General features: G+C 37.9%; 2 protein-coding genes across 2 annotated transcripts; one reads left to right on the top strand and one right to left on the bottom strand.

The window, feature by feature from the left end:
• Positions 1–105,480: 105,480 nt before the first annotated feature.
• ARHGAP28 (Rho GTPase activating protein 28) lies at positions 105,481–193,564 on the top strand. The gene is made up of 15 exons (XM_063299124.1): positions 105,481–105,772; positions 162,600–162,802; positions 165,974–166,191; positions 167,962–168,049; positions 169,545–169,702; positions 171,071–171,236; positions 171,323–171,414; positions 172,295–172,372; positions 175,898–176,060; positions 182,285–182,367; positions 183,107–183,304; positions 184,968–185,111; positions 190,219–190,343; positions 191,834–191,898; positions 192,853–193,564. The coding sequence occupies exons 1-15, from the start codon at positions 105,648–105,650 to the stop codon at positions 192,951–192,953; spliced, it is 2,007 nt and encodes a 668-aa protein (XP_063155194.1). The 5' UTR covers positions 105,481–105,647; the 3' UTR covers positions 192,954–193,564.
• Positions 193,565–198,565: 5,001 nt separating this feature from the next.
• Positions 198,566–283,373, bottom strand: LAMA1 (laminin subunit alpha 1). Its single transcript, XM_063299955.1, has 63 exons — positions 283,331–283,373; positions 280,197–280,367; positions 279,512–279,624; positions 272,226–272,468; positions 269,579–269,758; positions 268,253–268,342; positions 266,368–266,485; positions 265,465–265,643; positions 264,666–264,771; positions 263,291–263,451; positions 261,877–262,017; positions 260,429–260,602; positions 259,572–259,673; positions 258,414–258,625; positions 255,340–255,451; positions 253,558–253,668; positions 252,633–252,760; positions 251,902–251,988; positions 250,432–250,643; positions 249,684–249,790; positions 248,107–248,287; positions 247,428–247,564; positions 245,755–245,985; positions 244,880–245,023; positions 243,980–244,159; positions 242,423–242,608; positions 240,615–240,742; positions 239,855–239,975; positions 239,612–239,749; positions 238,635–238,756; positions 237,463–237,549; positions 236,762–236,955; positions 235,626–235,768; positions 234,141–234,236; positions 232,812–232,923; positions 231,847–232,009; positions 230,522–230,732; positions 230,178–230,294; positions 229,938–230,101; positions 229,033–229,171; positions 227,645–227,738; positions 227,030–227,146; positions 225,313–225,495; positions 224,787–224,941; positions 223,663–223,806; positions 220,971–221,104; positions 219,428–219,578; positions 218,583–218,707; positions 216,680–216,830; positions 215,924–216,068; positions 214,525–214,666; positions 213,591–213,705; positions 213,238–213,408; positions 211,755–211,906; positions 211,048–211,233; positions 209,775–209,937; positions 208,764–208,876; positions 207,256–207,445; positions 206,833–206,991; positions 202,896–203,043; positions 201,625–201,758; positions 199,492–199,714; positions 198,566–199,004 (listed from the first exon to the last, which is right to left on the bottom strand). Exons 1-63 carry the CDS (start codon positions 283,371–283,373, stop codon positions 198,850–198,852), a joined length of 9,234 nt encoding a protein of 3,077 aa, XP_063156025.1. The 3' UTR covers positions 198,566–198,849.
• Between the last annotated feature and the right edge of the window lie 4,985 nt (positions 283,374–288,358).

Genomic DNA, 288,358 nt, shown 5'->3' with positions numbered 1-288,358 from the left:
CAGTAGTTGGTGCTGTAGTTCATACTCCATCTTGGGGAGAAGGCAACTTGAAATTACAGATTGACTTCTATAATCCTTCATTTAAAGTGCATTTATGACATATAAATGGAAAGTACTTCCCTTATATTTTTGCAATATTACTGTAATGTTTTCCTAGTTGATATAGAAAATTAAAAGAACATTTTTAGAAATTTGCTTGAAATTTTAAAAGCCAATAAAAATTAGAACTATGCATCTACTGTTCCTAATAACTAAGCAAAGAGAGAAATAAGTGCAGGATGTATTGATTGTGGCATGTACATCCTTTGCCACAAATAACTATGTTTTATGTTTCAGGGACCTGAAGGTACAATATGGCTATGAAGCTGAAATCAGATTTTGCAAACCCTGATACCTTTTTGCTAATATTGTCTCTACCACTAAATTTGCTCCCATAAGAAAGATGGTGTCCTTTCAGAGTCTAAAGCCATCCCATCTTTATGCATTCAGCCATATAAGTGAAGGAACTACTGACCTGACATTTGTTTAAGATCATACTAAGTGGGGAAAAAAGTAACTAGCAAACTCTGCTTGTCAACATGGATGGGTCAGGTTAGATGTTACTTCTACCATGTGGCTACAGCCTTAGGGACTTCTGTTTTCTTGCTTGCATGGCTAATATACCATTTGCTTCACATTTTCACGGCAGTGCACCAAATGGATCGTTTAAAAAAGCACTAAGAAGACAGCTCTATTTGTTGCTACTTGGTTTACATTTGATTAATTTGTTTTCTGGTATGCACAAAGTAAGAAAATAATAGTTTAATGCTTGTGTCAGGACTCCCATTTATACTGGGAAAATGGGATTATGATGGAAAGGGATTTAAATAACATACCAAAATATTGCCTTGTAGTCCCTTACAACTTCCATTTTTATCCTTATTTTTCTCTGTATTTGGAACTCTAATGATTTCAGGCAGCGGAAGCAAGGAAGGAGGACTAATTGCTATGAGCTTCCTCCCTCAATTGCTATTTGCTATACTGGGGACACTGTCAATTTTAATCTGCCATATGTTCTTTCATTAGTACATTTCAATGTCCTTTTCAACTTTTAAGAAAGCTAATAAACTCTCATCTGATCTTCTTGTAATTAAAAATTAATGGGCATTTTGCTTTCATTCTAATATCTTTATTCTTCCCCTACCTCTACGATGTAAATCTATCCAACTATGTTTAGATGCATTTCAATCAGACTTCTGAGAGTTAAAATATCTGAAGAAAATTATAACTGCACTCAGAAAATATATCATTTACACTTAGGGCTGATCTACACTTCCTCTTTGTCCCACTGCAAGAACAGACCACCTTCCATTTGGGGAGGGAAGGAACAGATGACATCATGCTCAACCCACTACTACCTAGGCTACTGGGAATGTGATTCTCACCTGAGTTTCTTGCTCCATATCAAAGGCATGTTTTCACTCCACTGGTGTGCATAGGGCAGTCTGGTCTACCTGCTGCATTTCATTCAGCCTTACATAAATACCTCTTTTCCTGTTGCCTGTTTTGTATTTCTGTGTCTGATCTCAAAACTGCTGTATGCCCATATTGTTACATGTAACCCACTAACCAGCCAAGAACATAGAATCTCAGAGAATATGAATGTTAGCAAGTTCATTGTACTCAATATGCACCTGCACTCTTAGCTTGAAGAAAGATCACCATTATTCCCTTTTGCAGGAAATAGGAATAGATACCTGTTGATGAGGATTGTCCATGTGCATCACAGTCACTTCTGAGATTCCTAGAACAGAGATGGTAATCAGCTGGAGATGCAGCTCAGAAGATACAGCCCCTTTGTCCTCTGGCTTGAAGTCTATCTTAACACAAGGAAGCAAGGACCAAATGCACTTTGTCTTCTGTAGTATAGGGTCAGTTGTATTTGTGAGATTTAATGCTGGTAGGGCAATCGTCTGAAGAATGGAATTAAAAGGTCACAGTATCCAAGAATTTGATGCAATTCTTGCTGAGCAATGCAAAATAAGAGCAACCTTGATGACTCTTGTAACGTAACTTTCTTGACCACCAAATACTTACCTCAGCTTATGTTTAGTCCAGAAGTAGAGACCTGTCGCCCTTCAAGGATTGCTAATGTTAATCTATCAGAAGTCTCAGTCATCATGCCAAACAGATGTTGGGAGCTGTAATTCTTCAGTAGCTGGAAATTCACTGTTCCTTTGTGGTGGATTCCGGTGCTGCTGCTGGTTCCTGGGGGAGGACACATTCAAGACTGATAAGAGGCTTCTCAGCCCAGACTCTGTTGCTGGGAAGGTTAAGAAGTTCAAGGTAGCTCTGCCCTAGAGCCCTTCTGGGTTATTTCCCCTTAGGTTAGTTGAGTAGCCTTAGTCTGGCAAGATTCTGTCTATATGGTGAGAACAATAAAGAACTAGAGTTGGAATACTGGCTCAGCATGGTTCTCGGCCTGGTTTCCTGACATCCTTAAACTTATTTTATTCCAATGAAAACAGTGATTTTTCTTTTAAAAAAAGCAAAAATATTGACCACACTATTATGGCAATTGATCATGGTTAAGGGCAGCCATATAGAATCATTGAGTGCTAGAGGTGGAAGAGATTGTTTAGGCCATTGAATTCAGCTTCTTACTCCAAAGGAATCCAGATTAAAGCATCTGTGGCAGATGGCTATCTAGCCTCTGCTTCAATGCATTTACAACCTCTCTGTCAAACTAACCTTATTTAAAGAAAATTCTCCTAACATTCAGCTGGAATCTATGTTACACAATTTAATCTATTATTCTATGTTCACCTTTCTGAGATGATAAGCAATTTTGGCCATTTTCTGTGTGAGGATGGTACTTGAAGAATAGTACTATATCACACTCTCTTCTTTTTAAATTAAACATTCCCAGTTCCTTTAATCTCTCAACATAATTTCTAATCCCCTCATTATCCTCGTTGCTGTTCTCAAAACTTGTTCCATTTTATCTGAATTCTTCTTCTGGTATGCTGCCCAAATCCTGATGTAATAGTGTCTGATTCATGATTTAAAAGCTTTCTTTCTATACTAAAATTATGTCCCTTCTTTTCAGGGAGCCACTCTCTGGCCCCCTCTTCAGCAGTGCCTGTTTTGTTTCATCTGAATGTTTTGAATTTTTTGGGGGGTGATGGCTTCAAAACCGTAATGCAGAATATCTGCTACCTATCTTGTTTTTGGTTTTCTTGTACACTGGATGCTGTTCTTTGTTTGATTCTCTTCCTTATAGAGAGTTGTTTCCTCTGTCAGTATCTTTATTTTGTTTTATACGTTTTCATCCTCTTATGCGTTCACATGTGGGTAACTTACTGCTCCAATTTATGTAGTTTTCTTCAAACACCACACCTCGTGTTTACTTCTGTTGCCAACCTTCTGAGAGCTCTTTCTGTGTACTTACTCAGCAACAAAGATAAAATTCCCACAAACAGCTGGGTATGCTTAAGAACAGAAAGGTAAATCATATTGCCTGTGTTAGCCTCAGATTTACTTGTACCATATCATCAACCTAGATAGTAGACCAGGAATCAATATGATCTGATGCCTGTACAGTCTTGGGGGATTAAATGTGCTAATTGAGTACTAAAACTAAGATTATATGACTGGGGAGTGGAACAGTAGAGAATATAAGAACCTATTACAAAACATCTGTGTGACAGAACCATAAACATCTACCCACCCACCCATCTTTTTTTCCCCCCTCTCTCTCTCTGAATATGCCTATGACTTACAGTAGGAGCTGATAAGCTAGGTAGAGCAAGATTTCTCACCAGTGAGAATCTACTTGCCTTACAGTTTCAGCATTAACACTGCAAAACTATCTTTACAGCAGTTCCTCTGTCCAGGCCTGCAACTAGGGTCTCTGTCGCCTGGGGCAAACATGGATTCTGTGCCCATTTTGGCACCGCACTTGCCCCGCCTGCCCCCCCTAGTTGCGGCCCTGCCTCTGTCACCTCAGCTAAGATGGAAGTTAATTGGCTGTAGAGGAAGGGCTGAAGAGCTGTGAAATCATGAGGCCACGACCGTATGTGGCCAGTATGAAATCAGTGCAAATGCCACCCATGGAAGGGCTCTTCGCATTCCTGCTTGTTCATTGATTTGTATGCCATTCTTTAAACCATTTTTCCCATGGTGGCTTACAATAAAGTGTTCTTGCAATTTAAAAAAGATAGGTAGTTTAAATTGGACTGTTGCACATTAGTAACAATATTTATTGATAATCATGTATATCCCTAATTTCTTTTTCTCTTCAGGTTTTGAAGGCAAATATAAATTAAGATTAATAAGCAATAGTATTTCTTAATGAATAATAGTACAAGGAGAAGGCCATATTATTTTAAGACGTTTTCAATAATACTTTACTTACTTACTTACTTACTTATTTATTTATTCGATTTCTATAACCACCCATCTCAGCAAGTGACTAATATACATTATATTAAAATATTTTGGGGCTTCTTTCTTCTTTGAGAGGATATATATAACAATTTTGCTCAATGTTAATGAATTAGGACCAAACTGAGATTATTTTGGCACACATTTTTTTAAATCCATTCAATTGTATCTGATTCTTGGAGACTGCCTAGACAAGGCCCTGCAGTTTTCTTGGCAAGATTTCAGAAGTGGCTTGCCATTGCCTCCTTCCTAGGGCTAACAGAGAGTGACTGGCTCAAGGTCACCCAGCTGGCTTTGTGCCTAAGGCGGGACTAGAACTCATAGTCTCCTGGTTTCTAGCCTGGTGCCTTAACCATCATACCAAACTGGCTCTCTTGGCACACATTTATACATATGTACAGTATATATGTAATATATATGTAAAAGGTATACTCTTTATTGCATGGTTCATGTAATCCCATGATTTTAAGAAACATCTTACAATTATATTTTACATTTGCATCTTTTAAAGTTCGTTTTAAATCACAACAAATAATGAATGAATGGTTCTTAAATGTTCTACATAGGCCAACTAAATGTTCAGTAGCCCTGTCTAGACACACTCTGAGAGGCACTCCCGACTGCTTTTTCAGTCCACTAGGAGAGAATGTTCCATCTACCAGTAGGTTTCATAATGCAAAATCCTTCCTTAACTAACCTGATGAACCTTGTACCTTCACAATCTTCCAAATTATGACAATTAACTGTTTTTAAAAAAATCTTAACTGTCTTTTTATTTGGAAACATTGGCCACATTTCTTAAATCCACTGGGGCATCTATTTTCTGTGATAGGAATTTCTTGCCATGGCCTTCATTCCTTGCTATGGTTCAGCATTCCACTTCCATCTGAAACCAGAGCATTACAGCGGCCAGCAATCAATCTTCTCTTTCTCCAGCTTCCCAAAGTTCAGTGTCGTGTTCATGGAGCTCCCAATATCCTGCATTTTAATATCATTGGGCTTTTCCATACTGGAACCTCAGGCTGCCTGTTTCCCATGTATAAACCAGCTGGAAATGAAGCTGGCTTAAGAAATCCTTTATGGAGTTCAACCTGTCCTCCAGGGATGGCCAGGTGTTCTGTCTAGACATCAGTTAGCACATCCTCTGATTGGTGGATTCCCCAGCTTCTTTTCCCCTCCCGCTCATGCCAGGAAAGCAGGCACAAGGGGGTAGGCATATTATTAATATATCTGCACCACATGTGACAAGATCTTTATTTTTTTTTAATCTTACAATATTCTACCATAAGATCAGATAATTCCCCAGCAGACTGACTTTCTAAAAAAAATGTATTAAGTTGTTCTAGTCAGAAGTGATTAGTTTCTTCCCTGTGGACAGCATAATTTTGCATGTGATTTGTAGAAGTTTCCTATGATAATTGCAGGGCAGATTACTGTATTAGAGAAGGAAAGTGATGATAGATTGGAAAATTGGGTGCTATGGAGAGAAGGATGGAATTAATATCTGTTTCCTAATGGGAATGTGGTGACAGGACCAAAGCTATCAGCTGCCAGTGACATTATGCACTAAATAGTACACAATACTTAACCTTAGTATGAAATGAAATTTATATTTTTATAAATTTACATTCCCGTAGTCTTCTGATAGGATCAATGAATGTGGCCATGACAATTCACAAATGAAGTATAGGCAAACTTTTGAGTGATTGGAGCCCCACTGAATCCTTTAGGTAGCATGGGGTCCTGACCCAAAATGGACTGTATTGGGCACAGGACAGAGCAAGGAATTTTCAGGATTAATGGAGATAGGAATTGAGGGTGGGTTTCCTTCCTTCCTTCCTTCCTTCCTTCCTTCCTTCCTTCCTTCCTTCCTTCCTTCCTTCCTTCCTTCCTTCCTTCCTTTTGTGGTGGGAATGTGTTAAACTGGGTTAAGTCACCATCTTTTGTGCATTTCCTGCCTCTATATGGAAGGAAAAAAACAGCATGATCAGAGAAGACTTCAGTAGTCACAAAAACAAGTTTCCAGGGCTGTAGATCATCAATAGCCTTTCAATTTCCTGTGTTTTCAGTAGTTCTGACACTTTTTTCATTGTGCACCTGCTGGTCATATATTAATAACACATTAATTATATGTCTACTAAACAGCAAATGCATTTTTTAATAATACCACCATCTCGGATCCTCATACACAAAGGAGCTCTAGTGTAGTCATATTAAGGTCATAAAATATTTGTGGATAGCATATAATTTTATGCCTTGAGGAAAGAGAATGTGGCTTGCCAGATGCAGACTTTCTGTCTTCCCTGCCACTGAATCTACTTTAGCCCAAATCCCTTTTTACTACCTCTGCTTTTATGCTATATTGTACTTCTGTTATTTGTGTTGCTATTACATTTTAAATTTTTCTAAATTTTCACTCTGAGAAAAATCTTTTATAGGGTGCCTACAAATGAACAGCTGTTTTGACAGAAACTCCTATAGGCCCTGGAACCAAAAGGGCTATTGAGAAATTAGATCATTTCCCCAACTGCCATTTTATAATCTTAATGTGATACTTTTAAATCTCTTTGGCCAAGTAAATGCAACTGGGGCAGAGAGGATGGAATTAGAAACTCAGGAGGCTCTGCAAACCAGAAATCTGAAAGTAAGGAAGAAAGACTTCACTTCCCACTACTTAAGACCCTTTGGAATCAGCTGCACAATGTGCAAGATAAACTTGCTTGTAACTGTCCTGGAAGCATATTTAAGTTACTAGAGAACCCTGGGAGAAAATTAGAGATACCAAAATTGTTGCCCTTAATTGTCCCTCAGATTGGTTGCCTGGATGGGGTCTTGAACTTGCCAATTCTTGGTGTGGTTTCATAAAAAATGAGGCCCACAGTTCAAAACAAACAAAAACTGTTGAAATGTTAGCAGCTACTTCTCCATGATGTCTTGAGTATTTGCAAAGAGAAGAGGAAGAACCTCCATAGAGAAAAAACTGATCTCCATTCCTGTCAATACAGTCAAGGATTATTAAAAGCTTTTCAGTAAATTTCAGTTGCTCTGTGGAGAGTAAACGAAAAGGTGTGCCTTTTGCCAGATAAGCAATCATGGCTCAGTTGAATAGTAATCTAATCATCATCAATTACATTTGAAGGCAAATTAAAAGTTGGCACCAACCACAGACATAATTGAATCATACATAAACAATGTTAAAATCTTAGGTATCTGCCCGGAGCAAAATAAATATAAATTGCAGAAAATATGTGTAAATCGCTATATTACTTTTGACAGTTTTCAAGCCACAGCTTGCTAATTTGTGCTCTTGCTTAATGTAAAGCAGCTGTCAGGAAAAATAGATATCGTAGCCCCTGCTGCCTCCTATTCAAAGTTGTTTCAATTAACGGTTGGAATAATCCAGAATGGAGTAGCTTTCCTTTAGAAGAAAAAGAATGGCTTTGTCATTAAGCATCTGTAACATGACTTATGTCCTGTGCTATATTTTATTGGATTTCTTGTGCAATACAGAACATGGAGGACACCTCCTTCCTTAGTTTATTTCACAGAAAGGTAAGATCATAGTTAGGCTTTGCAAATGTGCTCCAAAGGTTAACGAATCTAATCCCTGCAGAGGCAATGAATCCAGCAGCCAATGCAGATAAAAATAGTCCTTTCTTTCCCTTATTAATTCCATATTCTAAAATAATCTGAGGATAAAAATATGGTCCCAAGTGTACTTTTGCTGCTGACTTAAACGTGATGCACATTTGGCTCAAATGGAAGACAATAAAGTATAACTGAGCCTGCAATGAAAGTAGTGGACGATTTCTTTCAAGTTTATTTTGAGGATAAATATAGTTTGAAATCTTGCTGCCGACACCCAAGAATGATAAACTTAGAGTTTTATACTGAGGTTAATTCCTCTCTTACTGGTCCATTCCTGGTAGTTCAGAAGTCTTCTAAGCTTTATGATTCCCTTCCTTAAAAGGAAGTGCCCAGTTAATCCTTTATACTACACTAAAGCAACAATCTACCATTACATTACAGAGAAAATACAATAAAAAAGGTTGCCATTCTCAAGTCTAAAATTAGGGGTTGGCCATTGCTATTGTTTCCAAACCATTTCTTGTGAGGATGATCATGCCAAGCAAAGTTAATGTGTCAACTATGGTAAGGTTAGTTGACAGTCACAGCAACTGACAGTCAGCTATGGATTATTGATTACTCACCATTTTAGCCAATATTCCAGCCTCTTCTGGTTAGCTGTATGAGCCTTCTTTTCTCCTTTTTCATTAAGAAAAAAATGGGTTGGGATGATAATGTCTGGCATGTCCATTAGGTGTTAAAAGTGGCAGAAGAGGCATTATGGCAGAAGCAGCCTCAGGCTTTTTGGCAACTGCTTAAACTGAATGCGATTCATTTCTAAGTATGCTTCTTCTTATAGAATTCTCTTTAACAAGATTTACTGAGTCAGATGGGATTGGGTTATATGTAAACATTCCGGTTTCTATTGACACGTTAGTAGGAGAACCATGTTAGTCTATGGTGGCAAAAAATCAGGAGGAGTCTGGTAGCACCTTTTCCAACTAACAATGTTTATTAAAAGGCATACGTTTTGTGAGGTGCCGCTCACTTTGTCAGATAAATATCTATTTAGTATCTATTATCTATTGAGTAAATCCCACTGAACTCAAAGGAACTTACTTCTGACTAGAAATGCAAAGCATTGCATTGTTAATGGATTCCAAATTTTTCTTCTTTCAGGCAATCCTTATGGATGGATTGTCTGGAAATTTGCTACAAATGACAATGAATCTTCAGGTAATAGGAATATGAATAAACATTTTTTGTAAAGATATTTTAAAAGCATATGTTTCAAGCATATGACATTAGCCTCCTTACTTGGTAAAGAATACTTCATAGTGACTATTGACAAATTCTGCCTACATTCTGCCATCAAGGATGAAAAGTGGAAGGATAACCATATTAATTTTCATGAATTAAAATTTTAAATAACAAGGCTGCCTATCTTGTTGATCTCTATTCTGCTATATTCTTCAGCCATTATGAAAACAAAGCAGGGTGCCTACTAACAATTCTTTTTCCTATCAAATCATATAAAATGAATGTGATCAGTCTCTTTTCTAAGTTCCTAAATCTATTGTTTCATAGTTGTCAAGAAAACAGGGTGTTACAGTTGCTCAGCCTCACAAAGATCTATACATCTAAATATATTTGAATTTATTTAAATTATAGAGTAATTGCTAGCTTTGTTCATGTTTTCTTGGTGCTTATTCTGTGACAGTGTGATTCCAGCATGAGGACAACAAAACCACTTACTTTTTAGCTGCAAATATAATGAATGTTTCTGTTAATAGGAAAATGGAGGGAAAAAAAGATACTGAAACTATAAATCATTAAAGTCTATTCCCATGGCCATAAACAGTATGTATGTGTGTGTGTGTGTGTGTGTGTGTGTGTGTGTATGTTTGTGTGTGTGTCTGTGTGTGCGTCTTTATATATATGACATATTTAGCATTTTTGTTGACTGACTACCCCCACTGAACTCCAGCTTCCTTATATAAAAAAGACCAACAGAAGGGATATAATCTGACTGGATTTTGCTTCTCCTTAAAAAAAAATACTCAACAGCAATGTTGTTTCCATCAAAATGAATGCAGTGAAGAAATGTACAGCCTTGTATTCTCTGCTTCCAGGACTTTGGGCATCAGAAGCTCCAAGGTGACCCTGCAGTCTTAGTAGTCTTAACTGAAGTGTTTTCTGTAAAACGCAGCAGCCATTGTTGCACAATATTTAAAAGAAAAGCTTTAAAGACAAATTTATTTTTCTGTAGCTCTCTTATAAAAGACTGCATTTTATATGCAGTTTTATTGGACTGCATTTGGTTGGTGTTAGCTGCAAGCCACACACACTCATTATTCAGTGGTAAGAAAAAGGATGGGAGAAGGAATCTGAAAAATATGGATAGCATCGCAGCAAAAGATGGCAACCATCCAGGCTGGTTATATGCAATGAATAAAGAAATGTGACTACACTTTTAGTATTTCTATTTAGTTATACACTGTTTTTATTAGGTTTTCTTTTATTTCTCTCTTTTGGCTTTGGATTTTAACCAAAATTATTCAATACTTTTCTTTTAATTGAAGCTTATTGTTGTTTGCTTTTTTCTTTGGGAGCTGTCTTGAAAGGATTTCTATCTTTCAAGGTGGTTAAGAATGGCTAAACTGAAACATCAAATTAAGGAACCCCAGCTTATGTATGTATGTATGCATGTTTATTAAAAAACCATTAAAATAAAACAACACAGCAACAACAATATGCAATCAAGTTCTCCTTTATTTTCCAATGCAATGGAAGCCAGTAAATAATCTGGCCTCAAATTATTTACTGGCTTCCATTAGTGGACAATTTTCTTGCTTTGGTTGCAGCAATTTAGTTGTGGGGGGAGAGATTTCAGGATCTTTAGGGGTATGGATAGTAATATTAGGATATCACCAGTGTGTCTAGAGCCAACATTTTCAGCTGGAAGGGGCAAGGCTTGGGACTATTTTTAGGAGAAAAATGGGAACCTTGAGTCTTGCACCAATATTTTCTTTGAATCTACTAGATCCTCCAATATCATGCTGCCAAAAGTTGGAGGCAACCCAAATAGCAAAGGTGCAGTTTTCTTCAGTTGAGGGGCAAAAGTAAAATAAGGGCACTAAGATTCAGATAGGATTAAATCACCTGTTCGATTTTAAAAAACTTCAAAAATTTGAGAGGTTGAACATTCTGGACTTGCCTCCTTCAGTGATATCATTGTATTTCCATCAAATGGCCCTTAGCTATCCCCTTCAAATGATTTTTAAAAGTGTGCATACAAAGGAAGCCAATATTATTATATAAAGTTGGATGATTATGGGATATTCGTATTCTAAAGATTCTTTCCTCTTCTTTATATAGCCTTTTCAAATATTATTTTCCCATCATTGTGATGATCCAAATAAAATCTGCAATTGCTTTGTGAAGTAGGCACTCAAAGAGAAAGGCTATTTACAGCATCGTCTATGGTTTCTCAGTGAGACTGAGGCTTTGTCAAGAATATGTGGAAATTCATACCTCTGTTGTGCAGCAAAATGATTGCTAGAGGAAATGATGGTTATGCTGTAGCATGTATGTAGGTGCATAGAATTTGCTTAACATCTAGATTTATTGTAGTACATCCCCATATTATCTTACACTGGGGAAAATATGGTGCTAAGCTATAACACAAGCTGAGCTTCACAGATAGTTCAGCTGCTTGAAAAATAAGTTTCATATTTGTAACATTTTTTTACCTCTTTCTAGTGAAATAGTTCAAAACCATTCACAAAGGAATGAATACCAGGACAGAAGGAATATTTTCCCCTTGCCAAAACAACAGGGCTCACAATCCTTCACTCCTGGATGTGCATCCAAATTAAATAAAGCAGTACAGAGAAACGACATCTGAAATAAGATCCATACTGGGAAAGGGAGGGGAAAACTGACATCCATTTGCCATTCGTGTTACTTGGCTCAGGGAATATCAAATGCCACAGCAGAGGGTCCAAGGAGAAAGAACAGATGCTATCCTCTTGCTTCTAAACAACAAAACTGCCAGTAATGGGGGGAGAGGGGGATCTGTCTACTCCTTTCATTTTCTATCCTTTCTATAACTACGCATCATGAATTGCCTACAGCCTTCAATATTATGCCTATATTTCTCCAGGTGCTATAGAACAATTAAGAAAACAAAGTATCCCCTGCTTACAAGCTAAGAACCATGCTTTAAAAAAAAAAAAAAAGAAAGAGATGGGAAGGTCCCAGAAAAACAAGAATATAGGGATATTATGTCAATTCTCCAAACGAAGATGATCCCAAATTTAGACAACCTCCCCCAAGGAAGAATAGAGAGGAGAAAAACCCTCCCAAATAAATATGTGCACTTCCATATGTGGATGCATATATGTACATACGTGTAATGGTTGCCTATCCTAATAGACTCAGACTCACAAGCAGGTACTTAATGATATCTGATTTATTAAAAGAATAGTATGCAAATACAGAGAAAGCTGAGAATGAGTAAAAGCGTGCCAAATACAAACTAAAAACCCTCGCCTCAAACGTAATCCCTCCCCTCGCCCTGCTGTTGCAAACTCCCCCCCCCCCCCAGGTGCTGGTAACCGTTTCTGCTGATGTCCTGGGAAAGGAACCTTGAACACATGAGATAACCCAAACACATTCCAACCCAGCAGCCAACAGATAACAACTCCCCGAGATGGAATCCTCCACCCTTCCCAGATGAAACACGTATCAGTGAAATGACATGTGAAACGTTACGATGTACCAGCAACATTGGAACGGTGAACATGACATACTGCCCCCCCAAAAAAACTAAGGAGCAGGTTTCAGAGGATAAGCGAGATGAAAGCGTCTAACTAAAACAGGAGATTGAACATCGCGTGCAGCCACCCACTCAGGGTGGGGGAAATGCTTCCACCGAATGAGGTACTGCAAGGTGCCACGAAGCCTGCGAGAATCAAGGACCTCCTTCACCTCAAAATGTTGCTGTCCGTCAATCATGATCGGAGCAGGAGGTGGGGGTTGCAGATGCCACCGATCGGAGTGGTTGACAGGCTTGAGCAAGCTGCAATGAAAAACAGGATGTAAACGTCTAAGATTGTGAGGCAAATCCAATTTAAATGTGACAGGGTTCACAACTCCCACAATGGGAAAAGGACCAACAAATTTAGGAGCCAATTTTTTCGAGGGCTGAGGAGACTTAATGAACTTGGTGGAAAGGTAGACCTTATCACCAACTTTAAAAGCAGGTCGAAGGGCTCGTCTCTTATCAGCATGCAGTTTGTAGGCGGACTGGGCATCTGCCAACGCTTGTTGAATAACTGGCCAGGAATCACCCAGGTGTGCAGCCCAATCAGAAGCAGAACAGGGCAGTGTTGTGGGTTGAGGTAAATGAGGAATGGGAACAAAATCCCTGCCAAACACACTACGGAAAGGGGTGTGCCCTGTGCTTTGATGGACGGCGTTGTTGTAAGCCACTTCAGCAAAAGGCAGGAGATCAACCCAATTGTCTTGCTGATAGTTGACAAATGCCCGCAAAAATTGTTCAAGGGTAGAATTAAGAGCCTCTGTAGATCTGTCAGTCTCCAGATGCGATGCAGTGGACAATGCTTGCTTAGTGCCCACCAGCTTTAAAAATGCCCTCCAAAACTGAGAAGTAAACTGTGTTCTGCGGTCTGTGACCAAACGGGGCTCCTGTGAATCCTGTAGATGTGGACTAGAAATAAACGGGCTAATTGCTGAGCAGACAGAATGGAGGCACATGGAATGAAATGGGCTTGTTTGGAAAAGTAGTCCTTCACCACCCAAATCACAGTCTTTCTCTGACTAGGAGGCAGTTCAACAATAAAATCCATGGAGATCTCCTCCCAAGGGCGGGAGGGACTGGCCACAGGCTGCAGCAAGCCTTGCGGTTTGCCCCCCTTCCGTTTAGACATGGCACAGACAGGACACGAAGCAACATATTCTTTGACATCACGTCTCAATGTAGGCCACCAGAATTGGCGGTGAACCAGGTGTAAGGTTTTCACGAAGCCAAAATGACCAGCCACTTTATCATCGTGAGATCTACTCAAAATCTCCCTTCGCAAACTGTCAGGGACATAGAGGCAGCTCTGCTTCCAAGCAAAGCCTCTGTCAAATGTAACATTGTCTCTATTCGCTTGCAACCAAGTGTCAGATTTCAGTTCTGAGAGAAACTTTTGTTGCAATTGCGAAGGAACCGCCGGCCTTCCCCCAGCCGGTGAAACTGAAGCTGAGGGCAGCTGCGCACGAGTCTGACTGCGAGTGACAGCTTGCAATCCCAACTGGGGTTCTGTCCACAGTGTACCCACAACGTCAGGCGCCTGGACCAAATCCTGGGGCAGGTGGGAAAGCGCATCAGCCAGGAAGTTTTTCTTGCCCAGAATGAACCTCAATTTGAAATCAAAGCAACTGAAAAATTGAGCCCAGTGGATCTGCTTAGGACTGAGTTTACGGGGCGTGCTGAGCGCTTCCAAATTCTTATGGTCAGTCCAAACCTCAAAAGGACATTTGGCCCCCTCTAAGAGGTGGCGCCATGTGTCCAAAGCAGCCTTGACTGCAAAAGCCTCTTTTTTCCAAACATGCCATCGCCTCTCCGTCTCAGAAAATTTGCGGGACAAATACGCACAGGGCTTCAGGAAGCCCGCAGCATCCGCCTGCAGCAAGAGTGCTCCAATTGAGAAATCGGAAGCATCCACTTGAACCACAAAGGGTCTAGTGGGATCGGGGTGTTGCAGAATAGGTTCAGCAGTGAACAGGCTTTTGAGTTTGTCGAAAGCCAACTGGCATTCAGGTGTCCAATTGAGCAATGCTCCCGGGTTCTTCACCTTTCGCGTGTCCCCCAGCTCCTTCGTACGTAATAAATCAGTGAGAGGCAGTGCAATTTCTGTGAACCCCTGAATGAACTGGTGATAATAGTTGGAAAAGCGAAGAAAACTCTGGAGCTGCCTGCGAGTGCATGGGCGCTCCCACTCCAGAATAGCTTGAATCTTTGCAGGGTCCATTTCAATACCCTTGTCCGAAATCCTGTACCCCAAATAGTCAAGCTGAGTCTTATGAAATTCACACTTAGACAGTTTAGCATAAAGCTCAGCCTTTCTCAGTTTGCTAAGTACTTGCTTCACCAAGCGCTCATGTCCCTCCACCGTTTCAGTATAAATCAAAACATCATCCAAATAAATCAGCACCCCTTTGAACAAATGCTCATGTAACACTTCATTGATCAATTGCATAAACACCCCAGGTGCCCCCGCCAATCCAAAAGGCAAAACCTTGTACTGAAACGAGCCCAGAGGACAATTGAAAGCAGTTTTCCACTCATCCCCTGCCCGGATACGGATACGGAAATAGGCTTCCCTCAAATCCAGCTTAGAGAAGATCTTCCCCTTGGCCAGATGTGCTAACATGTCTTTTATTATTGGCAAAGGATATTTGTTTAATATCGAAACTGCATTTAATCCGCGGTAATCTGTACAAAGTCTCAATGTCCCATCCTTCTTCGCTCGAAACAAAACAGGGGCGCCCACTGGCGAATTAGCTGGTTCAATAAAACCCCTGGCCAAGTTTTTGTTCACAAACTCTCGCAGTGCCACCAGTTCTTTTTGTGTCATGGCATAGATTTTTGGCTTTGGCAGTTGTGCATCTGGGACCAACTCTTGCACAGTCAGTTTTTCGATGAGGTGGGAGTTGGTCCGCCTCCTTCTCACCAAACACATCTGCAAAACTCTGGTATTGCTCCGGCAAGCCTTCCAGTGGGGTGGCAGCCAAATGTGGGGTTGCTGCTGCCGCCCTCCCGACTGCTGCCTGCGGGGCGTCATCCTCCCCAGGGGCTTGATAGAAACCATCCCCAAAAGTCAAAGTCCTATGCACCCAATTTATGTATGGGTTTTGCTGGACCAACCAAGGAATCCCCAGAATGACTAAAGGACCCCCCACAGGCGCCACTACAAACAGCAGCCCCTCACAGTGGCTGCCCATTTGTAATGCCACCATGCCCATGGAATGGGTGACTGGCTTTCCCCCCGCTGTAGAGCCATCAAGCTGAGTAAAAATCATGGGGTGTTTTAGAGGGAAACTGGGTAACTCCAAAGCAGTCACCACGTCAGGGTGCATCAAGCAGCGTGAACACCCTGAATCGATCAAAGCCCACACTTCAACAGTTCTTGTGCGGAAGCCTAGCTTCACTTTCACTGTCAGTGTGGGATAGTTGCCACTCACCGAAATATGGTCGCGCCCTTCCTCTACCACCTGCCCAGAGGCACCCTTTAAAGCAGGTGGCTGGCGTTTCCCGCCAGCTGGAGTATATCGGGCTCCCCCTCATCCCCGAAGTAAGGAATTTCCTCCACTTCAGTCTCAGCTAAAGCCGCCTTCATTTTCCTGGGTAAGAGGGAGATTTCCCCGACGACTTTCCCGGACGTTCTTTGGTCTTTCGGGCATGCCGCTGCTGGGTGACCGTCCTTCCCACATCGGAGGCATTGTCCCTTCACATAGCGGCATTCTCGCTCCTCTTCCCAAGCACGTTGCCCGGATTTTCCAGTGGGTGCAGCAGTGCGGGAACCCTTGCTGAGCCTAGCGTATCTCATCACCCTCCGGTGAGCAAAAGTTTCATGGGCATGCTCAGCCTTCCCTGCCAGCTGTATCCACTCATACAGGGAATCCGGGTCGTCTCGCCCAAGCGACCACCTTAGGACCTCCATATTCAGACCGTCCTTAAAAAGTTCTATCAGGGTGGATTGGGACCAATCCTCAACTTTCCCAGCCAAAGCCTTAAATTCCAGAGCATAGTCTGCCACTGATCGTGGCCCCTGGCACAGCTCCCTCAATGCCCTTTTTGCTCTTTCCTTAGCTAGCGGGTCTTCAAAGTGTAATTTTAATGCCCACAGAAATTCCTCAAACTCCTCCAGCTTAGGGGCCTCCGATTGACATAACTGTACGTACCAATCAGCCGGCCGCCCCTTGAGCTTAGTGGCAATGGCATTAATTTTGGCTCTTTCTGAGCAGAAACACTGTTCCCATTCGTCCATATAACTCCTTGCATTGGTAAGGAAGAACGACAGCTTAGTTGGATCCCCATCAAATTTCACGGTAAAGTCCTTACCCCCATTCCGGGTGGTCCCTTCGCCACAGCTGGACGGTCGGGCTTCCTCCTAGCCCCCAAAGATCTCCGCTCTCGAGGAGGGGACCTTGAAATTCTTACCCTCGGCGCTCTCACTTCCTCTCGGTGCCGGGTTCTACTCCTTTCCTCCGGGGAAGGTGGGGGCGAAGAAGGAGTCGAATACCTATGACTAGACTCCTCTCTCCTCCTCTCCTGTGTACCCCAGTCCATGGACATTTTCCGAAACATGAATTCCAAGGACTCCAATTTAGCCTCCACCAGTTTTATACGATCAGGGGTTTGGGAATCCTCCTTTCTCTCTTGCCTCACCACGGTTGGGGACAATGGGTACCGCTGCTTCCAAGACGTTCTTGACGTCCCTGGTAGGGTTCCCTGTGTCTCATCCCAGGTGATCAACTCGCCTGGTGACTCGCCGGTCGGTTCAGGGGCTCTTTTACTTCCAACCTCCTCATCTCCTGGGCTGAAGCTCGACCCCTCCCGAACTTCTGAAGTCTCTCCAGGAGGGACTGTCTCCATTCTTATTACTGTAGAGTCGGGTTCCCCGTCGCTCGATTCCTCGCTTTCCATGGTTTGTGGAGTTGGTTTGCTCATCGCTAGCACTTCCCCTCACAAATTAAATTTGGAAAGGGGCTAATGGAAAAAAATTTTTTTGGATTCTCAGCTTTATGTAATGGTTGCCTATCCTAATAGACTCAGACTCACAAGCAGGTACTTAATGATATCTGATTTATTAAAAGAATAGTATGCAAATACAGAGAAAGCTGAGAATGAGTAAAAGCGTGCCAAATACAAACTAAAAACCCTCGGCTCAAAACGTAATCCCTCCCCTTGCCCTGCCGTTGCAAACTCCCCCCCCCCCCCAGGTGCTGGTAACTGTTTGAACTGCCATCCTGGGAAAGTAACCTTGAATACATGAGATAACCCAAAAACATTCCAACCCAGCAGCCAACAGATAACAACTCCCCGAGATGGAATCCTCCGCCCTTCCCAGATGAAACACGTATCAGTGAAATGACATGCGAAACGTTACGATGTACCAGCAACATTGGAACGGTGAACATGACAATACGTGACTATCAGAAATCACATTCCAAAAATAACAGTATATGCTCGTTGAATTAATAGCAATTAGTTAAAACTGACTGCCTGTAACATAAAGTACTCCATTTATAAAATTTCCTTGGATTTTATATGTCTTGTTGCATGTAAGCACTAGAAAGTCAGAGGTGATGGATTAGATCACTTGGCAGTTTTTTCCTAATTGCCTTAGCAGTATGAGCAATTGTCAGCTCTCCTTTTGGGTACTAATCCTTCAGGAAACAATGAAAAAAATAAGCAAAAGAGGGGAAGGTATGGAATTTTAAAATGTTTACAACATTATATATTGGCAAGTTTCATAACAAAAATTGAACCTTGAAATTCAACACAGCATTAAAAACATATTTTCCAATCAAGAGGATTTTGAGAATCCTTTTAGTGTTTAAATTTAAATATTTTTTTCTGAACCTGGTAGCAAAAGAAAGGAACCAGTCAGGGAAGTGATAAATTAGTGTATATTATTCCCCAGGTATTCTTTAGTCCTGAAATTTGGAAGTCTTCAAGGACTTCTGTAGAATATCATAAATTTGCATCATCACTGTATTATTATTAGTGTTATAATTCTTGACAAACAACACAGCATAAAATACTATTGTTCATTTGTCGTAATAAATCATGAGATTCTATTAAGTTTCTTCTTTATTTCCTCCCTCAGGAACACAAGAATATGCAATGACCTAACTGCCTTCATTCCCATGGCCATTCACCTTCAACCATCCTTAAATTTATCATATGCTAAAGCCCATTTTACTCATACTTGCCAAATAGTTTTTCAAAAGATTTATAGTCACCTTTAGCTATAGTGAAAAAATTACGAACTGATTTAACTACTGCAGAAGTATAAAGAGATACCATTCAATGTGACCTTTTACTGTGTTTGCTTTGACCCTGCCTAAGGGCTTCATAATGTGATCAAAAGGACATCTAAAATGGATCGTGTGTTTTTCAGTCAAATGTGCATGTTCCTTCCTGGTCAATTTAGGCATGTTGTGATCTATGTAACACAACTGGAACCTGTAAAGAAGTCTCATAATGCCAACTTAGTCTTTCATAAGTGTTTGGTGATATACTTTAAATTCTAATAAAGTTTCACTTCTGCAGAATATCACCCCACGAACCTAGGTGCTGCCATGGAAGCTAGGACAGGACAACAGAGGCCCCTGGGTAACATGTACCCAATAACTGCCCAGAGTCCCTCTGGTGGGAGGAGATGGGTGGTGACAAATTTGATAAATAAATAAATAAATTTACTTTCTTCCCTGGTGCTTAGAATTCTGTAACTGTGCCAAACAGCTTGGTAAATGACTATGATAATCCCACTATTCCTTTGCTTGTATTGTTGCTGCTACAACACACTGAAATTGCTACACATCACAGAGGAAAGGAGGGATATCTCTCACCTGGATATCTACCATAGGCCTCTTAAGGCTGTTGTTGGTATTCCCACCCTCAACAGCAAGTACATTTGGAAGAAGAAAAGCACAAGCAGAGTGGGATGGGGTCTCATGGACCATGAAGGGGACATGTTCAGGCCCATCACATTTATGATGAAAAAACTAGGAACTGAATCGAAGCCTAACTGGAACTATGAAGCAGATTTTTTTTTTCTGCACTATAGTTCAATTAGCTAGCCCATATTTTCAGCCAAATCCAGAGAAAAGTTCAGTTCGCTAATTCCTGTAACAGGGCACAGCTAGGAATGATGGAATTACATGCATTAGGAAGGAATCTCTTTGGAACACTAAAACAGTGGTATCCACAAATTGCAATGATGTGAAACTAATAACATGCTCAGGACTACAACATCATGTAATTGCCACAGTTATAGATTTGTTTAATGACACCTATACAAGTACATACATGGCAGCATTTGCATGAAGACATTATTGTGCATAAACCATTGTTTGCCCCTCCCCTGCCACCTCTGTAGATACCCATGGTCAGCCCTTTGAGGTAAACCAAACTAGAAAACCAATGTTATGAATGCTAATACTACTTTTATTATAAGATTACAGTAATATAATCTTGCAAGTCTGAATATGCTTCTCCCCCCCCCCCTTATTTTCATGAGAACTAGGGAGGGTCAAGTCTGAAACACTTTCTCAAATTACATTTCTGCCTTGGACTCAAATTCCTTTTTTCTGATTTTGTCTTGGTTGCAGTTCTTCCTCCTGTTCCTCAAGATTATTCTTACTTCCCATTACACTGGTGGATCAAAATTTCAGGAAAGTAGATTTCAGTGACTTGTTATATGAAATTTAGTAACAAGGGTTGTTTAAACAGGCCGTTGCAGAATAAGCAGATTGCCTTTCACTGGAGATGTTTAAGCAGAGACTGAATGATCATCTGTCTGGTTGAGAACCATTGTATCGGGGTGGAGAATAGTGGAAAGCACGGTTGTGGAGAAGCAAAGTGTGGAAGAGAAGCAGTTGTGGTTTCAGCACTTGTTGAAACGGGAAGGACAAGTCAATGTTTTGCACTAATAACACTGCAGATTATGAGGTCATTGGTAGTTCATTGTAGGGGCACTAACATCTTTGTCCACTGAAATGTTACAAAAGGTTTGTCCCAAACACCTGTCATTTCCACTCTGTACTACAGGCAAAATGTAAGTGCAAATGCTGCATCAATCACAGGTTAGACTAGAACCAGAGAATGTCAGTAGAAGACCACCTTGCCCTCCTCCTTTCTCCTTGCTTTGTTGTCACCCATGCCAAGAAAAGTGGAGAAGAAAGGGGGAGGTAGTAAAATCTCATCTTTGAACTTGTCTAGTCATGAGAGGTGAAATAAATAGAAAGGAGAGAAGTAGTAGAGGGGAGATATGGCATAGAATGGCTCCTCCCATGCCCATACAGACTAAACCCCTATTCTGCTTCATTGCTGAGCCATCAATTTCCATTAATTAATGGGCTTTTGAATAAATAATCTATACATTAAGAAATGCCATGACAGAAAATTGGTAATTTTGTTCTCTGTTTACTTACTCTGAGATCATAACTTAGAAAGCAAGAATTGTAGCTTCATAAAAATTATCTAAATAAATTCAACAGGAAGACATTATATGTTCACATCTTAGCATATAATGCTAAGGAGTAAAGAAATGAAAAGTTTGCCTTTTTGTACATAGGAGCTTTTTGACAGCTTGGCCTTGGAATTTGGCTCTTGTTTTGCATCTCAAACACTATCTTGGTGACAATGTTGCATTTCATTCTTAAGATGGTCTCCCAGTTCACTTGGCTAAACCCTCCATCCACAGTTTTTGTTCATACTGTGGTTTTTCTCCTCACAGTTCTACCCTTTTACTGAGGACATGTTTAAATGTTTTTGGAAGCTCTACAAGATTTCATTTAAAGAAGGAAATAAATCCACATGAGCCTCAGGCTGGAAATTTTAAACAAATACAGAATCTTGAATGATAACATTGAAAGAACATTAATATCTACCACATGGTAGTTCCTTTGGGCCTTATTGTAAAACAGAAGCTTATCACTTCAGTAGTTCAACCATTGTTTCATTTCTGTGCGAAGAAAAGAGCAACTCAGTCAATTACAAACTGCAAAAACTATTATGTCTAGTAGGGTCTTTCTACCTAGGAAACTAATTTTCTAGGTATTGCCAAAATCTTTGGTTTACAGCTAGAAAGTGGAAACTGCAACTTTGCAGACATTACTGAACTAAAACTCCAAGTGTTTCTCAGACTACAGGATGGCTAATCCATTATGGGTTTTCATTGTTGTTGTTGTTCATATTGTACACTATCTCTGCAATAATCCATTTTAAAATTAAAAATTGAAAATTATTTTTAAAAGCAGGATGAGAATACACACACACACAAACACACCCGCTGAGAAAGCAGCCTAGTAATTGGGTGCAAGTTTGAGAAAACAAATGATAGGAAGGGAGTAAGTTAAGAAGATTGTTTCCCCACTACCTTTTTTTTTTCTTTTTGAAGCCATTAGTGGACAGCTAGGACCACTGAATGGAGCAGAGCTTAACACAGCAGAGAAGCTGTGCACAGAAAAAGAATATTATCTTAAATAGCTTTAATGAGCACATTAGAGAAACATAGGTTACTGATCTTACACACTTAGCCCTCCAAATCATAAAGAATCACAAACTTAGACAAAGTAGGTTGAAGATAAGTAAAAAGAGTCGTACTGACTTTATTCTTGGTTCAGTTACATCCATCTTCAGTGGAAAAATGAAGATTCTCCATTTCTTCTGTTCCCTAAACTTAATAGCACCTCATAGCTGCTAAGAGCTACGTGGAAGAAAGGGGCAAGCACATAGCTTTAGGCCCAAGATGGAGAGAGAAGCAAAGCATGCTTCTTCCCAGATGGTGAAGAAGGACGAAGAAGAGAGAGGAAGTGGGAGTGGCAACAAACAGCTTCCTCGCACATAGAGAGTCTGCATCCTAGAACAACTCATACATATGCAAAAATGGGGCATCCTGATTTGTTAACAACTCCAACACTTTTTAGACTCTGCTTTTGAAAAGAAACTTCCAATTGCCAAAATTTTACAAGGCCTTGAGTAACCTTAATCTTTCCATAGTCATTTTACATGAGATCTTTATAACAAAAAATGCCAGGGATTTTTCCTCGGTTTTCATCAATGGCTTCTGTTCATTTCCATTCTTTGAATCAAACCAGGAGATGAACCTTTCATCAGAAAAGTGATAGATCTGTGATAGCTATAAATGAGCTTGTTATCTTAATATCTCTTCATATCAGGGCCATTGCTATTCTTCAAAAAATAGTGACCCTACAAATGCATTTCACATTTTGTGTTCCTTCTCAAGATTTCAAACAATGAAATAGTAGCTCTACTTCTCTTCTTCAATTACAGGCAATTGAACTTAGAGAGATTTCCTGTGTTCTTGGAAGAAACATATGGATTATAACTTATTTTCTAGCAGATTGATTTGTCCAAAGTACAGAATTCCTCCTGCTAATAATACATTCACTGAAATGATTCTAAAGTACCTGTTAACATTTGGTTCTATGAGATCAAAAGTAGAGGAATCTTTTATCAAGTATGAATTATCTTGTCCACACATTCTTGTGTAGAGGCAATATGATCCTGGAAATTTGACCTGGTGCCTGGAGGATGTGGGGGACAGGTTGGGGTGAGGTGGAACAGACTCCAACTGAATCCCAGCAAGATGGAGTAGCTGTTTGTGCAGAGACCTGCTGTATTCATGGATGTTTTATTTTGATTTCATTAAATTATTGTGCTTTCATACTTCTTTATCTTTTTGAGTAGGCAGCATACAAAAGATTGTTAATTAATGAATTAATTAATTGAGATCTTATTTCATGAGAATATTTCTTTTTTCCTACACTTCTGAACCATTCTGTCTTCATATATCATAGGGTAAGTGGTACTATTTTATGATCACAAGCACACTGTACCATTAGAAGCGGTGAACTTTTATGACTCTTAATTTGTTCTACCATTATCCCGTGTGGTTTACAATGAAGTTTCTAATTCACAAAGACTAAATAAAAACCAACTATAGTGAAATTACTGCAAAGCAGCAAAAGTTCTCTGGTAGATAATGTATCACTTTAGTTGTTATGACTCACAAGTTACTGCAAGACTATAGATGTAGACTGTCTGTAATTATCCAGCCAGCTATATTGCAAAACAAGTGCAAAGCTGTGTTAGCAAATGGAAAAATATGTCGTTGGGTTGTTTTTTGGGGGGAGGGCAAATTCCACTGAAGCTAAGCATAAACAAGTTGCAGAAGGCAAAACCTATTTTAATTCTGAGATGGCAAATGATCCTCAATCAAAACTGAGGTCTGGTGCTTCAGGCATCACTTTGGTGCTGAATAAAAAAAGATGCTGTCCTGTTAGTAAAACAGCAAATAATGGATTATGCTGGAAAACTTTCAAGTGTTTCCACTCAGCTAGATAATGAGCGATATTGAAAAAAGAAGAGTAGATGGCAATTGCTTCCCCTTTAAGTATCTAAATATTGGTAAGCTTCCTTCAATCCAGCTGCTTCCAGATGTATTAGAATACAATTCACGCCATTTCCCACTGGGCTGTCAGGATAGCTCCTGACTGACATTTTATCACAATTGGGCTTTTGCTTAAATAATGAATTTTTAGGTTATGAAATCTCATGTGAAAGGTGAAAGGCCCTCTGTGCAAGCACCGAGTCACGTCTGACCCTTTGGGGGGACGCCACTTTTGCAACGTCGTCTTGGCAGACTATAGCGGGGTGGTTTGCCATTGCTTTCCCCAGTTATCTCATAGTCAGAAATAATCAGAAATCTCAGAGTCATCTATATTATAAACTGCAATTGACAAATGAATGAGAATTGACAATCTAAAAATATCCCTTTAGTTTTATTAACTATTAGACTATCTCATTTATCCTGAAAATAGCTTCAAGCTAAAGTTTTACTGGAAGGAGCTTCTCTTTCTCAAATATATCTCAAGAGATGAAAGAATACATTTGGTGAGCAACTTTCTGAAAAATGTAATATACTGTGTCCTTTGATCCTCCAACTGGTTTCACAGAGGAAGCATTTCTCTTTTCTCACAAAAGAAGAGTGAGTTGAGTAGCATTTTTATCATGTAATTCTGTGGAAGCCACAGACATGTGGATTAGGTAAAGGTAAAGGTTTCCCTTGACGTAAAGTCCAGTCGAATCCGACTCTAGGGGGCGGTGCTCATCTCCGTTTCTAAGCCTTGGAGCCGGCGTTGTCATAGACACTTCCGGGTCATGTGGCCAGCATGACGACTCGGAACGCCGTTACCTTCCCGCCGAAGCGGTACCTATTGATCTACTCACATTTGCATGTTTTCGAACTGCTAGGTGAGCAGGAGCTGGGATTAACAACGGGAGCTCACCCCGCCGCGCGGTTTCGAACCGCCGACCTTCCGATCGACAGCTCAGCGGTTTAACCCGCAGCGCCACCAACATGTGGATTAGCAGAACATAAATTATGGTAATCCCCCAATTACCCAATTATTTTGGGGGGATGGCAAGGATGCAGAAGAATTTTATCTTTACCCATAGTTGGAAGGGAAGAACAATTTTTAAAATAAATTCTTTTACACATATATCATTTTCAATAGCTGATCTTCAATATTTGAGCATTGTAGAGATAATAGTGAATTTTATGTTACATCTTCACACATTTTTAACATGATAGGTTAAATCAAGTTTATGTTTTAACTTAATGTGAACTACCTTGGGAGGGCATCCCTGAATGATAGAATAGAAATGCTGAAATAAAGTAACAGTTTTGAATTGGAAATTTCTCTATATGCAGTTCAAATTTGAGGCAGGAATGGTTGATACAATCAACGATACACTTTGGGTTGATTAAAACAGGTCTACAAAAATAAAGTTGAATATGGAACTTAAAATATGCTTAAACCATATGCAAATGTCTATGTATTATCAAAAATGAAAGTTTGCTAGAGAAGCTGTAATATTTGTGCAGATGTTAAAAATTGTATATCTCATATTTAACTATTACAGTAATTTTTTGCAGCCTGCATTTTTTTTCTCTAAAGATCAAGCAGAATCTGATTGCAAATAGATTTTATCTGGGAAACAGCTGTTATGTAATAAAAAGAAAGAGCTTAGGAATCATATAAGTTCTTCCAACTGTAAAATACTCCTAAAGAAAAACCACCCTAACAATTCAATTGGTATAGTATCTAGTTACATACTATACCAACATCTGAGCTGATACCTTGCAACATTTTTAATAAATGCATATAGATGCTGGTTAAATTCATTATTGAAAGTGTCGATTAGAAACAGTTAGTACTTTGAAAAGAAGCAATCATATGTAAACCAATATGTTATTGGAAATTTACTTTAAAAGTACTTCTCATACTTCATAATTTAGCATTTTATCTCAATCTATATATTGTTTAAAACCTATACATTTACAAGCAATTACGATATTCCGTGAGAGATGAGATTTTATATTTTGAAAATGGGGTTTTAGATGTGTTTGTGACATCTGATCATGATCTTCATATAGTGGGAGGCAATGTTTGCTTCTAAATGAGAAATTTTAGAATTTTGAGGGCATGTCATGAATGGCATCTAAAATGTCTCCTGAGGAAGAAATGTGACCATTCACAAAATGGCTGCCATGTTGGACATGATCCCAGCAGCATACTCATTTAACAGAAGGCAAATTAGTGAAATTAATTAATAAATGAATTATTAGTAAATAAGTGCCTTATAAATTCCAGAGTCATGTTTGTTTTGGGGGGGGGGGCAAGGAGCTTGGCAGGCAACCAGGGCAGTGTCTGTGGACTCTCCAATACCCACAGGCAGCACATTCCCTAGACTTGTCTTAGTAATTAATTGCAACTTGCTGCATAATTCCAAAAATATTCAGTAAGGAAGAAATTATGCTAATTTCAATTCTGTTTCTTTGCCAGTTGAGGTTGAATAGTAATCTTTAGTGTGACAAAAAGTGGCATTCTAAACATATGGGAATTAATTATATTAACTATGCTTACTCTATTATTATTTCTAATTTTAGCTTTTTCTGAGCCTCACCCACTTCGTGGTCATGGCCCCACACCATTTGTGGCCCTCCATTTCAAAAAGAGCCCTACTGAGAGAGACACCGATGGCTCATTGAGGCAAGAGACAGTGTAAGACAGCTTCCATGGCATTTCGGCAATTATCATCTGACAACTGGTCAACTGAATGATCATGGAAAGAGTGTTCATATCCCATCACCACCAACCTGATATGAAAAGGAATCACAAGTAAAACAGATTATTTTATTAATTCCTTCTTTTCTTATGTCAAGACATTTGTCTCAAATATCAATAATATAAATCTATATTAAACAGAAATTAAATTCATTAGAAAAGGCTAACACCAGGCAAATAATAGGAAATGACTGTATTTCCTAGTTTCCTGAGCAGCCTGGAGAAATTAAAATGTATAGAACCATGAAAATGCATGTGTCATAAAAAAGATTCTAGGCCAATGACTTTACGCAGGTTTGCAGTGGATCGGTTACTGCTGAAATTAGTGCATTTGTAACTTTGCTTGTATCACACTGATGAAATGAGTAAAATAAAATGAAACCTGGAGCTTTCCTGAGGTGTATTCTTGCTTTGGAGTCTCAAAAGCTCCACAAATCAGCAACACAAGGAAAGACAGATTATCATGGTGACTGCTATGGCTCTTAGCATGGAAGCATAAAATCCAGCAAAGTAGCACCAGTGGAATTTTGAATGGGCTTCCTCCGTTACCTCCTGCTCTTACATTGCTGACTCTAGAGAAGTTGCCAGATGGAAGTAGCCTCATACTGAAGAAATTAGACACACAGGGTTGCAAGAGATCCATTGCTTGTGCTGGAGATAGATTGTCATCAGTGAACATTGCCTAAGTTCAGTGGGTTCAATGGGTTGGATAAAGAAAAGTGAGCTGGAATTAAGTCCAAACAAAATGAAGGTGCCATTAGAAAATAGGAAACTGGACTGATTATGAGAGTCAATTGTTTCAGTTACCATGTAACTATTGAGGGAAGAGGAATCTATTCACACTTCCATGCATTTTGGTATATTCTCATGCATATTTTTTTTCTGAGTGTGGATGATGTGTGTGTGATGATTGGTAGGTCACACCCATAAAAATGAACGGAGGACCGTGCATATGCCAGAAATGCACATGAACATGAATTTGCTTGTTTCTTGACAGAAGAGCCTCTGTATAACATAAGCAACCCCAGGCCCTGAAAGCCAGAAATGTCTCAAATTTATTCCCCAATTGCCATTTTTAGAGTGAAAAGGAAAAAGAAAAACTATTTAATTGATGGTTGGAGGGCAACTCTGTTAAATATATTTAACTAGATATATATAAAAAAAACAACCTACATTTTAATTTTTGTTTGGGCCCCATCCATTACACTCTGGAGTGTGGCTCTTGGCATACCCTCAGAGGCCATGTCTGGCCCTTGTCTCCTACAAAATTATGTACTCCTGGTGCATAAAACAGCACATAACCATTTTACTAGCTTATTAAGGACTCCAGGCATCCTAGATTCTTCTAAGTAATCTAGAGATATTCAGGTTTTGAGGTGAGTCATTCAGGGTAAAGTGCTGTCCAAGGGATTCTTTCTTCTATGCATTTGTTGCTGGATTTCTGCTCTGTAGTCCTGCCCCATAACTGGGGTGGCCCTTAGCTCTGCTTTGCTGCTGAGTAACCACAGCATCAACTTATGTATCCTCTAATCCCCCTTCCTCCCACTGGTCCGTTAATCATCTATTTGCATGAAAATGAAAATTAGTTAACATCTTCCCATTTCAGAATATCTCCAGGCCATCAGGATAATTTTTCCAGTTGATTTCCCTGTAATTTGACAGACAAAATAGAAGGTTTTATCAGTTCTCTCACATGAATTATTTCCCTCCTTGGAAGAGACACTCAGTCTCCAAGAGCCTGAAGTGCTACAGAATTTACAACAATTTATAAGCCTGTGGCACCTTCAAGACTGAAACCTTCATCAGAAGGTAAGTTTTCATGAAGGACTAGGATCCTTCATCAAGTTCATCTGTCAAGAAGTATGCATAAAACACTCTCAGTCTTTAAAGTGCTCTTTGTTATATTTTCTGCAATAACATAACAAGGTTAATTTTCTGGAAATCATAATTTGTGACATATTTGATTGAAACTGATTCCAGTTAATAATTATGTTAAAGACTACTGTAGATTAAAGAATACGTATAAAGTGCCTCAGAATAGTTCCTGCAGAAAAGCCACCAATGGAGTAGAGAGTAAGGGCACTTCATAGGACTTTGCTCTGGACCTCTACAGTCTTACAGTAGTGCAGGGTTTCTCAACCAGGGTCCTGTGGAACCCTGGGGTTCTGCGAGAAGTCACTAGGGGTTCTCTGGGAGATCACGATTTTAAAAATATATATATTTCAAATTTGGGCAACTTCATATTGAAGAGGTAAGTTTCATTCTTTATTTTTAGTTTAAGAACACTGTGAATGGATATATATAGGCCTACACATGAAATGAATATAATAATTTTGTAACCTGTGGCCTATATCTGAGTCTGAATGTGCAGAGGTTCCCCAAGGCCTGAAAAATATGTCAAGGATTCCTCCAGGGTCAAAAGGTTGAGAAAGGCTGCAGTACTGATTGCATGAGAGAGCTGAGACAATTTATTTCTGGTTTAGCAATGAATGCTTCAAAACCTATCAAAGCTAGTTTTTTCTTTGAAATTCTGAGATTCTGTGGAGTTTGTGGTCAATCCAGTTCTCCATATGCAGGGATTCCTGTCTCACTACATTTTCCAGCTTCTGCTCAAGCAAATCTCTCAAAGGGAAAGGTGGTTAGATGGCTCTGTAGCTCTCCCTACAAAGCCATAAAAAAATTCTGGTAGGATTTGACTCTTTCATGCCTCCAAGCAGACAGAAGTCAGCTCTGGCCATAAAAGCCTTTTATTGATCTGGAGATGCTCTATATGTACTAGCAATTAAATTATTTACAACTAAAGCTTGAATGCAAGCTGCTTTATAGAGTTCAGATAGGGACCCTTAATAATATTGCAGCTTTTGAATCCTGGCAATCACAGTTTTTGAGGAACATATTCCAGGTATCTTGTTGTGTCCCAAATGTGGTTCTGAGTCAAGAATAGAAACTGTGATATGGATCAACATCTTAAGGTAGTAGTTAAAATTATTACTTTTCCCTGCTGGTTTCATTTCCTTAGTTTTAGCAGATAATTTATCTCCAAATGGAAAAGTTCTATTCTGCTAAAGCTGAATCAATACAGATACTCATCAGAAGCTTTATTACCTCTGGGCTGTGTCCAGGCTGAGTCACAGTTTATATACAGAGGGGCAAGAAGTACAAACTTGTCTCTTAAGAGGGATTTATCTCAGCAGTCAGGCTATTAGCTCCAGTGCAGCCAGATATTTAAATCAAATTGAAATATCAAAACACAGGAGAGCTATGACATTATCACACTTTAATGTGTTACCAACAGCTGAGCTGGAAAGGAAATATAAGAAAATCCCATATGAAGATTGGCTTTGTTTGTGCAAGATGAGCTTTATGGAAACTATAGCTCATTTTTTCTTATAGTGTATTTTTTATAAAGGCAACATGCAAATATATATCCCCATAAATAGTTTTCAACACATTCAAATTTGTTCTGTCTCCAGTAGTTATTGCCAGATGATATAATACAATAATCTCATATGAGCTCTCTAAATATTCTTATATTGCCTACAAAATCCATACAGAGATAATTGCATAGGATTAATATATTTCTTGTGGCTCTTTTTTTTTTTAGAAATTTTATTATTTTAGTGTTTTTATACTTTTGACCTTTGGCCATAATAAAGAAACTTGAACTGCTAGGATTTTTTTTTTTTTGTATACAATCAGACAATTTAATATAACTTGAATATAACTTGAAGGTCCAGATGTGGAGGAGGAAGATGCAAGCTATTTATTTTATTTCCCTTTTACCTAGGGGTAGGGTGAGGTGTTTTTTTTTGACATTTCTTTAAGACATGCAGTAATTGTGACATTGAGTAATTATTAGTGTAGTGAGTTAGCAGATGAAAAAACAATTGCAGGTAATCTTCAAACTGTTTTTAAGAATTGGAAAGTAGAAATGGTGGTGGTAGTGGTGGTATGAAAGGGTTCTAATGGTAACAATTGAAAAGAACTCCTCAACAAGTAATTTAACCCAAAGTGAGAAGTTGTATGTGATTCTTCCAGTTAACTTGGAAGAGGTCAGCCAACTTTTTCAATTCCCCAAACTTCACGGTATGAAAATACTGTCACCTACCCTCATTTTATTAAGTTCCCATTTGAGTACTAAAATTCATGGACTAAGCACATGCTCAGAACTACTTTGTTCCACATTTCTAGGACTTCTGGAAACACTGAAGGGGAAACATCTCATACTATATTTAATATATGCTATGCAGCTTATACTGTTATTTTTATTTTTAACAGCAGACAGATGTGAAGTCCCACTGTAGATCTAGACCACCTGTCTAAATAAACTTTACAACTACTTCAATTTTGAATCATCCTTCTATTATGCAGGAGTTTACATAAGGTGAAGGAACCTCCATTAATGCCACTGGATTCTTTTTTGTTTTTGTAGACTTATGTGAAAGAAGCTGGCTGGGTGAGAAATTTAAGGACCTAAATTTAAGGACCTCAACCTGCCAGTGGTGGTTCTGATAGGAACACTGCATGCTTCCCTAACCTGTTTAAATATAGTGTTTCATTTTATTTTGCATCTGGCTCTGGCTGATAGATGTTTGAACTAGTGAAAATAAAATAAAGGCTGCCTATCCAAAGTTTAATGCATAGTATTAAAGAATATAAAAATAAACTAAAGAACAAACAATAAAGCTTGGCATTCTTTTAGTGTAGCCCACTTTTCACCAAGGGAAGAATAAATCTCCCATTAATTGGTAAAGATTGATGATTGAAGCCCTGTTTCTAGCTATGTATTGAACAACAGTTAGCTCATTTTATGCAAAGGGATAAGGAAAATAATTGTCCCTGTACATTTGTTTTATGTAAGATTGTTAGCAGTTATTAGATTAGTTAGAAAGCAACCACTGTCTCCTCTTCTCTTAAACAAATTTATTATTGTAGTCATAGGGGAATCTTTGCTCACATCTCCTTTTCCCAGTTACAGTAAAATACACTGAGATTCAGGAGGGCATAGATGTTATCTTACGAAACAGACATTTTTCACTGGAATTTCAGGATAAGAATCAACTGCACGTAGTTTATCAAAAGGGATAACTTTTGAGATGTTGATATGAAGTCCCATGTAGTCCTAATAAGGTATGTAATATTTATATAATTCTAGCCCTTTTCCTTTAGCTTAGCTTCTAAATTAAGCATTGTGAAATAGTTAAGTAAAAATATCATTATACAATCATTACTTTTCAAGCCTAACCCATTTGTATGGTACTATAAAATACAATGAACTGCGTGGCATTATATTTGCATTTGGTTAATGAAGAAGGCTGGATATTCATTTCAAGAAATTGATCCTCATAATCAGAACGGGAATTTTAGAAACCAGGTGACCCTTTAATTTTCCTCTATGATAAACGTATTATACATTTTCAGACAAATCTGGAATGAGAAATGAGCACCAAGGCACTTGAATTTCTGGATATCGCCAAATCATTTCAAATAGTTGGAATGAAAATAGCAAATGTGTTTTAATGTAGGTGTAAAGTGATGCATATTGGAGAAAAAAAATTTTTTTTTTAATCCTAATTTCACATATATGCTGAATTAGTAGAGACTGACCAGGAAAGCTTTTGAGATTAGAGTTTGAGGTGTACAGCTTGATAACCCTGACTCAATGTGCTACTGTGAAAATGACAGATTCACCATTGGGAATAATAACCCTGCAAATATGGTAACATGTTCATGGTATGAATGCACTTAAAATTTTACATACAAAGAGTGAATAAATGAAGTGACTGTCATGTTCATCGTTTCAATGTTCTGTATACATCGTAACGTTTCGCATGTCACTTTTCTAACCCGTGTTTGCGGGTTGGAAATTTCCAGCCGTGCCAGGCTGTAATCTTCTTACTGCAACTGTGGAATGTATGTTTGGGTTAGTGACTCTGTTCAAGGTTACTTTCTCAGGCCGATGTGGGTAACGGTTGCTAACACCTGGGAGGGGGTGGTTGCTAGGAGGGAGGAAGGGCGGGGCTGGTTTTGAAGCGAGGGTTTTTAGTTTGTATTTGGCGCGCTTTTGCTCATTCTCAGCTTTCTTCGTATTTGCATACTATTCTTTCAATAAATCAGTTTTCATTAAGAACCTGCTTGTGAGGCTGAGTATGTCAGAATAGGCAATCATTACATAAAGCTGAGAATCCCAGCTTTCTGCCAGCATCTATCCAGAGACGACATCTGTGAGGAACTCAGGCTGGCGACGGAACAACTCGACCCACTGAGAGGTGGCTAACAGAGACACGGCGGCAAGTTGTCCTACCCCGCAGCCCAAGCGATCACTGAGGGATCAGACTCCTAGAGGGGCAGGAAGCCCAGGAGGATCCAGGATTGGTCTCGGAGGAGGAAGGGGAGGCGACCAGGTGCTGCAGGACTCTCAGAGCTACCGGAGGGTTGCTGGGTGAGTGTCAGCAACAAAGACACAAACCCGAGAGCTGGAGGTCGGAAGTGGAGCGGCCAGACCATGGGCGGCGTCCGAGCGGGCGCACGACTGGGCGCCATGGAAACACGCTGGCTTCAGCGGCTAAGCAGAGCGCAGGAGGAGGCAGCGGCGGAGGGCGGAGCACACCGTAGCTCGTTCCCTACCCTGTTCGTATCGGAGACAAGAACCACGGCGAAGTGCAGGAGGAGAAAGCAATGGAAGGCAGAACGCACCGAGGCCCGTTGGCAAACCAGCCCACCCCTGAACCAGTGTGGATGCAGAGGCCACGAAGATTGGGGAGAGACGGAGGCATCGCCGTGAGGCTTGGGGCGGCACGAGGCAGGGCCGGGCGCTTGTAGGAGCAGCGCGAATTGGCGGCGGCGGCTGCCGTTGTTGGCGAGGGGATATCATGTTAACCCCGTGCCTTAGAGTCTCCTTTGGGGCAGTATGTCACGACCTCGTTGCAATCCAAAAACGCATCGCAACGGAGGTCATGCCTTTCCAGGGGAGGAAAGAGAGAAGGAACTTCTAACGGCTCTGCGAGGCACCAAGACCTGGGAAGCAGACGGGGCGTTCTAACGGCAAACAACTGCCAAACTTAACCCCAATCTCACCCCAGGGTCACCCATCGAGCATTCCGGGGTGACTCAAGGGACAATGGAGGGTGGGAAGGGGGGGCGGGGACTGCCCCATGTGTATATATAGTCTCCAGGCATGCTGCATGTTCATTCTCGTCTTTTTCGGTGTTTGCATTCTGTTCCAAATAAATCGAAGTTCCTTACCCGTTTCCATACTGCCTATCCTGATAAGCCTGTTCCTTGGTTTTGCATTTTTTAGGGGGGGCAATATGTCATGTTCATCGTTTCAATGTTCTGTATACATCATAACATTTTGCATGTCACTTTTCTAACCCGTGTTTGCGGGTTGGAAATTTCCAGCCGTGCCAGGCTGTAATCTTCTTACTGCAACTGTGGAAAGTATGTTTGGGTTAGTGACTCTGTTCAAGGTTACTTTCTCAGGCCGATGTGGGTAACGGTTGCTAACACCTGGGAGGGGGTGGTTGCTAGGAGGGAGGAAGGGCAGGGCTGGTTTTGAAGTGAGGGTTTTTAGTTTGTATTTGGCGCGCTTTTGCTCATTCTCAGCTTTCTTCGTATTTGCATACTATTCTTTCAATCAGTTTTCAGTTTTCATTAAGAACCTGCTTGTGAGGCTGAGTATGTCAGAATAGGCAATCATTACAGTGACTAGAAGAACTCTGTATACAATGCAACCTCAATTTCATAGACCCCCACTTAGTGTTCAAAGACAATAGAGCACATTTCTGTCCAGACTGCTATAATCTGTAATTGATGTAGCACATATTAATTTCTTTTTTATGTTCTTTGGGTACAAATTCTCCAGCATGCATCACCAATAAAGTTTCTTGTTCCTCTGTCTTTACTAAAACCAGCTTTCCATCTGTCTTTCCATGTAGGGCTCTAATTTGCACTGGATGATCCTAAGCATTATTTTTCTGCCATGTGAAATTATGTCAAGCTGTGGACTGTCCTTAGAGAAATGGGAAACCCAGAATATCTTATTCTCATCATGCAAAACAGGATAGGAAGCCACAGTACAGATGGAACATAGCAAGATGGATTGGTTCCAAGTCAACAAGGGAGTGAGACAAGACACTCTCCTTATTTATACAAACTATATGCTGAATATATGTTGAGGGAGGCTGGATTGGAAGAAAATGAGTATGGTTTTGAAATTGGATTTAGAAACGTCAATAACCTGCATTATTCTGATGACACTACTCTGATGACACTACTCTGATAGCCAAACATGGAAATGATCTGAAAACTATAGTAATAAAAGTCAAGGAACACAGTGAAAAAAAATGGGATTAAGATTATATATAAAGAAGACCAAACTAATCACAACAAGTACGGCAACTAGCCTTAGAACTGACAGTGAAGACACAGAAGTGATGGATAGCTTCTGTCTTTTAGGATCTACTAAAAGGAACCAGCAATCGAAATATGCTATAGGCTAGTGCTTGGTAGAATAGCAATGAAGGCCTTGTAAAAAATATTCAGTTGCTGGGATGTGTCTATATACAAAAAGATCAGAATCCTGAAGGCAATGTTTTTTTTGTGTGACACTCTATGGAAACAAGTTAGACTTTGAAGAATATGGAAAGTGTATTTGACACTTTTGAACTTTGGTATTGGAGAAGGATCCTGAGAAAACTATGGATAGGCAGAAGAAAAAACAAAGAAAGAAATAGATCATAGAACAAATCAATCCAAAGTTTTCACTCAAGGCACAGATAACCAGGCTCAAGCTTGGCTAAGAAGCCTGTCATACTGAGAATGGTGAAAGGAAACAGAAGAGGATGGCTAGCTGAAAGGTAGATGGACTCAATTACAGCAGCAATGGGTGCACCATTGGAAGACTGAAGGTCTGGATTGGAGACAGATTATCATGGAGAATGTGGTTGCTAAGAGTCAACACCAACTTGATGGCATGTTATCAAAAATCATCATGACACAAATGATGTTGTTTGCACCCATTTACATTATTAGTATAATGGGGAGATCCAAACCAGTAAAATGGAAGATGTCTTTACAAACTACATAGTACAACTGAGGAACTTGCTGCCAGAATCACTTGTAGTAGTGGCCACACATCTGGCTTTACACAAATTCACAAATGGTAAGACTCTCAATGGCCACTAGTGGTGAAGGCTGTCTGCTTCCAGCTATTGAGTGCTGATCCTTTTGATACTATTGTTGGGTAACATGAGAGTCAGAGGGTGTGCTATCATTCTTACGTACTGCTGTGGAATGCCAACAGACACAGTGATGGGCCATTGTAGAAACAGAAGACTGGACTGGAGGGGCCTGTGGTCTGATTAAAGGTGGCCCTACTTCCATTTTCTAATTCTTTTCAGCAAATGACCCAGATCCAACAAAAAGGTTGCAACCTCCTGTTTCATTGCTGCTTTTGAATCAGTATTTCCCAATAAAAAGGAAAGAGTGCCATCTGTCTGCAGATTTTTGACATTTTGACAACTGTAATAGCCTTCTGACTGTATAACTTATAAGGTATAACTTATTTTTGATGTCATGGTTGGTATTATTTAGGGAATATGCTTGAAGTTTGAAGTGTGGGTAGGTAGGTAGTGTCATCTGAGCCTGACGGTATCATTTATGGTACAATGATATTCAGTCAACTATGTCAAAACAATAGATTAAAACACCACCACTACTAGATGGAACAGGTCTCCATTTACAGAATAGAACTCCCTTTCCTTTTGACTTGATCTCTCATTATATACACACACGTGTGTGTGTGCGTCCCCAGTTTCTCTAGAAGAACTCTCAGCCCATGTGTCTATCAGATAGGCTCTACCCATGAAAGATTATGTGCCAATCAATATTAGATGTCACAGAACTTGTAGAGAAATACAAGCTGGGGAGAAAAATGTATATAGTTATAATTTAATGGGGAGGGGTGTTTTGTTTTGTTGTGGGGGCGCAGGGTGATTAAGGACCAAACACCAAAGGGAGCAAGGAAGCCAAAGATACAGGCAGGATTTCCTGCTGGTTACAGCCAATGAGTCATTCTCAATGAGTTATCTAAATAAAGTACAGAAGAATTCTAGATTAGTAGGTGGATACTTTTTTCACAGTAGGGTATTTTTTTTCCAGGAAAGCAGCAACTGCAAAGATATTTTTATGTGACTAGAAAATTACCCTCGTCACTGAAAAAGGAGTGTTAAATTTAGCACAGTGGCTAAGTGCCAAATCGGTTAAATAAATCTCCTTGTGTACAATCTCCTAGCAGCTTTTGTTGTAATCTCTTTCAGCTTCAGCCTTATAAATGGTTTGTGAGCTCACAGTAAACATTGTCAAGATGAGAATATCATTACAATTCAGCATTAAACATGATCAAAATCCCTAGATCCTAACATCCTACCTTTGTTCTCTTGATTTCCAAATATGTATGCAAATGAAATTTGCATTACCAAAATATAATTAAAAGGGTGGGGAGACGCAAAATTTCTGGATTGGATAATCTTGCAAATGTCTTGCCTTATCTGGAATACATCTCATTTGGCTTTTCAAGCCAAAATAATTATGTTGCATCACAGAGTTAACTTCACTAATGGGTGCTACTACAAATATTACTTTCCATGTCTGAAATTGGATTGCACTGAAAGCCCATATAAATGAGAAGGTGGACATGACTTATGAGGTACAGTCACAGAAATAAGACTTTTTGAAGATGTCAGTAGGTACTAGATAACTGAAGAGTCCATACATGAAGAATGGTATGGTGAAAGCTTCAGATAAGAGCTTGACCTCTGATCACTAGCTAATTTAGAGAGCTTCCTTCTAAACTGTAGAGTCCTTGGTGCTCTCTGAGCTTGGTTGTTTGCTTGCAGATGTTTCATTACCCAACTAGGCAACATCATCAGCGCTAGTGAGTGTGGGGTTTGCTCCCTGTTTATATACAGTAGCTTGCCCTGCCAGTGTTGGTGGGGGTGTGGTTTTCCCCTTGGTAGTTCCTTGATTGGGATATTGTTTTCTGCTTGATTGTTTAGTGTTAATTCTTGCTTATCTGGCTGTTGGCTGCTGGAGAGGATGTGTTCTGGTCTTTTTGTTTCTTTCTTAGCTTTTTTATTGTCTCGTTTGAATGATGTGTAAATGTGTTTTATCTCTATGTATCTATTGATGGCTGATTTGTCTGAATGCCAAGCTTCCAGGAATTCCCTAGTGTTTTTGGATTTAGCTTGGTCTAGGATACTCACAGTTTCCCAGTTGAAACTATGGTTGAGTCTGTCCATGTGTTGTGTGATTAAGGAGTTTTCATTGTGTCATCTGACTGCTAGTTGGTGTTCATGGGTGCGCTCTGCTAGTCTTCTGCCTGTCTGGTTTTTGATATATGGTAGTCTTATCCTTTTCATAGCTTCTGTTGGTTGTGCTGTAGTGTAGTGTAAATGTTAGCCAGCTGGATAATGAAATGTCTGCAAGTGTCAGGGCAGCCACGCTCTGAATAAGACACAGACTCACTTAGAAGGTCTAAGGATTTCTGGTTTTATTAGAACGGAGTGCGTGCAAAGAGAAAGACGGGAATCCTTATATGGTGACAGGGTGCCCTGTTTATACTTTGCTGATGGACGTTGTGCTTCTCTACCCTCGAGCCAGGACCGGATGGGTGCTTGAGACTGCGATGCATCAGCTGATGGGCGATCCCGGCAATCTCCTTTGTCTCCCTGTCTTCGTCTGGACTGGGTGCGTCCCCTGGGGAAAATGGGAAGGTGTTTCCCCGATCTTCCGATAGGCGTTAAGTTCTGTCTGATGGGCGCTCCCATTATGTTGGATATTCCTCTGTGGACATGCGTGCCTGAGGGAGGTGTGAATGCATCCCCGGGGGGAATGGGAAGGCGTTCCCCCTATCTCTTTATGGGTGCCAAGTCTGGTCTGAAGGGCTTATCTATTGTGTTGGGGGCTCCCTTCTGGATATGGGTGCTTGAGTAATTTAGGGATTATGCTTATCCCTTCCTCTTACCTAATGTGCATGTTCCCCGTTGTGATGCACATATGCCTTGCAACGGGGAACATGACAGCAAGCAAACAACCAAGCTCAGAGGGCACCAAGAACTCCAGAGTCCAACCCTAAGCTACAGATATCCCCTTCTGTTGGAATGATGATAATAATAATACATCCTCTTTCATCTGTGCAGTGAGAAACTTTCTTTTAAAGAGTAGATTTGATGCATTATCCTGCTTGTGTACTAGGAACAATGATGGTGAAAGGCTGACTACTGAAACTGCAACTATTGTACTATTGTACTCAGAACACTTACAGCCACTAGATGGCATTGATTCAGCATCCATCCTCAAAATGCAGATTGTTAGAAAGGTAAATTAAGTACAATTCAATGAGCTGGAATGTGTGTCTTTTATCTGTTTTACCAGATAATATTTTATATTTGAGGTTTATATATCCGATATTATAAACATTGGTGAACATTTACTGTAATTGCATGGCAGGAGGAAAAGTCACTAATAAGTACAAAATCTCCCTGAGGTATCAAATTAACAGCTGTGTTAATGAGAATTTGCAATACTATTTTTTAGCCTTCCTTTCTCATCGCTTCATCTGAATGAATGCAAAGCAAAAGACAACAAGGCAGGCAGAGGCAAAATAAAAATCATCTATTGAATTTGGCTAGAGAGGTTAAGTATGACTTTTATTTGATTCACTTTTTGAGAAGAGATTAACAGATATTTTGTGAATTCTTCCCAAATAAAAGGAATAGAAGTTGAGATTAAAACAAAAACAGAACATTGTAAGAGGAAAAAAAAACAAGCAAACCATCTGTTCCTAGGGGGACCATATTATTTACAGGAAGGGAGAAGTGATCCAGAGCAGGTAGAGAGCCACACTCACAATTCACCAACCCCAAACACGAATATTGTTCATATGCACATATATAGATCTTTCAGATATGCCTGATGGCATATTGCTAGAAAAAGAAAAGGCAATAAGCAAAGAAAAGATTTACAGTTTCACAATGGTTTTGTTCTGATTTCAGTATGCCTAGTTTATTTTGTTTTGTTACAGGAGAGTGATTGCTTACATTTCCTTTAAATCAGTGTTTCTCAGTCTCAGCAACTTTAAGACCTGTGGACTTCAACTCCCAGAATTCCCCAGCCAGCTGGGGAAACACTGAGAAACACTGATTTAACTGTTTCCTCAAAAACTGGCAACAGGAAGAGAATCTGTTTTGAACTGCCACTCTTAACTTAAATAGTACTTACTGTTATAGTAGGGGAGGGGGTAGAAACACTGTTTATGCAACTTCAGAGCCTTGAATTTCCTATTTCTTTATATGTGCTTCCAATTTTTCATTTGTGGAGAGAAATTTTATTTTGACCAATAATTCCAATAGCATATTTCAACCAATTAATGATCTTTAAATACTTGGGACATTTGCATTATATAATAAAATCCTGTCCTTCACATGGCCCTCACTTAATAACGTATATCTGTTCTTCTAAAACAGGTTTTTTTTCCCCCAGTCTGGTATATATCCACGTACATGATGTGTGTATGAAGTATGCATGTGTGATAGCCAACCCAGCAAAGGGTATCATTCTTAATTACAAAAAAAGTCCACTATGTAAACTTATATGTGTGTATACAGCAACTACACAAAGGTTTCTTAGGCAAGCATATTCAGATAGATGCTCCAAATATCTTCCTGGCCTGTGGTGAATCTGAAAGTGGTTTTGGAATCCTGCTTGTCCTTAAGTGATCTTATGTGACCCCAGGGAAGTCTTTGGTGGATTAAGCATTAGAACTCTGGATCAACCTACACAATCTGATAGTGCAGCTGGCCTTCTTGGTGTTTCTTGCTTTCCAACAAGTCTCCAATGTAGCCAGGTTGCTTTATTCCCAAAATTCTCTCTATATTCAATATCGGCACAGAAGAATTAGAGGAGGGGGAGGGGGAGGGGAGGAGGAGATGACATTCATGCCAATGTTAGGAGCAAAGCACCTGGTGTAGGGTGATTTAAACCTCTCCAGTGTAAAATTAACTGAATCAGGATCCCACACATATGAGAGTTTTTTAAAAAGTATGTTACATGCTACACATTAAATGTAATATGTATTTCAGCTCTCTGATAAAATGGACAAACAAATGCCTTAAATACCTAAATTGCTGGCCGTCTGGCACTGCTGCAAAGAACAATTATTATTTGAAGATTCAATATGAACATTCAGTGCAAAGGAGGTTCACCTGAATCATCACCTCAGATTGAATCCTCAAATTAAATAGTTGAACTGATTGAAATTGCTTTGATTATTTGATGGAGTTTCTGGTGCTTCTGAGTTTAACAGCAGTGTCCCAGATTTCCTTCATATGGAGATAGCTGGAGGAGAGGTTCATTGATGTGATGGGCTATCTAAATATTGACACAAGTAGCTGGCCAGTATGTTTTATCACTTTCACAAATCTTGCTGCCAGAGTGCTTGGTGGAGGGATGCACTTGTTCTGTCTCTGCTCTGATGTTTGTCTCACTCCACTCTCCAACCATAATTTGTTCTGGCAGGTTCATCTGGAGGGGGAGAGATGAAAAGAGAGGCCAGCCTGCTTCTCTTTTTTGGCTTTCATGTGACAGACTCTCTTCCTTTCCCCAAATCCATATCTTTTTTTTCTTATTCTGCCTGACTTGTAGTGAAGTATATATAGCAATATTTCATGATATTAGTCTCTGTGTACAGGTCTTCAGTTTTCTGTCAATCCCTCTTTAATTCCCTTTTTATTCACCCCACTATCCCATAAAATCCTTTTTTTATCCTGTTTTCCTTCTGCTGCTTCTCTGTTTTGTCATACATCTTCCCAGTGTGAACGGAACTGAGATAGGCAAATAGGTTGTCATGTATGTGTATCCCTAGGTATTCACAGAGGTTCTGTTCCAAACTAGCAACATGGATACTAAAACCACAGAGAGTGAGACCTAGAAAAGGCATAATTTATTCATGTTCAAAAGGCTATTGTTCGTTTTGCAGAAGTTTAAAATGCACAAACAATACTCCAGAAGTCCTCCTCCAGACTGAACCACTTGTCAAAACCCATGAATACATGAAACGCTTTATCATGGATAACAAGGTCTGCTCTGTATTTACCTGCTGGGAATATGCAAAGCCACAGCTAATAGGACTTCAGATAACGAGGGCCAGTTGTGTATAATGCAAACTACTGTTTTATATCATAGTATTATATACAGTATGCAATAAAGATAACATGCACACCTTCATCTCAGATTTCTGAGATGTGGAAACCATGAATGTTTCTCTCTCACAAAGCACAGGGGAGAGATCTTGTAATCCATCTGATGAGCCATTAGTGGCCACTTCTGTTTGCACAAAAGATATATGGACCTTACATTGTGTGTGATGAACTGTATGTTGAAGGGATGGCTGCCAGAGCAGAAAGTTTGCCTGCAGATTCAGGGTGACCAATGACCACACAAACATGGGTAATTCCCATTTCATGGCTGCTTCTGCTTTACTTACACACTCTACCTTTTAAAAAGAAAAAATCTAAAATTTTCAAATTGTATCTTAAAAGCAAGATGAAGACAATATTTAGCCTTAAAGAGCCTTTTGAACTAAAGTGGTGAAGTTGACATATAGTTAATGGAACAAGCTCACTGAGAGTCTCAGCTCTTCTGTTATGCCAATCGGGAAAGGCTGAGACCAGATGGACTGGATGCCTGAGCCAGGAATAATAGAAATGCTCCATTTTACATTGCTTGTACAAACAGCTCTAGCATTTGTTTTGATTATCCACTTTGGCCTCCTGAAGAATGCCATCATGTAAGTAAACATGGTTCTTAAGTAACAGAATCAGCTCTGCAATTAGTACATGATCAGGAAGTACAGTAGTACATTCAACACAGGAAGGTCACCATTGCCTGACAGGAAGTTCTATTTATTTGCTCATGTTTCTTTCATTAATGAAGTGCTGATTTAACATCTTTTGTATAATATAGGTTACACAGTAACTGGTACATCTAAAGGCATGGTGGGTAGCATGAAAGAATATCAAATCCAAGGCTTTTAATTCATATAACAAAATGTCAAATTGTCATTTTGAAGAATGAAATGTTTTGATGAGCTCATGTGCATAGTTGCACTAAGATCTTTTTATATTTTGTTCTAACAGTCAGTGTGTGAACTTGTACACACTGCTTCATATAGAATGACTTGCTACAACCTCCAGATTACAACTGCTAGAATTGCTAGCCAACATGGGTAATAGCAAAGACAATAGATAACATAAATTTTAAACTAATCACAGTTCACTCCAGTCTGTTGGAGAAAAATATGTCCACTAACCAGTGATAAATGATCCAGAGAAGTCCAGTATTTCACGAAACCAGGTAATCACAATAGTGGTGCCGTTACTGAGACGGAATTAAGATGAAGACATGCTACAGTTGCTCAAGGTCTTATATTCTTCTTGTCAAAAACTTGGCCTACTATCTTATTTAATTGGTAAGCAGAAAAAACCCTGCCAGGAAAATATATATATATTCTCCATTCCCTCATTCATGGGTGAGGGTGTCTTCTAGCTGGAAAAGTAAAAACCTTCAGGAACTGATATGGCTGAAATTGCTGATAAACCTAGTGAAGCTGACTTTTTCTGATGAATGAGAGAGAGCTATTTTAATCCAGATCCTGTCAACATTCCTGAAGCTTTAGAAGTTTCTAATTCAGACCTCTTGGTGCTTTTGAAATTATTCAGCAGCTCTCTTATTCAGCAGCTACAAACATATTTAGCTGAAGGTGAGATAATTAACCAGAAAATGGATGACTTTTGTAAAGAAATGAAAGAGCTAGAAAGATAATTACAAAGTCCAATGAGATAAGGATTAGGCAACCTGAAAATACTGATAAGAAACAGACAAAGAAATGGGGATTCTCCAAGATGAAATACTCTGTTTGCGAGGTTCATTATATAGAATTTATTTATTTATACATACATACATACATACATACATACAATGCCACCTCCTCCTAAGACTTTACATGACTTACAGATGGTTTACCAGGAAGGCCATTCTTAACTTGGGGATGAACAAGGGATTTAGGAGTAAGACATCCCAAAGACAATCCACACCTCCATGGCACGATTAACAAGCCATTCAGGTGTAGGGACAAGGCAGCCACCCTGGAAGACGTAAACGGGGTCCCCTTACCAACCTTTGCCCAGACTGAAGAAGCTGCTTGGACAAGCAGCGAAACGTTTCAACCAAAAGGAAAGAAATCCAGTTGCCACGACTCAACCTATGGACAATTCCACCTGGATGACTGAGAATCTTCATCAACATACATGACTTACAATAACATAAAAACCATAGAAAACAAAGCATTAAACCCCACAAAACAGAACTCATCACATGGCCCATAAATTACATAATACATCCTCCCTGAGTTGGCTACTTCCAAATAAATTGTGGCTTTCCAAAAGAGAAAATAGGGACAGGTCATCCTCACCTTGGTGGGCAAGGTGTTCCACAGTGAGTGAGCTTGTTTCCTGGCTGCCTCTCCTTAACTTTCTGTGAGGGATTCTTCCTGTTAGGGATTCTCAGCCTGTCCTCTTGACCTGTGTGAAATAGGTAGTCAAAATCTACCTGAATCAAGTAATTATTATTATTTATTTATTTTCTATCCCGCCTTTATTATTTTTATAAATAACTCAAGGTGGCAAACATACCAAATACTCCTTCCTCCTCCTATTTTCCCCACAACAACAACCCTGTGAGGTGAGTTGGGCTGAGAGAAAGTGACTGGCCCAAGGTCACCCAGCTGGCTTTCATGCCTAAGGCTGCACTAGAACTCACAGCCTCCTGGTTTCTAGCCTTAACCACTAGACCAAATGGGCTCTTAATCCTAAATATAGTGAGGATCCAAGCCATACAAGTCTTTATAAATAATAACTAGAACCTTAAAATGGCCCTAGTAGCCTGCTGGCAACCAGTACAGCTCTCATAAGATTGGTGTTATTCACTTGTACCAGTACTTACCAGCTAGCAAATGTGTAGCTATATTTTGGGACAGTTGTAGCTTCTAAATTGCCTTCATGGGCAGCAGAAGGTATAGCAAATTGCAATAAGGAACATAAGATGGTGGTCTATAACACTGACCAATGAACCCAGACTGGAAAGGGTGCAGATAATCTGCTTCACCTAGGTACCTCTGTAAGTGCTGCTATGCCATCTACTCAACAATCTTCTCATTTTTTTTCCTCCACCATGGTGACCCCAGCACATTACTAGCTGGGAGGTCTCCAGAATTATTATCTATAACAAACTTCTTCTGCTTTGGTGATGCTTGTACTTTGTAATGTTTCTCATTGTTTGAATGTTTGATGGTTCTATCTGGATTACTTTCAAACTGTTGGAGCAGTGCAGCAATAGAATGGATAAGGAGTCAGTTAAATGGAGAAATTGAGAGGATTGCTGTATCAAAGATTGTGGAGGCTGAAGAGTCTTTGTTGAAGTGATACTGAAAGTAAAGAGAAAGTGGAAGGAGTTGAGAGAAGAGGGAAAGCATCTTAGAGAGTGGTAATTGGTAAAGTGTGGAGAAGCAGTTGGAGACTGAGTGAAGGGAGAAGGAAAATGGTCATAGATTAAAAGGCTACTATGATGGAATGAAGTTGAGAAGATCAGCAGAGGATTCAAACAGGGTGTTTTTGAGGTGGTGGTGAAAATGGTCCACCTGTCTTCAGGCCCAGGCTTTGCAGCAAAGAACAGAAAATTGATGGGGGTCGAGCTGCTTAGCTCTTGCATTGAGGAGTAGGGTGGCCAAAAACATCAGCTGAAGCGGTAACAATGACATATTGCACCAGGTGGCTGAGGGGTCCTACATGAGCAGGTAGCAGTCTGGAGAGGAACAGGCGGCAAGGTTGCTGTTCCCCTGCCACAGTTACCTCTCAGCCAGCCAGGTGGGTGCTGAGCAGAGAGTGCAGCTGCAGCATGCTGGATCCAAGCAGGTTTATCAAGAAGCTGAAGATGTTTCTTCAGAGGAAAACCAATATCCACTGGGCTGTTGATAAGAGAGGGAGGGAGGGAGAGAATTGGCAGTGGGGCTGGAAGGTAACTCCAGCTTCTGCTCAGCAGCACCATATATAGCATAGCCATGGGAACCATTTTAGGATTTTATTTATGGAGTCCCCTCCAAAATTTTGTGAAGAAGCCTAAAACAATTATTTGAAACAGACACCACACTCCTCCCCCTTGTATATGAATACACAGAAGCTCACACAGCTTTTAGCATGGAAAGGGCCACTTTCAGCTGAACCAAACAACAGCAGATATGTCTAAGAAAACTTCCTTTTCTAAAATGGGCCTTCTAGCAACTGCTATGTTTATTTGATAGTCACAAGTATTTTAGAGATTCCATTTCCTATGAAGAAAAGTGGGATGATGATGAAGAAGAAGAAACATTTCATTTTCATCCAAAAATTAGTCATTGCAAGTTGTTTTCTGTCATAAAGTTTCTGATGAAGCATTCTGATTTCTCTATCCAGCTATTCATGAGAATGAGCTGGCAAGGACGAAAGTGTGTGTGTGTGTGTATTCCTGCACTTATAATACAACAAAAATTGAATGTAATAAAAGTAAAAGAAGCTATGTTCTTGCAAATTTCTGGCTGTGAGTTTTGAGTGGTGGTTTAATTCCATGGGGTCAATGCTGTCCAGACCCATTTCCGAAGTTAAGTCAGGAAGGAAACCTGCAGTTTCACCCTTTAAAATTGCATGAGAAAGTTTTCTGTTGTGTCCCACAGTTTGGAAACAGCAACCAGGGGATGTTTGCCATGTTTGCTGGAAAAAAGTATATAGTTTTTAGTTCAGATTTAACTTATAGCCCAAATTACAATTTAGTGGAGGAGAGGACAAAAGATATAACTTTGAATGAAAATATTATATGCTGGTTTTAGTGGAACTTTTAATTAAATGTGTGTGCTTAGATTTGTAACAAAAAGAAGAGAAATGAAACATTTTAAGGGTAGAATTAGGGACATAATTTATGTTTTCAGACAACCAAACTTCCTATCTCCCTACTGTTCTAAAATGCATTTGCAATTGATCTGTATTTTTAGATCTACACGGACATCAGGATGTTGGAGCACAGGATAATGTGCATGTTTGCCAGTCCATAGAGAATCGCTACCTAATTAGAACTTGCCCTTTCTGGCCTGTAGCTAAGCACAGAGAACTTTCAGCCAATCAGAGCTCATTTGCTAACCCCACAGGCCCATGACTAGACACACATGATGTTCCTCTCATCATTAAAACAGAAATAAGGTGCTAGTATTTCTCCTTGTTTCAAAGGGCAACATGGTGACAAACTTACATATTTTGGCTCCCTCCTTAAAGCATGGCAGCATGCCACTATGATGGGATTGAATGAGAGCACAGATCACCCCTCCAAGTGCAAGGCAGGGATTTGTTGCTCTAGCTGAAGTGCCATTTGCAGCCTTGAGCTTTTGCCCAGAAATATATCATTTGCACAAGGTTTCATTGAAATTGCCCACAGTTGCAGACTCTTGATGTCACATGATCATCTTACATGAGTACTTGAATTGCACAGTTGTCTGGAAGATCCAGAGTAGACCTTCCGTTCCTTAGCAGGTGCTTCCGCCTTTGGATGTTTCTATATAGCAGCAGTAGAAAGCAGAGGAGGCAAAATGGAGGCCTGTTAGAAATGCAGTCCATTGAAATAATGAAGGAAATGTGGAAAAAAATAAAACATATTTTTATCTTCCACTGTTCTAAGTGTATAGGGAGGGATGTATAATCAAACCCTCCAAAAGTCTTGGCTATAGTGTCTGTAATCGCTATCCATTAGCCACATTTCATGGGACTAATGGGAATCCCACATCATCTTATAGGAAGACACAAATTCCATGTCCTGCTTTAGAGTAAAAGGATTTATATATGGTTGTTCATAAAGTAGGTTCTTCTTTAATACATCATCTTCACTTAATGCAGTTACATTATTTTACATTATTCTTTAATATTTAATGAACGGTATCTCAGCTTTTAAAATATGAATAATTTAAAGTATTAAGAGAGAGTACCAGCATTGTTAACTGCCTGAAAATTGCATATTTAATCAAATAGTATTGCTCTGCTTCACCTATATTGTTTCATGTTTTATTAAATGGAAGAATGAACCCAGTAGAACAAATGCAACATTAATAAGAACACAGTTAACTTCACTGTGTTTTGTATGAAAATCTCTTAAGCACTTATACAAATGGACAGTGAAGCATGACAAACACCCAAGTTTATATATTGAATCCTTATGCAATGGCCTATAAAAGCTGAACATTTTATGGTTGTTCTATCACAGTTTTACTTGTAGATTCCAAATCTTTCCTCAGAACTGGAATTAGTTTGTAACATAGAAAAAATGCTGTAGGTCAAAACTAACTTAGGAAATTTTTTGTCTTGTTGATGAGCAACGTTTTGCTTTCTTTAGTGATGATATTAAAGCCATCTTTGGCTGTAAGACATAGAAGTCTTCATTTCAGTGCATATATCATAGAACATCTATGCTACATAGAATGCTATATATGTGATTCTTCATCTCAGTTCTTTAGTGGTCTGAAATCTAAAATAGATATGATATTAAATGTATGAATATGCAAAAATTGTTTTCCTTCTCTCAGCAATAGCAGCCAGGATGGTGAGAATGGAATATGGTATATTTTTAATTGTTCCATCATATTTCTGCTACCAGAAGGGGAGGGAAATTTCCATTGGTGCCAAAGAAAGTTTCTTTACTATGCCAAATAGTGGCTCCTGAAGGTGGGCAATTTTGGTTGGATCATGGAGAGTGGGGAGACCCATCCTTAGTGTCCAACTTCTTCCTTCCATTTTCTAAAGAAAGAGAGGCACACACTGAATACATTTAAATACTTAATGTTACATCTGGTTTGGCCACAACAAAATGGAATTTCTATATGTGTGTGTGGGAAAGAGAGAAAGAGAGAAATTCCTCTCTGTCTCTCTTCCCCCCACTTTCTGTCCCCTATGTCAGGAATTTCCATGATTTCCTGAAAGGATACAAGTAAGTCTGTGAAACATAATCTGCAGGAGAAGATTGTGTATCTTATCTAGCACATGTTTCTCATGGATGCAGAGTAATGACACAAAAACATAAAACATTTGTTTTGATAAAATGTATTGCCAGCAGGTCATCTCCACTGACACTTTTGCAAATATATTTAATTATTCTTACTAAAAACAAATGCAAATTGCTTTTACAGCTGTCTTCATCATTTTATTTCACTGCATCATTTCATTACACCATGTATGATTGTTTTCACCATTTTCATTGTTTGTTTTTCTCAGTTGTACCAAGAGTCATCAGATTTTTATGTATCAACAAATGAATAATACAAACAAGAATCTCGATGCAGTGATAAAATAAACACCACAGGGGTGAGAGGATCCATCACTTGTTACATAGTGGAAACCTCTATCTGCTGCTAATATAGGGGAATGCTGGATAGTGTTAGAGTCCACTGTCAAGTGGAGAGAAGCAGTTGGGAGAAATCAGAACTAGGAGATGGAGACAGGCACATTAGAAGAAAACTTCAAAAGCTATTTTCCTTTCTATTGAATGAGAACTAATAGGAAAAGTGCTAGCACTGGGTCTTTTACATGCAGTACTCTCACAAGATATTTTCCTATGAAAAATGAAAAGATGTGGCTCAGAAACAGTGTAACATATATGCTAACAAATTTCAAAATGGGCATTAACATAACTAGAGTTGGAAGTAGCCAGCATGTTAAACCCAACTTCCATATGAAAGAAATGCTCTATAATGATAACACATCACTTTTTAATTTGAAATAGCAATGGTAAACAGGGATTCAGAACTTTGCCCATCATCATAAGGATTACTGAATTCCCTCCAGTCAGAAACAAAGGGTCTGATTTGAAACTAATCCAGCCTTCAGAGAGCAGAAATCCAGAAATCCTGCCGCCATCTTTATAGAAAACAAATATCAGGCTTAAAGTACAGACCACAAAAATAATCCATTGTCCACATGAGAGTTACTCTGCATTAAATGCTAATTTCTTTCAGTAGGAGAGAAACATTTTTTTCTAGCTACTGAGTGAAAATACATTGATCACACAATTAAGGGTAAGCAGAGGCTTTCTTTTATTTTTAGTTATTGTGGGTTTTTTGAAAATTTATTATTTCATTTTAGTCACTTCTAAAATATATCTATATCAAGCTATAGTTCAGATTTCTGAACACATCATCCAGACATGCTAGGACTGTTAACATTCAGCATTCCCACCCAGTGTGAAACTACTGAGAGTTGTAATCCCAGCACATTTGGTGGGCAGCAGTTGAGGAAGGCTGAAAACCATTCTGAAAAATCAAACCAAGTAAAACCATGATGACATGATCTAGTCTGCTCTTAGACTAGATCATGCAATAAAGACTATAAGACAATGTACAATATACACAGTAATGATAATATACAAATCAGACATAAGCAACACCTAACCTATAATTTCCAGAAGAGGCTAACCTCACCAATGAACCATGCCAACAAGACTGCCTAAACAGGAGGTGTTATACTGTGGTGGATTCTTTGTTTGTTTTTCTGTAAACAAGTTTTCTGCAAACATTTTGCTTTGAATGTTTTACATTTAAATTGGAGTATGACATTTTCTGCATTGGTTTAGCACAAATCTGTAAGTTCTTTGCTGGATAATTTGGATTTTCTTTGCTGCCTTTGCTCATCCCTGTTATCTCTGCAAGGAATATTTCAAATTTTTACAGTATTTTGGTGAAATCCTTGGCACTATCTGGATGAAACTTGGCAAAGTTAATATCTTTTAAAGGGTTTACCATCTGTGCGATTTTCATTCCATTCTGTCAGAAAAATGACTGCAACTTATTCACACACTCTTAATGATGATAAACCACTAATTAATGTTATTTGATTACAGGCAACTGAATTAAGATATTCCTTACACACATTTTCCTAAGTCTCTAAACTCTAGATTCAGGATTATTTTGAGACAACAACTTTTATAATCGAAGAGTGTAGAAGAAAAAGGGGGGAGAATTTCGGAGTTACCGAACTGTAAGTATCCTTTCTTTAGTGGATATCTCTTGCAGCCCAACAATGCAGAGAAGAGAGGAGGAAAGAAGGTATTTTCCTGGGATGTTTCCAGGTCTGTGACTTTATGAAAGACTAGTTAGGAAAGTCATCCAGGTCTCATAGATGGAAGGAACTCCATCCATCCAAACTATGCTTCAATATTTGTAAAGCTCATATGGAGCAATCCTGTTCAGTCAAAACAATAAAACAAATAAGTTTAAATAAAATTCCAAGAGTTATTTTGGATTTTCAAATATACACATACACACTCTTTGCTGACCATTGTTCTCAATGGACAAAGACTATGGAGGGAAAAAAATTACATTGACAAAGGATATAGTGAAAAACTGTAGGTGTGTGAGTGGGGAAGAATTTAAATTAGCGTTTTGCCTTGGACTTTTCCAATTATTAAAAAGGCCCTGTTTGGGGCAGAAAGCTCCTAGCCATATCATTCAACAGACACTATGCAGGAAGTCCACCCCACTTTCTGGATGTTCTATGTGATAAGAAAGAAGACAAAAGAATGCGAGAGTTATAAAAAGGAGAAGATGTCTGGACTTCTCCTAAAATTCTGCCTTTGAGACAGAGAGATAACTCAGTAAAAATCTCATCTGGAAGCATCCCAGAACTCTCCATAAAAAGCATTTGAGTCTTAATTCATCTCATAAAATATTGATTTAGTTATTTCTGTGGAACCAGAGGACAAAAGTTTCCAAGGGATCCTATTCACAAATTTCCCAAAGGTTTGTTTGCTTGTTCGTTTTGATAGTTCACATGCAAATACACTAGGCTCCAGAATTTAGTTGGGTCTAACAGCAAAGACCAAGCTAGCAACACCAAGGCCTTTGACTATGAAACTTCATCATCAGTGAACTAAAGTTCAATTATATTGGTAGTAAAGGTAAAGGTTTCCCTTGACATTAAGTCCAGTCGTGTCCGACTCTAGGGGGCGGTGCTCATCTCCGTTTCAAAGCCGAAGAGCCGGCGTTTGTCCGTAGACACTTCCGTGGTCATGTGGCCGGCATGACTACACGGAACGCCGTTACCTGCCCGCCGAAGCGGTACCTATTAATCTACTCACATTTGCATGTTTTCGAACTGCTAGGTTGGCAGGAGAATTATATTGGAATTTAGTACATTTTTGAAATGATTTACTATAGCACTAAGCTCAATATATGATGAAGCACTTAGAAAAATGAGTGGATGCATATTGAAGAATGTATTCACCAAAATAACTAGGACAACAGTAAAAGATAAAAGGCTGGTTTGGGCAATATTGGCCAAGTATGAATACAGTCAGGTTCATTATGCATGTATGGATGGTACAAACAGATTACAACACATACATGTAAAATCCTACATATTGAGGCCTCAAATAAAATCTGGCAATTAACCATGTTGTATGAACGAGCCCTCTTCTGAAATAACAGCATGCATAGAGGTATTCTAAGCTTACTGATGTCAGTTGACTTCATTCACATGTTAGAATGTAAAAGAACCTCACTATAGATCCTACTGGGAGACAATTTTAAATTTTGACTTCCAAAAGATATGCTACACAATGAATATTTGCCAGAATGAACCAGTGTTCATCCTTCTCCAAGGGAAAAAAAAATCCCATTTACTTCTGAAAAGATATAAAATGATTGGGTTCTTGGATCTTTCTTCCCTTCCCTAGCAAAGTCCAGACTTTTACACTAACATGCCATTAATATCTATTATATCTATATATTATAGATATAACATTTATAATATAGAGATATTTAAAATTCTATACTGAGTTTTGCACATATAAATGGGTGCAAAGATCAGAATATATTAAACTAAATACAGTAAAACATCCATTCATATAAAGGGCAAAACAACACAAAGTCGCTGGGAGTTGGTGGCATATAAATTTAATAAATAATAATAATTATTATTATTATTAACTCAACAACTAGCTAAAACCATATTTCATTTGCAGGCAGATTCCCATGTTGATCACAGAGCTCACCTCTAAATACAGGATTTATCATATAGTCTTGTTTACCACAGAACAAGGACAGCTTGCTAACTTATTTTAAGGACTATTCCTCATGATTTTGCCCCCATCTCATTCCCAGCTTGCTGTGGAAGCACAGAAGAGTTGTTTTTGATTGATCTGGTGGTGGAGGTGGAAGTGATGTCCTTTTCCCAACATCACACTTGTCATATGGATAATCAAGGGCACCTTGATGCTGACACAGTCAGGAACAGCAATCTGCTCAGCTCCTATTGGCTGGATAAGTCAATGAGCATCATAAATGAGCATCATGACTCTATTGCCATTTTGTCTTGCCTGCAAGGAAGACTTCACATCTGACTTCCATAATCTCATTTCCTCTGTTTTCCCCCTCAATAGAATATCAACTCCCAGGGCAATTGTTCCCTCAGAATTGGGTTGATACAATCATGCAAACTAAGCATTCTTGAGAGAGGCATTTTTGTAAAAAGGAGATTGAGACAGTTCTTTTCCCTGCTTCATGAACGGTCTCCCGTCCTCACTACTGTCCTGGAACATGACAAGTCCAGTTGGATTTTTTTCCCCCCTGGCAGAATAGGTAGAATATTTGGTGGAAAATACTTTACCACCTCTGTGCTTTTTTTCCCTTGGGTTGAACACTTTTTGGATTGCTTATTATGGGCAACTTTTTCATTAGCTTGGATAAATATGGTGTGACAATATTTTAGATTTCTCTCACAAAGAGAAACTCTTTCACATGCTCATACTTCCCTTTGTTCCCTTGAGTGATTTGCTAATACATCTCAGCAGGTTGCTTGTGACATAATTAACATCCACGTTTGTTTTGTAGTCTACTGAAATTTTGGAGAAATGGCAGGAACTTTAGCTTGGAAAAGAGAAAAACATGCTTGAGAAATATGGGGAGAATTTTACCCTCTGTGGCCAGATAATGAGAATTTTCTGGATAAAGAAATAAAAGGGGAAGCAGCAGGGAAATGAGGAAGAGGGGAAAGAAAAACCCTAACCTTATTCTCACCAATGAAATCTACTCCAGTAAATGCTAACTTGGGCGGAGGGGGACATGTTTACTGTTAGTCCACTCAAGGCTTGGTAAAAATGCTTTTTTGGAGGTAAAGTAAATAATTATCTTGAATGCCATCAGGGGAAACCACAAGGCTGTTGAAGGTCTCTCAAAGTAAATAAAAAGAAAAAAAGTAGAGGGCAGGAAAAGGAAAGAGACCAGAGCAGTCAGTTAAAGCTTCTGTGCTCTTTTTCATGCAATTCTCTCCTTATTTTGCCAAAAGGGATTGTGCTTTGTTTTGGGTTTCTTTCCCCCACAGGTCCTTTGGCCTCAGTCACTCTGGGAGGGAGCTCCTGGAGACTGTAAAGCCCTTTGGGTAGCTGCTTTTCCTGTTGAGAGGGGATGTTGGGTGGGAGGGTAAGGACAACAGGGAATCTACCAATCATTGGTGGACATAACATTGTCCTGTGTTAAAAAAATATGTAAGGACAGCAACACTGCCAGCCTTGTTGCTCAGGCACAGTAAAGTTTGGCTGTGGGCCAGTGCAGTTCATGTTAATATACTTTTCCACCAGCTTAAGAATGGGAGAAAAGCATGTTAAAGCAGCTGCCCAGATATTGCATTCCAATATACAAAACCATTCACTGGAACCACTCAAATATAAACAGCCAAGAAAATGCAGAGACTGAATTTGAATCCTAAATGCCTAGTTATATACTTTATATGTACATCAGCAAGCATTTTCATGACACCATCTATGCCAGCCTATACACACAGAGATGTCCACACATATATCACATATCCAAAAATGAGATAACACATGTCAAACATGTATGTAATAGACACATATGCATGTGCACACACACTCACACACATAGAGACGGAACACACAGCACAGGGAAACCAACTCATTCTAATCTCCTAGGACACTCTTTACCATCTTCAGTTTACCCTCCTGATCCTTATATCTTCTTTCTGTGTCTGGATGGACAAAAATAGACTTAAGCTTGACACTAGCAGGACTGGGTGACTGTGGGTACATGGACCTTCCAGACCACTTTCCATCACTAGTTCTGAGTGGGTTGCAGTCTGCCAGATAGAACTCATTTGGGAGTCTTTCTGTACTGTCAGCTTCTGCTCAAAGAGCAGATTTATTTGTTTGCTCATTCATTCATTCATTCATTCATTCATTCATTCATTCATATAGCCACCCATCTCACTTTTATGTGACTCTAGGTGGCTTACAAAAAACAAATAAAAACACAAAAATACATAATATAAAACAAAAATAAAACACATACTGTAGCAGCTGGGCATGATCCAACCTATCACCCATACAACCAGAAGATGGGCTCTAACCCATGCTGAACCCCAGGCTGAAGCACAAAGCCAAGTTTTCAAATCCTTACGAAAGGTCAACACGGAAAGGGACAGGGCCAATCTAATCTCAGGGGGAATGATGGGAGTGATAACCAAGAGTCTTTGCACAGCTTTATCTTGTTTGTAGCTGCACCTGTTTCTGAACTAGTATGCCAGTTGCAGCCCTACTGAGAGTAGGAGGCAATTCAAGGTGCTAGTCATTAGCTATAAAGGCTAGGGCCTGGTTATCTGCAAGACAGCCTTTCCCAGATAGACTCGGTGGCAGAAGGCCTTTGGCAGCCACTATTGGCACTGAATGTGGTTGGTTTTCATGTAGAATTGTTAAATTGAATTATTGTTTTTATTAGTATTTTGCATTGATAGATTGTTTATTGCTGCTTTAATGGTATACCATTTAGCATCATGAAGTGGTAGATAAAATGAATGAATGAATGAATGAATGAATGAATAAATAAATAAATAAATAAACAAGCAAATAAATAAATGTAGTGTTGGGAACTGCAGCCAGATGGCATTTTCATTATCCAGGAATACTTCATGGGCCTCTTGAAGCCCAGTGGCTCCTGAAAATTAAGATTATGCTCTCTATACTGCAGCATGACAGCCTCCCAATTTATTTAACTTTAAAATTGTTGTTGTTGTTATTCCAGACGTATACCTTTTTAAGCCGTAAGTCAGAAAACATCCTAGCATAAAAATGCTGTTTTGTGTTTCCTATTTTCTATGTTTAGAAATGGTAATTATTAGGAACATTAGCTGCTAAAGCAGCACATGGATTTCCACTGCAATTACCCAAATGTACACATTTTGCTTTATATTTCTCTTCAGTCTTCATAGCTAGTGTATTCAATGCTTTCTTTGGAACAAGATTTTATTTCTCCCTGGGATCCAGTTCAAAGCTAATGGTTCTATAATTAATATTTAGTTATTTAGCTATAGCCACCAATCTGAAGCAGTCCACTTTATAGACTTTTATCTTACCAGTTGATCTAGGTCACTTACTATATTCAGTGTTCTTTTAATATATAGGCACTCTTGATTTTCTCTTAGATATTGTTGTTTCCTTTGGGATCTTTAAAATGCATTTGAGCAATCACCAGACAATTTAATCTCTCATGTTTTAAAATAATTTAGTAGCTCAAATATTTTGTTTGCCAAGAATCATTGACCTCCATGATCAACCCCTTTTGTATCTATAGGCTATTAAATGTTATAATTCTGATTTTGTATTTAGAAGTCAAGATAGACACTGGGTCAAAAAGTCATTCTGCACTGTCAGTGTGTTTCTTTGTTCAAGTATATATGTATGTAAAATTGCTTTGATTGGGAGAAATGAAATCAAATTTATTATGACAGGAATTCAGAAAAGATACATTTGTTTTGTATTTTCAGCATTTTGTCTAAAAACATGGGTGATCTAGAAAGCAAGAGAACTGAAACAGAAGCAGAATATTCCCAGTTGATGGGAAATCTTATCTCAAAATCCAGATCATAACCATATCTTATATTTTGAACACATTATGGATAGCATGAAGAGCATGGCTTCTAGAATTATTTCCAACTTCTTTATTAGCAATGGACATTGGAGGCATCTGTATTTTCTTCCATATTAATAAAATAATGTACTGTGTCTTGTTTATATGTTTCTGCTTTCCACTCATCCTGCCTCTGTGCTTATGTGTATTTGTGTCTTGGAAAGCACTGGGCAGGCTGTGTACACTCTTCCCTGGGTCATGTGACTAAGGGGAGAGCTAAAGGTGCTTAGAATGGAGCAGTGATCAGCATTCTGAAGCCACTGTCCGACTGCTCTCTAATGGGGATATATGGGGGAGTTTCTTTCTGGAACATTTTTCTCTGCTGTCTGAAGCAAGATGTATCTCATGTTACTCTCCGTTTTTAGAGAGAAAACTTGCTGACAGGCAGAGTTTTAGAGTCCTTTATGTAATTTCTTTTGAACATTCCATTGGACTGGAAAGAGTAATGACTGAGTTTGAACTTTTGGATCCCATTTCAATTCAAAGAATTATATTGAGTAGTGAAAAATAAAGAAACTGAAACAAGATGGTCTTGAAAGCATGTTCTTCTAGCATATGCCAATTTAATGTGTAAATTATCAAGACTGGACAAATGCTGACCAATTAGAAACCCTGATTCTGTTAACTGTGTAGGTATGAGGTCACAATGCTCTATGTCTGTATGATTAATACTGCATGAAACTCTACCTCAGTTTTAATCTAGCAATGTTGAAACTGAACATTAAAGCAGCTTCCACTTTTCACAGCATACTTGCTGTGCTTTTTCATATGACATGTGTGGAACACAAAGACTTTTTGAAATTATGCCAAACAACATTTTAGCAAAAGAAGAAAGCTCTTTAGGTTTAAATTGTTTATTTAATTCTATAATAGATTCCACTGAGCAAAGTTTCACTTGCGATAAGTATCTTTAATCACCTAGGAATAAAAATAGAAGTTTTGAGAAACAGGAGGGGGAAAAACTAAGTTTCTTTGTAACCAGGTGGCTGGCCTAATCCAGCCCATTTGTTCTATTTGACCTCAATTTATGTCTTTGTCCATTCACTACAAAACTAGCAGAACACGATACAAAAGCGTCTTGAAGTGATAGCTTCCTAGAATTCTGCTCCTTTCTTGCCTTATTATGAAAGATAAAGGGGAACAAAAACAGCTCTGTGGAAGTCCCCCTTTCAAAGCCTTGGGTGTCCCTTGATCAGTTCATAGGAACCTACCACCCCTTAAGTGTCATTTGGAAAACTGCATATGTAAATGTGGATTATCAATGTATGTCCAAATAGTTTTGTGTGTCTCTGAATTAGTAGGTATAGCTTTGGACAAGAACTGTATATATGAAGCTGAATGATCTCATGCTGTGGGTAGTGATTTCACCTCCTGTAACCATACTTCTTGCTGATATTCAAATGACTCACCTCTTGCCTGGAGCCAGTTCATCCCTTGAGCTAAAACAAGTTCCTCATTCTTGTCTCAAATGGTGATTTTTCAGTTCTTTTTTCTTTTCTTCTTTTTTCTCTTTTTTCTTTTGGTGCCCTCAAGTCAGTCTTGCCTCTTGGCAACTGCCTGGACAAGTCCATGGAGTTTTCTTGGCAACATTTTCAGAAGTGGTTTGCCATTGCCTCCTTCTTAAGGCTGAGATAGAGTGACTGGCCCAAAGTCACCCAGCTGGCTTTCATGCCTAAATCAGGACTAGAACACACAGTTTCCAGTTTCTATCCTAGTACCTTAACCACTACCCCAAGCTGGTTCTCCTTCCTTTCTTTGGACACTATGAAATATATGTTTTCTCCCCCAAGTCCATCAGACTTTTAGCTTACTGCATTATCATGAATGTTTTACCTTACATCTGAAAGCTTCCTTTAGAGAGTTAGAATATTGATTAATGTTCTGTGACAACAGAGAGGTCAGCCCAATCAAATAATATTGGTGGATTCACCCTCATTTTGCAATGAGAATACAAGGCTAGACAATCCTATCAAGAGAAAGTTCCTGACAATCTCTTGAGGAGAAAAGGTGAAAGGATGCAGGGCTGATAGAAACAAGGAAAAGGCAACAGCTTCCAAAACATCAACTCAATAAACATAGCAACTCAATATGCATGAATCCAGAATGGGAAAACAATGTGGAGAGAAGAAAGGGAGCTGCTTTGTGCTCAGAGTGAAGGCAGGGAACGTGTACAGGTAGTCCTCAACTTACAATTGTTCGTTTAACGATGGTCCAAAGTTACGACGACCTTGGAATGGGTGCTTTACAGCCTGTAAATTACTTCTGAGTGTCTCAAAATGTCACACCATCCCCCACAGCCATATGATCACATTTTTGACACTTGGCAACTGGCTCACATTTACGGCCGGTTGCAATGTCCTGCAGTCATGTGATTACATTTTGCAATTTTTTTGCTGTTTTCCAGCAAAAAACACCCATTGGGGAAGTTGGATTTGCTTAACAACCACTGTAAAAATGGTCGTAAAATTGGGTCCGGTCACGTGGTGACTCGACATATGACCGCAACGACTTACAATGCAAAGTCCAGTCTGAATTTGGTCATAAGTTGAGGACTACCTGTAAAGCTTCAAAGGGATGCTCCTAATAGTATCCCTAGGGAGGCAAGGAAGGATGCAATGGTCCGAGCAGCAATATGATGCAAGCCCCTTCCTTTCCTAAGTGCCCTGTAATGTTGCCCCCCCCACGCAGAGGGTGGATCTTGGGCATGACACTGAAGCACTCCTTTCATCATTCTGAAGCACTTTGGTGATGATTTGAGTAAACCGCCCTTTTGAAGTTGCTTCATGAAGTAAAGCAACCCTCTACTTTGAAAGAGAGGTGCTGTTGTTTCACTTTGTGGCAAAAGCCTCTTCCAGCTACTGGAAGTACCAGAGGGGCCCCATGAAGTGATGCTAAGTCTCTCGACGAGGCAAATTGCAGCATCTGTGCCTCAACAAGGTCAAGCGCATTGCCTCTGCAGTGTGAGGCATTTGCTGAGGTGAAGTAAAACTCCCCTGCCCAGACCTACTATAGGACGTAACAAGACATTTCATCTATGTGAGGCAGCAGCAGGAGTGCAAGAGTGTACTAACTTGCCTGCCTGCACAAGGTGGATGAATAGAGTAAAAGGAAGAGAATGTGCCAGAAAAGCAACTGCAAGATCAGGAAGTGGAAAGCTCTTTGGGAGAGGCAGTGCTGCTGACAGATGGAGGAAGATTGCATATACAAAAGAAAATTAGGACAGGAGCTAACCTCTGTCTTGCTCTTAATTTTACAGGCGATGCTTCCTTGCTTTCTCTCTCTGTGCTAAGTCAGCTTCAGCCAGATCTGTCCAACTCTTTCCCCAAGCAGTCTAGAGTGTGTGTGTGCGTGTTTGTGTGTGTGCTGAGACTTCTTTTTACTCAACCCTGGCAGTTTATGTGTGCATCAGCCTTGTTTTTTTCTTCAGATATGCACGTCAGCCTCATTTTCCCTTCTCGATGTGCAAACTTGTGTGAGACAAACAGATTATCTATGACTTTTGGAAGGCTTAATGCAGGTATGACTTGGATTACATTCAACTAGTACATTTGTCTTAGTTGTCTCTTTGTATTGTCAAATCCTTTCCTTCAGGGATGATGTTCTTGTGAGCCTCCAGTACAAAAGCTCCCAGCATCCATTACACTTTAGACCTTTCTGCTCTTGCACTAACTGTCAGATGGATTGAGAGTGTTCCCAGAGAATCTAATCTGAGTAGGGTCTAGCAAAGGAGCTCATTGCAACTTTAATAGGAGGAAGATTTATTACAGGAAACACAAAGCCTAGCTCCCAGCTAGCCACATACTATCAGGCAGAGAGTTAGAGATCAAGTGTGCTTGCAATGACAAAGGCAGGAAGGAAGCATCCTGAGATTAACAAACTCACAGACAAAGAGCAGACAGAGCAATGGATAAATAGGGAACACAGAGGAAATTTCTAACTCTCTCTATACACTCCACTGCCCCTTGTGGTCCCTATATTGAAGGGTTAAGAGTCAGTGCAACTGAAGTTATACTTCCAAATCTAACCATAATCACATCCTGGAAACATATTTTTTCTGCCATGTTCCCTTAACATTGTCCCAGGTCATCAGTGAGACTCACTGAAGTTGTCCTTAGCTGTACTTTGTTAAGTATCCCCCACCCTCATCCCCTTATTCTAATACTGTCCAAGCAGCCTCAAAGCATGTAAAATATGTTAGGTCTTGTCCCCTATTTCTTTGGAGGGGAACCAGGTGAAAGGAAATGATTTGAAATGGGGCACTGGAGACAGGTTAAAACTAGCAATGGGCGTGGTGCAGTACAGTTAGGGATAGGATTTTTTAAAGAAAATTTTTTTTGTGTGACTTCAAGTCAGTTTTTAACTCCTGACAATTGTCTGGACTGGTCCATGCAGTTTTCTCTGCAAGGTTTTTTCAGAAGTGGCTTGCCATTGCCTGCTTCCTAGGGCTGAGAGAGAGTGACTGGCCCAAGGTCACCCAGCTGGCTTTGTGCCTAAAGCGGAACTAGAATTCATGGTCTCCTGGTTTCTAGCCTAGTGCCTTAACCACTACACCCAACTGGCTCTTAGGGATAGGATTAAGCTGATTCAAGAAGTAGTGGATACACCTTTAAATTTAGCAATAGGGAAGGACCCTTTACCATGTTAGCTGGAGTTACTGGGAATTCCCTAGTATCTTTGTATCTAATACCCATGGCACACTTTAAGGTATATATTTATTTGGTGGTTCGTTTCCATTTTGTACTAACAACCTTACTTTGTCCTTTAGAAGCCTACTGAAGCTTGTTAACTTGTTTTATTTGGTGGTGTCTTTAAAATTCGGTGTTATATAAGATTACATTTTCCTCCAATTTCTCTTTTATGATACAAGTAAAATAGGATTTCAGTGGCACTTTATCCAATCTACCTTCCCATTTTATTTCAGCAGGTAATCAATTGTAATATTTGGTTTCTTCTGCTAGAAATGCAAAGATATTGTACAACATTTTATCTTCCTAAATTGATTTTCTGTAGAAATACTGTAAATCAGACAGAAGAAGCAGGGAAAAATATGGGGTGGGTTCATATGAAAGACATGACATCTAGACTCCCTGTAAAATTGTAACCGTATAGAAACAAATTGAGAGCCAGTTTGGTGCAGTGGTCAAGACACCAGGCTAGAAACTGGGAGACCGTGAGTTCTAGTCCTGCCTTAGGCACAAAGCCAGCTGGGTGAGCTTGGGCCAGTCACTCTCTCTCAGCCCTAGGAAGGAGGCAATGGCAAACGACTTCTGAAAAACCTTCCAAGAAAACTGCAGGGACTTGTCCAGGCAGTCTCCGAGAATCAGACACATTGAATGGATTAAAAATAAAAACAAATTAAACCTGGAAGTATGTAAGAACAGTTTAAAGGGAAGAATTCTCCTTCAACCCTTTGATGAATGTTTTTGTGCAAGATTAGTATAAGAAATATCATACACATGGTATTAAAATGCACCAGTGTCTTCCTTTCAAATGGCCATAAATTATAGGTAATCATTAGAATGTATTATACAAGGGTAAGTGGTTGTATACTCAATTTGAAGGGTTTTTTGTCTGCCCCCCAAATGATGAAGCAGGAACACTGCCCTTCCAAATGAGAATTGAAATACTCTAATAAAGCTGGACCCAGCTTACATGGTCTCCCTCTATCCTGGTGTGCATACAAAACAATTAGATTTGTTAATGACTAAAATAGCTTGGATGCTGGGAAATTTTCTACAGCTTTTTCTGCCTGCCCTGTCTGTTAACTGATTTTGAACAGCCATAGAAATACTTTAAGATTGCTCAATAGCCAGCAGAAATCAAGACGAAACTTCAGAAATTGGAAATACAGAATCTTTGAAGAAAATACTGGAATCAGACTTTGATAGAGAAATACTAGAAGAGTAATGGGAAAAGGTGAGCATGGGAGGAAGGTAAAAAAAGACAAGATGCAGCTGTGACTGCACAATTTCAACCATCATCTTGACCACCACCACCCCGCTTGCCTATGTCCTTGAATTAAAATGAATGTGAAAAAATCTTGATATTCTCCCTCAGTAACTTTCCAGGGACCCCAATGAAAGGATTTATTCCATTGATATCTCATTCTAGCCAAAATTTCATATATAACAAAAACAAGTACAAATAAATGTTGGAGGACAAAGCTGCTTTTTTACATTTGTAAACTCCCAGAATTCCTAACCATTAGCCATGATGTCTGGAAATTCACAGATTTGTAGTCCTTAGATCCCTAAGGAGTTCCAGCTGTGGAAGGGTGAATTACAGTCTAAGGAAGTTGGCTCCTCCAGATGGCCATAGGAATATTGTGAAATTGTGGTAAGAGTGTTAGGAAATAGAAATGTTGATTGGTAAGAATGTGTAGCAAATGGAGACTGTCAGTGACAGTTGTGGGAGACATTCATTTAGACTGGCAGCCATTTTTAGAAAGTGGCAACATCTCCAAGTACTGTATGAAAAATATGTCACACCACCATCCTAGGCTGACAATTAACAGCAGAGCAGAAAGATTTTCTGACTTCCAGTTCTTTAACAATAGCAGTAATATAAAAAGTTGGCACAACTTCAATTGTATGTAAAAGAAATACACCAGAAAAAGAAAAAAGTACATATTAGGGTTTTTTTTTAAAAAAAAGGGCATACTGATTTTTTTAAAAATAATTGTCCTTCAAAAACAGGAAGTTGGAGAAATGTATTTACTTCCTTCATTTCCTTTCCTTTATGAAGCTCAAGGTGTTGTAAGATAAAACTGATTAAATTTTCAAATTGGGACTATAGCATAGTTTCCATAATCTACCTCTTATTGCAGAAGAATCAAATGATTTGTAAGAGAGTGAAATAAGCTTTAGAGAAACATAAGAAGATAAAATGTCACACGTGAAAGAACAAAACTTAGCTGAGAAAAAAGGAAAACTGTTAAAGCTTTTATCACTATGGCATTTTCCTTTATGGTGCCTCCATGAAATCTCTCGTCACTCTGTTTGCTTGATGGACACTTGGACATTGCCCTTCCCCGTTCAAAGAGGAAAATGCACCACCAAAATAGAGGACAAACAAAGAGATTTGAAGGAAATGTGCATATCATAGGATGTTTGTAGAGAAGGAAATTTACAAATAATTGTTATAATATAATGGGAAAAAAATTTGGTAAGGTGAGCTGAGTTCTTGATCAGTCAGCTGATTTTCCTAATATTGTTTGGCTCTAGTTACACAGTGGTCATATCCCTTGTGCTATTGAACACAAACAACCTAATCTGGAGAATCTTGTCCTGAAGCATCATTCTGATCCAGCAACATGTGATGGCTCAGTTTATTATGATTTTATGCTTGTTGGAATCCATAGGGTCTTATCTAAATGTCTACCTATTTATCTTAATTTGCCTTTAAATATATTGTTGTGCTGAATCTTTGATATCATACCAGTTGGGGCTAAGATTATTTCCAATCCTGCCTGGTCTCCTAGTACAGGGACAGGCAACTTATTCTGATGTGGGTACATACTTTTAAATGTTACTGCTTTTACCTTTGAAGGAATATTTTTGCTTGGTTTCATTTTGTTTTGCTTTGCTCTGCATTTTCCTTGCCCCCAGGTTTTCGGGAAGAGTTTCATACACCTACTTCCAACTTTCAAAGCAACAAGATGGCAACTAAATAAATACATCACCCCACTGAAAGCCAAGGGCTGCCGAGGGCCACAGTTGTCCCCCATCCTAGCCATAAGGAGACATAGTAGCATATGAATGCAATTATGTTCTACAGTAAAGGGCAAAATAGCACTTACCTCATATACTTGAAAGTATCACATAAATGAGAAATCACTAATTTTTTTTAAAAAAAATTCAACTTAAAAATAAATGTGGAGCCCTTGGTGCTTCCTGAGCTGGGTTGTTTGCTTGCAGATATTTCATTACCCAACTAGGCAACATCATCAGTCCCTCACTAGCACCGATGATGTTACCTAGTCAGATAATGAAATGTCTGCAAGCAAACAACCCAGCTCAGAGAGCACCACAGACTCCACACTTCAACCCTGAGCTACAGATATTCTCTTCTATTGGTAAAAATAAATGGTTATCCACAGCTAGTTGCTTGGGTTCAATAGACATTCATTTAAAATAGTGACTTTATTCAGCATTCTTCCCCTCCCCCCTACCAAAAAAAAGCAAAAGAAGCAATATAAATCTCTTCATAAAATGGGTAAGCATGTAGCATATTTTTTCCTGGATACACCACAACTATAAACCTCAGAAATTGTAGTTGTTATTTATGCTTTATTTCTCTGAGTACCTTTCAAATGTCTCTGCCATGTTCACTGTTTCAATGTATAGTATACATCGTAACGTTTCACATGCCATGGCGCTGACGCACATCTCTGTGTCATGTTCACCGTTCCGATGTTTCTGCATCGTAACGGTTCGCTTGCCATGGTGCTGATACGTGTTCTGGCTGGGAGGGTGCTGCTGTGAGCCTTGTACTAAAAACGTGTTGATCTGTGGCAGAAGGAATGTGTTTAGACTATCTCTGAAATGTCAAGGTCTCTTTGCCCGTTGAGCAGCAGAGCTCGTTAGGAGCACCTGGGAATGTGGGGTGAACTGTATGTGAAGGAGGGGCTGGGCTGCTGTTTGTAAGATGCTATTTAGTTTGAGTTTAGGCGCGCTTTTCTCATTCTCAGCTTTTTACCTGTTTGCACCCTTTTCTAAATAAACTCAGAACCTGAATTGCCATTTTGAGTCTGAGCGTTTTATTGGAATTAAGGCAACTATCACACTGTTTGGGAGGGAGCTGCTGTGAAACCTTGTACCAAGCTCTGTATCTCTGTTCATTACAGTGGAATGTGTTTGGGTTATGTGCTCTGTTCAAGGACTTTTCCTGCAGACCATCAGAAACCGTTAGGAGCACCTGGGATTGTGAACTTGGGAAGATTCTACGGGGGGAGGGATCTCATTTACACCGAGGGTTTTTAGTTTGCATTTGGCGCGCTTTTATCATTCTCAGCTTTCTCTGTGATCCTGCATGCTATTCTTTAATAAATCAGATATCTTTGAATTCCTGCTCATGAGTCTGATAGTGTTTTAGAATAGGCAACCATTACAGTCTCTCCTTATCCATGCTCTCCTTATCTGCTTTTTAATAGCATCTGAGACTTCTGTAGGACTCTACCCCTCACCATCCCTAACCAGGATTCCACTGTAGGCCGTAGATGATGGTATCTGTCACATCAGAAGGGTGCCTGCTTGGAGAAAGCTGCAGAACGTAATGGAAACAAAAGACTTTCAAAGGAACAGCCCGGTACAGTGGCAATTAATATTTAATCTACTCAATAAAAATATGTTTCCCAGCAAATGCTTTGCCACAGAAATGATTTCATAAACCCTTGGGATTTAGCTCTGCTTTCCATGTAATCAGTGGCTAGATCTCTCTTCCAATAAAACTGAATGACCCATGAGCACACAAACATAAAAAGTTAAAAGTTTCACAGTAGATGAGTAACACTAAGTGGAACTAATAGAAAGAAAAGGCATTTCAGAAGATGTTGCATGGATTACCTTAAGAATGAGGAACCTTACAGCATTTGAGACAAGTTAATAATCGGTAAGTTGTATGTGTGTATACATACTGTATATATATGTTTGTGTTTGTGTGTGGACTTTAAGTCCATGTGGTTATACTGTAAGTATGCATATGTGTATACATACACACACACACACACACACACACAAACATATGAGCACATGGTACTTCATGATTAGCATGTAACTAGTTTTGGGACTCAGCTATGCTCGTAGGGATATACTCCATCATCTTCAGCCTTCAGTGGGATTTTGGCTGGGAATGGTGTGTGGTAGAGCTCAATGGAAGCCTCAGATGTATAAGAATTTTACCACGGATCTTGCTGGGAAGTTTTTGTTGCTCTTGTTCTGAATGCAACAACAGGTATAAAAATCCAAGTGTCTGGACTACAGCAAAAACATTTAAAATTAGCTGCAACTTTCACTGTTGTTGCAGTTTAATATATAAATCTGTCTTCTGTCAGATCATTTCTTAATCTAGGCCACAGGTATGATCAATTCTACAAGTAGTCCTCACTTAATGACCACAATGGGGACCAGCAAGTCCATTGCTAAGTGATGTGGTTATTAAACGAGACATCATGTGACCACAACAGACTTACAATCTCAATTCTGCTGCAATTGTTAAGTGAATCACCCATGGTTGTTAAGCAAGATATCACATAACCAGGATTTGCAATTTCACTGCTAGCTTCTCCATTGTCTCTGTTGCAAGTTGACTGTGAAGTACACAAATGGTGATCATGTCACCATGGGACACTGTGACGGTCATAAACACTCGCCAGTTGCGAAGAGCCTGAATCTTGATCATGAGACCATGGGGGTGCTGTGACGGTTGTAAGTGCAAGGACTGGTCATAAAATCACTGTAATTATTAACTTTTGAGGGTTTCAGGCAGAAAGATTCTGAGCTGCTGGCATATATTCTGCCATAACTCTCAATGTAGCATATTACATTGTAGGTAAGTATGTAGTGTTTCTTATTATCCTGTCCATAATAATAATGCTTTGTGGTGAAATGTTGGAATTTAAAAAATGAATTATGCTTCAGAGGACATTCAATTCCATATGTCCGATGTGGAAGCTGTGCAAAGCTTTGAGCAACCGTACTAGCTTTGAAAATGATGCAGCTGATTTCATGATTCAGGAAGAGGTGGTTTGTATTGTATGTGTTCTTGTGCATGTGAAACATCTCCTCCCAATCTTTATTTCTTACAATTTGCCTGTGGCCTGCCACATGCAGTTTTTGGGCATGGTGCTTGGATGAGAAACTGTCTGGCAGGGAGTGAATTCAACTCTTATTAGACTTTCAACAGAGTTTAAAGCACTGAAGTGCTTTAACATATTTTCAAAGCAATGCTGGACTACTTACAACTTATCCGGGGTCAAACGCATTTTAGGCTTATTCTATGGAAGTGAGGTCAGCGTTCTTTATCCTGCTCAGCAGCACCAAGATTTAAATTACAGTACTCCTTAGTAACATTTCACTGACACTCTCACAATCATGGCTAAGCAAGGACCAAAGACAGGCAAGGAGTGAAAAACTGGGTTCACAGGAAGAGACAAGTGAGGCAAAACACCAGATCCAAAGTCAGTGCGGCAATAGTCCAGGATCTGTCTGGGAGAAAACTAATTATGCAAGTGGACCTCATGGTATAGGCCAGATTTCAGAGTCACTGTATAAACATTATTGAACACTGATCTGTTACAAACTGAGATATATTTATACTCCTGCCTGCAGAAACCCAACCACATGCAGCTGCTGGTCTTTAGAAATCAATTACTGTTTTTTTTTGTTTATTCATTTAGTCGCTTCCGATTCTTCGTGAGTTCATGGACCAGCCCACGCCAGAGCTTCCTGTCGGTCATCACCACCCCCAGCTCCCCCAAGGTCGAATCCGTCACCTCTAGAATGTCATCCATCCATCTTGCCCTTGGTTGGCCCCTCTTCCTTTTGCCCTCCACTCTCTCTAGCATCAGCATCTTCTCCAGGGTGTCCTGTCTTCTCATTATGTGGCCAAAGTACTTCAGTTTTGCCTTTAATATCATTCCCTCATGTGAGCAGTCTGGCTTTATTTCCTGGAGTATGGACTGGTTTGATCTTCTTGCAGTCCAAGGCACTCTCAGAATTTTCCTCCAACACCACAGTTCAAAAGCATCGATCTTCCTTCTCTCAGCCTTCCCCATGGTCCAGCTCTCGCAGCCATATGTTACTACGGGGAACACCATTGCTTTAACTATGTGGGCCTTTGTTGTCAGTGTGATGTCTCTGCTCTTAACTATTTTATCGAGATTTGTCATTGCTCTCCTCCCAAGAATTAAACCTCTTCTGATTTCCTGACTGCAGTCAGCATCTGCAGTAATCTTTGCACCTAGAAATACAAAGTCTTTCACTGCCTCTACGTTTTCTCCCTCTATTTTCCAGTTATCAATCAAGCTGGTTGCCATAATCTTGGTTTTTTTGAGGTTTAACTGCAAGCCAGCTTTTGCACTTTCTTCTTTCACCTTCGTCATAAGTTCCTCCTTGCTTTCAGCCATCAAAGTGGTATCATCTGCATATCTGAGATTGTTAATGTTTCTTCCAGTGATTTTAACCCCTGCCTTGGATTCCTCAAGCCCAGCACATCGCATGATGTGTTCTGCATACAAGTTGAATAGGTAGTAAGGATTTATTCTGCAGTAGACCCATTCATCTTCAAAATGTTGGACACATCATCCCCAACCACCAAACTGTTTCTTTAATGTTGCAGAATGCAGGAAATATTACCTGTTATCCTATTTTCCATCTTGATCCTGTAGTTTTTATGTACAGTATTGTTTCCAGTAATTTTGGAAAGTTCTGTCCCTTTGATATATAGTATAGATGGATATAGATGATATAAATTCTTGCCTTTTGTTCATGATCTTTGCCCCTGCTTTTGCCTGCCCTTTTATCCCGTTTTTATCTTTTGATGGTTTGCTGATGTATAATAAACATTAAACTATAATTTTGCTAACTGTACCAAGTGGCATGTGTGCTTGCTCTGATGTGGATATAGGGCCTGTGTGTGCTGGGTGCAGACTAAATTGAAAATTACCTACAATAATTTTCCAACACAAGAAATATTCTGCTCTATACTTCCTAATCAGCACTCCCAAGGTACTTGTCAGGGTCTCCTGATTTATGTAGACCTTCTGTACCATAAGCTTAAGGACATCCTCAATACTACTTTGCTTGATACTTCTAAGACTGATAGTTCTTAGCTATATCTTCTCAGGGTAAGTTTTCCAGGAGATTAATCATATTTTAATACTTTTTGCAACAATAGAGCATCATCTAGTAATTTTGGGAGATTAATAGACATCTCATTATTTACATTAAATGAATAAGTGTCCTTCTGAAACTCAGACAGTCATATTCGCAAGACATTTTGCTGATAATGTTGCTAGATTTCACATTGGAAAGAGACAATTGTGAAATGATGTAGGAAACGGATTTTTTTTTAGATTTTTTTAAAATTATGAAACAGGCCAAATTGTAATGATTTGGGCTATTAAAGTTGCTAGAGGAGGGTTTGTAATGGATGTTGGACAGAAGGCCATCCCAAGGTATTTTGTTGTCTAATGCAAAATACAAGGTGACACTTTCCCCATTTCTTGTACAGAAACTTAATTCTACAATTAAGTAAAAATTATACAACAGCAATCACCCATGTTATTGCTGGATTTCAGGAGTGTGATCTCAGGCTGCTGGAGGCCACAAATTGATGCTCATGGGCTGAGCGTGCATCCCTTTTTGTACATCCAGTTGATATTCTTGCTTCCTGTTTAGCTGAATAGTCCAAGATTTGCTCAGAAAATCTGCTCAAGTATGATGCATTTAATTACTCAAGCTATCAAAAAAGGTGCTTTGGATCATGTGGGGGTTCAGATAAAAAGAGCTGCAGACTGGGGTCACATTGCTACCCCATATGCTCTGAAGTATTTTCTTGCAATTGAATCCAATGTGCTCTGTAAAACATATATGGATCTGTCCTTGAAAAGAGTTTAAAATGTGTCTAGTACAAACGCAGCAACTTTAGTTTGAAGCATTGGCATCCACTGGGGGAGGGCAAAGGACAGCATGAAGCTGTCCTTGAGTGGTGACATCATGATTAGTGGTGACATCATGATGCAAACCCCATGATTTATGCACTTGTGTCCAATCATGATGCACATTTTGTAATTTTCACACCATTGCTGTTTGTAGCAGACACATGATTAGGAAGTGTCTAACCCTGGTGTACAATATACCAGTCATGGTTCCAATTTTTTTTAAAGATGCATTTCAAACTTTTAGTTTATTTAGAAAGCCTTAAATAGTCTAAAGGGGTAGGATACCTACAGGATTGCTTTCTAGCATATGATCTTGAGTTATTCATTCATCAGAGTTGAAAGCTGGGCAGAGCAGACAGTTGATGGGGACTTTTTGGATGCAGTGTTCTGAAGTAAAGTGAAATTACTCTGTTGGGCTTATAATGCTGCATGATGATTTGTTGATCTCTTGTTTTAATGCTGCTGTCAAAATTTATTGTACTTTTTTTTCTCCCACGTTTACTGGTGCTGTGGTAATTTTAATGGATATTTATTTTTTATCACACTGATACCAAATAGATTTATTTATACATTTAATAAATGACAACATAAATACATATTAAAGCTGCAATCTAAAATGAGTTATGCATCTTTCTTTCTCTTCCCTTCATGCTATTAGCTTGCTACACCCAAATTTCTGTAAGCTCTAAATTAATGCCTTCTTAATTCCTTGGGAGTGTAGGTCATAACTAAATGCTCTGGTTCTTCTAGCTGCCACATCTTTGCTTTCCATACCTTTTTTACCTCACTCCATAATTTAGTTCCATGCACTGATTAATTCATGGTAATTTTGCTTCCACTGTCTGAGCCGTCTATGGTCTTAACCCATGTGCTTTGGAGAAGCTTCCAGGTGTATATGCAAACATGTGCAAGGAAAGACTATCAAGCCTCTTTGTTGTTGGAGAGACTTCTTCAAGTACATGCTGAACAAAAGAAGCCCCATGTGAACACTCCCAAATATGTCTACCTATGGTGATGGAATCATCAGCAGTAAATAAAGAAAGAAATAAACAAATAATGCAGACTAAACCACCCACACTCTATTTTCGTACAAAATTAAATGAGCAAGTGCTAACATAATCTTATGTTTCCAATTATTTTAATCCATAAAAAGCTGTATCAGGTGAATTGTTTGCAAAAGAAAAAAAGTATGTTTATTTTGCATATGTTTAAGCTTTACCGTAGTTGTCAAAGAGTATATTATGCTTTTACATTTCTGTCTAATTCCATTTTTTCCTTTTTCACTTTCTCTGTGTCATCTGCATACATACCCACCAACTCAGGGATTTGATGGAGTAAACCTTAGCCTCTGAAAGGGAATCCATGACAAATACCATGACAAATGCCTTTGTTTTTAAAGTGCAACATGATATTGGTTATTTTCAGCTGTTATTTATCATATGGGACAGGTATTTATGTATCTGCCGATACATCTGGAAAGACACGCTGGATCACTTCCTAGAACTAGACACAAGCAGTTAATACATTTTTTGTAGGTAAAGCTGGTGTTTACTAAGTATGTTTTAACTGATGTCTGCAGCTTTCTTCTATTTTGAACTTAATATATTTTAAGGAGGGTCATTATCTACTCTGAATGCTCTTTATCATCAGCATATACATTTAATAAACATTAAACAACAACTTCCATCGTCTAACAATGGATCATCTAGTACCACCTAGATTTGCAATGAATGTTGAAGTAAATAGGCTGTGCCTAATCCAGCCAAGTGTATTTTATGTTCCAGCAAAGTACATTTTATGTTCTCAAGTAAAAGCCAGCATTCAGGTTCACTGAAAGAGATTACACATTATCTGTTAAAACAAATTCTGAGTAGGTACTTTTGCTTTGTATCTATAAAATATGCTGATGAACACCAGCAATTCTAATTAGATTTTTTTTTCTTAGTGAACAAGACTACAGTTATCCCCTATTCTACATGATATGGCAGATGTGTCAGCAGCTGCTCATAGAACAGATGCCTCCTATAATAAATATTCTAGCGCATAGACTTAAGAGTACCATAGTATGATAGAGAAGCCAGTGAATGCTGGACATCTGTTTTGTTGACTCAGACAAGTGTCTATTGATAGTAAAATGATTAGAAAATCTTGGGTCTGGGTTATTCCTGATATGTTATCCTCCAGTTCTAAAGTTGCACCACATTTTCCTCAAGTAAGAATTAGATTCTTGAAGATGGAATTTGTGCCATCTCAATCAGGTCTCTTAGTTTCATCTGAAACCACTTTCTGTGATGGTTGCCTTATTCCCAAAGAAACACAGACTCACTAGTTAGGGCTAAGGATTTCTGGTTTATTGGGAATAAAATGCATACACGAAAAAAGACGGGAATGAGCACATGGCGTGCGAGGTATCCGATAAATACCCGCGGTGTGGACCTGATCCTTCCCCACCCCCTATTGTCCCAAAGTCCTGATCCGGAGTCTTGATGGGCGATCAGGGTGCGATTCCGGAGTCTCGATGGGCGATCGGGGGGATTAGCACTGATTGCCTCTGTCCTCTTCCTGTGTCCGGAGCAGGTGTGTCCCCCGTGGTAATGCAGAGATGTCAGGGAGATAGGGTGATGGCTTTTCAGGTCAGGACAAAGGTATGGCTCCTTTGTCCTTTATTTGTATTTGTCTTTAAGTGTTTGTGAGATTATCACTGATTCCTTCCTCCTTCCTCCCCTTCCCCAGGAAGGCATGTTCCCCATTGTGATGTATGTATACATCGCAACGGGGGACATGAAATTTCCTTTAACAACTTGTTCTATAGGGAGGAAGAGGAACTGGAGCCATGCCATTGGTTATACTCTTTCCTAAATACACAGCTTGTAATTAGATCATCTATTGTGAAATGTACCAAATACAAATTCCAGGCTTATCTTTCTCCTTTCCTAGTCCAACAGGGAGGTGACTAAGGCATATGTGACCGTGAGTAGAATCTTCTGATGGGTGAAATTGGTACACCAGATGGATTTCGGTAAAGGTGTTCCTGATGACAACTGCTACTTGTTCCTCAAACAGGAATTGTGAATCGAAGAGGACCCCCAAATTGGCACTAACTCTGGGGGAGTGCTACCCCATCTAGAGTAAACAATGGCAGATATCCAGATCTGGAGGAACCCCAAACCCACAGCCACTCAGAATTAGGATTAAGTCAAAGCCTGTAAAAACATGCCTCCAACTCCCAAACCCCTAAGCCAATTCAGAAGTATATAATGACAAGGGCTGCTGAAAGATAAGGAGGGTCAGAATGGATCTGTCAACCCCCATCCAAAGTCTGTCAAAGGTCACTGACAAGTACAATTAATGCTGTCTCAGTGCTATAACCCGGCCTTAAACCTGATTGAAAGAGGTCAGGGCCCTTTGAGCGCAAGCTGATTGATTGATTGATTGATTGATTGATTGATGAGCCATCAAGTTTGACTCCTAGCTACCACATAGATAGATTTTCTCTGTGACGATCTATCTATCTCTAACCTGTTCTTTCAGTCTCCCAACAGGGCACTCATCACGACTGTAACTGAATCCACCTTGCTGCTGGTCATCCTCTTCCTCTCTTTCCTTCCACCTTTTCCAGCATTAGAGACTTTTCCAGAGAACTGGGTCTTTGCATAATGTGTCTGAAGTAAGATAATTTGAGCCAGATCATTTGTGTCTCAAGTGAGGACACTGGGTTGATTTGTTTGATGATCCATTTGTTTGTTTTCTTGGCTGTCCACAGTATACTCAAGAGTCTTCTCTAACACCAAAGTTCAAATGCATCAATATTCTTCCTATACTGCTTCTTTAAAGTCCAACTTTTGCTTCCATAAAGTGACACAGGGAATACCATGGCTTGCATGATTCTGATCTTTATAAGTATAGATATATCCCAGCATATGAATATCTTTTCCAAGGCCTTCATGGCTGCTTTACCGAGTGCTAGTCTGTGGCGTATTTCTTGACTGCTTGTTCCTTTACTGTTGACAGTTGATCCTAAAAGGCAGAAGCTATCCGCTAATTCAATATCTTCAAGCCTATTACCTTCTCAATAATCTTCACTGAAAGGTTGCTTTAAAAAGAGGAGGTTGGAAACTGGACAAAAGTTGTACAGTGCTGTTGGATCCAGCATCCCTTCTCTCAAAGAAACATTCACCATTGCTTGGACCTTATTACATATCATCTTCTGGGAGACTTGAACCAAGCAGGAAGGACATGAATAAAACACAGGTGGCATAACTCAGAGCCCCAGCATGCCCCTATCAATTTCCTCAAGAGCAACAGGCCCAAAATCTTCCCAGATAACCAAGCAGGACCATCAACTCCATAGGAACCTGCACAGCCAGATCCAATTCTTAGTGTATCTGAGTGACTCTCTGACAGATGCTTAGAATAGTCTTCACAGAACCTCTGCAAAGACAATTCTGCCCCATCTTCCCCAGGAGGAACCAGGCTGTCTTAAACAGGGTAATTGGCCAGCTATCTGAAGATGTGACAAGAGTGGAAAAATAAGAATGTTTTGCTCCTCTTATTACCACAAGGTAATTCTTAATAAAGGCTTGATAGGATTTGCTCTTTGTTTCCTCCAGTGATGTATTAGGTATGTCTTGTTTTATTTTATTTCTTGGAGTTCCTCTGAAAATCATGAGGCCCTTTGGGATTCATGGACACAAAGAGTTCATACAGGCACAATCCAATCCAAGGTGGCTATCATCTACTCATTTTAATGGTGACTAAGGTATTGGTTGATCCACATGACAAAGCTTCAGGAACAACCCCAAGGCCCACATTGTTGGAAGACCTGGCAAATCCAGCATGCCTCATTAGCATGTGAATTAGCATGTAAATTGAGTTGTCCCCCAATGCAACTCTGAGGAAGCTGTTTGTTGCAACTCCCACTTCATCTGTCTCTCTTCCTCCTTCTTCCACCGATCAAGCAGGAAGCAAGCATGCTGCTCTGCTCTCCATTCATCAGGGCCATGTGCTTGGGCCTTGATGAAGGATTCTGCTGCTTTCTTCCACACAGTCCTTGGCAGCAAAATAGGGCTGAGGGTTTAGGGCAAAACTAAGTATTTAGAAAGAAAAGAAGAACAAAGGAACTTCATTTTTTCCACCAAGATGGATCTAACAGTAGCAACAATAAAGTCAGTAAGAAATTATTTTACTTATCTTAACCTAATCTGTCTAAGCGTGTGATTCTTTATGCTTGGGAGGGCTCAATGTGTAAGATTAATAACTTGTGTTTCTCTGACATGCTCATTGTAGCTATTTTAAGATAATATTCTTTTTCTGTGCCAGCTTCTCCACTGTGTTACAAGCTCTGCTCCCTTTTAGTGGTTCTAGCAGGCCACTAAATTGGCTTCACACAACAGCCACAGGATGCAGATTCGTTTTCTTGCAGAGTCACTGGCCTGCTCCTGGTCCTGCTGTTGCACAGTCCCATTGCCTGGATGCCCAAGGTCTCTGGGATACCAAGAGTAAGCATCCCCAAGTGATCATCAGTTCCATTGCTCAGCCAAGGAGATCAGTCTGAGCAGATGCCATGCCATTATCCTCACCATTGCTGCCTGTGTAGAGAACACCATCAACTTTGCAGCCATACCATTATCTCTTCACCAAATGAGCTGCAGGGCTGTAAGCTCTGCCGCCCACAGTTGCATTGTGTGAGATGGATGGCCATATAAATGTGAGCAATAAACAAACAAATCTGGAGCTGCATGCTCCCAATCAGCTGATCACTGAACAACTGTTGAGTGGTACTACTGCAACAGTTATGCTGCCACCAACTGAGCAAAGACATTCTTCAGACACGTGTCCACATCTGATATTCTCCCTTTGCAAGCCACACAACAACATTCTGCTCACCTGGAAAACCATTCCCAAACTTCTGTTCTCCATGGGTCTCTGCTGCCGTTCATCTTGCCACACCAAACCACAATGCAGGATAGATCCCAAGATCTTCCCATCCCTCATCCAAGCATCCACTGTCTAGAACCCTTGCTACAATATCAATGCCAACCAACAACTACAAACCCATTAACAATCATCCAGCCTTGGAACCAATAATGAAATAACCCAAGCTGCCAGTAAGATATAATTGGAAGAACGGGGTTCTCTGCTATTATTTGTTGCATTGATTTTTAAAGAATGTTTCTATTGATATTTCATTCCTTATAATTTAATAATGCTGTTAACAATATACTAAGAGCAGATCACAATTTGAAAAAAATAGTAAGTGAAAATCATACAAATGGAGAATTTTATTTTGCATGTTATGCAAATATTCTTTTTCTTAGAATCTACTTTGTTGTTAGTTGTCCTCTCTCCTTTAGGATCATTTGTGTGGATAGCCTGGGAACTTGGAGCAAGTGAAGAAGTTCTTGGTTAGTTTCATTCTGTGGTTTCTGTTTTCCTATCTGTATTGCTTTGACAGAGGGAATCTGCCAGGAAGTATAAATGCTGTATCTTCCCATACAGTTAACACTTCAAATATGTATTACACCACCTCACCCCCAAAACATATTCTGAGTTTACATTACACTAGTTGTGTTAATGGCTAGTATCTATACATAATTAACTATTTAAAAGAGTCAGCATTAGGTGACCCTCTGGGGGGAGATGGGCGGTGGCAAAATTTGATGAATAAAGAAATAAATTATGTTTATATATGATTTATTCATTTACTTGGGCTTTGAATGTGTACATTTATTTATTTGATTCCTGTTCTGCTTAATTCCTAGAACTTTAGCTTTATAATAATATAAAACTAATATGATACTTACAAATTAATTATTAGAATTAACCAAACTAATGATAATCTTTTTCATTTTTTTTAACTGAATGAACAAAACAGGAAAAAAAGCTTTAAAATATTACAGAGTTTAAAAGGGAAAGAAAAAAAAGGAAAGAAAAAAGAATAGACATTTGGAAAGTGTGTGTGATATAAATATTAAAAAAAAATTATAATATATGTGGCTTGCACTTTTCATTACCAGAGATGATTCCTTATGAGGCCTTCTATCAACTGAAGATTATGTGCCAGATAATAACATAGTTTTATTTTCTCTTCCTTATTTTTTAATATCTGCTTTATCTTTTAATGACACTCTTCCCAATATCTAGACAATTCATTCTGGCTAAATTGGACACTTGCCTAAACTTAGAATATGCCACTGCATTTGTGGAAATCAGGACAACAGCATATAGCTAGGTAGCTTCTGATACCAGAGGTGTTCCTTCTGGTAAGTGCTCCTCTGAATTCTGGGAGTTGAAGTCCACACAGCTTCAAGCTGCTAAGGTTGAGAAACACTGCTCTAGGGAATAACTGGACAGGGTAATGCTGTCTTCATAAGTCTGACGGCATAAGAAGTCCACAGAAAATAGTGAAATAAAATCATTTGCCATAAATTTTTTGCTGATTCTAAAAAGAAGGAGGCGGTAATTCTGGAGAAAAAGGACGAGTGTGAAAACAACATTCAGTCCATGTTCTAATTGTGCTGACCTGTATTAAATGGTATAGATTATTTTAGACAAAAAAGTTCAACTGTATTAGCCAAATATCAATAATTCTTATTCCTCCCCATTGTTCTAAACAATCTATCAAAGATCTCACATAATTGCCATCCATTTTGCTTTTACATGGTACATAATCCGAGTCATGTATTTTTTATCTAGGACAAAATGTTTACCACATTAATGGATAAACTTGCCATAAATAAAAGATGCGAGACAATGATTCTTTGATTCTTTACTTCTATGGGAACTTGTGCTTTTAAAAATTTATATGTCTTATATCCAACAATCACTGGTAGGTAAATTCAAATGTATCTGGAATAAAAACCTCTCTTTTTTTAGGTTAAAGCCAGCTTTGTTTTGCTAGGAAATCCTTTTTGGCAGTTATGTAAGCAAGTCTTGCTACAAAATTTGTTTGTTATAATCATACAACTAACAGAATGAGTGGATATAATTTAACATTACTTTTGTTCTGTCTTCTTGATAACCCGTTTCTGTGCTTATCACTTACTGTTTATTGCAATTCAAGCAGAAACTGTACTCTGAAGTGCTTGAGGATCTATATCATTCTACTGCACTGAAGTGTGGTTTTTATTTGACAATGTATTTTCATGACTCAAAATTACATTTTACTTTTTTTTATGGAATGGGTGAATTTCTGAGATTTTAAAAATTGACTTTTCCAAATAAACAAATGCTGTAAAGGTCGAATATATTCTAGAATGAAATGCCAAAGTATGTTTTTAAAAGGTGGCAGAGTAGAGACGTGGCAAAGTAATATAATATTCATGGCAGAAGTCTTACTTCAGTCAGTGTTGTTTCAGCCCCAGCCTCTATTATAAGGAAATAATACTAACCTACCTTACTGTATATGAATCATAATGGCTGAGCTTACCCTTCCATTTAATCAAGAATTTTAAACTGTGATGTGTTGAATAAGCCATAGCAGCTCAGGGTGAGGCAGTGACTGAATGATCATTGCCTGAGGAGATCCAGGACTGCCACAGTAGGCTATAGAGTAGTATGAGGAATATACACTGATAACTTTTCAGATCCTTTGCCCACACCACCAACCTCCATACCATGCCAGTTTTTTTTTTCCTAATGGAGAAAAAAAACACAATACCTGTTTTGCTTGCTTACAGTAGCCAGTGGTTACAGATGGTCCCTAGGTGGTGCACCTCTTCGCATTAGCTGCTTGGCACATCCCTTGATGCTTTTCTCAAGGGAAGCACACGGGGTAGTAGAAACTAGCTCCCTAGGTGCCAGTGTGTAAAGGTGCTCCTCACTATAAGCATATTCAAGCTCCAGTTCCTAAGAAACAGCTACTTCAGAGCACTTCTTTCATTTTGAAGCACCAGTCCCAGGGGTGTGTGGATGAAATCAAGGGGGCAGGATTAGTAATTTGGCACCAGCATCACTGATGGCATCCAGCTATATGATAGAAGCATCAAGCCAGTCCTATTATCCATTCCAAAATTAAAGAAATCCTGCTGTTCTGTTTTTTAATACAAATTGTAAAATAGACAATAACTATTATGGAAGCACACTGTGAGAATGGAAATCTCTAGAAAGTAATTCAGAATTTAAAAGTTAGCAGCTACTTGGTAGGTCCCTGCTGTAGTGTTCATAAAGTGTTTATACAGTTAAACAATAGAGATAAAGCAATAAGAGGGAGAGACTGTCCAGGATTATATATCTCAATTACAAGCCTATGTGTCATGTGCCATATTACAGTGGGACAGGTGTATGAATGAAGAAGCTATTAAACAGGTAGACCTTGAAAAGGAATAACCAGTGATGAGTTTGAAAAATCTTAATGAGATTTATAGGCAGTTCAAAGAAGCTGAACTCTGTTTCTGGAATGAAAGGACTTCAGTAATTTGAGTGGAGCAAATGTCAATTGTTGTGGCAAAACTCAGGTTGTACACATCTAAAAAATAAAACAAAGAAGTTAGAAAGTATACTTGAAATGGCTTTTGATCTAGTCTGGAGTAAATGAACAAAGATAGACAGTAAAAAAAATAAGTAAAAGAAATATTTTCCTATAAAGTAAATGTAAGAGTGGAATACTCTCTTGGAGTGTATTCAAGAGCGGAGGTGTGGCGATTTTCATCTGAGAATCTCTTACAGCTTTCAGGGTCGCTGCACCACAGGTCACTGGATGTGAGACCCTGTTAATTAGGTTGGGCTCTAGGGATCAGTTGGGATTGTTGCTGTTGTACCAGCTTCTCAGCTGCACAGTGACCTCCCTGCCTGAGCTCCTTAACTCCATTTCTGGGTTCGCAGTGGAGTTCCTCGATTTATGGTTCTGGGTGACTTCAATCTACCTTCTCTAGGAATGAGGTCTGAGGTGGCTTGGGAGTTTGTGGTCACCATGACAGCCATGGGCCTATCTCAGATCATCCAGAGCCTGACATAGGACAGTGGTCACACACCGGATCTTGTGTTCCTGTCAAAGCAGTGGCTATGTGATCTGAAATTGTGGGAGCTTTTGGTGTCTCCTTTGTCATGGTCAGATCATGTCCTGATTTCCATGGGATTCTCTAATGCCACTATCCACTGCAGGGAGGCTGGACCCATTAGATTAGTCCACCTCCAGTGACTGATGGACCTGGATGGGATTCAGAGGGAGCTGGGGCTTTTCCTGCTGGTCTGCTGCATGGTCCATCTGAACCCTTGGTCGCTGCTTGGAATAAGGGGGTGGCTGAGGCTTTGGATTGGGTCTCTCTCATGCAACCTCTCCCCTCTCAGGCATCCCATCATTCCATGTGGTTCATAGAGGAGTTGAGGAAGATGAAAAGAGAAGAGACATCTGGAGTGTTGCTGGTGCTCAACGAAGGACGAACTCAACTGGACACAAGTCAGAGCCTCTATTAAGGCCTACCTCATGGCAGTAAGACTGGCAAAGTGCCAATAATCCTCCACCCTTATTTTATCCACAGATAGCTGCCCTGAGGCCCTGTTTCAGGTGATACAAGCCCTCTTGGGTATAGGGGGCTTGGAGAACTTCTTGCAGGAGTGTGCAGAAGAATTTGTTCAGCATCTGTCAAACTAAGTCGCTCAGATTCTCTCATGGTTGGATGCTGGCCTTGGTACAGGTCCAGAGGAGATGGGGAGAAGTCTTGTCCAGTTATCTGGGCATGATTTGAACCTGTTGGACCTGAGGAAGTAGACAGGGTTTTTAGGACTGTGAGCTCAGCCACCTGGTCTTTAGATCCATGCCCCTCCTGGCTTGTTAAAGCAGCTGGGGTGTGTGGTGTGGTGTGAGTGGGTTCTAGCGGTGGTTAATTCTTCTTTGAATGAGGGGGCTATTTCTTTACCTCTTCAAGAGGCTTTGGTCCTCCCCCTCCTCAAGAAGCCATTGCTGGACCCCATCATACTGGACAATTTTCGTCCAGTATCTAACTTCCCTTTTTTGTGGAGTGATTGAGAAGGTGGTTGTGCAGCAGCTTCAGAGGACCTTGGAAAAAACAGATTATCTGGATCCCTTTGAGTTGGGGTTCAGGCCTGGGTATGGGATGGAAATGGCATTGGTCATACTTTTTGATGACCTCTGGCGAGAGCAAGATAGGGGTTGTGCATCCATCCTTGCCCTACTGTACTTGACCTCTCTGTAGCCTTCGATACCATTGACCATGGTATCTCTCTGGATCAGCTCAGAGGATGGGGGTGGGCAGCATGGTATTGTGCTGGTTTGCCTTTCTCCAGGTCAATTCCAGTCAGTGGAGATTGGGGAGGAGAGTCCCACCCTTGGCCTTTACTATGTGGGACGCTGCAGGATTCAGTGCTTTCTCCTCTCCTATTTGAGATCTACATGAAGCTGTTGGGTGAGCTCAGCCATTGCCATGGGGTCAGGTATCATCAGTACACTGATGATATGCAATTATATATCTCTGTCCCTGGTGAATTAAGCAATGTCGTGAATGTCTTATCCCAGTGCCTGGAGGCTGTGAGGGTCTGGATGGGAAACAACAGGCTTCAGCTGAACCCTGGCAAGATTGAGTGACTTTGGGTTTTGGGGTCTGCCTGTTCTAAGACTATGCCATCTTTGGTGCTGGATAGGGTTGCACTGCCCCAGACAGACCCAAGGAGCAGGTGAGAGTTGTTGCTAGGAGGGCCTTTGTACAACTTCGTGTTGTGTGCTAGCTGCACTCATTCCTAGATCAGGAAGCTCTGCTCCTAGTCACTCATGCCCTAGTCACCTCCAGACTGGATTACTGTAATGTGCTGTACATGGGGCTGCCCTTGAAGAGTATCCAGAAGCTTCAACTGGTGCAGAATGCAGGGGTGCAGGCAGTGATGTGTGCTTCCAGAACAGCACATATCACAGCTTTGCTCCGCAATCTCCATTGGTTGCCAGTTTGCCTCCTGGTCCAATTCAAGGTGCTGGTTTTAACCTTTAAAGCCCTTATGGCATGGGACTGGGTTAGCTGTCCCGTTAGGCAGGTCCCAGGCCATGGTGCCCATCTTATGGAACATTCTTCCCCCTGAAGTGAGGTTAGCTCCATCCCTATTAATGTTCCATAAGAGTACCAACTTGTGGGGGGAGATGGGCAGTAATAAAAATTTGATAGAGTCCCTCAAGACCTGGCTTGGTCATCAGGCCTGGGGGTCCAAGGGGACAGGGGATGTTCTAAGATGGCTCTATTAATGTGCTGAATTTACTTTCTCCTGTACTTGACGGTTAGCATTTTTAATAATGACTGTTTTATATTTTTAATAATGATTGTTTTTATATTTTTATTGTTTTGTTTAATTGCTGTACACTGCCCAGAGGTACTTTGTGTGAGATGGGTAGCCATATAAATTTGATAGTTAAATACATACATACATACACATACTAGTCACCTAAAAAGCATGAATGAAAGAAAAAGAGAGAAAAGTGTGAAATTAAGATGAAGAAACTCATTGTTTAGGGTTTTTTTTTTTTAAAGACTACCAGTAATTACTGATTTAATACTTTGTGATGGATTACTAAAAATAACTTTAGCATTTAGTGAACAATTATTTAATTTATTTGTTGTTTGTTGTTTATTCATTCTGTCGCTTCCGACTCTTCGTGACTTCATGGACCAGCCCACGCCAGAGCTTCCTGTCAGTCGTCAACACCCCCAGCTCCCCCAGGGACGAGTCCGTCACCTCTAGAATATCATCCATCCACCTTGCCCTTGGTCGGCCCCTCTTCCTTTTGCCCTCCACTCTCCCTAGCATCAGCATCTTCTCCAGGCTGTCCTGTCTTCTCATTATGTGGCCAAAGTATTTCAGTTTTGCCTTTAATATCATTCCCACCAGTGAGCAGTCTGGCTTTATTTCCTGGAGGATGGACTGGTTTGATCTTCTTGCAGTCCAAGGCACTCTCAGAATTTTCCTCCAACACCACAGTTCCAAAGCATCGATCTTCCTTCTCTCAGCCTTCCTTATGGTCCAGCTCTCATAGCCATATGTTACTACAGGGAATACCATTGCTTTGACTATGCAGACCTTTGTTGTCAGTGTGATGTCTCTGCTCTTAACTATTTTATCGAGATTTGTCATTGCTCTTCTGCCAAGGATTAAGCGTCTTCTGATTTCCTGTCTGCAGTCAGCATCTGCAGTAATCTTCACACCTAGAAATACAAAGTCTTTCATTGCTTCTAAAGTTTCTCCCTCTATTTGCCAGTTATCAATCAAGCTGGTTGCCATAATCTTGGTTTTTTTGAGGTTTAGCTGCAGGCCAGCTTTTGCGCTTTCTTCTTTCACCTTCATCATAAGGCTCCTCAGTTCCTCTTTGCTTTCAGCCATCAAAGTGGTATCATCTGCATATCTGAGATTGTTAATCTTTCTTTCAGTGATTTTAACTCCAGCCTTGGATTCCTCAAGCCCAGCATGTCACATGATGTGTTCTGCATACAAGTTGAATAGGTAGGGTGAGAGTATACAACCCTGCCGTACTCCTTTCCCAATCTTAAACCAGTCTGTTGTTCTGTGGTCTGTTCTTACCGTTGCTACTTGGTCGTTATACAGATTCCTCAGGAGGCAGACAAGATGACTTGGTATCCCCATACCACTAAGAACTTGCCACAATTTGTTATGGTCCACACAGTCAAAGGCTTTAGAATAGTCAATAAAACAGAAATAGATGTTTTTCTGAAACTCCCTGGCTTTTTCCATTATCCAGCAGATATTGGCAATTTGGTACCTAGTTCCTCTGCCTTTTCTAAACCCAGCTTGTACATCTGGCAGTTCTCGCTCCATGAATTGATGAAGTCTACCTTGCAGGATCTTGAGCATTACCTTACTGGCATGTGAAATAAGTGCCACTGTTCGATAGTTTGAACATTCTTTAGTGTTTCCCTTTTTTGGTACGGGGATATAAGTTGATTTTTTCCAATCTGATGGCCATTCTTGTGTTTTCCAAATTTGCTGGCATATAGCATGCATTACCTTGACAGCCTTCAGCAAAGGATCGTTACCTTGTAGTGGTGCTGGAGCTTGAGCACTTCAATGATGCCATGAGCTAAACCGTGAAGGGCCACCCAAGACGGGAAGGTCATGACAGAGAGGTCAGACTAAATGCGATCCCTGGGGAAGGTAATGGCAACCCACCCCAGTATTCTTGCCGTGAAAACTAAATGGATCAGTACAACCAGAGATATGTCGGTATACCATCGGAAGATGAGACCCCCAGGTCAGAAGATGGTCAAAATGCTACTGGGGAGGAACAGAGGATGAGCTCAACTAGCCCCAGACATGATGACGCAGCTAGCTCAAAGCCGAAAGGACGGCTAGCGGCCGACGGTGCTGGTGGTGAATGGCGAATCCGATGTTCTAAGGATCAACACACCACTGGAACCTGGAATGTAAAATCTATGAGCCAGGGCAAATGGGATGTGGTTATTGGTGAGATGTCAAGATTAAAGATAGACATTTTGGGCGTCAGTGAACTGAAATGGACTGGAATGGGCCACTTCACATCAAATGACCACCAGATCTACTACTGTGGACAAGAGGACCACAGAAGAAATGGAGTAGCCTTCATAATTAATAGTAAAGTGGCTAAAGCAGTGCTTGGATACAATTCAAAAAACAATAGAATGATCTCAATTAGAATTCAGGGCCAGCCATCTAACATCACAGTGATCCAAATATACGCCCCAACCACAAATGCTGAAGAAGCTGAAGTAGATCAGTTCTATGAGGATCTGCAGCACCTACTGGACAACACGCCTAAAAGAGTTGTTATTTTCATCACAAGAGACTGGAATGCTAAGGTGGGCAGTCAAATGACACCTGGAATTACAGGTAAGCATGGCCTGGGAGAACAAGACAAAGCAGGACATAGGCTGATAGAATTTTGCCAAGACAACTCACTCTGCATAACAAACACTCTCTTCCAACAACCTAAGAGACGGCTTTATACATGGACTTCACCAGATGGACAACACCGAAATCAGATTGACTACATCCTTTGCAGCCAAAGGTGGCGGACATCTGTACAGTTGGTAAAAACAAGGCCTGGAGCTGACTGTAGTTCAGATCATGAACTTCTTCTTGCACAATTTAGGATCAGACTAAAGAGATTAGGGAAGACCCACAGATCAGCTAGATATGAGCTCACTAATATTCCTAAGGAATATGCATTGGAGGTGAAGAACAGATTTAAGGGACTGGACTTAGTAGATAGGGTCCTGGAAGAACTATGGACAGAAGTTCGCAGCATTGTTCAGGAGGCGGCAACAAAATACATCCCAAAGAAAGAGAAAACCAAGAAGGCAAAATGGCTGTCTGCTGAGACACTAGAAGTAGCCCAAGAAAGAAGGAAAGCAAAAGGCAACAATGATAGGGGGAGATATGCCCAACTAAATGCAAAATTCCAGAGGTTAGCCGGAAGAGATAAGGAATTATTTTTAAACAAGCAATGCGTGGAAGTGGAAGAAGACAATAGAATAGGAAGGACAAGAGACCTCTTCCAGAAAATTAGAAACATGGGAGGTAAATTCCAGGCAAAAATGGGTATGATCAAAAACAAAGATGGCAAGGACCTAAGAGAAGAAGAAGAGATCAAGAAAAGGTGGGAAGAATATACAGAAGACCTGTATAGGAAGGATAACAATATCAGGGATAGCTTTGACGGTGTGGTCAGTGAGCTAGAGCCAGACATCCTGAAGAGTGAGGTTGAGTGTGCCTTAAGAAGCATTGCTAATAACAAGGCAGCAGGAGACGGTATCTCAGCTGAACTGTTCAAAATCTTGCAAGATGATGCTGTCAAGGTAATGCATGCTATATGCCAGCAAATTTGGAAAACACAAGAATGGCCATCAGACTGGAAAAAATCAACTTATATCCCCATACCAAAAAAGGGAAACACTAAAGAATGTTCAAACTATCGAACAGTGGCACCCATTTCACATGCCAGTAAGGTAATGCTCAAGATCCTGCAAGGTAGACTTCAGCAGTTCATGGAGCGAGAATTGCCAGATGTACAAGCTGGGTTTAGAAAAGGCAGAGGAACTAGGTACCAAATTGCCAATATCCGATGGATAATGGAAAAAGCCAGGGAGTTTCAGAAAAACATCTATTTCTGTTTTATTGACTATTCTAAAGCCTTTGACTGTGTGGACCGTAACAAATTGTGGCAAGTTCTTAGTGGTATGGGGATACCAAGTCATCTTGGCTGCCTCCTGAAGAATCTGTATAACGACCAAGTAGCAACAGTAAGAACAGACTACGGAACAACAGACTGGTTTAAGATTGGGAAAGGAGAACGGCAGGGCTGTATACTCTCACCCTACCTATTCAACTTGTACGCAGAACACATCATGCGACAAGCTGGGCTTGAGGAATCCAAGGCTGGAGTTAAAATCTCTGGAAGAAACATTAACAATCTCAGATATGCAGATGATACCACTTTGATGGCTGAAAGCGAAGAGGAACTGAGGAGCCTTATGATGAAGGTGAAAGAAGAAAGTGCAAAAGCTGGCTTGCAGCTAAACCTCAAAAAAACCAAGATTATGGCAACCCGCTTGATTGATAACTGGCAAATAGAGGGAGAAAATGTAGAAGCAGTGAAAGACTTTGTATTTCTAGGTGCAAAGATTACTGCAGATGCTGACTGCAGTCAGGAAATCAGAAGATGTTTAAACCTTGGCAGAAGAGCAATGACAAATCTCGATAAAATAGTTAAGAGCAGAGACATCACACTGACAACAAAGGTCCGCATAGTTAAAGCAATGGTGTTCCCTGTAGTAACATATGGCTGCGAGAGCTGGACCATAAGGAAGGCTGAGAGAAGGAAGATTGATGCTTTTGAACTGTGGTGTTGGAGGAAAATTCTGAGAGTGCCTTGGACTGCAAGAAGATCCAACCAGTCCATCCTCCAAGAAATAAAGCCAGACTGCTCACTTGAGGGAACGATATTAAAGGCAAAACTGAAATACTTTGGCCACATAATGAGAAGTGTAATGATTGCCCTAGCCCCAAATACTCAGACTCATAAGAGGATGCTAAATGAAATCTGATTTATTAGAGTACTAAAGACAAATACAGAGAAAGCTGAGAATGAGCAAAAGCGCGCCAAATACAAACTTAAACCCTTGCTTCAAACGTATCCCGCCTCCCTCGTAACAGCCCCGCCCGGCACAGGTGCCAGCAATCGTCAGAGTTGCTAGCCTGGGAAAGTAACCTTGAGCGCAGTAGATAACACAAATACATTCCAAAGCAAAGCCAAAAGATAATCGTTCCCATCCTCCCTAGACAAATGAAACACGCATCCAATTAATGACATGCGAAACGTTACGATGCATCAAATACATTGAAACGGCGCACATGACATACCGCCCCCTTAAAATACCCCTAGGGACCTGGTTTCGAGGGATAAGCGGAGTGGAAACAGGCCACTAGAACCGGGGAAGCCACATCTGGTGCAGCGACCCACTCAGGATGAGGGAAATGCTTCCAACGAACTAAATATTGCAAAGTATTGCGAAGGCGTCTAGAGTCCAAAATTTCTTTAACTTCAAAGTGTTGCTGACCATCAATCATGATGGGGGTGGGAGGTGGAGGTTGCCGATGCCAGCGATCAGAAGGAATAGTCGGTTTGAGTAAGCTGCAATGAAAAACAGGGTGTAAGCGTTTAAGGTTATGAGGCAAGTCAAGTTTAAAAGTCACAGGGTTAATCTGAGCGACAATTGGGAAAGGACCCACAAATTTAGGCGCCAGTTTCTTTGAAGGTTGTGCAGACTTGATAAACTTGGTAGAAAGGTATACCGAGTCCCCAACTTGGAATGCAGGTTGTGGGGCTCGCTTCCGATCAGCATACAGTTTATAATCTGCCTGTGCATCAGCCAATGCCTTTTGAATCATTGGCCAAGAGTCAGCCAGTTGTGTTGACCAATCATCTGTAGTGACTGCACCTGCAGGAGGTTGTGGGAGATCAGTGATAGGTACAAAGTCTTTACCCTGAGCTACCCGAAACGGGGTTTGCCCAGTGCTTTGATGCACTGCATTGTTGTAAGCCACTTCAGCAAATGGTAGGAGGTCTACCCAATTGTCCTGCTGATAATTCACAAAAGCGCGAAGGTACTGCTCTAGAGTAGAGTTAACCGCCTCAGTGGCCCCGTCCGTCTGAGGATGCCAAGCCGTGGACAGGGCTTGCTTCGTGCCTAACAGCTTGAGAAACGCCCGCCAAAACTGCGAGGTAAATTGTGTACCTCTGTCCGAAATCAAGCGGGAGGGACATCCGTGTAGCCTGTACACGTGTACAAGGAATAGGCGGGCCAATTGACGCGCTGACGGAATGGACACGCAAGGGATAAAGTGAGCTTGTTTGGAGAAATAATCCTTGACCACCCAAATGACCGTTTTGCGTTGGCTGGGTGGTAGCTCTACAATAAAATCCATGGAGATTTCTTCCCAAGGGGAAGAGGGGGCTGCTACCGGCTGCAGCAGCCCTTGGGGCTTGCCCACCTTGCGCTTGGACATTGCACAGACGGTGCAGGAAGCAATGTAGTCTTTGACATCTTTACGTAATGTGGGCCACCAGAATTGCCTCCGAACGAGGTGCAAGGTTTTTACAAACCCGAAGTGACCTGCGAGTTTGTCATCGTGTGAACGTGTTAACACATCTTTTCTGAGGTTTTCAGGAACGTAGAGGCGGTCGGATTTCCAAGCGAAGCCTCTGTCAAAAGTAACATTGTCTTTATTCGCAAGCAACCAAGTATCCGTTTTTAGTTCTTTTAAAAACTTTTGTTGCAACTGGGAGGGAATTGACAAAGTGCTTGGCTGAACAGCGCTTGTGGTGGGCGGTTGCTGCGCGCGCGTTTGGCTTCGCGTCACAGCCTGCATGCCCAATTGGGGCGCCGACCATAGGGTGCTTACCACATCTGGCGCCGCCCCAGAGTCTTGAGGTTGCCTTGACAAGGCATCAGCCAAGAAGTTCTTTTTCCCTGGAATAAATTTGAACTGAAAATTGAATCGATTGAAAAATTGAGCCCAACGAACCTGTTTAGGGCTCAGTTTTCGAGGGGTACTAAGTGCCTCCAAGTTTTTATGATCAGTCCATACCTCAAAGGGATGATTTGCCCCTTCCAACAGATGCCGCCAAGCTTCTAATGCAGCTTTTACTGCAAATGCCTCTTTTTCCCAAACATGCCAACGCCTCTCAGTCTCAGAGAACTTGCGGGATAGATAGGCACAGGGCTTGAGGCATCCTGCCTCGTCTTTTTGCATCAACAATGCGCCAATAGAATAATCGGAGGCATCTGCCTGTACAACGAAAGGCTTTGAGGGATCAGGGTGTTGTAAAATGGGCTCTTTGACGAAAGCTGCTTTCAGCCGCTCAAACGCCGTTTGACAAGCAGGCGTCCACCTCAACAGCGCTCCGGGATTCTTGACTCTCCTAGTATCTCCCACCCCTTTTGTTCGAAGCAGTTCCGTTAGGGGCAAGGCAATCTCAGCGAACCCCCTTATGAATAATCTGTAGTAGTTGCTGAACCCCAGGAAACTTTGCAGTTGCCTGCGGGTGCGGGGACTCTCCCAGTCCATGATAGCCTGCACCTTGGCAGGGTCCATTTCTATACCTTTATCGGAAATCCTATACCCCAAGTAGTCAATTTGGGTCTGATGAAAGGCACATTTCGATAGCTTTGCATACAATTCAGCAGATCTGAGTTTACACAAGACTTTCTTTACCAGAGCTACATGCTCTTTCATGGTTTCCGTATAAATCAACACATCATCCAAATACACCAGTACACCTTTAAACAGATGTTCATGCAAAACTTCATTGATTAATTGCATAAATACCCCAGGGGCCCCAGCCAACCCAAACGGCAACACCTTATACTGGAAGGCTCCTAACGGGCAATTGAATGCAGTTTTCCACTCATCCCCCTCCTTGATTCGTACACGATAATAGGCTTCTCTTAAATCCAGTTTAGAGAAGATCTTGCCTTTGGCCAGATGTGACAACATGTCCTTTATCAATGGCAAGGGATATTTGTTGGAAATTGAGACGGCATTTAATCCGCGGAAATCCGTACAAAGTCTCAATGTCCCATCCTTTTTTGGGCGAAAAAGAACCGGCGCCCCCACGGGTGAATTCGCCGGCTCAATGAATCCGCGCGCCAAATTTTTGTCCACAAATTCCCTCAACAGAGTCAGTTCCTTTTGCGTCATGGAATAAATTTTTGGTTTAGGCAATTGAGTGTTGGGCAGCAGTTCTATGGCACAGTCCGTCTTTCGATGGGGGGGCAACTGGTCAGCTTCCTTTTCACCGAATACATCAGCAAACATCCTGTACTCGGCCGGCAAGCCTTCCAGAGGAGAGGCTGGGTAAGGCGGAGTCGCAGCTGCCGCAACCCCCACCATCTCCTCTGGGGCACCCTTCCCCTCTGCCGCTTGATAAAACCCATCCCTAAATGTGATGGTCCGGTAAACCCAGTTTATTTGGGGGTTTTGCTGCACCAACCATGGTACCCCCAACACCACCAATGGCCCCCCTACGGGAGCCACGACAAAAGACAACCCTTCCTGGTGACTGCCCAGTTGCAAGGCTACCCGCCCTGTAAAATGGGTGACCGGTTTGCCCCCTGCCATGGACCCATCCAATTGAGTAAATGCGATGGGTCGTTGTAGAGGGAAAGTGGGGAGCTCCAAAGCTGCCACCACGTCGGGGTGCATCAGACACCGGGAACACCCCGAATCAATCATGGCCCATACTTCCACCGTCTTGACTTGGGAACCCAATTTCAATTTCACCATGAGTATGCGGTAAGTGCCACTCACCGATGGAGGCTCGCGCCCGTCCTCTACCACCTGCCCAGCGGCGCCCTTTAGAGCAGGTGGCTGGCGTTTCCCGCCGGCTGCGGGATTTCGGTCTCCCCTTCAATTTCGTAGAACATCACATCGTCTCCCTCGGTCTCAGCCACCGCAGCTTTCTGTTTCCTCGGCAACGCAGGGGACTTCGCCGGCGGTTTTCCGGGCCGTTCCTCTACCTTTGCCTTCGGGCATGCTGCCACTCGATGCCCCTCCTTACCACATCTCAGACACAAGCCTTTTGCGTACCGCTTCTCCCGCTCCTCGTCCCAGGGTCGTTGTCCCGGTTTCCCCCCGGTGGTCGATGGGCGGCTGGGCTTCACCTCCCGCCCCGACTTGGCGGTCTTCCACTGGGCAAAGATCTCCTGGGCATGTTCAGCCCTTCCTGCCAGCAGGATCCACTCATACAGCGTGTATGGGTCGTCCCTCCCCAGGGACCAGCGCAGCACCTCTGTATTCAAGCCATCTTTGAAGAGCTCGATAATGGTTGCTTGGGACCAGTCATCCACCTTCCCAGCTAGCGCTTTAAACTCCAAAGCATAATCGGCCACTGATCGGGACCCCTGCTTGAGTTCCTTCAGGGCTCGCTTTGCTCTCTCCTTTGCTAAGGGGTCCTCGAAGTGTTGCTTCAACGCCCAGAGGAACTCCTCGAGATTTTCCAGTTCAGGCGCTTCCGACTGGCACATCTGGACATACCAGTCTGCCGCCCTCCCCTTCAGTTTGGTGGCAATGGTGATGATTCTTGCCTTCTCCGATTGGAAAACCGCCCCCCATTCCTCCATATAGGCTTTCGCATTCGTCAGGAAGAACGAGAGTTTGGTCGGGTCCCCATCAAACTTGACAGGGAAGTCTCGCATGCCGCCTCCCGCCGGGCTGCGCCCCACCACCGGGGCTGCTGCGGCTGGTGCTTCCCTGACTCGGGGCGGCACGGGGCCCCGGGGCGATCGCCCAGGCGATGCTGCGATTTCCATCTGGACCGACTGGTCCCCTTCGCGCCTCCGCACCACCCGTCGCCGTTCCGGGGTCAGCCCCTGGGAAGAAGGGGTTGAATGCCTCTGGCTTGATTCTTCCCGGACCTCTCGCAACGAGGTTACATCCAAGCTCAGCTGTTTCAGGATAGCCTCCAACGAATCCATTTTCGACTCCAGCACTCGGATCCGATCCGGAGTGGGTGAGCCCTCCGTTGGCTGCACCTGCACCACGTTGGGGGATAAGGGGTATCTCTGCCTCCAGGATGGGCCCCCCGCTGCTGTGGCATCTCCTCGGGTCTCATCCCAGGTGAGCAGCTCGCCCGGAGAATTCACGGTGGTCTCCGGGGCCGTTTTCAGCCCCCCGGCTTCGCTCTCCGACTCGGAGCTCGCCTCCTCTCTGATGGCGGACAGCTCCCCACCTTGGGACGGTCGGCCGGACGGCCTCACGGTCGAGTCCGGTTCCCCTTCCTCCATCATCACGATGTCGGGTTCGGTCATCGCGGGCTCTCTCCCTCACAGGTTAGACGCTTGTCTTTCCTGGACAGGGGCCAGCGGAGTTAGGAACTGAGATTCTCAGCTTTATGTAATGATTGCCCTAGCCCCAAATACTCAGACTCACAAGAGGATGCTAAATGAAATCTGATTTATTAGAGTACTAAAGACAAATACAGAGAAAGCTGAGAATGAGCAAAAGCGCGCCAAATACAAACTTAAACCCTTGCTTCAAACGTATCCCGCCTCCCTCGTAACAGCCCCGCCCGGCACAGGTGCCAGCAATCGTCAGAGTTGCTAGCCTGGGAAAGTAACCTTGAGCGCAGTAGATAACACAAATACATTCCAAAGCAAAGCCAAAAGATAATCGTTCCCATCCTCCCTAGACAAATGAAACACGCATCCAATTAATGACATGCGAAACGTTACGATGCATCAAATACATTGAAACGGCGCACATGACAAGAAGACAGGAGAGCTTGGAGAAGATGTTGATGCTAGGGAGAGTGGAAGGCAAAAGGAAGAGGGGCCGACCAAGGGCAAGATGGATGGATGATATTCTAGAGGTGACGGACTTGTCCCTGGGGGAGCTGGGGGTGTTGACAACCGAGAGGAAGCTTTGGCGTGGGCTGGTCCTTGAAGTCACGAAGAGTCGGAAGCAACTAAATGAATAAACAACAACCTTGACAGCATCATCTTCCAAGATTTTGAACAGTTCAGCTGGGATACTGTCGTCTCCTGCTGCCTCGTTATTAGCAATGCTTCTTAAGGCCCACTCAACCTCACTCTTCAGGATGTCTGGCTCCAGCTCACTGACCACACCGTCAAAGCTATCCCCGATATTGTTATCCTTCCTATACAGGTCTTCCATATATTCTTGCCACCTTTTCTTGATCTCTTCTTCTTCTGTTAGCTCCTTGCCATCTTTGTTTTTGATCATACCATTTTTGCCTGGAATTTACCTCCAATGTTTCTAATTTTCTGGAAGAGGTCTCTTGTTCTTCCTATTCTATTGTCTTCTTCCACTTCCGCACATTGCTTGTTTAAAAATAATTCCTTATCTCTTCTGGCTAGCCTCTGGAATTTTGCATTTAATTGGGCATATCTCACCCTATCGCTGTTGCCTTTTGCTTTCCTTCTTTCTTGGGCTACTTCTAGTGTCTCAGCAGACAGCCATTTTGCCTTCTTGGTTTTCTCTTTCTTTGGGATGTGTTTTGTTGCCGCCTCCTGAACAATCTTATGAACTGCTGTCCATAGTTCTTCCAGGACCTTATCTACGAAGTCCAGTCCCTTAAATCGATTCTTCACCTCCACTGCATATTCCTCAGCAATATTAGTCAGCTCATATCTAGCTGATCTGTGGGTATTCCCTAATCTCTTTAGTCTGATCCTAAATTGTGCAAGAAGAAGTTCGTGATCTGAACTACAGTCAGCTCCAGGTCTTGTTTTTACCGACTGTATAGATGTCTGCGCCTTTGGCTGCAAAGGATGTAGTCAATCTGAGTTTGATGTTGTCCATCTGGTGAAGTCTATGTATAAAGCCATGTCTTAGGTTGTTGGAAGAGAGTGTTTGTTACGCAGAGTGAGTTGTCTTGGCAAAATTCTATTAGCCTATGTCCTGCTTTGTTTTGTTCTCCTAGGCCATGATTACCTGTAATTCCAGGTGTCATTTGACTGCCCACCTTAGCATTCCAGTGTCCCGTGATGAAAATAACATCTCTTTTAGGTGTGTTGTCCAGTAGGTGCTGCAGATCCTCATACAACTGGTCTACTTCAGCTTCTTCAGCGTCTGTGGTTGGGGCGTATATTTGGATCACTGTGATGTTAGATGGCTGGCCCTGAATTCAAATTGAGATCATTCTATTGTTTTTTGGATTGTATCCAAGCACTGCTTTAGCCACTTTACTATTAATTATGAAAGCTACTCCATTTCTTCTGTGGTCCTCTTGTCCACAGTAGTAGATCTGGTGGTCATCTGATGTGAAGCGGCCCATTCCAGTCCATTTCAGTTCACTGACGCCTAAAAAGTCTATCTTTAATGTTGACATCTCACCAATAACCACATCCCATTTGCCCTGGCTCATAGATCTTACATTCCAGGTTCCAATGGTGTGTTGATCCTTAGAACAGCAGATTTGCCATTTACCACCAGCACCGTTGGCCGCTAGCTGTCCTTTCGGCTTTGAGCTAGCTGCGTCATCACATCTGGGGCTAGTTGAACTCATCCTCTGTTCATCCCCAGTAGCATTTTGACCATCTTCCGACCTGGGAGTCTCATCTTCCGATGGTACACCGATATATCTCTGGTTGTAATGATCCATTTAGTTTTCATGGCAAGAATACTGGGGTGGGTTGACATTACCTTCCCCAGGGATCGCATTTAGTCTGACCTCTCTGTCATGACCTTCCCGTCTTGGGTGGCCCTTCACGGTTTAGCTCATGGCATCATTGAGGTGCTCAAGCTCCAGCACCACGACAAGGTAACGATCCTTTGCTGAAGTTAATTTATTTAGTTAACCAATATTATTGGACACAGAAGATCTCCAATAATACAACCCCTTATGCCTCTGGTAAAAAAACCAAACATAAATAGTATATTCAAAATAAATGTAATCTATTGTTCTTTAAAATCAAATATTAAAAGTGGGTTTATTAAACAGAAGCTTAAGTTTACATAACTTCTCACTTTTTCTCCCTATTTTCATCCGAAAAATAAGTCATACCTGGATAATCATGCTAGCTTACTATTACACCTTTGAGCAGGGCAGTCATTTTATGTCACAGATTAATGAAGTGACCCTGACCTTACTGAGGATAAATACTTCTAGCATATCAATTCCTTGTCATCCAGGGAAAAGTATTATGGATTATTTTCAGCAATGGCAGCCATAGATATGTTTTGTACAAAACATATTTCTTTACTACTAGGAACAACATTCTAAGGCAAAATGTTACAAATAAGATTTTGTGAATCACTCTTGTGATGTTCATTGTAAAATATGTATATCAAGGGCATATCCATATGACAAGAAAAGGGCAGATGATGAGTCTGGAGTATAGCTGGACCATGGTTTTCTTTAGCTTTGGCAATCCATAAATCATTCATCTGAGAAAAAGAGGAAGCAAGAAGGCCTTGTGTTTAATTTCCATTCTGTGAGAGGCCTAGTTATCTACGCTATAACTTTTTCATGGCAGTTTACATGATCCTAAGCCTCCTGATTATGGTGAAGTCCTGGGTGTACAGGATGGTCAGGCTTGCATTTCATACCAATGTCCCAAATCTATCCTGCCCTACATTCCATTGGTTAGAGCAGTGTTTCCCAGCCTCAGCAACTTTAAGCTGTGTGGACTTCAACTCTCAGAATTCCCCAGCCAGCATGGCTGGCTGGGCAATTCTGGAAGTTGGTCCACACAGCTTAAAGTTGCTGAGGTTGAGAAACACTGGGTTAGAGGGACCTTCCCAACCCTGGGAAAGTCTAATGCCCCAGTACAATTCTGCCACCTTGATTTTTTTAAAAAGTTCTCAGATATCATTAAATGGTGAAATCCTATGCATGTCTTAGTAAGTCCAACTAGTAAAACCAAAGCAAAAACCAAGGTAATAACAAAGCAAATTAGATATAGGATGATTTTTTTTTTGAAAAATTCCAATCTCAAGAGACATATTGACTGAACTCTCTTCCTGTTTCTGGTCTTAAACATTTATGTCTGTTCCCTAATCACATATTTCAAAAGAACATACTTAGTTCTGTTTTTATTTCCATGAGAATGATAACCAGTTTGAAAGCTTCCTAAAAAGTTAATCATTTTTGAAACAAAAGAAACATACATATTTTTACTTCCCCAAATGTGAATGTTATAGGTATTATGTTCCTCAGCACAAAACTGATTCATAATGTCAATAGCCCATATCCTGACACTAAATTATAGCCTATGTTTAGTATGTCTTTGTTACACTGAAACTGTCAAATCCACAGATATAATTCTAGTATGACCTCCATAACAATTTATGAAGACTTTTCTATTTGCAAACTAAATCTCTTAACTGAGAGAAAACCAGAAAATATTGTTGTTTTTCAATATTTGTAGGGGAAATTAATCATAACTGATTCCCTGCTGGCCAAGTACTAGTTCATGAGTGACTTATTAATAAATAGTAGCTTAATTGTAGACAAATCATGGCATTCTTTCATAACTGTTAAATTACTAAAGGACATACTTTCATGATGTATTACTCTTGGCGACTGCTTGGACTAGTCCCTGCAGTTTTTTTGGCAAGGATTTTTTGGAAGTGGTTTCCTTCCTAGGGCTGAGAGAGAGTGACTGGCCCAAAGTCACTCAGCCGGCTTTGGGCCTAGGCCAGGACTAGAACTCATGGTCTCCTGGTTTCTAGCCTGGTTCCTTAACCACTACACCAAACTGGCTCTCAGGTCAAGTTCTACTGTCCATCAAACTATACTTAGGTGATTAGCAGAACGGTTTTCTTTTCTAATAGGGTTGAGTCGATATAGTTTAAAATAAATTTGATATTACATTGGCCTATAAGACCGTAGTCACACATCATGTTAAGCCAAAGCAATGGTTTTGTCCTATTCAGACTATGAGACGGCCAGGCAGAATTACTACTAAATTCTTTATTTACAATAACTATTTACAACAGCAAAAAGTTCTTGTAATAGATTAAGCAAAGCAATTCAATCAAGTCCACCTAGGCAGTAAAGGACACCCAAGAAAGGCTGCAGGTTCAGATTGTGGCAAAACAGCGAGGCAGAACTCAGCTAATTTTCTTACTGAAGCTGCAAGACTCAATGGAGCTAGAGTGCGTGGCAAAGAGGAGGCTTGAGGCATGAGTCTGTGAATGGGCACACAGGTTGGACTAGGCTGGACTGCAGAGGCTAGACAAGGCTGGAGTGGAACATCTAGGCAAAGCTTGGATCTGGAGACAAGGCTGGACTTGGCAAGAACGTCACAATGAGGCTTGAAACTGGAGGCAAGACTGAATCATGCTGGAGCAACGAGATGAGGCTTGGAACTGGATGCAAGGCTGTACTCGGCAGGGACGGCAAGGAGAGGCTTGACCGGAGCAGCGTGTGCAGGAAGCAGGTCCATGACGACAGAAGGAGCTGGCTCTGATTCCACGCTGGCTACAGGCAAGACTTCCAACTGAAGTAAGGACTTTTCCACAGGTGCTGTGAGCTCAAAGGATTGGTTGTCTCCAGCAGCTTGCTCTTGGCGCGCCTGCCTTTTAAAACGATCCTTTCTGCACCTTTTCTCACCTGCAGCCAATCGGGCTGCCTTTTGATTCATCCACTTCTCTGCTTGTTTTTCTCGAGCGCTGATTGGAGGATTTAAATCTCCTTCCAAAGTTTGTCCAATCAGTGTCTCTAGTTTCTCCCTCTTGGCTGGGTCACTTCTGGTTTTTATTTCTCCAAATCCTTCCTGATAAGTTTCGTTTTCCCCTTCTGACTCAAGATAGGTTTTGTTTTCAGAGCCAGAAGCAGACTCAAACCTCACAGGTTTGTTAAACGTAGTTCCTTTATAAATCTGCAGTTGGCTAGGTTTATACATCAAAACTATAAAACATGGATTAAGAAACATCATGGTTGGGCTTGAAAATCATGCTAAGAAAAATCAAACAAACCACTTTAATGGTTTAATGCAATGTATGATCCCAGTTTTACTCTTATATCATTTTTTATTACTTCAGATGAATAGCATCATTAATTTTATAATTCTCATTGGATTTTCAAGGAAAGTTATTTTATATGTACAAAATTCCAGTTAGCAGTATATTGATATGAACTTCCCTCATTTTCATATTCAGTCCCTCAAGCAACAGAGTGAATTTATTTGTACATTAACTTCCACAGGGACCAGTTTAAATTAATGCTAGTATCACATTTGTACCCCCTCAAAATATAGATTTACTTTCAATTTCTGTCCTGATTACCAGGAAACACACTGAGGCGAGGACTTGGTCTCTAATATTTATTAGTAGTACTTAACAAGAATCCTAACAAACTGAGAAAGCGTGGGAAAACCCAGCCATATAAACCCCAAAGGTTAAGGCGGTCCCGATCTGTGTCTCTTTGAATGGCTGAACAGTTCCTCAGTGCTACGCATGCGCTTGACAGTCTGGGTGAGAGCCCCCTGCTCGCCATCCTTACTCATGACAATTTCTGTAACCATTTCTTCTAAAAAACGTGATGTCAGCTGAGAGAAATGTGATCATAATATCCATTTTCACAATATGGAAACATGAAATTCTTCAGACTGCAAGAACATCTTTTATTTAAAGATTCTGGCTCAGTAGAAACATCATCAATAGAACACTTTTCACATATCTTCCGATTGTGTAAGAGTGAACACACAGAATAAAATCAGAATTCCGTATACTACTCCTTCATGTTTAATTAGGGAGTCAACACAATACAGGGTATGCAAAGAGATTCTGTGAAACAAAGGTATAATCTGTTTGCACTAGATTGGGAATGTTTAACAATATTAGAGCTCCAAAGTATTAACATTTGCTTTATTTTATTTCATGATAATGTGAGGATTTCTCAATTGCCATCTACTTGCTAGGCAACATTTTCAGTATTATTACTGTTCTGATATAAGTGATTGGAACCAAGCAAAGGCAGCTCTTATGATACCATTATTTGACAGAAGACTGCAGTGGTGCATGTCTGAATGGAAAGTTCTTTATCTTTTCAATTCATTAAAGTTTGCCGGTAAATGCTGAATATCATAAAACTCAAACAATTTTAGCTGGAGACAATGTGGCGTAGCACTCCCTTGTGCAAGCTTTTACCTTGTAGATTTATCTTAATGGAAAACAACATATTGCTTTAGATTGATTACAGAAATATGGCAAATAAATTCTTACGTATTCTCAAAATCCACTCCAATTCCAATATCCTGAAGTAATCTGGAATATTCTGGAATATTCCAATATTTGGAACATTGTGGAGCCTTACTTTTTAAATAACATCTCAAAATTCACTCCTGTTGCAAAGTAGAATCATATTTTAATTACTCAATTGAAAATCTATCTGACAGTAATAATATGTTGTATGATTTAGTTTCTTAGCATGGTTTCTAGAGGGCCTAACCATGGCTTCTGGTGCTATTTGGTTTAATATTACATCTTATCTTTGGAAGAAAGGAATATTTTAGATAAAATATTCAGAAGCACAAAGCTGAATATAATCTATTCTAGCATTCTCTGGAGAAAATTTTCCAATGCTGACAATAAATACACATATGGCAGGACAAATCCAACGAATAAATGAAACTTTCTATAATGTTCTTCTAAGGATTTTCAGCCATAGCATCTGGCCGGCATCAGGTTAAGTATTGGTTGTAAGCTTGGTAAACAAGTCCATGTAAAGTCATAATGACTGAGAAATTAATCAACATTACTATGAGGAGCAAACTATTAGGGATAATTTTATTTTAGTCAGTATTGATTTATATGAAACTTCATTTCTTGTTTAGAAAACTACTAGAAAACAGAAATTGGAAAAACATTAATGCATCTTGCAAACATTTTCGAATCCTAAGACAATCTATATTTCTAACTGTAACTTAAAATGAAAATAAAATAGTTTACAAATTAGGTGTTAGTCACTTGAGTATTGTGCAACATAAGAGAAAACCTGATTGTTTGCCACACAACTTTTCCAAGAGGAAACAAGTATTATATGCTGAAAGCTCATTCCTAATTATAATGCTAATTTTGCCATTGCAAGGGCCTTATTTCTAGTTGTGAGCTCCGCGTTAACTAAATATGTGTGTTACAACTTACTGTAAGCTCTGGTGTATTTACAGAAGAGCTTGATATAGTATGAAAACATGTCCTGGTAAAACTGACTCTAAGGCGCACACACACACACACACACACACACAGAAAAGAACTTGGCGTAGGTGAAGGATGCAAAAAAGTGCAGCCGGGAAGCCATATGCAGCCTGCCAGCATCCCTTTGTGATACCAAGAGCCCACCAGCCAAAAATCTGGACTCTTTTTCATGTTTGGGGGTACTGGGGTGCTGTTAAGGGACAAAATTAATGCTGTTGACATTGCAAATGCTTCCCCCATTAAAATTTCTGAACTTACCTTTCCAAAAGAGCCCCAAGCTTTGCCCACTCCACTTCTGAAATGTGGACCTTGAAGCCTGCTGTGGTCCTTGAGCTGATAGAAGTTGCATGTTCTAGGTCTGATATAATGTTGATGATTTTTATAGTTATGAACACTTAAATCTCTGAACATTTCAACCTATGCAGCTTTCATCTGATTGGTCTATTCTTGAATAGTTAATTCAAAGGCAGAAATCAAAGATTTTTCTATATCAACTAATTCTGCTACATTATGTGGAAGCTACGCCCATAAATGGTTGCCAACAGTTATTGATATTAGGGAATAATTTTGCTTTGTTTGTTTTATAGAATGTATTGTAATGATCAATGACTGAAATAAAGTTTCCATTCTGTTCTGTTCTATATCAACTAATAGATTATAACTTGGCTGTAAATTCATTTAGTATTTACCTGGTGTGCTTGTGAGGGTAGGTGGGTGGTGCATCCATTCACCCTTGATTCATTTTGTTTTTAAAAATTTGTTCTGCATTCTACATTTTTCCAACTTTGTCCTTTGGGTTGCACTTTGTACTTTATTATGCATTCGCATAATTTCTTTTTGTTTAGAAATCAGAATGACAAGATGATGGGGTTTTTTTTTGCTATGGTTTAGATCCTGTAGGAGCCAAATCTTTTGCAATGTGGAAAAACACTGAAATAGTTGCCCTGGAATGTTAATGGTTACAAGTTTGCAGCATTGTAAGTAATTGCAATGAAGTACATTACTAAAGAATGAAAAAAGAAGAGTGAAATCCACATTAACAATGTGCCATTTGGCTTTTGCTGCTGTTTGCAAATTCCTGCTCCACTGTTATTTTATTCTTGCAGCATTTGCTGAATGTGCACCACCCTCCCCATCTGTCTTTCAAGAGCCACAGTGCTGTACACAAATTACTGTTTCTGTTTAGAGTTTTCCCTGAGATTCCACCATTCATTGGTTAATGTTTATTTCCTGCTTTAGCAACCCAGATCACAGTGATGATGTCATATTTCCAGACTGAACAGATCAAAAGTTGCTTATAAGAAACAGGACCTTATTAGATAAATAGTTTAATATAACATCCCTTTCAAATTAAGCCTATAGAAGTTTGTAAATACATAAATGATGACTAAGAACTAGATGAATGCAAGCAACAGAAAGAAGAATTCTTAGAAGTCTTAAAAAATAACATTAATTGTTTCCATAACACTGTAACTAACTCCTTGAAGACCTGAAATTTAATTCCCTCTATGTACTTGGTATAGAATGTTAACTGAATCATATGAAATGAAAATACTGAGAATGAGGAGAAAGATCTGATAAATTATTAGCCTTTTAACTAAAACAGCAAAAACAAAACATAGTAATCAAGGATGTTCTGATTTAACAAATCAACATTTTTTATTTTTATATTCAGTTTTATCATGCTGAATCAACAATAGCTGAATAAGAAATTAATTCTTATTTTTAGTTATATTTTTTTCCTAATAAAGTTGCTTATAAAGCTATACTTTCCAGAAATATACTATTACTATGAACACTGGAAAACTTCCCAGTCCTGATGGATATCTGGTTGAGTAGTACAAGACATAATTTTTTTTGCCCCTATAACACTGGATGTTTATAATAATTTTTTTTCAATAAAGTTGTTCCATCTTTCTTCAAAGAGCCTTACATAACTGTGAAGGCTGGTTAAAATTCTGCTAATTGGGCAAGTTATCAGCTGATTTTTTTGTTTAATGTTGATGCCAAATTTTTGACATGTAAACTACAGATATTACTTCTAACTGACCATTGTGTATTATATGGTTTCATTGAAAGGCAAAAAGTCTTGGATAATATTACCTTATTAATTGATATTTTAGATATACATTAGCAACAATAGTAGTCTCATTTGATGCAAAAAAAGGCTATTGATGTGATATAGTGGGAAGTTTTGGAGCCTATTGTGCCCAAATATGGATTTCCTTTTCTTTTTATTAATTTGATTTATCTAATCTTATATTAAGATTGATAATAGAACCACTGGCCTATCTTATCAGGTTAGGATAAGGAGGACATTTTGAGCATAAAAACAACTGGAATTGAACACAAATTATTATTCTGTGCTGATAATTTATTAATAAATATCATTATAAAATTGGTTGATATAGTACAACCATTTGGTAAATTATCAGAGCATTCAGTTCACTGATGTTTCATCAGCTTTCTGTAAGTTCTAATATATCTATAAAAATGTGTAGCAAATGGGATTTTATTTGTGGTTTGAAATCTTATATATCTCAGAATAATTAACCAAGGATACTTTTTTCATTTGTAGATGTAAACATATCAGTTTATCTGGTTTATGTTGTTATAAATGGTTAAAATCCCACTGAGTTTATGGGGAAAGATAAATGTTATAAAAATAAATAATATTTGAAGTTTTATATACTGTACTTCTATTAACACAGATATTCCTGTGTTAATATCATGAAGTGACTTTCAGGTTGTTAAATTATTAATAAAGTAGTTATGGGAAGATAACCCTCTTGATTTTTTAAATCCAAATTACAGCTTCTATAATTTGAGGTTTTAATTTTCCTGACCTTCAGCTTTTTAACTGAGCATATTTTTTACATTTTATTTCTTCATGAAATATAAATGATCAAGTCAAAAAACCACTGTGGGCTCCAATTAGAAAGTTCTAATGTGATACCCCCCTCCCCTTATATCATGACAGAGACTTGCTTCTTTCAGTTGTTGTTGTTGTTGTTATTATTCCCTCCTTTTTATAAATATAACTCAAGACGGTGAGCGTTCCTAATATTCCTCAGGTGGGTCAGGCTGGGACAGAGTGACTGACCTAAGGTCACCCAGTTGGCTTTCATGCCTAGGGAAGGTCTAGAACTCACAGTGTTCTGGTTTCTAGGCTAGACCTTAACCACTACACCAAACTGTCTCTCAAAGGATATCTGTGTAGACCAGGAACTGAACCCGGTCAACTGCTTGGAATTCTACAATATTTCCAACATTAAATGCTCTAAGGCATATTTAAATGTTGCTGCATAGAAGTTCAAATTTGGCCCATATTTATATGCTAAATTTACACTTTTTGATTATTCTAGTTTGAAATTAGCAGAGTTTTTTTTTCTTCCTAATCCATGGGTTAGTAGATATATTGATATTTTAGATCAATTTCCTAGTCAAGTTTTTAAACCACTTGAGTTATTGTCATGTCAGACTGTAAAAATGGCAAAATAGTAAGAGTACCTAATTATAACATTTTTCATTTTACAATTTGAACCAAATGTATTATCTAAATATCTAAACATTCAGCATTACTATTAGCACTGAAATTTTGGGATGATTCCAAACCTATGGTACTTTTTCCATAGAAAATTAAAGAGTATTGCTAAAGTGGATATTGGTTATTTGTAAAAACTTTGGTAGAGTTAGAACATCCCATATTAACAAATCAGTAGATAAAATATTAAGTGTTTTTCCAATGATGCTAAATGAAATTAATTCATCATTTTTTCATTGAACACTTCAGAGAAAGTTGAAAAAGGTTTTACTGGAAGTGTATAATGATGGAGGGGACACCTGCACATATGATACTAGCATGCCTCCTGGTTGTCCTGTTTTTGTTTAATATTGTGTTTATTAATACTGATTGTTTTTGGAAAGAGTAATGTGGTTTAAAAAAAACACATGAATGTGTTTTTAAATCAAATAGTCCAAGTCTGGAATTTATCAGTACATGAAGAACTATGGAATTACCACAATGTGGTGCAGCAAAAAAAGATTACTGTTTTACAAAAGGAAAGGCAGCGCTACCCTGTATTTACAGTCTTGGATTGATATATGTTTGCTCTGTTTCTGAACTGTCTCTTTATCAACGCAATTAAAGGACAGATTAATATTGTTCCATGTGGTCAACACTTTATTTATTTATATAAAGAATTTATTTATATATCTAATTTAGTCACCGCCCATATCACTCAGAGAGCGACGCTGGGTGGTTTACAATAAAACAAGAATAAAATATTAGTAAAATACTTTAAAAACATTATAATTTGTGTTTTTATTCTTATTTCTTTTGTATCTTTTCCCCCTTTCTGTATACTCAAGCAACAACAAGCGGCATGCATTTAAGAGGAGGAAGAATCCTGAGTTTGCATTTTCTTGGAAAACTTTAGAAAAGTGAGGCAAAATGCAGGGAAGAGTAGACGGAGGAGTATGCGTTTCTGGACCTCGGTGCCACGCAGGGCTCCTTCTGGTTTCTAGTTTCCTAGAAACACGGGACTTTCTTTGAGGGAGGCGGGCGTGGGGGCGGTGTTTTGGAATCTATGTTAATTCATATGTTCTGGCAGGAGGAAGAGCCTCGTCTCGCCTGCCTGCTGCAATCTGCAGCGAGGGAACAGGCTCTTAAAGGGCAAGGCCATGCCTGGGCTGGCTTGACAGAGTCCTTTGATGCAAAGAAGCCAAAGGGTTCCCGCAGACAACTTGTCGGTCGCCAGGCGGTGAGGAAGACATGCGCTTCCGATAATGGAGATAAAAGATTCGGGCAGCGTGGTGCTGACAGCCTACCATTCTTACACCCCATCCCGGCTGCCGAGCAGGGTGGAGCAGAGCTTCGCTCCAGAGAGCCCCCCAAGCCGGTCTCCTCTCAGGTAAAGCGGAAGAAAAGCGCTTGTCCGGCGCTCCGTGCTTTTGTCTGGCGGCCGCGTCTTCCTCTGCTGGCTGCCTGGCAGACGCTGCCATGGCGGGGGAGTTTTCAGAGGAGGAATTCCCCCCTCGCCGCCGTACTTCTGTAGGGCGTACTTCTGTAGTTGCGCCGGCTTTTATGGTCGTTCCGCTCTGCGGCGCGACCCGCGGGAGCCTGTCCAGCTGAAGGAATGCGCGGTTCTTCTGGTGGTGCTCTTGTGAGGGGAAGTGGGGGTGGCACAAATGGCAAAAGGGCTCCGTTTCAAGTCTCCGGAGCGCTGCAGATCAAGTTTGTTTGCTGACCGAGATTAGCCTCGAGATAACCTGAAAAGTAATGAGGGGACCGGGAGCGGAAGGGAGCGGGGAAATGGTCACTTATTGAGAAGAGGCTCAGTTTCTCTAAGCGAGGGAATCAGCTGGCAGCCGGAGCGCCCCGCCAGAGACCTCAAACAATCAGTGCTATTCCTTCTCCCCATCAGTTCAAAACTAGGCTAATGGGAATTGCGCCCAGAGAAAGTACATAGGATTGCAGCTGAAGGGCCTTATTTTTTGCACACCTATTGATTATATAAATACATGTATCTGGATCTAATTTATAATCTAATTTATAATTTATGGGCTCATCCCGAAGGGAGATAGCAGTAATTCAAACACCAATCATCAATTGACTAAAAACAGGATGCAGGATCTTCATTACATACACACATACATACAAGGAAGCCACTTCGTTTCTCCCTTCCCCTGCAAGGTAAGGAATTTCACAATATTACTGTGCATCTTGGAGACATTCCTTGCATTTGTCCCAGATAAAATTGCTGATAAAGGAAATAGTTCGGGTAATATCTTCACCAGCAACACCTTTAGTCTCAGTAAAGCTGACCTTTCTTCCACTTGGAAATCTGAGTTTGGATAGCTTCTGCAAGTGGTGTGTTTGTAACAATTGTAAAGTTCAGATGGTAAAATTTGTGTTATTGTACTTTGTCCTGGAAATGTGGACATTGCTTACTTTGAAAATAATATAAAAATGAATAAACCAGCAAAAGAAGGAGCAGCACAATAATGTTTCTATTCTTAGTATCTGAGACAAATTACTTTATTAATGAGAAGCAGATTATTCACTCATGCTGCTTACTCAGCTTTAACAATGACCAGTACAGGTATGACATGGCCAAGCTAAACTATCAAATAGCTTATACTGATAGATCCAACATTTGGATAGGACAGTTTCCAGGTGGATTTTTTTAATGGCTTTTTTTAGCGCATAGTCTGTCCCTTTGTCTGATTTTCCTATCCTTTGTAGGTTAGTGATGTTCATAAAAATATACTATTTAATATTTGTTATATCACCATTCTGTATTTGTTTACTTGGAATTTAAGACTTACTGCATGCAATAGAAGTTTCAGTCTAAGAATTGGCATTATTATAATGGCTGCATTATGTGGTACGTGTTTGTATACTTTTGTTAGCTGCTTGTACATCTAGAATTGGTTGGAAGGAAAGAAATAGTTTTTACCAGGTGTAACAACCTGGATCTTCCAGATGTTTTGCATCCATCATATGCAAGCTCCATTGCATTGCTCACATTTAGTTTTGTCTCTCCACTTTTGGCATAGGAACAAAAATCATGCATTTAAGCATCTAAATCCATTATGTTGGTCAAAGAGAAGAGTTTGTAAATAAAATAGATATAATAGTTGTTTCTCTTGCAGTAACAGCCTTGATGATGGATCTCTTTGTATATATAACTGCAGAAGGAAAAATTGAATATCTGGAGTTATACACTGAAATACTGTACTTACATATAAGGAATATACCCCCTCTGCCCCAAAGTAAACTATTTAAACTATTACTGTTTACTTTGTATATTTCTGCCTGTCCTTTGAGGAGTGCAAGATGATGTAATATAAGGTCAACCTCTCATTTTGTCTTTGTGCTGTCCCTGTTAGGTTGAACTAAGAGAAAAAGACCAGCTGGAAGTCAGCTAGAGAATTCTCTGATCAAATAGAGACTTCAAACTGTGTCTCCCTGGTCCAGTTCAACATTGTATCTCAAGAGAGAAAGAAGTGTTACCTATATCTGACAGGAGGTAGTACAGGTAGTCCTCACTGACTGTCTCATTCAGTGATCATTCAAAGTTATGACGGTACTGAAAATAATAACTTCATTACCAATGCCTGCATTATGACCTTCACAGCATCCCTCAGTCATGTGATCGCCATTACAGTCAGTATGCATTGTCCTATGCTTGACTGTTTTTCTTCTTTTTTCCCCCCTTGCAGAGTGGCGAGATTGGAGAGGAAGGGATTGCAAGCAGGCACACAATGGGGAATACACATTGAAAGCAATGCGCTGATGCTGGCAGCTGTGAGCACGCTTTGCAAACAGCCTGGTGTAGTCCCCATTCTGTACCTGCTTCCTCTCTTGTAATCCCTTCCTCTCCAATCTTGCCACTCTTTGAGAGGGGGAGGAAAAAAGATTTCTAGGCAATCTCTCCTGTGCCTGATCTTTTCCCCCTCACAGAGTGGAGAGACTGAAGAGGAAGGGATTACAAGAGAGGAAGCAGGCACAGAATGGGGACTACACCAGGCTGTTGGCAGAGCATGCTTGTGGCTGCTGGCGCCAGCGCATTGCTATCAATGTGTATTCCCCATTGTGTGCCTGCTTACTCTTTTGTAATTCCTTCTCCAATAATGTAAATACAAACAATTCCCTTCTTGTTAATTATCCCAATACCAGGGTGAGCATTTCAAAGGGCGGAGGAGTCATTAGGTGGCAAACAAAAGCAAAAGATGTAAAACTAATTAGTCTTGTCAGTTTCAAGCTAGAAAGCACAGTTGCGGTCATGTGATTTCCCACTTAATGATTGCTTCACTTAGCAACGGAATTGCTTGTCCCAATTGTGGTTGCTAAACAAGGACTACCTGTATTCTCATGAATCTTTGTTTGCTATTGTTGACTCTATTTAGGAAGAGAAACACTTTATAGATAAAGCTTCTCCAACTTAGTGACCTCCACACCATTTGGAACTACAGTTTTGAGAACTCTGATAGAACACTTTCTTTTTATCCTGCCAATCAGCTAAGATCCAATGATCTCATTCATCAGGCAACTTTAGAGAGGGTATTCTCAGTACAAGCACTCCAGTTGTGGAATTTCCTTTGTTCAGTTAGGGTTGGCACTGAGCCTTATGAGATTTTTGTGCCAGTTTAAGAGATTCACTCAGCCTTTTGTTTAAATTTAAATGTAATGTACCACATTTATTCTGTTTTGTAAATTATACCACAATGTATTCTGTCTGATTTTCACTTGTAATGCTTACTGTTGTTTGATTCACATCCCAAGTAATCAAAAGATACTCTCGTTTAATTATTGTTGAAATTATTATTATTATTAGCCAGGCAAAAGAAGGAAAGTAAGCTGAATCTGACAATTCTTTCTCTGTATGGTCCCCTGTACCCTCCTTAAAATGATTCACAGGCAAGGAGCCCCTCCTCGTTGTGTGAAGAATTCTCTGGATCCAATTATTTATTTATTTATTTATTTATTTGATTTTTATCCCGCCTTTATTATTTTCATAAATAACTCAAGGTGGCGAACATGCCTAATGCTCCTTCCTCCTCCTTTTTTCTCCACAGCAACCACCCTGTGTGGTGAGTTGGGCTGAGAGTGAATGATTTGGCTCCTAAAGTACCAGTGAAGTAGAATCAGTTTATGTGCTTTCCAAAATAGATTCAAAATTCGCTAGAATTCTAAACTTTCTGAAATATGCCCAAAGAATTACAATCTGAAATCTATGTATAAGTAAAATGTTATAGCAAATGCTCTATGTGAGATAATATGATAATATGTAAGATAACACATTTCATGTTCCTGCAAAATTCAGAACACCAACAGGGCCTTGGAATGGCCCTCCTAGTGAGGATTGCCCACTTCCTGCAGCTGTCTGGTTGCAATAGCTGTCTTGTTGCCATATGGGCAGTCAGAAACTCCGTCTGTGTTTCCAAAACATGCTGTGCAAGGTTATATTACCTCAGCATTGGCCTAGCGGAATGCAGAATGCATGAAACAAATGAACTGGTGGTGTCAGGCTTCAAAAGTCTAGATGTGTGAATCTTTTCCAAATCTTTTGTAATAGATACTGTCATGTTAATTCTCTTACTCTTTTTTTATTCACGGTTCCTATGGTTGCTCATTTCTTGGTTCATTAACCAGTCTGGATCAAGTTTTCAATAATAATAATAAATGATAATAATAATAATCTGATAATAGAATCTTGGAGCTCTTTTGCTTGTGTTTGCTGCAGATGTAAAAACCTTAATATGGAATCACTGGAACAATTTCATATTGATGTCCAAATTTACTGAATTTAGTATGTGCCACATTGTGTTTATTAGTGTATGATGTTACATGCAGAAACAAAGATTTTAAATTCAGTCAATAGCTTTTCCGCAACTGGGATGGCAGGATGGCTTTCATCTGCACAGCCAAAGTTTCATTTCAATAGAGTACCTATGTCTGAAATTAATGATGAACTATTGTGCATCATGACAGGCCTAAAGAGTAGCGCATGTGAAGCAGGCTGTTTCTGCAGCAGAGGTATCACACTCTGTTGGACCAAGGGGCTTGGCACCCTGGGGCTGATGTGCCCTGATCAGAAGAGTGGAGGAAGTGTCAAACTGGCTCAACTGGCCACCTCATTTCTGGAAATGGCAGAAATCTCTCTTTCTCTTTATTTTAGCAAAACAGTATGGCTGTTCTGCCATTTAGAGGCAGGAGGCACTTTTTTTCATAGGATGTTTTGAAAGGTGCAATTTGATCAAAATGTTGTTGAAGCAAAAGACTCCTTTGAAACTGGACTCTGTGTTCTCTTTCTATTCAACTTTTTTGAAGCTCGAAGGAAGCTGTAAATTTGGTGTCCAGATTTCAGTTTACTAAGGTTAGCATCCTCCCTGTCTCGCCTAAAAGCTAGTTGCCCTGGTAACCACGTCTGCCTGGTCTTGTGGTTTTCCCCTATTGAGGCTGAAGTTGTAATACCCATATAACTTATCATTAAATAACTAAACATTTATTGTCACAATAGGATTTTAAGTTTCCACCTGACATTAGTGTTTTAAGTTGGGTACTTTTAGGAGCAAAGGATTGTTACCTTGTGGTGCTGGAGCTTGAGCACCTCAATGATGCCATGAGCTAAACCGTGAAGGGCCACCCAAGATGGGAAGGTCATGACAGAGAGGTCAGACTAAATGCGATCCCTGGGAAAGGGAATGGCAACCCACCCCAGTATTCTGGCGGGGAAAACTAAATGGATCATTAAAACCAGAGATATGTCGGTATACCATCGGAAGATGAGACCCCCAGGTCGGAAGATGGTCAAAATGCTACTGGGGAGGAACAGGATGAGTTCAACTAGCTCCAGACGTGATGACGCAGCTAGCTCAAAGCTGAAAGGACGGCTAGCGGCCGACGGTGCTGGTGGTAAATGGCGAATCTGTTGTTCTAAGGATCAACACACCATTGGAACCTGGAATGTAAGATCTATGAGCCAGGGCAAATTGGATGTGGTTATTGGTGAGATGTCAAGATTAAAGATAGACATTTTGGGCGTCAGTGAACTGAAATGGACTGGAATGGGCCACTTCATATCAAATGACCACCAGATCTACTACTGTGGACAAGAGGACAACAGAAGAAATGGAGTAGCTTTCATAATTAATAGTAAAGTGGCTAAAGCAGTGCTTGGATACAATCCAAAAAACGACAGAATGATCTCAATTCGAATTCAGGGCCAGCCATCTAACATCACAATGATCCAAATATACGCCCCAACAACAGAAGCTGAAGAAGCTGAAGTAGATCAGTTCTATCAGGATCTGCAGCACCTACTGGACAACACGCCTAAAAGAGATGTTATTTTTATCACAGGAGACTGGAATGCTAAGGTGGGCAGTCAAATGACACCTGGAATTACAGGTAAGCATGGCCTGGGAGAACAAAACAAAGCAGGACATAGGCTAATAGAATTTTGCCAAGACAACTCACTCTGCGTAACAAACACTCTCTTCCAACAACCTAAGAGACGGCTTTATACATGGACTTCCCCAGATGGACAACACCGAAATCAGATTGACTACATCCTTTGCAGCCAAAGGTGGCAGACATCTATACAGTCGGTAAAAACAAGACCTGGAGCTGACTGTAGTTCAGATCACGAACTTCTTCTTGCACAATTTAGGATCAGACTAAAGAGATTAGGGAAGACCCACAAATCAGCTAGATATGAGCTGACTAATATTCCTAAGGAATATGCAGTGGAGGTGAAGAATCGATTTAAGGGACTGGACTTCGTAGATAGGGTCCCGGAAGAACTATGGACAGAAGTTCACCACATTGTTCAGGAGGCAGCAACAAAATACATCCCAAGGAAAGAGAAAACCAAGAAGGCAAAATGGCTGTCTGCTGAGACACTAGAAGTAGCCCAAGAAAGAAGGAAAGCAAAAGGCAACAGCGATAGGGGGAGATATGCCCAATTAAATGCAAAATTCCAGAGGTTAGCCAGAAGAGATAAGGAATTATTTTTAAACAAGCAATGCGCGGAAGTGGAAGAAGACAATAGAATAGGAAGGACAAGAGACCTCTTCCAGAAAATTAGAAACATTGGAGGTAAATTCCAGGCAAAAATGGTATGATCAAAAACAAAGATGGCAAGGACCTAAGAGAAGAAGAAGAGATCAAGAAAAGGTGGCAAGAATATATGGAAGACCTGTATAGGAAGGATAACAATATTGGGGATAGCTTTGACGGTGTGGTCAGTGAGCTAGAGCGAGACATCCTGAAGAGTGAGATTGAATGGGCCTTAAGAAGCATTGCTAATAACAAGGCAGCAGGAGACGACGGTATCCTAGCTGAACTGTTCAAAATCTTGCAAGATGATGCTGTCAAGGTAATGCATGCTATATGCCAGCAAATTTGGAAAACACAAGAATGGCCATCAGATTGGAAAAAATCAACTTATACCCCCATACCAAAAAAGGGAAACACTAAAGAATGTTCAAACTATCGAACAGTGGCACCCATTTCACATGCCAGTAAGGTAATGTTCAAGATCCTCCAAGGTAGACTTCAGCAGTTCATGGAGCGAGAATTGCCAGATGTGCAAGCTGGGTTTAGGAAAGGCAGAGGAACTAGGGACCAAATTGCCAGTATCCGCTGGATAATGGAAAAAGCCAGGGAGTTTCAGAAAAACATCTATTTCTGTTTTATTGACTATTCTAAAGCCTTTGACTGTGTGGGCCATAACAAATTGTGGCAAGTTCTTAGTGGTATGGGGATACCAAGTCATCTTGTCTGCCTCCTGAAGAATCTGTATAACGACCAAGTAACAACAGTAAAAACAGACCACGGAACAACGGACTGGTTTAAGATTGGGAAAGGAGTATGGCAGGGCTGTATACTCTCACCCTACCTATTCAACTTGTATGCAGAACACATCATGCGACAAGCTGGGCTTGAGGAATCCAAGGCTGGAGTTAAAATCGTTGGAAGAAAGATTAACAATCTCAGATATGCAGATGATACCACTTTGATGGCTGAAAGCGAAGAGGAACTGAGGAGCCTTATGATGAAGGTGAAAGAAGAAAGTGCAAAAGCTGGCTTGCAGCTAAACCTCAAAAAAACCATGATTATGGCAACCAGCTTGATTGATAACTGGCAAATAGAGGGAGAAACTGTAGAAGCAGTGAAAGACTTTGTATTTCTAGGTGCAAAGGTTACTGCAGATGCTGACTGCAGTCAGGAAATCAGAAGACGCTTAATCCTTGGCAGAAGAGCAATTACAAATCTCAATAAAATAGTTAAGAGCAGAGACCTCACACTGACAACAAAGGCCCGCATAGTTAAAGCAATGGTGTTCCCTGTAGTAACATATGGCTGCGAGAGCTGGACCATAAGGAAGGCTGAGAGAAGGAAGATTGATGCTTTTGAACTGTGGTGTTGGAGGAAAATTCTGAGAGTGCCTTGGACTGCAAGAAGATCAAACCAGTCCATCCTCCAGGAAATAAAGCCAGACTGCTCACTTGAGGGAACGATATTAAAGGCAAAACTGAAATACTTTGGCCACATAATGAGAAGACAGGATACCCTGGAGAAGGTGCTGATGCTAGGGAGAGTGGAAGGCAAAAGGAAGAGGGGCCGACCAAGGGCAAGATAGATGGATGATATTCTAGAGGTGACGGACTCGTCCCTGGGGGAGCTGGGGGTGTTGACGACCGACAGGAAACTCTGGCGTGGGCTGGTCCATGAAGTCACGAAGAGTCGGAAGCAACTAAATGAATAAACAACAACAACATCATGAAAAATAATGATAGAACATATGCCTGAAGTGAAATTATGTTGGCATATGTAGGTTATCTGGAGGAAGGAAATATTACCTTTTATTTCATTTGTATTGTATTGTATGCATTGATTTTTAAATATATGGAAGAAACATGCATTAAAAACTAGCAAATCATAGGTGCATAATGCTCAGAAGAAACCTCATAAATCAAATAGGAATTATGGATTGCTAATGCATCAGTAGCATTGTGAAAATAAAATAAAGTGATTCATAATCCACAAAACTAATGCAAATTTCAGTGGAAAGAAATTCTTAAATATTAGAACTATAGAACAATCAATATGAATTTGAAAATAATAGTAATTCTTCTTATTGTAATATTTCTTTTGATTCACAAACAATGTAATTCATTGGGCATAATTCATTGCTTTCTGCTTTAAATTGTATTGTTCCTCATAAACACAAGATTTTGGCAAACGTTCTTTTTTACACTAATTGAGGATATTAATCTAACTTAAAATGAGTCATCTGTGTCTCATTGGAGGTTATTCCCAAATACATTTTTTGCCCAGTCAGGTGATATATTTCTATTTATGGAAAGAAAATCAGTGTATCTACCAATCTTAAAAATACATTATTCCACAGAGTAGTATGTAGTATGAAATGTATTCCTTATTAAAATGTATTACTTTACATATTTCCCAAAGTTTCTTACACAGTGATAAAAATTACCCTCATAATCTCCCAGCTGAGATAAAACAGTCATGGTACTACGGTATCAGTACATTGAATGAAAATGAGCAATGACATTGAATGCATACTCTTTTTACATTGGGATCATAGGCTGATATAGGAAAAAGTGTTTTATAAAGTGAAAAAGCCTTAATGAAAACAGGGGTAAGAAATTTAAAGAATAAAAGGTAATATATGAAACAGTATACAGGTAGTCCTTGACTTACAACTACAATTGGGACTGGAACTTCTGTTTCTAAGCGATGCAGTCATTAAGTGAGTTGCACCCAATTTTACGATCCTTTTTGCTACAGTCATTAAGCAAATCTGGCTTCCCCCATTGGCTTTGCTTGTTGGAAGTCCCCTGGAAAGGTCGCAAATGGCGATCATGTTACCCTGAGATGCTGCTGCCGTTGTAAATACATGCTGGTTGTCAAGTACCTGAATTTTGATTGCAACTGGGGGGATATTGCAGTGGTCGTAAGTGCGAGGACCAGTTGCAAGTCACATCTTTTAGTACTGTCGTAGCCACAACACAGATATATATCTTCCATCTACCATTTGATTGACTAGCTGTAGAAGAAATTTGCTAGCTTGTTAAACTGCAACTTTTCCATAACTATGATTTAGGTGAAGGTGAAAGGTGAAAGGTCCCCTGTGCAAGTACTGAGTCATGTCTGACCCTTTGGGGGACGCTACTTTTGCAACATTTTCTTGGCAGACTGTAGCGGGGTGATTTGCCATTGCCTTCCCCAGTCATCACCTTCCCAGTACTGCCCGTAAACCAAGTGTTTTAAATCACAGCTTCCTGGTTTGGGTGTCACAGGAAAACTCTGGTGTATAAGAATTCAGGATTTTCTTTTGCTTAAGCTCATCTGTAATAATTCACTGAAATGGGTAGCAAAATGAGCAGTGGTAATACAGCCCAATTAAGGAATAGTAATGGCCAAAATTTACTACTGGTTTAAAACAACAGACAATTGCTTTCTGGTTCAGCCTTTTCAGATAGGTGAAATAATGAGATACAATACTGGACTGATACTTCAGGCATCATTAATTGAATATTTTAAATAATGATGTCTATTTTGACCTTTAGGAAAATGTGTTCTAAACATATTGCAAGACTTATTTTATCATGCAAAAAGTTCATTGTGTACTGTTTCATGAACAACCAATTCTGTATATTTCCTTGACAAACATTGATATGGAGAAAACCCATCAAGGAAACAAAAGGTTCTTTGGCTGATTTTCCAGCAGCTTAGACTGGAATAGTTCTACAATTCCAGTTGATACACAAATGATGTCAAGCTCCTTCTGCTGAGGTAGAGTGTAAACAATCTAAACTGTTCTTGATGTTGAGTTCATTATACCATGAACTCCTCAATAGAGAGTAATGGGATGATTTCAAGTGTACCTTTTAAACGTATTCTAAAGTCAAATATAAAGATGTGTTTTGTATTATGCATTGTTTGAAGATGCTGTAGAATTTGGAAAAAAATAGATGATAAAATAAAACAGAAGTTAAGGTAGAAAAATATGAAATGTCAGTATTTTGCTTGGCCTGGGGAAATAGTAAATGTCTTTTTTTTTTAAGAATGTGATGTGAAAGCCACTTTTTAACAAGCATTTCGAAAGCCATTATTTATTTTTTTACTACAAACTATTATTAACCTATGAAGGAGGTAATACTTATAATTAAACCAGACAATGGTAGACTCACTTCTTGTTCCTGTACACTTTACAGACTGACTCTTTGAGACACTCACTAAGGAATGCAGTATTTATAGTCTTAATAGAATTTCATGTTATGGTTGAATTTCTCTGGCATCTTTAGCATTGGTGCCCCTGCTGATTTCCGTGGTGCCTTTATATGCAGAATTTATGGGAAACATCTGGCACTGTCTTTTTGAACAGCTTGTTTGGTTAAACATTTGACCAGCTGCCTTCCATTTATTTTAACAATGTAACTTACTACACATTGATTAAATGTGCTTGAATTGCTTGCAGAAAAGAAGAAAAGCTTGATTTCTAAAAATGGATTCAAGTGTCTATGACATCATATATTCCATGAATGTAAAAGCCACTCATTATTCAAAGGAACATATGATGCCGTACCCATTAAAGTCATTGGTGAATCCTGCCACTGGAATTTGTAAACCATGGTTTTCATAAACTTAATAATTTCATCAGTTTATTTTGGAAAAATTCTTATATGTCTGTCACTCAGGAAGCTTCAATTTTCTGCTAGAGAATAAGATTTTAATGTTTTAAAATTATGGCAACTTCTGGTGGGAACATGGCGGACTGAGCAGCTGTGCCCGTGGGCTTAGCAGGTGGAACTCACAATGTGGCAAATTTTGGGGGGCTCAGGCAGGTTTTCCTGAAGCCCAGGAGTGTCCTCTGGATGAAGGAAAACACCTGGAATCACCCCATCTGTCCTCTGGATGGCTCCTTGCAGCCAGAAAATTTCAAACAGTATTTTGTGTTTGACTAGTAAGAGCTAGCTGGGAGGCTGGGACGTCATCATTTTCCAAGCCATGCTATAGCCTTAAAGGGACACTAAGATCGGCCACCCCATTTCTAAATCACCAGATTTATAGTTTTTTAAAGTATGCATACCCTAAGAGAGGCTTTCTACAGCAAGGAGAAGCTGCCTCTCTTGGTGTTTATTGTTATTTTGGGGATTACTTTTCAAAAAAATTCTTTTTTAAGTTTTGGAATTCGTTTTCCTTCCAAATATAAAGGAGGATTGAGAGTAAACAATTGTCTTCCTGTTACTGTTTTGGTATTAAATTTGAAGATATTAGCATTTTCCTACACATTGAATTGGCTGATTTAAACCTTCAGCTTTCTGTTTCTACTGTCCCTTGGGAACTGTCTGTTTATCTCACTTTCAACTTAGGAACATTTCCATATGTAAACATACTTAGGAACATTTCCATATCTTTGACTTTCACTGGTTAATCTCCTAGGGGGCACCGTAATCTACTGTGTGAGACATGGAGGATTTTAAACAGATTTTTTCTGACTTCCATCAAGATTTTAAACAGATCTTTTCTGACTCCTATCAAGCTACAAGATATTCAGGACATTGTGGAAAATATGAGCTCTAAAATGTGTCATCTGGTTGGGGATGTAGTGGATGAAATTGAGGAATTCAACAGTGATAGAAATATTTCGTCTAAGAATGAGATCGGGATTTCTGTTGAAATGCTGGATGAAGTGGAGTTGGAGAAATTTAACAGAGAGAAGGATCTGCAAGCAATAAGTAAAATTGACTTTTTAGTGAAATGCCATGAAAAAGAAGGGGTCATTATGTATGGGAGGTTTTCTGAAGAGAAGTTTGAATTTTTGAGGGGAGGCCATTGGATTGTTTGATTTTTTAAAGAGAAAAGCTCTGTGCACATTGTGAGGATACGTAAATGCTTTGATTTATTTTGAAGTAGGATAAGGTTAAAGAATGTTTATCTGGATCGCTTTTAGGGTTTGATTTATTTGTTTTTAAGGATATGGATTAAGATTATTAGGGTGTAAACATGTTTGGATGGTTTTAAGAATTTGATTTAAGGTTATTGCTTCGAATTGGTTTTCTTTTTGGGCTTTATTAAGATTATTAAAACTGTTGTGTTATTTAGTATAATGGCAGACAATTTATGTGCTTTTTAGTTTGATTTTTATTATAGTAGACAGAAATGTATAGAATAGTAGTAGGAAGGGAATAATTAAATAAGTGTTATTTGGGGGGGAGTTGTTTAGGAGGTTTATATGAATTTTTTTTCCTTTATTTTAATATAAGGGGAGGGAGTAACTGTACTTAGTGATTTTTATAATGTGCTAAAGTGGAATGATTTATAGAAATAATGTGATTTTGGTTTAATATACAGTAAGATTGATTATGGAAAATTTTTGTATATCCTTGGTGTTAAAAATTGGAAGTCACATGTTTTTGTAATGTTGAAAAAAATTATCTTGTGTTTTCACACCTTTTTAGTTTTTCTTCTCTTTCTTTGTAGTTTTTTTTTCTTTTTTCATAGCTTTTATTTTTCTTTTCAAACTTAATACGATTCATAATAAAAGTTTTAAAATTCTTTGTATATCATAAGATAGATAGATAGATAGATAGATAGATAGATAGATAGATATAGGTCAGGTTAATGAATGATCAGTTTTGCCTCTTGTCATATTTGAAGCTCCTTATAAGTTAGGGGCATTTAGTATACTTTTAATTAGGGAGGCATGGAATGTTCATGGAATATGGACATCAACTGATTGACTGATTATGTGCCATCAAATCAATGCTGACTCTTAGTGACCATATAGTTGGAGCTTCTCCTGAATGATTTGTCTCTAACCTGGTCTCTCAAGTCTTCTAATAGTATACCCATTACCACTGTAAAGTCCATCCATGTTGCTGCTGATGTCCTCTTTTTCTCTTTCCTACCACCTTTCCAAGCATTATAGACTTATTAGAGAACTAGGTCTTTGCAAAATGTGTCCAAATTTATGCTTCGTCATTTGTGCTTCCAGTGAGAATTGATTTGTTCTGTGATCCATTTGTTGTTTCCTTGACTACCCATGGTATTCTCAGGGGTCTTCTCCAACACCAAAGTTCAAAAGTAACAGTACTCTTTCTATACTGCGTCCTCAAAGTCTAATTGTGTGCAGAGTGTGAAGATGAATTATTGATTATTTGTTTAAATTTGGATAGTCGTTATTCTAAGTATTTTAAATATTCACACCTTAGTACAGGGAACTTTGTCCAAGATTTCTTAAAAATGAACTGGCTCTGCATGCTTCCTTTTTAATGTCTTTGTCAGTAGTGCTGGGATAAATTTTATATGTCTAATAACTGGGATTCAGTTTTCAAATATTAAATATTCTTATTGCAATATGCATTGAAATGCAAGTGTTCACACATCCACATCCACAGAGTTCGACAAGAAAGCTGTACAGTTGTCTTTTTACAGATATGCACTGTATTAGATATTTTGCAATGCGTAAAGTTCCATTATCTCTAATAGTAAAAGCATGTATTACTTTTGGAAGTTACAGTATTGTTGCTGAAATATGTCACACGACATTTATATAAATACTTGCTTACTTCTTACTTCTTCTTAATCTAGAGCCTATTATTTTAATTTTGCCACCACAAAACTCTTAAATTTTAAATTACAAAACAAAAAAAAGAGTATGAGATTTCTTTTTTGCAGCTGTGTGCTGTGATATGCACTACATCAAAGATAGTTCTTTCTCCTTATAATGTATTGTTGGCAATCATATTGTTACTTTAAATGTAGAATTTTAAAACGCAATTTTGTGAAGAAAGCCAGAGTAATGTGCATTGCAGTGATGGAGCAGGAACATAAATCACACCAACATGAACTATAAAATAAGCCTAGCAACAAAAAAAGTCTCTTGAACTATTTTTTAAATCAAGACAATTCTAACCAGTTATTGCTTCAATTAGAACATGACTGTCAGAATGTAACTTAACCATTCCTGAGACACTCACTCAAGGGCTTACTTATATAGTAATTTCTAGGAATATATGGAGCTTTTAAGGGTGTTTTGGAGTGAAACTAGTGTGGCCTCCTATTTCTAAGTGATGGAGTAGAATTGCTATGACACTTTAGATAACCGAAGTAGCTTTTGCACACAGAGCACATGCACACTTTCTTTGTACTGAAGAAAATAGTCCTTGTTTTAATAAATGAATTACGGAATTGAATCCCAAGTTCTTGTCTCCATTCTCTTTCCTGGTACCTTAGAAAGAGGCCCTTTTTTCAAAATAGTAGACCATATTATCTGTCTCCTAATTTATCCATTGTTCTAGTTACTGTGCATGTTGTATTGGATAGGCAACAGCCTCTCCATCTACAACAGGGCCAGAAGGTAAGATACTTATTTTAACTTCAAAGTTATTTCATAGTCATGCATAGTTCCTGTAGAGTTTATTCCATGAAATAAAAATGTGTTCAGGTACAGTATGTGTTAGAGATATGTGTTACTGCAAGCATGATAACAACAATAATAGCCATTGAGAAGTCATTCTTAACAGTCCTCTACAATTAACACATGGGAGGAGATGTTCTGCAAAATTTACACTCACATTGTTTCTGTGTATATCTTATTTTCCACATGTTGCATGCTGTGTTGCAATTTCATATATATATAGGCATACATGTTGCCACATACATATACACATGTACATACGCTTGGACCATCATCAGTAATTAGACATAAAGATAATGTGCTTATGAACGCCACTTTATATCTGTAAGTACAGTTGCTATTGCTTCTGTGCTTATATCCTATAAGCCTTTCAGTAGAATTATATTCTCTCTTCGTCAGTGTAATTTTCTCATATTAGGAATGTATGTTTAAAGTGAACGCTTATAGATACCTTTTTTTCTGAAGAAATATTGCAAGATGTGAAAGGTGTTCAAGCATGAGAAATACTGAAACTATGTTGTAACATGCCATATTATTCATCAATACTGTTATTGTCAGTAACTTTGTTGTATTTGCCATTGGCCCTGATTGGACAATTTCCATATATAATTTGTATTGCCAAGGTTACCATGAAATGAAATAAAGTTAAGGAAAGATTACATTTAACAGGATAATATATGCAAAAATGAACTGACCACTAACTGGAATTCATAGTGATCTAATTGGAAACTGAATTATTCCAAATTCACCACAAGTCACTTTCTTACCAGGCCTCATACTACTATTTCAAAAGGGATTTCTTCTTGAGATGTTAATAGTTTGTATAAATTTAAAACAGTAATGAATTGTTCTAATTCTCTCATATTTCCACATAAGCATTGAAGAATACACCATTATGAAAAATACAGCACTTACAGCATAAATTGTAAATTCAAAGGAAAAGTCACTAGGTAGCTGTTGGATGGAATGGGTAATGCCCACTTAAATTATTTCAGGAATTTTGTGTTGCTAATAACAGCTTCATTTTAGGCTAAGCCTGCCAACTGCAGCTAAGCCTGCGTAGGCTGACAAAGTACATTCCTGGCTGTATCAGGATATAGAGAGTTAGACTGCATTGCATTCTCAGTGATCGTTTTAGGTGAGGTTTTGTTTTGTTTCTATAATCAGGATAGAATTTATATTTTATTATATCGTAAGCAATATGTATTTATTTTGATTTACTGAGTTCATTTATATTACATCAAAATGTCAAAAGAGTAAGTTGGGACTGAAAAGACTATAACAAACAGTGAATGCTCTCTTTCGCTTCTACATTCTGAACGTATGTCAGTACTCTGTATAGACCTTCTTGTTGGTGGGATGCAGGCAAAAGTGTGCTGTTTTGTCATGTAGTCTCTAGTTTAGAGCACTTAGCTTTTATAAATAGCATAAGCATGGTTGGAATCAAACTGGACTTTGGTTGCACCTATGTCATACTGGCCAAAATGTCCTGAAATTGACTGGTAATGTTTCTTACCACTAGCAAGAAATGCTGCATGTGGCACAGGTAAGGTTGCTTACTAGTCTACATCTTCTCTATATTATTACAAGGCATTATGTGAAAGCCTCAACTGACCAGAGCCATAATGGGTAGTGGACGCTTATATCTATATCTATGAACCCAACTGGTGATGTCCACAGCATGTAAAAGGTTATGATAAGGAATGAAAGAAGAGTAAATGGTATACAGGTTGAGTGAATGAATGACTTGAAAGAAAGAAAATATGTTTTGTGTATCTGTGAAACAAAAGAAAGGGAAAGGATTAATAGAGCTGAATGAAGATGGCCTATTTTTTGTGAAAAGGAGTTTGTTTGTTTGTTTGTTTGTTTGTTTGTTTGTTTATTAAATTTTGCTGCCGTCCATCTCTACCCAAAGGCGGGACTCTGGGTGGTTTATAATAAAGGAGAGTTGATGAATACATGCAAGGAATGAAGATGTAGATATAATTATGAGTGAAAAGGCTAAGATGTATGCAAGAAATTATGAATTACTGTCATCTAGGCTGTTGTGGGTGTGTATGAAAGTAAGAATTCATAAGTTAGATGATAATTACATATTATATTCCAGTGAATGGTGATAATGGTAGAACCAAAGAGAACATTTGTGCAATATTCTGAATTAATGTGATGGGGGTCATTATTCTGCTAGGTGATATGTGAGAGAGCACCCCCCCCCAAATGTTTGGGCCATTTGAAGATACAAGAAGGAATGAAAATTGTCTGTTTCACATAAGTATTTGAAGCATAAGTATATTCATGTATATTGAATAAATGAAAGATATAGTCAAAGATTGAATATAAATATAAAAGCATGATTTATTTGATTGTTTATGATTAATGATTGAAAGAATTAGTGAAGGACACAAGGGTGATTAGAAGCTCAAATTATGGGACTGATCATGTCAAAAGCAGATGTAAAGAAAAATGAATGCGGAAGAGAAGGATTGAAGTTAAACAAGAGTGAATGCAGAATGATAGCAGGACAAGAAAACATGTGTCATGAATGAAAAAGTATTTGAAAATAGATTATTCTTCTAGCAGAATGACTGAAAAATAATGTAAGGAAAGAAATAGGAAAAGTGCTTGGAACATAATGAAAATAATTACATTAAAAAGTGGCACAGAAGAGTGTAAAGCTATGCTAATGTGAAGTATAAAAAGGATGCTTGATGGAACAGTGGCTTAAAAGTCTGGTTGAGAAAAATCATATAAAGGAATAAGGATATAATATAGTTTATAATGTACACATAGAGAATGAGATAGTTGCAAATAATGTAGTCAAAGAGAACAAGGAATTATTAAGATTAAAAGGAGGAGAGAAATGCAGAGTGATTTTGATGGAAATAGTTGTTTTGGAAGTGGGTGAAGAAGGCTAAACAAGGAGTCTCCAGCAGAGTAAATGTAATTAAAAATTAAAAATGATGAAATGATTTGAAATGAAACTGAAGTGAGGGAATTCTGGAAACAGTATTTTAGAAATTTCTGTGAGAAAGACAGTGATATATCAAAAATGGAACTGAAATGAATGTTATAAACATTAGTGCCCAATAAAAACAACTGATGAAAACAAAGACTTAAATGCAATAAGAACGTTAAGAAATTACAAGACTGCAAGTGTAGATAGTGTAACTGCAAAAATGATAAAGTATAAATATGTTTTGCTAATGGAGTGGCTGTGGCTGTTGCTTGTACCTGACAATGGGAAGTATGTTGTTACTGTTCCCCACAAAGAGAAAGCTAGCAAGACTAGCTTTCAGTGCAAAAACTAGATTGGTTTGAGTGTTCCTGGGAAGGTTTTTGTCAGAATGTTGATTGAAAGTAGATTAGTGATGGCAATTACCAAAAATTGGGAAATGCAGTACAACTTTATCATTGGCAAGTGATGTGCAGCAAGATTTCTGATCTTCGGTAGGTCACTGAGAAATATATGCCCAGTTATAAAACTGAATATAGAGAAAATCAAAAGTCCCATCATAACTCTAGATAGAAAAGTCTAGTGGTTCGTCCTTCCCATAAAATGTTCTTAGCATGTTATTAATCTGTTTCAAATAAGTTAAATGTATTAATGTAGAAATGCGAGCAAGTTTGATGTGGTGATTGAAAACACTGATTAGGAACTGGAGTTTCATGAGTTCTAACCATGTTTTAGGTACAGAAATCAGCTGGATGACTTCCCAGCCCTGGGAAGAAGGCAATGGCAAATCACTTCCAAAAATGTTGCCGAGACTTGACCAAGCAGTCACCTGAAGTGACTTAATACACACACACACACACTCACACCCCCTAGGTAAATGTATCATATGTTCATTATTAATATAGATTACAATCTGCAGAGACTAGTTGTTGCATTTTAATGATAAATTATAGATGCCAACTACTACAATCGGCTGTGAACATAGTGCTGCTTAAGGGAATGTATTAGAAGCCCTATTCATCTACTTTTATTTACATAATAAAATGTTCGCCCTTTGTTTTGGAAGTAGCACAAAACTGTTTCCTTATGTCACAAATGGAAATTTTATCACATGTTAACCTTGGACATAAAACTCAAAATAAAACAATGAAGCAGCACAGTTCTTCCTTCCTTTTCCTGATTGCATCACTGGAATTACTAGCTAAGAAAGGGGTTTTTTAAAACTTTAGTTTGCATTTCTCATAATGTTTTAGCATCTGAATTTGTTGCATTTGTGGGCTTGGTTATATGAAATTAAACATAATGAAGTAAAGCACAATGCCAGAATAACTGCATATCAGTAGCCTTATTATTACTTTTTTAAGAAGGGAAAATACAGATGTAGCTTTTTGACAAACTTGCTTTGTGGTAATATTACTATTACTCATTGTCGTTGAATCTCAGATGCAGGCAGGTATAGAAGACCTGTTGTGGGATATGAACAATGGTTCTGCTTCAATTATTGCCATGCCTGAGCATTTGGAAATAATTGGTTAAGTTTGGAATCTACTTTGTCTGTATGTTTGGCACAGCTTTCTCTTTATTATAATATATTCTCTAAGTATATATTATTATGCATATCTCAGGCATGTATTGTTACTTTTTTGGATATGTCCATTGATTTAAATTCTTTGTATCCCATGAACCATCTTGTTTGGATGATGTTTATGAGAATATGAGACAATTATGACTGCAGAATGTTTAGGAGGAAAATAATAGATTTATACTGTACTAATTTGATGGGAAATGGTGTAAGATCAAAAATTCAGAAATTAATCTAAGAGAAAACAAAAAGGGTTGACACCTCTTTTCTAAACTAAAACTTTAATCCTTTTAACACTTTAAAAGATGCACAAAGTGAATCACACACTAGGAATTATATTTGCAATTATTAAATAATTTTTATAATTATAAACAATAATTATCATCCCAACCACAAATAGCTTAACTCTGTTGCAACATTTTCACAAAATATTGATTTACATCTCTATACTGACAGTATGTCAGGCTCAGCCATAACAGAACTTGCAAGCCTCCTGAAACAGCACTGATACTCAGTTCAGGGAGTTCTTGACTTACGACCATCCATTTAGCAACTGTTCAACATTATGACAGTGCTGAAAAAAGGTGACTTATGACCAGTCGTCACAGTAACGATTGTCACAGCGTACCCACAGTCACATGATCGTGATTCGGGTGCTTGGCAACCAGCATGTATTTACAACAATTGCAGTGTCCTGGGGTCATGTGATCACCATTTGCGATCTTCCCATCTGGCTTCTGACAAGCAAATTCAATGGGGAAGCCGGATTTGCTTAACTTCACCTAAAAAGGTCGTAAAATTGGGTGTGGTCATGTGATGCCTCACTTAACAACCGTACCGCTTAACAATGAGATTTCTGGTCTCAACTGTAGGTCGAGGACTACCTGTATTGTAAAATGTATGTGGACCAATGTTATGTGAACACTGATAAGTGGCACTTGCTAGTATAGAATGGACTAAAACCACTTTTCACGTGTTGTCAAACTCCCTAAAATAAGCCACGCATCCTACAGAAACCAATAGTGTGATGCCTGAACTCCCACTTCTTCAACCCAAAGCCAAAGACTTCTCCATACATGTCAGTTGCATCTCTCTGCTACAGAAGCAAGCAAGCAATAGATACAACTCCTCAAGGCCAGTCTTGAGAATCCAAACCATTGCACTGTTTTATTTATCAAATTTATATAGCTGTCCTCCTCTTTTCCTCCTCTTTCTCCTGCTAAGCTGTAATGGAAAGGAAAGTCAATAAGTATGGCTGCTCTTCTGGGAAATTGGGCCTTTTCCTCTCCAAACTGAAGTAAATGGTCCATTTCACTAGGCTAATTCATAAGTATTATGTGGAAAGAATTTACACTGGATCAAGCGACAACTCTTACTTCTTTAGCGAGACATGTTTCACATTTTGGTAATCAGTGCTGTAGAGTGTTTGGAAAGTATATAATTATGCTGATTGATTAAATGTTATCACTGCAATTAGAAAAATGAGTTGCTGGCAACCCCAACTGAACCACGATAGCTTATCACTTTTGAAAGGTTTTGTTCTTTGATTCGCCTCTCTCCAACCCCTGGTCAGCAACTTTTTCTTGCAAAAGCTGAGAAGGCATTTGGGTTATCATTTTCTAACTTTCCTATATGCAGATAAAATGCTTACCTCATTTAAAATTGTGCAGGCCAGCAAACAAAAGTATTGTGATGTTAAAAAAAAATGTTCCATCGAGTTGGAGGAAGGAATGCACTTTCAGATAATTAACTGAATCTGTGAAAGACATATAATGTTAGTCATTCCCAGTAATCACTGGTTATTTTAAAGCAGATATTGAAGTGGTCTAGGCTAGACCTGAAATAGTAGGTTTTATATTCTTGAGAAGCCTAACTACACATTTCAGAAGCTTGCATTATAATAATGCAGTTTTGAAAGAGAAGTATCAAAGAAAAGAGGCTCTTAACTGTTTCGTGGCAATCCACTACAATTCCAAATTTCTTTCTTGCAACCCTAAGTTTTTTGTTTTGTTTTGGTAAGTGATAGATGTGAATTCAAACTAACCTGAGGATGTACTTTTATTGGAAATCAGAAAAATGTAGCCAGATTGGTGGAAATGGTAACATTGTTGTGCTGGATTAGCAATGTTCAGTGTTTACACTCAACACAATGGCAGCTGGGCATATAATGAATTGACTGCATGCTAAAATTATGGGAAGGAAATTCAATTTAAAAAATATAATTAGCTTTCTAAACTGCACTTGCATCACACCATTATTTCAGAAGAATCAGAAACATAATTAAACATATGTGATTAGAGGTTCAGATTGGTGATATTATAACATGAAAATATGATTAACTTTTAACTGGATAATTACCTAAAGTTTATAGAACAGAATATACTGTATCTGAATAAGTTTTGGAAAAAGAAATATCTCAGTACCTGGGTATCAGGTGTCATAAATAGGTTATCAAATTATTAACAATGAAGATGCCCTGCAAAAAGGTGCAAGGAACAACCTGTAGAATAAGATATTTATATTGAAACAATATTTGTACAAGAATAAAGATGCATGAATAATGACATTGAAAGATTTCAAAGATAGAAATTGTGAGTGTAGCTGTGCAAACAGGAAAGATGGTTTATTATCCAATTCCATAAACAGCAATATTTAAGATATTATGACAAATACTAGTTAGAATTTCCATAGGTGAAATGTGAACAGTGTGAGAAAAGTAAAGGTATTAAACAATTCATAATCATTTGTTAATTCTCCCATTTATGTTTGTAAAATTTCTTCAGTCTGTGCCACATGACTTGTTGAAGAAATTCTATTTACAGATTGCTGAAAGTTTCAGTGAAGAAAGTTTAAAGGATTATCAGCTATGTTAGTAAATCCAGCTTCTTAATAACAGTAATTAAACAATGAAAGTGTGTGAAAATTAGTTGAGAACAGATGGGAGTATGGAGGATAGATGCAGAATCAAGTCGTTTTAAATCTATAGAATGTAGTAACAAAGAGAAAGATTGGAAGGATTTTTTTCCCTTTCTTTTTTTAAAGACTGCAGAGATAGCTGGGAAGATGATGAGTTAGCTCCAAGAAGCAAAAGTTAAATAGCAGAATGAACGGGGAGATGTATGGTATGCTTAGAATCTTGCATATGCATTATAGCTTAGAAATGGGGACATCAGCAAAAATAAAGCACTGCTTGACATTGGTGTTATTTTTCAGATGGCAAAATAGATTCTTCTCAGTATTTTTCTTCTTCAAAATACTCTGCCCGTTTTTTCTTAAATTAAAATGCTCTCTCAGACTTTCGTTATACTGGGAAATAAGTTTTGTGATTATGATAGATGGGATTGTATAGACTTTCCATGAGAACAGCAAAAATTAGAACCAAGTCTGAGGAACCCCAAACATCTCTGAATGTACCAGTTGAAATTCAATGTTCAAAATGAACATTCCAACTCTATACTCCTTCTAAAACTTGTTACAGTTGAACCCAGATCATTTCAGGCTTTTGATTTATAATAGGTTGCCTGGTCATGAGATCTTCATTTATGCCCATCAGATTTGGCTGCACTAAAAAAGTAAAAATAATATTTATTATCATCATTTACCGTATCAGAAAAATATGCACCATAGCAATCAGTGGTGCAGCAAAGTGAAAAAATATAATTATACTAATAACAGAGATATATTACCTCTTGGGCAAACAGGGTTAACCTGAGTCTGCTGATTGAAAGATAGTAATGATGAGGCTACTAACATATCTAAGGGGAAAAAAATATGGAGGAGTCTGGTAGCACCTTTTCCTTGCACAGTGTCTAAAGGAGAGTTTCATTATCAGATATCAGTTCTAAAAGTACTCAGCAATTCAAGAAGAGTTGCCAATTCTTAAAATAAAAGTTGTGAGTTTTGAAAAAAGGCTGATAACTGGGACATCTAATGGAAGCGTGGGTAGGCAAGTATAGAGAGTGCAAAGTGATGTTGTTTAGAGAATCTCTTTTGATGTGCATCTAAACAAATGACTGAAGGGATAATTTCCTAATGTTGCCTCCCTGATTTTTCCAGCTACTGGCTTAAAAGCAAAAATATTAATTAAAAATATCCAGAGCTCAGAATAATTTATTCCTAATTAACTGGAAATATCATTGTCCTGTAATTGTGAGAAATTAATTTTCTACTAGAAAATTACTGGTCATATAAAAAATCTTTTCCAGGGTTATAGTACAGTTAATAACCCCGCCTCCGACGGGAGGAGATGGGCGTGGATAAATTAGATAGATAGATAGATAGATAGATAGATAGATAGATAGATAGATAGATAGATAGATAAATACCAGTATGATTTAGTTCTTGAGCAAAGGATCGTTACCTTGTCGTGGTGCTGGAGCTTGAGAAAATTCTGAGAGTGCCTTGGACTGCAAGAAGATCAAACCAGTCCATACTCCAGGAAATAAAGCCAGACTGCTCACTTGAGGGAATGATATTAAAGGCAAAACTGAAATACTTTGGCCACATAATGAGAAGACAGGACACCCTGGAGAAGATGCTGATGCTAGGGAGAGTGGAAGGCAAAAGGAAGAGGGGCTGATCAAGGGCAAGATGGATGGATGACATTCTAGAGGTGACGGACTCGTCCCTGGAGGAGCTGGGGGTGTTGAACGACAGGAAGCTCTGGCGTGGGCTGGTCCATGAAGTCACGAAGAGTCGGAAGCAACTGAACGAATAAACAACAACAAAATGATTTAGTTTCCTTAAATGTAGCCAATCCTGCTATACTACTATATTACTAAAACCAGACACACCTTGACTACCCATTGATGAACCCACCCCCAAGTGTAACATTCTTACCCTGTTTCAAGGTTTTCTTCTTCTTACTTTTAATGTGTTTTATTTTCAACTTTTTTCTGTAACCGTAATAGCCTCTAACAATTTTATAATACACCCAATCACTTTGAAATCAAATTGCTATTTTCTTCAATGAGGAGGATACGTATGTTTGCGAAGGAAATAATAGTTTCAGCACCTCCCATCGCATATAGCAAGCAGCAGAGCCTTAATTTTGCTTGGACGTTATCATCTAAAGATTTATAGTTAGAACTAGTTTTAGATTTTTGAGGTTCTGTCCCAATACAGTCATACAGTGCAGGGTGTGGAAAATACTTTTATTCAGTAAAGAAATATAATCTGTACATGTAAAGTTGATATACCATTAAGAGATACAGGAATATATGAGAACATTATGATTATAGAAGGATCATGCAAATCTTTGAGGAGGGTGCTTTGCTTTAATGAAAAGTTGGGTCTCTCACTTGAGAAGTTCTTTGTCCCCATCACTTCTGAGTACAAAGTGCCCTTGTTTCCTTTAGCAGAAGCTTCTTCTGATGTGCAGAAGCTTCTTTTGATGCATCTTGTCAGTTGCTGAATGCTACTTTTGACTAATGGAGCTACAAGTCAAGGCTTTTAGGTGATGTAAAGTGTCATGTTGAGGCAAATCAGATTGCCTCTTCACTGCAGAGAATGGAATAGCAGTGTGTCTGGGATGTGAAGTGCCTCATCAAGCCAAATCAAAGCTGGTTTTCACAGACCTACACCATATTGGCAGGCAGATAACAACAGAACTGCCTCAGCAGACATTACAGAGGGTTTTTTGGGGAGCAGGGTGGGGAAAAAGCAGGGCAAAACAGTTACAAAGTGAATATTATAGCACCTATTTGCTCCTACTAATTCCTGTGCATGACAACTCATACATGGTGCATCATTACAACACAATCAGGCTAAAATACACAAGCCTAAGAACGGTTTGCAGTCTTTGCTATTATAATGGGAAATAAGCAATAGTGAAATACCAGAGACTCTTTTTTGTTGTTCTTTTGTTTTATTATTTGCTTCTTCAGTTTGTCGAAATGGCTAAGAATGGCAGAGATCAAACACTGGCTTTTAGAAAGTCACTGGGTCATTCAAAGTTTTAAAACATTGGAATAATGTATAATTCATTTATGTGCTTTGGGCTACTTAATCTGCATTATGTGCTTTCCCTTTGTTTCTTATAATACCTCAGTGCTTGCATTTTTAAACAGTTCTTCAAATGGTATCTTAGAATTAAAGTTGGAGTTGTACTACCCAAGAAAATAGTTATTTTCAGACTTCCTTTTCTCATAAGTGTTTTTACCTAGGAGATCCTTATAGGCATGTAGTGCAGTAATTTCATAATGATTGCGAAGTTCAGTACTTCTTCCATAATATACAGCATTGCTGTCAAAGATAAATTGCTTTTCAAAATAAGTACTTTTTTCTTTCTTTTTTTTTTAAAAAAGGTTACACTAACATGACCTGTTATGCAGGGTTGTTGGTTTTTTTTTCCATACTTTTAAAAATGCTTTCCTTGAATGATTGTTTTTTTAAATTGTTTAAGTACACATTTATAATGTGCTGTTACATTCACATGAATATACTTCCCTACATAGAAACTTTCATTCAGTTTAGATTGGTTTGTTGATCAGTCTCTATACGAAAATTTAGGAAGAAGACAAATGGCACCATCATTAATTATAATATATATTATTCAATTAGAATTGTGAAGTTGTGTTATGTGTAATAACAGATATTTAGAAAAATAAAAAAATCTTCTAAAATGTTCTTTAATGGTATATTCATTTTATCTTTATTCCTCTGTAGTTGTTCCGAATGATGTCACTTAGTGAAGATAGTAGCACAAACTCTTAATATATCCCAGAATTAATTTAAAAACTTGCATAAATAAATTTATGGGGAGAGAGTTAACAAACGGCTGGGCTGGATCAATATAGCTATAGTTAATAAAAGATATTTGAAAATATTCACAGAAACAAGTGTCACTGAAAACACATACTCACACATGCAGATGCATACATACCCACATCTACACAGGGAAGGCTGGATTCATTGGTAAACATTTTCATTACATAACAAACAAAAATATAATAATAAAATTAGTCCATTCAACAGTACAGTATAGTACACTCAACGTAACTTGAACATTCCCTGAGACAGATACTTGCACCAATTTCTACAGAATCAAATATGTAATAGTTATCCTCCATTAATGTGAGACTGATTGTACTGACAATAGAATTATATATAAAATATCTTTATCAGCAGAGTTTACAGGATTAAATAAAGAATTATAAATCAGATTTTTTCAAGTAGCTTGCATTTTTGTTCTGGATAATGTTACATCCTTTTTGGCACGTCTTTTTATGTTGAATTTGGCTTCTTCACATATTAGAGGTATATCACAGAGTACCACCTGGATTTTGAATGTATTGTCTTGATGGTCATTTCGATATCATATCAGAATTCTACACTTGATTAATGAACAGCATCAAGTCATAAAGGAGATACCTGGGTTGTTTATGATGAAGAATGTACTTGGTTATTGACACCAACAGGATTCCTTGATATTAATCATAGTTTTCTGGTTATATTTGTAGCTGCAAGACACATTGTGTGCATTGTTGTAACATGCCAATAAGAAGTATACCAGTTTTTGTTGTAAGAATGTATTTCAAAAGTATGTGCACATATGTCAACCAGTCTTTGAAACTACCTGTGTAGTTGCTAAGAGTTTACCATGACTTGATGGCACATAATCAGTCAATTAGTAACTGATTGCTGTGATGCAGAAGCAATGTATCAAAAGCCACTGTGGAGTATAAAACACTTAATCTCCTCTGAAGCAAATTGTGGTCCATTAACATTAACTACTGGCAATCTTGAAACTGCAAATAAACCTCATTTCATCCTCATCCCCATTTCAGTTGCCTCAAATGTAGCAGCACATTTCATGCAAAAATAACTTCTGGCCATTTTGAGTACTGACATCTGTTGGGGATATCATATTAAGAAATGACCTGAAGAATCAGTATTGCCTACTGCCATGAAATGGGTGTTCATTCTCATAGATGCAGAGGTGCCTGTTTGGTCTAGCACATTGTGAAAATTGCCAATTCGTTATTGAAGCTACTTGATAGAAAAAATATTGTCAATGATTCCAAGATATACCATATAAAGTTCTATTAGAGCACAGTAAGAATTCCATATCACATAAGCCAGATAAACTCGGTTCCAAAGTGTAAAGATTGCCTATTCTAAAACACCATCAGACTCATGAGCAGGATCACAAAGATACCTGATTTATTAAAGAATAGTATGCAGGATCACAAAGAAAGCTGAGATGAAAAAAGCGCGCCAAATGCAAATTAAAAACCCTTGGTATGAATGAGATCCCTCCCCCCATAGAATCTTCCCAAGCTCACAATCCCAGGTGTTCCTAACGGCTTCTGATGGTCCGCGGGAAAAGTCCTTGAGCAGAGCACATAACCCAAACACATTCCATTGAAATGAACATAGATACAGAGCTTGGCACAAGGTTTCACAGCAGCTCCCTCCCAAACAGAAACACACGTCAGCACCATGGCATGTGAAACGTTACAATGTACAGTGCACATTGAAACAGTGAACATGACATACTGCCCCCCAAAAGAAGGGAAACACTAAGTGGCAGGCTTTAAAGGGTAAGCTAAGTGGAAATGGTTAACTAAATCAGGAGCATTAACGTGGCGAGCAGGCACCCATTCTGGATGAGGAAAGTGTTTCCAGCAGATCAGATACTGGAGGGTGCCTCAAAGCTTGCGAGAATCAATGACCTCCTTGACTTCAAAGTGCTATTCCCCGTCAATCATGATTGGAGCAGGAGGAGGAGGTTGAGGATGCCAGTGGGAAGAGTGGTGGACAGGCTTGAGCAGGCTGCAATGGAAAACAGGGTGCAAGCATTTCAAATTGTGAGGCAGGTCCAATTTAACAGTAACTGGATTGATAAGACCAACAATAGGGAAAGGACCAATGAACTTGGGAGCAAGTTTCTTAGAGGGCTGTGGGGACTTGATGAATTTGGTAGAAAGATATACTTGATCCCCAATTTTGAAATCGTGTTGCAAAGAACGATGTTTATCAGCTTGAAACTTGTAAGCAGCCTGGGCATCAGCCAAAGCCTGTTGAATCACCGGCCAGGAATCAGCAAGCTTAACAGCCCAGTCAGAGGCTGGGGGAGGGGGTTGTGGCAGCTCAGGGATGGGAACAAAGTCGTGACCAGAAACCACACAAAAAGGGGTTTGCCCGGTACTCTGATGGACAGCATAGTTGTAAGCCACTTCAGCAAAAGGCAGCAAGTCCACCCAATTGTCCTGATGGTAGTTAATGTATGCTCTAAGGAATTGTTCAAGGGCGGAGTTCAAAATCTCAGTAGATCCGTCAGTCTCAGGATGGGACGATGTGGACAGTGCCTGTCTCGTGCCAATCAATTTTAAAAATGATTTCCAAAACTGGGAAGTAAACTGTGTCCCGTGGTCACTGACCAAACGGGAGGGTCTACCATGGAGACGGTAGATGTGGATGAGAAATAGGGCCAATTGAGGGGCCGACGGGATGGACGCACATGGAATGAAATGGGCTTGTTTGGAAAAAAAAAAATCTTTTACAACCCAAATGACAGTTTTCTTCTGACTGGGAGGTAGGTCCACAATAAAATCCATAGAAATCTCATCCCAGGGACGGGATGGGCTGGCCACTGGCTGTCGAAGCCCCTGTGGTTTTCCTCCTTTTCTCTTTGACATGGCACAAACAGGACAGGAAGCGACCAAAGTGTCCAGCAAGTTTATCATCATGGGAACGCTGCAAAACATCAGCTCTTAAAGTTTCAGGCACATAAAGGCGGTGTTCCACCCATGCCAGACCATTTTCAAAAGAAACATTGTAAATTCTGTTTTAAGATATAACTCAATAAGAATAATTAGTAATCAATATATTTCAAATCTTTAAATATGGCCTCATAAATCATGGTTAGGTACCTATTAGTTCCTATCTGGTGTCAGTATCACACATTCAGTCTGGAACAGGCTAACAAGAAAAAATACTCAAGTTGCTATATGTGGAAGTTAGATGCTATCTTCATTTGCATATGTCACTTACCTCTTGAACTCAATTTCATGAGCAAAACTAAGGGAATTTAATGCTGCATTAATCCCTTTTAAAGGATTGAATATAGAAGCTAGAGATGCTTGTATGTGATGAAAGGTGAATTTCCTTTGATAAAGCTATTGATAGCATTGCTTGCCATCTCATACAAGACCAGTGTTTCTCAACCTTGGAGCTTTAAGATGTGTGGATTTCAACTCCCAGAATTCTCCAGCCAGCATGGCTGGCTGGGCAATTCTGGGAGTTGGTCTACACAGCTTAAAGCTCCAAGGTTGAGAAACACTGGGTTAGAGGGACCTTCCCAAATTGGGAAAGCCTACTTCAAAATTCAACAGAAAAATGTAGAGTTCTTTAATTAGTAGATACTGGCTTGAAAGCAGTAGCTGTCAAAAAGATTGGAATTGTAGCTAGTTACAATTGTGATGTATGAAGTGGAGTGCTGTATGGTTGCATAAAAGACAAGCGCAGAAAAGTTTCCAGATCATACAGAATAATAATTTCACTTTATTCTTTGTTGAACTGACAACACATTTTGTCCTGTGCCCAATTTTTAAAGTATGGAGTCCTTTAATACGAATTCAGACAAATTGGAACAAGTTCAGAGAACATCTACAAGCATAATCTGGAGACTAGAGACTAAGTTCCGTGGAAAGGGACTGAAGAATTGGGAAGATTTAACTTTGAGAAAGGAAGAGTTAGTGGGGATATGAGAGCCTTCTATAAATATCTAAAATATTTCTGATAGGCCTGTAATGTTCTCCATCATCTCATAGAGCAGGGCAAGTTACAGGAAGGCAGTTTGTGACAAAATATTTGATTGATTGATTGATTGATTGATTATGTGCCATCAGTGTTGACTCTTAGTGACCACATAGATGGATCTTCTCCAGGATGATCTGTCCATAACCTGGTCTTCAGGTCTTACAATGATGCACCCATCACCACTGTAACTGAACCTGCATACTTCGCTGCTCTTCTTGTTCCTTTCACTTTTCCCAGGATTGTACACTTCTCAAGTGAGTTAGGTCTTCATATAATATGTCCAAAATATATAATTTAAGCTTTATCATTTGTGCCATGAGTGAGAACCCTGGATCAGTCTGTTACATTCCATTTATTTGTTTTCTTGGTTATCTATGGTATTGTCATAAATTTTTCCAACACCAAGTTCAAAAATGTCAATAGACTTTTTATCCTACTTCTTAAAATACATTTTTGTTTCCATAGATGGTCACAAGAAAAACTGTTGCCTGCATGATTCTGATCTTTCTAGATATATAAGTCACAGTATCTGCATATCTTTTCCTGGGTCTTTATTGATACTCTTATCAATTCAATTCAATTCAGTAGTTTATTGCGGTCTTAGACCAGTATAAGGATGGTACTCTGTGAGATACTCTATCTAGTGCAGGTCTGCAGGATATTTCTTGACTGTTGGTCCCTATACTGTTGACAACGGATCCTAAAAGACAGAAGCTATCCATCACCTCTATATTATTATTGTCTATTTTAAGGCCTGTGGTTATATATGTTGTCATTAGTTTGGTCTTTATATTTAATCATAGTCCCACTGACTTCTATTACTACAGCTTCCAGGTCATTTGCATTTTCAGCTGTTAAAGTCATCAGCATAGTGCAGGTTATTGATGTTTCTTTCTCCAGTCTTAAAACCATACTCATCTTCTTCCAATCCAGCCTCCCTCAATATATATTCAGCATAAAGGTTGAATAAATAAGCAGAATAAGCCTTGTCTTACTCCATTGCCAATCTGGAGCTAATCTGTTTCTCTGTGTTCCATCCGGACTGTGGCTTTCTGTCTTATGTATAAGTTTCACATGAGGACAATTCAATGTTCTGGATTCCCATTTTCCTAAAGACATTCTACAGTTTGATGTGATAAACATAATGGAAGGTCTTCTTCTTATCGATGAAGCACAAATTGGTTTCTTTTTAGTATTCTTTGGCTTTCAATTATCCAGCATGAATCAGCAGTCATGTTTTGTACCTTAGTCTTTTCCAAAACAAATGTGAACATCTGATTTCTCCTTTTCCGTGTAAGATTCTAATCAGCATTGGATGATCCTCAGCACTTTTTGCTAGTGTGTGAAATTAAGGATAATTTCCAGTCTGTTGGCCACTGTATCATTCACCAGGTTTGCTGGCATAGTTTTGTTAGAATCTTTACCGATTCTTCTGCTATTGCTTGCCATATTCCTGCAAATATGCCATCAATTCCTTAGCATTCTGACTTGATAATGCCTGGGATCCTGATCTAACTCCATCGTCTAGTACTACAGGTTCTTGAAAATAGGGAATATCTTCTAAGATACCTTGGTTGTTGACATTCTTTCTGTACAAAATTTGGGTATACTCCTTCCATCTTTGATCTTCTTTGAATCAGTTACTATTTGTCTATTGGCATATTTTAACATATTGATTCGAAGTTGGAACCTTCTGAGTTTGGAGATCTTTTGGAAGACTGTCCTTGTTTTTCTGTGTCTGTTTCCACCTTCCATGTCTTTACAGATGTCATTTTAGCATTGCTGCTTCTAACAGCTATCTGAAATTCTTTATTAAGTTCCTTCCTGAGACCTTTATCTTTCTTGGTTTTGGCTTCTCTTCTCTTGGCAATTTCCATCATCTGTTCTGACAACCAGATTGCTCTCTTCTGTTTTTTGGTCTTTGCAGTCTCTTTTCAGATTCATCCATATCTTCTTTGATTTCATTCTATAGTTGCTCTGGTTCTCTATCAATGAGGTTTAGGACTTCCATATATATATATGCTTGCTCGCTCGCTTGTTCACAGGCATATCGTAGAAATAGGTTGGCTTTGTTCTTTCACTTTAGCTTCATTTGGAACTTGGACATGAATAGTTTTTCATCTGTCAGTCCCAGATCACATCTTTGCTGTGTAATTGAGATCTTCTATCTCCATGTGCCAATAATATAGTTAATTTTATTTCTGTGTACCTTATTAATGGTAAGAGTAGTTTGACAGTGGAAACAACAGTTGAGAGAGGTGAAGGGCTCCTTTCACTGAATAAAGAGAAGTTAAATGGCCATCTGCCATTTATTGTGGTTCCTGTCTTGGAGTTAAACTTGATGGCCTAAATGAACTCTATAATTTTGAGATTATTTTTGATATTTCAGATAGATGGTCACGCCATTTTGTTGCGGATATGTTCTACAGGTAGTCCTTGCTTACTGACGGCCTCGTCTGGCAACTGTTCAAAGTTATGACAGTGTAAAAAAAAAAAGCTTTGTGACCAATCCTCGCATATATCATCATTGCAGTGTCCCACAGTCACGTGATCACCATTTGTGTGCTTCCCAACCCAACCAGCTTGCAACAAGCAGAGTTAATGGAAAATGGGGAAGTAAAATCATAATCGTGGTCACATGGTGTTGTGCTTAATGACCACAGTGACTCTCTTAACAGCCGAATGGGAAGTGACATAAGCCCATCACAGTCACGAGATTTTCTACTTAGTGACTACAGGGTTTAGTGATGGAGTTGCTGGTCCCAATTGTGGTAGCTAAGCAAGGACTCCCTGTGGTATTCTTTGTAGCAGAAATGTAGCTCTCACTGTTTTGAACTTTTAAAATGACCTCTTGGTTATGCAAGAGACTTTTCCAAAGCATGATCCCAAAAGTGTATTTTTCATAAAAATTCTTCTTATATGCTTTATATTTTCAGTGTATTTTATTGTACAGTACATTATAAATTTGGGGCAAGATAGTGGCAATGCATTCTAATTTCTTCACAAAATGAGAAATTATAGCTTTCTAGTGGAAAAGAAACAATTTTTTATTTATTTCTTCCTTTCTTACAACAGGAGCTTTTATGAATCATCAGGATTACTCACAGCTGATTGAGCTTTAATTTCTTTACTAGGGAAGTGCATGAAAGGTTTTAAGTCCTGACACAAACAGAAAAATGCAGTCCAAGCATTTGTCCTGAAGGCATCAAGCACTTAATTAGTTACTATGAAGAGAGATTCTGTTTCCCTCAAAGACCCATAGTTCCCTTTTTTAAAATTATTTTTGGGACCTTGTATTACTAGAAACACAAAGCTTTAGTCTATCTTATCACATGAAGAAGAATTTCAGAATTAAATTGGTAGAAGAGGATCAGCTTCCATGGGTTTATGACAAAACTGATTATTTTTCACGCCATAATATATTTTCATTAAAATTCTAATCCACTAAAGGTAAGCTCTGTAGACATATCTCATCTATGTTTTCCTCTTATTTTGAAAAATAACAAGGGGTTAGAAAAAAAAATATATGAAGGTGCAGTTAGCAATCTTTATTACCAGAATTTTTAGCATGTAGAGGTAAAAAAAAAAAAGGATACTGTAGTATGTATTATGTATGTATGTATGTATGTGTAGACAGATAGAAACTGAAAAGTGAGATTATATGTGTTTTTTCTAAGAGTTGGTAGTATTGTGAATCAGAGCCAGACAAACTTCCTATATGCTAGTGAGTTTAAGAAATATTAGCAATCCAAACTAATCTATGCACATTCTCTATTGTGTGGATATATGAATATTATTTTCAATGTCAAAACATGGATTTGCAAAGATATACCAAAACTGTTGGACAGATTTTACAGGGCATTTGAAATAAAGTTTGCCTCATTCCTTAGTTCTACACAGTTTGAGAAAAATTATAGTGAATGTATAGTGATGCTTATTTCCAAGTCAATGTTCATAAGGTTGCAACCCTAATCTCACTGTAGTTTTTATCTGTATAATTTTATCAGTGTTCATTATTATCAGTAACTATACAAACAAAATTGTGATAATACAAACACGTTGATAATTCAATTTCTCATTTAAAGAATATGAAACACATATGTATAACTGAAGCAAATGTTGTTACAACATGTTTTTAATCATTACTAAGTCATTACTTTACAAATGGGAGATATATGTACAGCATGCTAGGAGTTGGTTCTGTCCTGTTCAAGACTTGGAAACAGTTCTATTAAAAAACTTAGAAGCAAAACATGTTGTGATGCTAAGTTGCCAAATATTTTATGACACTGCATGAAAATTCTCTCAGTAGGGTTTTATCCTCTTCGATTTATTATTTCAGTGTTTTAAACACATTGAATTCTGCAGCCATTTATATGATTCACACACATATGTTTTAGTATTGCAGACAGTGGCTTGTGCCAATGTATTTCTGTTTCCTATTTGTGGAAGACAAAAAAGTTGAATTAGGATTGCCAATTTATGCCACATATTCAGTAGATATCAACATACTTGTAATTATCCTAAACTAAGGACATGTCATGATTGATAGGGGAAAATAACTGGTATAGCAATATATGTTATTTCTTCTTATATACAATCTCAATTAAAAAATATTTTTAAATCAATTAATTGAGGATTTTGGTTATGCTAACTAGAGGTAAGTTCCAAAAACTAAACCTTTAATATAAAATGAAAGTGCTAGTAAATTGTGTCATTTTAAAGAAACTCTCAATTATATCCTGCCCTAGCTGTTAAAAGTGCACTGTTCTTTTCTGTTGACTGTCAGCTGCTATTTAATCAAGTCAAGTTGTGACTATGCAGACAAATGCTTGCCATCTTGACCTCTCTTTCATAATAACTTGTAGCTTTTTCAGTGACATTCAACAATCAGTTCAATTCCATCCACCCATCTTATCCACGACTACCCTTTCTTGTAATTCCTTTGATTCTTCCTAGCATAATCATTTTTAATCTATTATCCACTTGCTTTACAAATCCAGAGTGTGTGAATTACTGTTCAAGGGGACAATACATTTTTATTTGATCCATGAATAATTGGTTCTTGTAATCCATGACATTCTTACAATAATCTCAAACTCTATAGTTTAAAGGCATCGCTTTTGCTCACTCTTTCTTAATGTTCATGTTTCAGTTCTGTATATTAACATTAGAAATGTCTTTGTTTTAACTATTCTTATCATTAAAATGCCATTATCGTTCATGATTGTCTGTGACTTTATATTGCCTTTCCCCCTAGAATTATTAATTCAATTCTCTAGCACACTGTACATCTTTTTTTATTCTTTTTTATTCTTCAAAAGCAAGAAAGCAAAACTATCTATAACTTTAACTGTAAGTTTATTAAACTTGAAGGTTAACATGACCTTTAAGAACTTAAAAAGAATTTGGAAGGAAAGGTTAATCACAAAAATAACAATAAACACTAAGAGAAATGGTTTCTACTTGTTGTAGAAAGCCTCTCTTAGGGCACAAATACTTAAAAAAGAAAAATTGGGTGCTTTAGAAATGGGATGGCTGGACTTAATGTCCCTTTAAGGCTACAATGCGACTTGGAAATGATGATGTCCCAGCCTCATGGTGAGCATTTACTGGTCAATCGCAAATGCTGTTTACGATCTGGCTACGAGCTGCTGTCCAAAGGACAACTGGGGTGATTCCAATTTTCCTTTCTCCAGAAAAAATGCTCCAGGGCTTCAGGAAAAACTTGTCTGACCCCCACACCCCCAAATGTCACGTTGTCAGTTCTGCCGATGGAGCTCACAGGCATCGCTGTTCAGTCTGCCATGTTTCCACTGGAAATCTCCTCATCTCTCCCTGAATTTTTAAGAACTTTTCCAGGACATTGGAAAAGCTCTGACATTGTTGAAGGCATTGAGGAATCTGGTAAGGAAATATCTCTGAAACGATGACCCAATGGGTCATGGGTTGTCTAGTTAGTTTTAACATTAAACTGGACTTTTCGCTTTTACTTTCATAATGAGCTTAAAATATTTCAAAGCAATGGTAAAGGAAGAGTGGATTAAAAGATGCACAGAGAAATTGGTGGGATAAGTGAAGTCTGCATTCTTTATCCCTGAAATAGGAATTTTAAATTGATTTACATATATTGACATAATATATCTCATCTTTCTAATGTAACATACAAAGCAAATTGTATAATTTATTTATATTTTAATGACTAATTATAATTTTTGTTGCTTTTCTCCCCACAGTTGGAATGAACAGGTGGAACAGCAATTCAGTAATAAAATAATAATGAAAAAATTTAAAGTAAATAAAGTAGCATAATAAAAATGGAAATAGCTCAGTATTTATAATCATTTTTTAAAACGGATGTGGATATAAATAGAGCCTGGCAAAATAAATGCCTATCAAAACAGTGGGGGGGGAACCGAAATATAGCACCATGAGATAATTTATTCCTCACACTTAAAAAGATGTATTTGGCTCACTAACTTGCAATCCTACTAGCATACCATTTATATATTGAGTGCCTTGTCTCCCATATGTTTTGATATTACATGATTTATAATGTAATATCGTTATTACATGCTATTAGAGCTGTACAGAAACCTTGCATTTGGAAGAATAACAATACATTTAGTGTATGTTTCTCTTTTATGTTTCTTGTGGAAACTGATAAAGAATTAGTCCTCTGTCTAATAATCAAATCACATCCAGAAGTTCTTAATATTTCAGAAATCAATATGTGAGTCCTTTCCGAAGAAAGAATTGACTAATACACCTTTTCAGTTGAGCACAGATGGATAACGCTGCCTTTTTCATTATATACTGCATATTTTCTCATCCAATTAATTTGAAATATTGATTGATTATGTACCATCAAGTCATTGCTGACTCTTAGCAATCACTTAGATAGATTTTGTCCAAGATGATCTGTCCCTAACCTGGTCTTTCAGATCTTCCAACAGTGCACTCATTGCCCCTGTAACTGAGTCTATCTCCCTTGCTTCCATTGTCTTCTTTCCATCCACCTTTCACAGCATTAGAGCCTTTTCCAGAGAGCTAGGTCTTTGCGTAAGTCAGAAGTAGGATAATTTGAGCCTGTCGATTTGTGCCTTGAGTGAGAACTCTGGGTTGACTTATTTAATGATCCATCTGTTTGTTTTCTTGGCTATCTACAGTATTCCATTACTAATTGAAATGGACTGCCATTTGAGGCTCATGATTCTTTTTTTCTAGATTTTCCAGAGAGTCTTCAGGTTTTTCCAGTTCCACGTTTTCCAGGGAGTTTTTCTTTTGCACATTTTAGGGTTAAAATCAAACTAACACGAGGGTGCTTTACAGCCAGTTCAGTGTCTTGCACATGCAATAAACACTTAGCAAAGGGCAACTGGATACTGGTGTTTGTTTCACATTGGGTGGAGTTCCCATCCCCACCAATTGTCCAATTCAGGTATTATCTTTCTACAGGTACTTAACTCAGTACATCTGGCTTAGAATTAGACCCAGACAATTTCATACTGAACTGATTTAGAAATGTTTCTGTAATCTGGTTCACAGCATTTGGAAGGTAGTAAAGATCAATGGAGGAAATAATAAAAAAGGAACAATACAGTTATTTATTTGAGCAAAAGAACTTGATTGATTGATTGTAACTTGTCTGCATATTGCTTCTGCATGTAATGGTTGCCTATTCTGACATACTCAGCCTCATAAGTGGGTTCTTAATGAAAACTGATTTATTGAAAGAATAGTGTGCAAATACAAAGAAAGCTGAGAATGAGCAAAAGCGCGCCAAATACAAACTAAAAACCCTCGCTTCCAACCCGGTTCCGCCCTCACTCCCGCTTAGCAACCACCCCCTCCCAGGTGTTAGCAACCATTGACCACATCGGCCTGAGAAAGTAACCTTGAACACATTCCATAACCCAAACATACATTCCACAGTTACAGTAAGGAGATTACAGCCTGGCACGGCTGGAAATCTCCACTCAGCAAACATGGATCAGGAAAGTGACATGCGAAGCGTTACGATGTATTCAGAACATTGGAACGATGAACATGACACTGCTACATGCCTGGTGGGCACAGTCAGACTTTTGAAAGGGTAACATAAACATTTTCACAAAATTGCTGCATCCAGTCACAAAACACCAATTTCCAGGTTGGCTAATTGGTTACTTGACTAAGTTATTTGCCCACGAATATAATATAAGTTTGAATCCATACTGCAATATTGTTGGCAGATTGCTGGGAAATCTGCAATCTCCTTTAGCCCAGGAGAGATCAGAAAAGTCACACACACCAGGCATTTCTATAAAAATAATTTTATTTACAGAAAGCAAAACGAAAGCAAAAACATATTTAAAGGACTTGGCTCTCAATGAGAGCAGCCTGGCTTACTACATGCCTGCACAAAAAGAAAAAGGAACTGAAACAAGTCTGGGCAGGTTCCTCCCCCCAGGTGCAATAATTAACATTAGAAAAGGGGGCAGTTGAATTCAACCTCTGCACCCTGCCAAAATGATTAGATACAATAGCACCTTAATCTGTTAGTAGGAAAACCATTAACACTTCCCTTTTTATACTATAGATTAAGATGCAAACCAATCTTCTCTGACAACTCTGTATGTCTTTCCATTCACATTATTTTACCATTATCTCCCCTTTGGCTTAACAGAAAGCTACCATCCTTCTTCCTGTGTTTTTCCAAACCTAGGTTGTTACAGTTCCAAGGCTTTTTAATGTGAAATGGCTTTTCATGCAGGCTTCAAAATCAAGCCTTTGTTTCTCTGTTGATGTGAACAGCAGCAAATCATCAACATAAATGCACAGATACATACAGCCTTGTTTGTCCTTCATATATGCACATGGATCTGCTTTTCCTTTTTCAAAACCAAAATTCTGCAGTTTTTCATCTACTTTTTGGTTCCTGGATCTAGCAGCTTGTTTTAACCTATAGATTGACTTTTGCAGTTCACAGACTAGATTCTCCCCTTTTTCATAGCCAGGGGGTTGCTGCATGTATAATTTGTGGTCTAAATCACCATAGAGAAATGCAGTTTGAATGTCATAGTGGTGAACTGACATTCCTTTGAGTGCAGCAATTTTTAACAGTAATCTAATTGATTCACCTTTAGTAACTGATGCAAAAGTCTTGTCAAAGTCTAAATCTTTCCTTTGAGTGAACCCTTTTGCAACCAACCTTGCTTTATATTTTTGGATTTTGTCATCAGCATCCCTTGTCAGTTTGAAAACCCACCTACAACCCAGACAGCTTTCATCGGGAGGTAGATTTACCAGTTTCCATGTTTTATTTTCTTTCAAGGATGCTAACTCCTGTTGCATGGCAGAATGCCAATTTTGTGCAATCTCAGGTGGTAAAGCATTCACTTGTTCTAAAGACTAAGGTTCTGTGAATATGTGAAAAACCTTTACTGTTTCAGCCTGAAAACGTGATGGAGGAACACCTTTATTACTTCTCTGAGATCTGCGAGGTAATACAGGGCTTAAATTTTGACTCCTATCACTTTCCTGAGAAGCATCTGTCTCATCAGACAGATCTTCAGTTTGCTTTTCTGGTTTAATGTCCTCATCAGGCAAAAGATCACCATCAGCAAGTCCTTGCTGTTCTCTTGTGGTGGTCAGATCAACTGGAGAGCTAGAATTTAATCTCCCGTAGTTTTGTTCAGCAAAAAAAGCGCTTTTGCTAATTATTAATTTCTCTCCCATTATGAACCTGTAGCTCCTTTGGCTTTGTTCATAGCCAACAAAGATGCCTTTCTTTGTTGTGGGCCCTCCTTTCCTTCTCTGTTGTTTTGGAATATGAACCCAAGCAGTGCTACTAAACACTCTAAGATGGTTTACCTTTGGTTTCACACCATAAAACAAATGGAATGGAGTGTCCTGAATCACAGAGTTATACGATCTGTTTTGTACATAACAGGCAGTAGATATGGCCTCTCCCCAATACTTAAAAGATAAATGTGAATCTTTTAGCATGCATTCCATCGCATTTTGCAAGGTTCTGCCCTTTCTTTCAGCAACACCATTTTGCTGAGGGGTGTAAGGGTTAGAAAGAATTTGTTCTATCCCCTTTTCTGCTAGGAACCTTTTGAATTTGTGAGAAAGGTACTCTCATCCTCTATCACATTGGAGTGCAGATACAGGCCTAGGGAATTTTCCATTTCCCCATGTCACAAAACCTTTAAATTTCTCAAATGTCTCATCTTTATGTTTTAAGATGTAGATAAATGTGTATCTTGAGAAATCATCAATGATGGTCATTGCATACCTTGCTTGTCCAAGACTTGGAGCAAAAGGACCAATAACGTCAGAGTATACAATTTCCAAAGGTCTAGTTGTAACTCTGTCACTGTGCTTACTCACAGGAGCTTTTAGTGTTTTGCATTCTTTGCAAACTACACAATCTAAGTATTTGTCACAGGGTTTTATCTTTAGGTCAGCACACAGCTGTGGCATTTGTGCTATATACTTGAAATTAGCATGACCAAATCTCCTGTGCATCAGGTGTACACATTGGTCATGATATGGAGTGTTGCCAACTGCAGCCTTGCAGCTTGGCTTCCTTGCGTTTTGCACAATGTACAAGGAGTCTTTTAAAATACCAGTAGCACACAATTTCCCATTTTTACGTATCTCACAACCATTTTTCTTAAATGTTATGATATACCCTGTTGCAGCCAATTGTGCCACAGATAAAAGGTTTGATTGTAAATTTGGCACATACAACACACCTTTTACAGTTTCTCCTAAGCAGGATAAATACAAGTCACCTTGTCCCATAATTTTGGTCACAGACCCATCAGCCAAAGATACACTTTGTCTTTCAGTTTTAGACAGTGACACAAAATTGCTCTTACAATTACATAAATGACAATTGGCCCCAGAATCTAACACCCATACATCAGAATTACCCTTCTCAGCAACCTGTGCAATTAGGGTTGTCTGAAGAGCCTTCTTCCATGTTGCCCTTGTGTTCTTCTTCTCTGTCTTTCTACTCTTGGGTCTCAAGGCACAGTCTCTTTGCAAATGTACAGCTGAACCACAAGTGAAGCATCGCTGGCTGGCTAGCGCTGTGGCCTCAGGTTCCTTTCCGTTCTTTTCCCTCATTTTCTGGTATTGCAGCTTTCCAGAAGAGATGGGGGGGGGGATCTTTCCTCTCTCTTCTCCCATTCAGTGAGTAAGCGCTGTGTAACATACGATGGGGTGAGGTCTGCTTCAGGCATAGCCTCCAGGGTACAAATCAGCGTGTCCCATGTTTCATTCAGTGAGGACAGGAGGATATATGATTTTGTGAGAGGTGTAAATTCCATTCCTCTCTCCTGCAACTCAACAAACAGCTGCTGAATATAATGCAGGTGCTCAGGAAGGCTATCTCCTTCTGCAAGGTAGGCTTTGTACAGCTTTTTTGTCAGGGGAACTTTACTCCCTGCTGTTGCCTTTACATATAAGTCTCTCAAAGCGTCCCAAAGTTGCTTTGCAGACTGCATGCCTCGCACATGGACTAGCTGATTGTCCTCAACTCCCAGGATAATGGTGGCTCTAGCCGCTCATCCTGTCTAAGCCATTCAGCACTAGGATTTTGGGGGGTTTGCTCACCAATTGGCAGCCAAAGATTCTCTCTGCGAAGATACATCTCCATCTTCAGGGCCCAATTCAAATAGTTGGTCTCTGATAGGCGCTCCAGAGGCATCGCTGAGGGCTGGGAGGTAGCCATGGCTTCTTCCTTCTTTTGCAAGTCACCTCAGCTAGCTTCTTTGTCCTGTAGACCGGCAGTTGCTGGAAAATCTCCAGGCAGCAGCAAAGAAAATCTTCACAGGTCTTTGCTACCTGCCTTTAAATTGTGCATGAGGTGTGGAGCTGATCTCTCTGGGTTTTACTGGGCTTACTGGGCTGTTTACTGGGCACATAACCTGTTGGCAGATTGCTGGGAAAGCCTTTAGCCCAGGAGAGATCAGAAAAGTCACACACACCAGGCATTTCTATAAAAATAATTTTATTTACAGAAAGCAAAACGAAAGCAAAAACATATTTAAAGGACTTGGCTCTCAATGAGAGCAGCCTGGCTTACTACATGCCTGCACAAAAAGAAAAAGGAACTGAAACAAGTCCGGGCAGGTTCCTCCCCCCAGGTGCAATAATTGACATTAGAAAAGGGGGCAGTTGAATTCAACCTCTGCACCGGCCAAAATGATTAGATACAATAGCACCTTAATCTGTTAGTAGGAAAACCATTAACAAATATAACATGCACAAAAAATATCCATTTTGTAAAAGGCAGTCTTGGAGATCTCAGTGAATTTCATCCATTCTTGTTCCTACAAGGCATAAATAATACAAAACAAAATAATCACAAAATGAAACTCTAGATATATTCCATTAATGTCTCAGATATGTCTTTTTATTTGCTCTGAATAGCTGTGAGTGTCCTTTTAAACAGACACAAATGAGTTAAATGCTACAAGTGTGACACAATCAGTTTTGTATTTGTTTGTTACATGGTCCATAATAAAAAGAAAAGCCTGCTGCTGAAATCACAAACTCTTTTTTTCCTTATATGGTGGTTATGCTAACAAAGTAATGGGGCTAGATGGGGGCAAAGATCATGGTTAGTGCCCCTCTCTCTGAGAGACAGGAATGTTTGAATTTCCTGACAGTGATTAACAGTCCATTTAATCCATGCAAACCATCTTGTTCTTCTATCTTCTCTTCAGTCCTCAGCTGCCTCTACAGCATGAAACTGATTATATGAAAGAATGGTCCAAAAATAATATAGCTTGGAAAGCTGTTGTAATGTGCAACTTTTCATAATTTACATGAGTTTATTTTTTTAACTGTTACATGTAATAAATACATCTTGCCCAAACTTGAAAATCTAAAAATGTTTGTACTTAAGATACTATGAAAAGAACAGCTGTGTTGTCAGTATCATTATTACTATCTGATCGTTTCTGAAGTGCTTCCTGTGTCCTGAAGTACATTGCTCACAATATCACTACATTATTTTATATTTTTTGAGTCTCCAAGAAATTACAAAATTGCATGGTGAAGTTCCGTATCTAAAGCTCAAAGATATTGTTTATCCACAATAAGTAGTTAATAATTATTTCTAAGCTGCCATATATGTACTTTGTTATAGTGTTTGGATTTGTGTGGCAGAGGAGAGAACAACATCATGGTATCCACTTGTTCTGTGATATCCCCAATAATGCATGCAAAAAAGTGGAGTACATTTTAACAACTATAAGTTTTTACAAGTTGTCAAATACATAACTTCAGCAAAGGATCGTTACCTTGTCGTGGTGCTGGAGCTTAGCACCTCAGTGATGCCATGAGCTAAACCGTGAAGGGCCACCCAAGGCAGGAAGATCATGACAGAGAGGTCAGACTAAATACGATCCCTGGGGAAGGTAATGGCAACCCACCCCAGTATTCTTGCCGTGAAAACTCAATGGATCAGTACAACCAGAGATATGTCGGCATACCATCGGAAGATGAGACCCCCAGGTCGGAAGATGGTCAAAATGCTACTGGGGAGGAACAGAGGATGAGTTCAACTAGCCCCAGATGTGATGACGCAGCTAGCTCAAAGCCGAAAGGACGGCTAGCGGCCGACGGTGCTGGTGGTAAACGGCGAATCCGATGTTCTAAGGATCAACACACCATTGGAACCTGGAATGTAAGATCTATGAGCCAGGGCAAACTGGATGTAGTTATTGGTGAGATGTCAAGATTAAAGATAGACATTTTGGGCATCAGTGAACTGAAATGGACTGGAATGGGCCACTTCACATCAAATGACCACCAGATCTACTACTGTGGACAAGAGGACCACAAGAAATGGAGTAGCCTTCATAATCAATAGTAAAGTGGCTAAAGCAGTGCTTGGATACAATCCAAAAAATGATAGAATGATCTCAATTCGAATTCAGGGCAAGCCATCTAACATCACATTGATCCAAAACTGAAGTAGATCAGTTCTTTGAGGATCTGCAGCACCTACTGGACAACACGCCTAAAAGAGATGTTATTTTCATCACGGGAGACTGGAATGCTAAGGTGAGCAGTCAAATGACACCTGGAATTACAGGTAAGCATGGCCTGGGAGAACAAAACGAAGCAGGACATAGGCTGATAGAATTTTGCCAAGACAATTCACTCTGCATAACAAACACTCTCTTCCAACAACCTAAGAGATGGCTTTATACATGGACTTCACCAGATGGACAACACCGAAATCAGATTGACTACATCCTTTGCAGCCAAAGGTGGCGAACATCTATACAGTCAGTAAAAACAAGACCTGGAGCTGACTGTAGTTCAGATCACGAACTTCTTATTGCACAATTTAGGATCAGACTAAAAGGATTAGGGAAGACCCACAGACCAGCTAGATATGAGCTCACTAATATTCCTAAGGAATATGCAGTGGAGGTGAAGAATCGACTTAAGCGACTGGACTTAGTAGATAGGGTCCCAGAAGAACTCTGGACAGAAGTGTGCAACATTGTTCAGGAGGCAGCAACAAAATACATCCCAAAGATAGAGAAAACCAAGAAGGCAAAATGTCTGTCTGCTGAGACACTAGAAGTAGCCCAAGAAAGAAGGAAAGCAAAAGGCAACAGTGATAGGGGGAAATATGCCCAATTAAATGCAAAATTCCATAGGCTAGCCAGAAGAGATAAGGAATTATTTTAAAACAAGCAATGCGCGGAAGTGGAAGAAGACAATAGAATAGGAAGGACAAGAGACCTCTTCCAGAAAATTAGAAACATTGGAGGTAAATTCCAGGCCAAAATGGGTATGATCAAAAACAAAGATGGCAAGGACCTAAGAGAAGAAGAAGAGATCAAGAAAAGGTGGCAAGAATATACAGAAGACCTGTATAGGAAGGATAACAATATCGGGGATAGCTTTGACGGTGTGGTCAGTGAGCTAGAGCCAGACATCCTGAAGAGTGAGGTGGAATGGGCCTTAAGAAGCATTGCTAATAACGAGGCAGCAGGAGATGACGGCATCCCAGCTGAACTGTTCAAAATCTTGCAAGATGATGCTGTCAAGGTAATGCATGCTATATGCCAGCAAATTTGGAAAACACCGGAATGGCCATCAGATTGGAAAAAATGAACTTATATCCCCATACCAAAAAAGGCAAACACTAAAGAATGTTCCAGCTATCGAACAGTGGCACTAATTTCACATGCCAGTAAGGTAATGCTCAAGATCCTGCAAGGTAGACTTCAGCAATTCATGGAGCGAGAACTGCCAGGTGTACAAGCTGGGTTTAGAAAAGGCAGAGGAACTAGGGACCAAATTGCCAGTATCCGCTGGATAATGGAAAAAGCCAGGGAGTTTCAGAAAAACATCTATTTCTGTTTTATTGACTATTCTAAAGCCTTTGACTGTGTGGACCATAACAAATTCTGGCAAGTTCTTAGTGGTATGGGGATACCAAGTCATCTTGTCTGCCTCCTGAAGAATCTGTATAACGACCAAGTAACAACAGTAAAAACAGACCACGGAACAACGGACTGGTTTAAGATTGGGAAAGGAGTATGGCAGGGCTGTATACTCTCACCCTACCTATTCAACTTGTATGCAGAACACATCATTCGACGTGCTGGGCTTGCGGAATCCAAGGCTGGAGTTAAAATCGTTGGAAGAAACATTAACAATCTCAGATATGCAGAGGATACCACTTTGATGTCTGAAAGCGAAGAGGAACTGAGGAGCCTTATGATGAAGGTGAAAGAAGAAAGTGCAAAAGCTGGCCTGCAGCTAAACCTGAAAAAAACCAAGATTATGGCAACCAGTTTGATTGGTAAGTGGCAAATAGAGGGAGAAACTGTAGAAGCAGTGAAAGACTTTGTATTTCTAGGTGCAAAGATTACTGCAGATGCTGACAGCAGTCAGGAAATCAGAAGACGCTTAATCCTTGGGAGAAGAGCAATGACAAATCTCGATAAAATAGTTAAGAGCAGAGACATCACACTGACAACAAAGGTCCGCATAGTTAAAGCAATGGTGTTCCCCGTAGTAACATATGGCTGCGAGAGCTGGACCATAAGGAAGGCTGAGAGAAGGAAGATCGATGCTTTTGAACTGTGGTGTTGGAGGAAAATTCTGAGAGTGCCTTGGACTGCAAGAAGATCAAACCAGTCCATCCTCCAGGAAATAAAGCCAGACTGCTCACTTGAGGGAATGATATTAAAGGCAAAACTGAAATACTTTGGCCACATAATGAGAAGACAGGACACCCTGCAGAAGATGCTGATGCTAGGGAGAGTGGAAGGCAAAAGGAAGAGGGGCCGACCAAGGGCAAGATGGATGGATGATATTCTAGAGGTGACGGACTTGTCCCTGGGGGAGCTGGGGTGTTGGGGGTGTTGACGACTGACAGGAAGCTGTGGCGTGGGCTGGTCCATGAAGTCACCAAGAGTCGGAAGCGACTGAACGAATAAACAACAACAAATACATAAACAAACTGGTGGGCTAGGGTAATCCACCTGTCCTTTGGTTACTCTGGTTTACTTTGACTTGCATCTGCCTCAAGATACTTCGCCATCCCAAGTGCCCTCCCACTGCACTTGGGCATCCCAATTCTTCCCACTTCTAAGTACTGTGGCACTTACTGTGGCATGGCACTTCTTACTACTAAGTGCCATTGCACTTGGTCCTCTTACTCCTTCCCACTTTTCAGCTTTATGCTATCATTCATCTTTTAACTTCTTCATTTCGTTATATGATGTATGTACAGATTATGCATACCCTCTAAATTACACTCAGTTGTACCCAAGGAATAGCTAAAATCTGCAGAATTCTATTCTAGATATTGGAGCTGCCAGCGGGAGCATCTTCAGGGAGAGTCAGAATCTGCAAAATGGTAGGTTCAGTCTTGCAACAGATGTGCTGTCCTCTTTCTGCAGTGGAAAGGTCAGGTGTGATAGCTATCATTGCCACCATTGTTGGAGGTACCATTACAGTGCTAGTGGGGAGTAGAGTGTAAGTGAATTGGTGATAACAGCAAAGTGGGCTTGGTAATGGAGTGGCAGTGGCTACAGGAGCAGTGGAGTGGCAGTAGCAACAGTGGCAGTGGCAAAGCAGTAGAACACAGCAGCTACTATTACTGCTGAAGCCTGGGACAGCAGTGAGAAAGAGAAGCAGTGAGTTGTGGCTGAGTCTGGAAAGTGAGAGATCACTCAGAAAGGGGAGATCTTCCCAGATGCAGGCAGCCACAACTGGAGTCTTGAGAGGTTAGGTAGATGATGGGATCAGGAGGTAAAATTTCACACCTCTCTTTTACCTGAGCCAGCCTCACTATCCCCTGGAAGGTGACCTACTGGGAGTGGGCATAAACCCTGGGAAGGCAGGTGACTGGGAGCTAGGCAAGGGGCCCCAGAAGACTGTAGGTATGTGGTAACTGATGTAGTAGAATCACAAATGGTTGATTGTGGGCCTAGCAATGCCAGCACCTTGCATTCAAGAGCTTGTTTACATCTTGCTGCTTCAGTGAGGAAGAGTTCTAACATTCCATACCTCGGCTTGGGTGGCCCCTTAAGTAAGAGACAATGGAGTGAGTGTGACCTGTCCCATAGTGAGAATGAAGATAGGAATGAGTGGGGAAAATTGCCCTGGAGCTAATGAGAGAGGTTCCAAGTAGTACTAATCCCATCTCCATAACAGGTTGGAGGAGACTAGTGGATGATGTAGGGAAGTGGCAGTGAGGTACATGATGTGTGATTTGTGACATGCTAGAAGGCTGGCATGAGTGGTTCACCAGTTTGCTGGCCTCCCAACCTTAAGGTGCTTGTAAGGGGTGATTGGGTGGGGTGGGGGGAAGTTTGATTGGAACTGATACCCATGTTGGGTGAGCAGGAAACCTGGAACATGGGATGTATCCATGTGGTATCAACCTGAAAGAGATATGTTGTGGGATAACAGGTGGACTATTTCAGGGGAACTGTGGTCTCCAGTATGGTGGTGATTTTCTCTTCTGACTGAGTGAATGTGGCAATGACACCTATTGGAAATCTGCCTAGTTGGATTTTGGGTCATGCATCAGCCTGGAGAAAGGGCTGCTCCAGGAGTATGTCTTGATAGGGATGCTCTATTCCTCAAGGAGCAGGTCCATGACTTGCGGGGTCCTCCTGGACTTGTGGCTCTTGCTGGAAGAGTAGATGAAGGTTATGGCTAAGGGGGCTTTCACCCATCATCAGCTAGTGGGGGTGGGAGGACTTTGCTGCAATGACTCATGCCCTTGTAACCACCTGACTGGACTGAGCAACATGCTCAACATGGGACTGCCTTTAAAGACCACTTGGAAGCTGCAGTTGGTTCAAAGTGCAGTGCCCTCTGTGTAGCCAGCATTCCCTAGTGGGAGTACCTTATGCCTGTGTTGTGGGCACTGCACTGGTTACCACTAGGCTTCCAGGTGCAATTTAAAATGCTAGTTTTGACCTATAAAGCCATGCGTGGCTTGACACCAAGTTACCTGCAGAACCACATTCCCATTAGAATTAGCCCAACCAATTTGATCTTGCTGAGAAGTTGCTGGTAGATCCCCACCTTAGGGAGATACGGGTGGAACAAGGTTCGGGAGGTGCTACTTCACAATAGTAGCACCAGCCCTTTGGAATGCCTGCCCAACCCCCGCCAGTGGAAAGGCTAGCTTCCATTTTAACTGCTTTCTGAAAGAAGCTTATAATCGAGGGCATTTGGAGCATGATGATATTTTAGGTGAGGTTTATAGATTATTGGCTACTGGGGTTGCCTATATTTTAGATATGTGTATGTTTATACAGTATGTTCTGATTTTAACTAAATGGGGATGTTTTAATTGTTACTGTATATCTGTGAATCACTTAGAATCCTTTGGGATTGTGGTAGGATATAAATGTAATAATAAATGAAAAAAATAAATAAAATAGGGCAAATTGCATTGCTTCCTCGGCTGAGTAGGCCAACAGTGTCATCGTGAAATAAAGCCCCTAACTGATACAGTCATGATTGCTTTGTGCCATATTAAGACCAATGCTCATTTCAGTCCAATAACATTCAAATATTTTTGAATGCAGTCTCAGCTCTAACCACTTTTAGAAGCCCTCCAATTTTATACAGCACCAGGACTATTTGCACCCTCCGATGCTAAGAATAATGCAGTCTTTCATCAGAGGAGGCTGCATCTGTTCAAGCAGTAGCACAGGAATGCTTTAGAGACAAACATAGGTAGAATTAGTCCTTCTAAAAAACATGGTGCAAACATAGCCTTTAAAATGACTTTATTCCCTTGCCTTTTCCTGCATGCCCAATAACCAGACTGGATGGAATCCACTTCATTAGCTTTGATCATTTAGATGTACTTAATCATATTTTTTTCTCTATCTTATCTGCCTCGAACCAATAAACATCCTAATGCATATGAAATACAGACATATTTGCATTTCCCTAAAAATACTACAGCATTTTTCTTCCATAAAAGTATTATTCCATATAATAGAAAAATGTTGTTGTCTTCTGCAAAATATCCCATCTGCTTTAAAAGGCTGAATTATCTCTTATCACTTGACAGATGGTTAATAGGTACATTTGGTTAGGATCATTTCACTATTGTTTATTTGCACATCACAGAGCTATGTGGAACATTCTTTTCCACTGACTTGTATAAAACTTTCTCTTATGTACAACTGCACTTGCCATTTTGTTTTTTCCTTTCATATTATTTGATTTCTCTATATATCCTTGAACTTCTAATCTTGTCAGTAAAGCATTGTTGGACACAATTACTTGGAAAGCAGGCAATTTATTGTAACACAATAACAAAACCATACTGCAGTATACAGACAGTTTTTCTTCTGATTATTAAAACAATTATACCCCCTTATGAAATAGTACTGGAAAAATAGGTCTCTGTGTGTGTTTGTGTGGAAAGAGAGAGAGAGAGAGAGAGAATGAACATGTACTCAGTGTCTTTTTTACTTTATTCTATGAAGTTGTACTTTACTTGTCATAAATTGTACTGTATAGTTAGAACTATTATTATTTTATCATTAGCTAGCCTGTCATTGTTTATGGCAGTGGGGGCAGCCAACTGTAAACTTAACTATGAGCCCCATTTTTGCAACCCTTAATATTTCTCACATTGTGTTATCAAAACTTGTGGCATACCATCATAGAACAAGAACATGATTTTCTGCTGTGTTTTGACTTGGCCTAAAGCAAAATACAGGTACTCCTTGTTTAGCAACCTCAATTGGTTCCAGTGACTCAGTCATTAAGTGAAGTGGTCATGAAGTGAAAATCATGTGATTGCAACTGTGCTTAAGATTTTACTTCAGCTTTCCTTTGCTTTACAGTGTCAGAAGGGTATTGTTGGCAGAGTGCTAGAAAGCATTTGGCCCAGGAGAGATCAGAAAAGTCACACACCAGGCATTTCTATAAAAATAATTTTATTTACAGAAAACAAACATATTTAAAGGCTCTTTGCTGAGAGGAGAGATCTCTCTCAGCTGCATACTCTCTGCAAGCCTACACAGAAGGGAAACTGAAACTAAAACAAGTCCAGGCAAGTTCCTCCCCTTAGGCAATGCAACCATTAACATGTGAAAAGGGGACAATTAAATTCAACCTCTTCACCCGGCCAAAATGATTAGTTACCATAGTAACCTTAATCTGTACTAGAAAACATTAACACTTCCCTTTTTATACTACAGAATAAGACACAAACCAATTTTCTTTGACAACTCTGTGTGTCTTTCCATTCACAATATTTTAACATTATCTCCCCTTTGGTTTAACAGAAAGCTACCATCCTTCTTCCTGTGTATTTTGAAACCTAGGTAATTTGTTACAGTTCCAAGGCTTTTTAATGTGAAATGGCTTTTCATGCAGGCTTCAAAATCAAGCCTTTGTTTCTCTGTTGATGTGAACAGCAGCAAATCATCAACATAAATGCACAGATACATACAGCCTTGTTTGTCTTTCTTCATATATACACATGGATCTGCTTTTCCTTTTTCAAAACCAAAATTCTGCGGTTTTTCATCTAATTTTTGGTTCCAGGATCTAGCAGCTTGTTTTGACCTATAGATTGACTTCTGCAGTTCACAGACTAGATTCTCCCCTTTTTCATAGCCAGAGGATTGCTGCATGTATAATTTGTGGTCTAAATCACCATAGAGAAATGCAGTTTGAATGTCATAGTGGTGAACTGACATTCCTTTGAGTGCAGCAATTTTTAACAGTAATCTAATTGATTCACCTTTAGTAACTGATGCAAAAGTCTTGTCAAAGTCTAAATCTTTCCTTTGAGTGAACCCTTTTGCAACCAACCTTGCTTTATATTTTTGGATTTTGCCATCAGCATCCCTTTTCAGTTTGAAAACCCACCTACAACCTAGACAGCGTTCATTGGGAGGTAGATTTACCAGTTTCCATGTTTTATTTTCTTTCAAGGATGCTAACTCCTGTTGCATGGCAGAATGCCAATTTTGTGCAATCTCAGGTGGTAAAGCATTCACTTGTTCTAAAAACTCAGGTTCTATGAATATGTGAAAAGCCTTTATTGTTTCGGCCTGAAAACATGATGGAGGAACGCCTTTATTACTTCTCTGAGATCTGCAAGGTAATACAGGGCTTAAATTTTGACTCCTGTCACTTTCCTGAGAAGCATCTGTCTCATCAGACAGATCTTCAGTTTGCTTTTCTGGTTTAATGTCCTCATCAGGCAAAAGATCACCATCAGCAAGTCCTTGCTGTTCTCTTGTGGTGGTCAGATCAACTGGAGAGCTAGAATTTAATCTCCCGCAGTTTTGTTCAGCAAAAGAAGCGCTTTTGCTAATTATCAATTTCTCTCCCACTATGAACCTGTAGCTCCTTTGGCTTTGTTCATAGCCAACAAAGATGCCTTTCTTTGTTGTGGGCCCTCCTTTCCTTCTCTGTTGTTTTGGAATATGAACCCAAGCAGTGCTACTAAACACTCTAAGAGGGTTTACCTTTGGTTTCACACCATAAAACAAATGGAATGGAGTGTCCTGAATCACAGAGTTATACGATCTGTTTTGTACATAACAGGCAGTAGATATGGCCTCTCCCCAATACTTAAAAGATAAATGTGAATCTTTTAGCATGCATTCCATCGCATTTTGCAAGGTTCTGCCCTTTCTTTCAGCAACACCATTTTGCTGAGGGGTGTAAGGGTTAGAAAGAATTTGTTCTATCCCCTTTTCTGCTAGGAACCTTTTGAATTTGTGAGAAAGGTACTCTCGTCCTCTATCACATTGGAGTGCAGATACAGGCCTAGGGAATTTTCCATTTCCCCATGTCACAAAACCTTTAAATTTCTCAAATGTCTCATCTTTATGTTTTAAGATGTAGATAAATGTGTATCTTGAGAAATCATCAATGATGGTCATTGCATACCTTGCTTGTCCAAGACTTGGAGCAAAAGGACCAATAATGTTAGAGGTCTAGTTGTAACTCTGTCACTGTGCTTACTCATAGGAGCTTTTAGTGTTTTGCATTCCTTGCAAACAACACAGTCAAAGTATTTATCACAGGGTTTTATCTTTAGGTCAGCACACAGCTGTGGCATTTGTGCTATATACTTGAAATTAGCATGACCAAATCTCCTATGCATCAGGTGTACACATTGGTCATGATATGGAGTGTTGCCAACTGCAGCCTTGCAGCTTGGCTTCCTTGCATTTTGCACAATGTACAAGGAGTCTTTTAAAATACCAGTAGCACACAATTTCCCATTTTTACGTATCTCACAACCATTTTTCTTAAATGTTATGATATACCCTGTTGCAGCCAATTGTGCCACAGATAAAAGGTTTGACTGTAAATTTGGCACATATAACACACCTTTTACAGTTTCTCCCAAGCAGGATAAATACAAGTCACCTTGTCCCATAATTTTGGTCACAGACCCATCAGCCAAAGATACACTTTGTCTTTCAGTTTTAGACATGACACAAAAGAGCTCTTACAATTACATAAATGACAATTGGCCCCAGAATCTAACACCCATACATCAGAATTACCCTTCTCAGCAACCTGTGCAATTAGGGTTGTCTGAAGAACCTTCTTCTGTGTTGCCCTTGTGTTCTTCTTCTCTGTCTTTCTCCTCTGGCATCTCAAGGCACAGTCTTTCTGCAAATGTCCAGCTGAACCACAGGTGAAGCATCGCTGGCTGGCTAGTGCTGTGGCCTCAGCTTCCTTTCCCTTCTTTTCCCTCATTTTCTGGCACTGCAGCTTTCCAGAAGAGATGGGGGGGGGAATCTTTCCTCTCTCTTCTCCCATTCAGCGAGTAAGCGCTGTGTAACATACGATGGGGTGAGGTCTGCTTCAGGCATAGCCTCCAGGGTACAAATCAGTGTGTCCCATGTTTCATTCAGTGAGGACAGGAGGATATATGATTTTGTGAGAGGTGTAAATTCCATTCCTCTTTCCTGCAACTCAACAAACAGCTGCTGAATATAATGCAGGTGCTCAGGAAGGCTATCTCTGCAAGGTAGGCTTTGTACAGCTTTTTTGTCAGGGTAACTTTACTCCCTGCTGTTGCCTTTACATACAAGTCTCTCAAAGCATCCCAAAGTTGTTTTGCAGACTGCATACATCTCATGTGGACTAGCCGATTGTCCTCAACTCCCAGGATAATGGTGGCTCTAGCCGCTCATCCTGTCTAAGCCATTCAGCAATAGGATTTTGGGGGGTTTGCTCACCAATTGGCAGCCAAAGATTCTCTCTGCGAAGATACATCTCCATCTTCAGGGCCCAATTCAAATAGTTGGTCTCTGATAGGCACTCCAGAGGCATCGCTGAGGGCTGGGAGGTAGCCATGGCTTCTTCCTTCTTTTGCAAGTCACCTCAGCTGGCTCCTTTGTCCTGTAGACCAGCAGTTGCTGGAAAATCTCCAGGCAGCAGCAAAGAAAATCTTCACAGGTCTTTGCTACTTGCCTTTAAATTGTGCATGAGGTGTGGAGCTGATCTCTCTATTCTCTCTGGGTTTTACTGGGCTTACTGGGTTTACTGGGCTGCTTACTGGGCCCATAACCTGTTGGCAGAGTGCTAGAAAGCATTTGGCCCAGGAGAGATCAGAAAAGTCACACACCAGGCATTTCTATAAAAATAATTTTATTTACAGAAAACAAACATATTTAAAGGCTCTTTGCTGAGAGGAGAGATCTCTCTCAGCTGCATACTCTCTGCAAGCCTACACAGAAGGGAAACTGAAACTAAAACAAGTCCAGGCAAGTTCCTCCCCTTAGGCAATGCAACCATTAACATGTGAAAAGGGGACAATTAAATTCAACCTCTTCACCCGGCCAAAATGATTAGTTACCATAGTAACCTTAATCTGTAATAGAAAACATATTAACAGATATGACCCCAAACAGCCAGGTGAGCCCAAATGGCGGGGAAGGTTTCCAGAACTCCACTCATGAGGAAGCCAGGTAAAAGGGCAAATCTTACAGCCCTTTATCCCCACTCCCCTGCCCTTTGGAATGCTCACCCCAGTGCTGGGATAATTAGCAAGAAGAGAATTAATGTTCGTATTTACATTCATTGGAGAGGAAGGGATAATAAGAGAGTAGGAAGGCACACAATGGGGAATACACATCAAAAGACACGCTTCCGGTGGGGAATCATGGTGGATTACATTTTAACAATGTAAGACTGAGTTTGAAACAGAATTATGCACTAACGATGAACAACATATCATTGCTGTTATTGCTAAAATGTATAAATTTTTGTTGAAATATGAGACAGAAGAAGAACAAGTGAAAGAATGTATGATAAAATGGACTATAAAATTTGGTTACAATATACAAATGAAACAATGGGAAATATGTGGCTGAAAGGATTGAAATTTACATTATGTTCTAACCTTAAAGATAGTTTTTTATAAAATGATGTATTGTTAGTATCTGTCACCAGAGAGATTGTCTAGAATGTATAAAGGTACTTCAAATCTTTGCTGGAAATGTGAACAACGTGAAGGGACATTTTATCATGTTTGGTGGAGTGTAAAAACCCTCCAAAATTGGATACAAATGCATACTTTAATTCAGAAGATTTTAAAGATTAAAGTACAATTGAAACCAGAGGCTTTTCTTTTGGGAGTAATGGACAGGCAACTAGATAAAAGACATGGAACTTTTTTTTTGTATATGACAACTGCAGCGAGATTATTATATGGTCAAAAGTGGAAGGGGTTGATGCTACGCACAATGGAGGAATGGTTGATGAAGATGATGGAACTTGCAGAGATGGCTAAATTAACTTCTTTGATTAGAGAAAAAGCAATATCTACATTTATGGCTGACTGGAAACACCTTATAGACTTTTTGTATGAAACAAAACAAAATGCACTTATGACTTGTGGTTTCAATGATGAGGAAAAAAATGGATAATAGAAAAAAGTCAGCTTTTTTGTAATCATAGAGTAAGAGGTAACTTGGTAATTATACTGGTATTTGCTGCAAAAGACATTGGAAGGTTCTCTTTCTTTTTATCCTTTTTTCTGCACTTTTCTTTTTTCTTTTTTTTCCTCCCTCTCTTCTTTTTATTCTGTATTAGTTTGTGTTAGCTTTTATGTTCTTTAAAAGTTTTAATAAAATTTATACAAAAGGAATGTGCCAGAGCAGCTGTTTGCCTAGTGCGCTTGTGGCTGCAAGCCATGAACTGCTTAGGAGGCAAACAAATTTTTTTAGTGTGAAACTGATTAAGGTCTTATCATGTCAGGCAGCAGTACAATGGGCTGGAGGGTTCTAATCAACTAATTAAGGTCACAGAGCTGAGCTTGTTAATTTGCAGTTAGAACTTTTTAGGGACGAGCTATGCTGTGGAGAAAAGCTCAGAAAGAGATTTTTTAGGCAATCTCTCCACTCTGTGAGGAGAGGGAAAAGAAAAAAAAATGGGTCAGGCACAGGACAGTATGTACTAACTGACTATAATAGCAAACACGTGACTGAGAGAGAGAGAGAGAGATGCTGCAAAGGTTGTAAATGAGGCACTGGTCACAAAGCTACTTTTTCATCACCGTCGTAACTGTGAATGATCTTTATCTGAAAAAGTCACTAAACGAGGACTACCTGTAGGTGCACTAAGCTTCCAGTAGGATTAATAATATTTCAAAATTTAAAAAGGGATAAATTTAAATCATTTGTAGACTTACAGTCTACAGTCTACAGAAAATAGATGGAAGCTGATTTGGGATGATATATAGCTATTCTGAAAACAGGCTATAAGATAACTTTTTGATTATGGTATGATAAATGATGAATGAATGGTAGAAGTTCATGATTTTGATAGTTATTTTCTACCTGAAACTCACTTTGTCACATGCAGAGAACAAAATTAACACTGGAGTCATCCCCAATAAATATTCAAAAACGTGTCCATCAGATCAAAAGTATAAGATCATTTCTTCATTATTCTGTCCGTCTTTATTTTTGTTTCAGGAAATCTCTCCCTCGTTGCCAAAGAATTAGCAGAATGCTCTCCAATGAATCATTGCGTCCTCCTGTGTACAGCCGTTCCAATTCCCAGGCTTCTGTTGACAGCACTTCTATGGAAGATTTCTGGTGTGAGGTAGAAAACATCAAGGAGAGCGCAGAAGAAAGGCAAGATGAGCAAACTCTGTTAGAAGTCAAGCCTCCTGATGGTATGCATAAACAGTTCAGATGTACTTTCATACATCCTTGATTTTTTGATTCCAAAAAGGTGCTGGTGTAATAAACATTCATTGCTTTGTGTGGTTAGCACATTATACTGCAAGAGAATGGTATAAAGGGTATTTGCATGAAGGGCATTTCAGTGAGCACTGAAATGTCTTCTTTATAGCCACAGATGCAGACTTTCAAAAATTTGCCCTGTCATGCTCCAAGTTGCTATGTCTCAGCTGGAGAGTGATAAAAACAGGCAAGCACACAGATTAATTATTTTCCCTACGTGTTAAGGCTTAGCTCTTTGAAATTTTACTTGCTATTCAGCTAAAACCTTTTAAGTCCCATTGATCTCAAATAGGGGAAGTACTCTGAAGATGAGCATGTTTTTAATTCTCCTGCTAAAACCATTGTTTTTCCTGCAGTCTCTAAACAATTCTGCAAAGGCTTACTTCTTGACAAGTAGGATAACACCACAGCCTTGAAGTCCTTCTCTCTGAACGGATTGTGCCCAGTCTTTATAAAAATGTATCACACAGAGCTTATTCATTTATTGTATTAGGGGTGGGGTAGGGAGGACTGAAAAGGCTTGTGTGGAGACTTGGGGGTTAAATATTGCCTTGGAATCATGGAAATGAATTATTAGTCCCAGCTGTATCTTCTAAGCATAAATTTCATGAGCCTCAGGGGCTGAATTAATGATTTAGTCATATAGGTCTGTTCAATTGTGTTGATAAAATCATGAGGTGGCATTCTTCCAGAGCTAAGAGAAGGTACAGCCACATTTATGTTGCAGCAGCAAATGGCAATTTAATATCCTGCCTCTTTGTTTTCAACATTGGTTCAAAGGTGTACATCATAAGAATTTCTGAAGTTTTCCTTATTTTTCCACTATGTCTACCTCTGGAATACAGAAGATACCATCATCTCAGCCCTTGTCATTTCTTATAGAGATAACTGAAGGGTGCTCTACCTGGGCTGCCTTGAAGTCTGCCTGGAAGTTGTACTTGGTACAAAACACAACATCCCACCAGTGCAGTGGGCTCTCCATTGGCTACTAGTAGGCTTCCAAGCTGGTCAACTGAGCTTTTCAAGAGGGCCCTTGAGGATTAAATCATTGTCATAGGGATGCCTAGAATTATTAAGATTATGAGTTTAATAATTTTAGAAATGATTTTTATGATTTAATAATGCATTAATTATGTATAGTAGTATGATCATTGTTTTTCAGTTGTAAATTGCCATATAGAAATATATATAAACATATATATATGTTGCAATATAGAAATATAGGAAATAAATGTGTTTCTGAGTTACTGTATTACATCTCTCAACAACACAGGAAGATGCATACTGAGTCAGGCCAGGGGTCTGTCCCCAAGGATATCTATTGGAAGCATACAATGGCATCTTTCCATTGATGCTTTCCAATAAAAGATGATCTTGCAAAGCACATAGAAGCTTTTGCCTGGTTTATATATTTAGTTCATTGAGATATCTTAGTCTGGGGATAGGGTGACTTTTTAAAATACACTTTGTTTCTTTCAAAACCCTAATAATTGCCAACCAAAGTGAGGGGCAGCAGATATATACTTAGAATTAAATAACAGGGTACTCCCAAATATATTCTGAGACTTAGAATTATTTTTCAGAGTTAGGGTTGGTCTCAAAGTCCAGAGTCAGTTTTTGATGCTCCAAATTGTCTTCCTTTCATCAAATAGCTCCACTTAGGTAGAAAATATAATTATGCTATTGGCACTGTTAACGAGTTGGTAATTAGAAACCTTTGTTGATCTACATAAAATCTCTTAGAGATCTATTAGATCTCAGTCTACCCTGCCATAACAGCCACTTAATTTTCTTCTGTACTTGATCAGACTCCGTTGTTTGATGCAGACGTTCACGAGTAAGCAATATCCTGTGTCAGGATATAGAGTGAAGAACCACGCTGAGACTAGAAGCTCTAGCTCTAGTGTTTATTGTTCTGCTCTACAGCACAAAATCCTGCTTAACTGAGAAAGCACCAACAATTTTTACAGAAAAGCCCAGAAAGCTAAGGTGTTTCTCTTCTGGATTTCTTGATAGGAAGGTGAAGAGAATCAGTACTGTGCGTGCTCTTTTCTCCCTGGAGCGCCCGCCCCCCTTCATCAACAATGTCCATAACATCCTGCTACTATTAGCAAAAAGCACTGAAACAAGCTTGAACATGTTAATTATCACATTAAAAATTACAAAGCTAATGGCTAACACATTTGCTTATAAGAATATGGCACTCTTTTCTTGTGAGATAACTCAGTTTTTTCCAACATAATTTTAACAATTATTGGTGAAATATAAGAAACATACACAAAAAAAATACAAAAATACAATAAAGAATATGAGCAATATGATTAAAGGTAAGCTAAAACGTAAAGGGGGGAATCCATGGAACATTAATATAAAACTAGTTCAGTAATTTAACATATTATCAAGAGACGATATGGAAAACACATTGCTCCATCCTATCATTTTTATAGTATGAAGACATATGAAAAATCAATATAAAGAACACATCCCTTGAATCCACTAATACCATTTCTCTCTACCTACATAAGCTAATTCTCTTTCTGGAAGCCCAGGCTCAGTAAACCAGTTACATTTTTCCCTGGCTCACATGCCTGCCCTCTGCAACCAGCACAATTTTAGGAAATGATATCAGTTCACATTTTGTTGTGGATCTTGCTTATCATCTCCCTGTTAAGATTTTAGAGTCAGGTGTTCAGAAAAGCAAGGAATTTTGTAGTGGCAATCTTCTTGTCCTTTCATCATATTCATAACGCTAACATGACCCTGCTGTTCTACTAAAATCAGTAGTCTGGTCACATCTTTTCAGACTAACAAATTAAAAGGTATAAGCTTTCATGAGCTGGACCTCACTTCACCAGGTGCATAGAGTGGCTAGACTGATAGAAGATTGAAACTGGGGGGAGATGGGGGGAAAAGGAGTGGAAAATAAGTTGTTTATGCAGATTCAGGTTACATGTGAGACAGATTAGAAGTACCGTATCAATTAATAAAAGCTTATTCCTTTTAATAAAATTTGTTAGTCAGAAAAGGTATGACCAGACTCCTGATATTTTGATATCATAGACTAACCCAGCACGCTTCCTATAATGTCTGCTTTTCTATAGAAGGTGAGCTAGAAGCTGAATGGTTGCAAGATGTTGGCCTATCTACATTAATATCAGAATCTGAAGAAGACAATGGGGAAGCATTACTATCAACATTGACCCGAACTCAAGCAGCTGCAGTGCAGAAGAGATATACCACATATTCTCAAACCATGAGAAAGAAAAATAAACACACGATCAGAGATGTGCGTGATATTTTCGGTATCCATAACTCCTCTGTAAGTGAACTATTTTAGTGCTTTGGACATTTTTGAAATTTATTTGTATTAGTTTTGGTTATCCATTGATTACTCTCTGGATTTTCACTTTTAAGGCTTCTTGGTATAATACTCTGCACCAAAATGTTGAGGAAATGTACCAAGGCCTATCAAAAAGTGATTTCTGCTTAGATTTTTTCCCTTTTCATTTTATACATTCTGCTCTTGTTTGTGATGATGGTAGATAGGAACACTAATTCAGCTCCTCTTTAAAACTTTCACCAGACATTGCTCATGAATTTGAGTCTATTTTTGTATCTATAAGAACTACAAACCTGAAAAAAAATGAATTAAAACATTCTGTGACTTCTAGTCACCTCTCATGTCTTTTCATGAAGAAATTAAATGACAGTAAACCTTGTTAAAAAGGAATATGATATATGCAAGTACAAATGGGTATCAACTTGCTTAGGCCAGTACTTTCTGTTTTCTAGGAAATGTATTAATGAACACATACCTTGGGTTGCTAATCAAGAATAAGTAACTTTTTAAATTTATTGGTTAGGAGTAAAACAAAAAAAATCTCACAATTATAACTTTTGTTTCTATATTGTAACAGATGTTTTGCAGTAGAAATGTCTACTTGTTCTTTCAATAAGTCATCACTGGAGGATTTTATGTATAAGATTTAATAATTGTTAAAGCAAAAGATCACATTTTTGAAAATGTATTTCTCATATTTTCTGTTGCACATATTTTTGGTAAACTAAAGCTGTTTGATTAAGATGAAAGTCATAAAATTGCTCTGTTAGGCAGACAATCTAATGCTAAAAATTGATCTCATTTGAAAATAATAGATCTAGACTTTTCATATTAGAGAAGTCCTATCAAATTTAGTGAGATATTTTGATCTCTATTTAACCCATGGTTTATTAATTCATGTAAATAACACTTTTTACACATTTTCATTAACCTGTAATGGGGCAGATAATGGCATGGGTTATTATTGAAAATAAAATGCCTTTCTAGGAGATGATGTATCAAAACCTCTCTTTTAACGACAGCTCTGACAGTTAAAACTTGTTATTGTGATACTTAATTTATAATTTGTTTTTGCTTTGATTATTTTTCTTCCAGTTTTGGTTTTATTTCCCCTTTCGAAGTTTGTTTGTTTGTTTGTTTATTTATCAAATTTCTTCAACGCCCATCTTGTATAGCAACAACTCTGTGTAAATTACGCTAATTAACATTCAAGGGATTTTTAGCATCAGTAATATCACCTCACAAGAACGCACTCTGATATAAATATTTTGCTTACTATCCTGTTCATTAATAGATCATTTTATTTTCTGTTATCATTGTATATCTTCAGTGATTTCCAGTGCTATCTTAAATTATATGACATTCCTAGGGTAAGGATAAGCAGAGCTGAAACTGTACATTTAACCTTGATAATAGCTAAACAAATGGGGGAAGCCATACTGAACTGTTGTGTTTCACCAAACATGAATTATTTTTTTAAGAAAAAAAATACTTAAGTCATTTCCACTGCTGTTTTCTGAGGTAACTCAGTAATTTTGGTACACTGTGTTGAATATGGAATTCTGTATCATTTTCTTCCTTGTTTTCTTTTGTTTTAATGAAATATAATTTTATTTCAATTGCAGTTTAATTTGTACAGTGCAAAGAAATAAAAATCACGTAATAGCTAACTACAGTCAATGAATTACAGATTTAAAATTACAGATTTGCATCAGAGAGAAATTATTCCTATGTTTTCTTGTCCTCCAGCCTACATTCGAGACCTTACCAGTGGTACCTGTTACAACCAATGGTATCCAGTTTTCTGTGCAGAATCCAGGTTGGAAAATGGTTAGCTGTGAGTATATACTAATAGATAACAAAGCCTGTTTTTAAACAAGTCTGGAAAATAATTTGATCCTTGGTAGCAGTATCTTATTTATATTTTAATGCAGAAATCCTGGATAGTTTTTTTAAAGAAATCTGTCCCATCGTGTCCGATTCTCAGAGACTGCCTGGACAAGTCCCTGCAGTTTGGTTTTTCAAAGGTGGATAGCCATTGCTTCTTTCCTAGGGTTGAGAGAGAGTGACTGGCCCAAGGTCACCCAGCTGGATTTGTGCCTAAGGTGGGACTAGAGCTCACAGTCTCCTGGTTTCTAGCCTGCTCCTTAGCCACCACACCAAACTGGCTCTGTAGTAAGTTTACTAGTTTAATAAATTTTATGCTATTCTTTCTGACTCCAGACATTCTCACTGTAAGACATTCCTACTATTTCCTTTGTCACTGAGCAAAAGGAGTTTTAATCAAAGCCAGGCAGCTCTTTTTTTGACATAATTATGTTTTTGTCAGTTTGGTGTAGTGGTTAAAGCTTCAGGCTAGAAACTGGGAGACTGTGAGTTCTAGTCCTGTTCTGGCCTGGACTAGACTTTGGGCTAGTCACTCTCTCTCAGTCCATGATGTCAGGCTTGGGTGACAGGCCAGTTGGTCAATTCCTGTTGCAACTAACAGATCAATATTTGGTTGATCTGGAAAAGTGGAACCTTCAACTGCAGGAAAAAAGCTAGGAAGGAAGAAATAAACAAACAAACAAATATACATACATACATATATATATATATATAGCATATAATGCTGCCATAGAAGAATTTCCTTATTCCCTAGTATCTGTATTTATCTACGATAACCACTTATTTACTGCAAGACTAACTAGAGAGATTGTATCCTATGAATCCTTCCACCTACCCATCTCACATTAACTTTGTTTAAACTTTTTGAGCTAATATACTTCCAAACCAAGCAGTAGGTTATAGGCACCATCAATTTTAATTTTTTTTTAAGAATGCTGACAGGGCCTCTATAGAACACAAAAACATTTTTGTAAATAAGGATGATGGAATAAGGAACATTTTGCTTTGTTTTTCACTTTTTCATTTTTTAAAATTAAAAGAATATAAAACAAATTAAATTAGAAAGGAGGGAATTTGGCAGAAACCAAAAAGAGGCTCCCAGGGCTATTGGTTACCATGAGCAGCATATTATCTGCACCTGCTTAAAACCCACTGAATTCAAGATGGGGAGGAAAAAAAACCACATGAATTATGCACTTCATCTACAAAGCTACTTCAGGTCTCTCATTATTTCTTCACTGCCAATTACCTCAATTGCCCTGGATCTCAATTCAGGAACTGAGGTGGAGTAAATGAATAACAAATATCTTGGTAATTCTTTCATGAATTGACGGATAAAAAAAAAAAATATGGTTTAATAGTCTGGAATTAGTTCCTTCAGCCTTTGAGTGTGTTATTTTTCCATGGAGAATACAGCATTCATGAAAATTCTCCCTTGATTTCAGCTAGTGACTGTATGGAATATGAACTCAATAAAGACAGCCAGTTGGAGAAAGAGGAGCTTTCCCTTGAAATTTCATTCTCAGAATCAATCATGGTGGTTCCAAAACACAGAGAATGTCACAAAAATCAAAGGTTAAAAAAGGATAATTCTGCATTGCCTGTAAGTTTAAGCTCCTCAGGTTTGTGTACTCTTTATATAATGTCTGAGTTTCTCTCAAGCATAATGGTTATCTTAAAATATGACTTTGGAGATTTACAAAAAGAAAACCAGTTTTTTTTTCTAGACATGTGCTATTAAACTGAGATGAATAACTAAGGAGCAGGGTACCTTGCTAAAACAATCCATTGGATATTCATGTTAGGACAAAAGTTTCTGACAGGCTTCAATTACAAATTACGAAAGGCAGGAAAAAAGTCATTACCCTACCAGATTTAAATGCCTAATAAACAGCCATGTGCCATATTCAGATTCAAATTAATCAAAGATGCTACGGATCTGGCATGCACAGATTTGTTCTACCTGTCAGGAGCTTCTAAAGGTGCAAAGAAATGGATAAAATTACTTTATCTGTCCTCCTGAACTCAGGCAAGTTTTTCCAGAGTCCCAGAGCCTATTGGGCAAGCTCAGGAAAAGGCACAGCTCCTTTAAGGCCCCAAAGTTTTAGTTTTTTCCCAGAAACCCAAGAATGAGTGCTGCTTCAGGAGTTCATAACAAAATAATAAATAGCAAGAATATGGAAAGACAAAGAAATCTCCTAGTGTTAAAAAGCATGTTATTGTAAAACAGCACTTTGTATAAGTGGATAAATAAAATAATTCTACCAGTTTACTTGCCCTTTAATAATAACATAATTTACTACAACTAAGTGCTGAGAGCTATATCAAGATAGTATGAATAAATTCATAAATATTGGAAAAATCATAAATATTGACCCTTTAATATTCATGCTGCATACAAATATTATTTCAGACTTACCCATGAAATGGAGGAAGGGAAACATTGGCCTGCCATACAGACCTACTATCTATAAATACTTGTATTAGTACAGATGGCATGTTAGGAATCAGTGTAACTAGATTTTCCGAAGTCTCAGACAGGATACATGATCTTTGTTTGAAAACACTGTGTGTCATTTATATGCCCTTCTCTATTAGGTTTAACCTTCATGGGAAGACTCTGTGATAGTTGCCACTGGGATGTATATTAATGTATATTTATTTCTCTAAACATAATTTAAATCTCACCTAATCTTATGCATAATTACTCAGAAAGAGCGATCCTGAGTTTGGGTGGGAGAATGAAATGGTTCTATGCTGCTTCTAAGTCTTCCAGATTTGCATCTAACAAGACAAGAATTCAGATACAACCTGTTCAATGTTTTTTTTTCCTAAATTCCTACTGAAAACAACAGAAGAGGAAATTAACTATGCCAGCTATAGACTGAGGGTCCTGATCTGCACTCTTCTTAAGGGAAGCAAGGTAGATAAAGTTTTTCAATGTTTAATAATTATTTAAAATCTATTACAGAACTATACAATTAGGAGAAGTCGACTTGGATTAACTGAAGTTGGAGATTTGTCTCTTGATGACATGAAGAAAATTCGTTATCTCTCTCTGATTGAATTAACTGCTTTCTATGATGCTTTAGGAATAGAGTTGAAAAGGAACCGGACAGAAAGGATGAAAAGGCGAGGTAGCTACAATGATATTTATGTTTTTAGTAACCAGCAAAGCCTTACTCATCTGAGGTCTCTTATTTTAAATTATTTTTCTTTTAAGAAAATGGCCTTTTCGGAGTTCCATTAGCAGTGCTCCTGGAAAACGATCAAAAGAAGGTTCCTGGAATTAAAGTTCCCCTCATCTTTCAGAAAGTGAGTAGAATTATAAAGAGCTTAATCCATAAAGTCACCATTGCATATATAAAGGACAACAGTCATGCATTTTATAGTTTCAGGGCAGTTGGCAAGTTTATTTCTATTTATGTTTTGAGGCAGAAGGATGTAACTTCAGTAGGATTGTGCCTCTTATTATAGTTCACTGTGTACATTGTGCTCCCTCAACCTGAAGCCTCCAAATGTATTTTGGACCACAACCCCCAGAATTCCCAACAGCTTGGTCAAACATTAGTTGGGAATTCTGGACCTACAGTCCAGTCCATCTAGAAGATTCCATTGAGTGCAAAAGTTGAGTTTGCTGACCGTCATTAAATGATAAAATAGGAACAGTTGTTTTCTCTCTTCTTTTGTTTTTATTTTGCTGATATTTTCTTACTAAGAATAACATTAAGTCCTAATTATCACTGATTATTATTATTTTATTCATTTCTAAAACCTTTTTAGTCCACTTTTCTAAGAGCAATCGCCTTCGGAAGCTTAGAATTATGAACATTATAGAACAATATAATGCTATTTTTATTTCCTAAAGTGCTCTAACAATTCCTTCAATGTTTTACTGAGTAGAAAGTTTTAATTCCCCTTTAAGTTTTTGTTTAGGCAAAAGTTCAGGATATCTGTTATCTTTAAACTTCTCCTTCAGTAGAGGGAGCTCAAAAACTAATAAAAAATCCACTTGGGGATTTGGACTAGTCCTGTTTCCTTAATCACATTGATTTATTTTGGTTAAGGCATAACGTGCTACCCTTAATGTTTTACGTTCACAGGAGCCAATTGTTGTAAGAATGTCTCTCTGTATTTTTTTTTAAAACTCTGCGCTAACAAACTGCATAAAAGTACTTTGTTTATTATGGCATAGCTATTGCTCAAACTTGAGGAAACTGGTCTGGAAACAGAAGGTATTCTTCGAGTGCCTGGATCTGCCTCCAGAGTGAAGGTACTCACTTTTTCTTGCAAAGTTAAAGACCTTTGATGTTGATGTAGAGAGAAAATCATTTATGGGCAAGTTCTGTATGAACATAAATATACATAAAATAAATTGTATATCCTATGCGTTAATAGTGCTCTCACTTTTACAGTTGTCACATAATGAAAATGGCACAGAAACCTCAGAGTTTGGTGAATTGCAAAAATATTGCTGGGGAAAATATTGGAAGGGGGACAAAAACAATGTTGAATTCTAGATCTTTGAAGAGCTTTAGATTCAGTTGCAGAGAGATGCTTCAAAGCAGGTGGAGAAGTTCATTAGCTGCCTGCAACTTCATAAAGCAGCTGCACTGAGGAGTGGCGAACAGATCCTACGGTTGCCCCACTGTGCATTCCAACACACCTTTCTACAGTTGACTCCAAACAGTCCCATAGCCCTATAGAATATTAAATATGCTCAGTAAAAACAACAGGGAATTTATTTTATTTTTATCTATTAAACAGATTTATAAGGCCACCCAACTCACACATGGTGACTCTGGGTGGCTTACAGAATTAAAAAGCATAAAAACACAATAGACACCCCCCTGGTGGCAGCAAATACATCCATACCAGGCACTTTATTGGCTCTGAAGCAACCTGTAATGGAGTATGGCAAAACAGGCATATTCCACCCTGCATCATATTTCTGCAGATCTTACTTGCTTTCATTATTATAACTGCTTTGTAGTTCCATTACTTTCGGGTCATCAGACAAAAATTTGGGACATCAGAAGCCACAGTATCCTTAAATTGCATTCTAGAGAATGCTGCAGGGTGAAGCACTGGATAGGATTATTTTTTCTTTTTTCTTTTCCTTTTGGATTGTGTGCCATCAAGTCATTGTTGACTCTTAGTAACCATATATATTTGCTCATGATGAACTGTCCCTAATCTGGTCTTTCAGCTCTTTCAGCAGTGCACTCATTTCCACTATAATTGAGTCCATCCATCTTGCTGCTGGTTCTCTTCTTGTCTTTCCTTCCACCTTTTCCAGCATTAGAGCTTTTTCCAGATAACTGGGTCTTTGCATAATGTGTCCAAAGGAGGATGACTTGAGTCTGTTCGTTTTTACCTCTAGTGAGAACTCTGGGTTGATTTTTTTGATCATCCATATGTTTGTTTCCTTGGCTGTCCACAGTATTCTCAGGAGTCTTCTCCAACACCGAAGTTCAAATGTGATAGGATATTCTTCCTATCCTGCTTCTTTAAAGTCCAACTTTTGCTTCCGTAGAGTCTCACAGGGAATACCATGGTTTGCATGATTCTGATCTTTGTAGGTATAGACACATCATAGCATTTGAATATCTTTTCCAAGGTCTATTGGATCTGATAATCCTGTTAAATCCTTCTTTACTGCTCTAGTGGTAATGGTAATGCACCCTAATGTTTATCATCTGCTTGCTTTAGCTCACTGCTTCCTTCCCAGACTGGGAAAAATACTTAAGATTAAGTATGTGTGCTGGCAGCTTCGACCTAGATCCAGTGCAATGCTTTGCTGCATAGTGCCTAATCCCACCCATCCAGCTTTCCTGGAGAAGGAGAGTGCTATCACTTCTTCTGAATATTAAATAAATACACTCAACTGATACAGCAAAGGAATAGGTGTGAGGGAGAGGAGAGGAGAAATAACAGTAGAGGCAGAAAGAGACTAGGCAGAACAACTCTTCTACCTAAAACTTTTTGGGAAATGGGAGCAGGGGGCCTCCAGAAGATATCTTACCAAGGCCCTCAATTTGGAAGCATTTCTGTCAACTTTGAGTCAATTATATCCAATTTATGCAAGAGGACAAATGCATAATTCAAAGAACACAAAATTTCAATACTTTGGGAAAGATTATTCAGAACAAAATATAAGCTGATAATAACTGTAAGGAAGTCACCTTGCCTATCTTCTTCTTTTAGAACCATCCACAAAACCCAAAACTGAATACCCTTACTACATTACCATAGGATCAGATACATAATTTTATCTCACCAGTTCTTTGCTCCATGTATCAGATTTCCTAGTGGTAAAGAACTAGTTTTGCTAAGATCACCAATAAGAAGCAATGTGGTGTTAAGCTAAAAGAAGGGAGACCAAGTTCAAGTTCAGCCTCAGCCATGGAAACTCAATGGGTGACTTCGGACTGATCACTCTTGCCTCAGGGCAGCCTGTCTCACAGGGCTCTTGTGGGGAGAAGCCGGTGAAGTGAGTGCTACGCATACTGCTTTGAGGAGAGGCAGGATACAGATCTAAGAAATCTAACAACAACTGGAGAATATTATTCTAAAAAATAAATGTGTCAAAAGCACCTTTCCATATTAATCTGAAGTAACTCATATCTTCAGGATGGAAATTATTTTTTTTCTGCCTGTTATTTCGTAAGTATTCAAGGCCTTATCTGTTCTAATTATTATATACTGCAGCAAAGAATAATACTTTCAGCATTAAGTTTCATACATAGTTTATAAATTACCTTATTTGTTTTCCTTATCTGTCTTCTGAACCACTGTGATATGTGTTACTAGGTCAGACTTCCCTGTATTAGAAGGAAAGCCAAAAATCCCCAGGAAAAATGTAATGTTTTTAATTTCAGTTATCAAATCATTTAATGTTAGCCAAAAAGGGGAAATAGAAAAAGACATATTTAAAGCTGATCCAGATTTAACCATTCAAAGCCATCATTTATTATATTGACATTCACATTTGAAAGCGTTCCCATTTTTTAAGGAAAATGCATGTGGTTCTAATTTAAGATGATTCTTTGAATGTAGCAACTGAGGAAAGACTGGAAGACTTTCTGTGTTCTTTAACTTATACTTGTATCTATAAAAGGATGGTGCCACTTGGGCCATGTTTCAGTGTAAGCAAAGCTGTGTTGATATAGTGTGGGGTTACGAACTTAGGAAGATAAGAGATTTTAGAGTGATAGGTATACCATTAGTTCAAATATCTTTATTATCTTTCATGTTACTTGCTTCATGAACATCACCCAGAACAACATGACTGTCATGTGAGGTATCCAGCAAAATAAGAACGTAGAGCAAAATAGGCTTTTATTTTCACCTGTACATCATCTTTTTTGTCAGTGGGGCTGCCATGCTTAATTTTAAGTTTTCTGTCATAGCTGTTTCAGGATTAGAAAATGCACTGTGAAAAGAGGCTATTTCATTTCACTACTGTACTGCTTAATGCTGAATTGCAAGGACTTGAGTCTACAAACAAACTACAGCTTGTTATAATTGAATTCAGTATTATTTTGAAAAAGCTAGCTTAAATGTGTTTGATATTGGTATTCAAACTATATAAGATGGTTTTCAAAGTGTTATACTTAACAATCCAAGAGCAAACTTCATATACTTTTAATTTTAATAACTTTAAATAAGTTTAAAGTTAATAACTTCATTAATAAATACTATAATCTGTACAATCAAGTTGTTTAGAAAAAAATAAGATGTGCAATTTCTTTTTATTAGTGGTCATGAACATTAATCATATTTGCTTTTCTTGCAGAGTCTTCGCCAAGAAATTGAAGCAAAATTTGATGAAGATACTTTTGACTGGGATCAAGTGCGCAACAATGATGCAGCAGGACTGCTGAAGATGTTTGTACGAGAACTACCAAGTCCCCTCTTCCCTGTAGAATATTTGCCTGCTTTTATCACATTAGTAGAAAGTAAGTAGGGACAAATCAATGTTTTTTCTAGTACCAGCTTCTATATCCAATGAGGTGGTCACAAACCAATTGTTTATATATATATGTATATGTATATGTATATATTTAAACACCGTAATATTTATTTCAGCAACCTCTCCTACCTTACTCTATGCCAGCTGCAAAAGTGTATCAATGCACATAACTCCTGTTGCTTTGCCTAGGGTACATGTGCACTGCTGATTTACTTCTCTAAAGTCAGTGCTGTTACATTCTCCAACTCAAGTACCAAGTCCGGACAGTTGGATAGAATGTACCATGCATGCAGTATAATAGAGGGAAAAATTAATAGAGGGAAAAATGAAAAGTGTTAGTATCCATATCGCAAAATAGCAAACTCACACTACATGTTGAGACAAAGTTTCGTGTAGGATTAGGAAACTTTTAGAAGTTTAGTGACATTTGGAAGTTTGAGGAAGTGTCAAGAGCATCACTTCAAGATGGCTGCTATGGAGCCATGGTTATTCAAGGGGGCATAGCCATTCATAAAATGGGGTGCAGCCAGGAAAAAAAAAGATGTAATTGAAATTAATTATATTAAAATAAGGTATATAATTACATTTTTAAAATACAGCTTTACCTTTTAAATAATTGCATTCATTTTCCCAGCTATTAATAAATAATTTACAGCTGTGTCAATAGGTACTATCTCTCAGGTCTAGGTCTTACTCTTTCAAAATGCAGACCATCTTCATAATATTTATAACATAAAAAATGCATGAGCAGTTATTAAGGAAATGAACCTAGTCCCAGTGACAAATGTCATTTACAGTATTTTAGAATAATCTATATAATTTAAGTTACATACCTCTCTCATTGTTCCACACCATGTACAGAGGACTGAGGTTCTACATCATGCTAAGCCAAAAGTAAACAGACCACATAATGACTTGCTACAGTGTGTAAGCCTAGGCACAATTTGAGCAGGACTTGCAGTTTAGTGTTTGGTGGCCTACTCCTGTTAGACCTGGGCAAGGTGACAGAAATGATACAGCAGTGTGAGGTAATGCTCTTCATTTGTCAAAGCACAAAAGTGAAGGGACTCATCTCATTAGGGTATTTTATGTCATTCCAACACCTTCTCCAGCTTCTAGGCCTGCAGTGCACATGAGCAGAAATCTCTCCCAGAAATAGAGATTTAAGAATAGAAAGCACTGGAAGAAGCTATAGGAGAAACATGAAGGGAAGCAAGGCAGCAGTTTCTTTTTTGAAGCAAGAGAGCATGGTACTTCACAAAGGGTGGGCAAAACCTTTCAAATTTGAAACATCTCAATTTCAAAATGCTTCATTTTGATTGAAATACTACTTTGTGTTTAAATCAGGTTATTTCTATCATACCGAAAATATTTCAGACTTGAAATGGCCACATATTTAGCTCAAAATCCCTGTTTCAAAATCGAAATAGAGCTGCTTCAGCCTTAAAACACTTCTAGTATAGTGGGAACAACTCATTTTGAACTCAGAAGAGTGCTTTGAGCTTGAAATTATTTTTAATTAGAATAATTAAAACAAAACACTCTTTCAAAGCTTGCACAGTCCTAGTCTTTCAAACTCTCTATATGGCACAGATAGATGGTTGTTAGGGAGAATAAAAAGATCTTATTATCTAAATTCCAGACTTGTTGAAATATATTTCTGTGTATTTTTTTAGGGTTTTTACTATCTGCCAAGAAAACGTTGCGAAAGCAGTGTCCCCCTAAAGAGTCAGACATGACTCGGTGCTTGCACAGGGAACCTTTTACCTTTTTTTTCACTGATCATCTAAAAACAGCTAATTATTGATGACTCCTGTTTGGGTAGGGGATAGGGAGTCAGTTCCAGACAGAGATGTTATGCTACTTCATATAATATCTATAGCATTATCTCTTTTAATAAAAACCACACTTTCTGGACGGTTAAAAGAAAAGAGTCTGGAAGACAGTTACATGTTGTTTATTATTGTAATGTCTTGTCCTTTAGCTGCTTTTTATATTTTCATCCATGCAGATTCCTTGCCAGATTCCTTGCCAAAGGCAAAACTGCCAGTGATTTCAGTGAGATAACAGTCAGGATAGTCTGAATCACAGGATTAAGATAAACTGCCAGGAATTGATGCCAACCAATCCAGTTATACCCTTGGAAATTTAGATCTTCACTTTGGATTAGAAAAAATAACATTTCTATCCCATTTACAAATCTTCTGCTAATATAGTTCACTGCTTTCTTATAAGCTGATGGGTAAATGATATATTATCACACACTCAGACTGTGTAAAAGCTTTGAAGGAATTCTTCAAACTGGTGAAGTTTCTGTTGAATCAGCTGATTGAAACTGATTCAGTGAAGAGATATGGAGTCTGCTTCAAAACAGCATATTGAATTAAGGGGGATCGGAGTCCTTCATAGGCTTTGAAGTGCTTCATGGACTAGATGGCTCTGCAGTCACTGTTATCTCTGCCTCCTAAAACAGGCACTGCAATAATGTCAGACTGGTTTATAGCAAAGCATATGATGAAGTACCCCATGACACATGGCATAGCAAGCAAGTTAAATATCATGTGGGTGTTAGGACAATTAAGTGGCCTCAAAAATAATTATTAAACAATATCTTAACAATGGTTCCTCAAAGGTTTCTCATCAAATAAAATTCAAATTGAATTTGACAGGTTAGATAAATGGGCTGGAAATAACAGAATTAATTTTAATAGAGACAATACAAAATATTCTCTTAGGCAATAGAAATCAAATATATTGATTCAAATATAATCAAATATATTTTGTTGTAAACCACCCAGATTCCCCCTTTGGGAGAGATGGGTGGTGACAGAAATTTGAAAGAAAGAAAGAAAGAAAGAAAGAAAGAAAGAAAGAAAGAAAGAAAGAAAGAAAGAAAGAAAGAAAGAAAGAAGCAAGAAAGAAAGAAAGAAAGAAATACACACACACACACACACACACACACAGACTAACTGAAAGATGTCTTGATTTAGATTCATGCAATGAGCAAGAAGCTGGATTTAATGGACAGAGGTTTCTGTGGTCTGTTTGGATTTTAGGAAAGAGGATTTTTCAATGCTTCAGTTAAGACTTTTCAACCAACTGCAAAACTATTATGTTCGGGATGGATTGTCATTTCCCTATAGGAAGTACGATTTTCCCATCAGTGAAAAGTAAATTGGGGGTTTTACTCTATTCTCCAAAACAATTTCCAAATTGTGATGGTGTTTAACATGAGTACTTTGTGTCTAATCTAATTTTTTGCATCTTGGATTTCCTATTTAGCTTTGCAAGCATTAGTCATGCTCTTTTTTCTTAGGAGACTGTAAGAAAAGCATATATCTATGTACATCTCAGTGTAAGGCTCCTCAGGATTCATTGAAAAGCTTATTGTTGTTACTGCTTTTAATAGGGTTGTTGATGTGTAGAATAGAATATTTCATGGCCGCTTAAGCTGGCCTAGCTTCAAAACAAAGAGAATAAGGAAGAATAAAAAGAAACTCAAAAAAAATCTGAATAAAACCTAGGTTGGAACTGGTTTCTATATTAGAATTATTAGAAAATTATGGGGAGGACTTCTACACATTTAATCAATTCACTCATTAATTAAATTAAAAGAATTGAGAAAATGCAAGTACACTTCATATTCTAAAGCCTTCAGTAGAGTTTTCTTTAAGAATAGCAATAGTTTAGTGTCATGGCAGTATTTTTCATGGTCTGTAAGAGGGATAGGTAACCAGTTGTGCTCTACATGTTGTTGAACAACAACTCCTAGGAAGCATAGCTGATGAGTAGGAGGTGCTGGAAATTATTCAGTAATATGAGGGGTGCTACAGGTTGGCTGCTGTGTAATTTAAGTTTAAGAGAGAGAGAGAGAGAGAAATAGTAAGAGAACCAAGTGTCACTTTATTATGGGATTAACATTTCTATACTCTTCTCTTGTCCTTGCACCTTCTGCAGGAAGGAAGTCCTTGGGTGCAGAATAGATTTAAATATACTCTAAGACATGGCAGAGCCACTCTGCTTTTAGAAAGATAACTTATTGAAATGAACTGTTTTCAGATATCAAGACAAAGATGTATTATGTTACACAGAGGACTTGTACTTTGAACTGCAAGTCATGGCTTTTGAGACATCAAAGAACTGATTGGCAACCCAAAATGAAGAATGGCCTGTTTGTGACCCAGAGAATATCAACTATGCAGAGAATGAATCCCAAAAGACAAGACTTTCTTGTAAGGGACATAGTATTTTAAAAGCCCGAGCAGGAGTTTTCTAAGCTATATAATGCTAGACACTTGAACCTGAATACATACATACATACTGTACATACATACATACGTGTGTGTTGTAAAGAAAAAAGAAGGCAATCGCCAACACTGCATAGTAATTGAGGAATAAATCCAATTGAATTCAGGCTGAAGTGTGAAAAAGATTGAAATCTTGAATATGAATCAGTGGTATCTAATGAGCTATAAAATCATATATCCCTAATTATTGCTCTATCAAATGCTTTTGTTTTGGGTATATATCACTTTTTATTATCATTACAATAATCCAGAGGTTAACAACAACAACAAGAAAGTAAAATATAAATTAGACCATTCTGGCAGAAGATTAGCAATATCAAAATAAATATACAAATGCAATCATGTTGAAATTTTTCTTGGCCCCAGAAGAATGTTCAGATCTGAAGAGAGTAGTCTTCTGATACCATCAAAGCAATCTGATGTCAAAGAGCTCTAGCAACTAGTGCCCTGAGGGTGTCTAATTTTATTTATTTTCCTCCCCTTTGGAAGCAAGAGAGGCAAAATGATTAAGATTTGTGCCACTGTCTGGACAGGATTATTAAAACATTCAGTTCTGAAATTGTTAATAATGGAACAGAGTTTAGCTAAGACTAAAAATAATACTCATAGTGGGACATAGAAGAGTATGCGGCATACTGCCAATTTTTAAAAGGAGGCTGCACGGTAGATCCAACAAACTGTAGAGCTGTAGGTTTCCTGCAGGAAGCCAGTGGGCAAATTTGGAATGTAGAAAGCGTGTCACTGGATGCCCATAGAAAATAGTAACCCTAGAGGAGGCTTTCCTGTTCACAGCTACAATGGTATTTTTTCAGTCGGCACAATGTCTGAAAAAGTAAACTATTGAACACATTTTTTTTACCTCCTGGATTACTACCTGACACCCCCATATTACTGGGTCATTTTTTTTTTTCCAGCTATCTTCCCAATTTGATTTTCTAATAATGACTTATACATGTCCCTAGGGTATTTCTAGAAATAAATGTATTTATTTATTTGATATGATGTTGGTATGTGGTATTTTGCTTTGCATCAAGTCAGCATTTCACTTAATTGATTACAAAATTATATTTAACATAATGTAAACCCAAAAATGTAAAAGTTAAATGGATTAGGGAGCCAAGCGCCAAAGGAGGTTTCTATGGCCACAAGGATGACCATTGAAATCACACCTCAGGTTGTGATTAATTTAATGGCTTTAAAACTCAGGAACAGCAGAAATCTGGCATCTTCGGTTTTGTTCTGTTTGTTATTCTTCCAAATGTAAGCTAATCTTGTCTCATTTCCCATACTCTTTTTTATTTTATTTTCCCATGATACATATATTTGTTACTCATTTTTCCCTCATATAGTAACTTCTAAAATCAGTTTTCACAAATGTCTTTCTATATGCACTTTTTTCTGCACAGTTGTCCTTGATATATGAATTATTGTGCAGATTTGGCTTCATATCCAAATTCTGAAGAGTGAAGATTTATATATATATCTGCATTCCAGTTCATGCAGATTTGGGAATTTCTCAGTAAATTATGAATTGATAGAATCTCTACAATCAACATGCCTAAAGAGAATTAAACCCATTCACTGAGGATAGGTTTAAGAACAGCTTGTTAGCTAAGACTTTAACTAAATGAAAATCTATATATCATTGGACAGATACTTCTGCCACAACACAGGACCAGTGTTTCCCTCTCTGTCCTATCTCTTAAAGCTACTGAGGAAGGAATACTGAATTAGATTTACTTCTTGTTTGATTTGGTGGACCTTTACCTTCTTATTTGACAAGTACTTCTACTGCTTACCTATGACACTCACTAAAAAACATAGCTCAATATGTCATGCCAGCTTTCCCCCAGGTAGCCCACTTCAGTTCTTTTACAGGCTTTTTGTGATCTTTTATTCTTAGAAATCTCCAAAATCAAACTGCAGCTCCAGGCTTTGCATTTGCTGATCATGCTGCTTCCTGATGCTAGTCGCGACACAGCCAAGGTAGGCATATTGTTCAGTAGGGTTTGCGATCAGTCTATACTTGATAATATTCATATGATCCAATAATAAATGAAGAAACAAAATTCCCCAAAGCCCTTAACAAACTTGCCACTTTCTTGTCCTTAGGCTATTTCCTCAACCTGGAACCTCCCAGGTATGTTGAGCCTGCAGCTCCCACAACTCCCGGCTCATTTCTACATAAAGTTCTTTTTGAAGTGAAAAGACCAGCAGAGTTGTATCTATGATTTATGGAGCTCCAAAAGTTTTCTTTGAATTCTCAAAAAAAATGCTTTAGAAATGTACTTAATAGGGTTGAGGGAAACTTCAGTTTTTCAAATCAGATGGATTTACTAAATTGAATTGACAATCAGATTGGACCTTGGGTGATTCACACACCTTAATACTTGGTAGGTGAGTGACACATGCCCACCAAATGGAATAATTGGTAGAACAACTTGCCTCAATTGGTGCTTTCCAATTGTAATCATCATGTGGGATGAGTACCACATTGATGGATAAAGGATGCTCTGCACTATAACTTGTTCACTTTGACTTGAAATTGGCAGAAAAGCAGAATAGAAATACTTTAAATGAATACTGTTATAGTATTGTGAGAAATATATTCCAACATTATATAAATCCATGGAAAGTACACCTATTTATTTCTTACAAAATGCAATTAGTAGCAGCAGTGTTTATCAATAATTTGAAAAATCTTCGTGGTTTGATTTTTATCTAGGCACTTCTACAGTTTTTGAAGAAGGTAGTGGCTAATGAAAATAAAAATAAAATGACTTTATGGAATGTCTCCATGATTGTTGCCCCAAACCTCTTCATCTACAAAGGCAAACATGCCAATCAAGAAGAGATGCTAGCAGCAGCCACCACTGCACATGTTGTGAGGCTTTTGGTTAAATACCAGGATATCCTATGGGTGGTAAGTAATGGTTTCAATTTTACTGTTAAATAGTATTGCCATTTTTATTTGCAGTGATCTTCTTTTTGTCCAAGTCTTAAAGATCTAAGGGAGCTGCTTTGCAAGATAAGGCTGATAGTTATTTGTGTTTAAACTAGGTGTTCATTCCAGTACAATAAAATCATGCCTTCCCAAGCACTAGCAATAAGATCTTTTCATGTATTTAAAAGTTACAGGAACCTGTAAGGAGAACTGATGAAATAATCCCAGATTTCTAGCTCACCCATTCCTGTATTCTCGTGTTCATCTCTTCTGTCAATGGTGGCTTTTCGTACAACAGTGTAGACTCACATAAAGTCTGATTTGTATAGCCATGCAGAGAATAGGCAGCAATATGAGAAGTTTGAGTGAGTATGTATGTTTTCATCCTTTGAAAATAACTTCTAAAATGGATGTTCTGGAGCTATAGAATTAATATTAGCTCTCAAATCTATATTTGAACTTTCTAGCTGGCTGACAATGCCTATACAAAAAGGTTAAATGCCATTCCTAGTCAAAACTGTTCAAGTTTTGAAACTCAAATTCCATCTGGAAGCTTTTGAGATCCAAATTAATACATATTTTCTAATTTTTAATGATATTTAAGTATTTTTAAATATAATGTCTAAAAATATATTTTAATGAGATTTATATGTGTGGGATTTATAGAATTGTCATTGCAAATTAGCTAATTCTTAGGTATATACTAAACAAGTCCAGTCAAATTCAAATGTTTTCTTTCTTTTAAATTGATTTTTATTAAAAGTACATAAATATATAAAGAAAAGAAAAAGAGAAAAGGAAAGGTGCAGAAAAGAATTCAGTTAAAGAAAGGAAATTCCGCCCTTCTTAACAGCAGTTACAAGCAAACTCATTTTCCCTCTTCCCTCCTTAACATTACAACAATCCCTTCAGTCCCTTAATTCAATCTTTTTTCAGTCATTAGATCCAGATCACCATTTCGCTTTTTTCCATTTTCAGCAAAAAGTCCATAAAAGGTTTCCAGTCTTATAAAAGTACTTATTTGAATTCAAATATTTTCAAAAGTAGTATGATGCTAACATATTAATTACAAAATACAATAGCATACGGAATACTTATATGGAAGAAGTATTTAGACCAGTTTGGTCTAGTGGTTAAGGTGCTGGGCTAGAAACCAGGGGACTGAGAGTTCTAGTGCAGCCTTCGGCATGAAAGCCAGCTGGGTGACCTTGAGCCAGTCACTCTCTTTCAGCCCAACTCACCTCACAGGGTTGTTGTGGGGAAAAGAGGAGGAGGAAGGAATATTAGGTATGTTCACAGCCTTGAGTTATTTATAAAAATAATAAAGGCGGGATAAAAATATAAATAAATAAATAAATTTATATGGAAAGAATTACTTGAAATAAAAATAGAACTTTATTCAAAGCTTTTTTCTCATCTTTAACAGAGTTATGGTGATTTCTGTCTGGAACAAGACTATAATGTTGGGTTTGTGTAGAGAATTCAAAAAACTGAATCAACGGTTGACAGAACATACGTCACTTAACTTTCAGGAAAAAATGCTGATGGTGATGCAACAATATAGGAAATGCCATTATGATTCTGATGACATTCAGAAAGCTATTTGTCATATAAACTTATTTTTTCTTTATTTTTTTTGTAGGTCCCAACATTTCTGATTTCTCAAGTGAGAAAGATGAATGAGGCTGCAATGAACAATACTAAAAGGCAGCTCATGTTTGACAAGGGTGTAAGAAAACTATTGAGAAGGAAAACTATGGAGCGGGAGAGACCAGAAAGAACAGAGGTGGTTATTTTATTGATTTATTGCTTTTCTGAATTAAACAAACCAGCATATATTCCAAATAATGTGCAATAAAAAAAATGAAATAATATAATGGAATACAGAGGAATATGACCAGTCTTTATGGAGTGAACCTAGCACTTAGAAATGCCTAAGTATCAAGGTTTTACAGTTGTACATTCAGCTTCTTTCTGTAGAAGTGCTAATTCCAGTTACTATCTATAGTAATTTGATTTAAAGAATTAAATGTAACTAAAGACAGCACAGTGAGCAGCAGTTCTGCAGGGGATGCATTTTTTATGGTTGCCCTTTTGGTTTTTTAAGCTATACTTCTGTACTTCAGAATCACGTTCATTAATGGAGCTTACTTCTTAGGAGGCAGCTATAGCGTTGCGCTGTAAATGAGGAAGCTATTTACCATTCACTGTTCAGACAGCTCCAATAGATGGTTTCTCTCTATTTATGAATAAACTTTTCATAGAATAGATGATGAACCTAGAATTTATGACCAAATTTACTACAAGGCTTTAAATCTGGCATGCTGATTGACAGAAGATACTCGTATTCATTTATTTTTTATTTATTTTATTAAATTAAAAGGGTTAGAGCTGCTATCAAGGCCTACCTGGGGGCGTTAAGAGCGGCGAAGCGCCAATACTTTCCCGCCCTTTTTGCATCTGCAGAATGCCGCCCAACGGCCCTGTTTAAAATTACTCAATCCCTTTTGGGAAAGTGACCCACCTACAGGCTGTGCAGAGGAGTTTTCGGAGCATCTGCAAGACAAAATCGCTCGGATCCACTTTACGTTAGACTCCAAGCATGACACATGGTCTGTGGAGATACCAAGGGAGTGTACTTACCATGTTATCTGGGAACAGTTCGATCCTGTTGGACCTGAGCAAATGGACAGGATCCTCAGGACAGTAAATGCCACCACTTGTCATCTAGACCCACGTCCCTCCTGGATGGTGAAGGCAGCTTGGGAGATGACATGTGGCTGGGTCCAGGCGATGGTCAATACATCCTTGAGGGAGGGGGCGTTCCCAACTGCATGTAAGGAGGCAGTGGTACAACTCCTTCTCAAGAAACCATCGCTGGACCCTACTGTATTGGATAATTTTTGTCCAGTCTCCCACCTCCTCTTTTTGGGGAAGGTGGTTGAGAAAGTGGCATTACAGCTCCAGAGGGTTCTGGAGGAAACAGATTATCTAGACCCCTTTCAGTCAGGTTTCAGGCCCGGATATGGGACGGAAACAGCATTGGTCACACTTATGGATGATCTCTGGTGGGAGCGGGATAGAGGCAGTGCATCCATCCTTGCTCTCCTTGACCTCTCAACAGCTTTCGATACCATCGACCATGGTATCCTTTTGGGACGGCTCAGGGAGTTGGGGATGGGCGGTGTGGTTCTGCGCTGGTTCACCTCATTCCTCCAGGGCCGGTCCCAATTGGTGGTGATAGGGAGTGAGAGATCTGACCCTTGACCCCTCCTTTGTGGGGTGCCACAGGGCTCAGTTCTCTCTCCTTTCCTATTTAACATCTACATGAAACTGCTGGGTGAGATCATCTATCACCATGGGATGAGATATCATCAGTATGCTGACAATACTCAATTGTATATTTCCATCCTGGGTGAAGTAAGTGATGCTGTGACCACCCTGAGTGTCTGGGGGCTGTGGGGGTCTGGATGAGGAACAATAGGCTTCGGCTGAACCCTTGTAAGACGGAGTGGCTGTGGGTTAAGGGCTCTGCCATATCTGGGACTTTGTCATCTTTGGTTCTGGATGGGGTTGCACTGCCCCAGACAGACCCAGTGCATAACTTGGGGGTCCTCGTGGACTCACGGCTCCTGCTCAAAGAGCAGGTGGCAGCCATGGCCAGAAGGGCCTTTGCACAGCTGCGTGTTGTGCACCAGTTACACCTTTCCTGGATCAGGAGGCCCTTCGGACGGTCACTCATGCCCTTGTTATCTCCCATATAGACTATTGCAATGTGCTCTACATGGGGCTACCCTTGAAGAGTATCTGGAAGCTTCAGCTGGTCCAAAATGCGGCCGCGCGGGCTATTTTTGGTGCCCCTAGAAGGGCACATATAACACCTTTGCCTCGTGAGCTGCACTGGATACCAGTTTGCTTCCACGTCCAATTCAAGGTGTTGGTTATCACCTTTAAAGCCCTACATGGCATGGGACCGGGTTACCTGAGGGTCCCCCTCTTCCCTGCTTCATCAGCCCATCCCACCCGCTCATGCAGAGAGGGCATGCTGCTGACCCTGTCTGCAAGAGAATTCCATCTGGCGGGGTCCAGGAAGTGGGCCTTCTCTGCAGTGGCACCCACCCTTTGGAACATCTTGCCCCCAGAAGTGAGATTAGCCCCATTGCTCCTAGCCTTCCGGAGGGAATTGAAGACCTGGCTCTGCCATTGGGCTTGGGGCAGGGAGGAGAATAATCATACTTGGGGTTGGCCAGTGCCTTGAAGTGCCCCTCCTACACAAGGACTGAATGAGACCATAGCCATCGGGATTTTATTACATTTGGTAGTTTTTAAACTTGTTTTAGTCTATATTTTATATTGGAATTTTATTGTATAGTTATTGTTTTATGCTGTAAACCGCCCAGAGTCCCTCCATTCGGAAAAGATGGGAGGTGACAAATTTGATAAATAAATAAATTAATTAATTAAATTAAATTTATGTCACCACCCATCTCCCCCCAACGGGGGACTCTGGGCGGTTTACGATAAAATACTAGAATATGAAACTGATAGTATGATCAGTATGTTAAATGTTTCTGAATTTAGCATAAAAGTTAGTTTTCAGAAGTTCTGAAGATAAACTGTTAAATATTTGTTCTTTTCTTTCAGTGGTACTAATTGTATTAAGGATTGGAAGCAAGTGTTACAAATTGAATTATTCTGATACTTTTCAAAAAAGAATTGAAAAACATCTGTAGGCACTTAGTATAAGGCCGATCAAGTTGTGTTTACAACTACCTTTTCAACCAGCAGTTTATTCCAGTGTTAACTTCAACAATAAAATTACTGCCTCTTTCATGGGGTTAAACTACAATTGAAATTCTTACTAAGAGGATAATTTTTCTTATATGCCATTACATTATGTGAGTATGGTTAATAATGCTTCTGGGGGAAAAAAAACCTCCTAGCTTAGTTAGGAGTACTAAGTAGTTGTGTTATATGCCCAAACTGTTCACAGTGATTCTGTGCTGTTCACACAGCATGCTAAGCCAGACAGAAAATTCAATAAATGCCAACAACTGGAAAAGATGCAACAATCGTTTATTTTCTAAAGTTAGTTGTTTACCTGTGGGTCACTAGTCTCTTGCACCCAGATGAACAGGAGCAAGAGTCCCAAGGTTACATATACCTTATATAACGAAGATACTGTGGTTGGTCGAAGATAGTTCAAACATGTACATATCTATTGAGATCCCAAATTACAAAGGGAAAATTGTTTCATATAAGTATATGGGTATCATTCAGAGTTTGAGGACACTTACAGTAACATTCTTTGAGATGCAACAGATCAGTTTTATATACAAGATGTGCCAAGACTCTGTTATATTGGGTTTAACTGTGGAAAGGAATGAGATAAGGTAACCACTACACATCCTTAGATCTGGTTCTTTTGATCAAAGGCATAAATTATGAACCAAATTCATAGTTTAATTCCCATGAATAAGTTTTTATTACTGGAGGGAGATTATTAGATTTGTTAATTTGTAAGCTAAAGGCTGGGTTCACATGTGTGTTGTGTAAATCTAGTCACCATGGTTTGCAAGCCGGGGTATTTTGCTTTACAGGATGTGTAAACTGACAGTTATGGCTTATTCAATCAATAGTTTTAAAACAGTGTTATGTACAAACTGGGTGAGACTCTTTTTATGTATTGTGATTAGTTCCAGGGTCACTAGCATGTCTGCAATGGAACAATCCATTTAGCAGTTATATGTATTTATGTCTTTCTGCTTTCAGGGATACAAAAGCCCAGCTAACTTTTGAGGATAAAGCATTTTGCTTCCTGTGCAGTGGATATTTCTTTTTTGCAGTGAAAAAATATTTCCTTTGTGGACTTAATATTGATAATGTTGAAAGTTTCCAGGTGCATTAATTATACTGTAGATTTTAATATTTTTAAAACTCACAGACTATCAGAAACCACAATCAACCTGTGCTATACTGATTTATTTCCATAAGTGGAAGCCTGGAGCATTTATTGTAATTTATTGTGTTGTTATGCCCTCGCTGCAGCACAACAGCCTGCAATAACACTGCAATGCAATACCTAGATGTATACATACTGAAATTTCCCTGACTGGGTCTCTGATTTTTCCTACAGTGGCAAACAAAAGGATTATTCAGGTGCCCACAAGCAAGCAGAGTGTACACCTGCTATGGTCCTCCTAGGCTTTCTTTCACTTGGGCCATTTCTCATCGGTCCTTGTGTATGATTCAGGTTTCTCTCCTACCTCCTTTTAGTCCTTTCTTTAGCTTCGTTTCCATCCTTCCACCTTCCTTTTTTTCATCTTTTATAGGGTCATGTGATATCACAGAAATGCAGCCAGTGGAAAAGAAAGGTTTGCAGACTGATACGTAATTATTTGGCACAGATCATCTCAGGTCTGGGTTGATTGAGGGTTCATTTTTACCCTTCTTGTTACTTTTTTGACAAAAAGAAGAACTATGCTTTAATTTACATCTTAACCATTCTTGTAGGTAACCTTCGAATGGTAAGAAATTTAGCAGTAGTGGCACTGATTCAGAGGCAAAGGGGGGCTTTTTCCACCCACTTGTATCCTCTGCACCCCAAGAAAGTCACTCATATGTTCTTATGCAATAGCTGCTCCCCTAAAACCCTAGAAACTGCAGGGAAAATGGTCCATCTTTGCTGTTTTACTCTCCCTTTGCAGCCTCTTTCTCAGAGTTGGCCTTTTCTGAGAGTATCGACATCGGGACTGGCTTTGTAGGGCAGAAAAAGTTGCCACAGGGAAAGGGAGGCAGAAAAATGCAATTCAGGATATAGTACAGTGGTTCACTATCACACCATAATTAATATATATTGTTTGCTAAAACATTGTTTCTTCCTTGTTTTGTAGTCTGATATACCCGAAGGTGTGATAAGAGTCCATGCTCCACTGCATTCAAAAGTTTCTATGGCAATTCAACCAAATAATCAAACTAAAGCCAAAGATATTGTGGCACGTTTTTACTGTGAAAACAGGCAAGTAGAAGCATAACAATGGGCTACTAGCCCAGATTCAAGGTTTCATTGTTAAAGTAGATTTTACCTGGTTTAAGTAGAGAAGAAAGCTTCAATTTGCATTTCACTCTAGTCAATATGCAAGGCTAAGATGGGTCATGCTAAATGGAAAGCATCCATGTGATTGCTTTGCCAGAGAATCAGTCTACAGCTCTGTTCACTCATACTAGTTCATATCATGATTTCCAAGTCTACTAACTTTAGGAACTGAGCTGCAAGCCAAGAGGCACAGGGAAACAAAAGAGGAATTACTCTAGTATCAGCAGAAGCCAAGTGATACACAAGTCAGACCCATTCACCAGTGTTTTCTCCACAAATTGCTCATATTAAAATGATTGAATCTAAAAATTACAAGAAGCTGTTTTTAATTACAGTTACTGTGGCTCAGCTAAGGAGAGCTGGTTTGGGGCTGGGAGAACAGAATTTCCTCTCGAAAGGCAGAGCAATTAAGGGAGAACCCATGGTTCTTGGAATGCCATTTGCAAAGCTCTGTTAGGTGTTCACAGACAAAATGGCAGGTAGACCATTTTCAGGGAGTTTTGGATGATTTTGGAACTTTTCTTTCCCACTGTCCATTGCTTCCCACTTTTCATCAGAGCTGATAAGTTCACAAGTTCCAAAGCTAGCATAAGTTTCCTCCATTCAAGCATATATTAGTAGGGGTTTGGGTCCATAGATCACCCTCCAAGGCCACTTCCTTATTGTCGTCAGCGTTCCAGTGGCAGAAGAGTGGTGACAATGGAGCTTTCTGTTGATGCACAGAGGAAGACTGTGAAGGTGGGTCTCTCTTTAGAAATGAAGAAATTGTTCCAACATGTCCTACAGTTCTTGGGTCATTTTCTGAAGGTCCATATGACTGCTGATTTTAACTATCTCTACTCTGGATCATTTGTCATTAAAGAGCAAGATGCATCTTTCCAGTATATGTGCTAAACAACTGAATTTATTTACCGAGAATCAAACCATCTAATGGTTTGAGAACTTTGAGGAAAAATAATTTAGAGAACTTTGAGGGAAAATGTACAGCTAGGCTTTAATACACATTACATTCCGTTCACAAGAAACGCTTGGCATAAATCAGCACAGAATTTCATTCTAATTGTACAATGTAGCTACCCAGAATCTTGAGGAGTTGGGAGGCTTATAAATCAATCAAATAATGAAATAAACATGCTGAGGCTAGGTATTCTTTTGATTCTGCACAGAAGACAGCAATTTAAGTAAGTTAAATCTGTAACAGCAATCCCATTTTATATAGAAGAACTATGGTAACATAATAGTTAATTCAGTTAAATGGTTCTAGCCAAAAATAACAGATGTAACGCTTTCCAGAACTTTTGGATTTCAGTGAACATTAGCCCCAGACAACATCGTGAGAGGTTTAATCCCAGAGGACATCAGATTGCCTCCCTTTTTGCTACTAGAATAATGCTTTATTCTTCTATTAATAGACATGGATCATCAGAAGAGTTGAAAATGCCAATCCAAAATTTATATGAAATTGGAGGAAATATCGGTAAGTCTTTATTTAAACCTCAGTAATAGCAACTATGTCCTTGGGATTAGCTTTGTACCTGCAGCCAACTAGAACGCAAAGCAAGTATGATAGGCCTACACAGCCTTGCTTAAACTCCTCTTACAGTAGTACACAATCCATTTAGCTCTATAAAGCAAAACACGAACATGGGACACCACTAAGGTGAATGTTCTGCAATTCTTAATTGCTTCCTGTATGAGTGCCATGTACTTATATCATTACTGTAACTTAGGGCACTTCACAGGAAATAAAATGGACTTCCAAAGTGATCTTACAGAACATCACTCACTGTAATTGTCTTTTTGGTTTAGAATTAAACTATTTTTCAAGATGAAAAGCGATGTGCCAGCTGGCTGCTCAGCCTTAGGATAGGCGGCCAGGTAGTCTCTCCTGTGTTGGCAACTGCAGCATTTCATTGGCTGCACACTAACTTCTGCACAGTCAGTGTGTGGAATTGTTGTGTATAATTCTAATACCTTCTCCAGAACCTAAGATCCCCAAAAGATCCTACTTTGAATACAAAGGCCAAGCATTACATGAGGTCTCCAGAGCGTGTGGCTCTTCAGTACTTCAAGAAGGGGTACTTCACTTGTGTGGATATGCCTTATAAAGCACCTCTTTAAATGCTTTGCATAGTCCTAAAGCATAAGAGTATCTAGACATTTTTTTAAAAGGTGGTTGTCCTAACAGCCAGGAAACACGCTGAGACAGGGAACTGGTCTCTAGTGTTTATTGCTAGTACATAACAGGAATCCTAACAAACTGAAGAAGCGTGGGAAAAACCCAGCCATATAAACCCCAAAGGTTAAGGCGGTCCCGATCTGTGTCTCTTTGAATGACTGACCAATTCCTCAGTGCTACGCATGTGCTTAACAGTCTGGATGGGAGCCCCCTGCTCGCCATCCTTACTCATGACAGTGGTATTTCTTTCAGGAGAGCACTCTTTGGATCCAGATGCATATATGCTGGATGTGTACCGTGCCAATCCTCAAGCAGAGTGGGTAATTAAACCTAAAATAAGTTCAGTATTTTAAAGACATATTGGCAGACTGCTTTGGGTAATGTCAAAAGAACAGTCCAAAAGTCTTCTCATCAGGAGCCACGTTGCCAGTGATGAAGCCAAAGCAGCTGTACTCTGTGTGTATCTTCTAAATATAAACTAAGCCTTTTATCCTCAAATTTATTATAGAACCTGAGGACTTCAGTTAATAGTTTGTTATAATAATAATAATAATAATTTATTTTTAGTGAGTACATCTTTACACTGGTTTTACTGGTACCAGTTTTCAGCTTGATGCGATGTGAAAGAATACAATTTGAAACATACGATAACATAAAAGAAACTGGTTTTCCCCTGTTGTTTGCCACTGAGAAGTTGTAAAGTGGCATCTTGGGACACAGGATGACATTTAATAGAAAGGTTCTCAAAGTAAAGGGGATAGCGTTTTTTAAAATAGGAAATAAGGGCAGTGCCAGAATGCCGTGACAACTCTTTCCTGTTCAAAATATTTTTTTTATTGTGAAATGTTATTACAATACCTGTGACTCAGTTCATATTGCTAGCTGCCAATGAGAAGGAAAACTACTGTGTAAAGTATTTTTAGTGTATTGTATATGAATATAAATAGTACACAATTGCAAATTATCATTTCTCTGACTTTGCCAATTATTGTACAGCTAACACAGTTTAAAATACAATATACACATTTTGTATGGTGTACCATTGATAAACCTACACACCAGCCACCTTGAAAAAAAAACACAGAAAGACTTAGGTATGGTTATATATTTCACAAAATGTTGTTTAATTTAATATCCACCCCATATAACATTCACAGCTGTTTTGCAAGTACCCAGTCAAGAGACTCATTTTGTGTTCCTTGTCCAAAACATATTTTCTTATTATTTCTTTTGCTTAATTGTTTGAATGATTGAAAATTGTTTCTTTTTGAAGTTTACAAAAATAGAACTCATGATTTAATCAATGTCTGTTAAAGCTCAATATCCTTTCAATGTTATACATACTCACATATGAGAAAACATACTTTACTGATAAATTATAAATACCCATTTTGAGGGGAAGCAGCAAACATTGACTGAGTGCATTTGCCAAACAAGAGATTCTCCCCATTGTTTGAAGCAAAGTCCATTATTGCCTGAAATTCAGACTAAAGTTGGATCCAGTATATTTTGTCCATTAAATCTGAATTATTTCAAAATGAGGCCCACTAAATCAATGGTTTTATGGTATAGATATGTGGTCTTGTACTGTTGCCTTTATTACATCCAATCTTGCCAAAGGAATTGTATATAATATGCACACTCCTACTAATATTCAGTGCTTTTAAGCCCGGTGGTTTCAACTGGAAAATTCAACAGGTACTTAAATCATTCTTGCCTTAAAACAAACAGAACTTAAAACCCTTGTCTGCATGACAGAAAACCCACTCATCTCCCCTTCCAGTCAACTGACACACATGATCTCAGATGATCTGATAGTCATTCAGCAGCCATGATTTATGCTTCCCTATCATGGCAAAGCAGACTAGCACCTCCCTTTCCAATCTTTCCTTCCTTTTTAGATGGAACTAAAAAAAAAATCCATGGTGGTACATTCAGGGCTGGTGCAGTTATACATCATCTTGCCTATTTTTTTCCCCTTTTAACTTCTTCTGGCTGTGAATAGCAAAATGACCACAGAGAAGCCATTTTTGCAGGCATTTATAAGATTTCATCCCAAGCAAGGACAATGGCAAAGGCAATTAACCCTTTGGCAAATAGTTCACATAATATAGGGGGAGTTGATAGATCAGGAAAATTAGTTTAGCCCCAAACAAGACCAGATCTAATTTTAATGTCTCTGGGTTAATTGGCTCAATCAATTAACTCCAGCTTAGAGTTTGCATCCTATGCTTTTCCCCCTTCTAATGACCTAGTTAAGCATGTTGTGCAAACTGAATCAAAATTGCTGAATATTCACTAGATTGTATTGTGCCTCGCAATGAACTAGGCTTGAGCAAATGAAAACAGAAGACTTACTGTAAATGGGAGAGATTACTGATGTAGTTCAAGGGGCATATGTCTACTACATGAAGTTATGTTTATATTTTTGTTCTATTTTAATATCTGTAATTATTATAGTGTGCTTGTAATTCTCATAAACTACAAAACAGAAGCATAAGTAAATAATTTAAAATATTTACATGGTTGGTTCAATGTAACTTGTGAGTCTTCATAAATAGCCTACAAACTATAAAAGAAGAAAGAAAAATTTCTTTGCAACTGATTGTAATTTGCTAATTGTAGCTCAAATAAGTAACTCCCTGGGATTATTAAAATGTAAATTGTTCTAGGTTGCATATCATACAATCAGTATTTTACAATGTTATTTAAAGATACAGCATGTAGCTTATATCCATATAATAAGTAGTGTATAGGAAGTATTTAAAATGATTTGGAGAGTTAAAAGGAATAAATAATTTTATTGCATTATTCTTTGAAGGACAGAGAAACATTGAGATCAAAATATTTGCATTGCCTAATCAGTTTCAACATTCCATGCTTTATCAAATATGCAAGAGAGACAACAAACACATGCAGAAGAGGCTTATTTCCTTGCTTTTTTATGCTTTTCTGCTTCCATGTTTTATATGCTGCAGCTAAAATATTCCTGAAATGAGCAGAGAAAATGTCCATTCCATAGCCTTTTGTATTTAGGTCTCAGTATGAAGGAAAGCATATGAAAAACTGATGTCACCCTTTTAGCCTAGCTGACCACCGGCATGGCTAATGAACTGCAGTATGAGCCCAGCATGCATATGCAATGTGTGGCAGCCTGAAGGCAGTAGAGAGGCCAAATATTTTAGTTGTTTTGAAAGCTTTCCCTCAAACCAGTCTTTTCCTTAATGTTCTGGATGTTTGCTCTCTTCCACGACTGCCTTCTAAGCTGCAGAAACTACCATCATAGCTATAGACTGATCATTTACCCCCTGGGGTTCTTGTGTCTTTTCAAGGGGAAAATCTGGAAGTTAGCCAAAGTTGAATATACTGAATAAAATCTAAATGTACTATGTGAAAAAAACCCAAAAGTCTGAGCAGTGTTATTGCTGTTCTATTCAAAAGCGATTGGAAGTGAATGTAAAAAATGCATCCCCTTTTAAAAGTCTTTTAAAATACTTCTCTAGTAACAGTACTCTACTGATTCAAGTAATTTAGTGCTTGTTTCCGTTGCCTGTTTTTCATAAATAGTTTGATTACAGACGTTCTTGCTAAATGCAAAGGATTTAGAAAGCATTAACATATATGTACTTAATCCATGTTAAACACGAACCTCTATTAACTAAACCACTAACATACTCGATTGAACCTGCATTAAAAATATAGTCTAAAAGTGAATTTCTTAATACTACACTCCATTAATCTATTAAAATGGAATGGTATACAAATATATATTTTGCATAACGTTCAATAAAATATATTATAAACCACACTTATTCTTAAGCAGCTGGGTCAATCATATATGTAGGGACACTTGTTACTTATATTTGTCCCAGAAATATGACTACGATTTGTGAAGTTACTCGTCGTACATGGAAAAATACATGCCAAAGAGAATTGTTATTGTTTAGTCTTCTCCCTTATGTGATGCCTCTGTTTAGATGACTTCTTTGTAGAACATTCAAACATCTACTATGCCCCACTCCCATCAGTACAGTAGTACATCTACTATGTAGATACTCCCATTAGTACAGTAGTACACAGGACATCTACTATGCCCCACTCCCATCTGTAGTAGTACAGGCCAGTAAGAGCTATCCCCAGTGACTGCTGTCTTTTGAGTCTAAGTATTTCAAACTGATCTGCAAAGCTTTATCCAGAAGTACACAAGAGCTAGTGTAACTCCAATGTTAATGGCTGCAGTACAGTACAGAGAGCAGTGGTACAAACAGGAAAACAATTGTTTCATACTTGGAACAAGTTAGATCTGCTTTAAAAATTACTAGAATGATTCAAGCATTTTATGTTCCAGTGAAACTTCAGAATCTTTTGTGTGTTCTGCCTTAGGAACAGTGGAATTAAACAACTAACCACCACAAAATTAGGTGCAGTTAACATTCCTGCTCTGTGCCTATTAAAACAATATATAGGAAAAGTGGCAAATAGGATGATTCAAAGATAATTTTAAAAATTTAACCCAGACCACAAACAAATTAACAGCAAAAATACAGTATTCTGAACATTACCTTGAGGCTTCTTCCAAATGCACATGTGGAGTGCCCAATTTTTGCTTTTGTCATCTTGCCTGCAAACAAAACAGCACTTGACAAACAACCCAAGCATGCTTTTGCACGTAGCCATCTGCCTAAAAAGGAAAGCACAGTGCAGAGAACATACATGGGCACACATAGATACAGGACACAAACTTTCTCACAAGTAAAATCACTTTACTCCTTGTGAGTTTTATGGACACATCCATACAGTTTCCTTGGCAACACTATCAAAATAACCCGTTTCTCTTTGTTTGGGGTGTCTTTTTAATCTAGCCTATGGCCTTGGGATTCTGGTGGTCTTCCATGGAAATACTAGCCAGGCCTGACTCCCCTGAACTTCTGAGCCCCGACAGAGTTGGCCATAGCAAACGACTGAAACCGTAATAAATATATTGACTGGGCAGTCAATATTCTTTTTTATTCCAAAACGTACCTAAAATTCTCTAAGCTTCACTTTTTGCTTAAAGCATTCTCCAAACCTCCATGTCTGGAGGAACATAAAACCAAGCCAGTTCCCATATACCCAAACATTAAAAAATAAAACAAAACAAAATGTCTGTATTTTGTCCCAAGATTAGAACAAATCTCTGTAACAGAGCTTCTTTGTTCCAACTTCGGAACATTTTAGAGCTCGGAACATTTTGCACAGTAGAAAATAGGCATTATTTAATAGCTCTGGCCCGCAAAGCATATGTTCTGCATCCAGTCTTTAAACTTTCAGATGAATCACTTTTGTATACAGATTAAAAGTATGGAAAAGATTACTCTGGTATGTTTGATTCGGTCCAGGTTTTTTCCCCCTAAACTCAGTTAATTCTATTCCATCTGTTTACAAGTTTTTAACACATCTATATGAAAATACATATTCTTGTTATGTATACATTTTTGAATGTTCTTTCTCCTAATGCATACGTTTTGGAATTCCGGGTTGATAAAATTAGCGAAAAATGCAAACACTTGTATAACTGTTCCCATTCATATCACTCATTAATTTCTTTCCCAGTGCTAGCTATCAGCAGTAGCATCAGTAAAGATTTCATCAGTAGTTTACCTGTGTATTGCTGAATGCATTAGAGAGAATATGCTTGTGATTAGCTTCCAGCTTCTATTTTAAATGGCAGGGAGCGGTGTGCATACCCACATGCTGATTACTAGCAACATTTTCAGGTGCAATTTGAGCAGTAATTAGGCATAAAAGAATGCTATGAAGCAAAGTACGTTCAAAATGAGTTTTCTACTAATTTGTTTTCATCTCTAAATATCTTCTGAATTACTTTTCATACTTAAAATCCATACACATGACTTGGAAGAATATGTTTTATTGAATAGGGCCTTATATTACATATTTCCTATAAATAGACCCATATACATCAAGTAATTAACAGCAGATTTATTGTAAATGTTGATTTTAAAGAGCTTTTGCTAACAATAAGAAACAGTCAGCTAATGTAGTTAATATTTTAGTAGAGGTATTTGTTGTACAAAAGATACTTTTTGTTTTTAAAAAAGTGTAGAAGTTCTAGCTAAACATATTTTTCTTGAGCTGGAAAATAAGAGGGAAATCACTGAAATCAGTATTATCATTAAAAGCATTTCTTTTTCATTAAGAGTTGATAGACAAAGCCTCTTAAAATGGAACATTTTTCCTCCCATTTAGTACTCAGGCTCCAGGGCAGGAATGTGGAAAAACTCCGCGCAGGTCAAAGGCTTCACTGAAGTCAAAGGAGTCTGCTTGCTGGCCTTTAATCAGCATAAAATTTCTCAAACACCCTTGGAATGAGTTCTTACTGGTCAAGGAATTTTGTTTTACATCAGCTAGAAAACAAATGAAGGAATATAGTAAACATGTTTACTGTCTGGATGAGACTGAAGTCATCTGCTATATTGCAGTAATTCAAGACAAATTGCCAAGTTAAAATACAGAGCATGCAATAATTCCATCAATCTAATTTGCATAATGCAGCTACATGCAATAAAGGGAACCTCTGTCAATCATAATATCTATGAATCAATCGTTCTTAAGGGCTAGGCAGACACCTGAGCCCATGATTACGTTCAGACAAGATTCTCTGTGGGCCTGAAGTGTAAAGCTGTCTTGAAGCTAATTATAAGAAAATGAGCTGAACAGCAACTAGAACATTCAGGCAAATGGGCACTGGTATTTTAATAGTCTTCACATTTCAGAGAATTGACTTCATATGGTTTAGTAATTTTTACACTAATCACTCTGAAAAATATAAAACAAGTCAAGATTAAGATCATTTTTTGTTGCTCTGCTTAGAATGTGACCAAAACTACATACCAGGATACCCTCCAACATAAACGGGGTTATTTGTATCTGCAGAGGTTGACTGAACATAGGGATTATCAGTCTGAACTGCATTTCCATCGACTATTAGAGCAATATGATGCTTGCTTTTCTTAGCTTGAAGTTTATGCCACTGTCCATCACATAGATCAGATATTTCTTTTGGTTTATAGGAAGCTGTTATTCTACCAGCTCCATTGTTGACACTGAATAAAATCTAGAAAAAAAACAAAACACAATTGAACAGCCTAAATGGAGCACAGATAGAAAATGGTTCTTTTAACCTTATACATTTTCGGTAACGCTATGAGAAAGCTGTAGTTTTAATCCAGTGGATAATTATTAAATCAATGTTCATTTAATAGGACTTTCTTTTCTTTGCATTTTGCCAGGAAACAGCTAATTCAATGTAGCCTATTTCAATTTTGAAAAAATTGCTTTATATTACAGTAGTTTCTCTTTTTTCCTGTAACTTATGATAGGTGTATTTCTAAGTATAACAATTAAGCACAGGCAAGGTTCAAGGGATGTATATTGACTACATATCTTCTCTGAAAACTTGAACGTTCAATTCTGCTGTCCTGGAATTGATTAAAATGTGTAAAAGGCACTATACTTTGAAGCAACTTTCATAATAAAGAGCTGCAACATTCTGAAAAATGGGAAATGTGGGAGCTCAGATGGTTTTATACCATAGGGAATGGTGATAGCTTGGAGCATGTATGGATCATTATTTTTGGCATATGGCAACCGGACTACTCCACGCAGAAAGAAATACCAAGGTCTTCTTCAAGTAACCATTCCTAATTTTGAAGCATGAGCACTTCATTTTTTCTTTTATGATTTCTTTTAGCCACCAAACTTTTCATTCAAGGTAAGATGTTTAGGACAGCTATAGCTTGTGGGTAATAGGACCCATTATAGGAATCACATCAGAAGATTCTGCTATGATCATGATGCCACTCTGAGGCTCAGGGGAATTCCTTGCATTTGGTGTGAGGTCAAATGTCACTGTAAGCAACACACATCAAGGCCTTTATTTCTCCCTACACAACAGATGTTCAGCAATGCTACTCATGAAATGACAGAATTACTTCTCTTGTACATTCATATTCAAGGAGGGACTGTTTCCTCAGAAATAGGGGAAAAGGTTTTTGTTATGAACTCAGAAGTAATTTGTAGAAATGTAGATAGTGCTGGATAATACAAATGCCTACATAACACAATGGTTGAGCGACTACAACAGCCAAAAGAATTATTCCAAAGTTGAAAATTCCCTGAAGATTCCTGGCTATAACCCTGTGGTTGCCATGATTGGAAATATAAAACATCACCTGAACAAAGACATAATCAAATTGTTTTCCTCATCTAGCCCTCTGTGAAAACATTTCAATAAATGAATTTTCTTAAACCTACTTTTGTTTTCTCTTAATATAAGATGAAATTACATACAACACAAGTCAGACAAAAATGCTTCCCCTTCATTCTAAAGATAATACAGAGATATGTAGGGGTACGAGAGGGTTCAATTCATAAAAGCTTCATTTAATGGAAAATTCTCATAAGAACCTAAAGTAATACTTTGAATCTGCCGTGGTTGAAATAATATTTACCTTTATGTGCACTATTCTTAAGATAACTTATACTTTCCTTTGTTGGCAATATATTATTTGGAAAAGCAACTGGAAAATTTTAAGTAAGTAGTTTTTCAAGTTCGTTATAAATATATTTGTAAAATCATTGTCTTGAAATGTTTTTTTTTACCATTTCATCTATTTCATAATTTTATTTCAGAGGTCTCTCATGTCACTTTTCTTAATTAAAAGCACCAATGGAACTGTTTCTTCTAGTATAGCATTCCAATTTTCCTATGTATAATAAAATAGCAAATTGTAATTGGCTTAATAATCTAAAACTGATTTTAAGAATAAGAAATCTATTGGTATAGGAAAACCAGGTATATTTCACAGAGATCATTAAAACATATTAATTGTAGATTCATTGCCACATATTAATAATTACCACAGTTGCATATAATATGTACAGTCTTCCTTATATATATTCAGATCCACCAATTTAGGTACCACTTAAGATTTATTAGGATAAATTTCTCAGCTGAGCACCTACCTTTCCATTTACAATCTCCAGCCCAATGGCATCTATTTTAGCACTACTGATTCCAAGAAGAACTCCATTCATGGCATTGGTACGGAATTCAAATGTAATGTTAACATCAGATCTGACTTTATAGCCCTCCCTAACTACAAAAGAAAGTAATAATACAGTTAGAGAATTGTTGGCTACAACTGACATTATCATCAGTAGATCCAAAGAATTTTGAGAAAAGGTCTAGTATACTGTACATCACTTTTGTTTATTTAGCCATATATTGCATTATAGGCCAGACCCATATTAATTAAAGAGTGTATGTTGTAGGGACCCCATAAATCTAATATATCTTGGTTTGTGCTCCAAAGACAATGCTTGCTTCTTTCCTGCACTAGAAGCCTGTCTAACTGAAATGCTTATCTTATATCACAAACAGGTCTGCCGGGAAAGGCTCATGACCAAGTGAGCAGACCCAGAGTCACCCAATCATATGATCATTTGACCAAAACAACAATCAAGACATAAAGAATAAATGTAATTAAAAATAAAATTAGCAAAACCCCTAAAAATAAGAGCTACTTGAACCATCTGCAAAAAAATCATACTAGCCATAACCACCATTTTCAGATCTAAAGCTCTGTCTAAATGACGCCTTAGTTAGCAGTCCATTCTCAAGAATTTCCTACTTTACCTTTTATACATGAAAGTTACTGTAAAAATACAGCTGTCTAGGTGGGAATCTGTGCTCACTTTAAGTCTCATTGAACATGACAAGTGGTCTGGCTTTACTGGAAACAGAAGTTGTCTGCAGTACAGAGACTTCCTTGTTCTTAAATAAAGTCATTCTATTTCTGAGTAAGGGAAGTTATATGAACAATGTAAGATATATAAGAGCCAGTTTGGTCTAGTGGTTAAGGCAGCGGGCTAGAAACCAGGAGACTGAGAGCTCTAGTCCTGCCTTAGGCACGAAAGCCGGCTGGGTGACCTTGGGCCAGTCACTCTCTCTCAGCCCAACCCACCTCACGGGGTTGCTGTTGTGGGGAAAATAGGAGGAGGAAGGAGTATTAGGTATGTTTGCCGCCTTGAGTTATTTATAAAAATAATAAAGGCAGGATAGAAAATAAATAAATAAAATAAATTACTACATACTACTAGGAGCTTCAATAACTCAGAATTGGAAGTAAAAGATGAAGGGAAAGTCAATACATTTTAATGTTATTGGATATTTCCTATACTTCACTTCACACTTACATTTTTAAAGAAGAAATGTAAAACAATACTTTGCTTACCAAGAGCAGCAAAACCACTTCCATCAAAGTAAGTTCCTTTCTGGATTGCAGCATAGCATTTATTCACAGCAAAGGTTGAGACCAGACTATCTAACTGCTTGTTGTTAATGGTTACTCCACTGATGCATGCAGGAATACTGTGAGAAATCTGCAAAGGCAATTTGGTACAATTTGGTAATCTACAAAGGCAATTTCATGCTGGCTGGGGAATTCTGGGAGTTGAAGTCCACATGCCTTAAAGTTGCCAAGGTTGAGAAACACTGCTGTAGAATATCATCATCATCATCACGTTTATTACAGCCCTAAGGCCAGACACAGTAAAACTATACAACAGCAACAGTATTACATTAATACATATATATAAAACAAAAGCAATTAGTATACTATGATCCAAAATTAAGAATGAAAATACTAAAATAAATTGAAATAAAATACTATGTTAAGAAATTCCAAATCTAAGTGATAGTGCGGCATATTGTGCAGATGGTAACACAAAACTGGGCAACCTGGGACAATATTTTCGGGTCCTTGTCTGAAAGAAGTAGCATTAGATTGAAATCACTCTTCTCGCCCGGAAATTTCTTCAATAACAGATATATAAGGATCTGTCTAGAGTCCTTATATAGGGAACAATATAACAACGTATGGCTTAGGGTTTCTACTGAGCCATCACCACATGGACATAACCAAAGGTGCATAGGAATACCCTTAAAATGTCCAAAAAGGACTGCTGAGGGCAGTGAGTCCAGCCTGGCTAAAGTGAAAGTTTTACGAAATTTCAAAATTGTGATAGATGATAAATAAGCTGGAATGAACCCTTCTAGAAGAAAACGACAGGTATTTGGGTGTAGCACGTTACTTAAATTTGTTTGGAGATCTATATCCCAGATTCGTTGTTTCAGGGGAGTTCTAGCATTATCAAATCCTAATGAGCACAGACTTTCCATAGAGAAGCCCAGCAATGTAATTTTGTCTAAGGCTTTTTTTAGCCAAGATGACTTAAAATGATCTCTAAATATTAATGGGACTAAGCCTATAGGCAACATAATTAACTTTAGCCAGAAGGTAAGGAGGAGGAACCATGCTCTGGCATCCAATGAAACTATACCTATTTCTACCCATAGGATGGCATTTTTAATACTTTTTGGTACCATCAATATGGCTCTAATAAACTTATTCTGAATGGTTTCAATAGAATTGAGCAGTTTTGAGAGCCACAGAGAAGCTGAGGGACTACCTTAGCTTGAAAGACCTTGCAAGCCACAGGAATATAATGGGCTCCTTTGGAATGATAGAATTTTATAATAGCTGATGAGGTACGCTGTACAACACTTGCCTGGAACAGAAAATGAATGTTCCAGGATAAAGAAGCATGGAACTGCACTCCAAGGTATTTATAGGTGCACATCTGTTCAACTGGAGTTCCATTTATTTGCCATTTGTGAACCTTATAATGGTGTCAGGCAAAAACTAAAACTATAGTTTTCTCATAATTTATTGAAAGTTTTTGATCTGTGCAAAATAAAGCTAGTACCCTAAGTGCTTTTCTCATTCCCACTTGTGAGGTAGACATAATGACTACATCATGATGGGCTGAAACAGCAAGCGCTTGAATTATTGGATTAGATACAAATTGAAAAGTAATGGAGCTAATATGAAGCCTTGTCTTACACCTCTATAAGTTGGGACTGCTTTAGATAGATGTCCCCAGAGGGTGCATCTAATTTTCAGGGAGGTATTTGAATAAAGTGACTGAGTAATAGCTAGCAGCCTTTTGTCAATCATGGAATGTCTCAGACTATCCCACAATCTCTCCCTTGGTATTAGATCAAAAGCTAAAAGATTAAAATCAACAAAGGTTGCAAAAAGGGAACCACGAGAGGGGGTAGAATATTTTTCTGCCAGATGATGAAGGACCAAACAATGATCTAGTATTGACTGTTCCTCTCTAAATCCGGCCTGTTCTTCAGCAATAATATTTTCATTTTGTATTCCAACTCTGAATATAAAAATCTGGCATAAAGTTTATTTATTGTGTTTAATAAACTGATAGGCCTATAATTTGTAGGGTTGAGTCTATTTCCTTTATTTTTGTATATTGGTACAACACTGGCCTGATTCCAGTCAGGTGGAAATTGTCCTGTGCTATTAATGAGTGTAAACAAGATGGCCAAAACTGGGGCCCACCTGTCTTTATTTTCCCTTATTAATTCTAGGGGGATAAAATCACCTCCAGATGCTTTACCTGGTTGTAGAACATCTGTATCATACTGGCATCTGTGATTACCAATAGAGATATATCATTCAGAGACTCACTGCTTCAGAACTATAAATCACTGAGAAACACGTCTATTAGAGGAAGTCACTATGCTGTAAACTTGCTAATGTGGCACGGTTGATCAGACTTCAGTGATACCATTTTAAAAGGCTTTTTGTTTTGGTCCCATCCTGATTGGGATCAGATAGGGAGCAAAGGATTAAAGACCCTATCCCACATACTACAAGGTCCAGGGCAGACTGGATATCCCTTATACTCTTTTTTGCATATGTTTATGCTGCTATAGATTAAAAGTAACTTCACAGAGTTCAACAGAGTGGGAAATCTTAAATTCAAGGAAAAAAGAGAACTGAACTATCATAGATACAGGAGGTACATATTTGCATTTTATGACTGAAATAGACAGGACACAGAAAATCTCTGATCAGGGGTCACCCACCCAGCTATTTTTTATTCTTTTCTCCTGACCTTGACCTAGTGCCATGAGTCTTGCTGCCTTGCCATTTATCTGGAACCCCCTGTGGGGAAAACACAGATGCAATCCAGGCAACAATACTTTTTTCTGTGGCAAATCTGAATAGCTACTTGGAAAGGAGAGAGAATTCACGATAGAAAAACAGCACAGGAAAAGGGTTAATTCTGTTCTTCTCCACTGCCACTGCTCAGATCAAAATGAGACAAGAGTTGTTTTAAACAAACGTTGGGAAATCCATCTGTTTCCCAGCTTGAAATGCACTTCTTCCGTAGAGTGCAATTTAAGACTGCTATTGTTATGGCTATGATCGTAAGTCTGCTTATTATGGTCACTGTAGAAGCTGAACATGCTGTTTCAGATACAGACATATCTGATATCCTTTACAAAATTTAGTAAAAAACAGCTCTGTTGTTCGAAGTAAAAAAAAAAACAGAGGAACTGGGATATTTCAGATCAAATGTGGATAAACAAGTATAAAAATACCATGTAAGCAAAATAACCTATTATCAGCATTATCCAGGGACAATTTACATATTTTACAGAGGGAGTTCATTTCTTAAATCACTCTGTATGTTATCACTTAACTGCTCATGGTAAACAACAGTTCCTATCCTTTCTATGAAACTTCTATGCAACCACTGATACCCACTATTCACACCACACAACTCTCCCAATTAATTTGCATTGCTCACAAATGTTCTCACCTTCTAGCTATGGAGACCCGCCTGAGTAGTTCAGTACTCACTCCCATCCTCCCAGCTGGGTCAATGGCAAAGAGCAACAAATCAGCAAGCTAGCCAATGTTCTGCCCCTTCCCTCCATTGCCTTGCTGTGTTTGCAAAAAGCTGTATGTAGGGAAGATCCTTGGACTGAACAGGAAAATATTAAGGAGGGAAGGAACAGGAGCCTGAACATAGTGCAAGTCCTATCAGCGGGAATAACCACTTGCCCTCCAGAGGAGATGCAAAATTATCTTCACAATGTTTCTTCTAGAGCAGGATATGAGCTGTTCTATTTGCAAAGTTAATTGCACAGTTTGAAAAAAAAATCACCCTACAAAACCTTCACATCACTGTGGAGTCCCAGAAGCTTCTTGGATCAGCACAGTCCATTGATATGGAACACAGCCTGATCTGTTTGCATACCCAGCACATAAAGGATCAATAATAAAGTAAAGTACTTACATTTCCAATGTTCTTTGTGAGGTAACCTAAGGGTAGACCCCCCAAGTACAATTTCCCATCCACATCCAATGTGGTTCCATCACCTGAAACACTGACAGCTTCAGTTTCCTGCCCATCAACTATGATTACACCTTTTCTCTTAGCATAATCTGTTTGCACCTGTAAGATAAAATATATTACTTGTGAGCAGTTATTGATAGTTAAGAAACATGCAACTAAGAACAGTATTCCATATATGTATCCATGACTGCCAGAAATTTCCATTTTTGTTTCACAATTGTTTAGGGTTTTTAAATATGTTAATTGAATATGTCGATGCAAAAGCTATTCTGCATCTAATGCAACACTCTTCCCCTTAGGCATTAAATATACCAAAAACATTTTTGTATCTGTGCAATTGAATGTAGCATTTAAGGAACCTACTGTATGCCAATTTCCATCACTGATTATTGCTCCATGAGAAACTACTGACTGTCCTTTTCCAAGGTCAAATGAAAAATGAAGTTTTCCTCCTCGTAGTTGAAGGGCTGCATAATCAACTTGCCTTTGATGAGCTGTATAGTATATTAGACCACTAGAAGCAAATGTTCTGACACTTAATTGGACAGAAAACCTATGAAATAAGATGTGGAATTGATCAAAGGTTGGACATTTCAAGGCATCCTGTGGAGACTGTCAAAGCTTTTTAAAAACAGAAAATAATGTTATGCCTAATAAGCATTCTAGGCTGGACTGTGAGCCACCCAGAGTCGTTGAGAGTCGGGCAGCATGCAAGTTTAATAAATTATTATTATTATTATTATTATTATTATTCAGGCATGTTCAGCACAGAGGCATTCACAAGAAGGCAAGATAATGCAACTGATGAAAGCCATATTGCACTGTTGCGATATAAACCTCGCCCCTTTAGTATGTGTGTTATTACACTGCATACTTTATAAAAGGGGCAGAGCTTATGGCATAATGGTGCAAGTCCGTTTTCATCATCTTAATTAAAGTACATCCTGCAAGGATCTCTGGTTCAAATATTCTGTGATCCTTCTTCCTCTGAGCCCAAACACAACCACCCATGTTATTCTGGAGGCATGGCAGACTCCCTGCAGTGGCATCCCAGATAATGCTGGTATCCCAGATAATGCTGGTTTCTTGTCCCCTCTGATGGGAAGCCCCCCTAATATTAACCAGAGAAGTCATAAATGAAACACATTTTCACATTCTGAGTGTTACATGATAACATAATAGGTGAATAATTATTGTAGAGGAGTACAGAAAGATAAAAATCAAGGAAGCTACTACACATGAAGAAATCTATTGGAAGGGAAACAGAATAGGCAGGAGCTGAGGGAAAGGAAGTACAGTGAATTGCACAATACTCCTTAACATTAAAAGTTAAAAGTTTTGCACTTTAAAAGTTTTTCCTACCTTAATGGAAAAGAACTATTTTCTTAAAAAAAAAAGCTATGAGAAAGATCAGTGGGGTTTTTTTTGTCTGTTTTTTAAAACAGTTTAATGCTAGTTTAATCCAGTTTATATGACATCTACTTTACCCATGACTGACAGGGAACAATCTCAGTTACTTTCAGGTACTGCACAGCTCCCAATCTGCAACATGCTGAAAACTCCTAATATGTGGATGTATGAGCAAGAAGAGCATTTTAAAAAACAAATGAAAAATAGATGCTTGCTATCTGACTATCCATAGAATCTATTCTATCCATAGAATCGCTGAGAATTGGGCACGATTGAACGGATAGCATTATCATCATTATCTGACTACAGTCCACTTCCATGAATGAGTGGAATACAATAGTGCCACATGTTGTCTATGTTGTTATCTCTTAACTTCATGTTTCCTATCTGCACATTTGGAGTAATGATCTATCTCGCATGAAGTGGAACAATTCTATACAATACAATGAAGATATACCTACTTCTTTCTTACTGTAGACTGATTGAAAAGCAGCAGTAAGTGGCTGTTTCTGGTAAAGCCAAACTGATGGGCATCAGAAACGTACTTAAGTTCTCCACCTTCTGCGCATGGTTTCTGTAAACAAAACTGAGGTAAATGAACTAATTCTCCATCTAATACTCATTTTCTTAATTGTTACTGCATGTTGATGACACCTCAAATCACATACAAATTTCATGCTGAAATCAGAACCCAGGAAAACACAAGCCTGCTTTCCATCTGCTCAGGCAAGCATTGTAGCTTTAAATTAGGTTTTTTTTTTTAATATAACAAAGCACCATTTTCATGTGTTGGAACACAGTTCCCCGACTCCCAGTAACAGGCCATGTTAACAGGAAATCAAAAGTTATGCTTTTGTGAAACATCCTCAGATTTAAAAGTAAAACTAGGCTTACATTTCTTTTCCATTCAAGACAATCTGCAGAATAAGTAGTGAGTGCAGAATAGACAGCTTCTCTCTATTTTTTTACATCTCTGATCATAATGACCTATAATTCAAATCACATATATTCTTCTCTAATAGAAATATTGTATTTATACAAAATGATACTTATTGATCCAGTACTACAGTTGCAAAAACACACACTAATGTCCAGAAATCAGAAATGGCTAAAAGCCAAAATAAAAAATAAATTTGATTTTATTTATATGGATATTTAATGAAAAATAAATGAACTAATTCAGTATGGTTAATATGATTACTTTCCCATATATTTAATAAATTGCCCTTTCTGTCACATTAAAAATTACAGCTTGGTGACAACTTTTGGAGTAACACTGATTAGTGTACTCAGTGTTACTCCAAAAGTTGTGACCAAGCTGTAATTTTTAATGTGACAGAAAGGGCAATTCAGCAGTTTATGAGGTTTTTCCCCAGAAACATCTACGTTCCTTTAATCCCTTCCTGCTACAGGACAGAAGGGGATACTAGCTTAATTTTGCCGTAACCACAGATATGATCATCGTGACATACCGCCTTAATCTGTGAAAAAGACTTTAGAGAACTCGGCAGCATCTGCATTTCAGATCGGATTTCAATGTCTTCTAGTTGAATAGAAGGCTTAGACTTCTCTGGAAGATAGCAGCTGTCCATATCAACACCTTCATACTTTACTGCAGTGGTGAAATCTAGAAACCTTTTTTTAAAGGGAGGGAGGAAAGGAAAGAAGGAAGAAACAACAAGAAACATATGAATTATTTTTCAGGTACAAGCTGAAAACTAAGGAAGTAGAAATATTTATCAAGTACCACCTATTTTTCTCACAAATCTTTCATGTGAAATTCTAAAGAATTACCACGTTTTACTCCAGTCCAACACTACCCAATTCCATTATTTCCTGTCACGTATCTACAGATCTTACTTGCTGTCCTGTTGCATATAAGTGATACCTTCTATTGCAGGCAATAGTTACAGCCTCAATGACTATAGGACAAAAATTATCCAGCTAAACATGACACACAGACATTCTTTCCTATCTCACTGAGCAACTGTTATCATCAGATGTATTTGGTGTGAAAATCAGTTCTATATATGGACAAAGGAAAACAATCTGGTATCAAATCTCTCTATTAATAAAGCAAAAGACATGGAAATCAGGCCTCCTGCCTAAAACAGAGGGCCATCCAGTCAGCTGCATTTTGGACAGGAAAAAGGGACAAGAATTTGAACACTGTTTCACTGTAAATAGACTTGCACTTGATACCCAGCAGTATTTGGAATTCTTTAATAACATCAGAATAACATAAAACTCTGCATCAGAAGTTTCTGGATTCTTGCATGCCTGTTAAATGGTTTTAGTTTAAGCTTCCCTGACATTTGGCAGAGAAGATATTCTGATCATACCTAGAAAATTCAGAACTATCGTACCACTGTGAAAATGGTGAACGATGCCCTTCAATAAATGAATGAATCCTTCTCTACCATGGAGCTAGTATGGTAAAACTGAAGTAAAGGTTGTTATTCCCTTAAAAAAAATCTAACTTTCTGTCCTTCATTAATGGGTTAATTACATAATTTATATGAAATATATGTATTTGTCAGAAACCCTTTTAAAACCAGTATTATATTTTTGAAGAAATTATATACTTATTAAGACTAATGTTTATATGACAACAGCAAGTTATCCTTGCCCACCTCATCCTTCACTGGAACAAAAATGGCTTTGTGCTACAAAACTAAACACTTAGAGAAAATACATAGGGTTAAGTAAGAAATTTCCTATGCATGGAAACTAACTTTAACTTACTCTGTGTTAAATATCACGTTAGCTATACAACCATAGAAAGAGCCCGTCATCTTTAATCCTGAAATGCTATCTCCAGCAGGAATTCCACCAATGAAGAGCTTTGATATATTAATTGGTCTAGTTTCTGCCATGAGTCCAAGTCTAATTTCTTCAGGTTTACTTTCATCCACTTGTACCGCTATCATTCTGGGCAGCATGGAGTGGGGAGAATACAGAGAGAAATGATAGTCAATGACAAACATTTTTTCAAGTTTAAAGAGAATAATTGCAAGGAAGAGAGATTAAGTGAGTTTTATAATCCATCCTGAATAACTGAAACATAAATGTGATGTTGGAGACTTGCTCCTGTGACAGATTAGACCTCTCTAATGCCTTTCCAGTTATTTTCTGTTGTGGAGTTTTTTAATACATAGGACCTGTAGGCTTCTTAATGTAAACATCTTAAAGCTAATTATGTATTTCTGTCTTCTACCAATATTTGGTATGATTCCCTTTGGAAGTCAAAGCATCTACAAATTATAAAGGGAATAATTGCACATGCTTCAATCAGTAGCTGGGCACTATATACAATAACCATATAAAACTGAACTGCCCTGTTAACAACAGGAAAACAAAACTGATTATTTTTCTGAAATAAAGTAACTTAGTTCCTTAGGCAACACAGTAACTAACACAGGTGGTAATTAAATTAGTGCTTCAGCTTGTACCTCTTATTCCGAGTCAAGATGACAGAATGTTCTCGTCCATCGCTGTAAGTTCCATTAGCAGGCTTGACCGTGACCCTTTTTGCACTTGCTCGGTCACCAGCAAGGACCTGCACAGCCAAGTGACCATTCACTAGCATGATGGAGAAAAAGGGCTACAAGGAATAGGAAAAAACATCAAGTTACATTATTGCTAGGCATGTTAAAATGTGGAAAGGAGGGACGGATGGAGCGCTCTCTCTCTCTCTCTCTCTCTCGGCAGGTTTGACACAAAAGTATACAGGTAGTCCTTGAAAAGACCTGTAAAACGCGACCACATCACTTAACAACAGCAATCCCTCAGACCCAGTTGCTGTCGTTATCTGAATCCCATGGTCGTTAGGCAAGGCAACTTCCTGCCAGCTTCCCACAACCAAAGTCAGTGGGGAAGCTGGGAGGAAGCTGCAAGTCCCAGGCTGGCAAGCAGGTAACTGGCTCCTGCCGAATGGGGGAGGGAGCAAGGGGGTACACAGGGGTGCGGCGACGGGGCACTAGGCTACAAGGGAGTGCACAAGAGGGGCGGCAAGCGTTGGGGAGGGTGTGCAAGGGGGCATGTGAGAGGTGTGAGGAGGGTTGGGGTGGGGACAAGGGTGTGCAAGAGGCATGGTGAGGGTCGGAGAGTGTGCAAGGTTGCAGTGTGGGTTGGGGAGGGTGCACAAGTGTGCATGAGTGGCTGGTGTGCACAGAGGGGCTGGGGGAGGGTGCACGGGTGGGAAAGACCTACCACAGTGACATGCAACCTTGCCTTCTGGCTTTCCCACTGACTTTCTGGGGAAGCTGGCAGGGAAAGTTGTACAATAAATGGTGATCACGTGCTTGCAGGATGCTGCACCCAGTCATAAGTGCAAACCAGTTGCCAAGGACCCTGATCACGATCATGTGACTGTGGGGGCGCTACGACAGCCAGAACTCTGAGGACCAGTCATAACCACCATTCGTTCAGCAAAGTCATAACTGAACAGTCGCTGAACAAATGGTCATAGGTCGGGGACTACTTGTATGCTGTAGTGATTTTCATTCTTTTGTTTAATCCATTTTCAAAATGTTCCAAAAGTTTGCATGTTTACTGTGCTCACCAACCCAATTTTATCTGCAGAATTCAAGCAGAAATATTCATCTATGTGAGCATCCTTATTCTATTATGCCACCCTAACCTTTAATCTAAGGACTAAAGATAAAAAATTCCTCTGAACTGAACTCATGGTCTAGTGACTTCACAGGCATGTAATTTCTTGGCAACAATACTGATTTGGCTTGCCACTGCCTTCTTCCAGGATGGTCTGTGATTTTCCAATCTAGCTTGCAGCCCTGGCAGTTTTGGTGGTCTCCAATCCAAGTACTACCTCAATCTCATCCTGCTTCACTTTTAGAGGTTAGACAAGATCTGTTCCAGAAATAACTGAAAGTAGAAAAGCAAATTGAAGTCTAAAGGTGGCTGGGTACTCACAAGATGGACTTGCCTGCGTCTTCGTTTTGCTGCACCTTTGCTAAGCCCCACAAGAATAATGCCACTGGTGTTCTTTGTAGCAAAAGTGGCCATAAATTCAGATTCCGCCAAAAGAGGTTTGGGTGGCAACTCAATGTAACCATCATGTAAGATATTAGCACTGCGTATAGGCTAGATTGCAAAAGAAAAGGAACAATCAGTTAATTACATCATTCTAAATCAGAAAAATAAATCAGCTTTTGATTACGTAATGCTCAATGTGCTAGTCATTATAAAGTCATCATGTATTGTTAATTCATTTTCCAGCAGCAAACAGCTTACACCTAGCAAACAGGATGGTCAGTATCTCTTACCTCTAGGATGCAGCCTTTCCTCACACCATATGAATTTTTAAGCAAATCGAAGGTAGATCGGGATATTTCTAAGTTCTTAATGCATCCCACATAGGTTCTGCTATGAACTCCTTTCCTAGCAAAGGAAATACCGAGCTGTTAAAATTGAACAAAATACTGAATCCTTCATAAAACTGAAGATGGGATTATTGTGTAATTAGCATCTTCTGAGAAATCGAAAGTTGTTTAACAGTGGCCAGAGAATACATGAATTACAATATATACGGAGAATTTATTTATTTATTAGATTTATATTACCACCCCTCTCCCTCAATGGAATACTTCTCCAATGGAAGAATACTTCCAAAAGAGACAAAGCAGTCTGAAGTGAGGGTGGAATGGTATGTAGCTGAGTAAGATTGGTATCCCAACCAGATTAGGAACCTTGATCTACGTAATCAGGGTTGGCAGTTGTTCAGACAATTATTACTGTTACAACCTTTCCAATCTAATACAAAGAGACAGAAATGAAGGCTGTCAGATGGCGTGCATATCTAGTTTCCCCTCCATACATTCTTTTTCCTCATGCCTTCAGAAAACTGTGCTCAAAAGAAAAACAATGAACATATTCTCCATATTAAAAATGAAAGCAAGGGATTATGAGACTTCAATACAGAAAAGGGAAGAAGAAGGAAGACCCTGAGAAGGCTGGTAGGGGATGGGTAGGCTGGTTGGATATGCTGCACTTGGACTCAAGGTTGACCCTATAAGAAGCTGCTCTAGCTATAACTTCAGATTTTTACTATACTGTGCCCACCCATGCATCAGCCAGTGGAAATTGATCCTTGCATTGACCACAAGAAGTTAGCTGTTTCATGCACAGAATAGTTCGTGCATAGAACACGTTGTGCAACCCTAGTCTTAAGGGCTTCCCGTTGAAGGTAGTTAAATGTACCTTACTGCCCTTGACCGTGGTAACCCCCCAATGTAAATAGGATCTTTATCAGAACGATTCAGGTCAGATGCTACACCAGGAGATTCTCCTTGCTTGATTTCTTTAGAATTGAGGCTATAAGCATCCATGACTGCCAAAATCCCTGGAAGGAAAAGATATCCAAGGTAAGCAAATAGGAACAGAGTTAGCTAAGATACAGGAATTTCTATCCAAACAAACATTGCAGAAAATATAACAGCAGCAATACATTATTTTGTTACTCATTAAGATTATTTAAGTGTCTATTAATCTAATTCTTTTATTAAAACCCACTGTCATATAATAGAAATATGAAGCATATGATCTACATGAAGAAATATGAAGCATATGATTCATGTGGTTTGAAGTTTATTGTAAACCGCCCAGAGTCCCTCTTGGAGGAGATGGGCGGTAACAAAATTTGAAAAACAAACAAAAAACAAATAAATAAATAAATAAATAAATAAATAAATAAATTTCAGGCAGTATTTTTACAACACATAATGGCAATTTCAATTTAAACAAAATACCAAGAAAATTAACTACCCTTCTCTATTCAACAGTTGAAAGTAATATGAACACGTACTAGAAGATTTATTTTAGGGGAAATGGTTTTCAGCTAACCCAGTAAGATATGATTCCGAAATTTAGAAAAACACCACATTGTTTAATTTCTTCCTAGGGTCTACCCAGGTTTATCAGGTAATTGTTAGGCTGAGAAGTGACAATTTCAATCTTTTTTTTTTGTCTTGGTAATTATACAGATAACCAACAAGCTCTTGAGAGATTTTGCTTTAGAAAGGCCTTGCTCTTTTTCAGCCTCACCTCATTTATTATATTGTTAAACTGATATGAAGATATTTCATCTAATTAAGATGATTCCCAAATACTAGAGCCTTAAAAAGAATCCACTAAAGAGCATCATCCTAATTCATCTTTCTGTGAATTTTGTGTTGATTTTGTTCATGTATGTCAGTTTTAAATCAGAGTTTTAAATTTTTATCAGATACTGGTATTAACAACATTAGAATCAATCAGCCAAATCAAACACCCACCAAGAAGCAACAAAAAAAAACCCTGTGTATTTTTAATTTTCAAATCTTTTTTGTATGTGCAGGAACAAGTCTTCACTTGTTTTGAAGGGAAGACTTCAGACGAAACAGGTCAGACCTGTCATGGTGCTTCTTAAGGCAGAATATGTCACCTCTAATTCTTCCATTTCAGTGTAGAGATAATTGTACCACCTCTGATTCTTGAAACAAAGTAGGGGATTGTGCCTAGTTTACATAACCATATGGTTTACATTTTATAATTAAAATCAATGTGAAGGACAAACACCCTAAGCTATGGATTGAGCTAGGATTGAGCTAGCATATTTTACCTTCCTTTTTGTTTCGACTGAATGAAAGTTTATACCATGTTCCATTATTGTAGCGGCTTTCTGTTTTAAGTGTAAGGGGACCTGAGCCAAGATCAATGGTTAGTTTAATTCTGCCATCAGCAAGTTCCAGAGACAAGAAATCCTTCTGCAGAAAAAGAAGCAAAAATTAGGGAGATACACAAACATATTACCACACACACACTTTCTTACTGCCTAACTATTGTTTTGTTATATTTCTATCCAACAAAAAAGACAATCTTAGAAACTCCTATCGGTTATATTTCATTTGAAAGCCTTTAGAGCACGCAGGATGTTCAACGTACATTATCTTGATGTCAATTCTGTAATATTAGTTCTAGACTGAAAATGGGGAACTGAGGCTGAGTGAAAGCTAACTCTACATAGATCAAACAGTCTTTTAGCTAATCTGTCATGATGTTGTTGTTAGTTGCCGAGTCGTTTACAACTCATGGCGACCCTATGTATAACAGAACAAATACAATGTAATTTATTTAGTCTCGACTCTTCACTATAGGGATATCCACAGTGAAGTCAACAAGATCCAAATGACTGCACAATCAAACCCCACCCTTTTTATGAGAATGCTATGCATGTGACCCACTGCACAGACATTTCATTCTTATAAGGTATGAATTCATTCATTTTTATTTAGTCAGTCACCAATAACTAGCCCTAATATAGTCTATGGAGCTGATTATATATATATATATATTTAAGTTGGAATAATCGCCTTACTGTGCCATTGGAAGCCAGGTATACTAAAAGCCCATTAGTTGAAAAAGTGCTGAAAAATACAATTATCTGGGTCACAGTAGAGCGAAGTGCTTTCTCCACCACTGAATATCCACTGCCATCAAAATGAAATGAAGGGTCCTCATACTGTGGGCTAGGGAAAACAAATGAAGGGAAGATTGAGACTGGCAGCGTAAAACTATGTTCTTAGCAAGGCGCGTTCTCCCCACAGGTCTCTGTACTACACACAGTAATGAAAATCCAATTCTGCAACAGTCACAGTAGATATCAACTGAGTCTATATGTAAAACAGCCAAACTGCATCATACAGCCAAGGAGCAAGTTGTTTTAATGGTCACTATGGAAATGTATTTGTGACTAAAAGGCAGCAGCAAACTTGTTTCTGACCTAATTTGCCTACCATTTTTATCAACCCAGTGAAGTAATGCACATTACTGACATATTCTACTTCATATTAGTCATCCATATTATGTTATTTGACTGGCACTGGCTGCTCATTTGTTTCTGGGCTCATTTGAAGGTGATGGTACTGACTTTTTAAAGAATGAAACAGATTGGGATCTGGATAGCAGTCTGCCTACTTTCTTCCATAAACTCCTCCCTGCTGACTCCAATGGTCAAATACTTCAATTGCTTATGTTAAGCAGCCAGCCACAAGGTCTAGAACAAGGCTGCATTTTTCAGTCCAAAGACCACACTTAGCTTTTGATGGCATGCTGGAGGCCACACTTCAAACAGTAGGCAGGACAAAGAAGTGCAAAGGATCGGGACAAAATTAATTTGATGTAATTTAATGTAGATGTAAATTTAGGGGAACTGTATTAAATTAATTCAATACAGTTTAAAAGTATATATATGTAAAATATAGGTAATTTGCATTTTGAAGATTGGTTTGAACATGAACATTGGTTTGCACATATATCTGAAACTTTCTACTATATAGTGTCTGTCTTTTAGGAAAGTAGGCAGTATATGATTTTCAAGTATTTTAATCAGATCAATAAAATGGTCACATTTAAAAAGCAACACAATAACCCCTTCTATGGTGTCCTCAATAATTTAAAGGAGAATACTCCATTTTCAGCAGATGGATTATAAGGAGCTGTAATTCTACAGTTCCCTGTGATTCTCCAAAATACATTTTTAAAATAATCATCTATCTCCCTCTGCTGGTTAAACCATGATACTTATACAGATAGGAGTATTTTCTTAATTGGGTTTGATATATAATTGATCATTTATCGAATTATCTCTAAATCACCTCTTCACTCAGAAGAAATCCAGATACTTTTCAAGATACAACCTTACAACAATTTTAAAACAGGAAAACGTAATTTTAAAAAATTAAATTCTGGGAACACACAAAATGGAAAGTGGTACAGGTATGCGTAAAAATTTGGCTATATAAATTTGATAAATAAATAAATAATGTGCACAATTATGTTTTTATACCCATCTACAAGACAACTCTTGCCTTCTCAGCAGGTGAGTTCCCCAGTCAAAGTGCTCTGGCAGAAAATGCCTTGACCAGCCTTTATTTCCTAGGGAGGTCAGAAGGAAAGCTGGAGGATTACACAGCATTCTTCATTTATGGATTTTGGTAGATGAACCAAACAATTTTAAAGATCACTTATTTTTTAAGCTGGTACAAAGCAAACAGGGAAGCTTACTGTAATTAGATTTATAAAAATCTCAAGCAATCTCTATGGTCATAGTGATGTTTTTCAAAGCCTAGATACTTCTGTGCCCCTAATTAAAGTCCTTTATATATTGACTGAGATGACAATCCACCAAATAAACCAACCAACCCTCTCAGTTGTAATAAAACCATCTATGTGGCCAATTGCTTCAATGATGGATATCAGCAGCCATTTCCAGTTCTCACCTTCCAAAGCATCCAGTGCACTTGCCTTCTCTTTCCATAAAATTCCAAAGCCCCACTGGCCTACCATTCAAGGTAGTCTCCCCTATGCACCCTTTAAAATGTGTTACTTTAATGGACGGTGATTTCTACAGCAAAACACAAAACACATTTATGGTAAATAAAATAAGCTTGAGCTATTTGAAATTCCCTCAGATAAACAGCTGAAGTAAACTTTATCTTGATACAAAGGTAAATGAAAAAAAAAAAGTTTCTTGATCTCTTCCTTTTATTCTCTGCTATATATTTTTCCAGCAAACATGGTTTAACGTAAGAGGAAAACAGGATCAGTTAATAGAACAATGTTTTATTTGAGCTCCACTGAGGAGTTCCACTGCATTTGAGTAACATGCTGTGGTCTGTGTTGCAAAAATGAGACAACTGAATTTAATTCAAATCAAGCTAGTAATGACTAATATTATTAATCCCCATGTTTGTAATAACTTCCACCTATCGCCAGTAGTATCCTCAGGAGCTTGCTGCTTTTGTCAGTGTTGCAGCACAACACTGCAAGCTCTGTTCCTTTGGATGTGTGAGCAACAACACAACAATATGCAGAAGAGGCAGACTTGTGTCATGACACTGGTTTCATCATTCCCCCCCCCCCACATGGATGGTGCTGTTTCTCACATTAAAATTACAGTTCACTGGCAATGTTGAAAGCACTCTGGTTTACAAGAACAAGCAATTATATAGATGTCTGTCTTTTCATTTCTGAATACTTGACAGCTCTTATGGATTCATCACAGGAAACCATCTTCAAAATCAGCGAAATGAACTATCACAATATATTGCAGTAAATTTTTCACCTTGATTTGTCCTCCGAGTCCACCAATAAACATTAGAGTTGACTGATTTACATCTAGCACTGTGGCTGCTCCAGGAGAGGTGGCAGTTCTTCTGATGGGCTTCTGAGGAGAACTGGTCTCCTCTACACTCAGAGTGCCAGTTTTCCCAAACCTAATTAGAAGAACAATGAAGGAACTAAAATAGTTAAATGGGCTGGCTGGGGTTACATAAGCAGTTCAAGAAAAAGATGCAAATATTCTGAGACAAAAGAGAGTCTTTATATATAATGGACGGCAACTGTTCTGAATACCTTATCATTTAGATGTTATTTACCAATTTTATTTATATATCCCATCCTTTATAATGGAACTCCAGGCAATGTACCTACTCCCTTATCCTATTTGCTCCCACAACAAGAAGTCGGTGAATAGGTTGGGCTGAGAGAGAGCAACTGGCCCAAGGTTCTGTGGCTGAGGGCTCCTTGGGACCAATCCAACAGCTTAACCCACTATACATTTTTAGGTGCTTATTTATGAGACCCCCCTTTTTTTATTGTGGATCCTTTATCAAGGCACTGAAAACTCTTCTAAACAGTTTTCTTGAGCTATATGTATGACCATACAGCCTATAGTGAGTATACAGGATGGCCTGGAAGGACAGAGAGAAAATCCATTGCCAAGGATAAATGAGGTTTGAGCCCAGGCCAAGAAAGTGGTTTACAAAAATGCCTTAGACATCCCCCCTCCCCCTTAATTCACAAGAAGATAAGAGAGGGAGGAAAGGAAGCAATTCAGACTTGCAAGATTCTGTTACTATAGCTGTTCCAATACAAGTAACTTTAGGTCTGCACAATCTCTGTTTCTTAGTCTGGTCTACCTTATAAGACTGACACAGCCTGACATAATGGTGATTTTTTTTTCAGCTAATAAAATATCTGGGAGCCAAACTGTATTAAGCTACATAGGCTTCAAAGGCCATTTGAGTGAGCTTCTATGCTGACGGTGGACTCCGTGCTTCTAGTGCAACACCTTAACTGCTACACCATGAAGGCTCCTGGGCTGAGAGAGGGGAACTGGTTCAAAGTCATCCAGTGAGCTCCCTTGGCTGAGGGTGGACTAGAGATTGGGACTCCCCACTACTAATCCAACACCTTAACCACTATAAAACATTGTTCTCAAAATATCTATCTATCTCTGGTCTATGATTGTATGTGACCTATCAGCATTCTTTTATGGCCCCCAAATCAATCTGCTTTTACATTTGGGAGAATATGGATAGGTTTTAAGAGGCAAAATGGTTACTTTATATTTTACATTTAAATCGTTGAACCTGCTGCAAAATTTGCTACTAATTGGCTGTTGAAGTCATAAAACCAATAGTAGTTGTATATCTCTGGTTTAGTAGTTGTGTGTCTCTTACATCTATCTTATGGCAAATACCTTTATCAGGTAAATTTAAATTATTACTCTAAGGATTATAAAAGTTTTTATTCCCAACACAGCTCACTTTTTCTAGATATCTGTTGTTCTAGATAGATAGAATCACAGATCAATAGTATTTTACCTTGTGGCATGTATTCTATGCCATTTGTTGTTGTTAATAGATAAATCAGGATATTCCAGTCTTGCTGATCCAGAACCCATATCCCACAAGAAGGCCACCTTGCCACGTCGCATTTCCACTGCCATGAAATCAGTCTAAAAAAAATTGTGAAGGCAATATTAAAAGACCAACATGTCTAAAAGTGTTCTAAAGTTTTTTAAAAGCTCTTAAAAACAACCTTAATAATTGTTATGATTCCAAGAGGGAAACTATAATCATAACCATAGATCATACTCATTTTAATTTGTACTCTACCTTTCTGGCCCTAGGAAGAAAGTTTATTATTTGACCTACTGCTGTGAAGTGGGCCATCTCAAACACATCAACTTAAACATGAGGATATACTACAGTTGAAACTAGCCAATTGCAAGAAACAGCTTGGAAGAACCAGGGAAGAAAATAATGCAAAGTAATCAGAATGCAGATCACATTGATATTTGAGAAGTCAGTAGTATAAACAAGGTGTGCTAATTTCCAACTCAATTTTAAAAACTTAGAATATAAGGGGCTGTTAGACATTTTGCTTGTAAATGAAGCATTCAAGAAAAACGCTTTGAAGATGTACAGACCACATAAAATTACCCAGGCCTAATTAACCACAGAATCATTTTAATGAACGTACATCTAGCTCTACTAGAAAATACAAGCCATGTAGTTAAAGAACAAATTAGTCTTGGATAACTATAATATAAAAACCAATCCAAATTAGCTGTATCAATAGTAAATTGATTGGGACCAATTGTGGTGGAGAAAAAAGAAAAGAAAAGGCTAGCTAGCATTAGAATTTGTTGAATTCCAAGTAATTTATTACTGAGTTGCTTTTTTCCAACTGGACAGCTACCTACTGCCACCTGGTTTCATTACCTTAAATCAGCCTTCCTCAACTTCTTAACCCTGGAGAAACCCTTGAAATAATTTTTCAGGCCTTGGGGAACCCCTGCACATTCAGGCTCAAATATAGCCATAACAAAATATAGTTACAAAATTATTATATTCATTTCACTTGTAGGCCTGTATATATGCATTAACAGCGTTCTTGAACTAAAAATAAAGAATGAAACATATCTCTTTAATGTGAAGTTGCCCAAATCTGAAATAATTTTTTTAATAAATTGTGATCTCCCAGGGAATCCCTAGTGACCTCTTGTGGAACCCTAGGGTTCCACAGAACCCTGGTTGAGAAACCCTGACATACATACATACATACATACATATATATACATACACACACACACACACATACATACACACACTCACATACATGCATACACATGCATACATGTACATATACATACACACACACACATACATGTATGTATGTTGTGTATGTGTGTATGCCATTTCTTTCTTTCTTTCTTTCTTTCTTTCTTTCTCTTTCTACTGCCCATTATAGTTTACTTCATGGAAAACCAACAGGGGATCCTTAAATGTTTTGAACTATAGTTTGTACAATATCTTGCATTTTGGCCATACTTCTAGCCTGATGAGAGTTAGTCCATAAAATCTGAAAGATACCAAGTTGCTACCTTTGTTTATCCACACATCCCAGGTTAAGCAGCAGATGTAAATGTAATATTCTCTAACAATATTGGATATGTGATAACCACTAAAATGCATGAGCCAACCTATATACTTAAGTCATCTGGGTCTGCTTGTGAGCATAGAGAAATGCCTGCATGAAGCAGAAAGCTCCATCTTTAACTGACCTGTTGTAATCTTCCTTGCAAGATCCTGCCACATGTACTATCCCTACCAAGTTTATTCCTCCAGGTTAGATCCTAGCATTATTAATGGTTTAACCTTCTAATAGTTCAAAGAATACATGAACTACATATCTGTGATCCTAACTGCTCATCTCAGAAGTAACAAAGACATATCACTAGAAAGGCAAAGTATCTTTATATCAATGTATGCATACCAAGCTTTTTTATTGTTAAAGTAATAACAGAAAGGAAAGATATCTCAGTATCCACAACCATCACTGTGGCAACTGGATAGAAAATCCATATATTTCATATCCAAATTTAAGAATGTAACTATTTTCTGACCATTACTGTTAGCGATATTCATGAAGCCTAAGTTTAAGAGAATAGTTATTACTGACCACTGAAATCTGCAACACATAAAATATGCAAGAGATTGCACCCTTGTATTTCATAATAAGAGCCAGTTTTGGTGTAGTGGTTAAGACATCAGATGAGAAACCAGGAGACTAGTCCTGCCTTAAGCACAAAGCCAGCTGGGTGACCTTGGGCCAGTCACTCTCTCTCAGACCTAGGAAGGAGGCAATGGCAAACCACCTCTGAGAAAACCTTGCCAAGAAAACTGCAGGGATTTGTCCAGGCAGCCTCCGAGAATTAGACACGATTGAACAGATTAAAATTAAAAATTAAAATTCATAATAACCCAAAATGTATTTTGCAACATGACTTCATTCTCTCAGATACTGACATATATTAAAATTCTCATTTTACTCATAAACATGTACAAAAAATCTTTTATTACCAATATATTGACCACTAAAATGCAGCATACTGGTTGTAAGGATGTCGGATAATATAATTGAATAGAAACCAGTGTAAATCTGGACTATCTGACAGTTGGTAGAGTTCCCTGCCTATAAAAGAATTGAGATATAAATTTTTTTACTTACTTTACCATTGCTACCCAGATAGAACAAAAGATTGTCAGGTTCCATTGTTTTAAGGTTTAATGTTAACGTATTGTAATTAGTAGATAATATCTGGGGTTGATAGGCCCGGATACAGTCTCTTTCTGCAGATACTGCAACTTTAATCTGACAAAAAGAGAAATACAAAACTTTATATAATGCAGATACAATTTATATATACACCCACACAAACAAACACACACGCATAAAGACACACAGTGGATATCATACAAGTATTATTTACATTAAAGAATAAAATACTTGTCATATTTATATATATAAACCAGGGGGAGGGGGAATCTTTCTTTTTCTGACTTTACATTGCACCAAGATCATGCATGGTGTTTCTATGTGCTGCTGGTGTGGACTGCTCTGTATATCCTACAATGTAAAACACACTGAAAAAAAAGGAAGCAGTAGACGGTGGGAAACAATGCAAGATTTTTCAGGAACTTGGTTAGTGGTTTAGTTATAGTATGGTACTTGAGTAGAGCTTTATCTCCACTAAGATGTAGGAAGTTGATGGTTGAAGTAAAGACCATATGCAAAGCATGGCTTTTGAGAAAAGATAGAAGTTGGTAGTGTGGAATCAAAACGCAGGACCCAAAGCAAATAATCAAGGCTCACTGTCGTGTTTATTAAATAGTATGTACTGGAGGGGACCACAGGATAGGTAATCCACAGGGTCATGGTCTTAGGAGGGAACCAGAGATTTTTGAATAGCTGAAAAGAGCACTGCTGCAAAATGAAGTGAAGAATGTCCTGGGATGAAAATATAGAGCAGTACAGAGGAGGGCCATGGAGAGCTTTGACAACAGAATGAATAGTTGGTATTAATTAGTAGTCTCACACATTGCATGCGCCTGTTCTCTGTGAAACTGCATCTTTGATACTGAAAGATCATTGGAAGACATGGATGGTTTATGTTATTGAAAGAAAAATCTAAGTCCTTGTGGACACAAACAAATCCCTCAGGAGGAAAATAAACTCTGTATTACAGCCTTTATTAGTTACAGCTTAATATAGTGATGCAACTATTTAGGATATGTACTGAAACTAAGCAACTATTTCCTTTTTGGAATACACAGAAAAAGTAAGCTGCTTACAGAAGCTGCCTGTTTGCGAGCCTGGTTTATGAGCTCTTTAACTTCAGAGATGTTTCTGCTTAGATTCTCCTCCAGCATTTTCAGAGGTTTCAGCCTTCCATATAACAGACCAGCCTGGATTTCAATTTCATTCACTTTTCTTTCAGCTGATGCTGCTGCCAAAACAGAAGTGGAGATATCCTGAAAGAGAGTTTGGGGGCAATTCTACTAACTATTTAGATAATACTTGTTTTTTAAACTGCAAATGAATAATGAATAATAATGAATACACACATTAAAAAATTATGTGATCAAGAATATATTTTCAATTTTTTTATTGCTTTTTCACTCAGACTTGCCAGTCTGAAAATGCTAACTTTCAATTGAAAAGATAGTAAATCTCATTACAAGTTCTCACCGTATGAGCAAAGTAGACTAGTGCAAACTGCTTTTAATGTAAATAAGAGAAGGAATGCTTTGGATTAAAAATTAATCTCACTCTTGCATGCAGTAACATTTCTAGAAAGCAATCAAGCAGCAAACCTACCAGCATTTGTTGAGTCAATTATAAGTTCATTTGTTTTCTGCAACGTATCATTAACTTTAGACAATGCAGATGAAGTGTTCAACAGCTTCTCACTAAAACCACCAGGGTGGCTTAAACCATCAAGGGCAGTCAAATTAGCAGAAAGAGCCAGCCTTTTTATTGCAAAAATATTTTCACTAGTATCTGAAACACATGATTAACATAATTTGATTATCCATCATCCTGCTTGTAAACAGAGTAGAAGATTCAATCTTTGAAAATCAGTTGCTATCAGTCTCAGGACCAGAGTGAACCTAATACAGGAGATCTGTGAACAACCTCAAGTAGGTTTTTTAGTTTCCTAAATGTAAAGTGTACCCTGCTCTGATAAATGGGCTATTACCTTATGACTATAAGAACAAGTAGTCACAGCATAAAAAGCCTTTGGATGCAGAGTCACAACATCCAAGCATATGCTTGCCCACCTCCTTTAGTCCCTGGCCCCTATTGTATATGGGGACTATTAAGGTCCATATGAACTTAAAGTGTTTTCCACCTGATTGTTCCCTATCACATGGTGGTTTACTTGCATTTAAATGAGTACAAAAATATAATTTCAGACCCTGCTATATAATTATCAAGGTCTGAAATTGAGAAGCTTGTGAGTCTGTGAGCAGTTCATTTGCTTCTGTACTTTGGGTATAACGCCTGGGCAGAAACATAAAACAATTCTAATATAACAACAACCCATTCTAATGTGACACTTATTAAATTAACAATTAAATTTAGGTTTCTTTTAGTCCACTTCATGTTCCTGAATATCCTGAATTTGTGTGTGTTTGTTTTAATCTTAAGAAATAAGAGTAAGTTAACTAAGCCATCAAAACCAGAGTTAGCATCTTATGGTAGGAACTAAAGTTATACAGTTGAACAAATTATATGAACTTTGTTTTTTTTTGTTTTTTTCTATTGTAGTTTTTCTTTTAGATCTGGTATATAAGCTAGGTGATGTCTCTTACAAAGTAGTAGTAGTAGTATCATGGAAAAGAAAATGAATAAATTCTAACTTTTAATCAGATTATCAATACAAGAAGCTACTACTCCAAGGCTTGCTATGACTGGTTGTTACTTATACATGCCATGCTAAATTATGGTTATTGGCCTGTGGAAAAGGTCAATAAAATAAATTCAAATCTGCAATCCTATTTCAGCATGGCAAGATGTGTCTTGCTTTATATTTTAGAGCTTTAATGGGCAGATATCCTTTGCTTAGTATGATGCATAGCAATGCAGAAAAAGTCATTTCCTACTCATTCTGTTTTTTGTATTTTAAAGGCATGAGAACATGATGAAAACCAATAGCAACCATACATAGTCCACTTACATGCACACTACTTTTCAATATACTCAGAAATAAATAGATTTTCCTGTGGTAATAAAGTTAAAGAGATCTGCCTTATATAATGAAGGGAGAGCCAGTTTGGTGTAGTGGTCAAGACACCAGGCTAGAAACCAGGAGACTGAGAGTTCTAGACACAAAGCCAGCTGGGTGACCTTGGACCAGTCACTCTCCCTCAGCCCTAGGAAGGAGGCAATGGCAAAGCACTTCTGAAAAAACCTTGCAAGAAAACTGTAGGGCCTTGTCCAGGCAGTCTCCAAGAATTGGACACAATTGAATGGAGTGTGTGTGTGTATATATATAATGAAGGACAATGTTATCAAGATGAACTTCCCTTACCTCTTGGCAATGCAGTCAGCTGAAGCAGGGAGTCATTAAACTTTTTAGCAATTCCTCTGGCCTTCACTTTAAGTCTTTCCACTTTTATGTTAATCTCATTTAACCCTGACCTGAGTCCTACAGAGGAAAATATTTGTAAATCTGAGGCAGTAGATTACTTTCTGAAAGAAACCAAAAAGTACTGAATCATACCTACATAATCTGTACTCTATATGCTAAAAAGATGCCAATTCAGCAGATGGCTATATATAGCTTAAACTAATGAGCAAAGCCAAATGTTGCAAGGGAACACGCATAAAAAATACACTAAAACATAATTGCAGCCTATGCCAAATAGGTAGCTGTTTTATTGCTTCCAGAAGGATAATTTGTAAGTGGTCCAGGTTTATAGGCTCCTTATTACAAAATTCCCCATGCTAATATATAGCAAGCAACTTTTCCATCCCCTTTCTACAAAGATCTCAGGTGGAGTAAACTCCTTGACTTTATTAGTGCAACAGTCCTGTGATGACATAGGGGTGTTTTTAATGATAAAAGGTCCAACATCCCCTAGTAAGCTTCATTACTGAGCAGGATTTCAGATTAATATCCCAACCTATATGTTATGAGGCTTACCATCATACTTCTTGTGAAGACGTTTTGCATCAGTTAAGACTGTGGAGCTAAGCTGAAGAACATTTTTCCCAGTAGTATTAAAGGGCCCCTTTTGCTTAAAACAATCACACAACAAGAAAACATTATTTATGGGAAAAAGCAGTATTAAAATACATGTTTCTGGCATGAGATAATTTTTGGAAAACACTGTTATGTGTTATGGGTCTATAATTTAAGAAACCCACTCCTATAGTTTTATATCATTTTAGCTTAAGCTTACAATCTAATCCTATGACTAAATATACAAAGAATTTATTACTGTGAGACATAAAACAATGAACCATAAAAACACATCTTCACATTCGTATCAAGAAATTATATTAGAAATAGGGTGTTGTGAAAATCATGAATACTTCCATAAAATGTTTTTACTAAAATGGTCTTGTACAGATGTAGATGACTTTCATCAACACATTCCATAACTGTTAGCTGCTGTGGCTTGGACTTGTTCCCAGGGATCATGGGGCTGCACCAAATGCTTACAATATGTATAATTATTTGGATTTCTGTGAACTTTGACCTCAGGGAGAAGGTTCTCATCCCTTAACCCATGCACAAACAAATACACAGTAGGAAAAGAAGGACCAGGGGTTAACCAGGTGGCACATCACGAAGATCCAGTTCTGCATGATCTAAAGATTGGGGCCACAGCATGCCCTCCAAGCCATTTTAGGTCTGCCTAAAATTGAAAACAAGTTAAGTTCCAATTCTTTTCAATGGGATTGAATTTCTTAAAAGGAAAAGTTTGGACAATTAAGGAGATACTTCTCATTCCTTGCTTTCATTCTGCTTTCAGAAGCCCAGAAAGATATTGAGTTTCTAGATTCCAATATCAGAGTTTTCAAAATATGATTGCTGAACTTGAGAACAAGTCAAAAGCTACTTCCATTGTATGCAGTGGTGCTTATTCAAAGGATTACCTGAATTAAAGGCAAACCATAATTTTTTTTTCTAAAGTTTACATAATTTCATAATTAGAAAGAAAACCTGGATATTGTGGTTAGCCATTAGAACTTTCCAAAGCCTTTCATATTATTTTGACAAAGGAAACAGAAATTCATGCATAGGATTTTTTTTAATCTGTTATTGTGGGGTACAGGACTATGCATACTCAAAGCTGCTTTAAAAAGAGTTGCTTTAGAGACATAGGTATTTTAATGAGGCAAATCCATATTTTTTTTTCAGATTTACTCAGAAGTCTGAAAAAAATGTAGCTCCTTTAAACAGATGATGTGCTGTCATTCCCAGATGTTCCAAAACATCTCTACCACGTAACTTTTGAAACATGAATATTTATAGTGCAGAACGTATAAATGTATTAATATTACATGAACATCTTATGCACTTACCACATGTACTGGATCATGTATAATCTTATCAACATCACTTGCCAGGTTCTCTGCACTTTCAACTAAATTTTTGATGGTAGAGTACACATGGACCGAATTTGTCACATTCAAAGTTACATTTCTAACATTCAAGAGGCCACTGCAATAGAAGATGAAAATTATACCTTTTTGCATAGAATTCTAACCTATTAGAATATTTATCAGATTGTACAACAACCTAGAAATAATTTTAAGCCTTCTGTTTGGATCATGGTTGCACTTGAAACAAAAACATTTTCATTATGTTAAAAAACATAGAATAGTTAAATATTGAACATAGTTGAATATAGTTGAATATTGAAGAATACATTACCTTTCACTCAGATGCAGTCATTAATGCCAGTCTCTTGTTACACTTGAAACCTTATTTTCCTCAATAATTTTACTTATATTCTAGGTTATTTCAGTTCCAGCAATCCTTGGCCCACATGTAGCAATTAAGTATGTTAGAGCTTAGTATGAAAGAAACATATCAACTCAGAAGAGCTGCAGTATCAGTACATCACTGTTGGTTACAAGTGCTGATGAAGGAAATTGTGACCATCCTTTTGAAGTGCCTATCATAACTCCAGATTTGCTTGATGTTTCATGAATCACATGCATATAAAATCCATGTTCTTAAGATCCTAAGTGTGCAGAATTCACAATTGATTTCTGGCATGAATGTAGGGTATGAATTCTATGCTCTGGACTGGAAGCCTTATATTTTCTATGTAAGGTTTTGTGTCTAACAAGCTTTGAGGCAGAAAGCCATTTCTAGCAGGCAGACATCTTAGGGATTACAAATTGTTATCTATTTCAGTAAGGCATCACCTTAATGACATCCATAAGTTAATTATACATTAACCTATTCATAATACTCTCACCTGTCTAATGCATGAACAATTCTTTCTAACTCAGCAGCATGATCTTCTGTCTTATAGATAAGTTCAAGAGCTCCTCGAGTAGACATCTGCATGACCAGGTCATCCACGTGTTGTCTTAATTTACTACTCCATAAGATCAGTTCATCCTGGTGTATTTCTAGACTCTAAACATTCAAAATCTGTTAGTATCACATTATGACTAATTAACTATATAAGGGTTATGAGTGTTCAGTGACTTACAGATGTAGAATTAAATATATCTCTTGCAAAGGCAGAAGCAGCAGTCATTTGGATTTTTCCTTCTTTCATCAGCATAACAGAGAGCTCCTCATCTTCTGTAACACTCAGCTTTTTATGCTGTGGTATCATTACAACATTGGGTATAATTAATATTTTATATCAGCTATTATAGAATAAGTATATCCTGCATAAAATCCCTTTATGCTTAAAGGGACACAAATGTTAAGTGGAATACACTTTGACTAATTCTAATATTAATCCTCATTTTTTTTCTTTAAAGACTACTTAAACAGTCAGACAAATCTACTATAAAATCACATGACATATGCTGTGAATCTTCTTACATTGAACTCCTTGAGGTTGTTATTAATAAGAACAAGCAGACGGCTAGCCTCTTTGGCGTTACGGTTTGCTACATTCACAACATCCTGGGCTTCTTGATGTTTGGTGCTATGGTCAGATAAGGCACGTTTTGCTGCTTTTTGAAAGCCCTTCATTTCTTGCTGTGGTCTCCAATATTCTCTCTGGATTCGTGCCAGCAATTTTTCTGCATGTCTAATAATTATAGAACATATACACAAAGTTATGTAAACCCTCTTGAAAGTAAAAGCCATCCTACAGGAAGTTAAGATCTGTCTGATACAGTTAATGGAAAATTTGGCTTTGTTGTTTACTTATATTGTTTTTACTCATCGATCGCTCCATAAAATCATCAACCAAGGATTACAGGTTGGTGCTTTACTTTGTAAGTCCAAAGTTGCATATAATCTTGGCTTGTTTGGATACATTAAAATGTGATCCATGTTTGAATATCACAAGATGTTATTCCCAAAATGGTTAGTTTAATATTTAAACAAAGGAAATAAAGAAGTAGAAGTAAAGAGACTATAAACAGTAGCATTCTGTGCATTCATATCCCATACCATTAAACTTATCTTTTTGGCATAAAGTGGTGAATGCACTCAATATTTATTCTTGCCATGATCTCAAGAGCAGGAATATCAATGGAAAAGTATCAGAACCCTTGATGAAAATCAAGAGACTTTCTTGGATGGCATCTTCTTGGCTACAACTTCAAGAATATTTCTGAATCCTTTCAAATATATTTTACAAATTTATTCTATAAATTAAATCAGGTTCAATTATTTTCCTTTTTTACAAATTCCCATTTTGATATGTTGTCTAGATCCATACAAAATTACATTAAAATACAGTTTTGGATTTTACCACAAAATGTTGCTTGTGGTCCTCAGTTATGTACCTATCTTTGATATATACTCCACATAATAGAAATTTTAGCCTCAGCTTCTAATACATTCAAATTCTAAATAAATTTCCTCTAAAAACAGCTTGAAACAATTTATCTGCAGGAGGTATTAGTTATGTATAGTAGACTGTGTAATTCTTGGAACAGGAAATTAGAGCTGAATTTAAAACACATATGAAAATCAATGAATCATGTTATACCTTTAAAAAAAAATGAAGTATTCTAATTTTGGCCAAAATCTCCTGCTGTTTTATGACATTAAGCTTTTAGTTTGATTAATATATTAAGCATTTTAGAGCATCCATTTAGCAATGCACTCTTATCATAAAGAGTTAGATATATGTTTTTTTAACTTTCTTAAATATTAATCTGAACATTGCAGCAAACCACAAAGAAACTTACTTTAATTCATGTATACTGTTTTGATGCAGCTGCTGGAAATATCTTCCATGCATTATGTCCAACATCATAGGAATTTCATCTTGCAGTTTCTGAAGCGTTATATTTAATTGTGGGAAATCAGTACCCACTGTTGTGTTAATAGTGGCTGCCGTTTCCACAAGCACTAGGTGGAGAAATAAAAAATAATTTAGGAAGAAAAGAAGATTTTAAAAATCACTTTATACTTATTTATATATGCACTTATTATTTATTAAATTTATACACTGCCCATCTCACTGTATAAGTGATTCTAGGTGGCTTACAAGTAAAAAAGAATTTTAAAAATTTACAAAAAAATACAAAGTTAAAAAGACGGAGAGAGCATACTCAACCCACCAACCACCCCCAGGGCTGCATACGACCATTAGAACCCCAAGCTAGCTGGCGGAGCCAGGTCTTAACACTCTTCCAGAAGGCTTGAAGAGTGGGGGCCAACATCACCTCCAGGGGCAATGGCAGAAAAGGCTCTCCTCCTGGACCCCACAGAAACAATAGATTTTTCTTGATAAAAGATCGTTATAATATATTTATATTTATAAAAAGACTTTTCATTATAAATTTATTTCTTTATAAATAATGTTTTCTTTATAAAACAAATGTAGAAACAATAGATTTTTCTTTATAAATGATTGTTAAAATATATTTATATTTATAAAAAGACTTTTCATTATAAATTTATTTCTTTATAATTTTTTCTTTATAAAACAAATGTAGAAACAATAGATTTTTCTTTATAAATGATCGTTATAATATATTTATATTTATAAAAAGACTTTTCATTATAAATTTATTTCTTTATAAATAATTTTTTATTTATAAAACAAATGTAGAAACAATGGATTTTTCTTTATACGTATCTTCGACAGATAAACAAATCACATTCCTTCCGGAAAACTATAATCACCCCAAACCAAGCAGCACGTTACCTTTAACTGTTGCCTGTAATGTGCTGATAAATTTTGCCAATTCTTTACTCTTGTTCAAGGTACCTTCTGTAGCAGTGCTGAGATTTTCTCCTCTTTCTAGTATTCTAGTTAACTAGTACAAAAGCAAATACATATTTTATGTAATATGCTATTGAAATAGTGGCTCTTAATTACTGCATCAAAGAATGAGGAACATATCTAGAATTCCTACCTAATTTTATGCAAAACAAATTTTATTTTGTGAAGTTAGCCTTTTATATTATTCTTATCAAATAAATCCTGCAAGAAGAGTCAAATGTTTCAAATACTTAGTGCAGTTTTAAAGGTAAAGGTAACATCTATGCTAGAAAAATTTGTAGTGGAAAAGTAACTGCATTTACCAGGAAAGGGTAAATTCTTGTATTGAGTTTGAGGGGAGGAGATCATCTTGCATGCCCTGAGAAAAGGTTAATAGAGCTGGTCACAGCTGAAAGGAAGAGATGGTAGTTTTTGCTGCAAATAATGAAAGCAAATGGTTGGAGGAAGGGAGAAACTACCACTCGCCAGAAGGTGAGTGAGAAGACCACCAGTGGGGTTGAGATCAGGACTGCATGAGAGACCAAACAGCCACCACAAAAGCAGCATTTCTGAGGCAAAGGCACTGAACTCAATAGCATTTATTCCAGAGTAAGCATGCATGGATGTCCTTTCCATTAACCTTGCAGCTTAATTGATCCTGATTCTTTTTAGAGAGCAGGAAAAATACGACTCTTTTGCCAGGCCTCTTAAATTTCTTCCTGCTACTACATGAAATGAGCTGGACTAAGCAGCAACCAGTGCATACTTAACTTGGGAATAACAGCTACCGAACTCAGTGGAACTTGCTACAAAGTCAAGGTGATTAGTCCTGGGAACAAATCCCTTTCTTGAGGATTTTGGACTTCTTGTCTTTCTCTTTTTTCCTTCCCCATGCCCTATTTCAATCTAATTTTTGTAATTACTGTTGCAGGGGGATGTATGTGAGTGTGTTGTGCATGTTGTCTGTGTATTGAGAGATATGAGGGAACAATTAATTCTGCAAGTGGGACATCTTATTTACAAGCAATTAATTTTAATCAATATATTAATTAATATTAGCTATATTTTTTTCTCTTGGCTTTGCCCTGTTTTGGAGTGTGAACTACACATAGACACACCATTTGGCTCCCCATCTCTCTCTCTCTCTCACTATACAGAACTAAACATTTTATAATTACCTGGTTCAATTCAATGTTGTGGTAAATCTTCTACTTGCAGGACTGTTTTCTAATAGGTAAGCTTAGACTTGAAATAAAGAAACAAAATTCCTACCTGTTTGTGGAACTGTTCTGAAACATTTGATAGTGTTTCAAGATTGCCATTCATAATTTTCATTAAGTTTGGACTTTCTTCAGCCCCCAAAGATTCCTAGAAATAAAATATGTATGCAAATAGCTGCAGAACTGGAGACAAGGACTTTAACCTGGACTTTTTAGCATGCAACGATTCCCACTTAGTGCTTTAACAGCCCTTTCCATCAAATAAAATTCCTAGCACACTTCAGAATGTCTACATAATAACTAGCAATTTGCTGATAAATATAGAAATGAAATAAAATCTATTATTACATTGGTCTGTAATTGAAAAACTAATTGATCAATATGTGAGATTTTAATTCAGTCAAGATGTTAGTGAGATACACTAAACAATATTAAGTTACAGCTTCAACTGCTGAATCTTAGAGAAATTGAATCCGTAATCACATTTCAATGTATGTTTACTAGCTCCATGTAGTGATTCAGATTTGAAGGACAAAATGTGATTCAGAGCACACATGGGCACACTCTCCTTAAAACAAATCCATCTTTCCCAAGAATCAGACATCAGCTGTGAAGGAAAGGACACTGGTGCATACCACACATGCTCCAATTCACATTTTCCCTTCCACACTGGACAGCTGCACAGATAACTAGATATAGATCAGAGCCCCCCACATTAGTTTGAGTATGATTACTTTGAAGACATTTTATAAAGACAATTAGATAATAAATTAGATAAGTAATAATAAACAACTATGATGGAACATCAGGGAAATCATGAATTATCATCATCATCATCATCACCATAGAACATTGGGAGTTCAACATGTGAAATGTACAGGTTTCTTTCCATGAAATAACACATAGATTTATTTTAATGCATTCATACAGGACTCTTTGAATAGAGAGAGCTATTATGGTTGAGAAAGCTGTTCCTTAACCATAATAGCTCATAGAACCAGGGAAGCCCTTCAGCCCAGCTGCACAAACTTGGCTTAGTAGCTGGGGAGTTCAAAACAGCTGATTCCACATAACTGTTCATGACTAGAAACAGGAACAAATTAAACCATATTTAAAATAAGCCAACGGTAATCAAGTTACTAAACTTAAGTTAGGTAAAGGTAAAGGTTTCCCATGACATTAAGTCCAGTCGTGTCCGACTCTAGGGGGCGGTGCTCATCTCCGTTTCAAAGCCGAAGAGCCGGCGTTTGTCAGTAGACACTTCTGTGGTCATGTGGAACTAAACGGAACGCCGTTACCTGCCCGCTGAAGCGGTACCTATTAATCTTCTCACATTTGCATGTTTTCGAACTGCTAGGTTGGCAGGAGCTGGGACTAGCAACGGGAGCTCACCCCATCACGCGGATTCGAACCGCCAACCTTCCGATCGGCAAGCTCAGCAGCTCAGCGGTTTAACCCGCAACACCACCGCGTCCCTAAACTTAAGTTACTCACACAGTAATATAAACTGCAATATAAAAGATAAACAACAGCTTACCTTTAAATGTTTTGTGACATTTTCCAAGTCTGAAAGTGTTCCATAAGGTGCCAAGATAGCACCAGTGAAGTTTATCAAAAGTGTGGCTTTGTCAAAATTATCCAAATCATTCAACAACAGCCCTGTGCAGTCGTCATCACAAGCTGAAGAAATAATTTCTAGATATTATTTTCAGCTTAATATATTTATTTGTATTGATAAATACATTAAGTTTTGTATACTCATGAACTAAAAAGAGAGAAAGTGAAGAAATTTCAAAAACAAAAAAGGAGCAAGGCAGCCCTCAAGCTTACTCCCCATACAGATTATTTCATTGTCTAATGCAAGGGTGGCAACTTTTGTGATCCCTTTTTAGAGTCTCATGCTTGGGGACCAAAAGGTAAAGGTAAAGGTAAAGGTTTCCCTTGACGTAAAGTCCAGTCGAGTCCGACTCTAGGGGGCGGTGCTCATCTCCGTTTCTAAGCCTTGGAGCCGGCGTTGTCATAGACACTTCCGGGTCATGTGGCCAGCATGACGACTCGGAACGCCGTTACCTTCCCGCCGAAGCGGTACCTATTGATCTACTCACATTTGCATGTTTTCGAACTGCTAGGTGAGCAGGAGCTGGGACTAGCAACGGGAGCTCACCCCGCCGCGCGGTTTTGAACCGCCGACCTTCCGATCGACAGCTCAGCGGTTTAACCCGCAGCGCCACCGCGTCCCTTATGGGGACCAAAAAGTAAGGGAAAAACTTTCACAACTTCAGGATCCCTTTCTTGGTTAGACTATGAACATATACAGGGTTAAAAAATTTTCTCTGCAATATTCAGTACTTTAACTCATGTACACTACACAGCATTTACCATTTTGATACCCATTCCTTCAGTTTAGAAAGAGTTTTGGAGCTCTTCATTGCCACTTTTCTTCTAATTATACTAAATAATAACTCTAGTTTATTTATGCACATGTTGAAAATAACCAGTTCCAACAGAGAATCTTGGGTAACTCTCCCACTGACAGAATTTACATTCATTCTTCTACTCTGCTTTTTATTCCTCAGCCTTACTTCACTGATCTGAAAACAAAGCTCTTATCTCCCAGATTTTGTTCATGAATTTTAGGTGGAGAAAGCAAAAGAAAAAAGATAAAGCACTTACAAACACATTCATTTTCCACAAGAGCGTGCCTTGATTCACATTCATCACACAACTGTCCTGTTACACCTGGCTTACAAACGCACTGCCCAGAGATATGATCACAGTGGTAATGGAGAGAGCCATTTGGGTTGCACTGACATTGTTGACATTTGCCGCCTGGTACTTTAGGATCTCCATAGTGACCTGGAGAACATCTAGAAAGAATCAAGAAAAGTTAGCCTTTCTTGAATGTCTAGTCTTGTAAAAAGGACACCTTGAGTCTCCTTATCATAATGGCACAATGTCCTCTCTATTCTTTCATGATCTTCAGTCTTTTATTCCAGCATGCTACAAATCTCACATTACAGTCCTACTGAAAGAGTTTCATACTAGGATTGGACCAGTGTAATGTATAAAAAAGCAAAGGCATATTTTGGACCTAATGATGGCACATTTTAACACTTAGAAAAGCCCAATAAATACAATATCAAATATCAGGTTTAATATCTTAGTCACTAAGTGTTTATGTTAATACTTTAATTCTACAATGAAACAATATAGCAACTTGTTGTCCACTACATGTATAATATGTTTAGATTTGGATTTCTGCATCCCTTTTGCCATATACAAATGCTATCTGAATCAATTAAAATTAAGCTATGTAAACACTTCATAATATAGGCACATTTGTTGCAAAAGTTGTAATGAATTGAATGCCTCACCTTTCACAATACTGCCCGTCATATCCAGTGACACAAGCATTGCAGTGGAAATCATTTATACCTTTTGCAACACATGTTGGACTAAAGCTTGAAGAACAAAATAAAATTATAAGTTTTAGAGAAAATATGTCCAACTGGTATATAATTTTATTTATTAGATTTATAACGTTTGTTTCATTGAAAAGGTTAAGGCAATGTAGAGAGCATTGCTCCTCCCATTTTTTCCCCACAACAACCCTGTGAGATAAATTGGGGTGACAGAGAGTGACTGACCCAAAGTGACTCAGTTTTTTTTTAATCGTATGGCATAGCAGTTTGGTGTTCACACTGCTTTTTCTTGCTGGGAAATCCTTGTGAGATCCAGCAGCCAGATGCGTAGACTATTTAGCAGTGACAAATCATGTTGCCCGGTGCACCACGAGGAGGCTAGTCTACATTGCACCGAGTTGGGCTAAGAGAAAGTCATTGGCCCAAGGTCACCCAGCCAGTTTTCATGCCTAAGACAGGACTAGAACCCAGACTCCTGGTTTCTAGCCCAGCACTCTAACCACTAGACCAAACTGGCTCTCAGTGACCCAGTGAGCTCCCACAGATCCAGGTAGACCTGAACTTGAATCCCCCTATTATCGCCCCAACACCTTGTGCAGCCATATTTAGGTATGTAGGAATATTCATGTTTCTTTTGATGCCTAAAGAGCCACAGTTCCAGAAAAGATTTACCATTCAATTCTACTAAGTGTTCAGCATTATACATACTGATTCAGAAAAGTCTCATTTGTTTCAATAAGGCTTATTCCCAGGTAAATAAGATTGCTGCTTAGCTATATTAATGCATAAGTACAATACTGTTCCTTGGTACAGTCTTAGTGTAACCTTGCCTGATACATTCTCTAAGTGCTGAACTGTAATTCTCATAATTGCCAGGGAACATGAACAGCTACATTCAGTCATTGCAAAAGGCTAATGTAACCACCAGATCAACCATTTCACCATCTTCCATAATGTCTACTGAATTAACTGACTAAACTGAATTACAAATCCCATTTTGGTCAGGGATTTTAAAAAGAAGGGTGGAGCCGCCTAGAAATGTACCTGGCAACAGCCTCTATTATTGATGTAATACTATACTAAGTATAATAATAATTAAGACAGCCAGGTTAATACTTAGCTACCTTTCAGGGCTCATTCTTGGACATGCACATAGTAAACAATCATCAATGGATCCAGTTACTTTGCCATAATAACCAGTGGCACAAATATTGCAGTGGTCACCAACTGTATTATCTCTGCACTCCTAGGAAGCAATAATTCAGGAATTTTAAAAGAAAAAAAACATTTTAATTAATTTTAAAAAATCCTTTCTAGTTCAAGAATACACAGTGCTCTTACTAATCCCCTAAAATGTCAAGAGATGGGAATGGCAGGTAATATCTTCATTCCTTTAATTATGAAATAGGTTGGTATTTATAGAAAACCAATGGAATAAAAAAGTAGAAAATTCTTGCTGCTTCAACGTGAGTAATCCTTGGAATGAGAGCAGTTAGCTCTGTTTCTTATTTTAACATTGTCTGATGATTGCCCCAATTTCTTCAGGCTATCTGAGTCATCCCTATCAGTGATTAATTCTTGCTAATGTTTCAATTCCAATTGTAAAATTTTAGGTGGTTAGGGCTACCATGCTAACCTATCCTGGCACATTTTCTAGAAAAAGTTATTTTGAATTCAGAGCATCCTGAAGTTTCTCTGTCGACTCTAACACCATTGTGTGACTCAGTTTACTTGTTTCAATCCCTTCTTCCTTGTATGTGGTTTCTTTCAGAGAATAACCCATTAGACATTGTTTGTATTGTTTGTTAATAAAAACAAACAATAAAGCTTTTTGTGAACAGGGTAAAATGCTTTAAAAATATTCTTACAACAGAAACAGTCCACAACAATGTGACAAAATTTGCCGCATAAATGCATTATTATTAGATACATAGCATTTTTACTATGTCAGTATAAAGGCTGTACTTGAAGGGGATCACGCGTTTGCATTTCTAATTTTGGAATTTTACACTATTTTGATCATCTCATTTTTCAGGGACCTTTTTATCTTCAGTTATTGAGTTTTGATACAGGAAGAACCTATCTGTGGGAGTCTACATACCAAACATTTCCCTGTTTCTGGATCACAAGCACTGCTGTGATTGTTGCACAGGCATGGCACACATGATGAAACTAGTGAGGGAAACACTTTGAGGTTTGTGTTTCCATGCTTCTCTCTGTAGTAACCTGGTGCACAGTCCTATACATAAAACAAGAGTTTTATTAAAATTAAAATTTTTAAAGAAGGCCTTTAGGATATTGCAAGTTGTCATCCTAAAATACTTTTCGCTAAGAAATAGCATACCTGACATGAGAGTCCTGCATAACCTACAGGGCACAGGCATTTTTCAACGTGGTGAGCTCGTTCCTTGACCGAGGGCAAGTGATCAGCTTTCATTGCAATTTCCATAGAGACATTTGAGATTCTAAAAAGTATTCCATGAAACAAAGTAAAAATGTATCCATCTTCATTTATCAGACAAGAGATGAAAATTGCTTACTTACTATTTCCTACCAAGTTAGTTGGCTTCTTCAAATAGTTAGAGCTAAGGCTTACAAAACTAAAATGCAAAACTAAATTCCAAAATACAAGATTTAGATTTCTAAGATACCACCAGGTAGTAAAAATTAATAAAGGCCTAGACTAGTGGTTCTCATGGCAGGACATTTCTGGAGGTTTTCATTCCAAAATATTTAGAAGCACCAGCTGGGGAAGGCTGCTCTATATAGCAGAAGCTGTGATAATAACCTTCCTGAATATGATAGTCATAAGTGTGTTCATTGAAGTTGCTCTGAATGTGCACTAATAATTTTCATGTAAGCTACAAACAAGCAATTGCCAAACTGTTTTGCATAACTCAGGTATTTACTCATATGGGGCTACTCAGATCTTCACTTTACACTGCATTTCATCATGCTGCACTGAGAGTTTGTTCTGAAGAACTATGATTTTCAGAAACTTTTTAGAAGAATAACCCTCAAAAACAGCACAGTATAACTTTCTTATCACTTTATATCATATTTATATTTATGTATATCAAAGTTTGACCACAATACTACTTTACCTGCTTTGCTGCAGTCCTTGACCATATGAAGCCTTGATAAGAATATATTCAACACTGCTCAGAACTGACATGAAGTCAGAATGTGAGACAGATTCATCTGAAACAGCATTAAAGTATTTCCAGGTACTCTGTTTAAGACAAGAAAAATATAAATAATAAATTAATTTTAGACTGTCAATAATAGATAATTGTTTAATGAGATTGCTTTTAATTTTTTATCTACAGTTAGTCCTCGTTTAGCAACCACAATTGGGACTGGCAGCTTGGTCACTAAGCAGTCACTAAGTGAAACCACAACTGTGCTTAAGATCTTACTTCAGCTTTCCTTTGCTTTACAAACCTGCAAAGGTCATAAATGCAAGAATTGGTCATAAAGTTACTTTTTCATCACTGCAGTAACTGTGAATGGTCACTAAAGGAGGACTACCAGTATTGCCCTCAATGACCTTCCTTTATGTGAATTTAGCTACAAAATTATTAATCAAAGATATATAAAAGATAAAGTGTTTCTGCATTTAATAAAGCTGCCCATAAAAACTAGTCATGACACTTCCCTAATTAAGTCTTCACTGGCTTTATGAGCCTGGCAGAGTAAAATTAACAACCTGGAGAAGCAAACATATTGTAAGTTATGCATTTTCTAAACTATTGTGCTAAGTTTGAAAGATGTTGAAAGTCATTTTCACAGACAGATGCATCATGACAAGGCTCTAAGGAGCCATGTTGGTGCAAGAAGATCTCTCCTGTTCAAAAGGTGGTAGATACTGCCCAAGCAGAAGATTATTATTTGATAGACCCGAAACCTAAAGAAATATTGTTGCTTATGCCATGACTGTGACAATTCCTTTGCCCTATTATGTAAAGTTTACATAATACAAACCGTATACTTTTTATTCTGATACTGCTCTGCAAGAAGTCTTTCAGTAATGTTTGTGCAAGAATTTCCATAACAACTCTGATATTTGTATTCCACTTTTGGTTCTGTGGTACAGGTAGTCCTTGACATAACATTGAACCGTCATTTAACGATGGCTCAATGTTATGATGGCCTCGGAAAAAGTGCTTTATGATCTGAACTCGCACTTACGACCATCGTACCACCCCTGCAGTCACATGATTGCAATTCGGGCACTTGGCAACCAGCTCACATTTACGACCAGTTGCAGCATCCTGCAGTCATGCAGTCATGTGATCGTGATTTGCAACCTTTTTTGCCAGTTTCCAGCAAAAAACATCCATTGGGGAAGCTGGATTTGCTTAACAACTCATGATTCCCTTAATGACCCATGTTTCGCTTAATGACTGCGGTGATTAGCTTAACGGCCATTATAAAAATGGTCATAAAATTGGGTCAGGTCATGTGGCAACATGACTTATAACCACAATGACTTACAACAGAAATTCTGGTCCCAATTGTGGTTTTAAGTTGAGGAGTACCTGTAATTTATATGTATAACTTCTAATACACATTCATTATTAGAAACAATCCCAGAATGATTACAGTATATAATCTTGGGTCAAATACTAGATCCTTAAAGTTGGTTTCATTCACAGTTTCTGCATGATTCCAAGCAAACATTTGAAAGAAAATAAGGACATTTTTCTGGGACATAGGACATTTTAATATGTCACATGATGATGTCATACAACACAGAAGCATGTTATAAAAGATAAATTACCTTAAGAGAAACTTCCAGTGATTTTTCAATTTTCACAGAAAAAACTAAAGAACAAACATTAAGTCTCTATTCCACCGTGGGCAGACTCCAGAAAAGTTTCAACATATATAACCAAAATTTTAGTCTCACCTCCATCATTAGTATCTCTTCGTCTTGCCTTAGTCCATTTTCTGGAGCTGGAACATCCACGTAGATGACCTGTTTTCTAGAATGACCTCCCTTCATCAGGACTTGTGGTTCAAGATTTGCAGTTCCAAGACCATCCAGAGCATAAAACGCTACTGAATATTTCAATTTCCCACCATATGCCATGAGCTGTTTTGATTAAGTAATTATCATTATTAATCTGACAGACATTCCTGAGGTATTTCACTAAAATCTAGGTCAGGAGCAGATCATCTTTTCCCTCATGGTCTGCCCCAAAATCTGATCTCCAGAATCATCTCTTTTCTCCTAATACTTTCCATATATTTACAAGTCAGGCAAGAGTTTTCTTTCCTCCTGTGCAGCCAATATAATTTTTTTTTGCTTTACATTAACTTCTTGTGCCATTTGAATCAAGAACTATAATCAATATGGCTTATATTCAGTTTTAAAGAGCCAGTTTAGGAATCCAAGATTCGAGACAGGTATGTTTAAAACAATCCATAGTTAACAACTGCATGTCCTTCCGGAAAAGCAAAAGTACTGTATAACTTTACAAGCTTCCCCTCATGAGAACATAGGAGAAAAAGAGATGAGGAGGGAGGATGTTGCAATATTCTGTAATTTGGTGAACATGGTTAAAATCTTATTTTAACATTTTTTACAAGAAGATATGTAATTCAACAGCCCACAATGCTAGTTGACAAGATACTGTACGTCATTTAAACAATACTTATAGCACTTGTTATTCTGCACTCCCTGGGTGATCACTTCACTCTTTCTCCTTCCTCTTTTTCTTATTTTCAACAGCATTTTCCTATTACTATATTCTAGGATCATTTCTATTACTACATTTTTAGCAAATATAAGACCCTAACCCAGAGATTCCCAAACTTTTTGCCATCACACCTCCCTTTAGCATAGTATTAATGTACACCCCTTCCCTAAAAATCCAAACACCCAAATGAACACAAATGCACAATGAAAACAATACAATGAAACTTTGGGAATGGTGGATTTATTGTAACAATGTACAACTAAAAGGTTCTTCACATCTCCCCTGGACTCTATTTGTACCTCCCCAGGAGAGGTACACCTCACAGGTTGGGAAACCATACCCTAAACACACTCGTATTTATCTTCCTTTTAGATATAGTGCTTTAAAATCCAGGTAGCAGTTTTGTTCAGCAACTGACAACAATACAGACAGCTACCCCAGCATCAATGCAGAGTCAGAAAACCAAGGCATTTTATCTGGGCCTCCAGGGACAGTACAGGCTGCAACCCCAGGTTTATGCTCCACTCTCTGTTCCTTAATGTTCACTCAAATTTTAAACTCTGTTGAGTTCTGCAAGCAGTCTTACATATATTACATGGTCTCTAAAAACAAAAATATAGAAGATTTAATATTTTGCTTTGAACATATAGTGAACATACATTAATGAATGCAAATGTCAGTTATACACAGTGAATTCTCTTCAGAATTGTTAGATATTGAGTTGCAGACCCATCCACAGAAAGGATGGGAAAATAAACATCTACCTGATTTCCCTGGAACTGATCTGGCAATTTCCAGTAAAAGGGTTCTGCATTCAAGTGTTGGCGGACTGTTGCTGCATCCATTATGATGTCAGGAAACTGGGAAAATACACCTTTACTTGTTCCAGTAAAGTTACTGAGAGAAACCACATGTAACAGTTCCTGTTCTGGAGACAGGGTTACCTGCAATACCAAACCAACAGTTTCATAAAATGTACTAGATATGGTCTCAGCCTAAGGAAGATTTCACATGCTTTCTGAAAATAACTAACACATTATCCCTCCTTTGAAATTTGGGAGCAATTTTATTAAAGCACCTTATATTTTGCAGTAGTATAAAGCTGCTTCTAAGTTAATGCACAATTTTCTTTCATCTTTTTTATTTGTCTCCACCTTTCCTATAGATATAAAGCAAGCTGAGGATAGGGATGCAGGAAAAGAAAGCAGAAAAGAAACAAAACTTAGATAAATTGTATTCTTTAGACAAAAGGGAATGGTTGATTTTGAGGAATGCACTGAGAATCCTACAGTAAAGACAATTCAAAACAATATAAATTTGCCTGCAACTGAAATGTACATAAATAATTGTAACATTACTATTTATTTATTTATTTAAGATTTGTATCCACCTTTCAATCAACCAAGACAGCTTGCAACAAATTTTAAGAACTTTTAAGCAGCAAAGTAAAGTAATTTGGAGTTGGGTGGTGCCAAATTAAATTAAATTAAATTCTTGATAGCAGGAAATTCTAAAAACAATACTGGGAGCACATTAAGACTCCTCCAAACATTATGGTGTTCTTGCCATCGTAGCTACTATCTAAGCAGTTTACAAAAACAATGATCAAGAGAGGCAGAAATTAAGAGAATAGCAAGCAAATAAGACAAATACACTTTACTAACTGGAACTCGCACGTAGCCTTCTACTTCTGTACAGAATTCTGCCATCCCAGAACAGAAGCAAGGGATGCATCCCAAAGGGTTAATGGCATGTAGAGCAAAGGTCCCGCTTTTGCATTCACTGCAGTGCAATCCAAGCACATTCTCCTGAAGCAAGATGAGATCATTATCAGCTTCATGGCTTGAGTAATAGTCCTATTTCTAGCTTTAATAGTGTGTAGGCCATAGTTATAGCTACATGTATATAATTCTATAAGAATAACTATACTATATACCGATAGAAGCTTGTATTTATTCCATGGTGGCATGTAATCTGAAAAGAGGTCTGTATTAGTTCTAGCCAACTCAAAGCATTTCCCCATGAAGACTCTCCCCATTTTAAAGGTAATTCTTAACTTCTATGATCATAGTAAATATATTTATGGCTCAATTGGGGTGTACCTAAACTGGGAAACCATTTTTTTCTGCAATGATGAGACTTGAAAGTCTCCATTTCTTCATTAGAAGGGCCTGTTGCCTTCCCTTGACTTCTGAGCTTCAGCAGGTTCTTTAAGAGGAATAACATCCTACACTTAGAGAGAAACTGACAAAAGTCCTGTTGGTTTCCTCTTCTCTTTCACATGAGGCTGTTTGGGGTAAGTATTCCTTTTTTTTATTCCATTTTGATGTAATGGGAGAGCGGGTAGGGAATTTTGGTTTCTGTAGAAGTGCCTTTACAATGCTTTCCAGTTCTTGCTGTCTCGAAAGATTATCTAAAGTTTTTTTAGATTTTAACTTTCTCTCCCCCCTACCCTTCAGCTATCTCTACAGCATACAACTGTGATTAAAAACATTGTGAAACTCCTAATAGGTGAATACTTTATGTTATTATGCTATACCTTGCAAATACACACACCAGTTTCCTCTTCGCAGCTGCAGATTCCTTGATTACACGTATCTGCTTTACTCCCACGTACATCACAGTCACAAGGTATACAATCCGGATAGTTCCTGTAACCCAAAGCACATAGGGCACACCTGTCCCCTCCGTATCCTTGCTTACACTGGCACTGAGAAGTCAGCTGGTCACATTGGAGACTGAGCGAACCTAAATGGCTACAATTGCAAGCCTGAAAATACAACATTATAGAAACTTGTAATTTGAAAAAGCCGTGTTTAGGAATTACACTTTTGCCATTAAAAAGTTACCAGTATTACTGTTTTCTTTTACAAGACCATTTGTTCATTTTGCTATAAGAAAGAAAAATCCAGCTACCACTCTAAAAATTATCATTGGAACTCATTTTAAGCCACCTGGCTCAAAATAATTTACAAATAAACTTTTGTAGTAGAATTGTAGTGGCTTAGGATGCAATAAAGTTGATTGTAATAAAATAAGCCAAATAAAATAGAGGAGGGAAAACAGTTTCTTGAGCTGTTCCATTTAGTAGAATGCACTGGATTTTCAAATAATCTAGGATGAAATTGGGCAAGTTCAGAAAGTTTCAGGAAATATCAAAGCAGTCTTGTTGCTATGTATTATCAACTAAATGATTTTAATTGTATCATGGTTTTAAATTGCTACAAGTTGCTGATTTTTACAATATTTTCATACAGGTTTTAAATCTGAAGCTGTAATATATTACGATTACATGCGAAAAAACTGAACTAGGGTCAAATATTTCTATACAATCTTTTAGATTATAGCTAACAATTCAATAGGTTGTAATAGTAATATTTCTTATAGTTGAACTGCCATCATAGAGAATAATTTAGAACTCCAATAGTTGAGAGCTTTGTGTTCTTGATTAGCAAGCTTGATGAGCTTGATTAGCAAAAATAAAATTTTATATTGGCCATTTTCAATGGAAGAAGGATTCTCTGCTGTATGCCAAAGAATGGTCAATTGAGATGAACTGAAGTGAATTTCTTATTTTCTCAAAGACAATATATTTGATTAATTCAATCACCACTTATCAACAAAATTTTGCTGATTTTATTGATTAAGTGCAGGCCACAATATAGTGCCTTATGGACCAAGAGTGTAACTTTGGCTTGAGCATTTTTTAAACAGAATGTATTCCATAGTTTACATGGCTGGATTTTGTTACCTCTTGTTTTAACCTGGTCGTTAATGTCCTGACTGAGCAAGAACCACGCCGAGACGAGGAAGAAGTCTCTAGTGTTTTATTACTGCTATTGTAGACAGAAAATCCTACCAAACTGAAGAAGCGTGGGAAAACCCAGACAGATAAACCCCAAAAGTAAAGGCGGGTCTGTTCTGGGTTTCTTTGAATGAAAGCTCAAAGTCTCTAAACTACGCATGCATTTTCCTCCCTGGATAGAGGCCCCCTCCTGCTCACCATCAGTACTCATGACAGTTAATCTATTTATCTATCCATCCATTCAGATGCATTAAAAAGAGAGGGAAAACTTTTATTTCCATGACTTATCAGAAATAACACATGGTGGAAAGAAACCTAATAGTTTTATGAAAAAAAATCAGTAAATTTCATCCAACTTAAAAAAAAAAATATTTCATTTTTTTAACAGATTGCAACAAGCACATTACCTTGCATCCCTTTTCTGTATCATGACCCCAGAAATTTTCTTCACAAAGCTCACATTTTTCTCCTGTTGTATGAGGAGAGCAAATGCATTGTCCAGAATCTTTATCACATGTGTTGTGAGTATGAGCACAATCACAAGCTGCAGTTAGGGCAGGAAGAGAAACAAATAAACTGCTTGGAAGAATTATTACTTCATTTTTTTTATCCTAGGATACAAGAACTCTGACTCTACTAGAAAGTCAGTGCCTTTCTAGAAAATAAATTATAAACATTTATTTTCCAATTTTCATTAAAAGAAATTTCTCCCACCCACTATTGTCCCTATGCCAAGTAAACATTTTTGCAACTAAGTGTACTACTGCAATAGACCAATATGATGCTCTCCTTTTTGCCTATCCAGTCTTTTTTATCTGTTACTGCTGTTGTAACGGACCAGCTTCATAATGAGTGCTATATAAAACAAATACACTGTAGATAAGGATCTAAAAACAGGTTCTCTAAGAGGCAATTGTGCCATAGTGATAGCACAGTTCTCCATGTTAAAGTGGCAACATGAATATCGTCAATGAAGCACTTTGTATCACTTTGACGTCCTTGTTTGGCACTTCCAGGGGCAATGGGCTGCTTCACTTTTGGAACAGTTTTAGTTATTTCAGGATCCATTTATGAGCTAAAGCTTACGTTTGCAACCACCATCCTGAAATGCATAAAACCCTGGAGCACAATGGTCACACTTGTCCCGAGTCACTCCCGGCATACAACGACACTGTCCTTCCTCATTACAATCTTCTGCAGCTGAGCCAGCTTTACTGCAGTGGCAGGGAAGGCAACCAGTTCTACTACCTAGGCCATAATAGCCAAACTGTAAGAAAGAAAAGAAAAAAACATTTTGGTACATTTTAAGTATTTCTTTTCCTTCTTCTTTATCACTAATACAACATTTGCTGTAGACCCTTGTTGTTCTCTTTGGAAGTGCATTAGAAAGTATTTATTTTCTCTTCTTTTTACAGCACAGAGAAATGTGCAATACTGCGAAATTCATCTAATCCGAAAAGAATAATTATCAGTTTATAAGTCAATCATCTACTAGTAACTATCAAAAGCTAGAAATACATTAGGATCAAGTTTATTAGACAAAACCAATTAAATGCTAATGTTATAAACTTAAAATTTAGGGGGAAATGTACAAAGTACAAGCTTTTACCAGCATACAAATAGCAACTAAAGCTGTTAGCTATTTAATATTTTGATAGTCATAATTTGCACGTGTTGATAATTTGCACATGCTGAATCTTAAACTACTTTCAAAGGTATATTTGTAGATTAAAGAGATAAAACGCTACGTTTAACATGAAATTTTTGAATTTGTATTTGTTACTTACTTTATATCCAATTTCTATTTATACTTAAAGAGCTCTTAAGGAAAAAAATAAGTCTGAGTTTCATAATAAACATCTTTTTCATATAGTACTTTCTCTTTTTTCTCTTCTTTTTACCATTTAATAATACAACTAAAGCAAAAGCAAAATGATGAAAGTTTGTTACATTCCTCACCAGTGCCAGATCTTCTGCCTGTATAATTTTTAATCCGTGGGTCAATTCTAAAATGTGACAAGAGGTCAGGATACTATGACAATGAAAGAGTTTGACTGCACCAACTCAACCATACCTTTCTGGAGGGGAGCAGGCCATCTTTTTCTATTTTGTTCTTTTTCATTTCCTAATTTTCAATTACTATGCAAAAAACTAAAGTTTAATGATAAAGAGATAACTTTAATTGTCTGAAGCTTTATTTCTCTACAACAGCTTTATTGCATCCATGCAGACAGTATAGCTATTGTTTTAAATGTTCATTTTTCAATCAAATTAATTTATAAAACCGATCACAGAACCCCTGGGAGGCTGGGAAAGATGGCTTGGTTACTTCCTGCCTTGCTGATGCCAGCTGTATTTGGAGTAAAGAAAGAGACAGATGTAACTCATACAGCCTGATGAGAAGGCTCTCTCCCCAAGATCTCTGAACTAAAATCAGGCCAGTCGGTTATGATCCCTCGGTGGGCAGCATGACTTCAGGCAAAGAAGAGTAAAATCCCTTTTTGTGTATCATCCTAGTTTGATTTTGCCTTTCAGTTGCTATGAATTACATCTAGATTATTTCACTCTTAGATTGAAATTTAAAACAAAAATATTGTTATAGCCCCTGAGGACAAGCAATGAGTAAAAACTTATGTGTTAGCAGCATAATTACTGTTTCTTACCAAGCATTTGTCACATCTCTTCCCAACTACATTTGCTCTGCATTGGCACAGGCCACTTTCATGATGACAGATGCTGGAAACAGAGCCATTTATATCGCATTCACAAGCTTACATATAAAAAGAACAAAGAGAAAAGATGAATAACCTTAACTGGACAGCATTTCTAGTCAGAGAAGAGTTCTCCAGTTTTATTAATGAGTAGATTCTTGGTATTATACAAAATTGTGTTCATGATAGTCTCCCAACCTTCCATATCAGCTTGTGGTGGAGAGCAGCTCAAAGAGATGCAGAAAAAGGAGATACATATAGAGGTTTCTAAATCAATCTTCTTTCTAAATGAAAGCTAAGTGACAGAATTCTAAACCACCTATGACTAGTATGTAGTGACTGTAGGAAGACTGGGAAATTAAAGGTTGCTTATCCCTGCTTAAGCAATAACCACAACCTAAAATTCTTGACTGGTCATTGTCGGTAAGATAATTAGTATTGAAAATCATCTCACATTTTTAAACTGGAAATACATATCCTTCACTCTAATCTTACTATCAGCAATTGTAAGCAATTTCCTTGCTGTAACACAAAATGCTTTGGCAAAGTCTATGAAAAGTTCACACAGAACATCAGTTCAAAACAAGGTATGACACCCCCAGTTCAAGTGTTTAGTATCAGGGGACCAATCTGGTCATTAAAAAAATGACTGTGTTCAACTTACAAATGCTTAATATTTAATTGATCAAGAGGAACTCACCATAACAATGTTTGTTGGTCACCGCATCCCCATAATAGCCATCAGCACACCTTTCACAGTGACGTCCCACAGTATTTCCAACACATTTCAAACATTCTCCTGTAACTGAGTGACAGTGGCCATCTTCCATTGGATTTACATTGCCATTGCAGTCACACAGAATGCATGTTTTGCCTGGCACTAAAGGATTGCCATAATACCCATTTGCACATCTGCACATAAGAAAGGGACAACTGCATCAGAACAGAAGTTCAAACGACAAGACTACAATTTTTTGAACACGTCATGCAAAGAGAAAGATCATTACAGAAAGATATCATGCTTGACAAGGTTGTAAAAACTGCAAAAGATGTATTGCTACAGTAACAACAGTAATATCACTCCAGCAAGGACTGGTTGCCTAACTGAAAACTGAACCAGTTCAGGACAATTAACCACAGGGTTTCCATGGGTTAACTGACAACTAGTTACTAACAACATTCAGAATAATGTCCGCTAACATCAGAGACAGATAAAGATTCTAAAGATCATGGTTCATTTGCTTAAAAGGGTACATTTAAAACTGGATAATGCTAGGATGCCTGGATAAAGTCAATACATATTTTTCCAATTTATTTCCAATCCTTATATACAGCCCCAATTCTGACAAACCCTTAGTGGGCAAAATCAATATAAAACATGGAATGCAAAAGCCCAATAAATAAATTTATGAAGCTATAATATCTATAAAAAAAAAGGAACAAAACTTATTTTCCTGTATCCCTTTCAACTGCTCTTTTACCATGAGCAAAACTACTTTACCACATAAATCAACAATTCATTTCAAACAAAAAGAACCTTACTACTAATGAAACAAATGTCATATACGTTAAAGCAAAACATCAAAAGCAATATATATTCCAGTTAACTGCTGTGACTATTTAGCAAACTTATTGAAAAGTTTAGATAGAATTTGAAATGAGCTAGTTCTAGAAGTCCATGTTATTGCCATCTACCTCACAACATCTGATGTTGGAATCAAATTTGCAACACATTTTGGATATAAAATAATTCATCCTCATAACTTGCTTGTTGCTTTCGATATAATGTGAGGTGGTGGACCACATCAGGTAGTTGGGCATATTTGGTCCTGAAGGAAAGCCATATTCTAAGAATTCCACAATATGTTTGCTTGGTAATAGGAACACAAGACTTCTGCCAAAAATCTTAGCTCTAAAACCTTTTGAATATGGCTCTTCACAAAGAACGCATGCGTTGTCACAGAGACCACAATGAAGAGACATATTGTCATCTTCCAAATGCAGTTTATGCTTGATCCCTACGTATATGACATTTCTGTCATGGGACCCCCATCTCTGTTACAATTAAAATGCATTTCAGAAACGAATTTTAAAATAGAGGAGAAGCAAAGCTGTATTTATGTTCAATTATATTTGGCTAACAACATTTTCTATTACTCCAGCTTCATACCTTTCACATCTGACCCCTGCATAACCTGGAGAACATTTATCACAGACAACTTTGCCGCTGTTATTCAAATAACAGGTAGGGCTGAAACTGAAAATAAATATGTTAAACATTATTAGATAGATTATATAAAGTTAATACATCAATGCACAGTTCACTATTGCAAATGTAGTAATTAGTGGTGACAGGAGAATACATTCACTATGCAATCCTGTATGTGCCTATTCAGAAGCAAGCCCCACTCTTTCCTTTTCAAGCTAAGTGTATACACAGCTGCATTCTTGGTACATGCATGTCCTGCTGCATAAACAGCTTTGCAGTATCAGAAACGTACAGTACTTAGGAGAGAAAAACTTTAAGTCCTCTTAAAGACAAACCTTTGCAGAATGCCTGAAGCAGTTTACTGGATTGCTACCAGTATGCAGTAGCTTGGCAAGACTCAGCTTAAACTACTGTTATTCATATAAATAGCAAAATGCTAGCAGATTTTTAAAATATTTTAATATTAGCAATACACAGCACTATCTTTTCAAGAAATGCTACATTTTAACTTTTTTTTAAAAAATGGAGAAACTCCAGCTTCCCATTTTGGGCAAACAAGAGCGATCATTTCAGAAGAATGAAGTAGAATTTTTGACTTGACTTTACACCTTCCCATTCTGATTTCCCTTCCTCTTCTCACTTTCTCTTAAACTGCTGGAGATTTAATATATCGTTTCCAATAAGCGATTTACTTGTTAGTAGCACTTCTCAGTGGACAGGCACATGGCTGGCAATCCTTTGCTGTTCCTCTGGAGGGCGTTCCATAGAATCCTGGCAAACACTGCTCACAAGATTGCCCTGTAGTGTTATGCTCACAAGCCTGTAAACAGACAAGAAACCTTTTGATCCTTAATTTGGATGGAATTTTATTCCCAGAGGGAACTTAGCACGAAACAGCATGCAGGTTTAGTATTCCAAGAACAAACACAAAGAAACAGGGAGGCTACTGGCAATAAGCTTTCTAAGCCAGCAGCAACAGTTAATGCATATGCCTTTTACCAGAACTGATACACACATTTGGTTTCATAAATTAGCTGCATTACTTTGATGGGGAATTAAATCAGATGAAATGGTATTTTATTTTGGCGGTCATAGAATTCATTTAGATACGTTTACTCCATCCTTAAAAGAATAATGTATGAGAAAAAATTGTCTGGAAATAATGTTTAGATTTTGAAAAAAATCATCACATAATTACTAGTTGTGAGCCACCCAGAGTCGCTTAGATGAGATGGGTGGCCATACAGATCAGATCAGACCAGATCAGACCAGATCAGATCAGATCAGATCAGATCAGATCAGATCAGATCAGATCAGATCAGATTAAAAAATAATATGCTTCAGTATTTTTCCACTCAGATCTATATGAATTTGGCCATTGACTTGAATGAAAAAAGCTGTAGCTTTTATGGATTTCCTTATAAAATGTGCTTTATGTTAGCTCTAATGAAAGTCAGACTTTGAATTAATTCAATATGCACAAAAAGCAGACTTTAAAAGCAGCAGAAATGCGTAGGGAAAATATTCATCCCTCCTTGTTTGATGTACCTTTGAAAACTTGACATTTTACAGACTAGCAGTGGTTCTGATTTTAGAAGCAGGGCACAAACAACTTACAATACAAACACCACGACTATCACATTCTGTTGCATGACCATGGCAATCACACGGCAGGCAGATCCCTCCAAAAAGTATTGCACCCACTCGGTAGTACCCAGGCAGACAGGACTAAAAATAATATTTAAAAAGATAGCCCGTGTTAATTATAAATTTGCTCTTACAGATTCACGTTGCGATACTTTGAAAATGCATTAAACCAAATCAAACTGTGTTAACTCAGTGAATATGATTTTACAATCTTAGATCTGATCTCAATCAATAGTGCTTTTTCAGGAAATTTAGCAAGAGCAGCTGGTTGCAGGTGTCTCTATGCCTGACAGCTATTTCAAAAGCAACCCATTATCTCAGAGTTAAAATATCTCAGAGTTCCTTCTTAAGAAGAAGATACTAGTTTTCTAAAGATACTAGTATCTTTATGAATTTCATTAATAAATAATAAATTAATAAGATCAGTTTTCACAAGGGAAAGGATAACAATTATATGATTTCAGCTTTAGAACTTGCTATAGGGGAAAACTTATTTCTCACCAGGTTCCTTAGTAAAAATGTAGGAGAGAGGTTGTGTTATTCACAAAGCAGAAAATAGGTGAAGTTGTTTTAGACAGAGTAGGAAACATTACTTTGGCACCGCAATTTTTAAAAATGCAGATCAAAAGGTAGTTTATATGTAGGACCACAGTGGTAACTGCTTACTTCCAATATTAATATAGATTAATAAATACTTAATTATATTAAATATAATTAATATTTATTAATAATAAAGATTATTAATAAATATTAATAAAGAGCCAGTTTGGTCTAGTGGTTAAGGCAAGAAACCAGGAGGCTGTGAGTTCTAGTCCCGCTTTAGGCATGAAAGCCAGCTGGGTGACCATGGGCGGGTCACTCTATGTTCGCTGCTTTATTTAAAAGAACAATAAAGGCGGGATAATAAATAAATAAATAAATTTTCATATATATTAGGGATATGACACAAAACCAAACTTGAAGGGGAAAAGGTGACTTGGTGTGCACATTGGTGCCAATGCAGCACTTGTCACAAACTCCTTAAAAAGTCACTTTTTTCCCTTCAGATCACACAGCTTTTTGTTTATTCGTTTAGTCACTTCTGGCTCTTCGTGACTTCATGGACCAGCCCACACCAGAGCTTCCTGTCGGTCGTCAACACCCCCAATTCCCCCAAGGATGAGTCTATCACCTCTAGAATATCATCCATCCACCTTGCCCTTGGTCGGCCCCTCTTCCTTTTGCCTTCCACTTTCCCTAGCATCATCATCTTCTCCAGGGTGTCCTGTCTTCTCATTATGTGGCCAAAGTATTTCAGTTTTGCCTTTAATATCATTCCCTCAAGTGATCACATGGCACTGCCCTAATATACTTGCTAAGTGGCTATCTTTGGAAGTCTTACATGCTCAGGAACAGGACATATTTGTGGTAGATGCTCCACAAAATCAAAGAAGTTATATCTGGCACCTATTGTACCATTTTGGCAGTGCTGAGCAAATAACGTTTTATTCTCCAATCCATTTAATTACAATTATATTTATTAAATATGGCCTTTTAAACATGTTTCTTGGTTATTTTCTGTTTTTGCTGGTCAGTGGCCACTGACCGTGCTTGATGTTTTTTAGTTTTTACTAATTGGTTCCATGCTGATGTTTTTAGATTGTACTTTTAGATAAGGCTTCACTGATAAATAAGTTGTTCACATGACCCTTTTGGAAAACCCAGTTTAAAATGAGGTAATAATATCCCATAATAAATAAATATTAAGATTACTTCACAAGATATCCCAGAGTAACCCTGAGGACATTCACAATATTCTACATGTACAGCTGAAGACAGGTCTATGAGATTAGCATTTGCTGTATCCAAAGTAACAGAGTCCAACCTGTAACAACATAAAAATGGGGAATTAATGCTGCAAACAATGTATCAGTTTTTTCACAGTGTAAAATAATGCATATCCACAAAATACATGAACACACAGGTAAAACATCAGATTCTTTCTTGTTCTAAATGCATAATTCCACATAAATTACATTTCACAATCTATTAAACATTCAGTGGTTCTAAATGTAATTCCATTATACTAAGTATCAGCTTTGCAACATTTGTAATACAGCCAAGATCCTTTGACCTGATATCCAGTAAACATGGGTAATGAATAGTATCAGAAGCAGCCATATCAGGTCAAACTATTTGTCTATATAGCACAGCACTGTCTCCCTTTTACATTCCCCTCCACCTGATCCTACTTAACTAGAAAACAGTGGGAACCTGAAACTATCTCATGTAAAGTTTGTCATCTGCCACAACACCTGGACTTATTCATAATATACTGAACTTTATGATAGCAGAATAGCAAGTTTGTGTTTATTCATCTACCCCAGCATAAACACTGAATACTCTGCTTCTCCAAGGCCTCATGCATGTGTTTTTGCACCACTTGCTCTTTCACATGAGGTACAAATGTTTCCCCCAAAAAACATCATAGGTAGTTTCAGGTGCTCAAAGATAATTTTCTAGGACCATATTATGAACTCAATCGTCCAAATGTCCTCTACCAAGTGAAATAAGCAGTATAGTCAGCTTTATGTGTTAGCCTCGCAAGGTAGTCCAGAAGAGAAGCACAACCAGGAATACTAGCTCTAACTTTATTGTAAGGTTACATTAACAGAATCTTGCAAGACTGAAAGTATTTTTCCCCTCCTTTCCTTTTACTCTCCGGAAAACTAGGGAGGATCCCTTCTGAAACATTTCCCTCCCTCCCTCCTTCTGTGGGCTGAGAGACTTTTTACACACTAGTTATCCAGCCTCCCTCCTGTCTCCCAAGGTCATTCCCACATAACATTATGTTATTACAGGTAGTCCTCGCTTAACAACCACAATTGGGACTGGAATTTCAGTTGCTAAGCAAAGCCATCATTAAGCAAATCCAACCTGATTTTACAACCTTTTTTGCAGTGGCTATTAAGTGAATCACCACAGGCATTAAGTGAACCATGTGGTCATTAAGTGAATCACGTGGTTCCCCATTGATTTTGCTTGCCAGAAGCCAACCAGGAAGGTTGAAAATGGTAATCACGTGACTGCAGGACACTGCAATGGTCATAAATGCAAACCAGTAGCCAAGCACCCAAATCATGATCGCATGGCTGTAGGGAAGCTGCAATGGTCAAAAGTGTGAGAACTGGTCCTAAGTCATTTTTTTCAACACCACTGTAAGTCAGAACCATCATTAAACATCTTATTAGTCAGATTCTACAAATCCATAACATTCATGACAGCCAGAAAATTTCCTTTATTGAACAGGTAACTTAGGATATTGGAACCATACTAAGATTATTAAATAAACCTGTATCAGATTTCAGCCTCTGCAGTTATACAGGAAACTTAAGACATTTTGTCAACTTCTATTTTTAATTAACACAGTCTTAGAAGTAAAGACACAAACATATAGATGGCCCTTATTCCACATGTATTGTGAAAACAGGCCATAGTACTGTTCCAGGAGGCATTTGGCCCTTCAGTTAAAGGCATGGTGCCTCTGATATACAGGGTTTTTAAAAAAATGCTTTTTTATTATTTTAATCTGTTTTTATTTTTTACTCTGTTGTACCCAGCCAGAGTCCATCAGGATTGGGGTCAGCTATAAATATTGTTAAATTAATAGAATAGGATAAGATAGGATTACATCCTAAAAAAAATCAAGTTTAAATATAAGACTTGATCAGATGAGGTCTCATTTCCCCACATGCAGAACAATGATTAACAAAGTGTCAGCTAATTAGAATTCAGAAACACATACTTCCAGTATAAAAGGTCCTCTAGGCTGTTAGAAAGGAAAGCCAATCCTTCTTCATCTGCAGATAGTCTTCTGTAAATGAGCTATTTCGTAAATACTGCATGTGCTAAATTAAGCCTAATTCTTTGACCTTCTGAATTGCAGGCAGGGGTTCAGTGAGTTTTTTTATATATTATTGTTGTTGTTGTTTAGGGTTTTTTAAACAGATAAGAGTCAACAAATGGGCAAAATATATAGGTAAAACCCAACTATATTACATGGAAAGTGTTTAGATATCCCAAAATAAGTTCCAATTCTAAGATGTATATATTTATAAAGATAATATCATTTGTTCTTAGAGCTGGCTGTGAATTCTGTCATGCATAATACAAAAAAAAATATTTTTTTTGGTGCCTTTGAATCAGTGTTGACTCCTGGCAACTACCTGGACTAGTCCGTGCAGTGTTCTTGGCAAGATTTTTCAGTTGTTTGCCACTGCCTCCTTTCTAGGGCTGAGAGAGAGTGACTGGGCCAAGGTCTCCCAGCTGGCTTTGTACCCAAGGTGGGACTCGAATTCATGGTCTCCCGGTTTCTAGCCTGATGCCTCAACCACGACACCAAACTGGCTCTCATAATACAAAATGCTATGCTATAAGACAAGGAATGTCCTCTAAGTATGTTTTAATCTTACCGTAGGTGTTTTAATCTTTTTTTAAAGATATCTTTATTTTATTTATATATTTATTTCATTTTTATCCCGCCTTTATTATTTTTATAAATAACTCAAGGTGGCAAGCATACCTAATACTCCTTCCTCCTCCTATTTTCCCCACAACAACAACCCTGTGAGGTGAGTTGGGCTGAGAGAGAGTGACTGGCCCAAGGTCACCCAGCCAGCTTTCATGCCTAAGGCAGGACTAGAACTCTCAGTCTCCTGGTTTCTAGCCCAGTACCTTAACCACTGAATGCTTCTGAGAGTTGTGTGTGGGGTCTTTTTGCATGCCTTCAAATATTTTTAAACTGAATTTTAAATATTTTTAAATTGAATTTTTTTCACACATATTACCTGTATACAGATTTTTTTGCAGTGTTGTAACTGGCCCTAAGTAGAAGATGAGTAACATTAACTAAAACAGACATCAGGGTGTCTCGATCTATTGACTTCTTTGTATTAAAATCAACAAAGTTTTCAGAGATAAGATGCACTGTACTGGAATATTCTTCATACGGTTGTAAAGACAGCCCTTCAGATCTTGTAGACAGAATATGTCCATTCCCCTGAAATGACAGGTATTGTTATTTTATACATTCTGATGTTTAATTGGAAATTGTTTAAATTCTATTTAATGGAATCCATACAAGGTGCCCAGGACTATTCTTCTCTCCAAAATTCACTTTATCCACTTTTTATCTTTTAAGGGTGTGCAAAATGTTTTAATTTGAACTATTCTGAATATGAAATATCAGTTTCAAATGTCCTATTTCAAGATGATTGATAGACAGACAGACAGACAATCTTTGATCATTTTGGAACTGTATCGGGTGTTGAAAGAAGCTTGTTTCAAGTGCAAAACATTCCACTCTCCAAACAGCTGCTTTGCACTCAGGTGGGGTGTTTGGGATTCAAAAATGAAGCATTCTGAACAATTCAAATTCAAAATATTTTGCACACCATTAATTTCTTTCAAACCATCTTACACTATTTTCCATGTGTAAAGTAGTGTTGTTTCATGTCCAGAAATGCCTAGATCATGAATTTAAATGCATTTTCATGGAAATAAACCCATTTAGCCATGAAATCCACTTAACATTTTAACTCTGCCTTCCCCATCCAGACCAAGAGAGTATTCCAGTCTCAATACAACTGGAAGACACCAGGATGGAACAGACAGCTCTTGGCTTTAAATCAGATGCCCTGCCTTAGAGTACACAAGCACCACCACAACTACATTTTTTTAATTTAAAGAAAACTTACATTAAAAGCCAAGACTCAAAGGTCTGCATGATACAGAAGCTTCTCAAGCTCATCACTGCAACATTATTTTTTCTAAAAACCCCACTAAAGAGCTACCTCCAGACATTCAGAAGCCCTCTAGGCAACATTGCAAGAGGGACAAGAGCTTCTACCAGAGGAGGAAGAAGAAGCAGGAACCTCTTCCCTCAAAAGCATTCAGAATGCTTTATGCATGCATACTTTGTCCCCTAGCCCATTTAACATGATTACCTGAATAATAACATCGACACTAGATACCAGGTCACTGTCTGTACTGTCCATGGGAATATCGTAAGACACGGTATACTTTAAATAGCCACCAAAGGCAGTGAGCTGAAAGCATAAAAGACCAGGCATCAAAAACTGTTATTTTATTTCTTCTTTCTTTTCCATTTGGCAATATGAAGATGAAATATAAATTTTGAATGAAATAAAAGGCAATAGGTATTTCACCTTTTTAAGATTTCTTCTCATTAAATTATATATTAAAATACTAGATTAGACACAAAGAACAAATAAATCATAAGGAAAAAAAACTTTCTTTATTTACCATCACATTCTAAAATCTATGTCTGACTTGACATTTCTATGTTTAGTAATTTTTTGAATTCCTAACTTCTCTCTCTTTAAGTTCATCATTTTTTCCATTAGAGAAAATTGTAAATTTTCAATAATCAATTCTTAATCTTTGGGACAACTGAGGGTTCTAACAATAATTATTGTTTAACATCCAAAATGTATCTTGGAACATTTCTATGAGTATTTCTTAAATCTAATAGTTCCTGTACAATGAGTAACCCATATAAATATAGCAACGGGGACATACATCTAAATGCAAATTCCTTTCGGCCCACAACCTTTGCATCCTAATTCCAATACCAATTATTTGCAGGGGGCGTAATATATATTCTAGAGATAACTTTAATGCTCCTAACACAGTAGGATTCCTAGGAAAACATGCAGTACACATTTTTAAATGTCACATTACATGTATAATAAATATGCAATGCAGAAAACTTTAAAAAATAAAAGTATTTCATACATACACACAGAATTGAAAAACAACCCATTTGCTCCAGAATACTTACCTTATTTCCAAGGTATGATTTAGGTGCAGACCAGTAATAAGGAGGCTTTAGTACTTTTGCAACCACAGTGTTGTTAATACTTATTTGATGAGATTTGTCAAACTGGCTTTCTTGAGGTTGTATAGTTTTTGAAGTATATGGAGTTGTCACCTCCCACCCAGCCATAGAAGACATCTTAAGAAAAAAGGAAACATAATCAAGCATTTAACTGATCAAGGAAGTATGTATGTTTATATTTGTGTGTGTGTTTCTGTGTTTACTTTGGCAGGAAGCTCTATTTTTATTTGGGCTGAATATGATATTGTGCTATGGCAGAGTAATCCAAGCAGAATAGACAACACAGGGTATAGCTTTTCCCAATGAAAGAATTAATGCCTTATATAGGAATGAGATTTCAGAAGAATAGCTGTTTATGAGGGCTATACAAAGAGTTTGAGTGGCTTTCCCAGGTCATATGCAGTATGTCATGCACTGATAATGCTTCTGCTGGAACTGCTGGCAAACTGAAGAAGCTGTCCATCACAAGTACCTAGAGATGACCTGGGAAGGTTTGGAGACATAAGCCTTCCAGAAGATGTGGCTCCCTCTGTACTTTAATTGCTTGTATATTTAAATCAATTCACAGCAATACATGAAAGTATAACTATATATACTGTAAGTTACTGATTATCCTCTAAATGTACAGTTTTCAGACCTTTGTAGAACAATAACATGAACAATATTATAGCACAACCTGCAAGATCAACATGACATGCAATAAGGCCTCGATCATCCATGATTGAATAATAGATGAAAGGGCCAACCTGCCATGTATTACTGAAACTTATTAGGGCAATTAGGGGTGAGGTGTTTCCCTTTAAGAAATGTGCCCACCCAGGATTCGTGGCACCAGCCATGTGCCCTGGGCAGGGATGGTAGAGTACCTATTGTCATCGGAGAGTGGCTTTCACAGGCACTGCTCTTTTCCCATCTGTCCTGTTTTCCTGGCTAAGTTCATGTCATATAATGCTGGTATACAAACAATTCCCTATTGGAAAACACTTTTATCAGTTTTTAAACTATTATTATTGTAGTACTCACTTGCAAGAATAACCATTTTAAGTTGCTAATTGTTAAAGTTGAAGCATCACTTGTACTTAAACTATTAGCACTTGGTTTTCAATAGGTAAATTGTGTGCAAACCTGTACCTGAATAATACTTCCAAATAATGTAATATATCTCCAGATAATTTGCTGCTTTCTATAATTTAAGCTTATATATAGCGGAAGTATGAAATATGTTTTGTGCATTTGGGATCCAATCCTTTATGTTCACCATATTCCATCTTTTAGACATTCCTTGTCTTTTTAGTCTGAAGCTAAATTGCAGCCTTATACAGCTAAGTTTTTACTGAATGAAATAATTAACAGAGTAAAAGCATTTATGGAAATCAGACTGAGATGGATACCTTACTAGTGGACCAAGGAAGGCTTTCACACACATCAGAAACCCCAAAACAGAAGCATTCAGTGCAACCTTGTGGATTTCTCTCTTGGAGATTATAGAATCCAGATTTGCAACGGTCACAATTTCCGCCTTCTACATTTTCCTGTGAACACAATCATAACCAGCATGCAATAAAACTTAGTAGCCATTTCACTTTAATATTTTTATATAGTAATTTTATTAAACATTACAATATAAAAACTAATACTAACTAAACACACACAGACACACACAGACATATTATACATATGTATGTATGTTGTTATCTCTGGTGACCCTTAATGGACTTTTGCGGACCAGGACTGAATGACGAGGCTTTAAAGATTTGTTTATAGATAAGAGATGGAATATGGAAAGAAAAGATCATTTGTTGTATTTTAAGAGAAGGTGATAAGTTACTAAAATTGTTCATACTTGTTGTTATGAAGGGGAAAATCATTTCTTTGTATATTTCTTTTCTTTTTCTTTACTATATTATTTTTTCTTGCTTTTCTATTTTTTCTTTAAATTTTACCTTACCATTTTCTAGGACTTTTCTTCTAAAAGAAGAATGAAGTATTTCCAGGTTTAAAAAAAATGGATTGAACAGAAAATTTCCACCTCTTATATACACACACTACACTTGATCTTAGCCAAAAGGCCGAGAAGCCTTATATATTATGTGTCAAAAAGTATTTGCATTTTATACTAAGAATGTTACATAAGAAGCAAAGATACCAATTGTCATGGCTATGAATACTGGGAGCCATAGCCTCCACATATCTGGTGAATGCCAGGTTGAAAAAGGTCAATCTACCTCATGCTCCCAGAATCAACTTTCACCATTATCATTTTTGGGTTTAAATTCCGTTTAACCAATTGCTTATTTTGGCACTCACAAGCTAAATGTTGAACCTAATGCTAGGGAAATGAAGTTTCTTGAAGCTTATAGATTCATATTAGAACCCAGTAACATCAACTCAATTGTAGATAGTAGACTTTGGCCCCTGAGTAAATAATTGTGAGTAAATGTGAGTGGTTAAAAAAACAAAATCAACTACTGTTCTCACTGTCAAACAAGTTATTGTGATTTAATATTTGATATTATTTTAAATCACTCTTTCCAACCCCTTATGTACTCACATAGTGATGCATATTTTGCCAATGTAAAATGTATAATATATCATGAATCTTAGTTTAAATCCCCATCTGGGAGATTTGTGCTGTAACTCTAGATAATTGCTACATACAGAATTGTTACTAAGAGAGAAATTTTACAGATTAAATTAACTGGCAAGTTCCACTTTAAAGTGTATTATTATTATTATTATTATTATTATTATTATTATTAAAATATTAGTATAGTAAATCAAAGTGAGAATAAGAGGTGTACTTACTTTGCAAAGGCAAGGTTCAGTACATGGGTCATCATTGATGCTGCCAATGAGACTACAATTACAGCGTATGCAATTTGGATAACCTTTGTAGCCAAAGGCACAATGGTCACATTTTTCTCCAGCATAACCTTCCTTGCAATGACATTGACCAGGCTGAATACCTTGAAAAATTAGAACAAATATAGGAAAGAGCAAGCCATATCATAATTGCTACAATATAAGTCAGGTTCGTGTTCCCATAAAGTCAGAGACAACCATGAGTGATTAGTGATTGTAATGGTATGTGGGAATGACCTTGGGAGACAGGTGGAAGAGCCGCACACTAGACAATGATCAGACAAGCATCAGCTGAGCCCACAGAAGGGTGGGCATGGCAAACATCTCAGAAGGGACTCTCCCTAGTTTCTTGGATTGTAAAGGTGAGGGGGTGGGGGGAACATGTACTTTCAGACTTGCAAGATCCTGCTAATGTAACCTTACAGTAAAGTTAGAACTAATACTTCTGGGTGTGCTTCTTGTCTGGACTACTTTGCAAGGCTGACGGTGACAGGAGCTTTATGCAGTCAGCAAAGAAAGCCTGGGAAAAGCTGTACCTCAATGCTCTTTATTGATACGTTACATAACTTTTCAGCTTTGACTGAGTGGGATCTATACATATTCTTTTCTGTGCCAAAAATTAATCCAGATTAGGGATTATCAACTTGAAGCCTCAGAGCTGCATATGGTAAGGAGTGAAGCATACCAAAACCATACGGTACCTCCTAAAAAACCCCTCACCCTAATTCAGGAGGCAAAAAGAAAAATCCATCCCATTAATGTGTGTAACTTGGTTCAGTCCAATTTGCATCACTGCTCCACTGGCTGCAGCGCCATATTTTTACTTTTCAGCCCCCCACATTATTTAGTACCCCCCAAGGTACTATTATTTCCATAGTACCTTGATTCTTGAAAGTCTAGTTCAAGGAGAAGATACACATAGACGGCACTTAGGAACTCAAGGAAATGTTGCATCATGCACACAATGCAATAATCTGTGTCATCTGATTATCTAGTTTGTTGTGTATTGATTCTTCACTCCCCTCACCTGGGTACTTTCTACCACTAGAGTTACTACTATGACTCCTGGCTAAAGATCCTAATGCATGTTGTTTAGGTACATATTACAACCTAAAACATGAAGATAAGGACAACTGCTCATAGTGTCCAGTCCCCAGCTCAAGTTGCTCATTCTTCACATAGATACTGCTCAAGTTGCTCATTCTTCACATAGATACTGATAAGATCTAAATATATTTGAATGTAGTTTTATTTTCAGTTGTTTCTTATATACCCAGTACCTGATTTGGTCAATATTGGCTGGACCATTATAACTTACCTTTTTGTGGGTCAGCATGATTATCATCCTTAACACAGTCAAAGCTAAAGGACCCAAATAAATCACATTCACAGGGACGGCAAGGATCATTGTCATAAGGAGACATCTGAAATATATATAGCATTTTAATTCTCATTTATTGTTTGAGGCTACTGAAAATGAATAGTATAGATCTCAGCAGGAAAGTGTGATTAATTATCTCCAAGGGGTGAGGGGAAAGCAAAGGCTAGGTAAATGCAAGCATAAATGAGGTAATGTTCAAAACAGCCATTATAGCACTGGAAAACCATCTGTATTTTACAAAAATGAACACAGTAAGATTGATTTCTAAAAACATGGGCATCTGTACAACCCTGGCCATATGGCTTGAGTATGACTCTGTGGGAAGAAAACAGCATATATGGGAACTGGGGTAGGTGAAGCTATAGAACAGCCAAAGGCTACAGAGAAAATGAATGTTTCTTAAATTGAGAAGGTATTATTGAAGAGCACTGTAAGCCAGAAATTCCCTCCTTTTGGATCTAATATGTACATGACCCCTGGACAAATGTTAAGTTTATATACTATAAGTAATAGCTACAACACGTAAGGATATTATTCTCACAAAATATTTTACATGGCTGGACAGACTTCCTCATCTTCTTTCAGCGACAGAATCTTTTCTGTTTTCCTTTCAATATGAATTCACAGGGTTTTAATCACATGTTAAACAAACAAGAAGTAAGGCTCAAAAGAACTAGACGTCAGCTTTTAGCATTATTCAGAAACAAAGATATACAATATTTCAGAATCCTCTTACTTTTTGTGGTCTGTAGTAGCCATCACTACACATATCACAGTTTATTCCAGTGGTGTGTTGTGTACAATTTATACATACTCCACCTCCTCTGAATTGACCAAAAATGTTTATACTTTTTTTTTCATCTGCTACCCTCTGGTCATAATAACAATTTTCTGTTTTGTTGTGACAGTTGCATCCTAAAAAAAAAAAAATCAATTCTCTTTTAAAATATATATGTAAACAAGTGAATCAACCAGCTAAACAAACTGATGAACACATTATATTCTACATCTGTTACATACAAAACTATCCTTTTTAATAACACACTATAATAAACACTGATGGAAGACTTTAATCTGTTATTAAAATACATAATCACTAATAAAATTCTCATTTTTTTGCCTTCCACACTTCACTAATCAAAACAGCTTTATTTATAAACCTAATAGCAAAATAGAAAATTATGCCTGCTAGTGTTCATTTAGTATTCTCAATTTTATGCCAATGTTATCATGAATACACATCTAATTTTCTAGAATACGTTAGTATCTAACGTAAGGTATTCAGTTTAATAAATGCATTCTGGAACATGCTGCTGCCTTACAACCTAAAGATATTGATTATATCTGCTATCATATTGCTACATCTGCTATGTAAAGATTAGAATGAAAATTAAGAATATCTAAATTTTACAAGAAATAAGACTGGTAATTTATGTTCCCAAAGAAATAAAAAATTTATAGACTTTACAAGCTTGGTTTAAATTTTACAACTCAGCTATGCTAATATTAAAAATATTAGTGCATCATTAAAGAGAATTCCACTTTGTCAAACTCACAGCTTTAGTGATGGATGGATGACTTACTTATCTAATCAGCAAAGTGGTAAATTTTAAAGGAGCTGTCATTTTATACTACGTACTTTCACATTTGTTGCCAGCAGAAATAGTTCCAGGTCTCCATGGTGCCTGATGGTAGCCAGGACAACACTCATTACAACTTTCACCACAAGTATTGTGTTCACACTGGCACTGTAGTTTCTAAATGAAAATAAATTATAACACAGTTCTATTACCAAACACTCAAAGCCAAACTATTTATCTCAGATTTAAGAAATACCTGAAATATCTTTTAAATGTTTAGGGCTGGATAGATTCTTGTGTATACTACAAGTTTGTACAGGACCTTGGTGTAAAACTCCATCCGTAAAAGTTGTAGGAATCCAATGAAAAAAAGCAACTATAGCCCAAAGAGCTGATAAATAGTTCAATAGTGTGAACAGTCGAGCAAGAAAACAAAAGGGAGAGGAAAGGGGAAAAGCTCTTTTGAAAGCTAGAGATGGTAGGCAACACTGCTGGTTGATGACCCAGACAGACTTCTACAAATTGAATTGAATGACTTTATAAAGAATTGGGGAAAGTTACATCTGCCTCTGCCCAACCTAGATGAAGTAGAGCACAGGTAGACCTGGTTAGTATCTGAACAGAAGACTACATGGAAACTGAGGGCTCGGAAGCTGAAAAGAAGTCCAGAAGAAGATGGCCCAGAAAAATACATTGCCCAGAAAAATACATTGACATGCCAATGTAGTCATTTGAAAGATTCTTTACTGCTGCTTCTGTCTTTTGCTTCCCTGGCTCATTAGGGCTGCAAAGAAGAAAATAGCTTCCAGATGGTATCTGTTTTTTACCATTGGTTTTCCATGTGACAGATTGCAGAAGTTCAATAATGCATAGTATCTGCAATAAAATGGTAAGTCTCTGTTTGAACTCATAGCTGGCTTCTCTGTGTGACTTTACATATTTCATTAAACATCACTTCTGTGTAATCAGTTCGGATCTGAATTGTCCACTTGCTGGTCAGTCCTCGTTCTCCTATTTTTTTTCTTGTTATAAAACACTTCATGAATTTATTTACATAAATAAATAAATACCCTTTATTTTATTTTCCAGCAAGAACTAAACACCTGCTAAATTTCAGGCTTTTAAAATCCAACTCTCAATAACAAGTTACTCTTAATGTATTCCATCTCATGATTCTTCATCTCTTATTTGTGATATTGGATAAAGCACATTAATATGTGGTGTATGATTACAGATAGGTAATTTCAGCATTTTGTATAAAACATAAATTACAAGTTACAGTAGAAGTAAATTGGCTAGACGGCAAAAAGGCTAATAATGTATTAAAGTATACTATAGAAAGATAAGCTGTAGTATTTATTTCATTTACAAAATTATTTCTAAGTTGCCTCAAGCACTCAGCTATAAAAATAATTGCAGAAGATGAAAAGAGATTTTTAAAATTCTAAGAGGTTTTGATGACTCAGATTTTATGCAAGTTTACACAGGACAGTATGCTTGTGCAATGCTTAGACATTCTTAACACTTGACATGTTCACACAGCTGTTTATTTGTATAGAGACGTTATCTAATATATGAATATGTAACTGTGTATACAAAGTAGTTTTATTTGTTAAGGAAGATGTCCAGAAAAGGAAAAGTAATTTATTTGAATTGGTCTACACATTCTTATGTGGCATATTTTCTTAATTCCTACTTAATCTTAAAGCAATCCACCCATGTCTGCTCCTATTCCTGTAAGCTTTCTTGGATTGTCATGCATTTGTACACTGATTTCAAAGGCCCTATAGTTTGTGTAGTTGATATGGCTGAAGGCAAAGACAAATGTCAGAAACACTATCATTTTAATAAATAGCAGGCAACCATTTTATTTTTCTGAATAATTTTGCTTTCAAACAAGACAAAAATGTGTATTTGTATGTACGAAGAAATAAAAAATAATACCTTTGTGTCTTTATCCAAAGGACAACTTCGAGCATGGCCATAACAAATGCACATACCTCCAATAGATATGTCTTTTATTGAATAGTAGTACTAAATAAAGCAAAATTTGATTCATAAAGTTACTGCATTTAATATTAGAAACACAATAGGCCAATATTCATTAAAACTAAAGATTAATAGTTGACTATAATTTAAAAAAAAACAGTTTCTAAATTGCAATTGGCTTCAGTTAGGAATTATTATGAAGGTTTATATGAGCAGGCCTTCACACAACACACACACACACACACACACACACATATATATATACCCACAAACACAGCAAAGTGACACAATCACATTGACCAATCAAGGCTCAGGAGCCATATTCTTATGCTAGATCTTAAAATCCCTATAAACCACACAAAACTATTCAAGGATATACATCAAAACACAACACAATGCAAGACATTATATTGTGTTGAGCTCAGGCTTACGTGTGTTCAGTTCAAAATTAAATTTCTTTAAATGTATAAGAATATTTTTAAAAGGCTTATTTAAAAAAGTTTAAACATTAATTATAAAACATTTTATAAGCACTGGTATGTCTTCATTCTCATAGAAATGAAACTAGTTAGTTTTAGCATCAGTTATTGCATCAGTTAAGCTAACCTAAAGTGTAAAATAACATTGGAGTCCTCAGATAACACTATTTCACCTCTGTTGTTGTTGCTAACCTACAACAAATTACCGTTCACAATATATCACAGCATTTCTAGGATTAAGATTTTACCCATGTTTTATATAAAATATACTCAATGCATAAATTGAGTATGTACTCTTGGCTTTATAGAACAAGGTTTATGAGCTGGAAGTCAGGGCAGTGCATTTCTAACATGGTATCTTGCCCCTCACCTCACATGTTGGCTTCAACAAAACAATCCTGTATTTGAAGAATAACTCTGGTTTACAAACATTTAATTAACTAGATAATCAACTAGATTAATAAGCAAATTTATTCCTAAAGAACTAAACCCATACTTTGGTACGTACCTTAAGTCCCTTCTCATTGTTACAAAACAGATAGATGGCCAACATGGAAGTTAGTCCATGTCTCATGACATCTCCATATTTTAACATATTAGTAAATCTCAGTCTCCCTAAATTCCAGGAATATTTTTCAAAAAGCATCCTATAAAACAGCGATTGACAAAATTATCTTAATCTTTCAATGCTAAAAAATTAACAAGTGCTCTGGACCTTAACTTAGCCTATTTTAGGATAAATTGTATCTAGGCAGGGAAAACATGTTTCAAACATATTGATAAATAAACAACACCTGCTTACCCTTCTTGTAACAATAGGGTCAACATCCTTAGGGTCATGGTGACTAAGGGTCATGAGATCAGCATTAAGAGTTCTTATCCGCTGCAATCGGAGACGGATGTATCTTGCAGAGGTGAACTCCAGTAATGTTGGTGAAGGGTCATCAGCACTAGGTCTCCCATTGATTAGTGATGTGTGGATCTAAACAATAAGACTAACTTAATTATAAACATATTGTTCATATTTTTGTGCAAATAATTGTGAAGTTTCCTTGTTTATAGGCTTCTGTAGGAATATTTAGTTAGAATAATCTACCTTAGCCAACAAGCTGATGGTACAGAAGCAAAGAAGAATTTTGTATGGTGGCAAAACAGGTCCAAAAGGAAAAATAGTAGAAAATAAAAGTTTTCTGAAACTCAGGCTAAATAGTGGTTTTTTTCTTATTTACACTTTTGTTACTGTATATATAAAATTCCTTCTGGTATATGCATTTACCTATATTAAACTACTTTTTCAAAATCATTAAAAAAGCAGCTCAAGAACAAAATAAAAGAACTGGCCTGATGTGCAAAATATCTGCCAAATTTAGATTCTATTATGCTCACTGCACACCTCCTTACTTTCCTTCTTAAAGATGTTGAATCAGCTGTCCATGTCTCACAGAAGTCTCCTTTTTTCTATGGAGAGATAAACTCTGCCAAGCATGGACCTCCCAGGAAATTCCTAACTCGCAATCCTGACAAATTTCTGCTTTAGAGGGTTGAAGAAGGCAAGGAAGATCAGGTGTCCTTGACTTGTTACTAACAGAAGAGAACTGAAGAAATGGAAGTAACATAAACAGTGGGGAAATGCAATCATGCTGAACTTCTGGATTTTATAGGAAACTAAATGTGTTTAAATAGATATCTTGAACTTCAAAAAAGTAGATAATATAAACTCAGCAAGTCTGCAGGATCCCATGGCAAAATAATATAATGGAAAAAGTTGCTTAAGAAAGGTAGGAGTTCCTAAAAAGAAGGTACCAAAAGCAGAATTTGAAAAATTCCAAAGAGAAAAAATAATGGAGAATGGCAATAGAAGCCCATATAGCTACAAAAATGTTTAATGAAGACACACATAAGGCAGAAAAGGGGACTGGTCTCTAAGATTGCCAGGGGTATAGAGAGGGTATTAGCAAAGCTAAAGCTCAGAATGAGCCAAGATGCATATACAGTAGACTCTCGTTAACCGGCACCCATGGGGATTGGTAGATGCCAGATAAATGTAGTTTCTGGTTGCTTGAGAGTTACTATTAAATTTTATTTAAAGTATTATTTATTCATTTTTTTTGCCAGTTGCTTGAGAGTAAGTTCTGGTTGCTTGAGAGTGAGTGCCAGTTAATTGAGAGTCTACTGTATTATTTATTCGAATTTTTTTGCTGGTTGCTTGAGAGTGCAGGTTGCTTGAGTTCTGGTTAACTGAGAGTCTACTGTAACAAGTTAAGGAAAGTATGCAGAGCATGGTTTCTTGATTTTTTTCCAACCCCTTTAGCAGCACTGGCTATAGGAGGAATCTGTATTTTCTTCTGTGTAACAAAATAATGTATTCTATCTGTGTATATGAGTGTTTCTGTTCTCCCCACCTGTTCCATCTGTATTTGTGCCCTGGGAAATGCAAGGAGAACTAGACAAGTAGTCTTCGCTGAACAACATTTGTTCAGTAACCATTCGAAGTTACAGCAGTGCTGAATGAATGGTAGTTACAGCCAGTCCTTGAAGTCCCGGCTATTGCAGCGCCCCCGCAGTCATGTGATCAAAATTTGGGCACTTGGCAGCCTGCCCACACTTACAACCGCAAGGACACTTTAACTCCCACCCACCTGCCATGAGCTGCAGAGCACATGCCAGAAGGTTCCCTGAAGAACCGGTCTGTGGGCTTCAGCACATTGGAAGCTGCTGGCCCTTTGCAAGGCTTTGCAGGAGGAAGGCTGAGCCAAGAGTGAGCAGAGGGCCTGCGGACAGGCTCTGCTGGCACTGGGCTCATTTCCACCCCTCGCTGAAGCCTGCAGGGTAGATCTCCAGGAGCGCTCCAACAGATTGCCAGCTGTCACAAATGCTTTAATTTTGATCTCTCCATTAAGCAGGAGGTTTGAGTCAATAATCTGAATGCCAGTGCCAATGTCATCCTCTTTTTCTATCACTCCAGTCTTCAGAAGATAAAATGCTGAAAGTACATTTTTCTTTCTACAAAAAATATCAGTCCTTCAACTGGAACAATCACACACACACAAAAATATAGAAGCGTAGGGCTCTTGCAGTGCCAGTCTGATTCTCATGTAATGTAACAGCTTTTATATTTAAATTAAGAAGTCAAAGAAGAAAAATCCTTAAAATTAAGAAGACTTAGAAAGAACAGACTTCAAGGTACCGAACAAACTCAAAGGATGGAAGTATAGCTGCATCATTTCCTTCAATGTATTCTAAAGCAGAGAAGAGAGCATGACAGTTTCTATTCACTAAAGTCCAAGAGATCATTGGCCACAGTATGTTTTGTGAGTAATTCATACATCAGGATTAATTTAAGTTTAATTAAGCAAAGTAAGCAAAATCAGAAACTGTAGACAACCCTTTACAATTTTACTCTCTCCATGTCGATAGATAATAATCACATGAAACAAAAGAAAACGTACCTCTCCATGTTCAAGTGGAACAAGTTTAGAATAATAGGAAGTGCAAATCACTTCATTGTCTTTCTTATATGTAGGAGGGCCAAGTCTTGGTGTTACATTGTATCTGGTTAGACACTCGGTATCACTAATAGCATAGTATTGCCAGGGACTGAATTCAGCACCATCCACAGAACGTTCTAAAATCCAGTTTCCAGGCCTTGGAGCGTTAGCAGCTTTTATAATGATGTAAGCAACTTGAAAGATCTAAAAATAACGTGACAAAAAAGCACCACTCTTTTACCAGAAACACCCCCAAAATCAGGTTTCCAGGCTTCAATAACATGCAAGGTTACTTCTTAAGCATTTTGATTATATAATTTATCATCAAAATACTTTTGTATTACATTCCAACTTCTGATTATACTCACGTAAGTTCTTTATACAGAGTTTACTTAATTTTGATCTCATTTTCAGACTCAAGAGTTCCATATTTTTACCAAAATAAGAAACCTTTAAACCCAAGCATGGAGTAATGACAGAATTAAAATAAAGCATCATAGATATGAGACAATATTATATTACTGGCTTGTTTGTACTAGCCTGTAGATCCATGCTAAAAGATCTCCTTCAGCTTGAACATATACAAATATGAATCTTGACATTCAAAACAATGTAATTTAATTTATAAAGATTTATTTATTTTAATTATTTATTAAACATATTTGTATGCCATCACAGTCAAAAATAATTCTCAGTGGCTCACATAAAAATACAATGTAAAACGATCTATATACAAAAATAAACACAACACTTACATGCACTGATAGCAAGAAACACTCAGCTTGATCACTTAAATCATACATTTTTTCTCTTTTAAGTACTATAGTAGAACACAACATAATTACTTTAAAAAAAAACTGATCTAACAGCCTGCCTTTTGACCACAAAAAAATCTAAGACGTCCATACTACTATTCTATCCTATTATATAAGCTATTTGTGTGATTTAAGACAATTATGGGTCCTGCTAAATCTGTAATTACATCTGTGTAAATCTGTAATTACATATGTAATTACATAGCCAGTATGGTCTAGTGGTTAAGGCAACAGGCTAGAAACTAGGAGACTGTGAGTTTTCCTTAGGCATGAAAGCCGACTGGGTGACCTTGGGCCGGTCACTCTCTCTCAGCCCAACTCACCTCACAGGGTTGTTGTTGTGGGGAAAACAGGAGGAGGAAGGAGTAATAGGTATGTTCACTGCCTTTAGTTATTTATAAAAATAATAAAGGCAGGATAGTAAATAAATAAAATAAATAAATATGTACATAATTTCTAACATAAATTCCAATACGGTACCATAAAAGTACTATTTTAAATTACACCAGCTTCTGGTGCTACGTATAAATGTAAAATGAAGTTTCCAGCAATTTAATACCCTTACATAACTCAGTTACAGTAACTGAGTTTAAAAACTTGTGTAATGCAGCTGCATCATTTCAAAATGCAAGGTTTCGGTTCTAATCTCCTCCTAAAGGTAAAGGTTTCCCTTGACATTAAGTCCAGTTGTGTCCGACTCTAGGGGGCGGTGCTCATCTCCGTTTCAAAGCCGAAGAGCCGGCGTTTGTCCGTAGACCCCTCCGTGGTCATGTGGCCGGCATGACTAAACGGAACGCCGTTACCTGCCCGCCAAAGCGGTACCTATTAATCTACTCACATTTGCATGTTTTCGAACTGCTAGGTTGGCAGGAGCTGGGACTAGCAACAGGAGCATGTGAAAAACTGCAAGATCCACTAACTCCTCCTTTTGCTGTCATAACGTAATTATGGCACGGAATATAGGGGTTTTATATCAGCGTTTCCTTCAAAGGAAAAATTCTTAATCTTAATGTATTTGGTAGACCTGTGTATGTTCTGATGTATCTTTTTTTTTTTCAGGCTTGTGTGAAAAAAGTGCATGTGTGCCTTAACGAATAGCCCAGAGATGCTGTGCTTGTGCAGCAATGAATCATTTATTCCTAATAAATTTTAAAGTGTGCAGATTCCTAATATTTAGAAATGAACCATCAGAGTTAAAGTTCCAGTTGTTTTATGTTAACAGCTTGAACAGCTCATTAAATGAAGTCTTGCAAATGGTGCTTTTTAGGAATTGTACTTTTCAGGGGGTGGCGGACAGAAACATGCAAGAATGTGATTTGTAAACAGTATTACTTCTGTGCAATATCCACATATTTCAGGGTTGGATTTACAGTATGTACAGTATCTCTGAACTCATCCTTTGTCTAAGTACAAATTGGGTAACTGCTGACTTAAAATTATTGATTTTGATATTTGCAAGTCACCAGGAAACATGTTGGAGCTGGAACTGCATTACTGGACCAGAATGTGTTATGAGTTCATATGATATAGCACCTTTCTTGTACACCCCATGTCTGTGATTTACAGTGCTGCTGAGTAACTTTCCTCTCACAACAAATCACAGGTGTAAGTGGTCTGATTCCAAGCAAGAGCCTAGGCTTAAATCTTTTCCCATTCTTCATAGAATCAGAGAATGTATTAGTGATACACATGAAGTGAAAAATGCATGGACCAAACATATTTTGGCTCAGAAATTCAGCAGGACTATTCTGGACAGACCATGATCTTACCTCCCCTTAGCCACTGCCATGTCGTCAGTCAGTCAGTCAGTCAGTCAGTCATTCATTCATTCATTCATTCATTCATTCATTCATTCATTCATTCATTCTAGCACAGTTTAGAGGTCACTCAACCCCAGATGACTCAGGGTGGCATATATTAAAAACTAAGAACAATTAAAAACAAGAAGAAAAGAAACAGATCATAAGCTTCCCAAAGGTAAACTCTATATAACAATGAAACATTCTATGGTGGCTCAACCACCACTCTGACTCAAGGCCTGGGAAAACAGTCACATTTTCAGCAAATTTCTGAACATCATCAGAGTGGGATTTAAGTGTGGCATACACTGGTCCATCTAGATTTACCTGAACTTTCCTGTACCACCAGTGTCATCCCATACCCACCTGAACCATCTCTCTACCACTGCACTCTTCCCTTTGCTACTGCCATACCATACCCACTACTGCATTCACTGGGCCCAGCCATTCTACTTCCCTAACAACACAAAGCTTCTTTCCCACCCTCCCTACATTTCTAGTGTCACTTTCCTTCCTGGCTGCTACCATCTTTCTATAGCCACTTGCTGTTCCCATCCAACCCTCATTCTTCATCTCCACTGCACACCTTCCTTTTCTGCTCTCACTGCCTAGCACCTACCTGCCACATACATCCTATTCTCCATCTTCATATGCTGCCAGTCTTCCTCTTTTCAGCTCTCTCCAACTCCATAACATCTCTGCCAGAATGCACATGTTCCAGGTCCACACACAGACTTAACGCAAATGCTTTGGATTTGGATCTATGCCTGAATTGGATCTATACACTTGAGTCATGCGTAGAATTTGTTGCTTGTTTTCTAACTTATATGAGTTGGATATGATCCAATATGACATCTAATTCAATTTCCTGCTTGATAGAGGAATTTACTAAACCATAATCAACAGGTCAGCCTCTGTTTGAAAACCTCTAGCAAGGCTAGGTCAACCACTTTTCTAGACAGATTGTTCCTCACTATAAGGAAACTTCTATTCAGCACCCAATTCTACTTCAATCCATTAATTTTAATTTCAACAAAAAACAGTTTTCCCCTTTTGGGGACAACATTTCAGTCATTTGTATAAAGTTAGCTAACAATCCCCTTACTAAAGATTGCAGGGTTCCCTCAAACTATAATGTTCTAATGATAAATAATGCATGACTATTAGGCTTTAGGAAATAAACGGAGGCAGTGAATGCAAAGAAACCTTTTGTTGCATGTCCCATCAACAGTTGCTCTATTATTCCCCCTTCACAGCCATGTGAACAACTGCACAACTACCAAGGCAAAAAAATCCATTAATATGCTCTTGCTAGCCTCCAGGTCATTCTCCTTTTCACTATGTTATTCTTTTATTTGTTCTGTCTTCTCATGTATGTTACTTGGCAATATGAGATAGGGAAGGGAATGATGGAAATTCTTGGAGGTGTGACACACTCATGCTACTACAGTTTTCTTTGAGGAGAAAGCTAGTATCTGTAGCTAAAGAAAAATAAACTCTTAATTAATATCAGAATAAGTATATTTTATTACCAGATAAGAAGTTAAATTGATAACATTGTAAATGGTATCCTTCACTGGTTCAGCAAAACGTATCAAATGTGAAGAAGACTCACCAATGACTCTGACTGGTATACATCCATTGGCTAACTGGAATAATACTAATGAAAAACATTCCTGTGTACAACAATATATAGTTGCCATATCCATAGCAGTATATATTTTTTAAAAAAAGTTTTAAATGATATTAAAAGAACACATGTTCATATTAATTCAACATAATGATTTAAGAATATAAACTATTATATCCTAAATGACAATTTAGAGTATTATAGATGGCCCAATGTATACATAACACTAACCTGCATTTTAGAACTGCAAAGACAAGTGAGCTGAAGGGAGTCTATGGCTCATATGCTTCTCAATCCTTCACTTAGCCCTAGCGTGACCCAAAGTAGAGTCATGATCAGAAAGTTTTGTTTCCTTTTAGATCAGAGATGGTATCCCAGGTCACAGGTGGCCTTCAAAATCTTGAGTGTTGGAGGGAGCCCCAGACTCCCCCCAAAGGTGTCATTAAATTAAAAATGATTACCTGAGAAGTAACCATACTGACCATATCTTATTAATTTAACTTCAATTAACTTCAGTTAACTTCAATTAGGGGTTACTAAGCAGCAGCAACCAATTGATTTAGTTCATCTTGAAAAGCTAAGCAAGGTCAGGCCTGATTCAGACTTCTGGCGAAGCCCACCAGAAAATATCAGGGCTGTAGACTAGTATGGAAATGAAAAAATGGAGATACCCAAGTAAGGCAATTAGAAATCACTCCATTAATATAGCCAAAAAAACCAAGTACATAAAGTTGTGACAAACAGGGACTGACTTAAAAGAGATTTCACCTCTATCCTTTTCTTTGCCCAGGTTTCTGGAGTATAGCTACCAATCTGGGCTCATAGACCAAGTACACCAAAATAGTTTGCACACATCTGATTGAAAACTATGGTTTATCTTAACTATAATTACTGAAAACAGTCCAGCCATGGCAGCGTGATTGAAACCCCACCCATTTGTACATGTGTGTGACATCAACCAGGGCTTCAACTGCAAGGCTGTGACTACCATCTTGCCTGTTTTGACACCCCATCCAGGAGATGCTGCTGGGAGGATATAATGCAAATCCGTGAGTCATCATACCAAATCATAAGTTAGCATTTCATAAATCATCAGGCTTTACCCAACAAGCAGAACTACAACTAATTACAAAACCCAAGAACTTCTGCTAAGTAATCTTTATTGGGGCAAAAAAGGAAGCTATAACAAAAGAATTCTGATGTCTCACTTTGTTTCAAAGCAAGTTCTATATCTACATAATAATGAAATCCTCTTTCCTGCCCATTCTTGGCAGCCTACTCTCTTCCATAGAAGATGGCCGGTTTTTATCATCCCCTGTTTTGCAATGAGCAGATTTACTATCAAGTTATTTTTCCCTTACTGTATGTTACCTAACTCTCACAAACTAATATATGTTTTAATTTATATACCTACATGGAAAATGGTTAATAATTCTAGATTAGTTTAAGAAGTTAATATATATTTATACTCCTTGAAGCAACTCACAGCTGAAAAACATGGAACACATTCTTCAATTTCTTCATCTTAAAATTAGTAACTGAGAGGTAATGATTCACAGATCCCAAGCAATCTTTATTAAGCCAAATGTTTTCTTAGTGAAAACAAATGTATATCAGTACTAAAAGCTTTTTTAAATAAAATGTTGTAAAGCACAAAGAAATAAAGAAAAAGAGACACTTCATGGTAGAAGATACAAAGTCAATTTAATGAATGCTAGAATGCACTAAGAAGAAAGATGCAATACTCATTTGGAAAGACTTTATACATGTAAATGATATGACGCTTCTTTTAAAAAGAAGTCCATCAAAGTCTGAATAATATGTTTAGCAGTGAACTGCAGATGGGCAAATGTTAATTTTGTCTCTTACAAATTTAATTTTAAATTAAATACCATGTAATGAGAGGCTACTTCAAAGCTGATAAAATATATATCAACTGCAAATTACTCAATCAGAGCAACTTCCACATTTATATAACTAGCTAGGTCAACAGCTGCTTCATATTTTAAGTTATCACTTAACATTTCAGAGAAGTTATTTTTTTTAAAAAGAGCTTAATATGGAGACACAAACTGCTTTTCTGAGCATGCTTTCATCTTTAAAGCTTTCCAAAGAAGCATTTTCTTACCCTATGACTGAGTTTTGATATAAAAGTTTAAAAGAACACTTAAATTCTTTTCAAAAGATAATCATCCCATTTCAGCAAGTATTCAGTGTATGAGTGTCTATAGATTTTGCTCACTCATTTTATGTATCTTCAGTTAGTGCATAAGATATAGGTATGCCACACTGACCAAAATGCAACTTTTAATGTAACAGTAAGCAAAAATAATTACTATATTTTCTGTTAGTTGCTTAAATATAAATGAAATTACCTCCATTTCATCTTTGTTCTCACCCCAGGCATTACCTTTTTGAATATGTTTCTTAGCACATTATTCAAGATCAAGTACTGCACTCAATCCAGAGAAAATTCGGCACTTCTTGCTCAACTCTAATAACCCAAAGTCTTATTGGAGCCAAATAATCCAAAGGCTTATTGGAATTTAAAGGATTATTGGAACAATAATCCAAAGGCTTATTGGAATTCTAATAATCCAAAGGCTTATGAAGAAAGGATGAAAATTTAAGTGATATGTCATCTATTTTATAGGGTGAGTCCGCCTGAGTCTCAGTTAACCTTACACCACAATAGTTTAGAGCAATTCTGAAATCAGCTAGTGCAGCTACTAGTGTCCACCATGAACAGAAAAATCTAGATGCAAGTCCCAACTGGGCCATGGCATGCACTGAATTGCCATGAGTAGTCCTTTATCTCAGTTCAACCTACCTCGCAGAAATGTTATGGAGATAAAGATAAGGATGACCTTCATGTAAGCTGCCTTAAGCTTCTAAGAAACATGAGATAAAATTGCCAATTGCCATCATTGTACATTAAAGAGCAATAATAAAAAAAAAATTGAAATAGTCCTCTAGGAATGAAAACAAACTGCCTCTACTTACCTGTCTTAGATCTAGAGTTATTGTTACCCAATGGTATTCTCTTCCATTCTGAATGCTAGGACTTTGCCACCAGTTATTAGTACCATCTATAGCATTTGAGATAGGATGTTGTTCTAAAATAAACACAAATTAAGATCACATTTTCCCAGTTTCTTTTCATGTATTATAGCCATGCTGCAAACTACTCACATACTAATAAAGTGCACAAGTTATAAAACAAAATAAATCAGTTCAATCATGGGCTCAACCTAGACTTAGCTGTATTAAGATCAGACCACAAAACGAAGACTAAATACAACTCAGAGTTCTGCTTTAATCTCCATTAGAGTCTTCATGTGACATGACCTTACTAGCTGTCTGCTCTACTTAACTAGCCGTGGCTGTAGAGAATAAGGAAAAGGACCCTGATGGAAATATGCAGGGACCATTACCTAGGCAAAAGGGGTAAAACATTTTTAAAGTCCAGAACAATGAGATATCATTCAGACGCCTCCTTAATTCACCCGAGTATAAGAAGGAGGAGAAGGTACAACACAATCAGACTGGCAAAATTCTATTGTTATAGCCAATCTCAATAAAAGTCATTTTAGCCTTCCTGTGGAGTTGCTTTCCTGGTCTGGTCTGCCTAGTGGGGCTGACAATGACTCCCAAAACCTCTAGAAAAAATATAATGCAATAAACTTGCCTTTGGAATTTGCACTACTGTGATCACAAATTCGACACTGTGCATGGCGTAGGGGTCGACCTGGAACATGCTCCACAAGTTTACAAAACATTTCACGGCCTTTTTCACCACATGTAGCATTAGTGCTGATATGAGCATTACTAGCGAGGTTTAGAATGGCAGGAAATAAACCTGAAAGAGATAAGACATGAACCTTTATTACATATTATGATAATCTTTATCAAATTTGGTTTTGCTCAGGTAATGTCTTATGTGTTGAGAGCAACGTGCTCTAAATTTACTACATTAACAAATAATTGCTTTACTATCATATGTTACAGAAAGAAAATTGCTATCTGAAGAAAGAGTCCTCTGAAGTTCAAGGAAGGGTGTTTTTTCCCCATCATGGATCAATTTAATAAATGTTTCTGCCAATAACTAATTTGACAATATATGAGAAACATAAATTGCTATGCATTACAAAAAAAAAAGTCCTTATTTACAATTCAGGCTAGCACAATAAACTTTTACCAGATTTATTCAATGAAAAATAAGATTTAAGAAATTTTAATCTCTAAGCTTGATTTTGAGGGTACTTTAAAACAAAGCAAAAACAGTAGTACCATCTCCAGTCTAGAACTGTATTATTGAGCATTTTTTTTGAGGAAAGTCCTATGGGGCTTTTATAAGAATAGCAATACATTTCATATAGGTTTCTCATACTTCGTTGGATATTTTAGCAGATATGTTTAAAGCCTAGTTAGAAGTTATATCTTGGGTCTTTTTTTTTTTTATTCTTAAGTAAGAATAATGGATTCAGTTTGATCCAGGATTGTGGTATGAGGGATAGATTTTAGCTGTTTATCCCAACAGCAGTCCCAAGTTGTAATAAAGCCCTCATGCTCTCAATTTACATTGTAAGTGATCAATCAAACAAGTAGATAACTTTTATGCAATATAAATGATAGATGAATGGAACATTACCACCCTAACTCCATTTGTGCCCCTCTACGTAATTTGGAGTAAATAATAATAAATAATAAACAAGTATGCACAGGGGACCTTTCATACATAGACAACTGACATTCTAGTAGCTGGTCAATGAGAAAGAACTAAAAGATTGAAAAATATAAAGACTTTTACATAGAGATGGAGCAATGGGATAAAGAGTGGTGGTTTTCATAGTAGTTAGTACCCTTCATGCCACATCAAAAGACCTAGAAAAGCACTTTGACACAATAGAAATCGATAGAATCTCAGTTCATTAATTACAAAAAGTTGCATTGCTTGGAATAGCACATATATTACTTCCAATAGTCAAATGTATCAAATCCACAGACTGTGATGATGATGATGATGACTGATATCTGCACCTTTAAAGAGGCATACAATATGGTTTGTATTCAATGAACACAACCTGGAAGGAATACAACAAGTTCTATCCTTTAGGTTGACTGGGTTCACATATCACATTAAGCCAATTTGTTTTAACTATGATTTGAAAAATAAAAAATACTGTCTGGGTTCACAGATAGTCCTAAACCATATGTTTAACAAACAACAATGGCCGGTTAACACTATATATTAAGCCAGATGTGTGCACAAACCCTACCAACTCAAGGACAGCATCAACCCTTGCATGGCATGTTGAGGTTTGCATCTCAAGGTGCTGGAAAAGGTCAGAAGCCACTGGTCTGATATGCTTTTTGGTTTATTCCTGCACTGTTTTAGCTTTTCCTGTTTTGTTTTTAGACTTGTATTCTATAGGTCTTATATTCTGTATTAAGTGTCTTAATTGTATCTTGAAAAAGTAATAATACATTTTTTTAAAGTGCAACTTCCATTAGCCCAACTTTGAGTGTGGGAAGTGCTGTAGAGGTTCATAATGGGTGCAACTTCAGTCTTATAAAGGCTCCCATTTTGCTCCCTGAAATCTTCCACATAAGCTACAATAAATGTGATTATTTGCCAAAATACAGCATTCTATTTTTACTACGACAGACTAATAAGGCTTCTCCCCAGGAAACTGCAAATAAATTGATTTACTTCATAATTTTGGTGCTAGCAATTTCCTGGGCCTTCTTTTTTCCTTTAAATCTTGTTAGTTGAAAAAGAACTAATGAGATAACAATGCCAATCAGTGCTTAGGAAAATAAACAAACAAGGCAGTACTAATTTAAACAAGGAAAGTGTGAGGAATTGTGGGGGCAGGGTTCTTTCAAAACCTTACCTAGCATAACAATGTGACATTCATTTTGTGCTTTTTTACCCAACTGTGCATTCTTTCTTCTAACAACCAGGTATGTTCCCACAGTTTAAAAAAAAAAATGACAGGAGGAAATACAACACTATCTGACCTTGGAAGAAAGTCACACCTTGAACATAAAAACCCATTCTAAATATAGTATGTGAAAAACAAATGTCATTGAAGTTGGTGTAATTTGAATATAGATAATGCTACATCAAAAAGCACAATTCACTGTGCTTGAATACACCATATTACTGAGGAATAATTCAATTTATACACATTCTTCAAAAAATTGTCGGTTATAAAATTGACTGGCAATCACTGAGAAGTCTTCCATTTTATCATTTAAACTTAATTTTGCAACCTTCTCTTTTATACTTGGGAGAGTTCATCTGACATTTAGTTACATACAGCATTGAATTTTTAAAAGCTTACCCACTTAATCGTGGGATGCGGTGGCGCTGCGGGTTAAACCGCTGAGCTGCCGATCGGAAGGTCGGCGGTGCGAAACCGTGCGGCGGGGTGAGCTCCCGTTGTTAATCCCAGCTCCTGCTCACCTAGCAGTTCGAAAACATGCAAATGTGAGTAGATCAATAGGTACCGCTTCGGCGGGAAGGTAACGGCATTCCGAGTCGTCATGCTGGCCACATGACCCGGAAGTGTCTATGACAACGCCGGCTCCAAGGCTTAGAAACAGAGATGAGCACCGCCCCCTAGAGTCGGACACGACTGGACTTTACGTCGAGGGAAACCTTTACCTTTACCTTACCCACTTAATCTGGGAGAAAACAGATTTTAAACACCACGGTACTCAAACAGAACTCTGTTAATCACCAGTATATGTATATTTTCTCTGGGAACAAATATTCTGGATATCCTTTACTTAAGACAGATCATAACACCTTACCATGTTCCTTATCACAGAGAATTGTATCATGGAATTTTACCATTGGAATTTTCAGTGGGCAGATTGGGAGGCAGAAAGTACGAATGACATTTGAATGAAAAGTGATAATTTTTCATGGGAAGATTTATTCTTTAACAAGTTGGATAAAAGTACTCGGTTTTTTCTGTCCTCTTATTTAATAAAGGCAAGTTGTTGTATTCTGTCTGCTCATTTAAGTATGGAGTTATTTACAAGAAAAATAAATAAAATACAACTGTAGAGATATAATAGTTGTATGAAATCTTAAATATTAAAACTGATTTCTAATTACTGAGATAGTATATATCAAAGTGTTCAGAATTATTAAACTATGCTGTATATTTGAATATTTTACTTTATCAGATTACATTTCTTAATTTTTTTACAAATACCACTAGGAGAATGTGATGATTTTTCTGCAACATAATTCTAGGAAATTTTTATTATCAGCAGTATGTATGTATGTATGTATATGGTATGGATAACAGATAAATTTTAACACATTTGAAGAGAGACAATTAAATAATTTTGTTCTCTGCAAAGTCTAAAAGATGTAGCCCCTATCTTGCAAAGCATTTTGCAATACTTTGGACAATATTTTGAAGCAATTAATTCCCAAGAAGAAGTAATAAAACAGTCTGCTTGCTGTTTGGATATTTCAGAGTCTACAGTGATCTCATTAAAGCTCACAATCCTCTAAACTCTTTTAAGTTATTGACCACATAAACCTCACAGATAATATTTCTTATCAGTTCGGCACCACTATATCTTGCTGACAGTAAAAAAGAACTCCCCTTTCAAGAAGATAAAAAGCGATGTATTATTTTATATCCTGCCTTTATTATTTTTACAAATAACTCAAGGCGGCAAACATACCTAATACTCCTTCCTCCTCCTCTTGTCCCCACAACAACAACCCCGTGAGGTGGGTTGGGCTGAGAGAGAGTGACTGGCCCAAGGTCACCCAGCCGGCTTTCATGCCTAAGGCAGGACTAGAACTCTCAGTCTCCTGGTTTCTAGCCTGTTGCCTTAATCACTATATCCCAAAAAGATTAGGGGAGCTAAAGTGTATGGTTAAAATTATTGGAGGAAAAAAAAGATCTTTATTTCAGGGTAATATCTGCTAAGGACCTCATTCTGTAAGACTCACAAAATAATAAACTTATCAAAATAATGCATCTTCAGAAACTAAACCCATTCCTAGACATATAACTTTTATTTACTGGCATTCAGTGTTTACTACTAAATTATTAAAGCAGATATTTAAAATACTAAAATTGAAATGAATTGATATCTACCTACATTAGATAAATGATAAGTATAACAACAATTTGTAATAAAGTTTGGTCTCAAAGGTTTGTTGAAATTTCATAACTTCTAGGATAACCCCTCTCTGAAAAACTAACACTAAAGAAAGAGAATATCAACAAGTTTACATCTTCAAAATATTCCCCACAATACTAATACCAAACTCCAGTTTTCAGTGGCAATATGAGGATTTTATAAATGTTCTAGAATAACTTACCATTAAATATTTTAAGAAATTTCTGAATTTTATTTGTAAAAAATAATCATTAAGTAACCTCATAATGCAACATGTTTCTTTAACCTACAGAGTATTTCCTTGTCCTGTCTGGAAGATATCAGCAAGGAGTGCCCCAAGGACAACAGCTGTTGAGCTCTTGTTAAACAACAAAAAAGGGAACTTTCAGAATAATCCTTTCTTCTGTTTAAGCCCTATAAAATACCTACAATTAATCAGCATATGCTGATAATTCTTCAGTACACAAAAGTCAACATTGTCCACAGGACATAAGCAAAAGTATTTATTGCTTACCAGTCTTATTCTTTATCCTATTCAGAACAGCTTCACAAGATTTTTTATTATATAGTTACTTTGTGGACAGAATAAATACTACACTATTCTAATTGGAGTTGAAAATAATAACTTTTGCTTATTCTGTACACAATGCATATCCATCAGATTAGTATGCAACTAATTCGAAAAAGGAGTAGGGTTATTCATAACAGGTTTTCATCTACCCAGGTCTAAACATTCTCCACTCCAGTTTTGGGCCTTTACCTACTCTATTCTGGATATGGCGTGCCATAGTAATAGCACCAAGAGGATAGGGAGGAATAGGAGAAATGGTGAGTATCAGGGTCAGTGACCAATTAGTCATTTCTTAAAAGAAATTCTTGTTGTCCTTGGAGAGGCCAATCACAATATTGGGGAGGGAGCTTTAACAAAAACTTGGGGGTTGAGAAGGATTTCCTGTACTTTTTATTCTGGCCAGCTGTGTGATGATATTTTGTTAGCTGTGATAACTTGCTGATCTGGCCTAGCAACAGATTTATTTTATAGAAAAGTCCAGTGAAATCCTCCATTACACTTTTGACTCATCAATCATTTTCACTGTACTCCAGAAAAGCAATCATCCTTTTTTTATAATTTTATCACATTCTGATAAAAAACAAAAAGTATTTTTCAAACACTAGACTATCAAGAACAGAGTTTCATTTTTTGCTCCAAGTCCAGGCATCAGTGGGACTAGACTATAATCAGTATGACCCAGATCAGACAATTCCCTTTATAGAGCCCTAGATCATCTAGAGCCCCCAAACCAGATCAATTGCCATTGTACACCTCTATTCCATAAAAATTACTAAAAAATAATTAAGAAAATCTTAACTTTTAGCAAAAAACAAAAAGGATTGGATTAATCTTGGAATCATCATTAATTTACATTCCAGTGATTTCATTACTAATTTACAACTCCATATATACTACTGGATGGAGTTAAGAGAGTTGTCATCAAATACATCTGAAAGGTGATACACTGAAGAAGGTTGAATCAGGATCCAGTGAGAATATTTTTAAATCAATTGCTATACACTATAAATATTAGGCTGAGCTGTTTTTGTGTAATGTTGGTTTGTTGCTAAAGCCACTAATTACCCATATATACATCCTGCAGAGAAGAAACAGTAGATCTTTCACAGCTCAAAGGCCACTTTGGGGATTTGCATGTATATCAGCAATAAGCTAGACCATAGTTAACTGTGCAAAGCTACTTCATATTCTCTTATACATACTCATATGCATATGAAGATGCTCCTCTTGGGATCACATTTCCCGCTCATGTATCCTACTCTTTTGCACAGAAAAGAATCTTCACTTTTTAAACTTACTACACTCATTACTTCATAATTCAAGAAATTTTGATTAGACTACAATTATGTCAAAAATAGTTTTGAGGTACAGTGATTTACCATTCAGATCAGTTAACTCAGGGTAGGAAGCATGCTGGCTCCTAGATCATCCATCTAGCAGTAAACCATAATTTCTTGTTCTATCCAAGCTAATCCAAAAAAAATTAAGTATTTCTTTTCAAAATGTTAACAGTTGCATTCTCAAAGGGTTTAAGTTTTTTTAAAAAAAATCAAAGGCTTTGGGAAATTCAAAATACTTAAAATTTTATTAAGTTATTTATAAAACGATTGGGCAAAGGCATGATCTGAGGGCATATATTAACAGCTAGCTATTTTGCTGCTCTGCTCATTATCTATATGGAGGCTCTGCTTCTGACATCCTGCTATGTATGTCATGTTGTGTTGTACAGTGGAACAGAGGTGAGGTATAAAGTTATTAGAGACACAAAAAGGAAAAAGAGGGTCAACATACCTCCATATTACAGATGCAGGGGACTGAATTTCATTCATGGATGAAATAAGATTTCTACCAGATGCTTGCCAATTTATTCATAATATGGTAAAGAGATTCAGGGCAAAGCAAGTGGGCAGATATGTAATTAACATAATGGCCATGAAATTTCTACATCAAAAATGTTCATGAGCAGAGTCAATCCGTTCTTATCATCAGTGACCAGAATTCCACTTTAAAAAATGTAGATATTAAAATTTACAAAGTAAAAAAAAATAAAAAAAAATAACAATCACTAAATAATCAATACGATTGGTTGCAAAATCCACTGTAGCTAACCATATTATTTAATTATTGCTTAGTTTTACCTTATTTTGTAAATTTTAATTGTGCAATTCCAGTCACTAGTAGCAATAAAGGATTGACTGACTTTTTGAGCCCATTGAAAATATATTTGCTGGTTAGAATCAAAAGAAACAGTATTTTCAATATATGCTCATAGTCTGTTGAGGAGTTTCTGCACAATCAGTATTTTTACCAAGGCAATTGCATTCTTAAATTTTATAGCTATTTTGTTTCCCGCTGACAAGATATATGCGCTCACTTAATGAAAATAAAGAAATGCTAAAGAAACCATTTTATCAAGGGCACTTTCAATTGCATTTAAATATATTAATTTTTACAAACACCAGCAACCATTTTACAGACAGGTTCCATTATACAACAGGTTCCATTATACTGCAGAAATGATTACACAACTTTCAAAGCAATGCAAGAAATCAGGTTCTGTTAATTTTATGGTATTTAAAATGGAGTACTTTCAACTTCCAGCTGTGTTTATTTTGGGCAAAAGTTATCTAGCCATTTGAACTTTCTCCACATTCTTGGGATTGCTTATGGATTAGCATCTTCAAATAATAATAATAAAATAACAACACCAACAACAGCTATGTATGCAAACCAGTTAATTCCCAAAGGATTTTAATTGTTAAGCAATTCTAAGAATGGGCTCACCTACTTATCTCTGAACTGAAATAATGAAAAGTAGAGTATTCTGCAGAAATCGTTGAAGTTATGATGATGCTGGTGGTGGCAGTGTGGTGGCTTTTCCAGAAACAAAAAATCCTTATGTTTTTAACTTTTTATTTATCTCTTAGATTTACATCCTGCCTTTCCTACAAAAGCTCAAGGTAAAATATGGTGATCTCTGTCCATTTTATTCCTAGTGTAGCCACCCTGAAGGTGGTTGGACTGAGAGTGAGTGACTGGCCTAAAATTGCCCAGAAAGTTTCCCCGTGTAAGCATGGATTTGCATCTGGTTCTCCCTGGTCCTAGTGCAACACCTC

The sequence above is a fragment of the Candoia aspera genome, chromosome 3 (genome assembly GCF_035149785.1).
Source record: "Candoia aspera isolate rCanAsp1 chromosome 3, rCanAsp1.hap2, whole genome shotgun sequence".
Lineage (NCBI taxonomy): Eukaryota > Metazoa > Chordata > Lepidosauria > Squamata > Boidae > Candoia > Candoia aspera.
Note: the sequence above shows the minus strand (reverse complement) of the source record. Positions and strands in the feature narration are given on the sequence as shown.

Excerpts from the sequence above, each read along its gene's own strand:
- LAMA1 (XM_063299955.1), bottom strand. The coding sequence starts at position 283,373 with ATGGTAAAATTCCATGATACAATTCTCTGTGATAAGGAACATG. Across the intron at positions 253,669-255,339 it reads ACTCTGGGATATCTTGTGAA|TCCTGTCTGCCTGGGTACTA; the intron begins GTAATCTTAATA and ends TATTATTTTTAG. Across the intron at positions 216,069-216,679 it reads ACCTGGCTTCCAATGGCACA|AAGGATTTCTTGTCTCTGGA; the intron begins GTAAGGCGATTA and ends CTTTTTCTGCAG.
- ARHGAP28 (XM_063299124.1), top strand. The coding sequence starts at position 105,648 with ATGGAGATAAAAGATTCGGGCAGCGTGGTGCTGACAGCCTACCATTCT. Across the intron at positions 169,703-171,070 it reads AGGATAATTCTGCATTGCCT|AACTATACAATTAGGAGAAG; the intron begins GTAAGTTTAAGC and ends AATCTATTACAG. Across the intron at positions 185,112-190,218 it reads AGAGACCAGAAAGAACAGAG|TCTGATATACCCGAAGGTGT; the intron begins GTGGTTATTTTA and ends CTTGTTTTGTAG.